At 41.0% G+C, this 288,358-nt stretch overlaps 3 protein-coding genes across 9 annotated transcripts; 2 read left to right on the top strand and 1 right to left on the bottom strand.

Moving 5' to 3' along the window:
* Positions 1–4,264: 4,264 nt before the first annotated feature.
* CREB3L2 (cAMP responsive element binding protein 3 like 2) lies at positions 4,265–127,616 on the bottom strand. The gene is made up of 12 exons (XM_068549525.1): positions 127,125–127,616; positions 52,629–52,845; positions 37,024–37,199; positions 35,293–35,380; positions 30,591–30,775; positions 28,066–28,212; positions 27,057–27,115; positions 25,672–25,740; positions 13,788–13,887; positions 13,377–13,503; positions 11,489–11,705; positions 4,265–9,767 (listed from the first exon to the last, which is right to left on the bottom strand). The coding sequence occupies exons 1-12, from the start codon at positions 127,224–127,226 to the stop codon at positions 9,692–9,694; spliced, it is 1,563 nt and encodes a 520-aa protein (XP_068405626.1). The 5' UTR covers positions 127,227–127,616; the 3' UTR covers positions 4,265–9,691.
* A 62,640-nt stretch (positions 127,617–190,256) lies between these two features.
* AKR1D1 (aldo-keto reductase family 1 member D1) lies at positions 190,257–231,513 on the top strand. Of its 7 annotated transcripts, XR_011074723.1 has the most exons (10): positions 190,257–190,418; positions 198,408–198,575; positions 202,407–202,523; positions 205,917–205,994; positions 210,055–210,177; positions 215,580–215,689; positions 216,370–216,535; positions 219,489–219,571; positions 227,887–229,322; positions 231,074–231,513. XR_011074723.1 is itself a non-coding variant. In XM_068549529.1 (9 exons), exons 1-9 carry the CDS (start codon positions 190,326–190,328, stop codon positions 231,102–231,104), a joined length of 969 nt encoding a protein of 322 aa, XP_068405630.1. In that variant the 5' UTR covers positions 190,257–190,325; the 3' UTR covers positions 231,105–231,513. The 7 variants fall into 7 exon arrangements, 4 of the variants coding, with proteins under 4 accessions (XP_068405630.1, XP_068405628.1, XP_068405629.1 ...); XR_011074724.1 differs by lacking the exon at positions 210,055–210,177; XM_068549529.1 differs by lacking the exon at positions 227,887–229,322.
* Positions 231,514–256,318: 24,805 nt separating this feature from the next.
* On the top strand, positions 256,319–257,345 carry LOC137768579 (RNA-binding protein with serine-rich domain 1-like). The gene is given in 2 exon segments (XM_068550117.1): positions 256,319–257,154; positions 257,156–257,345. Coding segments are annotated over 2 exon segments (906 nt in total). The 5' UTR covers positions 256,319–256,438.
* Positions 257,346–288,358: the final 31,013 nt, after the last annotated feature.

A 288,358-nucleotide genomic window follows, 5' to 3' on the forward strand; every position in this document is an offset into this window, starting at 1 on the left:
ACCCCTCCTGGTTCAACCTATATCCCCCGTCAAGTACTGCCCCTGGGGTAGGATTGCGTGGAATTATGTATGCAATATTGCACATACCATTTCAACTGTATTTTCTTTTCTGCATTCATTTACAATTTAAACTATCTCAAACCAAGATAAAAAGTTGTCTCATCCATTGAAAGCATTTAAATGATAATGAAGCCAAGAAAGAAAACATTGGGGGGATTAGAGGCGCCTTTTCTTTCCTGGTGGTCTCTAAATATGTAGGTGATTGTAAATTTACATTTCTTCTTTGGGGGGAAGTTGTTTTCTTTGAACCAGCCCAAGCACATGGACCTCTCATGTACCCATCAGGAAACTCAACTTGCCATCTGTCTTGCAGTAATATTGGGGAGGACATTAGTTACGAACACGCTGGCAGCCCCGATTCCCGAATGCTTTTCACTTAATAAACATTTTGAAACAGACTTCTTGGAGAACAGCACAGCAGCCTCTCCAGCAGCTTTCACGGTATCCCTCAATGGTTATTTTTGCTCCTCCATCGAAAAACGACAGCACAGAGGGAGGAAGGGGAACACAAGGGCTCCTCCTGGGGTGAGAACCCTTCTTTAACATGGCCAGAAGATCTCGCAACAGCTGTGCCCATTGGAAGACAACATCAACTTGTGCGACCTGCCCAGGCTCATCAAATGATGAGGGGAGGGATCAAGTTGTAAGCAGCCTCGCAAATGGTGGCTTGGATTATTTTGCAGGAAAGAACTGAAATGAGCCATCTGCCTTCTTTTCCCCTCCCTGTAGAGACAGGAGCCTTTGGGAATGTCCCAAATCCTGGGTTAAAAATCAATCCTGAGAATTCTGGGCAAAAGAATATGGCAGTGCCACCTTGCCAAGTGATTCCATTAGAGAGGTAATGGATGATAGCTAGAGCGTCACCTGCCCCAGATCAGGCATGGTTAAAGGAACTAGTACTAGGCTGGAAATCAGGACAGCTGGTTTGTGATTCTCCTCTGCACTCATTCACTGCGTAACCTAACGTGGAGCCATTCGCATCTCTAACAGCCTCCACTTCCTCAGCTGAGCGACAGGGACACTAACAATTGCTCCACCTTCCTCGTGGATGATCAGCAAGTTACATTAGAAGGCATGAGGAAGCACTTCATGGAAAGCACAGGGTCTTATGCAAGGGGGATCATTAAAAAGATTTTTAATATAAAATTTGAGATGAATGAAGATTTATCTCTGGGACCAAGGAGAACAGAGCCCAGATGGCAAATTTTTTTTTCTGGTAGTGCCTATAAAGGCAATCACTGGGTAGACTCCTCCCCCACTCACAGCCCAACTGCCTCCCTACTCAGGCCTCTCACTTCCTGTCCCTCAGGGTGAAACTAACCACCTTCCTCACCTCCTAGTCCCACCACCAATACAGTATCTTTTCCTTTATTCCCCCTCTAGTGACTCCCACAAAGTCAGCCACCATCTAGTCCAGAGGCTGTCAATTCAGACGACGGAAGGACCAGGTAGGTGACATAAATGAGTGAACCAGCCTGGGCGTGGGAAACGTGGCCAGGCAGAGATGACCTACACCATCTAAGGGCCACCATTATTCAGCTCCTGAAATTGCCGGGTCTTCAAGTCTTTCAAGAGAATATGGAAATCTGGAGTTGTGTGAGAAATCTTTGAAGGTTGAAAGTTAACCAGCAATATTTAAATGTTTGAATCATCATAGGGCCAAACCAGAAGCATTTGTGCATGAGCTGAAGGTTTGCAACCTTTGATCTAGGCTAACTCTTGTATTTTTACAAGTACAAATTCTCAAGCTCTAAAAAACAGCATAGTGTAGTTCAAATACTATGTACTTGGAGTCAGCAAAGACCAGGGCTTAAATCTCTCATCGGCACCTAATTTGCCATATGATAATTTGAGTAAGAGTCTTAATTTTTTGAACCCCAATTGCCTCAACTGTGAAAGGGGATAATTATATATCCTCCATAAATGTTCTAGAGAAAATAAACAAGATCACAGATAATACATGAAAATCACCTGGTACATAATAGGCACCCAGTAAGTGTCTCCTTTTCCCTCAAGGTCAACAAGTTAATGGTATTACGAGGCAAGAACCCGTAACCTTTATCTCCTGAATCCAGCCTGTTTTTCCCCCCACTGTATCCCATGGTTCCCTTGCCTGGAAAGCTCTCTTTTTCAGAGATATGAGGTATGATTCACCCTGGAAACTGAGCATAGGATTAGCGCTCTAGACACCTGCTTTCTGATTTACTTCTTTTCCCATGAACAAGCCCCATCAACCTGTGTAGGTCTCATTTATTTTCTCTGGAACAAAAGTGACAACCACTGTAAAATGAGACAATAAATCTGTGTTACATTGCTCTAAATTGTAGGAGGCCCGTCCGTGAAACCCAAATGCCTGTGAGCCTGGGATCAGCCTCTGATTTGACATTCCAATGCCTAAGGAATGTGTTTTAAAATGTAGGTTTTATTATTATTTAGATGTGGTGAGGCCAACAGATCAGGAGACAATTGCCATTGAAAAGATAGTTTGTTTGTAAAGAAATAAAATAAAAGCTTAAAAAATGTTCATCTTTATCCAAAAAGTGATCTATAAGAAGATTTAGACTACATATTAATTAGCAGAGAGGTGAATCAAGTTGAAAGAATATGGAACATTATCAACATATTTACTAATAAACATGGAGTATTTTTTAAGTTAATTTTTTTTAAGTTAATGTCTTATAATTTCCTAGCTTCTCCAAAGTAGACAAGCTTTATGCTATGGTTGCAATTTGTCCTATATCAGTTAACAGATTTCAATACACAGTGGGTACTTACTAAATATGTGATAATGATTATTAATTTTAATTAAAGCTGTTGAATTTTTTTAAAAAAGAGAATGCAGTTTGTTACTCACAGTCCCCAAGGTGAGGGAGCTTGCCGCACCACGCAGGGCCACACAGGGAAGCACCAGGGTTGACTGGGAGGCAGAGGGAGTGAGAAAAATTAGGCAAGAGGCTTTACTGTAGTTTCTGCAGAAAGGAACAAGCAACGCAAGGAAAGTGGGTTTAAGCGTGGCTAGTTTGAAAAATATCAGTGGGCTCTGAGGTATAGCGATTGTTTCTAGTTGTCTGGTACCTCGCCATGGTGATTAGGTGATTAGGGCAGGGGGGATAGTGAGGTCCTGAGAGCCCATAAAGGAAGTGGTTGGGGAATGGGCTCTGGATTGGTTGGTTTGCATATGAAAGTTGTGCTTATAGACAAGTCCTTTACTTTGTCTAGTGATTGGCTACCCCTGTGAGAAGCAGTCTCTCCTGGGTCAGCAAGGTCCCAGATGTCAAAGCATTAGAAATACAGAAAATACAAAGGCACGATTAATACAGAGTATTTTCAAACCAGTGGGTATTTGCACCCTCCACACACCCCTGGAAAGATATCAGAATGTCAAGGAGGAAGTTTCCATTATAGGCTCACAGAATAAGAAAGAGGGAGGGTGTATGACTAAAATCCTCCACTGGGAAAGGACACTTGCATAGGAACAGAAGAAGAGAAGGTCAAGGTGCTCAGAGAAGAAAGGCAGCAGGAGATCAAAGCACCCATGAGCTCAAGGAAGGGTTCGGCATTCTGCTGAGATAAAAAAAAGTTGGCAAGGCGGGTGGAGGTCCAGGTAAACACGGTCCATGGCCTTAGTCTCTAACATCTTGGATACTCTTTCTAAGGCTAAATGAAGCCCCACTCTTTCTGAGTAGAGAAAATTAAATGTGAATACAGAGATTGCAATGGAATAAAGATGATTCTGCTCAAGTGCGTTGACCTTTATCAACCATTTCATCAGAATTTCTGGAGCATGAATATGTGTTAGGTGTCCTCTGCAACTGTTCACATGAGGAAGGATCCTTCTCTTCTGGCTCAGGTCCAAGCCATCATCCTCAAGCATCCCGAGATGGGGAAAGCAAAATCAAATCCATGGAGTTCTGAAATCTAGTTAGAGAACAGTTGTAGGAGACAACGAAAATAGCAGTCAAGCAGCATAAATCTCCAGAGAATACTGTTTTTCTTCCTGTGACTGAAAAAACAATTACATTTCTCAATATTCCTCCAATTGAGACTTGGATTCAGGGCTAGATAACATATAAATTGCTGGTTTGAGGCTCTTCTTTCAGTTGGACTAGATAATCAGGAAAGAATGGTTAGGCACACATATGCAGATCCATGCTTATATGAAAAGCTTTTAAAAACAGAGTATCAGGATGTTCAACTTTCACTATTTAAGAAAAAATATTTTATTTGCAAGAAATAGAAATACAAAAGCATAACAATTTCAGTTCATTTTTTTTCCAAACTAAATACAAGTATCCTACAAAGCATTTACTTTTTTTGGTATTTACTTAGCTATGATAAAGAATAAAAAGCCATAAAAAACAGCATGATATGACAGATAATAGACTCACAATGTATTCAGACTTAAACACTGCTGGTCTGTATAACGTTGTCACCAGAGAGAGGAAAGCCCAGCCTTTCAGCAGAGACATTAAAGCTCATGGTTGCTTATAGTGCAGAGTCTGCTCAGCATTGTTTAAAAAGGGTCGCTCACAATTTGTCAGAGAGTGCTGGTGTTTTTCATAGACTCAGAAAGTGTTTCATCTGAAAGGGAGATTTGCTGAACAGCATAGGCCATGGGTCCACGGTGCAAAAAGTTCATTGTTCTCAGCCAGCTGGTGAGTAAGGAAGAGGAGCAGAGAAACAGCTAAAACCGCTGGTGTTGCTTTTCCAGGACGCAAAGGCTGCTAGCTGGAACTCACAGAGGATTGGATGAACTGGACAGGAGATGAGCATCTCCAGCATGAGGCAAAAACCTGAACTTTGCACAGCAGGGCCAGCCTAGGGAGTAGGCACTGCATGCCCTGCCCAGAGGACCTTAAAAGTTTATAGCGTGTTCACGCAGAAAGAGATCCACAAATTGCTGCACTTTCCATATCACTTAGCTGTTTATCCATCTACAGTAATTAGTTGCCCTTGTTTTCTCTTTCTATAAAATTAAGACTTATTTAGCACAGCACCCAGCATCTAGTGGGTGCTCAAGCATTATTATTTCCCTTCCTTCTAGAAACCAAGACAAAATAAAGCATTCCCAGATTTTATGTTGCCCAAAAGGACAAAATGAAACAATACCTAGTCTTGTCCTGTGGTAGGTGCTGACCCTTTGTCCACGGAGACATGGAACCTTAATCCTCAAATGCGTCAGGTTCCTCTGAGCTGAGAAAATGTTCTGCTCTGAGGATTTACAATACCTTTAATCCCGGCTGGCCATTTTCTGATGTGATTGCACCTCTGCAAGATGGGATTTTCCAAATGGACATAACTCTGTTCCTTTTCTCCTGATGTGCAAATCTGATCATGGCTCACTTTTAGGAAACCATTTTTGAGCCTTTGGAAAAAAGTTCCTTTTCCCATGTCCACCTCAGTCTAGTACCACAAAGCTGTATATAAAATCTCTCAGCCCCTAGGTAGTTCTCAGGCATCCTGGATTCAAATATAAGGCACATGTAAGGCACAAACGAGCGTCCAAGATGAGGGAGGAACGTGTGTGCGAGTGTGCGAGTGTGCATGTGTGCGCGTGCCTGCGCAAAAGGAAGAGAGAGAGGGAGAGGGAGAGAGAGAAAAAGGAGAGAGAGAGAGAGCTGGCACATGGGTCTTTGGAAGAGCTATTGATTAATGAAGCTTCCTCAGCCCCCTTCTTCCCCAATAGTCACTAGGGCCTTCTGCAACACTCTTCCTTGGGAGTGAATGACTGACTCAATGAATGAATGAATGAATGAAAAATCTGAACTCTGTCTCTGGCTGCTTCACAGCCCCCTACTCTCTCCTGTAGCTGCCCTCCCAGAGGGGCTCATGCGATCACGTCTCCTAATTGTCTCAGCTGAAAAGCATTCAAAGAAGATGACTCGGACCAGGGCACCACCTGCTACTGGTCTGTCTCACAGGTCCTGCCTGCACCGCAAGCAGGAGAGCTGGTGTCTGTAATAAAGGTTTCTCAAAGACTGGATTCAACAGAATCGAATTAGTGACAAGAGCTCTTGGCAGAGAAGGGGGAGACTAATGCCTTCTCCTCCGTCTCCCATCTCCGCACGTTAGCAAGGCCGGCACGGATGCTCCGTCTCCTCGATGAGGAGAGGGAGGTCTCTTGAGTGTGCAACGTGCTCACGTGACACGTGTGTTGGGAGGCACTGGCCCCGAAGGGCCTCTGATCCGTGTCTTTTGCTTGGTGTGGGGACACAGGAGGAAGGAGGCACAAAGTGCTAAAAACATTTTCATAAAACACCTCTGTCAAAAATTCTGGACACTGACTCACTGCCAGAATAAAGGTGAACCAATTCAAGACTCCTGCTCCAAGGGCACACAGCCCTCTCTCGGCATTCAGGCTAAACCGAGAGATTTAGGAAGAAAAAAACATGGTATTTACAGTCGGTTTGTAAATAAGTTGAGCTAAAAGCTGCTTTCACAATCTACAAATTAGGTCTTTAAATCAAAATCATTTATATTCATAAAAAGGTTATCTAATTTTGCCTGTACTGGTGTCAAACCTCATCCCCACCTCCTGCCCAAAAGGAGCAACCTAGTTCAGCTGTCAGATTCTTATATAACACTCCCTTTATGTGAGCTAGGCTCCAGAGTCCTAACACTTCACAGAAATCCTTTCTTAAACCTGGCACTGAGGCCTTTCATTTACAGTATCCATTTCTAAGTGCAAAGTCAAGAGCTGTGAATAGAACCTCACTGGGGGGTCTGGGTTACTCAGGTCTCACACAGTAAAAAAGTACGTGTTCTCTGAACTTTTGCAAGACATCTCCTCCACTAAGCTAATCAAAGAAAGGAAAGAGGAAAAGCTGTTGACATAATGAAAAATATATTAATATGTTTATCATTAACATTGATTCTTTATGATTGATGGTTGTGCTAACAGTCTCTTATTTTCCAAAACTGAGGTTCAGAAGCCAAAAGGCTGCAACTATTTGACATCTTCAGGGCTAACCAGGTATTACTGACTCATCTATGGGATGGCTCTGGGGGTGGGAAACAAATCCACTGCCATTGTGGGATTAACCCTGGAAAAGAAAAGGTGCACACACTCATAACTATTTGGAACCAATCTGGTATTATCCAACTCTTCTGCATCCTCTTGACTCCATTACATCCTCCTAAAGGGATAACTGTTTAGTTCCCCTTACTCGCCCAAGCAAGGAGTGGAGGGCAGAGGTCTTTCTCATAATAGCAGCAATTGGTCCTTGGATCCCCTTACGATGGCCATTTGAGCTCTCAGGCTGATGTCCCTGGTCTCTAGACACAGATTCAGTTGTGGGGAGAACGGTTTCCCAGAGATCAAGCCCTGCCGTATGGAGGGCTGGAGACAGTGATGTCAAGCACGGGTAGGTCAGGGAGGAAATAAAATCCTCAAGGCACTAAAGACAGGCGCTAGGAGTTTGCTGCCCTTTTCCTTCTCCCTCCTTATTCAGAAGAGCTGGTTTTCTCCTCAGGCTGATCCAGGAGACTTAAAAATCCGATCTGGTTCCAGTGCGTCAGGTGGGTAAGATGACCCATTCTCACTGACATACAAAAGCTTGCCTTTCTTATCGTCCAAATACTACTTGAGTTAATTCCATATTCTTACCTTCTTAGCCGCCCTCTCCCTCCCCCCACACACAGGCTGCCCGTGTCTGATAATTACATGACATTTTAAAGAGAGGGATGGGTCAGTAGTGGCCCATGGTTAGCAGACACCAGCCAGGCCCAAGAGGGTCTAGAGCAGAAGAGAAGGAGAGGAGAAGGTAGAGGGAAACAGAAGCGGGGCGCATGCTAGCATCCTTCCTCCTGCACAGCCCAGCCGGTCTCAGCCCTCCCTGGCCAACGGAAAGGACAGCGAGAGGCATGCAGAGGACCGAGAGGGCTGCCAGGACCACTGCAATCCTGATCCAGCTTTACATCAGTGCTAAGAAGATGAATTTGGCCGCCTCCCAGCCAGAACTCTCTCCATCACAGAAGGGAGAGAGAAATCACTGACGGTGAGCCCCGAAGGTACCAGATCTGCTTATGAGGTCTGACGGCAAATGCTAATGACACCAAATCCTGTGTCTGCTATGGAACAGAAGGCCCAGGTGTGGCTTAATCTCTCCTAAGTACAGGTTCCAATGACAATGTAGATGAGAGACAGAAACGGAGACAGAGAGAGAGTTAAAGCTGAGGGTGCTTCAGCTACTACTAAAAATAAAATACAAAACGTGAGCAAATTTCTTACACGAAATCTTTCACAAGCTAGGGAAAAACATTTAAGGGGAGTCTTCTACATTATACAGTAAAAAGTCAATTTCCATTTCTTATTTGTAGGAAAGAGGAAAGTTTTTTTAAAACTACAAAAGTTACTTTTAATCATTAAAAAAAATAAGAGTAGGTTGGGGGATTAGGTCGTGTCTCTTTGGGTGAGCTGCAAAGTAGCCAAACCTGACTATAAAAGGTAAGACTGTGGATACACAAATGTCACCTACTCTGACCCCAGCAACAGGCCTCTCAGGCTCACCTCCTGTGTTGAGGCAGAAGAGGAGGGGGAAAGCAGAAGTGTCAGGGGAGGTGGAGAGAGACAAGCTAGCAGGGTTGTCTGAAATGCCTGCTGTCAGGGACAGGGCTTCCCTTCCCTGTTATGGGTATGGGACAGAAAAAGCATCTATCCACAGAGCCCCAGACCTGAGCAAGGCACTGCTCCAACTTTCCCTCTGAGTTCATTCTACAGGAGGACACACGCTTAGGGAGATTTCCCAACTATAATTATAGGGCTCCAGCAAAAAAGAAGAAAAGAAAGCAAAACATGGCCTGGAAGGATTGGGGATCCCAGAGCCTAGGGTGCCCTCTTCGCTCCAAAGGCCAACAGAAGACTTTGCTAGCTTGGAGGGAGGCGTCCGGATGTCTTCAGTGTGGTTGCCCAGGGAAGCCTCAGCAAGCTAATAAATACTATTTACAAATGGGGAGGAGAAGCCAAGGAGGCAGAACTAGGGGCGTGTGGGGACACAGATTGTGGAGAAATCCTACAAGCAACATGATGGGGCAGGTTTGCCTGGAGTAGAAAAGCCTGATTCCTTCAGGCATTGCACTTGCGGCCTGAGAGTACGAAGGGGACGCCTCGCTCCAGCTCCAGTGCCGGAGGACAAGTCAGCGGGGGCTCAGCGCAGAGCGGCAGGAGAGACCCAGGCTGAGCAAGGCAGGACGTCAGTCAGTGCTTTGCCAGATTCCAACAGGCATCCTCGTATTTTTGTGGCTCGAGTTGGGGGTCTCGAATGAACAAGAGTCAGCTCTTCTTCAAAGAGGTGGTCACATCCACCCCGGTGAGAAGCAGGCAGTATCTTTTTGGCACTGTCGGTAGAAACAAGCCTGCTCGTCCCACCCCTGACCCTAAGATAATTTCCTATGGCAGTAAGCAACAGGGAGGGAGAGAGGCGGGCTCCCTTCTGCAGGGAGGGACGTGGGACCGGGGGAGGCGCTCTCTCACCGTGGGTGGAAATCCCAGGCTGTCCTCGCATCCAAAGCCATGACTGCACGTCCAGGTCTTCGGTCAAGATCGGGTGGCAAAAAGGAAAAGCTTATGACAAAGGCGGTTTGGAGACATAAAGGTAGAGTGAGGAGATAGAAGGAGGTGGCGACGGTCTCTTTAGAAGGTGGCGTTCACTCTTCTGTCGAGTTCTACAACTTTTAGTGTTTCATTCCCCTCCAGTTTGGTGCTGACCCTGCAAAGGCATCAGAAGGAAAAAGAGGTCTTACTACCAACTGCCTCATGCTCGGTAGGATGACACAATCATTCCATGACTGCGACTCTGCAGGCTGGCCCAAGCACGCTTCTCGTCCTCTCCCCTGTTCCCGAAGTCTCCCGCTACCAGCCTATCCATCATCCACATTCCTGCCTCTAGCCTCATGCCAAAGGAGACATTCCAGCCCAGAGGATAAGCATGGAAGTTTGATACTGATTTGTTGTACATTGCTTTAAATGATTGTATTTCTTGAGGATGGTTAGTTACCCCTATGCTAAACTCTGGGAAGGAGAAAATAAAAGGATAAAGACTGATCTTTGGTCTAGAATAAAGATTTTTTAAAGAAAATCTAGATAAAGATGAAATCTTTATAAAGATTAAAAGATTCCAGATAAAGACTAAAAAAAAAAAACAAACACCCAAACTAACTTGAAATACCAGTAAATATATAACAGAAAATAAATACATTATTAAATTATGTAACAGCCTAGAAAGTCTCTAGGCATTCAGAGGAGGGCTATGAGGGCTCTGATATCAGGAAGACATCCCAGAAAAAGAGGGATTTCAATGGGGCCTTGAAGAGCTGAGACAAGAGGAGAGAAGATTTGTGTCATGAGTCAAGTAGTCGAGCAGCTCAGTCTTCTCTACTCCTAGTGGCAGCTCCACAATTCGCTAAAATAGGAATAATAATAATAATAATAATGTCTAACCTCTTCAAGTATTTCAAAGGATTTACTGTATATGTCATATTTACATAGTGCTTGAAATAATAAGCGCTATAAATAATAATAATAAAGCACTATATACATGTATAATATAATATAAACATATAATAGTATATATAATTACCAACTTTCCCCTGCAACACTAGGGGAAGAAAACTGAAGAATGTGCAACAAAATCTTTCCCACTTGCATTGGAATAGCATCATTTCTGGGAGGCACAGAGGCAGAGTTCAGCTAGACCACGAACCACACCATGTATAACCAGGATTGGATACAGACGCTCCTTCCCATGCCATTTGGTGTACCCAGGTATCTCCCCAGCATGACAACGATGCCCAGCAGTTGTACAAGCCTTTGTGTTTACACAAGGACTGTTCCTCATAACTATCTAAAGGAAACACCTCATGGAGAATTGGAGACAAATGTATGTTATTTTCAATATGGAAACGCATACATGCACAGTGCCTCTCTAAGTGTCCTTCAATATTAATATGTAATTATAACTATATAATTATAATTAATGCATGTTTATTTACGTATAAATCATAAAACTACATACTGACATGTAGCATGACATATATGTATCTCTAGTTGGAAGGAAGCTGGGGAGTGTCTTGAGGCTGCATTTGCATAGCAAGTACACTGCTGTTACTGGATTGTATGTTTACTTGTGAGGCTTTGAGGGAGGAAGGGAGTCAAGCCCTTTCCCCCGATTCTTGGAGCCACCACTGTCAGCTCCCCAGTGGCGCAGCAGACACGGGGCCAGCTCACACCAGGTCTCTTCCCCAATCTCTGCTAGGGGCAGCTGTTCACAAGCAATAGACTCTCCAGAGTCCGGGTGCTGGAAATAGGTCTTGAAAAAGCCGAGGGTTGGACCAGGCCAGTGGGAAAGTCAACACCCCACACTGCACGTTGCTGACGCATAACCCATCGTCAGTGCCTTAGAGGAGGTGAATCTGTATCTATTTGACTCACAAGTGCTGCTGCAGCTCCAACAGCACTGACTTCTCCAGGCTGGTCTCATTTGATATAATGAAATGGGGAAGATCCACGTCAGGCCTGGACTCCAGCCCTGATGCCCTGAGCAGGGAGGAACCTCCGTCCCAGCGCCTGAGCTCCCCAGCCGAGGCCGAACTGGACGGCTCCTCCAGGGGAGAATGTTCCTCATAGATCAGCAGGTTCCTGGATCTCACTGCGAACAAAGCAAAGTAGCAGGTGTTACGAGAGACCACAAGGGTACATCACATCCCCTCCCTCGATGCCCAGGGCTGGGAGCAGATGACAATTCATGGGTTCTTGTTGCCCAGGACAGAGGGTGCCAACTGGAGTTGGCTTTCTATAAAGGCTTCAGGATTTCAGAGTTTTGTGCATTGAAAAATGATACCAATTATAAAAAGTCTGGAAGAACAATAGAAAAGCAAATAAACAGGAAGCATACTGCTACCCCACTGCTTTGAAAATAAAACTCCCCTCCATGCCCCACCCCCAACCATCTGGGGGAAACAATTCATGGAGAATAGGAGTCAAATACTTGGAGAGGTCCAGACGCAGCTAAAATAAGCATTCCCAGTGAGTAGGTCTTGCATAGGGAGAAGGTAAAAGGGCAGAAAACTGTGTTTTCATTTAAAACTGGAGAGAAGACACATAGCCAAAGTCATAAATCAAACAACGGAGACATTCTCTTTTGTTTTATAGGATAGTTGCATAGCTAGATGGCTCGTAGCAATTTTCTACAACAGAGAAACTATGCTCCCATTGGCTTCCAATTAAATTTAGAGATACATTCCCTTAGGGAAAAAAGAATTTCCCGGGAGACCAATGAAATTATTTGGTTGAAATTTTAGCCTTTCTGTCATATACGTGGCAGGGATACACCTACCTGACAAAGTCCACGGATCTTTCAGAACCACAAAATTATGCCTACCCCCCAAATCCAGTACCCCCTAATACCACCCTTGTTCTTACTAGTGTATTTTATGATCCCTACATATCACCTCTTTATTTCCTACATACTTAAGAGAGATCATTGATCTGGGTGAGAATATCACTTCTGACACCTGATTCTCCAAATTTTCTAAATCTTGGGCATAACATTTTGTAAGACAGGCTGATTCTTTAATTTCATTTTACAGATGCTTACTATGGTCCATACAATTCCACTGAGTTGAATTCCTTGAAAATGTCATGGAAAACTTAATGCTCTCCCCACTCCTTCCCCCCAAATGCGCATCCCTCCCCCTTATCAGAACTCAAAAAGAAGACATCAGAATTTGCCAGGGAACACAGTCTAGAGTAGTAGTTTGCAAACTGTGCTCTGCTGAGCTCTAGAGAATTCCGAGGGGTATCTCAGCCCAGTGGGTGAGTGCCACAAGGGGAGACCCAGCAGCCTGGGCACCAGACACCCCCATGGCTCTCTTCCTCCCTTCAATGGAGAAGTTACACTTTTACCAGTTCTTAAAAATTAGACTTTCATATGTAAACAGAAGCCAAGAACACTTCCTGCAATGTCTTGGTGGTCACAGCGATGACAGTTAACTGCAGAGTAACTAATTCGGGGGCAGATGCTTGTGTGGGTCTATTCAATGAATGTTTTTTATGGGGGAGAGGGAACAGTGATATTGAATTGCCTTCTCCCAAGGAATGGATATAGATGCATTTTTATGGATAAATGATTTTGAGACCACTGCTCTGTACCCAGGGAAGTTTATCCTATAGCTATTCTAAACCAAGTGGTTTAATAAAGTCCTCCCATCTAAAAAAAAAAATTAGACTCTCACATAAGACTTCTTTCAGAAAGTTAAGTTTTGAGAAATGAAAGAGAAAAGAAACAAGACACCTCCCAAGTTGCTGAGTGCTGTCTTACCAACGGAGGCTGTGTAGGGCTCCTGCATGGAATGCTGGTTGGGCAGGGCCATCTTGGTGGCAGAAGGATAGGGCCCATAGCCCTGAAAGAAGGTGCCGAATGCAACGGCAAAGCATAACACAACAACCTGCAGGACAAGGAGAGAAAGTGGAGAGCCGTCAATTCCGAGATCCACAGAGCAAACCTTTACACCTGCAACACCTGGGAGGTCCAGGAAGACAACTCCCCTCCATCAGGCCAGCAGATCGTACGCAGTCAATCACCGTCACATCATAGTGGAGAAACAGCCTTGGAGTGAGCTGCGTGGTCCCTCGAACCCCCCCCAGCACTTGGACATGGCAAGCTAGGGAGAGACTGGAGATTGGGGAGTGGTCTGGGGCAGTGATGGTGCTGTCCCTTCAGGAAACTCACCATGAGGCAGGTGCCAGTCTGCGTGCCAGCCAGCTTGCAGGTGCGAGAAACCTTGCCCATCACCAAAGTCTGAAGCTTCTGCAGCTGCTGCAGGAGAGTTCTGCAAACACAACAAATCAAAGCCATGAAGGGCGTCTGAGAGACAAGAGAATGCTTGTGGGTGATCTCTGCCCCAGGCTCCAGGGAAGTTGCTGTGGCTTTGCGTCAGAATTTGAACACAGTACCAAGAAAAATGTTCCTCTGGTGAAGACACGTACGCCACTGTCTTCCAGCACCAGAGTCGCAGAGCTTACGGGGCTCAGAATTCGCCCACGTGAGCAGCTTGTCCATTCTGTGCTGTTCTGAGTAAGTCATCTCTTTGGCCCAAATCATCCCTGATAATCCCGGGATTTGTTTGTCAGCCATTGAGAAAAAAAAATAAGCAAAAATTGGCTGGTGATGGTGAACCAAGGAGAATCCGTTCACCCAAGAGAAGAGAAACATTGAAGAAGATGCAAGAAAGCAGAAAAGCATGAAGAAGAAGATGCCGAGCAGAGAACAAGTGGAGGGGTGGCCAGAGGAGATGGCTGTGACAGGAAGGGGTAGCAACATCTCTGAGCGGCAGCTGCTCAGATGGCAGATCTGAAGAGAGGGAGAGAGACGGAGAAGAAAACAAGAATGGCGGGGAGCAAACAGCCATGAGCACCTCAGGCCTGTGGTACTTGGAAGGCTCATAGCACCGCCATAGGCAGAAATGAAGCCCAAATATGAATCGGGAGCAAAGAAGCCTGCTCAGCTGGACACACCTGCAGAGCCAGGATCTTGGAAGCCATCCTCTGATGCAGACTCTGATATTCCTCCAGGAAAAGACACAGAGCAGGAGCAGAAAAGGAGTTGTTCTCTCCCTGAAATTGAACAGCTGTGCACACCCTTGCAAGGGTGGGGTTTGAGGGTGAGAACGGTATGTTCTGCTCTGTGTGACGTCAGGTCACAGGAGGAGCAGATGGTGAATTTCTTTGCAAATTCTGAACAGTGCGGCCATAGAAAAGGATCCCACAGCACACACTCCTGAATTAGAGCCTCGGGGATGAACTCTGCGTGAGCAGCCCAGAGACTGCTCCTAGCCCCCATCCCTCTTCTCCAAGCCCAGTGCACTCGGCAAGGTGGAGAGGTTTTCCAAGCAGATGCTTTCTTCTTGGGTCTCAAAGATTTTCAGAAAATTCATGCTGTGATGGAACATCAGAAAGCCAGACAAGTTCACTGAAAAGCATCAGCAAATCACTCATTTGCAGAAGAATTCTGGGCTTTGGCAGATAACTTGCCTCCACCATAGCCCATCTCCTGAACAGCTTCCAAGTGCTGGAAGGACATGCAGGTTTTCCCAAGTTTGCAGCTTCCCCCATGACCAGTACCAGCGAAACAAGTTCTCTCAGGTTTAAGCCAACTAAGGACAGGTCGGCAGTAAGACTATTGCTTTGAGCAGTTCAATGGATAAGAGCGGAGGCAGAATTGGAGGCCACAGCATGTACAGTGAAGGCTTTCTGAACTCAGTGACCCTGTGTGGTCCCATCTACACCGTATTTTTACCTTGTACAGTGGTTTTAATTTAAGCAAAACAAAATCATTCATCCCATTATTTCATATCATTAAATTCTATTAATATGGAGGTCTTTTTAGTACTTAGCTATACGTTTTCTTGCTTTATGGTTATCTAGAAGCATAATCACAAGCAGTACAGACTGGTTTATGTTTCTGTACATTCAAGAAACACGTTCTTTAAAAGAGTTTTGTGAGTTACTCAAGGCTGAGAAATACCGATAGCGTGATTACTGTAAATTCTACTTTAGGAAATTGTGTCGTTTGTGACAACATGGATCAACCTGGAGGGCATCATGCGACGTGAAATAAGCCAGACAAAGAAAGATAAATACCACGTGGTATCACTGACACACGGAATCTTTAAAAAAAAAAAGTTGAACTCATAGAAATAGTAGACAAGCAGTTGCTAGGAGCTGGGGGTGGGGAAATAGGGAGAGGTTGGTAAAAGGGTACAAACTTTCAGCTATAAGATGAATAAGGTCTGAGGATCTAGTGTAAAATATGGTGACTCTAGGTGATAAAACTGTACCATATAATTGAAATTTGCTAAGAGAGTAGAACTTAAATGTGTTTACCAAAAAATAAAGATAAGGTAAATAGGTCATTAACTTGATGTGAGGAATCCTTTCACAATGTATACATGTATCAAAGCATCACGTTGCACACTTCAAATATCTCACAATTTTACTTGTCGATTACACCTCAGTAAAGATGGAAAAAAATTAAAAGTTTGCAGTTAAATGATCGTATGATGCAGCAAGTTTTTTTCCTCATCACACTTTCTTCTCCCAGGACCTCCCAAGAGCGCCCCATTCTTACTGGCTTGCACGGCTGCCTTTTCAAAGCTAAGAGCTGAGTGACACACCCACTTCCTGGGTGAGCGTTCCTTCTGGCAGAGCTGAGATCTAGTGGGCAGTGGCACACATTTTATTGACAACATCCTGTAATGCCAGCCCCAAAGCCCTCTTTGGGTTCTCCCTGCTGTATTTCTGGAACTCGTGGGGAAGATACACAGGTGAGCCATAGATAAGACCTATGCTTGACCGTGTGGCACAAACCTTTTCTCTCATATTCTGGCCTCCTCCTGTGGTGCCAATCAACAGGGTCTTTGTTACCAGCTAAACTACAGAAAGGGGCCTCACTGTTTCCTTGGTGGGCTGCTGAAGAGCCACGTCTGTAATGCTGGCTGCCGCTTCTGATGGGCACCTCAACTCCCATGGGGCACCCCGCTGCCTGCTCTGGCAGCTCCAAGGTGTTGAAGCTCAGTTGTGCTCTGTGCGTGGAGGAGTTGGTGGAGGACATTCCTCTATCCAGGCTTCCATTAGACAGCAGATTTCCAGATGTTACCACAGCCATTTACTTTTGCTCCAAATTCTTAAGGTGTTTTTAAAGCAAAATCGCCATTTCCATTTTTACCAACAGTCCCCATTTATGCACAACCTTCCTGCGCCTCCTCCCTGCTCAATCCCTGCCCTTTGTCCAGGCTTCAGAGCATGAACCACTGAGAAAACCAATTGCACACAATACTCGGACTCACTCCTCCCTTCCAATTTCTGATTGTGATCACGAGGCCTGGGACCCCTTCCCTAGGATGAAGAGTCTCCCAGGAGCCTCCACAGTCTGTTCTGAAGACAGGCCTCTGACAGGCCAGACACACCTAAACCCCTTAGGCTCAAGTTGGGAACCCCAGCTATAGGTGTAAAGTGCTATCAGTTTGGAAGAAGGACCATCTAAGTCTGGCTGGGCGAGCAGGAAGGGCTGTGTCTTTACTAGTGGTGTGGTGCTTTACTTGGCATTCATCAGCACATCCTTTGCAAACTCAAAGACAATTATATTCTGAATCCACTGCAAATGAAAATGGTGGTTTAATGGCCCCTGATTTCCAACAGTTTATAATCCAGCTCTTGAAGATGAGCAAACATGTAGTTCAAAATAGATTTTTCAGTTTGAAATTTTGGTGGAAAGCAACAGGGATTCATAATGCGCTGTTTGCTGCTGCTTCTCCTACTCGGATTAGCGAAGGTGAACTCGCGGGAATGATGACACTCTGAAGGCCCCATCCATCAGCAACAGAGGGATTCCACCCAAGGAAAGCAGGGTAGCTCATCCACTCCCCAAAATCTAAATAGATTTCCATGATGTGATAAAGTCTGGGAAATTCATAGACATTCATACAACAGAAACACTCATTTTTGTCATAAGGAAAGAAAATTATTAGTGATTGAGTGTCCACTGGCTGAGTTCTGGAACTTCATATACTGAGATACTATGTAAAGGTTTCAAAGACATGTAACCAGTAACTAGAAGACCTAAGATGTAAACCCAAACCTATCTGACTCCATAGCTCACGTACTTTCCAATTCAGCACACCATGGTACCCGAACCTATAACCTAATAAAATTAATGATCAAAAGATTTCTTAGTTAAGTAGATTTTTCTTAAATCCAGTGACATTAACATCATATTGAGGGAATTCCCTGGTGGTCCAGTGGTTAGGACTTGGTGCTTTCACTGCCGAGGCCCAGGTTTGATCCCTGGTCGGGGAACTAAGATCCTGCAAGCCGCGCAGCGCAGCCCCCCTCCCCCCAAAAAAAAGCATCACATTGACAACAGCACAACCAAGAGATGTGTCCACCGTTAAATACGAAAAGATTACAGTGACCAAACTGCAGACAGAAGGGCCACAGTGAATCTGATGGCAGTGAGATACATACTAACAAAGTTTCAGTGATCTGATACAAATAAAAGCAATAGGGTAAAATAAACATTTCCTGGCAGATCTCTGGATATACCAAAATAAAATGCAAATGATGGATAAAAGAATAACAGGTATTCCTTAGCCCACGTCAAGTGTCAGGAAGTCAAACCTGAGCTTTGTTTAGGAAAATGGAAGCTATAAGACCTGTCCCTCCACTGGACACCAAAAGAGCCGATGAGATGGCTTTAGGATTACTAAGTCAGTAATATTCACCAGAACACGGCGATAAGCTCCCAGGAAGAGAAACCTGAATTTAGATCTCAGTACCATGGTTTTTAATCACATTACTTAAGTCCTGAGTTCAGGCACTTAGTCAAAGTTAATTCTCTTGACCTCACCAGCTAACAGAATAATGAGAGAATCCCCTTCTGGGGTACTCTGGGTTTGCTGAAACAAATACACCTTTGCAGAGTGCTTGCTATTTCTTTCCACTGATGACAGATGAGTTTCTTTACAGGAAAGCCTGGAATTTCACAACTGATATGTTGGTCTGAGATGATGTGGTACTTTCCCTGATGCCATTGGGATAGATGCCATGGCCTGAAGCATTGGGAGCTTGGATGACAGCTGTTACCCTGCTTGCATAAAGGGCTGGCTGGAGAAAAGGCAGCCAACAGATGAAATGGAAGAAGTATTTTAAAACTAAAGCTATAAAAAAGTCAATCATAGGACAGACTCTCTTTCCAACAGTGCATTCAGAGCTCAGTTTAAACTTCTCCTTTATTACTGTATGTTAAATCATCAGTGATCATGGCTAATTATGGCTTAATGAATTCTTGGGCTTCCGGGAGCAAGGTCTTAATTTATAGAGACGTTTATCTGGGCCAAGACATTTTTCACAATTTGTTAAATTGGAGGGTCCAACACTTGATTGAAAATGTGGATTTTGTCCTGTGGTGAGATGTAAAAATAAACCTTATGGCTGTCCTCACACAGCTCCTGGTAAAAGAGCAGTTAAAGGCAGCTGCCAGCCTTGCCCAAAATAAAGCATCACCCTGTATCTTGGGAGGCATATCAAAGGAAATTGGGCAAAACATTCAAAAGTAGCCAAGAGTGTGAGACACAATCTTATAAAAACTGGGAAATGCATCAACAGCCTCATGTGTTTTCTTGTATTTGGTTTAATTTTGTTTTCTTATGTTTCTGTTATTTAAGGGAAACAGCAGGGGTTGGTGTGGGGAGGGAGCGAGAGAGAACGAGCTAGTGATACAGTCACTGCATCTTATACTTTGAACATTCTAGCACCTAATTTCCCACTGGAGTCAGAAACTAGGACCCAGGAAAAATAATAAACTGATGGTTCCCAATTACTTGCTGTGCCAGGAGCTTCAAACCAGGTACTCTCTATAAACACAATTTCCATCAAATCCTGTAACACACCTTACTCAGAAATGGAACTAGCTGGGCTATAATGCATGTGTGCACATTTGTGTGTGTAAGTAAATCACCCTCTGGGTGAATCAGCCTCCCACAGGAATGAAGGAACTTTTTTTTACTTATGGAACTACTTAGAGCAGTAAGTTCTAAATTCCAAATCATGAACCATTCGTGGGTTGTGAAAACAGCTGGGGTGTGACTGGTGTATTTAATGAAACAGAGTCAAATACAACACACAATATCTGAGGGCATCACACATAGTAAATAAGTATTCATTTGTGAAACTTTCATATTAGTTATGAATGTGATGTATATGTATGTGTGGTGTGTCTGGGTCACTACACAACATGTAAAACAATATGATCAAAAAAGTCTAAGTGCTACTTATCTAGTGCACACATGCAAAAAAATTATATGCGTGAACGTTAGGTGGCTTCATGATGGAAGAGGCAGGCATCCATGTCCTTTCGAAGCAAAACCCCACCCGAATCCCTCCCCACCCACCCCAGTCTTCTAGAATTAGTGTCCAAGTACGGAGGGTTGGGGGGAGGTGTCAAAAAGCAAAAACAGGGTCTTCCCTGGTGGTGCAGTTGTTAAGAGTCTGCCTGCCAATGCAGGGGACACGGGTTTGAGCCCTGGTCCGGGAAGATCCCACATGCCGCGGAGCAACTAAGCCCGTGCGCCACAACTACTGAAGTCCGTGCGCCTAAAGCCTGAGCTCCACAACAAGAGAAGACACCGCAGTGAGAAGCCCACGCACCACAACGAAGAGTCGCCCCTGCTCACCGCAACTAGAGAAAGCCCGCGCGCAGCAACAAAGACTCAACGCAGCCAAATAAACAAATAAATAAATAAAATTATTTTAAAAAAAAGCTAAAACACCTACCTCAAAATCCTTAGGCGGAGGGTGGGGAGGTGGTAGGATATAATGTTAATAATAATTCAAAACATTACATAACAATATTTAAGGAGACTCTCAAACTACCTCAAAGACTTTTAAATACTAAAGTGCAAACTCTTATACAAAAGATAATCACATTCTGCTAAAATCCTAAACTTTGAATAAATACTCATTTATTTATGATCTTTCACTTAAGTTTTGAAAGTTGTTCATGGGGCTCTGGCCTAAATTTTTTAAAAATACAAATGCTCTCCTTTCTCTTACTGTGTAATTGCCACATTATAAGGAGGTTTATTTTTCAGGGACCAGAGGGCACTTCTGAAATATTCTATCACCTACTCACCCAGGAACACAAAAAAGAGAGAGTTCTAGAATGTTTTCTGGGGCTCAGGAATGTCTAACTTTACCATGGAATCCTACTAAAATGCCTTTGTAAACTCTCTGGGAAACTTAGTCTAGTATCCAACAATCCTTTGAAGTTTGTAACATTTTCAACTGAAAAGAAAGCTTATACTCTTCACACAACCAGAAGTTAGAGATAATGGAGAAATGAAAAGTGATTTAAACCAAGATAAAGGTCTGCAGAGGGTCATTCCTGGACGTGGGTCATTCCTGAGCACTCTAACGGCCTCTCTGTGCACAGCAGGAGAGTGGGACCAGCTGATGACAGTCAGCCGAAGGGAAGAGAAGACTTCACACGTGGAAGACACAACAGTGAGGAGGAAGCCGACAGACAAAACTGGTGCAAACGGACGCGGCTGTGCGGCTAAACCAACAAAGGAGGAGAGCGCAGTCAGAGCCCAGTGGGCTTGGCTGGAAAGACCTCCATCAGGAATCACATGCAGATTTTAAAGAACAAGAAAAGTAGACACAGAGAGGAGGACTGTAGCTAAGAGGAAGGTCAAAGAGGAAAACTAATGAATTCTTGTTTCTGGTAACAACACAGACAGGACAAGCACATCCCTCACCTTCCGTGAGGTTTGGAGAAAGAATACCAATGAGGCCCACATCCCACACATGTCATACATCCTAAGGGTTCTCCTCACCCCACCTACCCCAAGCCAGGCAAACACTGCCCACGGGTACCCCCGACACCTGCTCCGTCGAGCTCCCTCCAGGGCCAGGTCAGAGCTCCAGACAGATATACGGCCTTGCTCCTGCTGACTCCTCATCCCACGGGGAGGGGCGTGGCTAGGGGAAAGCCAGAGCAGGGCCCCCTAAAACACAGATCCCAAGCTGGGCCCTCTTGTTTGGAACTACGGTTGACCCCGTGCTGGGAAAGGCAGAGGTCCTTGGAGAGAGAGCACGACAGCGGCAAAAGAGACCGAGGTAAGGGCCAGGTGAGAAAGTAAGTGGCTCAGGTCTAGTCCCTGTCCTGCCTCTAAATGGATGATCTTAACCTCATCAGCCCTCAGTTTCCGCTTCTGTAAAAGGAAGTGATTAACAGTTAAATGAGATGATGTCTAAAGTACATTTCAAGCCTAAGCTCCTATGAGTCTACAAATCAGGGCTGAGGAGAGGGATAGTGGCTCACAGCCCTACAGCCTACAGCACGAGGGCAAAATTAAAAATGAATGGAGCAAACTGGGCCACAGACACCTAAAATGGATGGGCTGGGCAGTACATGTGCATCACTTGTGCAGAAGAAAAGGCTAGAAAGTGGGGGAAAGACAGGGTCTCTCAAGAATGAGACATGCAGCTCGGAGAGACGAAAGATAAGCAAGGAAGGCCAGGAAGACCCTCCGGCGCCACGCATGGCCTCGCCTGGACTTTGCAAGTGCAAATGTATATCCTGATCCAGCAGCGGAAGGAGGGCCCCCTGGGAAGCCATCTCACTCTCAGCGCACACATTTCCTGGTGGCATGCGATTAGCGGATCGCCTTCCCACTGCTTCGGCTGCTCTCAGGCTCCTGGGGTAAGGCTGCAGAAGTCTCCTCTCCTGTCTCCATCCTCTTCCAGCTTCCTGAGCTCAGATAAAAGGGGCTGTTCTGCCTAGAAGCCAAGAGCATGCTAAATGGCTGCTGCTGAGGCGAGTACTAAGCGAAGCGGCGGGATTGATTTGGAATCTGAGCGCTCGTTCTCATCTGGATAGATGGAAAGTCCCTCGTGGCAGGGAGCACAGAAGTGGTAAAATGTAAAGAGGTATAATTTGTCTTTATTTTGGTCCACGTACCCACTCGCCTTTCCTGCCACATCGTGCCAAATGAAACAACGGCACACAAGGTCTCCCACCCCACTTCTGGTGACCCAGGGTCCTGTCCACTTCTCACAGCCATTTCTTTCTGCCTCTGCCCAGCTACCTCCAAAGGACGTTAATACAAGAAGCACGAACAGGACACAAACACAGGTGTGTGTTCGCTGGGCCCTACCCTGTGCTTAGTTCAAACACTGGGTCACTCACACGGTGTGACGAATAAAGGGTCCGAAAATCTCCCCTTACCACGGGCCCAACACACCAACTCCTCCTGACTGGTTTAGGGCAGGAGATTGCCACGGTTCATGTTACAGTCACTCCGGCTACTGCAGTGTCTTCTGGCGAGGGGAGGCGCTTGGCAGGAACAGAAGAAGAAGGGAGAAGAGGAAGTCGGGGGCAAGGAAGGCCCTTCCTCGTGTGAACAAGAGCGGCTCTGCTTTTATTCCCTGACTTCTCAAGCCAAAGCACATTAAAAGCTGCTGGACTGAGAGATTAAGACTATAGCAACTCCCTCATCAGACTACCTGTGGGAAGACTGCAGGTTAATCAAGTATCAGCCATTTCCACCATAAAAGGTTGTCTACCAGGAGAGGTAAGTTTGGAAGAGGGAAGAGACGGCACTTGGGCCTCTGGGGGAACCACAGGGGAGGCTCCTGCCAATCAAGGGACAAGTAGAACACCACCAGCATAAGATAGACGGTTTTCTCAGTCGAGGTTCCAGCAGGCTGAATGGCCGGGAAAAACTTCCACAGTCAGTGAAGGAAACAGAAAGAAAACCACCACTGGCTCTCAGGGAAGAACGCCAGATATGCTGACCCCAAGCTCAAATATGCATATGCTCCCATAACTCATATTGCATAATAACTAATATCGTATTAAAAAGGCTGTGGCCATTATTGTAAAACAGAAAAAACAATTGCAAAACACGGACTGTTGTTACATAGAATCACATGTGCTTTATGTCAGTGCTCCTCAGATGACAGCTCTTTATCAAAATCTGAAAGAAATAGGATTCTGTAGAAATATATTTACTGATATAAAAATATATACCCAGTGTTTTTTGTTAAATGGAAAAGGCTCTTAACAGAGGAGGATGTACAATATAAATACATATCTATAAAATATTCCAAAATGTAAACATCTCTCTAGGTGAAAAGATTGTAATTTTTTTTCCCTTTTTTAACTGTATTTTCTAATATTTTCTACAATGGGCATATATTACATGTGTGGGTTTTTTTCTTTTTAAGTTTAGAAAAATATGATAGAGTAGGGTCAGCCTGGAGAGGGGAGGAGAGACCCTTTTTCCCAGGAAAGGTGGCAGCGACCCCGTCTCATCACACTGCTCTTTGTGCCTCTGCTGCCCCCGTGTGGCTGTGAATAGACCTGACACCCAGAACCCCTAGACTAGACCCAACGTGGACCAAACTCCACGGTTATCTTGGATGGATTCCTCTTCCCCTTCTCACCAGTTCATGACCTGGATTTGTCCCATTCATGAACACAGGACTTCTGCAACAGCAAGTGCTAGGACAGGGGGGTGGGAACACTCTCAGCTCAGGATGTTAACAAGATGGATACAGACGCTGGTGGGGTTCAGGACCCTGAGAACCACTCTGGCAGGAGTAAAGGTGGAGATAAGAAGAGAGGAAGCCTCAGGAGACTAATGGCCAAAGGCAACCATGGAACCGGAAACCTGAAGTCGTACTGGAAACCAGCTCCTTTGCCTCAGGGGATCAAGGTGATACCACATGGAGCTGGTGACAACATTTACTTACTTCTGTTGTTTGTCTACAGAGCACTAGTGGTGATTGCCCTTGACTTGCTATATGAGCACACATTCCCAGAAGTGCAGAGGGAAACCCAGCGGGGTCACAATGTCCACTTTTCCTACTGATGGTATTTTTACCTTATGACTAGATTAGCCTGCTGTTTGAGCAACAGACCATGAAGATTTAGGAAATGGGAGCCAAATTTCAAGTTATTATGAAATGACATGCAAATAGATTTACCCTGATCCCTTAACATTTGCAAAATTGTTACTAGGCATTAGTGCTAAGCCTTAAAATGATGAATTAAAATTTTGCTTACCTAAAAGTCAATTTTTCTCTGCTTGGATTGTCAGATCTATAACAACTAAGGGCAACAGGATCCCTTGACTAATGAACACTTTAACTTTCAAAGCATAGGCAGGCTCCGTGAGCGTGTGCGTGCACACACACACACACACACACACACGATGAAACTCCCCAACTGCCATTTCTCAGCCCTATACCTTAACCCCTTTCTCTTGCATATGACCCCGGGTAACGCTCAGTATGCTTCTCCTACATCGAGGCTCCAGGACCAGATTGCCTGCCTTCAAATGCAGCCTTCTAGCATTTACTGCGTGACCTTGGGCAAATCACCTAACCTTTCTGAGTCTCAGGACCTCCTTTATATAATGGGGATAGTAATAGGACCAGCTCATAGGGCCATTAGAAGGTTAAATGAATTCATATCTATAAAGTGCTGAAAACAGTACCTGGCACAGGAGGTGCTAGAGGAACTATCCTATAGTTACTTTTCAAAATGGGCTTAAAATGTAATTAATTAATTAACTTTTAAAAACAGTAATTAAAAAAACAAACTTGGTTTTCTCTCCATTTTTTTTTTTACTAAAAAACACCATTTATTACTCAAATTGGGTGACAAAAAAGTGGTCAGGCCCTCTTTGTCCACCTGTAAAGTCTGATGTCATTTTCAGGAGAATCAGACTCATTGACCTTATTCTTTTCCAAGCCTCTTCCTTAACCCCCTCATCATAGCCCTTATCAGAATCAGCCTCTTCATCAATCCCACGTACTTTAGGAAAAGTAAAGGACATGCCTCTGTGTGTGTGTGTGTGTGTGCGTGCACACACACGCGCACACACGGGAGGAACAGGTGAGAGAAGTGCGACCGTCCTGAGCATCCTGACACAACTATCCTTTCAATGTCTTCTCCTCCCCTCTCCTCCCAGCTCTGGCCCTGGATCTCCCCCTCTTTCCCCACCTTCCATCAGGCAGCTGTATTGGCTCCTCACTCCAGGGACCCTCACCTGTTGGTGTTCTCCAGAACCTCCACCTTCTTCCGAAGCTCCAAGTTCTCTGTTGAACACGACTCCACCCTACAGATGAGAGAGAGAGAGAAAAAAAAAAACTTAGTTTTTTATCAGGGGAGCAAACACTAAGCCAGGAGCTCGGATGGAGGCAGGTGGGGTTCAGAGAAAAAAGACAGGGAAGCAGCTACTCTAGGGAGGTGAGGGAGAGAACTTGGCCAACCTGAGTTGGGGAAAAGGGTGAGGAGACCAAAGAAAAAAGAGCGAGGGAGATGGGTAACCAGTGCCTCAGTAATGGAAAATGAATAGGGATGGTACAAAACATAAACTACTTTTAGGGTGTTCCAACCTTGATTTCTCTCGACTTCCCTATGGCTCTCAACGTCCATCACAATTCTCCCTCTACGCTACAGGGTCTGGATGCTGCTGGCTGTACTCTTTACCTGAAGGACTGACAGGAAGCCAAGCGGCTTGGGGCAGGGGGAGAGTGAAGGACAAGAACCCGGGACCTCAAGACAAGGGATCCAGGTGCCGGAGCAGGCATGCCCCAAAGAGGCAATAAAGAGATTTTCATCGAAACATCTTGACCCTGGATACCTACAGACAATAACAGACAGAATGGGACTGCTGAATGCTATATTACCAACACCTAAATCAGGAGGAAGAAACACTGACTTTCAGTAGAAACTTCAAGAACCAGCCAGGATCCACCAACCGCTCCTCTCACCAGACACACATAAAGATTCATTTCTAGGTCCCGGGACGCATTCCCATCTTAAAATGGTATTAGTTTGTCAGATGGGAACTATTTTCTAGAGCTAATACAAAATTGTATTTAATTTACGTTTTTCTAACAGCCCTCCTGATATTCCAGGCTATTCAGAAGAGCAAAAGGTGCCTTCAAGTGTTTTTGTGAAAAGTCACTCACCTATAACACAAATTATAGTGGACAGAAAAAAAAGAACGCCAACCTGCCTTACTTACTTCATCCCCTGTTGCTTTCTCTAGCGTGCGAGGGAGTGTGGCCAACAGGAATTGATTAATTAGCGCCTCTCCTCTGAGGAGTCCAGGAATATGCATGAAGGTTAGTATTTGTACTTATTTGAAAGGAAGCCTTCAGGGACTTAAGGACCCTTGGTTGGAAACTGTGCGGTACAAATGCCTACTAAGACTGAATGTACTTTTTATCACCTGCCAGATCTATAAGCTTTCCCCTCTAAAAACCACTAGGTGGCAGGCAAGACATAGATGATAAACCAACGGCCTTTGCTGGGGTCCAGACGGAGAAATTGAACCCCCTTCTCATAGAAAGCAGGGCTCCCCCGCACTTACATTTCTCTACATGAATTGCTCAATACACACAACCAGTTTGGCAGGAGGCTTACTTTTTCTCCAAGCTGTCCATGTATTCCTTCTTCTTCCTCCTACTTTCCTGGGCAGAAATCTGCAATGGAAGGGGAGAAAAAAGGATTATGTTCCAGCTATCTCAGTAAACCAGTATGACAAGAGGCCATGAGCAAAGAAATCACAAAAGCCCTGCTCACTTTTGTGGCCACTTCCCATTTGTTTAACCTACTGGCTCATCTACTAATCACCTCTTCTGTCCTCCCTGGTTTCAACCAGCTGATGTTCTCATCTACTTTCCAACAAACTAGGCTCCCAGTGAGAAGGACAGTGGTCCAGGAGTCAGACTGGAACATGTGGGTCACGAACCATCTGTATGGTCTTAGATAAATGATTTCAATTCTGTGGACCTAGCTGGCTCAACTATAATACATAATATAAGCCAGTTGGGGTTAGTTGTATAAAAATTCCCTGGCGGTTCTGCACATGGACGAAGAATTTTAACTCTAAGCTCTTTCCTTCCTCTCTCTTTGTCTCCTCCCTCCTGCTCTGCCCATGCCCTAGCCATGCCTCAGGGCCTCTGCACCCCTGATCCCCACTGTAGGGGCCTAGGACTAGGAGACTGCTGGACCCAGGTATAGAACAGTGGTCTGCAGAATTTTTTATCAAAAACCTCTATCAAGAAAAAAAATTAAGCAAGCACCCATAATACATTTATATTTATTCATTTATAAATTATATACATGCCTACTAGAGGGAAATATTGTGCGTCTAATAAAACAAATTATAAAGGCTGAGAGTTTTTTCAAAATGTCAATGGGAGTTCTAATATTTTCTTCCCACCCCTGTATAGGTCATCTTAGGCACCACAGAGTGTGCACGCCCGATCTGGAGGCCCACTGACCAGAAGATGTATGGGGAGGTCTGGGGGAAGACAGGGGCAAGCCTTGGTCCCCACCATGGGATGGGCCGGTGTTGGCCACCGGGAAGGGAGGGTGGGCATGCTGGCCGGGTTCTGCTCACAGAAGTACCTGGATTTGAAGGGCTCACCTTATTCTTGATTTTCCTCCGGATTTTCTTCAGGGCCTTCTCCTCTGATTTTGTCAGGGGCAGCTTGGTGGGGATGGGATAGCCCTCGGCGATCAGGGTCCTCTTCTCCTCCTCCGTCAGGACCAGGGGGCCTGATCCCTGCAGCTTCTGTGCAGACCAAGGAGCAGAAAAGGGTCAAAGAGGAAAAGCCAGGCGCACCGGAGGAACACCTCCTGAGGGGTGAGGAGCGTCTGTTATGACGTCTTGCCAGTGGCTAAGGGAAAAGGAGGCCCATCTCTTTTGGTGAGAAACGGGCACTTTGAAGTGGAAGCAAAAATGCAAAAGACACTCGTGTGAGTGTTACAACCCAAGGATTATAATATAAGGGAACGGGTAAAGAAACCTCCACCCATTATTTCTCAGAAAGTACCCTGCTGGCTAAAACATCAAAATGAAAGGATAGAATTCATTTCCCACGTCCCTAGAGATTTCCTGTTCTCGGAGTGATGAAGGATTCACTTGGAACTCTGTTTGTGGAAAGTTTTGTTGTTCTCCTAAAGATGCCATTTTGCAAGATGCTCTCTATACACTAGGAGTTGCTTCTTGACCTCTACTTCCAGCTAAGGGGTCAGGGCTCCTAGGGATGCACCGGCAGGCACGTTCCATGGAAGTCACTGGTCAGCACAGTCCCAGACTGTCCATCATCAGTGGAGATGAGAACTGTAGCTCATCTCATTTCACTCATATTAGGATAATGTGTTTATAATTAGTCAAATAAATGGAGTACCTATTGCATATTAGCTCCACGTTAGATGCACGGCAGAATCAAAACGAACTCCGTCTCTTAAGTAGCTAATGATCGAGACCGAGACTGAATTGAAACTCGTGAAAGAATGAGAGCAATTAAATGCCAGACTGTAATATTCACTCAAGGTACATTAAAAATATGAAGAAGGAGAACGCTTATGTGAGTCTGTGTGATAAGGGAAGGCTTAGGGTAGCAGATAAGGCTTGAATTGGGCTTCCTGAAAGAAAGGGGGTGATTTACACAGAGGAGGGCATTACAACAAAGGCAGTATTGTAAAAAGTAACTGAAGAAGCCATTCTGCGTAGAGGGGGTGAGGAGTTCTGGAAGCAGCAGCAGGTTGGGCACGTAGGAGGGTGTTTGTACCCAGCAGAGGTATGAGGGCTTGATGCCAACAGATAATAGGGAAACAACACAGATGCTGAGCCAGGGTATGATATGGGAAGGATTTCCTCCATGACCACGTGGAATGGATTAATTGTGGTAGGACCCACAAATCCACAGGATGGACACTATTTCAGTAATCAAAGGAGTGAAGGGTTAGAGGAGAGAAGGCAAAGGTGGAGTGGAAAGAATTAATTCCCTGGCCCTCGGTAATAGTGAAATATAAAAACGTGGCCACAGATCTAGAACTTCCTAAGTTTCTGACACAGACTGAACTCAAATTTTCAAAATTATGTTAATTAATACATGATTCTTCTAAGAATTTTTAAATAACTCATTTCATTCAAATTTGCTCTGTGATATTATAAATTCAATAAGGCTGACTAATTTTTAAATCCTCATAGAAATCAATCGACTATTCAGAACAATGAGAAGTTAATTATCTAACCCTAATTTTTTTAAAAATTTGTTTATTTAATTTATTTATTTAATTTTATTTTTGGCTGTGTTGGGTCTTCTTTGCTGCACGCGGTTTTTCTCTAGCTGCGGTGAGCGGGGGCTACTCTTCATTGCGGTGCACGGGCTTCTCATTGTGGTGGCTTCTCTTGTTGCAGAGCACAGGCTCTAGGCGTGTGGGTTTCAGTAGTTGTGGCACCCAGGCTCAGTAGTTGTGGCTCGTGGGCTCCAGAGCGCAGGCTCAGTAGTTGTGGCACATGGGCTTAGTTGCTCTGCGGCATGAGGGATCTTCCTGGACCAGGGCTCGAACCCGTGCCCCCTGCATTGGCAGGCGGATTCTTAACCACTGTGCCACCAAGGAAGCCCTACCCCTAATTTTTATTTGGAAAAATTATATATGTGAGGGATGAATGTTGACTCATGATTTCTATCCTGAGTCACTGGGTTAAGAGTTGCACCACAGACAAAAAGGGTTAAATTATATTTTTGAGCTTTAGACATCAACGCATTTACTCTCAGAGCAATTTTTCAGTTCATCAAAGATTGCTTATTTAAAAAATAAATTATTTCCTATCATAGGTCATAAACACCGCCTAAATTGATGATAAATATTGGTGATACAATTTTGAGAAGAATAACAACACATTTTTATTCCTCATGTTTGTAGCTGTAAAAAAGAAACATGTGAATAAAAACTGCAAGTGTGCCCAGGAAAGGAAGAGAATGTGTTAGCATGATGAGGTCACAGGCAGTTCTTAGAAAATGCTCTTTAAGACCGTCATCCCCCTGCTTCAGCAGTTAGACCTAAAACTTCCTACAGGCTCCGAACGGTACCCACGCTGGGTGAAGGTCCGAGTGACGGAATGGGGGATGGGGGTGCAGGGATGCAGGGGACACTCACGTGCGGTGCGGTGAGGAGTGGGGAGCTGGCAAGTGCCGAGGGGGCCCGCGCTGGGGCCCTGGCGGGGCTGTGGGTCTGCGGCAGGCCAAAGGGGTGCAGGCGCGGGCTGGGGCTCAGGCTGCCCTCTGAGTCGCTGCTGTGGCTGCTGGGAGGGGTGGGCGGTAAGTGCAGGTGGTCCACGGAGGCTGAGGGGAAAAGAACGGATTGCATCCATCAGGGAGCAACAGAGCAGGACTTGGGGCAGTTCAACATTCAACATCCCTACAGCAGAACGCAGGACAGCCGAACAAAAGAATGAGGAATCTCTGCGTGTGGATATGGAAAGGCCTCCAAGATGTATTACTGTTAAGGTTAAATTTTAAGAGTGTTTCTTTCAAAAAATTTGAAAGGTTGAATTATTGGGTTCCAGGTCCGCAGTCCTTGATATGGCCTTGTGGCAGGTGCTCTTGGCTTGATTTTCAGGCTTTATTTTGGATACATTTTTGGATTGGGTTTTTCAGTTTTACTTTGGTCAATGGGGGTTTCAGTAGATGTGACATTATTGTCTGCTGGTCTCAGCCTATAGAGGAGGGGAATAAATCAAGGTGCAAAACAGTGTATAAAGTAGCCCTCCTTTTGTATGAAAAAGGAGAGAAAGAAAATACAGACCCCCATTTGCTTGTATCTGCGTAAAGAAACTCTGGAAGGTATATAAGAAACTAATAAAATTATGACATAATGGGGGCAGGAGAAATTACAGTAGGTAGGGACGGTGCTGGCATAACCTTCCCTCTATTCATTTCATACAGTTTCCATAGTTTGACTTGTAAACCATGTTAATGTATTAGGATCTTTTTTTTTTTTTTTAAATAGCAAAAGCAGGGAGCCCATGAGTGTTTGAGAAAAGCTCATTTGTTGCTGGAGGAATGTGCATGGTAGGGCCCATAGGCCAGATGCCAGGCATTCTTGATTCAGATAATACCCAATCCATCTGTGGATAGACAGGTGGGCACTGGAAGACCAATTGGGGGAGGGGTGTCTCCCACAAAGTCCTCCAGCATCTAAGCGTCCTTCGCCTCTCCTCAGGGAGACACCCACACACTCTGCCGGGGCCTTTGAGCCTTAGCCGGTGCCAATCTTGCATCTCCAGGGCAGGAGGGATGGGTTCCCGAGGGAGGAATCCACTCTTGAGTTCAACCTGACAAACGAGCTTTGGGGTCTCACTCTTTTTCTGACCTGCAAATCTTCACGCTGTGCTGAAATACCTTGACAGCCAGCTGCTGTTCCTGAGCCAAGGAACATGACCTTGGGTAAACCTTTCACTCCACACCCCTCCTGGGGCCCCCAGGACAACAGAGCCCTGAGTACAGCGGCTCTGAACTGGGCAAGGAGCCTGGAGGCCTCATACACACCTGGCTTTCCTCGGCCAGAGAACAGCTCGGGGCCATGGAGAGGCCTCAGTCTCCTGCCTGATGTACTGTGAATGGGAAGAGACTTTCTGACACACGGCTTCTCACCTAAGAGAAAGGGTCCCCCCATAGCTGCCTTTGGAGGTGACAAGTTGCAACCAGATGGCTCTCTCGCCCACTGAGACCCCTGAATATCCTAGGTAACCACAGGTGATATGTCTCTCTCTGCCACCCCCCGCGCCCACTCCCGTTCACAGCACACTTTCTTTCTCTCTCTTTCTCTAACCCATCTCTTTTCTCTTTCTAACATACTGCTTTTCACTAGATGATTCTCCACCCAAGAGCTCCCTGGTTTTTGAGAGTCCACGGGCACTCTTAAAGCTAAAGAATATTCTAAAACAATCCTATGCATCTCCACTGCCAACTCTTCTGCCACCACTTCCAGGCAGCTAAGGAGGGTAGGTATGCGCCTTAAACTTACGTGCTCACCTAGGAAGCAGTCCCAAGCGTGTTAACCAAGTTTTTCCCAATGCCATGACGACCTATGGCACTCTGTGGTGTCAGATGAATTAAGCAAGGAAGCCATCAGACTGGGGTGGCTCCAGTGCTCTGGTGGCCCTACGTAGGCAAACCCAAAATCTAAGCCTCTAAATGCTTTGAGGTTACCAGACTGAAACCTAGGACAACCGGTCACAAACAGCCAACTTGGCTTTAAGTTATACCCAATCAATAATTTCCTTACTGTGGTCTTCCCTGGTGGTGCAGTGGTTAAGAATCCGCCTGCCAATGCAGGGGACACAGGTTCGAGCCCTGGTCCAGGAAGATCCCACATGCCGTGGATCAACTAAGCCCGTGAGCCACAACTACTGAGCCCGCGTGCCACAACTACTGAAGCCTGCGCGCCTAAACCCATGCCCTGCAACAAGAGAAGCCACTGCAGTGAGAAGCCTGCGCAGCAACGAAGAGTAGCCCCCACTCGCCGCAACTAGAGAAAAGCTTGTGCGCAGCAACAAAGACCCAACGCAGCCAAAAATAAAATAAATAAAATAAAAAATTTAATTAAAAAAATAATAATAATTTCCTTACTTTGCTTCCACCTTTTCTTTATGAAAGTCTCCCCCCAGCTCCTGTCGGTGGAAACTTGTAACTGGTTTTTTTTTTGTTTTGTAACTGGTTTGACGCTGCAGAATGTAACTAATTTTTGCTCAAATAAGCTCTTAAAATTTTTAATTTTTTAGAGTTTATCTTTTAACAATGTTTATCTTTTAACCATGGTAAACAAACAAACAAGCAAACCAAAACCAAAACAAAACAAAACCCAGGAGCGGCCAGACCTAACAGGGGCTCCCGCTGTCTGCCGTGCTGAGCGGTTAGTCTGGAGAACTAACCAAGAATACCAGAGCTCACTTGTCCCTTTCACTAGGCACAGCCCTAATTATTCTAATACCTTTCTCCTTTCCAAGCAGAAGGTGTGCCACAAAAAATGAAAATGGCATGGCAGGAAAAGTGAAGCAAACTCCAATCTCCTCTTACCTACTTATTAAGAGCTACTGCCCTGGCCACAGGTGCCTCGGTATCAGATTTCTAAATATCACTTGAAATGTTGCTCTTGGATTACTTACTGACAGGGCTGGGGACAACCGGCTACTTTGCCTAGAAGCCCCGTTGCATTCCAGGATATTGAATTTCCTCCTCTCTGTATATCTAGGATGAGGAAGGACGGCCATTTACTTTACCCTTGAAACGTTTCTCCTCCAGTGATCCCAGATTCTGAAGCCACTAGGGGATTCACTGGTACAGTTGTGACATTTTCTGAAGCATATTGCAACATAGATTAAAAAAGCAAGATTTATGTGATAGTTGTAACCGGTGTCACAAAAATGAAAGGAATTACTTTGGAGCAGTATATAAAGCTGAAAGGCACTAAAACGTATGTCACTCAGTGAAAAGAAATACTGTCTCAATATGGATTTTAGTCCGTATTTCTAATTTTAAAAACAGAATCCTTTCTTTACTGATGATAAAGGGTAAATGCCAACCTTGATTTAAGTTGTCACGGATCAAATCCTGAGTATGTTTCTGGTGGAATGAAGGTAGACTTTGTTTCCGTGAGCACTGCTCCTACGTAACATCTGCACATTACATCTACACCGTAGCACGGATACCCTTCCCATGACAAGTGCATATACTAATTTCCTATTTGTCAACCACACCGATGAGCTATCCTTCTAACCTTGTGCCAAAAGTATAAATAAAAAGGGAGGGGATGGCGTGTCTGAAGGCACAGAATTAAGAGCAGGATCTGTGCAAAGTAACTCAATTAAAAAGGCTGAGAGGGACTTCCTTGGTGGCACAGTGGTTAAGAATCCACCTGCCAATGCAGGGGACACAGGTTCAAGCCCTGGTCCGGGAAGATCCCACATGCCACGGAGCAACTAAGCCTGTGCGCCACAACTACTGAGCCCAAGTGCCACAACTACTGAAGTCCGCGCACCTAGAGCCCGTGCTCTGCAACAAGAGAAGCCACCGCAATGAGAAGCCCACGCACCACAAAAAAGAGTAGCCCCCGCTCGCCGCAACTCCTGAAGCCCGCGTGCAGCAACGAAGACCCAACACAGCCAAAAAAAAAAAGAAAGAAAAGAATAAAAAAATGCCGAGAGAGCTTCCTAGACTCTGTGAGACTTAGGGGTCTGCGTTCAGGATTCCTGACTATGGGCTTCATACCGGACAAGAAAAAGACTGACACAGAGAAAGAAGAAAGTGAAAGTGGGATAACCCCAAGTGTGACACTACTTAATTCTAAATGGATGGCAAGGAGCCCAATGGGATGCAGGAACAAAGGAGGCTCCTTGCAACAACTGTCATCTGAAATCAACATTTAAAAACATTGAATTGGTCAGACAGATAAACCGTGAATTCACTTCACAGAGGCTTTAAACTAGAATTGTTGTAAGTGGGCCAGGTGCCTTTGCGGATATGTGCCTATTTGCCCCTACTGATCATCACTCCAGGACAGGGAGCTGGGTTTTATCCACAGGATGGCTTGAGGGCAGCGGTCCCCTTGTCCCCTTGTCAGCACCCAAGTCACAGCAGTCATTGAACATGCTGAAAAGTCACCCTGCCTAGGAGTAAAAGTTAAAGATTTAGCTGGAAAAACTTAGCTTTCAAAGTTTGTATTTACAATCAAGAACAGAGCTATTTCATCAAGCAAGTTCTGCCTTTGGTACCATCAACCCCAGCACTGTCTCGCACATTCCGCATCTCTTTAGACGGTGCACCCACATCTGTTAACCCAAAGGAGAGAGTGGACACACCTTCCTTAGGAGAGAAGTTGAGGAACTGATCCACTTCATGAGGTTCCAGCTTAATCTTAGGAATAACTGTCTGGCACGAGGAATCAACCTAAAGGAAGAATTTCAAACACAGTTTTTAAAAACCAGTAACAAACCTGAAGAAACACCCCGGGGGAGTTATTTGTCGCCTGTGTCTTCCTCCCAGGGCAGCCCTGCTTCTCTGGGGCTGGCGAGGCCCGGCTGAGTGCAGGCTGCTTCTTGGACAGGGAGGTGTTTTAGTCCTTAACCTTTCCCTCATTGCCAAACCTGGCAGCACAGGTGACGGAACCCTCAGAATTCTAACATTAAGAACCCAGGGCTTGGGAGTTCCCTGGTGGTCCAGTGGTTAGGACTCAGCACTTTCACTGCTGTGGCCTGGGTTCAACCCCTGGTTGGGGAACTGAGATCCCGCAAGCCTCATGGCGCAGCCAAAAAAAAAAAAAAAAAAAATCCAGGGCTCACTTATCAGTGCTCTCTTTCTATTGTTTTTATGGTACTATAAAGGCCTTTTATCACAAAATAGTCTGGTATGTTCTGGTCATGGCCTCCAGCAGTGTGTCCTGCGGTAGGAATTGTGTGAACCCAGCTGCATCCATTCTCTCCAGGTTCCTGATAACTAACAGCACCTAACCGTGAAACACTGAGTACGGGAAGGAGGAAAGGTCTCTGGCCCATGCATGGGGGGCAAGGCCATGACCCTGCCCTTTCTTAGTGACATGCTTGAAAATGAACTGAACTGAAATCTAATGGAGCAAGGAGACTAATACAGACTCCAGAAGCCTAGTCCGATAAACAGACTCAGGCAGCTATTGAGAAGGGAATTCTAGAGGGCAGTGCAGAGGTGCTCTGTCCACAGTCCCTCATCTTCCACACGGATGGAAGGTAAAGAGCACAGGAGTGAGTACGCAGCAGAGCCTTCGTGGCCCCACCACTGCTGTGTTACCTCTTCCTGAACAGGTGGACCACTCTACCTCGCTCAGAGGAGATCTGACTTAAAGACTGTCAGTGGAGTCATTGTTTATAACCTGTGACTTTGAACTTAAGGAAAGTTAGGACTGGATTCCAGTATCTGGAAGAAGATGTACAAGTATGACTCTGGTCCATCACCAGACACTGAAATACCCAAAGAGAAGGTGGGGTAAAACTGAATCCTACTTGCTGTAGGTGTGGAACTGAGCAAGGAAGAAATTCCCGATTTCGTATGTTTTCCACGGGGAATACGTTAGGAATTGGTAGGTGGGAGATCCCTGAATTAAGTCAGGGCAACTGAACACTACACTAGGAAAGTAAAGTATTACACAGGAACTAGCATTCCCTATTGCCACGGCACAGAAAGCCATGGATCTCATCATCATCATAACCACTCCCTTTCCACTGGCTTAAAAATCAGTTCCAGGGAGAATTTTTTTCCCCCATGGATATCTATGTATTTTTTAAATTTTGTAATAGCAATCATTGAAAAAAATGAAATGAGACTTGCTACCAATTTTTCTGGAAATACCTTTAAAGGAAGTGATATAAGCAACGCTGACACCAAATCAACATATCCTAGATATATATATAAATACATTTTTACATACATACATACATATGTAGTTATGTATCTTTAAACATATACAACCACTAGCTCCAAAAAGATTAAATGCCTTATTGGAGAATAAGGATCCGTATCTTTTGATCCAATCTGTTTGTATGGAGGAAAAATGAGTATACCCCAGCGTTCATTTCCAGAGGGGGTTCCTCCTTCTCAAAAGGGGTGGAGATGGCAGTGATGGTCAGAGTGACAGACGGAACTAGTCCTGAGGGCGGCTCGTCCGTGATTGGCTCTGTCTTGATGGTTGTTGATGGAAAGTCTGTAGACAGGTACCATTTCTCACTCTCCACTTCATCTGTGGGAAAAAGATAAGCACACATGTGAATCTGTTCAGGGCATCAGGTATAAGTAAAACAAAGGGCACTGACCTTTCTCCTCAAAAAAAAGCTCCAAAAAAGAATTATTGTGAGTAGAATAAAAGGAAATAAAATGAGGATGTGAGAGAGGAGATAAATGGATGAAGAAATGAATGGCAAAGTGAGAATCTATACTTGCATTTGCTTGAGTGTAAGGATGCCTAAAGCAACTCTGGAAGGATACATATAAAAGAAAGAAACTAGGCTCTCTGGGCAGAGCAGGAAGGAGACTAGGTGGGTGGGGAATAGGATAGGAGACAGAATTTCAATGTGTCGTGTTTTATACTTTTTGGTTTTCAAACCAATTAATATATTATTTAGAAAGAAAGAAAGAAAAGAAAAAGAAAGAAAGAAATGCATTTAAAAATAAGAAAGAAAGATATACATTTAAAATTAAGAAGGAAAGAAGCGAATGGTTGTCAACCAGGGTCTCAGGAGACAGGACTGGAGACAGGTCTCTGTCCTTCTCCCCAGTGGATGGTTATTTGTTTTCTTTTTTTTTTTTTTTCTCACTCCCCATCATTGGTCCTAATCTGCTTCTCTACAACGCCGCTTATGCCTTACACCTGACCTAGACTTCCAGAATTTTACTTAGCCCTCTAGGAAACTTCAGAGTTTGTAACAGACATCTGCCCCTTGCTGAAATGGATGAAATGCTCATCCAGAGGAAAGAGCGGCATCTTGCCAAGTCTGGTCTCGGCTTGCCTCTGGCTTTCGTGACGATCACAGGCCTGGGGATCACAACAAAGCAACAGCACCGAACAGACAGAAGCACCTCCATCACTCAGTGACATTCTCCTGGGAGCCTGCATGGTACCCTGCATTTCTTACCAAGTTACATCAGAGCAGGTACCTCAGCATAGCCCTGGGAAAGGAGGGAGGAGGGCAGGAAAGGGAACAACAGCAAAAAGGCTGCAAACAGGTGCAGAACAAGAGAAAACAAGTCAGAGATTCGCAGAGTCAGCATTCCTCACCTGTTACCAGTTTACTAAAACGAGACTAAAATAAAGCAAAGATATGCTCCCTTGCTTTATGAAAACGTTTAAACACACACACACACACACACACACACACACACACACACAAACACACACCAGGTGCTTCGTGAGCTATTACTGTCCAGGGGAGCAAAGTCATTCACATTATGAATTATTTTACACTCAAGAATTGGGCTCAACTTTTCTTATGAAAAGGTACATGAACATCATTCAGAACTGTCAAGAGGGCAGTGGAAGAGTGGGCACGGAAGCTAAAAACTAAAGTTCGCAGTTATTAAGGTTGTATTTCATAAGCAACTTCCTTCAAACACAGGGAAAGGTTAGATTCACATGCACCATGGAAAATAATTTTCCCCCAAATCCAATTTATAATTGACTCAATTAATTATTCCAGCCCCAATTTATTTCCTGAGGTAAAATAAAGACGGGCAAGACTTAGGTTGGTTGAAGGTGTTTGCTTTTAGAGCTGGTGCTATGCAGCTGCGGAGTGCTGTGGGGTGATGGAGGATTTCCATCATTCCCGGGGTGTGCGCCACATCCTGGCTGAGCGGGAGGGGCAGGTAACAAAGGTCCTTTTGAAAGCAGCCAGAGGATGGAGACCACACTGCAGGTGATGCAGAACCCTGCTGGGCAGATGGGCCCCCCAGCTCAGCTTGGGGAAGCAACTGGATGAGGAGCCAAACGAAGTATCTAATGCCACTCCCAGAATGAGCTTAGGAATGAGAAGTCTCTGTCACCTGTAAGGAAGACACGCTTAGGACAGATGTGGGGAGGGGCTGGAGAGACAGAGAGAGCACAGATCACATTTTCTCCACTCAGCAATGATGTGTTCATACCTCTGCCTTGTCAACACTTACAGCCTGTCCACGTTGAGCAATATTTACCCCTAGCAGAGACTGGAAGAGAGATAGCAAGATGAAATATAGTCTCAGTAGATATTAAAATTAACAGTTAAGGAGGCATCCCTGAGAAAAAGGTCACATGCAATTACCAGGAAATGGTGAGATAAGGCCAGATCCCATGGCTGTGTGGTTACAATTACTGTGATGAAAGATAATTCACAAGGCACAAAAGGTAAAAATAAATACAAAAAGCAAATACAAAATTACAAGCAAAATAGAGACAGGTAATGAAATTAGTTCTTCCAATCTGGCTAAGCCATTCTCAAAGCACACACATTCATAAAATAGGTCAAGATAGTCTATATTCTTAATGCTCAGTGTCCTACACCCCTATTTTAAAATTTTTTATATAATCTTTGCTGTATCAGAGATGGAGGCCGAAGGACAAATAATGATACGTGACCTATGAAACAAAACTTCCCCTGAACTCTTCCAAGAGAAAAGCCCAAGGAAGCTGCCTCTCCTCCCCTGAGCCTTTTGGGGACAAACAACTGGTGTTGCCTTCATGCTTCCATTTCAGTACAGCAATTTATTGCTCTACCTCGAAAGATATTTTTTGAATTAGAAAGAAGTTTAAGGCCATCAGCCTCAGATATGTCTTTTTATAGATGAGGAAACTAACATGCTGGTCTAAATCACACAGCAAATATGTGGCAGGACCCAGATCTCCCGATCCATTAAAGAAACAACTAAACATGTAGATAAAGATGTGTGCACAGGGACTTCCCTGGTGGTCCAGTGGTAAAGAATCTGCCTTACAATGCAGGGGAGGTGGGTTCGACCCCTGGTCAGGGAACTAAGATCCCACGTGCCGCGAGGCAACTAAGCCAGCGTGCCACAACTACTTAGCTCCCATGCCTCGACTAGAGAGCCTGTATGCCACAAACTACAGAGCCCACACACTCGGGAACCCGCGCACCACAACTACGGAGCCCACGCGCCCTGGAGCCTGCGTGCCAGAGCTTGAGAGAAGCCCTGCGCCACAGCGAAGAGCCTGTGTGCTGCAACTAAGACCCAATGCGGCCAAAAATAAAATAAAATAAATAAATAATTTTTTTAAAAAAGATGTGTGCACAAATATGCTCACTGCAGCATTATTTATAATCACAAAACACTGAAAGTAACCAAAAGAGTAAAAAGGAAGGGCAAAGTGAATGAATTACGGTACATCCATACAATGGAAATATTATGCAGCCAGTAATGTTACATGTTTAAACCCTTTTTAATAACAAGGCAAAGAGTTATGATAGAATATTAAGGAAAAAACCTGAATATAAATTTATGTACTATTAATGAAGAAAGTGATAGGAAAAAAAGACTGAAAGGAAATATGTCAAAATAGTAAAAATACCTCTGGAGAATAATTCAGAACATGAGTGACTTTTTTTTTCTCTAGTTTCATACTATTTCTAAATTTCCTATACTGGGAATATATTGTCCCTGGATGATCACACATGGACATGGCCTTCTTCTGCCTGCTCTGCTCTATATTTTATGATGCTAATTATTAGATAGAAGCCTTAGTGAGTCAAGTGGCCCATTTAGAGTCCCTTGACTTAATAAGAGTCAACGAGTACCTTAATATATGTTATAAATTGCATAACTGGCTCCAGTTCTTCATTTGTCCCTCTATCCCTGTCCTTTGCCATGTAATTTTGCAGTTCCCTCCCACTGAGGACTAATCCCTACCCTGGGATTGGCCACATGACTGGCTTTGGCCAAAAGGATGTTAGCTTTGTAACACAAGTAAAGTCTTGAAATGCACTTGTACAGCTGAACTTACACACTTGTACCTTTGCCATCACACTTGTGAGAAGGATGTGCCAGGACAATCTACTGATCCCAGAAGGAGGACAGACACATAAATCAGAGTTGCTCCCAGATGAGCCTGGCCAAGATCAGCTAACTCTCAGCCTTAGACATGTGAGTGAATCTAGCTGAAATCAGCAAAATCACCCAGCTGCCCCTGACCCTCCACGCCTAAATCAGCCAACCTCCAGCCAAGGCACAGACATGTGAACTCTAATAACAAATGATTGTTGTCAAAGCTAATGAGTTTAGTGGTGATTTGTTATGCAGGAATACAGCTGGCTGATACAATACAGCTGCATGTATATAGAAGAAATTAAATCCATTACATCAGAACCTATGGCAACAAATAGTTATACCTTGTTCCCATAATAATTCCTCTAAACCACCAACTGTGAACCATATCAATAAATATTTGTAGATTGACTGATTCGATCTACCAATTATATAATAAAATAAATGATTTCGGTTGAAGAAAGTTAGCCAGTAAGAAGCTTGGTGAGAACATTCCAGTGGCGGTTGAAATTAGAGACAAAAGCTTTCATTCTGAACTACTAGGTATTGGCTTGTACTCTGTCCCTCAGTGGAAATAAAGATCAAATTAGAGAAAACAAAATGACAAATGTAACCTATGAGGTAGGGGGTTAACAAAGGATAAAGGGAAAGGGAATCAGCAGAATATGTAATACAATTTTTCTACGTGACCTTATTTTTGTAGTTTTATTTCATTGGCAAAAGATCAGCAGAGCACCATGGCTTAGAACTTAGATAGTTGAGTTATTGACAAAACTATAAAAACAAGACTCAGTATACACTCTATCTACTGTCCAATTTCTAATACTTGAAGCTCAGATAGTGACTGAAAAATTTTTTTCGTAAATTGTGTCTTTATGCCTTTTGTGTTTCATTTCAGAAGGAAAACATCACCCAATAAGGTCAGTAGTGCACTGTGGGGAGTAAGAAGCACAACCAACGTATCATCTGATTTTATTTAAACAGCTTCCTGGGCTTCCCTGGTGGCGTAGTGGTTAAGAGTCCACCTGCCAATGCAGGGAACATGGGTTGGAGCCCTGGTCCGGGAGGATCCCACATGCCGCGGAGCAACTAGGCCCATGCGCCACAGCTACTGAGCCTGCGCTCTAGAGCCACAACTGCTCGCGAGCCACAACTGCTCGCGAGCCACAACTGCTGAGCCCACGTGCCACAACTACTGAAGCCCGCGCACATAGAGCCCGTGCTCCGCAGCAGAAGAGGCCACCGCAACCAGAAGCCCGTGCACCGCAACAAAGAGTAGCCCCGGCTCGCCGCAACTAGAGAAAGCCCGCGCGCAGCAACGAATACCCAATGCAGCCAAAAGTAAATAAATAAAATAACTTTATAAAAAAATAAAACATGAAATAAAATAAACAGCTTCCCATCAAAGGTCAAACTCGACTGGCAAATTTCCTCAGCATTACCACTTAGCTGTCAGCAAGAAAATAAAAACAAGCCACTGTCTCGTGGCGATGAGTCCTTCATATCCAAGGATGAAATGGAGCAGCTATGAGCAATGGGGCTAGATGCTGAGATTACCAAGATAGCAGCTAAAAACCCCACAAACCAAAGCCAACATAGAGGCAACACCAAAATGCAGGTCCTCAATCATTTCCACATGTGCTGCATAAATAATGACACTGAATAGATACTGATTCCTGGGAAGGGGAAAAAAGAGATTAAACTCTAAATTGGGAGTAGGTAGTATCTTTATAAACATGTCTTATATATGCGTGTGTGTTTTGTATATATATACACATACACACATATACATATGTATATATGGTGTGTCTGTGTACTTTTAAAAAGAGAAATCACATAGGACAAATACCACTTATATGATATACACATATATGTACCCATTAGCTATTTATATAATATGTCTAAAGTAAAAAGGAAATTTTTGTAAATTAAAGAAGTATGCCTCATCTAAATCCTTCAGCATTTGATAACTGTGTTTGCCCTTTGAAAAATTTCAAAGGAGTTGGCAAATCTTGGCCAATTTTTGATGTAAACATCTCTTCAAGGAAAATGCTAAGGCTGGGTTCTGGAGGCTGGGAGAGGGGCAGGAATCAGTTGAATATGTCAGAATCATATTAAGCTGTAGCCGACTGCATGTTCAGACAGAAGGTAGGCGCCTGCCCGCCCAGGGTCCCCTCCCTCAGTGCCTGGACCCTGAAATCACCTCCAGTGTTGAGCGGCATGAAGAAGTGTTGAAAACAGTAAAAATAGCAAACACTGAACTGTGAGTGTTTACTATGTGCTAAGCATTATTCCAAGTGCTTTAGATATATATTAATTAATTTAATCCTAAGAGTGACCCTGGAAGGCATGTACTATGATTACCCTCATTTTATAGACAAGGACACTAAGAGATTAACTCCCTCACCCTCCGTTACCCAGCTGGTATACGGCCAACCTGGGATCCACACGCAGGCAAACCAGACCCACAGCCCTGCTCCTGGCCCCTCTAGCATACTGCTTTGCAACAGATCAATGATGAAACAGATCTCTAGCCAAAAGTGAGTATTCTTCAATTAATGTTATTTTGAGCCCATAATTAGCCACTACAAAAGGTACAATATTGGTTCTTTCTATATTTCTCACCTTTGTTTATATGGACTCCTAATCCAATGTACCTGAGGTTAAGAATTCCAGTTTAACACCAGCAAATAATAGCTAAAATGTTCTGAGAGCTCACTGTGTGCCAGGCACCGTTCTAAATGTCTTCACGTATTTACACAGGTTTCTGTGATTGATGCGATTTCTCTCGGACACCTCCCTCACTCCATGCTTTCTGTGCTTGTGCTTACAGAACCTCTTTCCCTTACTCTGGTGTTCATATTGTGGCCAGTTGATAAACTATGTATTTAATTATGTGGTAATTTACATAGGGCAATAATAACAAGAGCTAATATGTATTTAGTGTTTACTAATTGCCAGGCACTGTTATAAATGCTTAATACATACTAACTCATTTACTCCCCCCAACAACAGCACAAGGTTAAGTATTACTACTATTATTCCCATTTTAAAGATCAGGAAAGAAACACAAGAGTTGAGCCACTTGCCCAAGATCACACCATTAGTAAGTGGCAGAGCCCAGATTCCAATTCAGGCAAATTGATTCCAGAGATGAATCGCTATACTCCATCCGTGTTCTGCATTGGGCATCTCAGGTCTTCCCATAGGATACTGTGTTTAAAGTATTCATTGAATAAATATCTGTGGAGCAAATGACTGATTTCAAAAGATTTACTTAGTATATACACACAGAAGACCCTTGTGTGTACATTTCTTTTCCTTCATGAGAATTAATGACTTTTACTCATGAATAGAGTAAGTTTAACGCTAGATAGCTGGACATATTGCTTTCTTATACCATTCTAGCATTGCAATGGCCAGGCAAACGAAGAAGTCATTATTTCACTTCTAAAAGGGGGGAAAGCATCATTATTTTCTTAACCTGTTAGAAGAAGAAAATAAAAGGTAATCTCAAAAGGATGATGAATAGCAAAAAAGCATGCACCACTAGCCCAGGCTCCGGACTCGGAAAGGAAGGCTGTTCCCCTGCTTGTCCACCCCAAGCACATCAGGTTCTTTCTGTAGTGCATCCATGTCAGGGGTCCCAGCTACTCTCTGTAGGTAGATGACAGACACATCTGCCTTTTTTTTACCCTAGAATCTACCCCTCTAAGACAGCTCAGACCCATGCTCTTGTCAGCTCAGACCCACAGCTCTAACCAAATGTGATGAAGATACAACTATTTATCATCTCTCTGTGACTTTCTTTCCCAGGTCCCAGGGCCTTGGAACATTTCAACATCAAGAGGTCTTCCCACTGCAAACAGGAAACCTAAGTCACCCATGACTCATCTCTACCCTTTATTCAGCACACCCGATGGTATGCTAATCCTGCTCTGGGTTTCAGCTAATCCTTTCAAAATCCATTTTTTCTTTGCCATGGATGGTACATGCCTTTCCATTTCTCCCTGCATTGCTATATCCATGCACACCTTCCCTGCTCTGGCATCATCAGCCACGAGACATCATTTTCTTCTCCTAGTCTCCAAAAAAAACACCATCCCACTTTCCTAAGGCCTTGTTTCCCATCAAATGCTGAGTCTCCGCCTTCCATCAGGCTACCTCATACCAGAAGCATCTGTTCATGTTTAGCTCACAGACTATTGTTTTCATTCCCACCTATGAAAACAGCTCCTTAAACTTAGGATATCCACACTAAGCCAGTGTACCCAGCCATCACTTGCCCTACTCACTCTAGAAGTCTAACCAGGCTAACCTGAAGGAAGATGATTATTATTTATGTGCTGGTCCCACCCTCTCTAGACCTGGAAGAGCCACAATTACAGTCCTTTATTCCACCCAAAATAAAGTTACCTTGACTTGTGCATGGTGCCAGTAGATCACTTCTGTATTAGTATATTCTACGCGGAGTCTGTTGATATTCTATATATTTCTAACTTGGTTCTTACATCATCTTGGAGGATAGGGGCCATGTCTAGTTCTCTCTGAACAGCCTTCATCCAGCACTACTAAGTTTCTTCTTTAGGAAGAAGACTGAAATTAACTAACAAAGCAAATGAATACCTAGCATCCCAATTTAATTACAAAGGAACATGACCAAACTAGAGTAACTCATGAAGATACCCTCCAGGTGGTGAGGTGCAAGACTTGGTCATTCACATATAAGCTTTTTATTCTTCAATCTACTTGGAAGCTTCTGCTTATCTCTTTATAATCTCTTTACTTTTTTTTTTTTTAAAGAACAGAAAACCCTGCTTAGCAGCCTTAATCATGGGCAGAAATGAATGAGCTGAATGTAGGATGTCTTTCTGGTAGTTCTGAAGGTCGAGCCCACATTCCTAGGACTGGCTCCTGTGGTTGCCAAACGATGTGAAGTTCTTTAACTCAAGTGTTTCAGAGAAGTCTACAGTCAAATTCAGCCCTGAAGACAGATGACTCCTGTGTAATCTTAGACTAGTGTTTCTCAACCTTCTTTTGGTCACAGACTCTTTTGAGGATCTAAAAAAAGTTATAAATGTTCTCAGCAGAAAAACTGACAAATGTTGACAGCCCAAAATTTTGCATATAATTGTAGGGGTCTACAGTCCATCTGAACAACATGATACACTAACGGGATAAGAACACCTACATTTGCCCAATATAGTTGGCCTGGGGTTCAAGGAGGGAGGAAGAGGGAAAAGAAAGAGTGAGCAAAGAAAGAACAAGGAAGGAAGGAAGAAGGGAAAGAAAGAAGGATGATGGTGGGAAAGAGAAAGAGAGAGGGGAAAAGGGAGTAAGAGGGAGGAAAAAAAAGAGAGAAATCCAATAAACTGAGAGAGCGTCTATACTTGAACTGTTCAGCTTATCACTTTGTTTCAGGCTTGGAAGCAATTACAGAAGAATTGTTTAATCTCAGTAAAACTGGACAAGAAGATTGGAATCATTGGCTTTCCGAGATACAATGAAATACTATCCATCACTAGAAACAAGAAGTCTTAGTATTGCTTAAGCTGTTTAGACAATGCAAAAGATGAAGAATATTAAATTTAATGCAAACAGCAATTTTTAAATGCTGCCTATTTATGCGTTGCCTAAAGAACTATCATCCTCTTCGATCAGGAAGGCAATCTGCTTAAGAGAGCACTGACTCCAGAGGGATCTTTGTGAACTAATCCTCCCTTAAGGCGGATGCAAATTGGGGTTCAAATGAATCAAATAATTCTGTTCCCAAACATTTGTATATCCACAGAAAAACAATTGAAGCCAGGAACTCGACAAAGCTTTCCTGGGCAAGTTCTTCATCCATTCATGCACACTGCCTACCTTTGATTTCACACATCCCAAACGGTTCCTATCCATGTTCATTACCCCCTACTTATAAAAGTGCTTTTGCTGGGACTTCGCTGGTGGTCCAGTGGTTAAGAGTCCGTGCTTCCACTGCAGTGGGCACGGGTTCGATCCCTGGTTGGGGAACTAAGATCCTGCATGCTGTGTGGCTAGAAAAAAAAGCTGGCATAGAAAGCTTTTACTCAGAGAGAAACTGGTACTTAACAAAGATGAACTGTGGATCAGAAACTCTTTTCAAAATATATCTGACCCACTGTACCTATTCTCAGCAAATTACCAGCATGGCCTATTGCAGTGTTGACTTAAAAAGTTGCACAACCTAAAAGTTGAGAATCATGTTTTATTCGGCAGACTTTCTGAGGACTTAAGCCTGGAAAAGAGCCTCTCTGAGAGCTCTGAGGGACTGCCCCGAAGAGGTGAGGGAGGAGCCGGGATGCACAGGACTTTTTGCAACAAAAACCAGGTAGTCGGAACATCAAAAGATTACTGTTTATTAAAGAAAACCGGACACCTCAAGGAAATGAATTTAGCATTTTTCTCTGTATGGGAAGATGCAAGAGTCTGGGCTCATTGAAATCATTCCTTTGATATGCACCAGAACCATCTAGCAGGGCCAGGATCCTGCTTTTTTCCATACTGAATCCCCTCGGGGTGCACAGTCTGGCTGATGGCTTGATGACCACAACATCTTTTGTTTATTGATACAATACAGCAAGCGACATATTCTTTGTGCACAGCAGTATAGCACCTCTAAACAGAAGGAGGGGCCAGATGGGGGGAACTGAACGGTGTGTGCTTCGGTCTAATGATAAGAAAGCTTCCTGGAAAAGATTGACTGATCATTTCTCCCCACACTAAGCTATCAGTATAGGTGGCACGCATGAGTTCCTTTATGCTGCATTTATACTGATTAGCATTAAAAAGCAAAGAAATAGTGTTATCGGGAAGAGAAAGGGACCCTCACTTTTTGGAAACCTGCTTATTTGCAATCATTTTAGTCAGGGTCTTGGTTTAGAAGAATCAGTGTCCTAGCCCTCTGCCCACTATGTGCTTCCCTCCAACCATCACCACTGTTTCAACTCTTCTCAACGCTTTAGGGCCCAAACGAAATTCTGCCTTGTTCATGCAATTCTTCCTGTGATCTTCACTGGGCGTACGCTCTGTCTTCTGAACTTCTACAGTTTCTTTTCCTCTTGGGACACTGCTCATACTGCGGTCTGATCAAGTATTGGGGTACAAGGCATTTTCCCTAGAGTCTGGGTGTAAGTTTTACCATCGTTGTCTCACAAGTATGTACGACAGTGCTTGACACACAGTAGGTGTTCAACGAACACGGAATTGAAGGGGAAAGTTGCCCAGATTGTTTAGGCCAGCTCTAATCTGCATAGTCTAGAAACAAGGCTGCTGAACGGCTGACTAGCTCCACAGACGATAACTAAATACAATATAGGTATTGCTATATTGTTATCACGCTCCTGACACAGGGCCTCTGCACTTGCCGTTTCCTCTGCCTAGAAGCCTCTTAGACATACACCTAGTTCTTTCCCTCATCTGCTGATCTTTGCTCAAATACTACCTTCAAAGAAAGGCCTTCCCTGTCTATCCTATTTAAAATCTCAACTCCCCCACTGCTATGGTTTGAATGTTTGTGCCCTCCCAAATTCATATGCTGAGATTCTAATGCCCAAAGTGATGGTCATAGGAGGTGGGGCCTTGGGGAGGTGATTAGGTCATGAGGGTGAAGCCCTCTGTAATGAAATTAGTGTCCTTATAAAAGAGACCCCACAGAGCTCCCCAGCCCCTTCCACCACGTAAGAACACAATGAGAAGTCTGCAACCAGAGAAGGCTCTCCCCCAACCATGCTGGCACCCTGATCTCAGACTTCCAGCCTCCAGAACTGTGAGAAATATATTTCTGTTGTTTATAAGTCACCCAGTCTGTGGTATTTTGTTATGGCAACTTGAATGGATTAAGAAACTCTCCCCTCCTCCAACATCTCCCTATTCTTTTTCTGATTTATTTTTCTGTGTATCACTGATCACCATCGAATACATATATATAGTTTACTTCTTTACTTTTTCTTATTTCCTATTCCCCCCTCACATCCTAGAATATAAACTCCATGAAGCAGAGATCTTTATAAATTGTGTTCAGTCTTTATCCCCCAATGCTTAGGATAGTCGGTGGCAGATTAAGCACAAAGGAGGCGCTCAGTGAATAGCTAAGGAATAAATTTTTAAAATGAATCACAAAGCACCTGTAAAATACTTACCTCTACTTGGCACTGTGCTTGATCCTGTACAAGACAACTGCTAGAAGCCAGGAAACTGTAACCTGATCAAATACCTGCAGCCCAGTGTGTCTGCACAGTGATGGGGCACACAGAGCAGGTGTCTCCCCGGATGTATCACCAAAGGCTGGGAACATGCTTCATTCAGTCTCCTATACCTTCTCCCTTAACAACTCAAGAACCACTAGGAGAATGAATGGCTACACTGTAAGGCACTGATAACATGTGATAAAGGAGTTCAGACATGGAAGAAGCCAGTTTATAGACATCACTATGAGAAGAAGTATGGTGGTCAGCTTCTAAGACATCCCCCCCAGTGATCCTGTTTTTCTGGCATTCCCATCCTTGTATGGTCCCCAGACACAAGGAATCAGGACTCCCCTGTGTGACTGACAGAATAACTTCCACAGCTGGGTCAGAAAAAGTATTTTAGTTCCTGCCTTGGTGTCTTGGCTCTCTCACTCTTTGGAAGGCACCTATGCTCACCACTACACCACCAACGTATCCCTCACTCTTTGGGAAGCAGGCTCCCATGCTGTGGTGATACTCAAGCAGCGCCATGGAGAGGACCTGATTCACCAGCATCAACTTGCCAGCTATGTAATGGAACTACCTTAGAAGTAGATCTTCTAATCCTGGAAAAGTCTTCAGATAACTGCAGCCTCAGCCAACATCCGATTTCAACCTCATGAGAGATCCTGAACCATGTGGACAAAGAATGCCACCTGCCATATCAGCAAACAAAGGATGTTGTAGCCATCAAGCCCTCAGCCACTGCATCTGTCCCCAACTGTGCACACTGAGGGGATTCAGGATGGGAAAGAACAAGATATTGGCCTTAGATAGTTAAGGTGCATATCAGAGAAATGATTTCAATGAGCCCAGACACTTGCATCTTCCTATACAGAGAAAAATGCTAAATTCACTGACTTGAGATGTCTTTTTTTTTTAATTAACAGTAATCTTTTGATGTTCTGACTACCTGTTTTTTGTTGCAAAAACTCCTATATATACCGGCTCCTCCCTCATCTCCTCCGAGCAGTCCCTCAGAGCTATCTGAGAAGCTGCTTCCCAGGCTTAAGTCCTCAGAAATTCCGCCGAATAAAAAAACATAATTCTCAACTTTTAGGTTGTGCATTTTTTTTTCAGTCAACAAACAGAACCACCTAAGTGAGCCAGTCCTGAATTCCTGATCCACAGAAATCATGAGAGGTAATCAATGATTACTATTGCTTTAAGCCACGAATTTTGGGAGATCTGTTACACAGCAGTAGATACCTAATACAAGAGGTATTAGAAATGACCTCCACAAAGGAAGTAGGGCTTGAAATAGAGACATCAAAGGAATTGTAGGAATAACAGAGGCAAAGCAGTAAAGAGAATACAGGGAAAACCATGAGCAAAGGCAGATACAAATGTTAAACAGAAACCATGCCCACACAGAACCTCAGGATTGGAAACAAATCTTAAAGGTCAATTTAGTCCAACCTTTCATCTAGTGCTAGAGTCCACTCTAAAAATAAAACAACTAAGGCAGGGACTGCATGAATTTATCTAAGCTAAAACCCAGAAGAAGGCGGACTCCTTACAGTGGTCTTCTGTGTAACGATAAAATGAGGAGTACGTAGTCATAACAGAGACCATATTCCTGCATTTGAACTGAGGTCATTCCTGGAAGTGATTTAATAAGAAATTGAGGGGGAAGGAAGATGGAGAACAGAAGAGGAGAGAAGAAAGACAAAAAGGAGGAGAAGCAGAAGAAACAGAAGCAGGAGAAGGAGGAAAAGAAGGGGATCAGGAAGAAGAACAATAACAACTCTACAGCAACAGAAGATGAAAGAGGAAACACTGATTTACTGAAATGCTGTGTGGTGGGCACTGTCCTAAGTTCTTTAAACACATCATCTCATTTTACCCTCACAACAGCTCCACATCCTCAAATTATTTTAGCTCTACTTCTTCCCTTCCTTCCCAGGAGTCTTCCTCTCACCCTGTTCTCCTGATTTGAGGTAGAGAAAGTGGACAAACCACAAAGAGGAGGGATTAAATCATCATGCATCTGACCTCTTGTCAGGAAAAATCTGAGAATACAGTTAAGGCTCCAGAGGGTCCAATCAAGAAAGAATCCACCCACAGATTCGGGGCCTTCCCTTCACTGAGGATATAAGGCCAGATTTCCTGGGCTGCTGGTCAGCAAACCTCTAATCAAAGGAAGAACAGATCTGAGATGGGAAAGAAAAAATCTAGAGCATTCTCTGTCCCAAGATATGATGTTTTACTGATCCCAGAGTAGGTTCTTTTAGAGGCCAGTAGTAGACCTAAGAACAGATTTGGGGCCTTCCCTTCACTGAGGATATAAGGCCAGATTTCCTGGGCTGCTGGTCAGCAAACCTCTAATCAAAGGAAGAACAGATCTGAGATGGGAAAGAAAAAACCTAGAGCATTCTCTGTCCCAAGATATGATGTTTTACTGATCCCAGAGTTGGTTCTTTTAGAGGCCAGTAGTAGACCTAAGAACCCCAACTGGAGGAGGGATTCCTCCACAAAGCTAATAGCCTATTTGTGAAGTTGATAGGAAGCATTTGCCTTTGACCCAAAGAAGCAGGAGGGAGCTTGTTCTGTAGGTAGCCACTTCACAAGATGTTGCCATGTGTACAGTGGTATAGGAAGGGAGGGGGACATCCAGGTCAAGCCAGAGGACATCAAGTTAGTGACCATCCCCCACTCTGGTCATCCTCCTGGGAGAAGAGAGCATATGTCAAACTAGTATTAGAGAATATAGTTTTCAAAACTTAACTCAAGGTACTAAAATAGCTGATTATACTTCTAGGAAAACAAACATAGAAAATTAAAATTTAAAAGTATACATACAGCCTATACCAATTGAAGGCCTATGGATTAATAGTCAAAACATCTGAACATCTCTAAGGCCAGGAAAACTAAACCTTTAACACATACCATACTAATGGCATTGATAATGGACATGAAAGGGTAACCAATGCAAAAAGTCTTAGGAATGCTAGCCAAGATCTCCTATACATGGGGTCAATGAAACATGCTGAAAATAGTTTAAGAGGATGCCCAAGAAGTGTTTATGGAAAGAATGGTCATAAAAATGATTTCTCAGAAAAAAAAAATGGCATGACCTCTGAAACAATGGATGTACCGGAATTATCAACCAGATAGGCCAACCTGATTTGCAAAAGGATGCTTTGCTGCCCAGTCCACAGGGTCAGAGAAAGCAATTAGTACCATTCAGCTCTAGCAAATTCCCAGAGCACACAGTCTCAGGTAGAGAGAGGTATTCTGTGCCTCTTTGCATTTCCCCATGGCCCAAGCACAAGGCCACACACAGCAGGTATGTGGCTGAAGGGGGCGCTAATGATAACACACACTCCACACCCTCAAGGGGGTCAGAGCCAAAGGTGCCAAGGTCCCAGCTGCTGCCCCTGCTCTGGGTTTACCATCATTGAAGCTGTCACTGGCGGTGACGTGGGCGAACGGTGACTGGGCCCGAGGCTCCTCACACAGGGAGTAGCTGTGCTCGGCCTGAATGAGAGGCGCCGGGGACGTTGGGGACGGCTCTACCTCCATCGACACACTCTTCTCTGAGAGGAAAGGGTCGTTCAGGAGCTGGCCCAAGACGTTCTGGGAAAACTCATCCAGCAGCTCCGAGAAGTGCTACAAGAAACAAAGGAGGAAGGACTCAGTTTCTCTTAACCATGATCTGATAGTTACACACATGTTCTAAAGCAAAAATATCATCCACTGCTTCAGATGAAGTTCCTTATACACAATGTCCAGTTATCTGTTGCTGTGTAGCAAACCACCCCAAAGAGTAGTGGCTTACAACAGCCAAGAGTTATTATCTCTCACTACTCTGTGGGTTGGCTGGGTGGATGTGCTGATTTCACCTGGGTTCACTGACAGAGGCACAATGAGCTGGAAGGCTGGTGGGGGCTGGGCTGGGACACTGGACACCTGGGCCTTTTTCTCAAAGAGGCTCTAGCAGGCTGGGAGTCCTCATAGGATGGTAGAGATGTTCCCAGAGGGAGAAAACCAAAGCTGCATGGCTTCAGAGGGCACACATCATCACTCCCTCCACATTCTTCAGGTCAAGGCAAGTGACAACGCTAGCCCAGATTCATGGGGTGGGAAAATAGACACCACCTCTTGACCAGAGGAACTGGAAAATCACATCGCAGGCAAGTGTAAACAGGATGGCATGACTCACTCGGGGCCATCACTGGAACTATCCACCACATTTTGTATTGGGAATATTTTAAAATAAGCTATCTTGTATTTTTGAAGCATGAAAAGTGTTATTTATAGCCAAGTGCCAAGTTCAAAGGCATCAGAGGCAGCTTCCCTCTATTCTCCCAACTACCTGGACTTTGTCCCTTTCTAGTTTTTCCTTAATCTCTTCTCATCTTCCATCTGCAACAGCACCACCTCCCTAGCCCCCCGCCATGCCATGACAATGATACAGAAATGGTGTATACATATATTCACAGGGAGTCCTATATCCCTCGTTCCATGGTCCCACACTAAAGGACTGTAGCCCCATCCACTCTCCCTCACTGATAGGGGGATGTTCATGATATGAGGGTCTGTGGAGCTGGGTTTCTCAACCTCAGCACTACTGACATTTTAGATGGGTGATTCTTTGTTATGGGGGGCAGGGTTGTTCTGTGCATTGTAGGATGTTTAGCAGCATCCCTGGCCTCTACTTACTACATGCCAGTAGCACTCCCCTAGTTGTGAAAACCAAAAATGTCTCCAGCCACTGTCAAATGTCCCTTGGCCAGGGCGGTGGGGGGTGGGGGGGTGGGGGTAAGGGGAAGATCACCCTTGGTTTAGAACTACTGCAGTAGAGTATATTAAAAATAATTATAATATAATTTAATTTAAAATTTCACTTGATACCAGCTGTTAGAGCCACTTCTACCTTCTTAATGTTCCCTGAGTCACAGACCAACAGGTGTCACCCTTATTGATTAAACTTTAGGGACACCTCTGGTATAGAAAGGAAGTTAGGAAAGCAGGTACAGCAATAAGAGAACTGATTGCAAATGGTGATACTTGGGGTAGACAATGAAACCTCTTGGGATTTGCAGGGCAACTAAGTCCTACCATTGAACTGAAGTGTCAGTGAAGGTGTTATGAAAATGAATGTAGCTTGGGGAAGGGGGGGGGCAGGTGGTGACCCTAAGGTTAGAGCTCTAATATTAGGATAGTTGTAGGGCAGAACTTCTGCTTTTGTAAAGGAGAGAAGCAGACAACAGAGAGGAGGCCTTGTAGGCTAGGTCCTTAAAGCAGAGTTAGATCGCTGGGTTTCACCAACAGCACAAACATGAGAAATGGCTGCATCTCATCAGGACAGAATGCAGATAAGCCACAGGCCTTGGGGACATCCTAACAGGCATGGGTCATCTATGAGAACAAGAGAGGGTGGTTGGGAGAGGGTTCTCTGTATACAAACATATTTAGAACTGCAAGGTCCTTAGAAGCATCTAAGGCAAGAATTCCCAAATGCCAACTGTCTGTATCACAATCACCAGAAGAATTTTGTTTTAGTTGTTTTATAATGGAATATTTCAAGCATTCAGAAAAATTAGAGAGAACAGAACCATGAATAATTATGTATTGATTCCTTTTTTAAAAAATTCTTATTTTTCCACATTGCTACTGCAACTTTTTTCCTTTACTCTTTCTTTCCTTTTTAAAAAATGAAACATGAAGCTCCTATCCAATCCCCTTCTTTCCTCTCAGAGTTAACTGCTACCCTGAACTTGGTGTTTATTTTTCCCATCTAGGACTTTACACTTTTACTACATAAGTATGTTTCTATTACAAACATACGGACTTTTTTAACTTTAAATAAACAGCACCATACTTCACACCTCCTCTGCAAGTTTCTTCCTGCAAAAAATTTTTTAGGCTTATTCATGTTTACATGTGTAGCTCTACTTCATTCAGTTAAATTTCTGAATTGTATTACATTGTACTTATCCACTTCCTCTTGAGGCACATTTAAAGATGTTTTTATATATGCTGTTGTAATAAACATTATTGAACATAAAGGGAAATTTTAAAACATACAAATCCTATGACCCATCTTCAGAGCTTTTGACTTAGTAGGTCAAAGACAACCATATAAAAACCACCACTACCACCTGTGATTCTAATGTTCACGTCAGTTTTTCAACCATTGAAGGTTGACCCCATCTCCACTCACCACCTCTCTCCCTACACCACTTTACAGTTAAGTCCCTGGAAGTTTACAAAGTCACTGGAAGTTTACAAAGTCCCTAGACGTTTGGACATGCTCAAGGTCAGAGAAAGATTCATGGATTTTGCAGCCATCATGTGCTAAACTTTAGATAGGTCCTGTGGATATAAAATAATAAAGAAGAAGACAGAAAAAACCCTGCCTTCCTTGAGCTGATCATCTAGACCAGTGTTTTTCAAACTTTTATGTGCATATGAATCACCTGGGGATCTTAAGGCATAGACGTTGATTCACAAATCTAGGTGGGCCTGAGATTCTGCATTACTAATCAGCTCCCAGGTAATGCTGCTGGCCCATGGACCGGACTTTGCATGGCAAGGAGTGGAACAGCTTCAAGGCAAAGACTAGGATGCAGGTTTCCTGACTCTCTGATAACCTGAAGCCAGGGTCTGATTCCCTAAGCGGCTCCCCAAAGACAAATTTACTGGTTACCTGAGGGTGAATATTCTGCAAGCATTTGAAGGAATTCCTTTCAAGACCAAAATTAAGGAAACAAGAAGAGAAATAAATGCCACAATGTAAAATGCAAAAGCAAGACTTGAACTCACAATCCCTGCATTCCCAAGCCACAATTCTGTCCCTGTGCTGCAGTGTCAGCCCTTGCCAGCTATGCTGGCCCATCTACGCCTCTGGAATCCTGAGGCAAGGCTCTCTTTGATTGCCGGTGCTTTCCCATGGAAGTTGGCCAGGCTGGGCTACTCTGCTGACACCGTTTTCTTTCTCTTGAGCAGCACTAATGAATGTTTTCATGAACATCCCCTGGATAACCAATAATAAACCTTCTCTAACTCTGCTAACCATCCCTGACCTCTCCTTACTTTGGATTTTGTAGTGATTATCATGTCACCAAACAATTTAGTCCTAAATGACAGGGAGTCCTGAAGAACTCATGGTTGTTACCAAGTGCATTATGACAACCTTCCCTCTGGAAAAAGAAGCTCCTCAGAAGAAGGGAGAAACTGTGCTTAACCACCACCCACACCGAGGAACTCAGCAAAGTGGTGAGCATTGAGAAGGTCCCAGAGAGACACTTGTGTGTCTTTGGGGTCCCAAAGATACGCCCAACTTGTCCCAACCAGACGCTGTGACTCAGCCCAGCACATTAGCTCCAGCTGGGTCTCCTTGGCAGCTATGGGCTCTGGGGCTCAGCAGACAGGTCAAGCTCCCACTGCCTGTGCAGGAACCAGGCCAGAATCAGACCATCTTTAATGCCAGTGAGAGAGGGGCATATGGTCTTGGAGGCCGAAGACCAGAGAAAGGAGCAAAGTGAGCCTCAAAGAGGGAGGCTTTCTGCCTACAAACACTTTAGCAAAGGACTACTCGTGTAGTAGTTCAAGGGCTATGAAATGTCAGTTGAATTCTTTCAAAGACATGGCATAATAGCATTTTACCATTCTGCCTAAGAGTTTCATCAAGCTTTATGGGTTTATAATACTTTCACAGCTTTCCCCTCAACCAATGTTCACAACAGTCCTGGGAAGTTGGCTTTAAACCCACTGTCCAAGGTCTCAGTCACCTACTGTTTGAGCTTGGCCTTGAACACAGATCCTCTTATTGCAAATTGACCGAACTTTCCCCACATTATTTCTCCTAGGAAAGAAGCATCCGAGCTTTACAACCCAACGGCTTGGAGAAGTTCTAACCAGGATGAAAACGTGATATTGATGCTGATCATTAATGAAGATGTTGATAGGATCAGGTGGTAGGCTCATCTGATGGACTTAGTGCTTGACACATTAGATTTTCAGAAAATGAGCTAAGTGCTTTGCTATAAGGTAGGCATATCTCCAGGTATAGATGAGAAAACTGGGGCTCAGGTTGGTTAGGTACGTTGCCTAAGGTTGGAGTTGCATTAACTGAATTAATATTCCATCCCAAGGCTAGCCAGTTCCAAAGCCCATGCACTTTCTACCGCAGAATGCTCCATCATTTAAGTCAGCCTCTAAAGCTGACATGTAGTAGAGACTGGATTTTAAAAAACAAAAGACAGACTCACTGACAGCCCATCCACTCATCCATTATGAACACACAGTCTTCACATTCGAAGTGTAGAAATGTGTCAGGGGTTTGTTAGATGGAGAGGCTCCTGGTATCACTTCCACGGGGCATCAGCAATGAGAACAGAAATATTTTCTTGCCCTTTGAGCGTGGTTCTGCCAAAGGGTTCAAAGCCACATCACAGACTCTCTGGTTGGAAGAAACTTCCTGATGAGGTTAAACCTCTATCTCATGACATGAATGTTACTCATCTCCTCAGTGAAGATGCATGCAACTTCCTTTATGAACCCTTTTCAAGGTCTGTCTCCCCATTACTAAAGACCTGGCATTTAACATCCTTCAACCTGGCCCCAACCGTCCTGTGAAGTCTTGTCCCCCTTTATTCTTTTTTTTTTTTTTTTAATTTTTTTTGATGTGGACCATTTTTTTTTTGATGATTTATTTTTGTTTTTATTGTTTAATATTCCTTAAGAATGTGAAGATCCTATTGTACTTTTCTCTATTTTTTTAAATTTTCTCTATAGTTTATTAATAAGTCAAAAGAAAATTTTTTTTTCTTAAAAAAGAGAAGCATCATAAACCTTTTCCTTCTCCTAGTTCTTGGGTCTTTTTTTTTTTTCACACACACACACACACACTGTATTTTATTTTTACAAGAGATAAATAAACTGACACCAAGCATTGTAAATGGATGACCACAACAAAAGCAACAGTGATTGCAATTACCAAACACAAAACACACTCATACTGTGTCATAATATTGACATTCAGTCCAGTAATCCTCCACTGTAACAGCTCCTTTACTTTGCAGTGAAAATTGATTTGTATATTTTTTGCCTCTGAGTCCTTGTGGCATTTTTTTTTTTTAACTCAAACAGAAAGTCACAAAAATTATAATCATCCTCATCAGTTCACTCAGTCCCATGTAATTAATTTTTTTTTCATCTTGATCTTTTGTTAGCACTTTTATGAGTTCATCAGTTTTCCATTAGAGTTCTGAAAATGCTTATTCATTCAGTTCAGCAGTATAGTCAGTAACCAGAAACCTGTACTTGTCAGTCTTTTCCATGAATTCCTTGAAGATGAAACCCTTTTGTAGGAACATATTTGCAAAAGCATCAGAGTACACCCAGAACTGTCTGTAAATGACAAAAGACTTAAAAATGACCATGGTTAAAGATTTGATGAAAGTTCATAATAATGCAATTGACAAGGAAATTTAGTTATTTCTGACATATACATTTTAAAGTAATAACTAGAATTATGACTTATAACATTATACCAGAACATATAAGATTTTTAGAAATTTCATGTAATGCCTGAAACATTTATATTAACATATTTCCATACAAATAACCCAAAGAAAGTTTAGTATTAGTTGTTTTTTGTTTGTTTGCTTTTCTATACTGCAGGTTCTTATTAGTCACCAATTTTATACACATCAGTGTATACATGTCAATCCCAATCGCCCAATTCAGCACACCACCATCCCCACCCCACCGCAGTTTTCCCCCCTTGGTGTCCATATGTCTGTTCTCTACATCTGTGTCTCAACTTCCGTCCTGCAAACCGGTTCATCTGTACCATTTTTCTAGGTTCCACATACATGTGTTAATATACGATATTTTTCTCTTTCTGACTTACTTCACTCTGTATGACAGTCTCTAGATCCATCCACGTCTCAACAAATGACTCAATTTTGTTCCTTTTTATGGCTGAGTAATATTCCACTGTATATATGTACCACATCTTCTTTATCCATTCGTCTGTCGATGGGCATTTAGGTTGCTTCCATAACCTGGCTATTGTAAATAGTGCTGCAATGAACATTCGGGTTCATGTGTCTTTTTGAATTATGGTTTTCTCTGGGTATATGCCCAGTAGTGGGATTGCTGGATCATATGGTAATTCTAGTTTTAGTTTTTTAAGGAACCTCCATACTGTTCTCCATGGTGGCTGTATCAGTTTACATTCCCACCAACAGTGCAAGAGGGTTCCCTTTTCTCCACACCCTCTCCAGCATTTGTTGTTTGTAGATTTTCTGATGATGCCCATTCTAACAGGAGTGAGGTGATACCTCATTGTAGTTTTGATATTCATTTCTCTAAAAATTAGTGAGGTTGAGCAGCTTTTCATGTGCTTCTTGGTCATCTGTATGTCTTCTTTGGAGAAATGTCTATTTAGGTCTTCTGCCCATTTTTGGATTGGGTTGTTTGTTTCTTTAATATTGAGCTGCATGAGCTGTTTATATATTTTGGAGATAAATCCTTTGTCCGTTGATTCATTTGCAAATATTTTCTCCCATTCTGAGGGTTGTCTTTTTGTCTTGTTTATGGTTTCCTTGGCTGTGCAAAAGCTTTGAAGTTTCATTAGGTCCCATTTGTTTATTTGTGTTTTTATTTCCATTACTCTAGGAGGTGGATCAAAAAAGATCTTGCTGTGATTTATGTCAAAGAGTGTTCTTCCTATGTTTTCCTCTAAGAGTTTTATAGTGTCCGGTCTTAGATTTAGGTCTCTAATCCATTTAGAGTTTATTTTTGTGTATGGTGTTAGGGAGTGTTCTAATTTCATCCTTTTACATGTAGCTGTCCAGTTTTCCCAGCACCACTTATTGAAGAGACTGTCTTTTCTCCATTGTATATCTTTGCCTCCTTTGTCATAGATTAGTTGACCATAGGTGCATGGGTTTATCTCTGGGCTTTCTATCTTATTCCATCTATGTTTCTGTTTTTGTGCCAGTACCATATTGTCTTGATTACTGTAGCTTTGTAGTATAGTCTGAAGTCAGGGAGTCTGATTCCTCCAGCTCCGTTTTTTTCCCTCAAGACTGTTTTGGCTATTTGGGGTCTTTTGTGTCTCCATACAAATTTTAAGATGATTTGTTCTAGTTCCATAAAAAATGCCATTGGTAATTTGATAGGGATTGCATTGAATCTGTAGATTGCTTTGGGTAGTATAGTCATTTTCACAATATTGATTCTTCCAATCCAAGAACATGCTATATCTCTCCATCTGTCAGTATCATCTTTAATTTCTTTCATCAGTGTCTTATAGTTTTCTGCATACAGGTCTTTTGTCTCCCTAGGTAGGTTTATTCCTAGGTATTTTATTCTTTTGTTGCAATGGTAAATGGGAGTCTTTCCATAATTTCTCTTTCAGATTTTTCATCATTAGTGTATAGGAGTGCAAGAGATTTCTGTGCATTAATTTTGTATCCTGCAACTTTACCAAATTCATTGATTAGCTCTAGTAGTTTTCTGGTGGCATTTTTAGGATTCTCTATGTATAGTATCATGCAATCTGCAAACAGTGACAGTTTTACTTCTTCTTTTCCAATCTGTATTCCTTTTATTTCTTTTTCTTCTCGGATTGCCGTGGTTAGGACTTCCAAAACTATGTTGAATAACAGTGGTGAGAGTGGACATCCTTGTCTCATTCCTGATCTTAGAGGAAATGTTTTCAGTTTTTCACCATTGAGAATGATGTTTGCTGTGGGTTTGTCATATATGGCCTTTATTATGTTGAGTTAGGTTCCCTCCAGGCCCACTTTCTGGAGAGTTTTTATCATAATTGGGTGTTGAATTTTGTCAAAAGTTTTTTCTGCATCTATTGAGATGATCATATGATTTTTATTCTTCAATTTGTTAATATGGTGTATCACAGTGATTGATTTGTGTATCTTGAATAATCCTTGCATCCCTGGGATAAATCCCACTTGATCGTGGTGTATGATCCTTTTAAGGTGTGGTTGGATTCTGTTTGCTAGTATTTTGTTGAGGATTTTTGCATCTATATTCATCAGTGATATTGGTCTGTAATTTTCTTTTTTTGTAGTATCTTTGTCTGGTTTTGGTATCAGGGTGATGGTGGCCTCATAGAATGAGTTTGGGAGTGTTCCTTCCTCTGCAATTTTTTGGAAGAGTTTGAGAAGGATGGGTGTTAGCTCTTCTCTAAATGTTTGATAAAATTCACCTGTGAAGCCATCTGGTCCTGGACTTTTGTTTGTTAGAAGATTTTTAATCACAGTTTCAATTTCATTACTTGTGATTGGTCTGTTCATATTTTCTGTTTCTTCCTGGTTCAGTCTTGGAAGGTTATACCTTTCTAAGAATTTGTCCATTTCTTCCACGTTGTCCATTTTATTGGCACAGGGTTGCTTATAGTAGTCTCTTAGGATGCTTTGTATTTCTGTGGTGTCTGTTGTAACTTCTCCTTTTTCATTTCTAATTTTATTGATTTGAGTCCTCTCCCTCTTTTTCTGGATGAGTCTGGCTAATGGTTGACCAATATTTTTATCTTCTCAAAAAACCAGCTTTTAGTTTTATTGATCTTTGCTATTGTTTTCTTAGTTTCTATTTCATTTATTTCTGCTCTGATCTTTATGATTTCTTTCCTTCTGCTAACTTTGGGTTTTGTTTGTTCTTCTTTCTCTAGTTCCTTTAGGTGTAAGGTTAGATTGTTTACTTGAGATTTTTCTTGTTTCTTGAGGTAGGCTTGTATAGCTATAAACTTCCCTCTTAGAACTGCTTTTGCTGCATCCCATAAGTTTTGGATCATCGTGTTTTCATAGGTTTTGTCATTTGTCTCTAGGTATTTTTTGATTTCCTCTTTGATTTCTTCAGTGATCTCTTGGTTATTTAGTAACGTATTGTTTAGCCTCCATGTGTTTGCATTTTTTACGTTTTTTTCCCTGTAATTCATTTCTAATCTCATAGCGTTGTGGTCAGAAAAGATGCTTGATATGATTTCAATTTTGTTAAATTTACTGAGGCTTGATTTGTGACCCAAGATGTGATCTATCCTGGAGAATGTTCCATGCGCACCTGAGAAGAAAGTGTAATCTGCTGTTTTTGGATGGAATGTCCTATAAATATCAATTAAATCTATCTGGTCTATTGTGTCATTTAAAGCTTCTGTTTGCTTATTTATTTTCATTTTGGATGATCTGTCCATTGGTGTAAGTGAGGTGTTAAAGTCCCCCACTATTATTGTGTTACTGTCGATTTCCTCTTTTATAGCTGTTAGCAGTTGCCTTATGTATTGAGGTGCTCCTCTGTTGGGTGCATATATATTTATAATTGTTATATCTTCTTCTTGGATTGATCCCTGGATCATTATGTAGTGTCCTTCCTTGTCTCTTGTAACCTTCTTTATTTTAAAGTCTATTTTATCTGATATGAGTATAGCTACTCCAGCCTTCTTTTGATTTCCATTTGCATGGAATATCTTTTTCCATCCCCTCACTTTCAGTCTGTATGTGTCCCTAGGTCTGAAGTGGGTCTCTTGTAGACAGCATATATATGGGTCTTGTTTTTGTATCCATTCAGCAAGCCTGTGTCTTTTGGTTGGAGCATTTAATCCATTCACGTTTAAGGTAATTATCGATATGTATGTTCCTATGACCATTTTCTTAATTGTTTTGGGTTTGTTTTTGTAGGTCCTTTTCTTCTCTTGTGTTTCCCACTTAGAGAAGTTCCTTTAGCATTTGTTGTAGAGCTGGTTTGGTGGTGATGAATTCTCTTAGCTTTCGCTTGTCTGTAAAGCTTTTGATTTCTCCATCGAATCTGAATGAGATCCTTGCCGGGTAGAGTAATCTTGGTTGTAGGCGCTTCCCTTTCATCACTTTAGGTATATCATGCCACTCCCTTCTGGCTTGTAGAGTTTCTGCTGAGAAATCAGCTGTTAACCTTATGGGAGTTCCCTTGTATGTTATTTGTCATTTTTCCCTTGCTGCTTTCAATAATTTTTCTTGTCTTTAATTTTTGCCAATTTGATTACCATGTGTCTCGGCATGTTTCTCCTTGGGTTTATCATGTATGGGACTTGCTGCCCTTCCTGGACTTGGGTGGCTATTTCCTTTCCCATGTTAGGGAGGTTTTCGAGTATAATCTCTTCAAATATTTTCTCTGGTCCTTTCTCTCTCTCTTCTCCTTCTGGGACCCCTATAATGTGAATGTTGTTGCGTTTAATGTTGTCCCAGAGGTCTCTTAGGCTGTCTTCATTTCTTTTTATTCTTTTTTCTTTAGTCTGTTCCGCAGCAGTGAATTCCACCATTCTGTCTTCCAGGTCACCTATCCATTCTTCTGCCTCAGTTATTCTGCTATTGATTCCTTCTAGTGTCGTTTTCATTTCAGTTATTGTATTGTTCATCTCTGTTTGTTTGTTCTTTAATTCTTCTAGGTCTTTGTTAAACATTTCTTGCATCTTCTCGATATTTGCCTCCATTCTTTTTCCGAGGTCCTGGATCATCTTCACTATGATTATTCTGAATTCTTTTTCTGGAAGCTTGCCTATCTCCACTTCATTTAGTTGTTTTTCTTGGGTTTCATCTTGTTCCTTCACCTGGTATATAGCCCTCTGTCTTTTCATCTTGTCTATCCTTCTGTGAATGTGTTTTTTGTTCCACAGGCTGCAGGATTGTAGTTCTTCTTGCTTCTGCTCTCTGCCCTCTGGGGGATGAGGCTGTCTAAGAGGCTTGATGGGAGGGACTGGTGGTGGGTAGAGCTGACTGTTGCTCTGGTGGGCAGAGCTCAGTAAAACTTAAATCCACTTAACTGTTGACGGGTGAGGCTGGGTTCCCTCCCTGTTGGTTGTTTGGCCTGAGGCAACCCAACACTGGAGCCTACCTGGGCTCTTTGGTGGGGCTAATGACAGATTCTGGGAGGGCTCACGCCAAGGAGTACTTCCCAGAACTTCTGCTGCCAGTGTCCTTGTCCACACGGTGAAACAGAGCCACCCCCCCAGCTCTGCAGGAGAACTTCCAACACTAGCAGGTAGGTCTGGTTCAGTCTCCCCCGGGGTCACTGCTCCTTCCCCTGGGTCCCAATGCGCACACTACTTTGTGTGTGCCCTCCAAGAGCGGAGTCTCTGTTTCCCCCAGTCCTGTTGAAGTCCTGCAATCAATTCTCACTAGGCTTCAAAGTCTGATTCTCTAGGAATTCCTCCTCCTGTTGCCAGACCCCCAGGTTGGGAAGCCTGACGTGGGGCTCAGAACCTTCACTCCAGTGGGTGGACTTCTGTGGTATAAGTGTTCACCAGTCTGTGAGTCACACACCCAGCAGTTATGGGATTTGATTTTACTGTGATTGTGCCCCTCCTACCATCTCATTGTGGCTTCTCCTTTGTCTTTGGATGTGAGGTATCTTTTTTGGTGAGTGCCAGTGTCTTCCTGTTGATGATTGTCCAGCAGCTAGTTGTGATTCTGGTGTTCTCGCAAGAGGAAGTGAGAGCACGTCCATCTACTCCGCCATCTTGGTTCCTCCCCCCTGATGTGGACCATTTTTAAAGTCTTTATGGAATTTGTTACAATACTGCTTCTGTTTTATGTTTTGTTTTTTTGGCCATGAGGCATGTGGGATCTTAGCTCCCCAACCAGGGAACGAACCCACACCGCCTGCATTGGAAGGTGAAGTTTTAACCACTGGACCACCAGGGAAGTCACTCCCTTTATTCTAATACATGACATTTTCATTCCAGCCCTAACAGTGTCCATATTGGACACTGGAGCAATACAGCTTTGGAGCCAGATGACTGGATTTGAATCCTGGCTCCTAGCTGTGCAAACCTGAAGAAGACCCTTCAGTTTTCGAAACTCCAGTTTGCTCCAACTGTAAAGTGAGGATAACAATACTACCAGCTTCCTGTTGTGATGATTAAATTAAATAATGCATGTAATGCACCTAACGCTTCACTGGCAGAGCAATCAATTTTTTAAAAAGCTTTTTAAAAAAACAAAACCCTATCAAAATTAAAACAAAATGTGGGCATTCTCTACTTGTACACTGGCTCCCCCCACTGTTCTTCCTAGAATATGCTTTCATTTTCCTCTTCTATCAGGAATCTACCTAAAACAAAATAAATCTATTTCTTTTACAAAGTCATCCTAGACAGACACAGCTTGAACTGATCTTTCACTTCCCTGACAAACTACAGCTCTTCAAATAAGTATTTCTTGATTGGACATTGTTGTTTTACTTTCCTTTGATGTTCCTTTCATTGCCAACTTAAAGTTTTTGTCATTAGGCCTTATAAATTCTGTGACCCAGATGTAAACATTTTTACCTACCCTACTCTGAGCCCAGCACAGATCACAGATCATATGTACTCACCAATTTTCTCTTCTTTCCACCTATTATTATTGTATAATATCCCAGTCAAGCAGTAAACAAATCTGAATTAGAGCCCAGGCCTCCCCAACAATTATAAATAAATGCTATCCAATGTCTAAAACACATATCCAAACTTACAAATCAGATAAATTAAGAGAAGTTGTTAACCTTACATAAATTACTAACTTTATAAGAAGTTACCCTGGCTCTGAAGCATTTACACTTGTGTTTGCAGGTCCTTAACTAGCTGTCAAGGGAGCTTGCAAGGAAAGAGTGGTTTTAAGTCTGGGCTGCCTCCTTCTGCTAACAATTGCCCCAAGAACCAGGGTCGTGGGGGTGAGGAAGGGGAGTAAAGTAGGAGGAAAATGAAGGCGTCGTAATTCTTGAGCTCCAGTAACTGGTTGTATAAAGACATGAAGCTGTCTTCCTCGTGCTGCTCAGCACGGGGGTTCACTCACTCAACAGAGTGAGCAGCTACTGTGAGCAAAGCCTGGGCTGGGCAAGGGGTGGACAGAATATGATTAAAGGTCATCTTATAAAGAGAGGACTGTCCTGAGGTGCAACATGAGTTATCTGAAGTATGTCGTATGACTGCTGGGCTCATAGAGCAGGTTCTAAAGCAATTTTGTCCCCCTGATGTGGGCCCAACATCTTTTGTGCTAGATCAGAGTAGGGACAGGAGTTCTAGTCTCAGCCCTACACCTCACTGGTTGTCACCCCACCTCTTCTGGATTCTGTCTCCTCGTCTGTAAAACTGTGTGTGTGTATGTTGGAAGGTGAGGGGAAGTGATGGAGTAGACTTTGGACTTGGTCAGTAGTTTCTCACCTTTTTTTGATATGTAGACCCTTTTGAGAATCTAATGAAAGCTTCCTGCTGGAAAAATGCCCACGGGCACTACACACCAAGTGCAGGATTCTGTGGGGTCCCCCCAGCTCCCCCCGGGATCTGTCCATGGAGAGGAGGATTCCGTGGATTCCGGGTAGACGCTCCCAGCAGAGGTGATAGTAATAACACACGACGCATTATCAGTCATTGCTGACAAGCTATTCGGCTCTGCTGCACCATAATTTTCTAAAATGTGGCAGGCGATATTAAAATGGAAAAGCTTTGCAACTTAGGAAAAGAACGAGGGAAAACGCCCTCTTTCTGCTTCTTGGGTTTGTTTAGCTTTGCCCCTGTTACCCTGCCCAGGGGCAGTGAAACGGGTGGGGCGCAAGCTCCGAAAGCAGAACTTGACCGCTCCCTGCGGGAGGCCCGGGTCCAAGGCTCGGGCTCCGCCGCCCGCGCCCCACAAAGATCCTATTCTCCAGGCCCGCCGCCTGGAAACCGGCTGCTGGCTAGAGGCTCCGTCTCAGGCAGGGGAAGAAGCGTTTTTACTGAAAAATCGCAGCTAGGAGCCTTGCCCAGAGCACAGAATGCTCCACAGACAGCAGTCACGGATACAGTGGACACGGCGGGGGCAAGCTGACAACCCCCAAAGCCTCAAAGAAACGCAGGGAAGTAATTTGGAGGGCACGCCTCAAATTCACTTTAGAAACCAAGGTTTCCCTCCAGTAAAACACAGTTCGCCTGTATTGCGGAGGACGGAGGGAGGTGAGGGAGAGAGGGGAGGGGGAAGGGGGAGGGAGGGGGAGGGGGGAAGAGGTACCCTCCACTCTCCCAGGGGCCCACCTTCAAGGAGCCGCACGTTAGACATGAGGGGATTCCTGCCCTGCATACGTGCCCTGCGCACATACCACACAGAAAAGGGCCAGATGACCACCTGGAGAAGAAAAGGCCACTTTGTCAAAGTTACAAGGGAAAAAAAAAAAGGCTCACAAGTCAAATCCTATTACAGTGAAATTTCAAGGGGACCCAATTTTTTTTTGGTACCAAAATTTAGATACATTACATATTTCTCTAAAAAAAAAAAAAAAAAAAATTGGGAGCTGAGGCTTGGAACTCTGTTACACAAGAGGTTTGGGAATTTGGGGGGTTTTGTTTCTTTGATGAAGTGATGTTGGCTTTACTGAAATTTTACAAGCAGTGGCAAAAATTGTTTTTTAAAGAGCCCAATTCCAAAACATGCACACTATGGTTTCTAATATCCAGATGTGGCTTTCTTTGTAAAACAAGTGTGTGAAATATGTCAAATTATAAAGGCACTGGGGATGCTTATTTAAAGGAAACCTGCTGTAAGTCCATTGATAGGACATATTCTATTTTCTGTAAAAAGAGTCACCCCTAATTTATTAATTATGTAAATATAAAGTTTTACATATGTTATGTGCTTCAAGGGAGATGCACCAATACTAATTCCTTTTTAAACTACATCATTCTTCATCATTAAAACAGGTAATGATGCACTTTCTCTGAATGCAGTCCAATCCTGAATGGTCTACAGCAGTTCTTAGCTTAACATTTGATGTGAAAAAAAATTCATTGCTTCATTTTATACAAACAAATCAGTTAATGAGATTACGAGAAAAACACCAGTGGTGGCTTCTGCTGGCAAAGGAAAGCTAAGAGATTCAGCATTAGCTGGCACAAAGAAACTCAATCTGCCTACTTCTTGGCTCACTTACATAGACAGCTGCAAATGCCCTAAAATGCACTTCTTAGTTCCTTCTGAACCCAAACTAGCCTTAGCCTGGCGGAAGGCCTCTCCTTCCATGGCTTAACAGTATCTAACCAATCCCCACAGGAATAAAAATGTCAAGAAAATATAATATCATCTCCCATGTTCAACACATAATGGTTTACATATGACAAAACACTTCCACATCACTGTTTTATCTGATCTTGACAAGATCAAGGATCGTCCAGAGTGTACAGCTGGAGGTTGTGGAGCAGAGTGCAGTAGGGCAGGATTCCTGCTTTCTGGTTCCCACGCCCATATACCTTCAGCACAGCCTGCTCCCTCCCGATCACTAACACAGAGACCTCAGCAACCAGATTCCTGACTGTCAAATGCTTCTTGAATTGCAATGTGGGCCTGAGATCTGGGCAATCTCCTCACATTATGGGAGGAAATCCTTAGGGTCCTTTCAGAGCAGGCAGAACCATTCCAGAAATAAATTATAGTCCATATAAGATGGAGGAGTCCTCTTTGATTGGTTTTGAGAAACTCAAACCATCCCCCAGAGTCCTTCTATTGCCTCTTCCTTCTGCCAAACAGACAGGTGAATTCTCCCAACAAACAAAAGCCCTTCAAAACCATGATCAAGCCAACCATTCAAGGCTGAGGCAGTAGAGAATCTGCCATTCTGTTCTCTACATCCACGGTGGGAGAGCCAGAGGTACCTGGGATGGTGAGAGGCAGCCATCAGGATGACCGATTCTTCCTTCCCGCCTACTCCGCTTTGACCCCTAAATCCAGATTCTACCTCCACACTCTCAGTGGGAGTGCTGGTGACCCTGTGGGGCTTTCTGCCTGATCTGTCCTACAGGCCAAAGCCAATAAAATGTTTGCTTTTAACCTTAAAATTCTCCCACACTTAAAATTCTCCAACATAACTCACAGTCCAAATTCCCCACAGTTAGACTTAAAATTGATTGAAGTTTCTTATTCACTATTTCCCGGTTAATGTCCCTGAAGAGTTTCTTCCTAATTGATGTTTTATCCTTTGTTTGATACTCTTCCTGTCCTTTACCTTCAATTTGCAGGTTTCAACCCTTTTATGTTCTCATTATCTGAGGAAATTCAGAGGCTGTTTTGGTCAGGCTCTTCTAATTGGGTCTCTTGCCCCCTCTACAAACATAATCTGCTCCTCTCAGGTTCCTTCCACTCTCCTAAACAGAAAACAACTTCCCATTTTCCCTCCTCCATCACACACCTTCCATTACCAACACTTCGGTCTTTACTCCACCAGGAAACACCCAGGGCATTCCCTCATAGCCTTCAGTGAAGGCCCAAGCTAAGACATTCATTGTTTGTAAGCTCTTAGGTCCGACCCTAAAACAACCAAAATCTGGTATTTTGCCATTCCAGAAGAACTTCTGATTATGAAAGCAGGCTCCAAATCATAGACTGATGAAGCATGAAGAAACACTGGAAATCATCTGAGTCTACTTGGTCATTCTAATTTGAGAAATGACCTCTAATTTGAGATCTAGGGTGGTACATGAAATCAAAGAGTTGAAGGTTGACCTCTTTATACTATAGATTCTGTAATAAGAAAGGTGGTGACTAACCATTAAGGATCACCAAACGGATGACTGAAGAGGGTCCCATTAGCCGTCCTCCATGGGATTCTCTGAACAGGACATATGTTTTGCAATAAGAGAATTCTGTCTCCAAGTCAAGATCCAATGCCAAAGATGTCAGATATGAAAATTAAAGGATCCCATAAAGTTTTTATGAAAGAAAAATGGCATACTCCCTTGAAAGCTATCCTTTATTTGTGAGCCAGATATGTCGTAAGAATTACTGAGATAATCTCATCCCTAGAATGCACGAAGGAGTAAAGGGAAAGTGTTTCAGACGTACAAGAAATTATCTGCCCTGTTTTGTAAATGCACAGGGATGACTCACTGCCAGAAAGTACTCCTTCACCCCCAGATAAAAGCAAGAAAAAATCCAGAGGTTACCAAACTGGGAGACCCAGGCAAGTTCTGGCTTAAAGCCACTTAGATTCTCACTCTGTCAGATCTCACAGTCATGCCCCACCTCTCTGGAATGCTGGCCTGCTGAAACATACCAGAGAATCTTAACCATCTGAAGGAGTATTTTATGCACGGGAGTCATGAGTCAGAGGACACATATGCTAGATCAGCTCTGTAATTATCAGCAATAACCTTGGGCACGTCACTCATGCTTTCTGTTCCACCTGAAATTAGGAAGAATACATTCTGCCATTCAAAATTGTTGTGAAGATAAAATGAAGTCATAGATAGTCTGATCTAGATATAATATAGTACCATAGTAAGTGAAAATTAGCTGAGAACCATTAGTGGGCTATGAACATGAAAGCTCCCTCATGGTCATCCACGTAGTTATTTCTTACCTCCACCTTGACTAGCCAGTTAGCAATGGCCATTAGTGGGAGCATGGCACCCACTGGCTGTCTGCTCCTGCATGTTTCTTCCTCTTACAAAACTCAACCAGCTGAGGTAACGAATCCTCTTTTCTTTCCAAATGGTACTAGAATCCAGGAACTCAACAGCCTGGTCAGGATAGGACAGTTGGGAGTGAAAAAGCTCCAGATGGCTCTCTGTTACCCACACTGCCTGCTCCAAGCTGAGCCATTAACTCAAGTCCCATCAACAGAAACAAGAGTGATTAGAAAGGCAAGCTCCATTATTTTAAAAGAAAGAAGATGCAGTTAAGAGATCCTAAACCACCCGCCCCCTATCCCAAACACAGATGCAAAATTTGATGTTTCTCTACTCATTTAGAACAGTTCCCTTCACTAATAAGAGCTCAGTAAATGATAGCTGTTTTATTACTGTTATTACTACATGCCTTGCTGAAATTGGGACAAATTATTAAGCATTTCTCTGACCTATCAGCCTTATTAACACTATAAAAAATTATGAGGCTTGTTAAATATCATTTATTCTTAGTGATCTCATACTAGATTCTAGTTTACTCATTTGCTTACCGCGGGGCTCAAGGTTCAGTTCGTCATTCATAATTGATCCCTCTTCCTTTTCCCCTTTTTGAAGACCAGGCCCATATCTCCAGTCTCAAACACCTCTCGCATTCCCTGCAATTCCTCTGTAGACTATCAACAACATTTTGATCACATCCATATGTTTCGTCAGTGCCCTTTCTTCATTTTAACTAGCAATTATAATTTTTTGTACACCTCTCACTCAACAATTTGTACGAGAACTGGTCACAGCCAAACTGAATTATCAAGTTCCTTCTTTGGTGGTACTACTGACAAAAAAAAGGGCCAGAAAACCCAAAGTAGGCCAGTAAGAAGAATGAGATCATCACCCAGTGGGCAACTGAGAGTCCATGATGGAGCACCAGCAGAAAAGGAGAAAAACAGAGCAACTTGGTTGTGAGAAAATGTCCTGGACAGGCTCAGAGATTCCTGACCCTGATCTAAGCAGCAGCCAGCCAAATCTTTCCCAACAGTTGGGTATGTTCAGGTTCTCAAGTCTTGCTCTGGAATTGGAGTCCAAGTGCTCCAAAAGGTATCCCTCTGAGTGCCTTTGCCACCAAGATAGTCCCTGTCACCTAGCTAAAACCCTGCCCCTCCTCTTCATTTGACCTTGGAAGAGTTAAAGAATGTCTAAGGAAGGTGAAGAAAGGAGGCCAGAATATTCTCTTTCTAAGAAAGACCATAAGTGGAATCTAGTGATCTCAGAGTTGTGTGAACTAAAATATCGCCTGCCATATCAGTAAACAAAGGATGTTGCAGCCATCAAGCCATCACATTACAGCCGCCCTCACAGTGAGCCCTCAGGGAACTCAGGATGGAGACAAACAGGCTGCCCACTGCCAAGCCCATCCAGCAGTCAGCCGCTGCAGCCATCCCCAACAGTGCACCCTGAGGAAACTAAGAACAAGAAAACGCCCCAGATAGCTGAGGTGCACATAAAAGGAATGACTTCAGTGAGCCCAGACTCTTGTACCTTCCCATACATAGAAAAGTGCTAAATTTAGTGGTCATTTGATATTCTGACTGCCTGGTCTTTTGTTGCAAAAACTCCTACATATCCTGGCTCTCCCTCTTGCCCCTTTGGAGCGGTCTTTCAGAGTTATCTGAGATGCTGTGTCCTGGGCTTAAGTCCTCAGTTTTGTCCACTGAATAAAACATAACTCTCAACTTTTAGGTTGTGCTTTTTTTTTTTTTTTTTTTAGTCGACAGTTGTTAACGAGACTAAGCAAACTGAAGATGTTCTGCAGTCCCTCTGGGAAACGTGTGCAAATTCCAAGTTAAAACTTGTTACCAAATAGCTTAACTGAATACTTTTCTCCCATAGAGAATATAGAACAATGCTTCTACATTTTTTTTTTTCCATGATTGGACAGTGGTGGATAACTGCTTACTGCATCATGAATAGGGAGTCTTTGCCTTCTGGTTGTAAAAGATTCTTTTCTGTTGCCCATGAAGCCAATGGTCTCAGAAATGACATAAGGTTTGAATGAAACAATGATGCAATGCCTTGGTGGGGGTGGGGGAATATTTTGGAAAGAAAGTCAGCAAAGCTTCATTAATAAACAGTATAAGAAGTCAATAGGGTAGCTGCTGGTATAGTAGAAAGGACACTCTATTTGGATTCAAAAAGCTTGGGTTTAGATCCAGCTCTGTCACAACCTGGCTCTGTGACCTTGGGCAAGTCATTTAACCTCTCTGGGTCTCTTTTCTTAGAATGTAAAATAAAAGAATAGGACCAGCTGGTATCCCAGGCCCCCTGCATCTCCGACAGAAATCCTGAGATCAGTTATGGTGGAGGTGGCCTCTGCTTCCACGTTCCTAAAGGAATAAAATAGCCTGAAAAAAAATTTTAAGCCTGAGTCAGTGTTCCCTGCAACTCCCTCTCTCTGGCCTTTTCCGAGACTCTTTTTGCAAGGAATTAGTTCCCCTGAGGATGGCTGAGTTAACAGCTGGACAGTATTGGCTGATTTCTGCTTTTGAACAGCTGGTCTATGAGAAAAACCACCAGACAGGCTTTTGTCAGAAAAAATGACTCCACTCTTACAGGCCAAGTACAGATGGAGAAAAATAGACTTAAAAAGTTCTGTACTGCTTTCTCCTGACCGACACCTCCTTACATGGACCAATATCCTTCTAACCTTAGCTCTGCAGCCCCTCTATGAGAAATGGTGGAGAGACAGCGAGGACTAGACAATTTCTAGGAAGCTCCAGAAAAAATTCATGGCCACAATTTCTTGTTTTCTTTTCCATTCCTTTCAAGAAACCAAAAGTTCTGAAGGCCTTGAGGTTCTCAACCAGACCATGTTGGAATTTTAGGTAAAAAGATTCTTCATTGATTGGCATTGTCCTGAACATCACAGGTCCCCTGGGCACTAAATACTAGTAGCTTCCCCTCCCCATCATGATGCCAATCAAAAATGCTACCGTGTGTTTCTAAAAGCAAAAGAAGCTGACTTTCCATATATAGGCTCGGCTGGATTATGAGGAATCTCTATGTTGATTCAGGCTCTTTCCATGGGTCTATTTTCATTATAATAAAAATATTCTCTCGATAACCATCTGGGTCATTGAATTGTCTTCCCTCCACTGCTTAACGACCCGCCAGGATCTGAGTGCCCCTTTCCCCATTCATCCTAATACTCTCAACATTTGCAAAGCTTAGGTTCCTAATAGGTTAAACCTCTAACTTTTAGTCTGGGCTTGTAATGAACTGATCCTTTCCTCACCTTTGTTTAAACAGATTTTTGCCACCAGCAGTCCATTTGGAAGGGAAAGGGAAAGAAAAACAGCAACTCACAAAGGTGTACACAGCCTGTGTGTAGGACGAAGGTGCAGCTGGACCACCTCGCTGTGATGTCTGCAACGTGCAGTAAAATTAGTAAATTGTGCCAGTGTTAATACTCCAGTCTCAACAAAGCGGTTTGTTTATTAGGGCTTCTAGCTCACAAAAGAGGTATTTAAAAACTCTACATGTAGCCTTGGGAACAGACCAGGGGAAAAGTAAACATAAAGCACAAGTTTCGCCTTTGCAAGCGGCAAGCACAGCATCAACGACATCAGAGCACCTAATAAATGAAGCTAAATGAAGGAAGTGTTGGATGAACACAACAGCATCACAACCACTGAGAAAAATTTACTGATAAAGATGGATAACCCTGACTTAATAGCTATCATCTATACACCTAAAACTTAAAATAGCCCATATAAGATTGTTTCAGTAAACTATATAAACTATATATAAACTATATCTAAGTGGTTACTAAAAACGTGATTGTACAGCTCGGTGCTTTGTGACCACCTAGAGGGGTGGGATAGGGAGGGTGGGAGGGAGGGAGACGTAAGAGGGAAGAGATATGGGAACATATGTATATGTATAACTGATTCACTTTGTTATAAAGCAGAAACTAACACACCATTGTAAAGCAATTATACTCCAATAAAGATGTTAAAAAAAAAAAAACGTGATTGTAGAAAGCTATTTGTTAATAGCTTTCTATTATGAACATCTAAATGTTCATAATATATAACAAAGTGAAAATATATTACAAAAAATGAATTCTCTATTTTTCGATTATAGAGTAGAGAATTATCTGTAAATGCCATAATGTAGAAATGTATGGACGGATATCCAGCAAAATGGTGACCGCACTTCTGCATAGTGTAACAGATGTGGTTTTTTTGTTCTTCTTACATGTATTTTCTACAATGAAAACCTATGAGTTTATAATGGTGGCGGGAAGCATTTGTTTTTTTAAAAACAGACTCCATTTAATCAAATTAAGTGAGACCTGGTTTAAATAGTCCTCAGGGAACAAAGAACAGTGAGGACACCTGACTAGAGACAACATTTTCTACCCAGAAGGCGGATACTCTATATTTCGTTCCTGATCAAAAATAACTCACTGGCAGGCGCAGGCTTAAAAGACAGACCCCTCTGCAGGACAGTAATATCCCATTTTTCCTGACACTTTACATGTTAAATGGACAGAAACTTCCTCTCTAATTTTATCCTCCATGTTGAGAGCAACTAGGACCCACAACAACTGGGCCTTTGTCCAACAAGCACGGCTACGGCTAACCCCAAGTCACGTGCAAGGTTTGTCTTTAAAAACACCTTCCATCAGGAACTCCGTTTGCAACAGAATCACAAACATGGGCAAAGAGCTCCTCTCATTCACCCTCTCCTCACCAGGGTGGGCCCTGAAACAGCTCCCAACAATTGCCCGATCAATAACACTTTTTCTTTTCTAAATCAAAATTTCCACCCTAAGCCACTACAATTAAGTTTTTATCCTTAGATTGTACTTAGTGGTAGTTTCTGTTCTCTCATGACTTGGGACCACCAGCCACAAACACCTAAAATAATATCTTTGGTCCTGCTCTCCAACCCCTTCCCAAATTACAGTCCGCTAAATGGAGAGAACGGACAAGCACTTGTTGCTTACTTTCTCACCCTCTGTGGGAGGATGAATTCTAAGATGACCCCAAGATTCCTGCTCCCTGGTGGACACACCCTATAAGATCCCCTTCAGTGTGGCCTGTATGGCCTAGGGATATGATGGATGCCAGGTTACCCTGTGGGGAAGGTAATTTTGCAGACATAATTAAGGTCCCACATCAGTTTACTCTGAGTTACCCAAAAAGGAGATTTTCCTGAGTGGGTCTGCCCTCATCAGGCAAGCCTTTTCAAAGAAGGTCTAGAAGTCAGAGAGAGATTCTCCTGCAGGCCACCAAGAGTCACACAGATGCAAGACACTGAATGCTACCAACAACCGCAAGCTCAGAGGGACTGCAGCCCAGCTGACACCTGACTGCAGTTTGGTGAGTGAGTCCCTGAGTAGAGGACCCAGCTAAGCTGTACCCAGATTCCTGACCCACGGAAAGTGTGAGATAATACATGCTGCTGTTTTAAGCCACTAAATTTGTGATAATTTGTTACATGACAACAGAAAACGAACACACCCGCTGACTGGCCAAGTGTCTGTCCACGCCCTCGCCCACACTCTCGCTTCTTCTTGTTCACCTCCTCTGAGGATGTTTATGTGGAAGAAAAAGGAACCCTCTGTGCTCCTTGGAGTCGGCCTCCAACTGGGGAGTGAGGTCCCCCCAGCAAGACTTGTCTGAGGCACTCCACCCCGGTTTCTTGAACCTGATGCTTTGCCTCCCTCCCTCTGTTCACTCCTTTTAGCAAGTCAGGTTTAGATGGTGGCTGTGGCTTAATACGTGTCCTCCCAGATCACAGATCGAGGTCTGAATAAATCTCTTTTTCCTGATAGACTGGGCAAGGTCAAGTTGATTTTTTTTTTTAAAGAAACTTTTACAGGAAAACTAAGGGCAGGAAGAAGAAGGAATTTTTGGAATGAAAGTAGACACACGTAGGACACATTTCTTGCGCTAACTTAACTAAAGGCTGGCCACAGCCTGGCTTGGCCGGTGTAGCTCCTGGAACGTTCGTGTCCACATCCGCTTCCCTCCCCAGCCCCGTCTTTGCAGGAGGTTTACAACTGTGCCAGGCTCCCTCGGGCCCAACTTGCGTTTGAGTTGGCACCTTACTGGCCCTGGAGCCTCCCTCCCAGGTCCTCCCACTCTGGTTTCTGGCTCCAAGGATGAAGAAGGAACGTCTCCATCTGACCGCAATGATTGCTCTCCCAGGCCTCACGCTGGGGACCTTATAAGACACTTGTGCTTTACTCACTGTCTTCAGACCTCTGTGTTCCTGTGTCTTGCTCTTACTTTCTGTCCCTTTGGCTTCACTTCACCTAAGATATATTAAGAATTCACTGTGTGTCAGGCAACTGTGCTGAATTGCAGAGCTACAGAGATGCTATCATGTAGCCCAAGGCCTACCAGAACTGCCTGAAACACACTCGCTAGTCCATCACTGAGACCGGTACTATACGATTCCAAAATTCGATTCACGGTCAACCTACTTTTCTTAGCTGATGCCTAAGTGGCATCTAAGCACCACGGCAAGGACCAAAACTTACCTGCAGCTTCTCTATCACCTACAAGTTTACTCTATAAAGTTGTAAGAAAACAAATGTAATAGAATTTCAATGTCTAAGTTCCATCTCCCTACTAGACTTTCACTATTAGACTTTTTACTTGCAGATACCCATTGCAAGTAACAGAAGAGACTCACTTTGGCCAACGTGAGTCAGTAGACGTAAATATTAACCTCTAAGAGGGTCCTCTTGGTTACTCAAAGGTGTGCTGAGTTCAACACAAGAATTCCCTAGTGTGAAAAAAAAAAAAAAATTCCCTAGTGTGAATTTTCCTATTGAATTCATAGGCGTGAATATTAGTGTTTTACTGAAAAACAGCCTCATGAAAATAAGCTGACCATCCCAACCCATGTAGCTGTCCTAGACTGCAAGCTCCCAGAAAGCAGATCAGACACATTTTGTTCTCTTTGTTCTGTGACTGAATGGCATAATAAGCAAGTGGCCATTCTAATGCGTTCTAGCGATGACAATGAAAGCCAGTATGATCCCTGCAATTGCCTGTGTCAGTTTTATCATGCTGCCCCAAGCTTAAGGATGGCTGTGTATGAGTCATTGGAAATATAATAGGATATTCACACAAAAATGGGAAAAATCTCAAACAAGTTATACATGAAGCATTCCTGTATCTAATCTCGAGCTCACATCAGGGTCCAGAGATCACTGGTCTCAGAGTAATCTCAGAGGCCAAGCCAGCAAAAACAAATGTCGTTTTCTCTCAGGCAGACACCAGCTATCAAAGTTCAGAAAGAAATTGCCACTTGGACCTGGAGTTTAGCATTCAGACTGCTGACACCATCATCCCTGCCACTGTGAGGTTTACCGTGACCTTATAAGACCACTCTAACACAGTGGTCCCCAACCTTTTTGGCACGAGGGACTGGTTTCCTGAAAGACAATTCTCCAAGGCAGGGGCTGGGGGGGAGGATGGTTGAGGCAGTAATGAGAGCGATGGGGAGCGATGGAGAGCAGAAGATGAAGCTTTGCTCGCTCACCCGCCGCTCACCTCCTGCTGCGCGGCCCGGTTCCTAACGGCCCAGAGGTTGGGGACCCCTGCTCTAACGGACGGGTTTCATTTTCTACTGATGCCGCACAGATGTTTAAAGAAGAACATGCCAGAAACTGTGTTGTAGGTGCAAAATGGATCTCAAAACATTTTATAAAGGACACATATTCATTTAATTGCAAAACTATCAGGAAAAGAATCTTTTTCTACTCCCCCCTTCATCCCACTCTAGTATTTCAAAGGCTGGCTGCTTGGGCAGGCTTAATCTACTTTGGGGATCTTGCTGTGCCAGTCACTTCCCTGTATGTCACTTTCCCATGAATAGAACAGGTACTGGTGTTGCACAAGCCTCTTCCCATACCACTTATTTGACCTGGGTCTGTTATATGAAGCAAGCCCCTTCCACCACTTTGTTCAACAGCCAACATGTACCTAAAGCTTAACAACATCCCAATCAAGATTAGAAAAAAAATCTAAGGGAGACTTCATTAATATTTATTTTGAAACATTTATGTTTCTGACACGAGGGGAAAATAATGTGTGATGGAAATGACATTAGTTTAGATACTCATTGATGCAGAAGCCAATGCACACTGTTTATTCGCTAATGGTTCTATTGGGGGTGGTAATCTCCAGGCAGAGTTGCTAGGAAACAAAGGTCACTCTCAAGACATCTTATTGATTTTTTTCTAAGGATCTATCAATAAGCTCCTTGTCATCACAGTTCTTATCATCAGAGGTATAATGAGGAAAGTGGCTAAACATATTATTTCATTAAATCTTCACAACAACTGTGTTTGTTAGGTAATATTATTACCCCCATTTTTACCGATGCAAAAATGTAAGCTCATAGAGGTTTGACAACTTGGCTGACGTTGCACAGGTAAAGAAGGGGCAGAGCCAGGAAATCAAATCACTTCCTCTGACTGTGAAAGCTACCTTCTTTCCACTACACCAACCGCCTCTCGACTCTCCAAGGTGAAAATGCAAGTGGATGTTGTCGTGCACTTGTGGACCACAGGAGAGAGACCGGTTTCCAATGAGATATCATGTTCTCTGGGCATCTGCAGAGGGCAGAATGCCTGAGTCATTTCAGAAAGACAGGTCAGGTCAGGTATGCATACCATCAATTCACATTTGTGTCTTTTTTCTGGGAAAATGAAGATAACAGTTCCATCTCCCTTACTGGGTCCTTGTAACAAAGATCAAATTACGTAGACCACATCAAAGAGCTTCACAAATTCTAAAGCCCTTGTAAATGTAAGGTGATATGATTACCATTATCCCCTACTGAGACAGAGAGCTGTTTCTCACCTACCCTGTGCTTCTGAGCTAGTAGGGCGTTTTCAGGATTTGGTTTCTTTGGGGTGGGGAGTAAGGAGGAATTAAGGAGGCTCCACAAACACCAGAGCATAAGCGCGTCTGTGTATACATCCAGGTGAGTCATTTACGGTCCAGTTAATCATGGCACAGTCAGTCAGTAGAACAGCATACAGCCGACCCTCATTACTCATAAATTCCATATTTGCAAATTTGCCTACTTGCTAAAATTTATTTGTAACCCCAAAATCAATACTTGTGGAGCTTTCATGGTCATTCACAAAAATGCACAGGGCAGTAGAATTTGAGTTTCTTGAAGTGCACATTCTCAGCTGAGGTTGAACAAGGCTACACTCTGCCTTCTTTCAGCTCATACTGTAAACAAGTGTCCTTTTCATGGTCTATTTAGTGCCACATTTTCACACTTTTGTTCTTTTTGTGGGTGATTTGCTGTTTATAATGGCCCCCAAGTGCAGTGCTGAAGTGCTAGCTAGGGTTTCTAAACAGAAGAAAGCTGTGATGTGCCCTATGGAAAAACTACATGTGTTAGGTAAGCTTCGTTCAGGCATGAGTTATAGTTCTCTTGGCATGAGTTCAAAAATATATGCATATTAAATGAGATGTTTTTAAACCGAAACACACAGAAAACAAGGCAATGTATTGATCAGCTGATGAAAATGTGTGACCAGAGGCTCACAGGAACCTAACCCAGTATTTCCCCTAGGAGCAATGATTCAGTATTCACTAATTCAGTATTCACTAATTCACTATTCACAGGGACTTTATAGAACATAAGTACCTCCCAAACAAGAATGGATTATATTTAGTCATTAAAATTTGTAAATATAAATTTGAAGAAGAGCAGGAAAATGCCTGCTATGCATTTAAAGGGCTACATATTTTTTCTTCCAGTTTCACTGAGGTATAACTGACATAAGTATAAGGTACACAGCATAATTATTTGATTTACATATATAATGAAGTGACTATCACAATAAGTTTGGTGAATATTCATCATCTCATATAAATACAAAATTAAAGAAATAGAAAAAAATTTTTTCTTGTGATGAGAACTCAGGATTTTCTCTCTTAACAACTTTCATATATAACATACCCCAGTGTTACTTATATTTATCACGTTGTACATTACAACTAAATGGTTACCTATCTAAAACCAGAAACATGAAAAAGACTGGGAGGGAATATACAAAATAGATAAAAAGTGCCTCTAGGTTCGTGTAATTATAGAAGAGTTTTCTTATTTCTCCAGCTTTGGTAATACGTTATTTTCATGGTTTAAAAATAAAATTTTAAATGCAAAAAACTCCCACCATTAACATCTGTGAGAAAAACACAAAACTCCTCATTGTCAATTCTATGACTAATCTATGTTAGGCAACCCCCAAAGGTAATTAAAACCATCTGGAGGACTGGTGAGGTTTGATTCACTTTTCTGAGAACCCTGAAAAGGATGTTCCTAGTATGGATCTGATTTATCATCCAACAACACTGAAGGTTCTTTTTCTGTTTTGATTTCTACAAACTATTTGCTACCATATACTCAGTCTCCTTCCCTACTTCCCCCTATTGCCAATATGGCATCGCTCCAAGACCCACAGATTCTCAGCCCCTCAACTCAAATGTCACCCCAGAAAGGCAGTGCCCATACCTCCAACTGTAGTCACAGACCTTGTTTTACCGTCTTCCTGGCATTTACCATTATCTGAAACTATTGTATTTATTTACCTGTTCCAGCTTTTATCGCCCGCCGCCTGCCCCCTGCCCCCGTGCTGGGACATACAGGACTGTCCATCTTACTCATTGTTGACAGTCACCTCACCCACCCCACCCCCTCACATACCTAGAAGGGCCCACGGGCAGATAGGAGGAGCTCAATAAATATTTGCTGACTTACTGACTCTTAGGTTTTCTAGGTTTTCCTGATTCCTTTTTCTCCTTTGACCCCAAACCAGCCATAATCATTTATTTACCTATCTTATTCCAAAGGGAGTTTAGGAATACCTCAATCCTATAGTAAGTCTTTTCAATTCATACTTCTCAATGTCCCTTGATTCCATCCCAATTTGTTTCCTGGGAGACAACAGAGTCCAGAGTTAGAGATTTAGTTCTCTCTAACTCCCTGCAGTTGATTTAAAGTGGGATTAGCTCCTGATGACGTTTTGCTGCAAACCTGCTTATCACCGAGCTGCTTCACATAACACATTCCTTCCTCGTGACCAGATCCCTGCAGCAGCCTCATAACTTCTCTACACACACTCCAGTGTGGCTGAGGTCCAAGGGATCGATGGACCAATAAGAGTCTGAGATTTGTGTGGGTTTATGTTCATGTTCTTTAAAAAGGGCCAACAAGCCCCAACACATGACTCTCCACGAAGGAAGGTGTCTGTGGGGTGTGGAGGAGGGGAGATTCGGGTTGGTGGTGGCCATCTCGAGATGTGAGCATGGAGCAGTCATTTTATCTCTGTTGAAAATTTTGTTTCATTTATCTGTGTTTTAAGGCCATGAAGAGGTATACACTGAGCTATTTCTGACATCACGTCTTAATCAGAAAGCAGCTGTAATATAGAAAAAAGTGCTTCACTTAATCCTGTTTGCGTGATGGTTTCTAGGCAACTGCTTAATGCTTGATATGATCATGGGTTTTCACACAGCCCAGTAAGATCCCACAGCCATGTAACTTTGCCAGGAGGAAAAAAGAAGCAGGGATTTGTGAGCAGCAAACACAGAAGAACAAATGGAACTTTCTCGATGAATCATACAGAGAAAAAAAATCCAGTCACTCTCAAAAGAGAGAAGATCAAACCCTTGAGAGGTGCCCCTCATGGGCTTCTGGCTGGGATTTTGAAGTTTCACAAGCATAACTACAATTCTGCCCTTTGATCTTGAGATACAGTTTGTATTTGTTCTACTTAAGCATGAGGGATAACGAAAATGACACCTAAAATTGTGAAATGACCTGTAGCATTTAACTTTCACTGGGGACAAAAGCACAGGACTATCGTGTTTACTTAATTTTGTTCCAATTGCTATTATCTTTCCTGAAAAGAAAAGACTAGTCATCAGTCCTAGGGACATAATTCACAGTTTACAACTATACCTGCTCTTGCAGGTGGGGACAGTAGATAGCTCTCCAGGGGAAGCAGGAGGGGAATCAGGAGGAGGCTGTAGACTTGGGGCCTGTTTGCTCCCTGCTCTAACTGCAGTAGCCCCCATTTTCTATTTTCATAGATGTTCAGCAAAAGGAAAAGTACTGCAAAGAAATAACCAGAGCATTGCAGGGTGGTGTCACCCTCTACAAAGACAGTCAGACTTAAGCCTGAACTACTTAAGGAGCGCTCCTGTCTTTAAAAACTGGTTGTTTTGCCAAGCTCTCCAGGACCCCCTCCACCATGCAAAGTCCCTGGAAACAGTGAACAGAGTTATTGGGAAGCTCACTGTATTTCGTGGCAGTGAGAGGAGGCAAGAGAGAGGAGACGGGCAGTGGGGCTGGAAGGGAGGGTAGCCAACTGCCCTAACTTGCCCAGGGCCTTCCTGGCTTTAGTACTGAAAATCCTGCATCTCAGAAAACTCCTCAGTCTCAGGCAAACTGGGACAACGGCTCAACCTACAAACAACTAGAAGGAAAATTGCAGATCTTGCCTAAGCACAGATGTACTTAGTCATTCAACACTCTTAGTCACAGAGAACCCAGACTCAGGAAAGCCGGTTCCATGGTGTCCCTGCTCTAATACTGCAGGGAACCAGCATCTGTGATGCTGTTGCCTTCCCACCCTGCACCCCGCACTGGGCATCTGGGTTCTTATTGAATATCAAATAAAGCACAGCATTCGCCCCACAGAGCCACTGGTAAAGACACCATTCTTCTACCATTTTACCCTATACTTAAGAGGTAAACAATTGGCCATGATAAACCATTTACCTTCCTGACCCCTAATTCTCACCAGGCTAGCCTCCTGTAAGTGGTTAAAGCACATACGCTACCACGCCATCATTAGAAATTCTCTAGAAATCCTTGCCCATTTTCCATCTTCGTAGAGTAAGAAGCCATCAGACAGGCACAGAAAAAGCAAACATTCACAGACATTTCCTTTAAGAAGCAAGCAGCAGGGCTTCCCTGGTGGCGCAGTGGTTGAGAATCTGCCTGCTAATGCAGGGGACACGGGTTCGAGCCCTGGTCTGGGAAGATCCCACATGCCGCGGAGCAACTAGGCCCGTGAGCCACAACTACTGAGCCTGCGCGTCTGGAGCCTGTGCTCCACAACAAGAGAGGCCGCGATAGTGAGAGGCCCGCGCACCGCGATGAAGAGTGGTCCCCGCTCGCCACAACTAGAGAAAGCCCTCGTACAGAAACGAAGACCCAACACAGCCAAAAATAAATAAATAAATAAATAAATTAAATCCATAAAAAAAAAAAAAAAAAGCAAGCAGCAAAGGCCTGTTGGATAGAAGCAAAGCCGCATTGTAGTTTCTTAAGAGCCACAGGATAAGTGTGACAATGACAATTTTAGGATTCGTTCTTCAGCACTGCCACCTCATTCATCTCCCCTTAAGCCCCTCAAGCTAACATAAACATCAGATTCAAAAATGCTTATTGAGTCTAGATATATGGGTGAAGGCACCTGGCACTTTCACTTACCATTTCTGATTAAAATTCTGTTCTAATTAGGAAATAATTTGAAATAAAGAGTAATTCAGAAAATAATGTCACAGATACCCCTGAAACCCACCACCAGAGATTTCAAATGTCAGTCTGCTATGTTGGCCTCAGATTTTCACAAAAGAACTGAAATGTTGCAGGTAACACTAGAACCCCACTCAAAGAGGCAGATGCCATAGGAAGGTGGAAACTGCAGCTCAGAAAGATTAAATAACTTCCCAAAGCTAGAGAGGAAGAGTCTCTGGAAGCATTCACATCCTTGCTACAAGCATGATTTCTCTCCTCTCACTGTACCTTTCAATTCACTTGAAATCATTCTTAATTGGATCCTTACAACACTAACCAAAGCATGTGATTCCAGGACTCAGATTTTGCTGCCACCAAGTGCTAACAGGTGCCAGGTATTTGGTGGCGAGACTGAACAGTTAATTCACCTCAGGAACTTACAATTTCAAGTCAGAAAAGCCCCAAAAGGCCTTATAATTACTTCCAAACAGTTGTTTCTTGCTTATAAGCAGAAAATGAAATTAAAAAGTTGTCATTGTGTAAAGAGAATAAGATATACCTAGGAGTGTACGATTTCAATGTAATTGAACATTTAAAATTATAAACCATTTTTAAAATGTCCTCCAGATATACCTGAGCTTTCTCTTATTCACAAAAGCTCTTAAGCCCACCCCAGCCCCCTGCAGACTGCTATATCACTCTACATCTTCCATTTAGGGGGCCCTGGCAAGCCACAAAACAGAGTGCCATGCTGAATATTTTTTGAGAAGCCAAAAACCCAGAAATGCCACATTGAAACAGCAAAAAATCACAATGACAAGTATTTCATTTTAATTCATATTTCACAATCCAGGTTCTGAATGTTACAATCAGTACATACAGTACAATGTTGCACCCGAAAAGTCAGACCATTCTAACAGGTGAAATAACATTCCCCAGGGTGGGAAGAATTTGTTCACCTTTTTCTAGAAAAAGGAATCCTCTGCTTACAGGAAAGGGGCCAAATTCAATTAACCTAGTTGTTGAAGAGCTGCTTTTAAAGATGAATAGCATTTCATTTTATAAAATAGAGCCCTTTCTAAAAACTGTGTGTGGGAATTTGATCCAATTTCCCCCCGATGTATATTAAAATTCTCAGAATGTGTTGTCTTTCCTTCTTCCTGCCTCTCCACTCACACAGGCCCTGCTCTGGTCTCGCCAGCCATAATGACATGGATTTCCCCAAACACAGTGCCCATCACATCTGTCTGACTTTAGATACAAGATTTCTGCAGCCCAGAATTCCATCGCCCTCCCTCCTCCTCCTAGAAAACTCCGACTTCATAACCCAGCCTTCTCCCACTCACCCATGTCACCATGCACCCAAAGTGCACCTAGAGCCCCTTGTGTATACTTCTCTTACTACCTTTATCACTTGTGCATTTTTACTATTTCCCCCTCTTCAAGGATGTGACCACAGGATCTGACATAGTGCCTAGACATGGCAGAAGCCAAATAAATTCTTGATAAACCCAATGATAGTCATGCCCTGTTGCCTTCCCTGCCCTTCTATACCCCCTCCTGACCATCCACGGGGCTGCCTAGTTATACAAGTCGGGGTCACCCTTCACCATGAAACCTCAACTCAGCCCTGACTACCTCCCGCCAGAAAAAAATACAGCAACTGCAACCTAAACAACCAGGCCATCCTTTCAACTAATGAAGAACTCTTAAATTCAAATGACGATGGATAATTTTTCTTCGTTTTTAGAAAGTGAAGAATATTTTGGTAATCCAAATAACTCCTACTCCATTCAATGTACCTGCTTCGTAAGTCTTCTTCAAAGAACACACCCGTAAAAGGACAACTAGGTATAAAAGAAGAGTGTGAATGCAACGACCTTTACCTCTTTCCTCTGCCAAGGTATTAAGAATCAACAAGCAAAAACACTTCCGATGAGCTCTTACTGATTTTTGCTGTAATACAAGGTGGAATAAAGATCACAATATAGCATCTCCTCCCAGAAGGTGGAAGTACCGTGTCTGGCATGTTCTATACTTGGCCTGACCCACTTAAATCTTGAGGAACTGGTAACCTGAATCAATCACTTCCTAGTTTTCTCCTAAATGCAGGTCATCACTGTACCTGACCTGCATGGTCACTAAGGGAAATAGGCAGCTCCGTGACCCTTCCTCTTCCTTCCTTGCTCATGCAATTCCCTGGGGTCAGTGGGAATACAGTGGAGTTCAGAATTCACAGGTCAGACGACAATCAGGGAGTCTGAGTTACCCAAGGCATACAAGGCCAAGGCTACAGCTAACAAACTTGATGGTCTAACACAAGGTAGAAGAGCATTAATGTTATTTAAAAAAAAAGAAAAAAGAAAAAGAACCCCATTAAGCCTGGAACTTAGAGACAAACCACTGAGCTCTCAAGTCTAGTATCTGGAGAAAATGACTGGAATTTCTACTCCCTCAAAATGATCAGAAAATGACTCCTTGGCTACTCAAAACACACCCAGCAGCTTGAGATCATCTGATGGATTTAAAAGAGTTCAAAATAACTTTATTTAAGGAACCAACTTATCTGCTTAGCATTTGCTGCAATGCAATGTCTAAATGTTCCAAGAAAGCCAGTTTAAGTAAGTGGGGAGGCTCTTTTTCCCACACACCTTCTGCATCAGAGGACAATGAAGAAGCTGCTCTTGAACCTGGGTCACCTGAGCAGCCTCCAGCGAGGTCATCCAGCTGACTTTCCCCACTCTGCCTGGCCACTGCTTAGATACGGGTGAGTGGATCTGTTAGGGATGAAATCAAACCAGGGTCAAGGTCAACCTTCTGGTGCCAGCATTTTACAAACTCGAGCTCTGGCCGCAATATGAGGGAAGTAATAACTTAAGCATCTTTTTTTCAGTCTTCAGAATACCACTTCATGCAAAAACCAAAAAGGACAAAAAGTAAAGCAGAAAATACCGTGGTAGACTTGAGGAAGAATATACTGACTCCAAGGAACTGTAATTGACTTATCAATGAGGACTGTAGAGTCCTTACCTGGGGTGGGTTGCAAAAATGTCCTCAATACAGTGCTGCTCCTCCCATCAAGAGGTGGCCTCTATTTCTCTGCTCATTGATTCTGGAATGGCCTTTTGAGTTGTTTTGGTCAACAGCATGTGGCAGAAGTGACACTGTCCAACTTCTGAAACTGGACAGAACTTGACTCAAGAATCTTTGGAACCTCCAATCTCCCTCTTGGAAACTCGAGCTACTGTATGGACAAACCAGGGCTAGCCTGTTGGGTGATGGGAGGCCCACGGTCCAGCACCCCGACCACTCCCGTCCTCTTTCCTCCAGCTCATCACCAGCCATGCTCCAGAAGGAGACCTTCCCAGCTGAACAACAACTGGCCACAGACTCACTAGCGAGCCCGGCCAAGGGCAGCAGAACTATCCGTCTGAGCTGAGTCCGAACTGCTGGTCCACAGAACTGTGGGCTAAATAAATGGTTGTATGTTTTAAATCACTAATTTATTACTCAGTTATTAGCAGCAAAAACTCATACACCATTCTCAAAAACTTTTTGGAAGAGATGAACGTATGTCTGAATGGCATTTAACTCCTTGAAAACAGGGAACCAGAACAATGATTTCTCAGATAGTCTACAAACTTGGGTGAATGAAATCATGATGAAAATCAAAGTCAGAAAGACCAAATTAAATTATCCTAGGTAAAGTGCTTCCTTCACCATCCAGTGAGGGAAGCGGGTACAATATTTAGAAAATTTTAAGTAATTTTACTACTGAATTTACCAGTAGAGCAGAAAAATCAAATGGTAAAATACTCACCTCAATAACTTTTCACATTCACTCCATTCCCTTTATTTCTCAGAAGTCTACCCTTCCGTATTCCCCTTCCTTAGTTTTTATAATTCCCATTACTTCATATCCCCATTGTAGTTTTCTAACACAAACAAAAGGAACAGCAGTAACTTCCACTTAGGGAGGCACTTTAATAGGTGCTTCAAACACATTGTATTGTGAATTCTCACAATGGCCCCATTAGGTGGGCATGATTAGACCCATTTTACAGAGCTGTAAACTGAGGCTCAAAGAGGTTAATTACCTTGCCAAGGTCATACGGCTTGAAGGTGCTGGAGCCAGAATTTAAACCACCAACTGTGTGATTACACAGCTCATGAATTTCCCGTTATGTAACACTGCCTCCACGTGACAATGAGTACTGAGCTCCTAACAGACTTCTCACGACAAAAGAAGCTTAAAATCCCATGACTATAAATAAATGCAAAAATAAGTATTTATGAATACACATATATATAGGGGGAGAGAGAGTGTGTGAAAAAGAATAAAAGAGAATAAGAAGTGGCTGTGCAAACTGCAATTCTACCGAAAGAACTGGAATTTTATTGACTTTGGCCAAAGCCTTTCCATGACTTAGAGAAAAAGAAAGAAGCAGGAATACATGATGGTTAGGATTCATGGTATGTCAGTTCGGAACTATCAATAAAAGATATCATTGGACCAATCATCTCTGAACGTGAAGCATACTCGTGTGAAGACATCAGGAGGGGAACTATATAAAATTCACAGAAACACAGCTGATTGTGCATATTTGTGAATAGTTTTGCATAACACAACCACTACTAAAGTCAAACATACATTTTATTTAACAAATAAATATAATCTTTATTAATTATTTTAAACTTAAAAGTATATTATCTCTTTTACTCCAAAAGAAAGGTGGCTTTAAAAAATAAATCTGCCACTTTGGTAAGAAATAAATATTTAAATTGAATCTTATGTTCTGTATTAAATTCACTTCCTTCTTCCAAATTATTCATAAACTGGAGGGGAAAGATGAAAACGTTTTAAAGGTTTGACTGTCCCCAATTTTCCCGATTTCCACTGATTAGTCCCCTGCGATCAGGCCAGTATATAATTAAGCCGCAGTTTCGGGGAAGGTATATAAATCCTCTGAATTAAAACCAGGGAAAGAGGGAATTCCCTGGCGGTCCAGTGGTTAGGACTCTGCACAGGCCATGCGGCCGCCAAACACCACCACGGGGACTCTCCCCCTCTACAGCCAAAGCAAAGATGAGTCTGAGTCTCTCTGGTTGAGTCAGCTGTCACTGCCCACACCCAAGGGCCCCAAAGCTGGGGGGATCTCACCTTCCCACTTTGCCCTCTCTGGAGGAGGTCCTTTATGAGGACATTCAGAGCAGTCCTTCTGTGGACCCGCCCCTAGGCCTCAACTCTGCCCCTCCCCAATCATCTCACCCAGGGGCACCTCTCACAGACCTCTGGATTATCACCTCGACCGCTGTCTCCACACTCCAGTCCCTGGAAATTCACCGCCTCATCCTTTGCTGAAGGACCCCCATCCCCCATCCCCCATCCCCCACCCTGCCCAGCACACCGTCCAGGCCTCTCTCACCCGATCTTATGATGACAATGACGCCCTCCTCGTGTCCCCACTGCTCAGACCATCCACCCCTCTATGCCTGACGCCCTAACTTATCTGAACCACACAGCCCCTCTCCCAGAAGCTCAACCCGCTCCCCAGTGTCTCCACGAACCTGTCTCCAGCCCTCCATTACCCCCACCCACCTCCACGCCCCTGCTCTGCTTCCCCATCCTCCAGCCCACCAAAAGTCATGGCCAAAGTCAAGAAACTCTTGTCCTCCAAGGGGGAAGGATCAGAGAACGCTCACGTCAAAAGGGACCTTGGAGGTTTTCAAACGTAAACCCAGGCTCAACGCAGAGCCTGAAGATGAAGCCCTCTCAGAGCTGCGTGGACCATGGCTGAGCCGAGCAGCGTGACTTATTACACTGTCACATACTGAACTAAAAGCCACCTCCTCGTAACTTTTGCTGGCTGGCTGTGGTTCTGACTTTGGAACTTATCTGAAGACTGTCATATAGAAGTACTCTGAGTATTTATTCTCAGATCTTGCTGTTCCTCTGAGCAAAATCCTGACTCTCACTTGATGAGCAGCCGGGCCCAGGCCCTCCCTCCTCCCCTCCGCTCTCCCTCTTCTGCCGGCATCATTCCCCCACCCCCTCTGCTGTCTCTGCTCAGACACACTAGGCCTCCTTGTGCCTCCACGCAGACGCCCACACACCTTCAGGAACCGCTGTTCCCAGGACTGGGGTTTAATGTTCCTTCACCTTCACGGCTTCTGGCTTAGATGCCACTATATCAGAGAGACCTTCCCGACCACCCTGTGGAAACAAGCCACCCCCCATTCCGTTTCATTGTTCTCCATAACACTAGCACCTCCTGAGAAATTATGTGCTCATTTAATTCGCCTGTTTTCTCTCTCCCTCACTAGCATGTCAGCTCCACGAGGGCCGGACCTCCATCGCTTGCTGCACTGCTGCATCCCAGCACCCAGAATACAGCACCTGGCACAGAGTAAGTACTCCGTAAATATTTATTCAATAAATGAATTCCCACCGCCCCCCCCGCCCCCCGCTCACCATTCCCCATCGCTCACATACATATTTGCTTTCTCTCCCACTGGCCTGCGTATCCCGCCTGCCTATCCGTCAAGGGGACTGTGGATACTGATTCTGGCATATGAGCACTCCCCGGCAGCTTTGAGTCCCTGCAGTCTTCTGTCCTCCACTTCTCCTTCCTTCTTTCCCTCCCTCACACCAGCCCCCTCCTTGACTCCCCTTCCTGATCCAGAACCTTCTACCCCAACGAAAGGCATGAAAAGTATATGATCTATGTCATCTTCTAACTTGCTGATATGAAAGATGAACAGACATAGCCCTCCTAAAGAACCCCCTCTCCTATGGCTTTAAGCCAGAATCTACATTCTCTTGACTACCTCTTAGCAAATCCATGCTACCACTCACCCAGCACTGCTTTCTTCGATTCCCCAGGAACCTGTTTAATCATCAGCTCTAGATGTTTTCCAACGATTAATGTCAAGCTTTTCACTTTTCAAAAATCTATACTGGGGCTTCCCTGGTGGCGCAGTGGTTGAGAGTCTGCCTGCCAATGCAGGGGACACGGGTTCGAGCCCTGGTCTGGGAAGATCCCACATGCCGCGGAGCAACTAGGCCCGTGAGCCACAATTACTGAGCCTGCGCGTCTGGAGCCTGTGCTCCGCAACAAGAGAGGCCGCGATAATGAGAGGCCCGCGCACCGCGATGAAGAGTGGACCCCACTTGCCACAACTAGAGAAAGCCCTCGCACAGAAACGAAGACCCAACACAGCCATAAATAAATTAAAAAAAAAAAAAAATTAAACTTAAAAAAAAAAAAAAATCTATACTGGACTTCTCTCCCTCTCTAGTTCTCTGGTGACTCATACTTCACTTTGGTATTCCTTATTACAATTTAACAGTCCACAGGACTCTTCTATTTGTCCTAAGATAAAGGTCAACCTTTCTATCTTCCGGACACATTCTTCTGAAATCTGAGCTTACCAGAAAACTCTCTAGTCACTCTGGTGTCGTTACTCCCTATCTTTGTTTTAGTGTTCATGCTTTTTATAGATTAAATTTAAATTGTCTTCTAACTTCATCCTTTACAAACTGTATTAGAGTTTTGGCCATGGAGCTTACCTAATTTTTTCCCTGGATCGTTTGAAATCCTCCTCCCTAAATTTCTGATACAAGCATAATTACGTGCATGTGTTACTTGCTGTGTTTTTATAATCTTAAAACAGAAATGGTCATTCCCCTCTAAGTTTTGGTGGGGTGGGGGCCTTTTTAGCCTATTTTGCTCGGTGCTTGGCATATTTGTTGAAGAAAGAAAGAAAAAATAAAAATGAACAAATGATGACAAAATCAAAATAAGCACTTACCACTTACTTGTTTCTATTTCCAGCAGAACCAAACCCTAGAAAGTCTAAACAGTCCCCTTATCTTCTTTAAAGTAACCATGAAGAAACCCATGTACTTAATCTACCAGCAAGTCTGTATCCCGGCCCCCAAAACACCTGCTACAACAAAATCAATCACGTATTTTGACAGGGGAATGTTCTCTTCAGGTCTTTATCTTTTCCCCACACTCAGAACAGATACGCAAGTACCTGAGGCTATGGACCCATCAGACACAAGAATTTTAAGCCATCCAGAAAAACCAGATCATGCAGGTAAAGGCGTTATCTGGCCTCCCCTGCCTCCAGGGAGGGAAGGAGAGGAACAGGTGTGATGTGCAAGGTAGTCAGACATTGAATTACCTGGACAAACTGCTTCAAGTTCTACCCTTTCCTGCAGATTACAGAGCATTACAGCCAGTAATGAGTAAAATCCACTCCACAGATTATCCAATAGGGGAAACAAGACAGAGGAGGAAACTGCCGAAAGTGAAGACACTCGAAATACACATCTCTCCAAAACCAGTGCGGACAAGGGACACCAGGGCGGCCAGTGCCCCACAACCTGCCCCACCTGCTGCCACTCCAGGAATCACGGCTTCTTCAGATAACTAACAGTTTTCCCATCAACAGAAATTTTGCTCTCTTCCCTCTCTCTCTCTCAAATACACATCACACACACACACAAACACACAGATATGTTCATACTATTTTATAGGAGAACAAAAGCCAAAAAGGATAGAAAAATGTGGAATTCTGCTAGTTTAAGCATTTGACTTTTTTCCTCTAGAATTATTAAATGGAAATCCATGACAAAAGCCTTTTGATTTCGAGGTTTTGGAGTCTACTTCTGAAATCCTAGAATATTGCTATTAAAATATAAGAGAACTCACAGGTGATTAGGCTGATGCCAGAGGTGCTTCTGGAATATTTCCTTAGGCCACCTTACAAAGAATCCTGGGCTCAGAAAACAAAGATTAAACAGTCTTAGAGAAGGAAACAGCCCATGTCAGGAGCAAGGAGCCTGGGTTCCCATCTGAATGATGCAAATGACTATCTGCAAAGCCTTGTACAGGCACAAACTCTCTTCTATGGTAAAGTGAACTGACCAGGACAATCCTAAAATCTTACTCCACTTGAAAATGATTCTATACCTGAAGAGGAGCAAAATAAAGTACTATTATCTATGCCAAAATTGGCAACTGGGAGATAAGTCCACTGAATCTAGCCTCCTAGCTTGGGCCAGGAATTCTTAAACTTTAGCATCGTCTTAGTCCTTTGGGGCTGCTTGCTATAAGAAAATACCATAGACTGGGTGGCTTATAAATGACAGAAATTTGTTTATTTCTCATAGTTCTTAAGGCTGGGAAGTCCAACATCAAGATGCTAGCAGATTCAGTGTCTGGTGAGAGCCTGCTTCCTCATAGATGGCGCCTTCTTACTGTGTCCTCACATGGCAGAAGAGGCCAGGGTTCTCTCTGGGGTCTCTTTTATATGGCCCTAAATCCCATTTACCTCCTTAAGGCCCTATCTCCAAATACCATTATATCGAGGATTAGGATTTCAATGGAGGAATTCTGGGCGGACATAAACATTCAGTCCATGTCAAGTATGTATCAAATCATCTGAAGGGTCTTTAGAACACAAATGGCTGGGTCTCACTCCTGGAGTTTCTAATTCAACATATCTGGAATGGGGCCCAGGAATATGTATTTCTAACCAGTTATCAGATGCTGTTGCTGGTCCATGGGGCACACGTGAAGAACCACTGATCTCCAGGGAAGGGCCTTGATGTTCACTGATGGGATCAGGGACTTAGGGAGCTGGGGGTGGGAAGGGTACCAGTCAACCAAGGCAGGAGAGTCAAAGAAGACACAAGACAAGAGAAGCAGGTACAAATGTGAACAGCCAAGAAATTCTCCCAAAAGGTGGAAGCATAGGGCTAGTTCCATCTTCTTAAGTTATATCTTCATGTACATTACTTTATAATTTGTAAAATAGATTATATGTTATTTTGATTGTATATTTTGCTTAAATACTTAAAAAAAAAAAACACTATGTCCTAATAAGCTTAGACTGTAATTTATTGCTCTTTCAGGAAGCAAGTTAAAACAAAAGCAAATTAGTTAACAAAGAAAACTGGATGCACCTGTGCTCAGGGGAAATGCATGGCTTTATCCGTGGTGTTAAATATATATATTTAAGAAGTTTTTGTTGATTCTTGCCAGGCTCAAATAGAAGAGGGAAAGCTTGGAATAAACTAATCTTTTGGAAAGAAGTGGAGAATGCCTCACCTTGGGCCATAGAAAGTTTAACCTGGAGATTTTACAAAGAACAAGCAATAACGTGTTTTGCCACAGTTTCATGACTCTGGAGTGAAAAATAATAAAAATAAGGAAATTATAAACAGAAAAATTGGAGGTAAAAGGGAAGAACTAATATGAGAGTTAATTGGAGCTCCCTTCTAAAGGCTTTTTACTGACAAGCTGCAAGAACTGTGGTTCTGAATAATTTTTCTGCTTCCATGTAAGACATATGAGCAGCACTCTCCTCAAGGTAGCGTCTCTCATTACATACAGATTCTCAAGTGTCTGGGAATGGGAGCATGGAAGGAGAGGGCTATGGACTGAATATTTGTGTCCCCCTAAAATTCTTATGTTGAAGCCCTAACCCTCAATGTGATGTTTTTGGAGAGTGGTCCTTTGGGAGGCAATTAGGTTAAGATGAGGTCATGAGGGTGGGGTCCTCACGATGGGATTAGTGCCCTTATAAGAAGAGACCAGAGAGCCTGCTGGCTTGTTCTCTCTCTCCCTCTCTCTCTCTCTCTCTCTCTCTCTCTCTCTCTCGCTCTCGTTCTCTCTCTCTCTCTCTCGCTCTCTCTCTCTCTCTCTCTCTTTCCCTCTCCCTCTCCCCCTCTCTTTCTCAACTGGGAAAAATTATGTCTGTTGTTTAACCAACCCAGTCTATGGTGTTTTGTTATGGCAACTCTCACTAAGACAGATGGGGAATAAACCTAGATCAGCCCAACAGTTTGGGTTCTGGACTCATTATCAAGGTATCATCATCTACCTAGTGACAATCTGGGCCAAGTACCCAGGAAGAAAAGAGCCTCTTTAATGTAATAATGCCATCATAACAATAGCAGTTCTAAAAAGAGAATACACCCCAGGCTTAGTCTGAGTGCCAGCCCCCCTCCCACAGTGGCTCCACCCAAGCCCCCAGTTCCTCCCTAATGCTAACCCCAAGTAAAAGATGCTCCAGATGGCTCAACAGCAAATTGCCCTTGCCATTCACTTGAACCTAATGGGACAGTTTGGCTCTGGTACTTGGATTCTCCTCCAGAGCCCAAGCCCCATGGAATTGTGTTTCTGATCCCTGGAACCTGCCTTACAAGTTTCCCTCCCAGCCACAGGAGGCCTGCCCTGAACTTCTTCTACCCACTGACAGGTCACTCCCGTCATTCCATTCCAAAGGACCTTCTTCTACCCACTGACAGGTCAGCCTCATATTGGCCACCTGCATGAACTTACAACCGTCACCTACCAGGGATTCCCTTCACTGCAGTGCTCCATCCACTTGTTGGGACACACCATGTAAATACCTAACACCATGCAAATGCTGTTTATTGAGCACCAACTCTGTACTAGGATCTTGGCTTTAACATGCATGATCCCTAACCTTCAACACAACGCTGCAAGATAAATATTACTCTTCCCATTTGTGGGTAAAGAACATGAGACTTAGAAAGTTAAATAATTTTCCTAAGATCACATAGCTTTACTTTAGTCAGTAAAGTCTTGCTATTTTAAGCTGTCTGTCTGACTTTAAAGTCTATAGTTCTAGTACAGCACCATGCCATTTCTTCCCATCTTGGTGAAACCCATCCTCTCCCTAACTTCCACTGCTGACGCTTCCCTGGACTGAAGATGGCCATTCCCACATCCTCTTAGCCTCATGCAGTGCCAGGAAGCTGTGTGAGCCTCTGCAACAGGGTCTACCTGAGGACAGTCCCCCAGTGCACCCTCTTCAACCCCATCACCTGGTCTGTATCCCAACCCAATAAATATGGAATAGATCTAATCTTGCAGCTCCCACCTGCCACACCATCAGTTTCCAGACAGAAGCATAAAATAATTCCAGTGCATAAGAACAAGTCTTGTGTATATTATGGTGGGGGGAAGGGTCGGGGAAAAGGAGAGGAAGGGAAAAAAGAAAGTTTGGAAGGAAAAAAGAGAAAAGAAGGAGAAGAAAGAATCAAGAAAAAAGCAGAGCAGAGAAGAGAGAAGGAAGAAAGAAGGGAGGGTGCCCAGTAAAACAACATGTGTCAAATAAGGACATTTGTGAGGCTGCTTAGTCAGGAGGGAAAGGAAAATCTGGAATCGTAGCACGATCCCTGGTCTTTTAGTTAAGCCAAAGCAAACCATTCCTAGTCTGAGAAGAGAATGTGCATGATATCAAGATTACAAACCAGAAAAGCAATGTCTGGTCTTTCACTGGATACTGGATTTTTCACAAATCCAGCTATAAAGGACATTTTGGGGACAACTGGGCAATTTGAACATGGAGAAACATTAGAAAACAGCAGTGAATCAATGCTAAATTTTTTGAACCTATAGAATTTTCCTTGAGGTTTTTTTAGGAGTAGGTCTTTGTTCTTCAAAGATATCTGCTAACTTACTTAGAGATGAAACGTCATGTCTCAGTTAACTTTTAAAGGGTCAACAAAAACAAAACAAAACAGACACACACATACACAGGCAGAAAGACAAATAAGCTAATATGGTAAAATATTAACAATTGGTAAATTTAGTTGAAGGATACATGTCTTCATTGTACTGTTTTTACAACTTTTCTCAGGCCTGAAATTTTTCAAGATAGAAAGTTTAGGGGAAAAAATTACAAATTAGCCCCAACCTAAGAAGCAAAACTTCCATAAGCCTCGCCTACTGACCTTGAAGGCACTATTTCGTGGGGATTAAAGTCTCATCCAGCCCTGGATTCATGCTGCCTGCGCTGGGACACCATCTATCACTAATGAGCAGAACAAGTTACCTAACCCCTTCAAGCTTCAGTTTCCTCACCTGTAAAATGGGGCCAAAAATAAAACCTAACTCCAGGAGTTGACTGTGAGAGCTAAATGAGATAATTCACAGAATGTTATCATTATTATTGCTATTTTCCCCACTCAAATTGCCCAAATAGAATTCTCAAGGATAAGCTATTTTGTTTTAGAATTTTCTTTCTCTCTCTTCCTCTTACGTAAAACATAGAGAGGCAATCTCAGAAAGATGGCATGTGCCAGAAACCGGATACTGGAATTGATCTACTCATCGTGTCTCTTAACAGAAGAACAGGGTGACGCCTCTCTACCAAATAACATTTCTTCTAAACTTTGTTTTTAACATCACATTCAGGTGAAGAACTTGCAGTGAGGAAATAGCAACTGTAAGAAAGAAAAATGAGGCTTCCCGTGTAAGCAGGACAGTTCATGGAGAAGGAGCAGGGGCTCGGTGGGAAGTCCAAAGTCAAAACAGATAGATTCCTTCTTCTGGCAGGAAAAGCTCAGGCTGAGGACCTGGAGGGCTGGCTTCTCCCTCCCCCCAGTAACCGCCTTGATGACTGGGAGTGTGGCCCAGACAGAGCACATTCCTCAGGGCTGGAGAGTGGGCATGGGGCCAGCAGCCGTTAAACACCACGCTTGTATCCTCCAGCAAGAAAGAATGTCTGGAACCAACAGCCTGTGCCTTGTTCTAAGAACAGACTTCTCCTCCAGCTCTTTCTCCAACTGACAGAAGAACTGTTATGCAGCGCACATCCACCTATACTGCGCTTACTTTAAAACTGAGGGCCCCAGTGTGAGATACTTCAGAATATCCGTATTTTTGTAAAAGCCTCGAGTATGGAATGCTTTCAACATCAGTATGAACAGAGTTCCTGAATTAGGTCAGCAGAAATACTGAGACACACAAATTTAAAAGAAAATAATCAAGTCTACACAGGGCCTAAAGTTGTCCACTTATTCCCAGAATTTGAGTTATGCATATTTTTTTTAAAGTTTTGGATGACATACAAGTTATTACACAGGACACTAAGGAAAGCTGCAGACACGGCAGAACTTGATGTCTCTGTGGCAACGCTGTGATGTTTGGGTACATGCAGAACTTGAGTCCTTACTCCCTGCAGTTAGAACACCTTGGGTCCCCTTCCCAGTTGCAAACCGCCTTATCACATGTTCTTCTGACCTTAATCATGGACTTCTCTGGAATGTCACAAAAAGCCATAGAATGCATATTCTGGCTCTTTTCACCTTTCTAAAATTACAAAAAATTAATCCAACCTATTTAAAAGAGGAAAAAATTCTAACACTTGGATATTAGTTAAGAAACTATAAGATATACACGCAATGAATGAAACATAGGCATTAAAAATTTTAGTAATAGGTAAGAAGTATGAAAATTTTTTAATGTCTGTCATTGAATATAAAAGAGTATGGCACAAAAGTAATATGAAAAATATGAATCATAGCTATATAAGAGAAATATTCATAGAAAAATATCTCTGAATGCTAATGCAACAGAAGTTAGCAGCAGTTGAGGGGGAGGCTGAGTTTTTGAGAGACGTCTTTTTTGTTTAGTTTTCAGTTTCTGTAATGGGGTAATATTCTTTCTGTAGTGAACAATAATAACAGTTTTTCTTGATAAGAAAAAACAAAGCAATGAATCTAGAATAAAGGCAAATTTCTTATTTTGAATTCCACAGTCATCTAAGGGAACCAAACACCGGGTATCCATAACAGTCACTGATAAATACATCGTGCATCAATCAACACAGTGAGTATTTTCACACCAGCAAGTTCCCACATGGACATCCTGGCAACAGAGTCTACCTGTTTGATTTGGGAAATGTCCCCAAATGCCAATGCAAGGGGCCTTTGTGAAAATATCTGTACGTGAGAAAACACACACATACACACACACAACAGAAAATTGAAGAAACAGGCTAGTAAAAAGGACTGAGATGGTTTGAAATCCTTCAACTAACGACGAACTCAGTCATAAAGGGCCCTATTCCCAAATGTTCTTGTGTAGAAGACCTGGGTCCTAAGGGGCGGAGGTCCTGGCTGTTCCCTGAATCCAGAAGCTCACAGTGGCTGTGAGATGCTCAAAGCTGATAAGCTTTTACTAAGTCAGTTCAGTATGACAGCAAGAAACACAGAGTTTCCTAGACAGTGGCCCACAGGTGCCTCTTCTCTTTGAACACAACGGAGATCGGCATGGCCCTTGGGGGCTAGAAGAAAGCACAGCTAGAGTAAACTATTCTTCGTGTTCTCCAGAGGAATCCAGCAGCAAAAGATAATAGGACATGTTCAAAGTCAAGAAAGCAGCAGCTGAGGGCCCGTCTGGCACGAGATATACTGCTGTGCTCAGAGACCTAATAGGAAGGATCTGAGACACTGGAAGGGACAGGGCATTTTCTCTAATGCCATGCAGGCAAAACGTGAGAATGGCAAGAGGGGTCTCAGTCAACCAGAGCTTCACAATTCAGTCTCAAAACCCTCCTCTTAAAATCCTACTTTTATTGTTTAAGCAGTTATCCACCCAGAGCTTTTAATTAACGACTCTCCCATCCATATTCACAGTTAAATTCTCCAGTAGTTAATTAAGCAAGTTTTCACAAGGTTTCTAGCAATCTAAAAACATTTTATGAGTTGGCATTGATGTTCTGAGGAGCATTTCCCAACCAGTGATTGCTCATTACTGACTGCTGGGATGAAGCTGGAATCAGCTGGGAAGAAGAAATGATGGAAGAAGGAACCGATTGGAGGCAGAAACATCCCTATTATAAAATTAGAAATAAAAGAAATAAAGCCAAGTGTCTGCCTTTCAAAAAAACCAATCTCCTTGTGTTAAAAAAATATATATGAATGAACAGGCTTGTCTTACCTACCCCACTAGGATCATTCACTGAAGAAATATTTCTGTGTGATGGGGACTGGGGTACAACGGTGGTGAAAAGCAAACAGATTCTTACTTGCCTGGAACTTACACTAATGAGAGAGAAGATGTCAATCAATCAAAACAATGAATATAAAAGACAAAATGTTATAACTCCTCTGAAAGAAAGGAACCAGATCTCTAATTGCCGGGAGAGTTTCTTTAAGGCTTGAGGTCAATCTAAAGGCTAAGCAGCAGTTAACTGGGAAAAGGGGAGAGGGGAGGAAGAGTGTTCCAGACAGAGGGAATAGCACGTGCAAAGTCCCTGTGGCAGGAGGAGTATATTTAAAGAACTTAAAAAGAGGAGCACAAATGGCCAGGGCAGAGCTCTACAGGCGTCAAACCCCAGAGGGAGCTGTAGGCCTTATTAGGGATTGTCTTTTTATCATAACAGCAATAGAAAGCCACTGAGGGGCTTAAGGAATGACAGTGACCTATTCGGATTTGCTTTTTGTAAAGATTTCTTCTAAATTTGGGGATGATGGGAAGGAAAGAGGACAAAAGAGATGTGAGGAGAGTTGTTAATAGGTTGCTGCAATAGTCCTGGTAAAAGATGGGGGTTGCATTGTCTTAATAAGGCAGCCCAGGAGATGGAAAGAAGTGGATGGAGTCAAGACATTTAGGAGGAAAGTCCATAGGACTGAGTGACAGATTGGATTCGAGGGTTTAGGGAGAGGATGACATCAAGGATGGCTCCTGGGTGTCTGGCCTGTCCCAGTGGGTGGATGACTGTCCCATGTGCTGGGATAGGAAACAGGTTTGGGGTGGTGCCTCGGAAAAAGAAGTATCATAAGTTCACTCTTTAACATATTTCGTGGAGGAAACTTTGAGATAGATAGCCCAGTGGAGAGACAAGCTGGATAATCAGCTCTTGGAGAGAGATCCAGGCTAAAGATATAAATTATAGGCCTCTCACAATATAGATGGTAATCGACACAACAGAAGTTGCCCAAGGAATGGTTACAGGGTGAGAAGGGATGACATTTCAGCATTGAGCTCTGAGGTACTCAAACCCTTTTAGGTTATGTGACTCAAAGGAAAGAACATCTATGAATGGATTTTATAAACTGTAAAGCACTATAAAAATTAGTTACTGTAAACCCTGAAAGAGCTTGGAGACTAACTAAATTTCTCTGCATTTTATAGGTGTAGAAACTGAGGGAAAGGTTAAAGATCAAGCTCAGCAAGGCCAGGAGTTGTACAGACAGGACTGGGCTGGAGTATAATCCATATCAAAGCTCCAGTAAATCCAGGAGAGCAGACTGTCTGCGTTCTCTGTGAGCCCAAGAGGCTCTGGGAAGGAGGCTTAGAGTTACTCATAATCAGCAGGGTATTTCTTTTCCAGAACCCACAAATGAGCCCCATACTCAGGCCTCTGCAATAAGCTGGCTGCAGCTCCCAGAGGCCTGGCTGACACACTGTAACCTCACATCTGCAGGACTCTCGCCCTTCTCTCTCTCTTAAAGGGCCTTTGTCACTTATTCCCCAGCCCCACAGGCAGAACAGAAGGACCTTTGCTTCTGTAGCCCTTAAAAGCAGAATGAAGTTTGGGGAGCAGAGAAGTTAGAGAGAGACTTCATTCTGCCCATTTCAGGGAGGACCGGGACCCATGACTCAGTGAGAAGTAAAACACAACCATCACACGACACACTTCTCCGTAAGGCACTCTTCATCTCCTGATGCACAATTTTAAAATAGCAGGGGGGAGTGAGGCAAGCAAGGCTTGCACAAAACAGCTTTTATTTTTCTCCTAGGGAAGCTGTTTTAAACTGCATTCATTTGCTGGAATTAAAAGTGATTTCACCCTCAAAACAGTGACCTTAGACTCATTCTGTCCAGCTGCATAAATCAAATGCAATTCAGCACAGGGCCAGTGGGAAAGACACTGAGTGGGAGGCTGGACCAGATGACCCTCAATGGTTTGTCCAGCTCCAAGACTCTGCTCCCGTATGTAAGAACCAGATGTTCTTATACAAGAGTCAGCATCTTTCAGAAACATCTATTTTCTCTATGCTCATACGTAAATCAATGGCACTCAGAATTCCACTTAATCAAGTTTGGAGTTCAACATGGATATTTTTTCAGCCAGGAGTCTGCTCTCACCTACTTTCTCTCTGGGGCCTTCTTGGGGTGACTTTTCTAAATATACAATGGCCACCCAGCCACCAGGCATGTGCTAAAACCTGCTGACCCTACACTCTTTTCCCGGAGGACAGACGTGGTTTCTTTCTACTCATCTCCACCATCAAGCCTTGGGTGGCATCAGCCCCAAATTCATCATCTGGAGAAGCGGGGGATGTTTTTCCCCAATATTCTAATTTGAAAAATGTAAATCTGAGCAAAGTTGAAAGAATTTTATAATGAATACTGTATGCCTACCACTTTGATTCTACCACTAACATTTTATTGTTCCTGCTTGACCACAAATCTACCCACCAATCTATTCATCTGACTCTATTTTATTTTTTTTATGTGTTACATGGTAAATCACAGACCTCCTGGATAAATACAGACCTGATCCGGGAACTATTTAAAAAATTCTTATGCCCTAACCTTAATCTAATCCTAAGAAAACATCAGACAAGTCCAAATTGAAGAATGTTCTACAAAATAATTATCAGTTATCTTCAAAAGTGTCAAGAAAAGTATCATGAAAGAATGTGACACTGTCACAGATTGGAGGAAACTAAAGAGACATCACCACTAAATGCAATATGTGATTTTGGACTGGATCCTGGACCCGAAAAAATACATGAGTAGAAACGCTGGTGAAATCTGAATAAATATCTGTACATGAATTAATAATCTTGTAACAATATTAATTTCCTAGTTCCCATAATTATACTATGGTCATGTGAGTTGTTAACAATTTCTACATTATTTTTTCTATTTCTCTGTAAGTCTAAATTCATTTCAAAAAAAAACTAAAAGTTTTTGCTCTAAAAAATAATTCTTATGCCCCATGTCCAGACATTTTGATTTAGTTAATCTTGGGTGGGGATCAGACACCAGTATTTTTTTTCAAACTCCCCAAGTAATTCAAACATGTAGGAAAGGGATCAATGAGAGAATACATATGCTTCCCATGAGCCCTGACAGGTGGAGGTGGGAGAGGCCATAGCGTGGAGGCAAAAGAATGCCACAAGCTATGCAGCCCGCAGCACTGCCTTCTTGTGGGTGCACACCAACACACACAACCAACCACAGTCAAACACAATGGGCAAAGGATGCGGGGGTGGGTTGGAATGACTTGCCTTTATTCCTCTAGAACTGAGGCTGCTGTAGGGAAAATTCAGGTCTAAAGACACTCCCTGAGCGTATGCACTGGTCCATGGCCCCTGCCCAGTGGCCTCCCTCCATCCTTGACAGCTTCCCTCTCCCCTTCGCTCTGCCCTCAATGTACACTGAAGGCTGCATGGAGATGGGGTTGCAGGTGTTCTCTAAATCTAGCAACAGGGAGAACGGAGCGTCAGCAATAAACCCTGCCTAGGTTTTTCAGTCCACAGGATCCAGGAGCAGAATGCTTCAGTGGCAGCGACCTCTGAAGCACCAGCATCTCCATTTTTGTTCTCACAGAGACCCAGAGCAGTGGTTATGCAACAACACGACAATTTCAAGATAAAACTGTGGGGACAGATCATGCCTACAGGAGTTCAGAAAAGGGAATGACAAGTAGTGGCTACGGGAAGAATCTTGGTATAACCCACTGGGCAGCTAACCAAATAATCAGTAGTAGTATCAGAAACACCTCGATATTACGTTCACGTTGAAGACAGTAGCTAGATAGATAGGTGATCAATCATATGTAACAACACCAATAAACTTTGTTTTATTTTGCTTAAGAAATGTAGAAGCAGTGTCCAGCAGTGCCTTTTAATTTGAACTTGATACTTCACAATTAGGGAGGACTCAACCTTTTCTAAAATGATTCCACATAAATAATCTCATTTAATCCTCAAGCCAACTCTGTGAAATCAGTGGGTATTATCATTCCACTTTATAAATGGAGCAAATGAGGCCAAGATAAATAAAATTAAATCAGAGACTATTGAGCTTAATGAATCCAAAATATAATATAAATGACCTGATTTCTGGCCACATTTTTGTAATCTTGAAAGCACTTTACAGAAAAACTGAAATCAAGGTCAGATAGAACAATCTCTCTTAAAACAGACTTTTAACAATGGAAAAGATGAGCTTGAAAGGCAGGCAGGACAAAGCAAATAAAATGTCCTGTTGCCATTTCTGGTTCTAATTTCAGAAGCATCTCCTATGGGTACAGAAACAACACACTTTTTGTGTAAAACACAGATAAATTACAACCTGGGAGAGCCATGCCTGAGTCGGGATGATGGCAGCTCAGTTTATACAGGTTAGAGCATTTGCTAAATTTCTGTGAATTTCGAGAGTCCAAGATTTATCTCTGAATGGCCTGTAAAGATTTATCTCTACTTTGTGTTCTTTTCTTTAATTTGGTGGCGGGGCGTAGGGTGGCAACTTTTAAAAAGCAAGAGATTTACACAAAAATCTGTGTTTCTGGCTTCTTTGAAAGCTAGATCATCTGCCAATAGTGGGTCCAAATTCCTGTCTGGCACCGTCTGTTGGAGCTGAGGGGCTGCAGATTCTGCTGAACAGGTCCCAACCTCTCCCAGTCTCTCCAGCCCCTGCTGACCACTACGATCTCCCAGATCAGCTTCCCTCATTTACCTGCCTGACTCCTGAGCTCAAATCAACATAAAAGCAATGGTCCAGGAAGGTAGTAATGGACAGCCCTGACGGTACATGAAGGTTAGTAAGTCAGGTCACACTGTGTTCAAATAATGGGGACCCTGGTCAGGCAGTGATACTGGGGACCAGGAAGCTGAATGACCCAATCCACTGTTATTCCGAGTGATGAGGAATGAAAGGAACTGAGCAGGGGTGAGGCAATGAGGAAGGGGGCTGGGTCCCTGTTAAGTTTGTGCTTCCTTAAGTCCCAGCCCCCTGCAGCGCTGGGCAGAGCGCTGCCCGAGAAAGATTTGTGGGATGGAGACAAGAATGACAATCTCCGAGACGCGTGCATTCGTTTTACCAATTGCCTGTGAGGGCCGAGAGGTACAAGAGTGGCAAATTGAGGCAAAGGGCGCTGAGGGCATCTCAGAGGGTATTTGAGAACTCGAGCTCAGAAGTTGTGCTAAGAAACCGGAGAATCACCATTTGAGTAGTAAATGCTGCTATTCTGGGAAAAAGAAAATTCAAAGTAGTTGTATCTTAAGTGCAAAACATGAGGAATTGGCAGTGTCTGCCTGGAGTGCCCTATTGCGGGGTGGGAACTAGGGAACTAGGACTAGGGTCTTGAGTGAGCTCAGAAGGTAAAAGAGCTGGATCCAAAGGGAGGCATCTGTTGCAGGCAAGCAGAGGGAAGAGCCACACCCGTGCTTCGCACCTGTCATCTCTGTTCTAATCATCCCACCTCTAGCATGGTTGTTTTGGTTTTTTTTTTCCATTGTCTTTCATGAAACTTTTGTTTTAGTCTGATTTCCCTGCTTCTACCCCTTAGGGTCAGGACGGGGCAAACTCTGCCAGGTTGACCAGGCAAAGCACCACGAGGTCAGGCCATCGGGCCGAGACATCCCAAAGCACAGACTGCAACCAGTTCCACTGGCCTCCAATTTCAGAATAGGATTGCTGCCTAGACCCTTGTATCCCTGTCACTGAAAACTGTTGGGACTTCCGAGGAGACAGGTAGAAAAGGGATTAGTCAGGAAAGGGAGGGAGCCTAATCCAGGTGTATAATTGACCCCCAGGAAGGGCTCATGGGGGGGCAAGTCAGTTTCTTGGGGTCCATCTAGCCTGACCTGGCATCAGTACTTGGTGCGGTGTTCCAGGTTGGGGGTTCTATCCCTCACAGGAGGGGCGGCAGGACATTCTAACCACGGGTTCTCACACTTGAACGTGCACAGGAATCAGCTGGGAGCGTGGCTCTTCAGATCATCATTTGGAAACTCTGGAGCAGATTCTGCATCAGTGACGAGCTCCCAGATGATGTCGATACTGCCAGACCACAGACCATACTTCGAGTAGCTAAGCCCCCAGCCAGCAGTTCTCAACCTTGGTTTCATTTTGGAATCACCAGGGAAGCTGTTAAAAAAAAATCTTGCCGCCCAGGCCTCATCTCAGAACCAACTAGATCAGAATCGCGTGGGCTGGGACCCAGGCACTAGGTCCCAGGTAATTATGACGTGTAGCGAAGACGAAGAACCATTGCTATAGGCAATGGATGTGGTCACAGCAGGAGCCTTACTATTCCAGTGGGTTCACTGGGCCTAAAGCAACTTGTGGGTGAGGTCAGCCAAGGAGGTGACCAGAGGCCCAGTTAGAAGAACCTAGACTCGTGGGCCACGCCCCTAGGCCTGGACGAACACAACCGGAGAAAGCGGTGCGAAGGATTGCTGGTGCCCGGAGTCAAGCATTACAGACACCAGTAACTAGCAAAACTAGACCCAGATTTCCCCAACCAGTGGACCAGGCTTGCTCAGTGTAGGTGACAGAACCATTAGACCCGGAGGTCCCCAGTATTTCAACCGAAGGGGGGAAAAAAACAAGAAAGGCAAAATAGGAAAGAAGTTTTCCACTGTTAACCAGTAAAATTCCTCAGTGACCTCTAAGAGTGACTAGCTCATCCCTTGGCTACTCCTGCTCTTTATTTATACGTTGGCCCAGTTACTCCACAATGTGACCCCTTCTGGGTCTCTAGCTACTGCATAGATTTGGAAAGTCATTACTGCAATTTCCAGTCCCCCCTTAACAATGTGCACCATTAATGTGACAACCTCCAGAATGCCATCATCAGCTGCAGACCACAAGTTCTGGCAATGAGGCAGGAGAATCTAAGAACAGATTCCAAACCCTGAGTTGGGGTCCTCATACCATCAGGGCTGAGCAAAGCTCTAGAAACAGTGGCAGAGTTAGGGCACAGCCATAGAAGAAGGGAAAGGCCCAGGAGAGCAAAAGACACAAAAAGAGAAAAAGGATAGGAAGGAGATGAGCAGAAGGAAGCTGGGGTGGGGAATGGGGAGATGAAACCCAGGCCAATGCCTCCAGCATCCTTTAGGGACTGTGTCTGGGTCAGGAGTGAGCCAGCCTTAGGCTAAGCCCAGATTCTAGGAAGGTCTGTGCTTTTAAAATGTATTTACGGTCACCATGTTTCAAAAATGATTTAAATGGCTTGAAGGAAATACATAATATGAAGTCAAATAAAATTCAAAATGGATGTAGAGAAGAATTCGTGATGTGGGAGGACCAGGAAGTAGAGAAGGAGGAAAAATAAGGGCGAACTAGGGTTTAGCCCTGGCTGTGACGAATGAATATATGGGCCAGACCCCTCCACTTACAGTCAGAAAAGGCAGCTTCAACTTTTGCCTACTTTGAGTCAGTATCTTGAGAATACTATGAAATGTCTTTAATATGCAAGAATTTTTTTTTGGCTTATGATGCAAGCCACTCATTTTTTTATGCATTCTCTAAAAAATAAAATAAAATTTTTTTCCCAAAAAACAAAGGGTTTAAGGTACAAACAATGCAGTTTCTGGGGAAAGAGCTCCTTTAGTTCTTGGGTGGTAAGCTCACCTGTCAGCAGTCAGAGTCTAATTAGTGCACAGCAGCAAGAGGGGGCAGGGCTTCTCTGGAATGCTGGGGGGAGGAGGGGGTAGCACGGGGGTGGGGCGGTCTCATCCATGTACACAGGACGCTGGCAGTGGACACCGGCTGTGCACAGACCTGACCCCTTTCAGCCTCCACTTTAGAAGTACAATCTCCAGGACAGTAACTCTTAACATTTTGGGGTCATGAATACCTTTTGAAAATGTGATGAAAAATGCACATGTGCAGTATACCTACAAATCCTGGAGAGCATTCCAGGAGGTTCCCAGACCCACTTGAGTTCATGATCTCAGCTTTAAAGAACTGCCACTCTACAGGTTTTCAACTGTTACAGGTTTCGTCCAGTAGAAAGCACACTGTCTGGTCACCCCTACTTGTTAATTAGCAGCCTCATGAAACTCCAGTGAATCCCCAGTGCTATGGACTGAATTGTGTCATCCCAAAACTCATATAGTGAAGCCCTAACCCCCAATGTGATGGTATTTGGAAATGGAGCCTTTGAGAGGTAATTAGGGTTAGATGAGGTGATGAGGGTGGGACTCCAATAATGGGATTAGTGCCCTTAGAAGAAGAGGACAAGAGACCAGAGATTGCTCCCTCTCTCCACCATGTGAAGACACAGCAAGAAGAAAGCCAGGAAGAGGGCCCTCACCAAGATCAGAATTTGCTGGCACCCTGATCTTGGACTTCCCAGCCTCCAGACTCTGAGAAACAAACGTCTGTTGTTCAAGCCAACCAGTCTATGATATTTTATGAAGGCAGCCCAAGCAGACTAATACACCAGATACTTTCAATGCCAAACACCACACCTGGTCCACTGTGGGGCATAACAGCTGCTAAGACACTGATCCCCTCATTTTTGCCTCCTCTACCACATGGCCCAGAGGCAAGGTTGGAGGACGCCCTCCAGAGCACTATCGGGCACACAGATCCAGCACTGAGGATACTGGCTGCACCCCCAAAGAAGGAATCTCAAACAGGAGAAGCAAAGGAGAAATGAAATGTCGGGGCTACCAGTCAGTCCTAGGAAAAGGAGAGGATTAAAATTGAAAATTCACAGGGAAAGCTGGTACAGAGATAGTGGTCTTTCTGACATGTTCCAATAAATCTGCCTATCGTAACACCCCCTCTGCACACAGGGAAGAATCCATAAACACTGTCAACTCAAGGCTGCTCTTCTAAAGAAAATACACCAGGCTAGAGGCCAGTGTTATTAAATGGTTCCAACCAGGCAAAGCTGCTTACCCTCAAATCAGTGTTTTTACACACCATCACTCTCCACCAAATAACAGATCTTTACAAATTCCTGCTCAAAGCCAATGCCTCCAGGTTGCCTTCCTGGCCTGGATACTTGGTCTACCATTGCCATTCCTCACCGTCAGCACGCATCACACATGTGCCATTGCTCTGGGGGCCCTGCTAGGCTTTGCTTCTCAAGGGCAGGGCTGAGTCTTCCTTGGCTTTTGTGATCATTCCAGGAGACTGGATTCCAGGTTCTGCACTCAGGGGTGACCCAGCAATTATTGTTGGCTGGCTGCTTTTCCTGAGAAAGCATAATCAGACCTTTGGATTCCCATACACACACTGCCTGCATCCCTGCCACTCTCTTCTCCTGTGAAAAGGACTTCTACATAGCCCACTCACATTCCAGGCAGTTTATACATCCAGGCAGTTTACACATTCCAGGCAGTTTACACATCCAGGGATGAGCAGCCCAGCCCAGGAGTGCCCAAAAGTGCAACTGGGGTCTTGGGCACATGGAGCCAAAGTAGAAGGAAATAAAGCAATTCCCTTATTGTGGCAGGAAGGGGTTGTGCTTGGCCACCTCAAAGGTCCCTACCAGACCTAGGATCCTATAAGTTTGGGAAAATGTTCTTTTGTGGTGCAGCAGACACTGCTGCTTGACCACTCAATGTCCATCTTGCCCTCCCTCCTCACAATCAGACATGCCAATCTTGTTCAAGGTAACAAGGTATCCAGCTAAAACACCTTCCTGGCTTCTCCTCAGTGAGGGGTGGCCAGCGAAACCTAAGAGGAATCCTGCTGGCGACCTCAGAGCAAGCCTTGGCTTTTCAAGTACAGGTATTACCCTCTTCTGATTTGCCCTCCCACTTTCTCCCTATCGGGGAGGCTGATGTTATGCCAGAGGTAAAGCAGTCATCTTGCAGTCGTGAGGTAATGCCCAAGAAGATAAAGGTCTACCTGCTAAAGATGGCAGAATGAAAAGATGGGACAGTCCTGGGTCCCACTGGCACTGTTCAACCACTATACCAGTCCTAGATGGCCTCGATCAAGACTTCTTGGTTCAAAAGTAGGCCCCCTTACATGTTTCAATTACTGTATTTTAAAGCCAAGTGACATATACGCTTGCAATCTTGAAACTTTTGTTTCTGGTTTGTTTTTGTTTTGTTTTGTTTTCTAAATTTGGCTCAGGCAGTGGTTTCTCAAAAGGGCAATAAGAAAAAAAAAAAAATCTACCTACCAGGATATTTTTCTTTTGGTTGGAAAACACCAAAGAACAAACTTCTCCATGAAAATCATCTGCATTTCATGAAAAACCAATGAAGGGCTAACCAGTCTCCCAAATTGCCAGCTGTTTTGCAAATATGCAGCTCCACAGAGAAGAACCATCAGGTTACTCATTCAAACTTGTTAGCCTCTACAGCTAAGGATTTTTCTCTCTTTGGCATTCACCCCATTATCAGCAATGGGTTTTTTTGTGTGTTTGTTTAAAATAAAAATTATAACTTCCAGAGGGGATGAAGATTTGGACAGAGGTTTCTAACATCTCCCTCTCAAAGTTCTACTGAAACTGCCAAAATAATAACAAGGCATTATGGATGTGGGTCCATTCACATGCCAGAATCTCTATGGACCTTCTGTTAGAATGCTAGCTGGCCCACACAAAAGGCAGCAAGAGAAAACCAACTTAGAATTCTGTTTCCCAAGCAGGCAGACTGAGGGGAGGTTGCCTTGCTGAACTCTACTTACATCAACTACTTTGGAAGGTCAGTTCAGGCCCTGGGTCAGAAGGAGAGCCTGTGGCTTTAACGCATTTGCTGCAGCTTACCAACAGCACTCAAAGTTGCACTGCTGGGGAGGTCCAGGGGCCAGGGAGTGCCGCAGCAGATGGAGAGCCCTTTACCACTACCCCTGATGCTGTGGGCAGGGCCCCCAGGGGCTGTTCCACACCACGCTTACCATTCCTTCCCACTCTCTTCCTCTCTTCTTAAGTTTATCACAGTCAGACCCAGAAACGCTATTTATATTAAAAAAGCAATGTAAATCATCTCAGTCACAGATGGCTGTTTCAGGTGATGGCAGGAATAGGGAATGGGCCAGCCCCTACATGCCTTGCCTCTTGTGACTTGAAGAATGTTAACACCTGCCACCAATCCCCACCCCCCTCAAAACCTACAAAGAATTTCAGTTCTGCAGAAGCAGGTGCTTGAAAAATCGAAGTGTGAACTCAGTCATGCAAATCAATACCAGGCCTTGAGCCTAAAAAGATTCAGGTAGGAACTGAAAAAACTTTTCAGGTTTTCCCCCCCCAAATGTCATCACAATTAGGCCACATTAGGGTGAAGGTGGCCAAAAGGTACCAACTTCCAGCTATAAGATAAGTAAGTCCTGGGGATGTAATGTACAATATAGTGACTACAGTTAACAATACTGTATTGTGTATTGGAAAGTCTCTAAGACAGTAGATCTTAAAAGTTCTCATCACAAGGAAAAAAAATTGTAACTCTGTGAGATGATGAACGCTAACTAAATTCACTGTGGTGATCATTTTGCAGTATATACATATATCAAGTCATGTTGTGTATCTGACACTCACATGTTCTATGTCAATTATATCTCGGTAAAACTAGAGAAATAAGCAAAATAACTGGGTCACATGAGAGAAGCTTTATTCTATTTACTAATTTTTTTCCTTCAGTTTAGAATTCAGCAAGCATTTCTTCCTATGCCTCCTTGAAATTATTGGAATAGAAAACTGGAGGGCAGGAACCTACTATCTCCTAAGCAGAGGCCATGTACCCGACATGGAGACAGACACTTCATTTACATCATGTCACTCATCCTCTATCACGGCCTTGTGAAACAACCTCAGAAAGGTACCCAGAGTAGGGAGTGCCAGAACCAGGTCGTAAGCCCAGAATCATTCACTTGGCAAATATTTCATTGGCTCCCTATGATGTGCTCACCACTATTCTGGTAGCTTCCCAACAAGTATGCCTATGGAATGCCCGGAGTGGAGGCTAGAGCCCACAGAGCCCTTGGGCTGTGACCAGCCTCATCCATTACTTCAATGCCCCGGGCAGATATCATCATTTTCTCTTAGTGCCATGTTGACAGAGCTGGGAAGCACTGAATAAATAATTTGTTGGTGGTGATAAGGGCTATGAAGTCAGTGCTGACTCCAAAATCCCTGTTTATTCTACCAACCCTCTGCCCCAGTGGTTGAGTGATCAGCAGACAACAGGACATTCAGAATCCACAACAGAAATAGGAAGAGTGGGAATAAGAAAGCTGAAAACTCATCATGTTCAATCCGCTCAACCATCCACCTCTCAGCTGGGTCAAGCTTAACTGCAGTTTCCTCCTATAAGTCTGTATTTAAGTCGAAAGGAAACACTGGGTTCCTTTGATTTAAAACCACCTCATGTATACAATGGAGAAAAGACAGCCTCTTCAGTAAGTGGTGCTGGGAAAACCGGACAGCCACATGTAAGAGAATGAAATTAGAACACTCACTAACACCATACACAAAGATAAATTCAAAATGGATTAAAGACCTAAATGTAAGGCCAGACACTATAAAACTCTTAGAGGAAAACATAGGCAGAACACTCTATGACATAAATCATAGCAAGATCCTTTTTGACCCACCTCCTAGAGAAATGGAAATAAAAACAAAAATAAACAAATGGGACCTAATGAAACTTAAAAGCTTTTGCACAGCAAAGGAAACCACAAACAAGAAGAAAAGACAACCCTCAGAATGGGAGAAAATATTTGCAAATGAAGCAACTGACAAAGGATTAATCTCCAAAATTTACAAGCAGCTCATGCAGCTCAATATCAAAAAAACAAAGAACCCAATCCAAAAATGGGCAGACGACCTAAATAGACATTTCTCCAAAGATATACAGATTGCCAACAAACACATGAAAGGATTCTCAACATCACTAATCATTAGAGAAATGCAAATCAAAACTACAATGAGGTATCACCTCACACCAGTCAGAATGGCCATCATCAAAAAATCTACAAACAATAAATGCTGGAGAGGGTGTGGAGAAAAGGGAACCCTCTTGCACTGTTGCTGGGAATGTAAATTGATACAGCCACTATGGAGAACAGTATGGAGGTTCCTTAAAAAACTAAAAATAGGACTACCATATGACCCAGCAATCCCACTACTGGGCATATACCCCGAGAAAACCGTAATTCAAAAAGAGTCATGTACCACAACGTTCATTGCAGCTCTATTTACAATAGCCCAGACATGGAAGCAACCTAAGTGTCCATCAACAGATGAATGGATAAAGAAGATGTGGCACATATATACAATGGAATATTACTCAGCCATAAAAAGAAACAAAATTGAGTTATTTGTAGTGAGGTGGATGGACTTAGAGTCTGTCATACTGAGTGAAGTAAGTCAGAAAGAGAAAAACAAATACCATATGCTAACACATATATATGGAAACGTAAAAAAATGCTTCTGAAGAACCTAGGGGCAGGACAGGAATAAAGACGCAGACATAGAGAATGGACTTGAGGACGCGGGGAGGGGGAAGGGTAAGCTGGGACGAAGTGAGAGAGTGGCATGGACATATATACACTACCAAATGTAAAATAAATAGCTAGTGGGAAGCAGCTGCATAGCACAGGGAGAACAGTTTGGTGCTTTGTGACCACCTAGAGGGGTGGGATAGGGAGGGTGGGAGGGAGACGCAAGAGGGAGGAGATATGGGGATATATGTATATGTATAGCTGATTCACTTTGTTATAAAGCAGAAACTAATACACCATTGTAAAGCAATTATACTCCAGTTAAGATGTTAAAAAAAACAAAATAAAATAAAATAAAACCACCTCATGTTCCTAATATGTAAACACAGCTGAAACACCAAATGGTTTTTTGGCTGCTACTTCTCTGCCTCTCTTTCTCATCAAACACAAAAATGTATGTGTACGTTAAGATTGCCAGGGTCACTGGGCACCTTCAGTTAGAGCATGATGCCCTGGAACCCAAGGGGGTCAGGTTAGTCTCCATCTGGGTTTGGTCTTGACCTCCTAGGCCTCCCCAGCCCACAGCCCCAGGCCTTCCAGCTGCTCCCAAATGTAGGTCATGGGCTGCAGGAGAGCCCTGGAGAGAAAACTTGCAAATCCAGAGCAGAACCAGAAAAACAACTCTTGGTAGTGCCTCAGAAATGAATACTCTCTCAGGGTAGGAAGTTAAAAGTCATAGCTACAAAGATCGGCTTCAGGTTCTGTGATTACAAAACAATACAGTATGTCCCCCACTCAATCCCACCCTCCTTTCCAAAGGACAATGTCCAGTTCCTAATCCATTTGTAAATGGAAGAGGGCAGAGGTTGGGGCGGGGGGGCGCATGGAGGGACAGCCTATATACACACGCATATGTTTGAGGCTCTTGTGGACCAACCTGGCTTCTTGTTGGATTACAAAAGGGAGCTTGGCTGTGACTAATTTCAAAAAACAAAGTTAAAGTCAAAAGCTGCCACAGGTAACCCCAGCTTATGAATCCACATTCCAAAAGTTTGTAACAGCAGGATGCTGATGGTGGGGTAGGTTGTGCATGGTGGGCGGATGGCAGGGAATGTATGGAGACTCTGTACATTCTGCTCAGTTTTGCCGTGAACCTAGAGCTATTCTAAAAAATTCAGGCTATTTTTTTAAAATTTGTAACACAGGTGCTTCAAACTCACAAGACATATCGTTATTGAAATAACATGATCGAAAGTAATCGGTTCCCCCTCCTACGCTGTTGGTGGGAATGTAAGTTGGTGCAGCCACTATGGAAAACAGTGTGGAGGATCCTCAGAAAACTAAACATAGAATTACCATATGATCCAGCAATCCTACTCCTGGGCATATACCCAGACAAAACTATAATTCAAAAAGATACATGCATCCTTATATTCATAGCAGCACTATTCACTATTCACAGTTAGGAAACAACATAAATGTCCATCAATAGATGAATGGATAAAGAAGATGTGGTACATGTATACAATGGAATACTACTCAGCCATAAAAAAGAACAAAATAATGCCATTTGCAGCAACATGGATGCAACTAGAGATGATCATACTACGTGAAGTAAGTCAGAAAGAGAAAGACAAATACCAAATATGATATCACTTACATGTGGAATCTAAAATACGACACAAATGAACCTATCTATGAAACAGAAACAGACTCACAGAAGTAGAAAATAGACTTGCGGTTGCCAAGGGGGAGTGGGTGGAGGAGGGAAGGCCTGGGAGTTTGGGATTAGCAGATGTAGACTATTTTATATAGGATGGGTAAACAACAAGGTCCTACCTCTATAGCACAGGGAACTATATTCAATATCCTATGATAAACCATAAAGGAAAAGAATATATATATTAAAAAAAAGTAATCGGTTCCCAGTCAGCCAAGAGACCAACGTAACCCATACTGTAGCTGAACTGTGCTGGGTGAATTCTCAACTCGGTGTCACCTCACAGGAATCTGTTCTGCTCTGGGCTGAGAAGGGCCGCCCGCTTCCTCCCTGTGCAGTCAGTCGGAAAGCAGAATTCTCCTTATTCTCCACCCCCTTGTTTCCTGGGCCCAACTTCAGTCCTGGGGTCAGACTTCTCCTCCCATTGCTGTTCCTCATCTCCCCAGGAGGGCTGAGGGCCATGAAAGCAACATCCTGGATACAGGGAAGCAGACAGCAAAGGTAGAATCGAGCCCCATAATGCAGGGGGCACGGGGAGGGCTCCAGAGTCCCCTCTGTAGGTCCTGAAACACAGGCACTGCTTGGAGCTGCACATTTTCTTTGAAGCGGCATCGTTTACTTTAGTGTTCCTTCCACTGTAAAGCCCTCGGGCTCATATTCTTACTACAAAACCATTTGTCCTCACCTGCTCCTATTATTATGTCATTAAAAATGGGGTCAATTTGTTTTTTTTTTTCTATTTTCCTAACATGTGAATATCGTTGATGTCTCTGTGATCAAACTTATCTTTGGCAGCCACTGGGTCCACTTGATACTTTCTCAGTGGGAAGTCAGCAGAAATATAGAAAGGAAAAGGCTAAAGCCTTCTAGGCATTTGATAAATCCCAACTGTCTTATACAGATTTAATGAGTCCAGAGACCCTCCTTTTGCATGCCTCAAAGCCTGAGACCCCTAAATGACACATGCACAAAGGGACCCAGGCACAAACTACTCCTCGTTCATGAGAAGGACATCAGAAATAGGTGGATTCAGCATGGAGAGAAGAATGAAGAAAGGACCTTCATAATACTGCACGGGCACGGGGACAGTCTCCAGGGCCAATTTTGAGGACTGATTTTACAAAAACAAAAGGAAAGAAAGAGGCACTATTGTACATATTATCTACCATGCATATTTACTCCCAGCACCTGCCCTCATGCAGTTTCTGCTCTTGCCTGGAAGCGAGGCCTGCACTCCCTCGGCACAAAGCCACACAGCATGCCCACAGGTCCAGACCCCTGGGGGACCTCTGCAGCTCCAGGACACGGTCCCGCCCTGAGCTAACACCACACAGTGCTTGGCAGGCAGCTGAAGAGCATACTCAGCCCTTCTTTATCTTGACCACTCCGTAGCAACCCTCCCCTCTTTGGATCCTGGATTTTCCTGGATTTTCTCCACTCTTTCTGCTGCTTCCTTCTGAGTTCCACCTGCAGATTTCTCTTCGCCTGCTAACGCTTCAAGTGTCCCCAGGGCTTCATTCTCAGCTTTGCTCTCACACTCCTCCCTCTCCCCCTGACCTCGCTGGATTATCTTATTAGGACTATTGGCTTCACTTCTCCCCCACGAGATTCATAACACCCAAATCTGCATCTCCAGACCTTTCTCCAGAACTCCAGACCCATGTTTCCAAATGCCTTTCAGGTACCTCTCCATGAACACATCAGCATCACCATGTCCAAAACTGAACTCATTATCTTCCCCAGCAAACTCATCTTCCCGCACGAAGGGCAGCACCAGCAACTCAGTGTGCCGCGTCAGAAACCACGACGCCTCCCATACCCCTCGCGTGCCCCACTGCCACCAAGTCTTCGCGTCCAGCTCCTAACCCTTTCTTGTATTCATGTGCTGCTCCCTGTCCGGTTCAAGGCCCTCGTGGTGCCTTGTTCTACTTCATGGATGAAATAGCCAGCCAGCAGATCATCTTGCTGCCATTAATTCTCCCCTCCAATCCATACTTCATAAACACTAGGGTTTCCTTTCCAAAACACACTTCTCTCCCTGTCTCTTTTTTATTAAAAGTCTTAAAAGCTTCCCACACTACTGCCCACAAAAGAATATCCAAATGGTTAACAAAGCATGCAAACCTTGTATGATCTTATCATATCTCCCAACACTCCCCACAGGGCATCCTACTCGAAACTACATAAAACCACTTGGTATTCCCAGAATCAACTATGATATTTTATGCATTCTTACTCTGTATCTGCTGTTCCCACGGCCTGGAGAACTCCTATTTATACTTCAGGACCCAATGCAAATATCACCTTTTCAGTGAGAGGCTCTCCAACTCATCTCCTTCAGATCTCTTGTTCCACCCTCTGTGTGCCAGAAGTACTTTGAACACAGATTTAAAGCAAAATGTACACCAGATATTTAATGACTTGTGATTGAATGACTTCTTTACATATCTCCCTTCCCACTCTTCTGGGAGAACCACAAGGTCAAGAATGTATATCCTCCTGCCTAGAACATGCACAGGTTTAGAAAAGCAGTTCATTAAGTTCCTCAAATTGGAGGAAGGACCAGTGATGAGAGATATTTCCCCAGGATGTACAGACAGGAAGCGAGGGGAAGCAAGGAGTTAATGGCTGAATCTTTCAAATGCTATGACTGGTAACCTTGGATTTAAATGTCTGTTTGACACAATTGGCTAGTGAGAAAGCATTTTCATCGCAAATCCTTGTTTCCTCCAAGTTTCCTAAAAAAATCACCCTATCAGTTTGAATCCTGCAGGCTCTTTCTCAGCCAAAAGGAATTTCCCTTTAAACAAAAACTATTCAGACATTTCCAAGATATGAAATGTTAAAAAACCAAGATTTTCCACTCAGACGACTAGAAAACTATTTGTAGATTTTTTTCCCCAGACTCCTCTAATTTGCCAAGAAGTCTGAAGAGGGTTGCGTGTGTGTGTGTGTGTGTGTGTGTGTGTGTGTGTGTGTGTGTGTGATGTTAAAAAAAAATGTTTCCTACCTCTGTGTCTCTCTGTTTTTCCATTCTTTATTTTGTCTGGGTTTTACTGAAGCAAGGTTTTTAAGTCAGAAAACAGAGGCTACAAAATGCAAAACTATACCCGCCAACTGAGTGCCCAAAGGAAAGAGGTAATCAACTGATCTTTGCTGTTGTTGTTTTAAATCACCCATTTTTTAAAGATCAGAGACTTTCAAGGGTGAGAGCATGATACTCAGCACAGAACTTTGGAGTTAAAAGGAACCTCCGGGACCATAATACAAATGCAGCATTTTACAGCAGGATAAACTAAGACGGAGGATGTGAAGTAACTTGTACTACAATGAGTTTTTCCAAAGAAAAACTCTCTTCCAAAATACTTCTAACAAGAAGCAGGCATACAAATTTGAGTGGCTCAGCGTCACCCGTCTCAATTCTTTAAAAGCTCTTCAGTAATGTCAATAAAGTTTAGATAAATAAATTACACCAGAATAGAGCAACTCAAAGGCAGGCAATTCAACCTCAGGCAACTGTAACTGAGCTCGACAGCAGCTATACACACCAGAAGGATCAATGGTACAAGATCTAAGAACTTATGTCTGACTTTTGCACTGACCTTCCACTCACTCCTAGAAAAAAATTAGATACACCACCGCAGAACACCAAAAAAGTGCTTCCCAAGCTGAAGAATAAGTACGAACCCAGTCAAAACACAGCCTGCATCTGATGGGTGACACTGACTCAAGAAACAGCTGTGCCCCAGCAATGACTCATGAGCCTCTCTTGGGTTTACACTGCAGGAGAGCTGAGTCACAAAACATCCCCTGAGATAACAGGGGTGCGGTGATAAGGGGGATCAAAGTGTTCTCAGCTCTTCTCAAAGTAATGCACCGGGAAGATTCAAAGGTTACCCAGCCAGAGCCACTCTACAGCTCATGAGGGCCCAGAAGATCTTGGGTCATATTCCAAAGATCTCCCAGTTTCCATCCACAGACAACTAACAGATGTAAAGACCTGAGAACCAGCTGTATTGAAGTTGATGGAGGAGCCCAGGACAGTGTACAGGGAGAACACAAGGCCAAGTACCAAACGCTCACATTTAACAGGTGGTAATGCAGCCAGCAAAGGAGGAAAAACTAAGCCTCCCAGGGTATCATGGGAGCCAAAGCAAGAGCAAGTTACGAGATGAACGTGTGGTCGGTCAATATTGCCAAATGTTCCCATGAGGCCTTGCAGGTAAGGATGGAGAGAAAACTAGTGGATGGAGCAGTTAGAGAGAAGTTGGAGAACCTTCAGGCAGCAGGAGGAACCAGAACATACGGGAGGCAGAAGTAAAAACTGAGGAAATGGAGGCCGTAGCTATTGACTACTTGTCTGAGAAAACCTGGCAGTAAACAAGAGAGAAAAAACAAGCAGAGCAAGGAGGGGCAACAGCATCTGGCAAACATGTGTTCAAGGCAGAGACCTGTGTTTACAGCAGAAGGCAGAAGCTGGGGAGGAGAGGAAATGAAGATGCCTGAGAGAGAATAATTACAGGTCCCTTGTGCTTCCTGAATGACATCAGACACCTGAGGTGGGGATACCTCTTCCCCAGAAAGAAGACATTTGACTTAGGGGAGACGGTGAAAAAGTGTGTACACTATGGGCTAGACAGTGACATGTGAAGAAACTGAGACCCAAAGAGGAGAGGTTACTCACCCAAGGTCACCAGAGAACCAGTGGCCCTGGATTCCAAATCTGCCTGGCTCGAAGGCACACCCTTTCCACAACGCTGCCTTCAACTCTACTCTAGCGGAAACTGGGACTATTATAGAATCATCCTCCCACCCGTCTGGGTCTCAAAACTAAACAAGAAAAGTTATTGACATCAAACTACCCAAGTCACTTTCATATTAAATTTTCAGACTTGCAGAGGCATTTACAAGCATCCAGAGTTTTAAAAAAATACATTAACAAAAGAGACCAAGGCCACTGAGCTTATTCATTCTCCAAGACTGCCTCACTCTACGCAATTGTGCATCAAGCAAGTATTACATATCTCTGAGCATCCTGTGCTTGGGAGTATAGAAAAGACAGTCATGTCCCCTGCCTTCAAGAAGCTTGTGTTCCAGCTGAGGTCTCTTTTTTGCTCAAGGCCTCAGATTCTCCATAGATAAAAGGGGCCATCACCTCCTATGTGCCTTGTGGGTAACCTAGACAATTCCATTCAGGGAAAAAATGAGGTCACTTGGAGCTTCACTTGGAAGAGCCGGAGAGCATGTGGTGAGCTGGGAGAGGGGGAATAGACTCAAGGTTGACACCAATGGTGAATCTCACCATTTCATTTCAGGCTTGACTCTACTGAGGTAGGAAATGTAAACACTACTCCCTCATTCATAAAATCACTGACAAGCAATTCAGACACTCTGCAGCCCTAGGCCCTCAGTCCTACCAAACTCCCAGCCAAAGCCTAAGGCCATTTGCCCCAAGACAGTCCACAGACAGGTCAAAGCCCCACAGGGCTGAGGCCAGCAGTTCAGGCAGCAAACAGGCACACTCTGACCTTATAGCCATATGCAACTGGAAAAACAGCTTCTTTGAAAAATGGCATTCAGCTCTCTGCCTGCGGAGATGAGGTTGTGTGGACCTCGAACAGAACAAGTCATTCTTGTGTTGCACCGTGATCATGATTACAGGCTCAGCTAGTTACCTCCAGCCCTGATATCTGACCCTGACGCAGAGAGTTCAGATAATATAGTTAATTCTACATTTCCTCATTCGTGAGTTGGGACACAGCAGTACCCCCTCCATGATAGCCTTTGCATGCATTGCAGAGATATTCCATGTTTAAATGTTTTAAAACATTTTCCATTTGCTAGCCCACCTTTGTGAGAAAAACAGCCATTGGCTAAATGAACACACCTTTTAGTGAAGGAAAGGTCTGCCAACTCAGACTATTTTACTAATGATCATTACACATGGTCATGCTGGTTGAGGCTCCAAGAGCTCCTCCATTCCCACATGACTAATCTAAGCCAATCAGGTAAATCCCTTTCCAGCCATTGGTTCAGAAATGATGATGTGATCCAATCCTTGACAATAAAGCTCGAAGAGAAATCAGCTGGTAGGCATCTAAAAAAAGTTTCTTCCATCTTAAAAAAGGACACAGGGAAGACACAACCTCTCTTCTCCCTTTGGATATTGTCATTTTTATTTGAACACCTGAAACTCATATGGGTATGAGTTGTCTTCTGGTTGCCTCCAACTTGAAGATGAAACCTGCATACGGATGGATGGAATCTAGGTCCATGACGAACTGAGGAGCTGCTGAATCAGCCAAACATGTAGCTATACTTTTAGGCATCTTGCAACATGACAGAATAATTCACTTATTGTGTTAGCAATGTGAATCGCTTTTCAGTTACTCGCAGCGGCAAGCATTGTCATTTAATTCAATTATTAATCTAGATGCAGTGCCTCATTTCTCCTGCCAGAGCAACTTCACATCAGAGCTCAATAGGATATTATCACTCAGGGATCACTCAAGAAAGAGGGCAAGTACAAAACTCAGTACTGCCCTCTCATCTTTCAGAGCTGTGCCCAAGCCCACCTTCCCCCAACCCGTGTTAACACAGTGAGAACAATTTCAGAGACAATAATATAACTGAGTCAAAGATTTTTCACCAAAACAGTGAAAATTCTTTCGATCATAGCTAAATCAGCAACATATATGCAAGGCCGCCTTATGAATAGGGGCCACATGCAGAGGGGTAGTGAGAGCTCCCCCCCAGTTCCCCAAATACTCCTCCCCTACTACCTGGCTATTGCCTAAAGTTCTCCATTTAGAGATTCAAGAAATTATTGTTAAATATAAATGCCCATTTAGGGGTCATATGTTAAGCTTTACTAATATTGAAATTTTTAGTGTAAGCTTAAAAATCTTTCCTGAGAACAAAATTAAAGAGGAGGAGTTGGAAAGAGAACACCATTACAGCGAGCAACTTGGGATCCAAGAAGCGAGGGAAACGTGAAAGGAGTGAAGGTGAAGAAAGGTGAAGTAGGGCCTTGAAGACAAATTATACTGACTTCACAATTCTGTCTCCTACTGGAACTCATTGCCTTTATTCAATTGGTGGAGGTCAGGTGACCAGAAGTAATGATTTCTCAAGCCACAAGGACCCAGGGTCCCACTCAGAACCTGGCCAGAGGCCAACAATAGGAGGCGAACATCAAACCAAAAGCTCCCATATCCCACGGGAGCCCTATCAAGTCTCTGGGCCGCCGAGAGGAAGGGGAAACCACCAGCCTCTCAGATCGGCCATCCACCTTCCGGCAATCACGATGGATGTGGAAGCCAGATGGCCTTCATATCCGCTCACCAGGCAGGTGGAACCTACCCTTAACACCCCACCTACCACCCTCTGGGCTCAGTCATTTCATTTTAAGAACCAATTGGATATAAAATTTAAGCGCATAACCACTAATAATTCTACAAAGAACTGGATTTACATGAATTTAGTATTTAAAAGAAGCAGAACTAAATTAGGAGGTTGGAATTAACTGATACACACTACTATATATAAAATAGATAACCAACAAGGACCTTCTTATAGCACAGGAAGCTATACTTAACATTTTGTAATAACCTATAAGGGAAAAGAATCGGAAAAAGAAAAAAAATATATATATATATAAGTGAATCACTGTGCTGTACACCTGAAACTAACATGATATTGTAAATCAACTATACCTCAATAAAATAAAATGAAATACCAAGCAGAACCTCTGTCGTTATCTTTGCAAAGAAAAGGTATCCTATTGTATACCTTAAAAAAAAATAATCATTGCAAAAATTGGTAAAATCCCTCTTTTCCAGATTGCTAAACTGAGCTGTAAGAAAATTACCAAGAGCACAAAGTTTATCATACACAAACCCACTGTTAATCCTCCATCCTCAAAGCCCTTTTCCAGCAAGCACTCCTGCTTCCTCTATTCATTATCCAAGGCCTCCACCAACTCTGGTGGTATTGAGTGAGCGCCAGAGCCCCCTCTCTCCCCAAGGAAATGCAGGCTAAAATTACCTGCAGTCCAGTTTTATGTGGTGCCTTTAAGTTGTCATTTTTCATTTCCTAAATATTTTCAGGAGGTAAAAGTTTGAACAGTACGAAAGGGATAGTGTGTAAGTAACTCCCTCTCCCTCCCTCCCTCTCTTGACCTCTAGTTCCTCAAGTCCCCTTACCAGAAAAACATCAGCCATCTGTTTCTTGAGCATCCGCCCAGATATATTCAGTGCACGTAATAATATACATAGATAAGATTTATAGACTGTTTTGCTCTTTAAATTGCAAAATCCCACAGTAAGTTCCCAGAAATGTAATTTGCACAGAATCTTACAGGAAACACAACATGAATGTTAGAAACATCCAACATCCTGGCAGGTTTAGGGGAGGGGACAGGCTTCTTGCAATGATTTGAAACCATAATAGATACACTCCTCATTTTTATATCTGCCATCTTTTCTGAAACCAGTTTTAGCTTGCATCCACTCTAGAAGCAATAGCTTTCCTAAATGTACTACTCACTGATTTAAAATTATATCTCATCATCCGTATGGGAACTATTTTTTCAGCTTCAAGAGGAAGCCCAAAGCTCTAATAATTCAGGATCTAATGAGCAAGTCCAAATTCGCTCTGTGTGGTTCATTATTTTATAGACTTTGAAACTGTCTCCTCTAAGCCTTTGTCCTTCTGGACCCAGAAGTTTTCTTCATAACTAACCAAATGAGAAAAACACTGCTCCTGATGGCTCACAGCAGGCAGCTCTGAGACGTGACAATCCCAGCCTTGGGCTACTTCTATATTTTTAAAATCAGGTAGGTGACAGTTTTGCTAAAACAGGGCATTAGCAATCATGCGTGTGGTAGCTAAATCCCTATTTAGAGCAAAGAGAGTGATCATGCTAGGAAGGGTTGGTGGCTGCACTGCCACCTCAGTTAAATATTAGCTGCCTTCAGACTCAGCAATTTCTGACTCCCTATCCTCTGACTCAGTTCCTTTTAAGTCTGGATCCTTCATTCATACAGCATAGTGGGCAAGAGCTTGGGCTTTGGAGGCAGGTAGACTTGAGTTTAAATGACCTTTTACCAAGTCACTTAAACTCATTAAGCCTCAGTTTTCTTATCTTTAAAACGACTCCTTCACTGGATTATTGAGATATCCTCTTTTTTTTTTGGCTGTGCCTGGCAGCATGAGGGATCTTAGTTCCCTGATCAGGGATCGAACCTGTGCCCCCTTCAGTGGAAGCTCTGAGTCTTAACCACTGAACCGCCAGGGAAGTCCCACTGATACATCATTTTTGTAAAGCACTAAGTACAATGCCTTTCATGAGGACCAGCTACATAATCTATGGGACCTGCTACAAAATGCAAACGTGTGGGCCCTTGTTCGAAAGTTATTGAGGATCTTATGATGGTGACAGCAGAGCATCAAAGTGCGGGGCCCTGTGGGACTGCACAGGTGGCAGGCCCATGAAGCCAGCCCTCCCTTTCAGATAATAAATATACAATAGATGGTAGCTATACTATCTTACCAATTTCCCAGCTTACATTTGTACCTTACCCTCCCTGCAGGCTCTCCACTCCCTATGTGATGCCTAATCCGCTCAACTTGGAAAGTTTCACTGGGCCATTCCAAAAACAGGCACTCTGCCTCAGAAGTAACCTGCATTTTTACAAGAAAAAAACTGACAGAAATGGGGGGATCTAAAACAGAAGGTGATGTTACCATAAGCTCATGCCAGACACACTCCCACCTTAGAGCCTTTGCTCTGGCTTTTCATCCTGCTGAGATAACCTTCTCCCCTACTTCAGGCCTAGAGTGTAAGCTTCTCAAGGTCAAGAATTTTGAGGTCTTTTTGGTTCACTGATGTATCCCAACTGCTTAGAACAGTGTTTCGCACATAGAAGCTCTTCAATAACCATTCACTGAAAGAACAAATAAATCTGTGAGTGAATGCATCATCAGGCCATCCTTTTTCCACTTGGAGGTCTGGCCGTTTCTCATTATGATCAAATAGCAATAATAACAAGCTCTGCAACTGGATACCCAACAGAGTTCAAGAAACAGATGGGAAAGTTATCTATTTTCAAATCTCTGCCCAACTCCCCTTAGTTTAGAAGGAATATAACCCAGTCATCTGTGCTACCAAATCCGATACGTCTTTCAACACTAATTCATATACTCAGTTTGTGGGCCATGGCTTGCAGCAATGACGAGTGGCATTTTATATGAGTGAGCTGCCCAGAAGAGAGACACGTCCCTAAGTGGCATACATAAAAGTAATTTAAAAAAAAATCAAATTAGAAGAAAAATAATCACCCATCACTGCTTCATTACAATGACATAGAAAAACTAAGCCCTTGCTATCAAAAGGAAGGTAAGGTCTCTACTCCTGAAACTGTGCATAAAGATGTCAGTTAGAGCCAGTCCAAGCTGTCCTGCCTGAAGTTAATGTCACAGTCATGGGTGGCATCTCAAACCCTGGCATAAGATCTCACAAATGCAAGTCATGAGGCCTGAGAAAGGGAATGTGGAGGCTGTGCATAATTCATCGCACCAGCTGAAAGACAACACAAAGCATTACAGCTTCGGGATGAGACATTTTCACAGTACTCGTGAGAACGAAAGAGAAGAGCTGCCCCTCGCAAATGGCTAAAATGTGGCCTATGTCAGGAGAAACATCTGGAGATACTATCAGAAGATATTTGAGGACCAGCGTTCTCTGAGTTCTGTCCTGGCGACGGGAAGCACATCTGGGCCCCCAATCCAAAGGCAGCCCATGTGGTGTCCTCGGGACAGACTCAGTGAGCAAAGCCCAGAAGATCACACCACACATCTGGCTTCTGACCCGGCATGAACTTCCACTACCTCTCTGCCCTGCACTCGGCATGTTTTCAACAAGCCCTTCTCAGCCACCACAAATGCCTTGGTGGGAATCACAGGGAGGCCCTCATCCCTTTTCCCAAAATAACGTCAGCCAGAGGCAAAGGCCAAAGGGGTGGAGCCTGCAGGCCATTTTGCAAAAGTTTCAAAATATCCTGGCACTGACTCCATTAAAAGAATCATGAAGGGGAAATAGCCAAGCCTCTCATTTTCTCATTAGTGTCTCTCTCTCTCTTTCTCTCTCTCTATACAAACTCTGCATTTGTAAAAAAAGAAACAAAGAGATCTCACAATAAAGTCATATTATCAGTGCTGGCTGTTGGAAACAAAATTTCATTTTGCAAATTTAATACCAAAAACTTGAAATTGAAAACTTTATAAGAAATGTGTGTCCTCTGTGACAGTTTAGTGCCCAAAGGGATTTCTGGGACATAAGACTGAGCAAGGAACTGGTGAGCTGCCCCACCTTCTCCAAAGCCTTTCTGAAATATGCACTGTCTCAGATTTTCCATTCTCCTTTGCTGATTTTCCTCTGAAGAAGGAGGAAGCAGATTTCTTGGCTGAACAGTTGAAGGAGCCAAATAAGTAGTCTTCCTCCTAATATGAACGGACCTTTTTTCAAAACACACACACACACATACACACACACACACACACACACACACACACAGGTATACTTCCTAAAATTCAAATAAGAAAGTAAAGGAAGAGAAAGAGAGAATATGACAGCGAAGGATAGAAAATGCTACTTTATTTTGCCCAGTTTTTAAAAAATCTTCCCACAAAAATTAGTAGCAAACTAAACAGAGGCAGATTATCAAAACGTCTACCCCTTCTCCTGCTTTACAGCGCAATAGGAAATGATACAGCAGATGTGAAAAGCCCTAGGGGAAAAGAGTATAAGTTGCTGAAGGAATACAAAGCGTCGTTACTATTATCAAAAGTTTAAAAGAGACAGCGGCCCACCTTCACTGTTCAGCTAGAAAAACCACACCTCTCCCCAGATCTCTCCATTCTGGGCATGCTCTTCCCAAATACTTCCTTCCCAGTTCCCTGTCCCGAGCTGTTCCTTTGATGGCACTTCCCCCTCTCAAGCCGCCCCTTCGCCGCCCCGCCAAGTCCTCACCGTGTGATACATGAGAGCCTCGGTTTCCCCGGGCTCTGACAGCTCGCTCAGCTTGCGGTCCCACTGCAGGACGCTCTGTTCCCCGCTCTCCAGCACCTCCATGGTGGTCCGAGGCGCGCTGGGCCGAGGATGCTGAGGGCAGGAGGGGAGCGGGTAGGGCGGCCTCGGAGGGCGAGATCCGCCTCTGCGTGAGTGTGTGTGCGTGTGTGTGCGTATGCGTGTAGCTTATGCACTTAGGAAGGAAAACTTTCGCTCCTCTGCCTGAGAGAGAATTGCCAAGGGCTCCGGTCCAGCGTCCTCGGAGATTTGAGAATCCCCAGAGGAGACAGACTGTCTAGAGATCAGACCGAAGGCTGAGGAGAATAGAGCAGGGTGTGTATCCAAAATAAAGGCAGGAGATCAGTACTCATCCCAAAAAAAGCCCTTCTCACTAAGCTCACTTTCCACTACTGCTCCAGACACAAACTTTGAGATTCCCCAGGGCTCCTCAGCTCTGCTCCGGCAGACAGCTATGACTCCTCCTCCCTCCAGGGCGGGGACCAATCGGATGCTCACTTCTCCCGCCCTACCCAATCAGAAGTCTTGCTCTCCGTCCAGAGGCAGGGGCAGAGGGAAGTCTCCGCCCAGGCCTTGGAATGTGGGCGGGCAGCGCCTTTGACGTCACCGGGGAGCTACTCCGGTTTTAGTACGGCCGGGAGCCGCGGTCTGCGGCAGCAGACGAATAGAGTGCTTGAGCCCAGGAGTGATGGACTGGGGGCGCAACCAATGAGGAAGGAGCGCCTGGGAGGGACAGCCAATCAAATAGCGACAAGAATACATTTTATAAGAGGGAGGGTGCGCTCAGTCGCCTGAGAATCGAGAGAAATTAGCGCGCGCGTCTGGAAGAAGAGAGCGCTGCTGGGAGGGCTGCCTTACGTACTGTCCTAAATATTTTCAAGTAGTTTAGCTCATTTGAGTCTTTCAGGATTTTTAAAAAATAAGTCACATATTACACACAAATGTAAATATTCTCTATTATGCATGAATTCATGTTAGCACATATCTGGCAAATTGAAATTGCTTGTGCTTCAGATTTTTCTCCCGCTGTTAGGCTCTTCTCCTGACGTGTTTTTTATGGGCTCTCCTTATTCTATTTTTTTCTTTTATTTACCCAACAGACATTGTTGAAAAGAGCCTATGGCTTCCTTTTCCAGGTCATAGAGATTTTACCTCAGTGGAAGAGTCAGACAATAAACAGGTAAAAGAAAGAAACGTATAATGTCAGAAACTGGTAACTGCTATAAAGAAAAATCCAAGCAAGGTAAGAGGATGGGGCAGATCGATGCTATTTTAGATAGCAATCAGGGAAGTTCTTTCTGCGTAGGTGACGTTTGGGAACAGACCTGAATTAAATGAGGTTTGGAGAGAAGCTGGTGTTTTACAGACAGCCAAGGAGACAAGTGTGGCTGCGGATTGAGGTGCCAGGGAGTGAGTGAGGGGAGAGGTGGCCTGAGGGATGGGCAGGGGACAGACCACCAGGCCTGCCTAGATTGGGAAAGAGATAGCCTCTTCTAAATTATTTTCCCTCAACTTGTTGGGAAACTTGGGAAACTTGTGTTTCCCTCAACTTTTTTTCCTCCTTTCAGACTCCTTTTTTTTTTTTTCTTTTCTTTTTTTAAATTAATTTTTACTGGAGTATAGTTGCTTTACAATATTGCGTCAGACTCCTTTTAAGGAAACAAAGTGCTTGCATATATAGTTTGCTCATTTTAAGTGTAAGGGAGTCTTGGCCAATTGTCTCCAGAAGTTGCTTACAATGGCACATTCCGGTATGGAGGTGTTACTTTGTCCCCTTCGCAAGTATTTTTTGGTGGATAGGGTCAGTCCAATTTTGTCTTAGAACTCTATGGTGTCTTTAAGTGGTAGTTTATCATAGAAACTGTTCCATTTGTCTGGTCCTATCTCCTGGGTCGTTGGAGAATATTTTAATGCGTAAGTAGAAATTCTAGTTTATGGGCCCCGTACCTTCCTTGTATAATAGTTTTCTCATTTTTCTCTTAGTCCTTGGTTTTTATTTTCCAGTCTGCTACCACCTTCACCACATCCTTTTCATAGATCACCTTTTCAATTTTTAGAAACTTTTTCCATTTTTCTTAGCATAACACTCAACATGAGCAAGTGAGGTAAGAAACATGCACACCCTCCTTAAATTGGAATACAAGCATGTATCTGTCAAACATTTCTGCCTTAGGCAACGTCAGTCCCTGGTTTTGCCCCATGTGGTTGACAGTTTCTAAGATGGCTCTGAAGATCCTGCTTCCTGGTGTTCACACCCTCTGAAACTGCCTCCGCTTGAGTGTGGGCTGGACCCAGGGCCTTCCTTCTAACAAAGAGAATGTGGCAAAAGTGATGGGATGTCAAAAAATATTCTGGCTCCTGTCTTGCTCGTTCTCTCCTCCTCTAGTTTGCTTGCTCTGATCTGTGAGTTGCCCTATGGAGAGGCCCACATAGCAAGGAACTGAGGAAGGTGTCCAACTAACAGCCAACAAGGAACCGAGTCCCTCAATCCGATAACCCAGGAGCAACTGGATCCCGTTAATATAACCACTTGAGTGACTGTGGAAGCAGATCCTCCACGAGTTGAGCCTTGAGATGACTGCAGCCTTGTGAGAGACCCAGAGTCAGAGGACTCAGCTATGCCATACCCAGATTCCTGACCTGCACAAACTAAAGGTAATAAGTTTATATTGTTTTAAGCCACTGACTTTTTCCTTCATAAAATCAGTAATATAATAATTGGTTTCCTAAATGCTTGATTAAATTTATCTGTATTGCCATAGTAATATAGTAATGTCACAATTCCTAAATGGTTTTTCAGCCTCCTTTGTTGCCTGTATGCTTCTCCCATTCAATGTACGAAGACTTCTCACCAGCACATTTCTTGTTCTACATCTTGAGTCTAGAGTTTGTCCCTTCCCCTAACATAATTAGGACTTAACAATTCAGCTGACTTTTTTTCCAGCTTCTCTGGCATCCCTTAAAAAGTAGCAGCACTCAGGAATTCCCTGGCAGTCCAGTGGTTAATACTCGATGCTTTCACCATGGTGGCCCAGGTTCAGTCCCTGGTGGGGGAACCAAGATCCTGCAAGCTGCACGGCGCCACCAAAAAAACACAAAAAAGTAGCAATGCTTGCTCCCCTGTCTGGTTTTGGGTTTTGTTTTGTTTTGTTTTTTTTGAGATATAATTGACATATCACACTTATGAGTTTCAGGTGTACAACATAATGATTCAATATTTATATATATTGTGAAATGGTCACCACAATGTCTAGTTATAGTCACCATGCTGTATATTACAGCCCCAGGACTTATGTATATGTATTTTATAACTGGAAGATTGCCTTTTGACTCCCTTCACCCATTTTGCCCACCCCCAACCCCTGCCTGGGAATCACCAGTCTGTTTGTATCCATGAGTTTGCTTGTATGTTTGTTTAGACTCCACCCAAGTGAGATGATACAGTATTTGTCTTTCTTTGTCTGGCTTATTTCAGTTACCATAATGCCCTCAAGGTCCATCCATGCTGTTGCAAATGCCATGATTTCCTTCTTTTTAATGGCTGAATAATATTCCAATTTATCCGTATACCACATTTTCTTTATCCATTCATCCACTGATGGACACTTAGATTGCTTCTGTGTCTTGGCTATTGTAAATAATGCTTCAAGGAACGTGGGGGTCAAGATATCTTTTTGAGTTAGTGTTTTCTTTTCCTTTGGTTAAATAGCCAGAAGTGGAATTGCTGGATCATAGGATAACTGTATTTTTAAGTTTTTGAGGAACTCCATACTGATTTCCAGAGTGGCTGCACCAATTTACATTCGCACCAACAGTGTACAAGGATTCCCTTTTCTCCACAACCATGCCATCTCTTGTTTTTTCTTGTCATTTAACAGCTATCCTAACAAGTGTGAGGTGATACCTCATTGTGGTTTTGATTTGCATTTCCCTGATGACTAGTGATGTTGAGCACCTTTTCATATTCCTGTTGGCCATCTGTATATCTTCTTTTTTTTAATTTAAGTTATTTATTTATTTATTTGGCTGCATTGGGTCTTCGTTGCCACACACGGGCTTTCTCTAGTTGTGGCGAGCGGGGGCTACTTGGTGTGCAGGCTTCTCATTACGGTGGCTTCTCTTGTTGCGGAGCATGGGCTCTAGGTGCGTGGTCTTCAGTAGTTGTGGCACGTGGGCTCAGTAGTTGTGACGCATGGGCTTAGTTGCTCCACGGCATATGGGATCTTCCCGGACCAGTACTCAAACCCCTGTCCCCTGCATTGGCAGGAGGATTCTTAACCACTGCGCCACCAGGGGAGTCCCTGTATATCTTCTTTAGAAAAATGTCTATTCAGATCCTCTGTCCATTTTTTAATCAGATTTTTATGTGTTTTTTGCTATTTAGTTATACAGATCTTTTATTTTTTGAATATTAAACCCTTATCAGGTATGTGACTTGCATATATTTATTCCCATTTAATAGGTTGCCTTTTCATTTTGCAGGTGGTTTCCTTTGCTGCACAAAAGCCTTTTGGTTTGATGTAGTCTCAATTTTTAATTTTTGCTTTTGTTGCCTTTGCTTTGGTGACAAATCCCAAAAAAATCATTACCAAGACAAATGTCAAGGATCTTACCACCCATGTTTTCTTCTAGGAGTTCTAGGGCTTCAGGTCTTATGTTCAAGTCTAATACATTTTGAGTTAATTTTTCTGTATTATGTAAGATAGTGGTCCAGTGTCACTCTTTTGCATGTGACTGTTCAGTTTTCCCAACATCGTTTGTTGAAGAGGCTGTCCTTTTTTCATTGTATATTCTCAGATCCTTTGTCATAAATTAATTGAACGTGTATGCATGGGTTTATTTCTGGGCTTTCTATTCTGTTGTCTGTTTTTATGCCAATACAATAATGTTTTGATTATTATAGCTTTGTAATGTAGTTTGGAATCGGGAAGCATGATGCCTTCAACTTTGGTCTTCTTTCTCAAGATTGCTTTGGCTATTTGGGGTCTTTTCTGGTTCCATACAAATTTTAGGATTGTTTGCTCTACTTCTGTGAAAAATGCCATTGGAATTTTGATAGTGACAGCATTGAAACTGTAGATCACTATGGGTAGTATGGACATTTAACAACATTAATTCTTCCAATACATAAATGGAATATCTTTCCATTTGTTTGTGTCTTATTCAATTTCTTTCATAAGTGTCTTACAGTTTTCCGTGTGCAGGTCTTCCACCTCCTTGGTTAAGTTTATTCCAAGGTATTTCATTCTTTTTGATGCAATTGTAAATGAGATTATTTTCTTAATGAATCTTTCTGATAGTTCATTATTAGTGTATGGAAATGCAACAGATTTTTACATATTGATTTTTGTATCCTGCCACTTTACTGAATTTGTTTATTAGTTCTTAGAGTTTTTTGCTGGAATCTTTAGGGTTTGCTATGTATAATATCATGTCATCTGCAAATAGTGACAGTTTCCTTCTTCCTATCTGGATGCCTTCTATTTATTTTTCAAATACCTGTTGCTCTGACTAGGACTTTCAATATTATTTTGAATAAAAGTGGTGAGGGTGGGAATCCCTGTCTTATCCCCAATCTTAGAGGAAAAGCTTTCAGATTTTCACCATTGAGTATGATGTTAGCTGTTGGCTTCTCATATATGGCCTTCATTATGTTGAGGTACATTTCCTCTATACTCACTTCTGAGATTTTTATCATAAATGAGTGTTGAATTTTGTCAAATGCTTTTTCTGCACCTTTTGAGATGATCATGTGATTTTTGTCCTTCATTTTGTTAATGTAATATATCACATTGATTGATTTGTGGATATTGAATCATCCTTGCATCCCTAGAATAAATCCCACTTGATCATGGTGTATGATCCTTTTAATGTATTGTTGAATTTGGTTTGCTAGTATCTTGTTGAGGACTTTTGCATCTGTGTTCATTAGTGATATTGGTCTGTCTTTTTCTTTTCTTGTGGTGTCCTTGTCTGGGTTTCATATCAGAATAGTGCTGGCTTGGTAAAATGAGTTTGGAAGTATTCTCTTTTCTTCTATGTTTTGGAAAAGTTTGAGAAGGATTGGTATTAATTCTTCTTTATATGTTTGGTAGAATTCAGCAGTGAAGCCATCTGGTCCTTGACTTTTGTTTGTTGGGAGGATTTAATCAAAATCAACTGATTCAATCTCCTTATTAGTATCAGTCTTTTCAGATTTTCTTTCTTCCTGATTTAGTCTTGGTAGGTTTATGTTTCTAGGAATTTATCTATTTATTCTAGGTTGTCCAATTTGTTGGTGTATGTTTATAGTAGTCTCTTAAGAGCTTTTGTATTTCGGGACTTCCCTGGTGGCCCAGTGGATTAGACTCCCAATGCACTCCCAATGCAGGGGCCCCGGGTTTGATCACTGGTCGGGTGGGGAACTAGATCCCACATGCCTGCCGCAACTAAGAGTCTGCATGCCGCAACTAAGAAATGCGCATGCCACAACTAAAAAGTCCACATGCTGCAACTAAGAAGCCCGCATGCCGCAACTATGAGCCCGCATGCCGCAACTAAAAGATCCTGCATGCCACAACGAATATCCCATGTGCCGCAACTAAGACCCAGTGCAGCCAAAATAAATAAATAAAAACTAAAAAAAAAAAAAAAAGATCTTTTATATTTCTGCATTCACTTTAGTGTTCTCCCCTTTTTTTTCTTGGTGAGTCCAGCTAAAGATTTGTCAACTTTGTTTATCTTTTCAAAAAACCAGATCTTAGTTTCATTGATCTTTTCTGTTGTCTTTGAGTTTCTATTTTGTTTGTATATGCTGTGATCTTGGTAATTTTCTTCCTTCTACTAACTTTGGGCTTCATTTTTTCTCCTTTTTAAATTCCTTGAGGTTGTTTAGTTGATATATTTCTTGTTTCTTAATGTAGGCATTTATCACTGTGTTTTTGCTGCATCCCATAAGTTTTAGTATGTTGTATTTCCATTGTCCTTTGTCTCAAGGTATTTTTGATTTTTCCTTTGATTTCCTGTTTGACCCATTAGTCGTTCAGTAGCATGTTGTTTAATCCCCACATATATTTGAATTTTCTAATTTGCTTCTTGTAACTGACCTCTAGTTTCATACCACTGTGGTTAGAAAAGATGCTTGATAATGATTTCAGTCTTCTTAAATGTATTAAGACTTGTTTTGTGGCCTAACATGATCCATCCTGTACACTTGAAAAGAATGAGTATTCTGTTGCTTTTGGATGGAATGTTCTGTGTGTGTGTGTGTGTGTGTGTGTGTGTGTGTATATACATATATATAAGTTGATGTGGTCTAACCTGTCATTTAAGGCCTTATTGATTTTCTTTCTGGATGACCTATCCATTGATGAAAGTGAGGAATTAAAAGTCCCGATTATTATTGTATTGCTGTCTATTTCTCCCTTTAGATGTGCTAATATTTACTTTATATATTTGGGTGCTTCTATTTTGGGTGCATAAATATTTACAAATGTTATATTCTCTTGTTGGATTGACCCCTTCATCACTATATAATGACCTTCTTTGTCTCTTATTACAGTCTTTCTCTTAAAGTCTATTTTGTCTGATATAAGTATAGCTATCCCAGCTTTCTTTTGGTTTCCATTTGCATGAAATATTTTTCCATTTGTTCACTTTCAGTCTGTGTGTGTCCTTATATCTGAAGTGAGTATCTTATAGGGAACATATAAATGTGTCTGGTCTTTTTATCCATTCAGCCACTCTGTCTTTTGATAGGAAAATTTAGTCCATTTACATTTAAAGGAATTATAGATAGGTATATACTTGTTGCCATTTTGTTAATTGTTTTCTAGCTGTTTTATAATTCCTCTGTTCCTTTCTTCTTCTCTTGGTCTCTTCCTTTGTGATTTAGTGATTTGCTATAATGGTAATTCTAGATATCTTTCTTTTTATATTTTGTGTATCTACTATAGGTTTTTGCTGTGTGGTCACCATGAGGCTTACAGAAAACAACTTGTATTTATCATAATCTATTTTAAGTTGATAATAACTTAAGTTTGAATGCAGTCTAAAGCTCTACCTTTTATCCCCCCATTTTGTATTTGATGTCACAATTTACATCTTTTTATCTTGTGTATCCATTAAAAATTAGTGTATAATCTACGACAGAGGAGGCAAGAATATACAATGGAGAAAAGACAGTCTCTTCGATATGTGTCACTGGGGAAACTGGACAGCTACATGTAAAAGAATGAAATTAGAACATTCTCTAACACCATACACAAAAATAAACTCAAGATGGATTAAAGACCTAACTGTAAAACCATATACTCTAAAACTATTAGAGGAAAACATAGGCAGAACACTCTTTGACATAAATCACAGCAATATCTTTTCCGATCTGTCTCCTAGAGTAATGCAAATAAAAACAAAAAGAAACAAATGGGACCTAATTAAACTTAAAAGCTTCTGCACAACAAGGGAAACCATAAACAAAATGAAAAGACAACCTACAGAATGGGAGAAAATATTTGCACATGATGCAAGCAACAAGGGATTAACCTCCAAAATATACAAACAGCACATGCAGCTCAATATCAAAAAAATAACAACCCAATCAAAAAATGGGCAGAAGATCTAAATAGACATTTCTCTGAAGAAGACATACTTGGCCAAAAAGCACGTAAAAAGATGCTCAACATCACTAATTATCAGAGAAATGCAAATCAAAACTACAATGAGGTGTCACCTCACACCAGTCAGAATGGCCATCATCAAAAAGTCTACAAACAATAAATGCTGGAGAAGGTGTGGAGAAAAGGGAACCCTCCTACATGTTGGTGGGAATGTAAATTGATACAGCCACTATGGAGAACATAGTATGGAGGGTCCTTAAAAAACTAAAAATAGAGCTACCATATGATCCAGCCATCCCACTCCTGGGCATATATCTGGAGAAAACCATACTTTAAAAAGATACATGCACTCCAGTGTTTATTGCAACACTATTTACAATAGCCAAGACATGGAAACAACTTAAATGTCCATCGACAGAGGAATGGATAAAGCAGATGTTTTACATATATGCAATGGAATATCATTCAGCCATAAAAAAATGAAATAATGCCATTTGCAGCAACATGGATGGATCTAGAGATTATCATACAAAAGATAAAAACAAATATATGATATCATTCATATGTGGAATCTAAAAAAAATGATACAAATGAACTTATGTATAAAATAGAAACAAACTCACAGACATCAAAAACAAACGTATGGTTACCAAAGGGGAAAGGTAGGGGGAGGGATAAATTAGGAGTTTGGGATTAACATATACACACTACTATATATAAAATAGGTAATCAACAAGGACCTACTGTATAGCACAGGGAACTCTACTCAGTACTCTGTAATAACCTATATGGGAAAAGAATCTGAAGAAGAATAGATATAAGTACATGTATAACTAAATAACTTTGCTGTACACCTGAAACTAACACAACATTGTAAATCAACTATACTCCAACACAAAATACAATTTTTTTAAATACCAAAAAAAAAAAAAGAAACCAAATTAAAAAAAAAACAACTTCCCCAGGCCAGTTAAAGTTAGAATTGTATATTATTTTATTTACACTCTTATAATGTCCATATAAAATGTCCATACAGTATAGTGTTCAAAGGAGAAAAGGGTGCTATAATAAAGAAAAATATATATTAAATCATATCCCATAAACTAGATAATTTAAAAACTATAATTTTAATATCAAATATGATCTTTATTATATATTTGATTACCTTATTTTAACTGTAAGTTTTGTAAGTTCTATAAATCAAGGAATTATCTAGTTTTGTATTTAGAACTTTTCCAGTGTCTGATACAATGTCACATACAACTTTCTGTGTATTTTATAATGTTCATTAAATAAATTAAAGAAAAAAATGATTGTAGTTATAGTTATTTACTCTTTTGTCTTTTAAGCTTTATACTAGTTTCGTGATTTACCAGTGAGCTTTTACTGTCATATGTTTTCCTGTTAGTGCCCTTTTGTTTTAGCTTAAAGAAGTTTCTTTAACATTTATTTTAAGGCCAGATGAACCCCTTTTGCTTTTGCTTGTCTGGAAAACTCTTTATCTCTCCTTCAGTTCTGAAGGACACCTTTGCCAGATAGAATATTCTTGATTGTAAGTTTTTTTCTTTCAACGTTTTGAATATATTATGCTACTCCCTTCTGTCCTGCAAAGTTTCTGCTGAAAAATCTGCTGCTAGTTTTATGGGAGTTACCCTTGTACCTAACAAATTGTTTTTCTCTCACTGCTTTTAATATTCTTTCCTTGCCTTTAAATTTTGACACTTTGATTTTAATGTATCTTCATGTGGGTCTCTTTGAGTTCATCTTATTTGGAACTTTCTGGGCTTCCTGGATATGGGTGTCTGTTTCTTTCCCAGGTTAGGGAATTTTTCAGCCATTATTTCTTCACATATGTTTCTGCCCCTTTCTCTCTCTCTTCTCTTTCTGGGTCCCCATAATGCAAATGTTGGTCCCCTTGCTGTTGTCCCATAAGTTCCTTAAACTACTCTTTTTTATTATTTTTTCTTTTTGCTGCACTGATTGGATGAGTTCCACTGCCCTGTCTTTGAGTTCACTAATCTTTCTTCCACTTCATCTAGTCTGCTGTTGAAGCCCTTTATTGTATTTTTCAGTTCAGGTGTTGTATTCTTCAGCTCTGTGACTTCAGTTGGTGCTTTGTTATATTTTCTTTTTATTGAAATTCTCACTTTAGTTCATCCATTCTTCTCTTGAGCTCAGTGAGACTCTTTATGACCATTATTTTGAACTCTTTATCAGAGAAATCACTTATCTCAGTTTCATTAAGGTCTTTTTCTGAGGTTTTTTCTTGTTCTTTTGTTTGGAACATGTCACTCTTTCTTCATTTTTTTCTTTGACTCTCTTTGCTGGTTTCTGTACATTAGCTAGAATAGCCATTTCTCCCAGTCTTGAAGGAGTGGCCTCATGTAAAAGGTTGTTGTCCAACCCTGCCTTAACTCTTGGATATCTCTCAAACCATCGTGATTGTCCAAGCAACATACTTTATTCTTAGTGGTTCACAGAGGTTGAGACTATGCCAAGACCTGTTAGTATCCCAAAGGGAAGGCTCTCAGTCAGCACCGAGATTTAGGCTGATTGGAAGTCAGACCTTTAGGCAGCAGGTTGTAAAGTACGCAAATACACCTCTTTCAGGGAAAGACTGGAGATGGGCATTTCTGTCTGGTCCCTCTGCACTGAGCCCTGGGTGACAGCCAGTTAAGAGCTGTTTCTTTGTTTGGTACTGTCTCACCGATCCCAAGAACACAAGCCCCACTGGCCAGTCGGGCAGGCTATCAAGGGATGTGTTTTTTGGGTCACAGCCACAAAAAGCCAGTGAGCCAGACGTATACACAGCTATTTTCTCAGAGACCCAACAACCTGGGGTGGGGCAGAGTAAGAGTGTGAAGATGGTATCCACTGGCCTTCCTAGTCTCTGGAGAGGATCATAGTTAGTTCCTAGATGTGTTTAATTAGAAACCTACTCCTCAGGCCACAGCTATCAAGGTAAACTAATAGACCTCTTTCACAGAAAGACTAGGGATACGTTCCAGTCTGCTGTCTCTTCACTGTGCCCTAGTGGGGAAAGGGTAACTGGTTAAGAACTCTTTCTCCATTTGTCACAGTCTTGTGAGAACCACTAGTGTAAGACTTGCTAGCCATCAGAGGCAGGTGATCAAGAAGTGTCTCCTGGGCGGCAACCACAAGCATCAGACAAGTGCACAAGCTCCTTTCCAGGAGATACTGGCAACCTGGAGTGAGGCAGAGGGAAAACTCATATATGGTGCCTGCTGGCCAGTGTCTGAAAAGTATTTCATTTGCCCCTTGATGTGTGTGAAATAAAATGCCTGCCCCTCACTCCAAAGCTTTAAGTTAAGCAAATACGGCTGCTTCACAGAAAGACCAGATGCATTTCAGTGGGGTGCTTCAGCATTGGGTCCTGCAGGGTAGCCAGGGGAGTCTGTAAGAGCCCTTTAATAACTGTTTCTCAGTTCACTATAATTTTGTGGGTCTCGTGGACACAAGCCCCATTGGCTTCCGAAGCCAGATGTTTTGGGAGCTCATCTCTCAGGTGCTGGTCTTAAAAGTTGGGGTGGCAGATGTAGGGTTCAAACCCTTCACTCCTCAGGGGGAAGCTCAGGGTTGTGAGTTCCCCCCCAATTGTGGGTGTCTGCACCAGGTGTGGGTTCATGGTAAGATTGTGTCTCAGCCTCTCCTACCCATTTTGATGTGGTTTTCTTCTTGTTTGCTTGCTGTGTAGGAGTCACTCAGCTCATTTAGGGGTTTCTTTCAGAGGAAATTGTTCCATGTATAGCTGTAGATTTGGTGTGTACATGAGAGGAGGTGAGTTCGGGAGTCCCCTATGTTGTTATTGTTGACTAAAAAAAAAAGCACAACCTAAAAGTTGAGAATTGTGTTTTATTTGGTGAACTTTCTGAGGACTCTGAGGCAGCCTCTCAAATAGCTCTGAGGGACTGCTCGGAAGAGGTAAGGGAGGAGCCAAGCTATATAGGGGGTTTTGCAACAAAAACCATGTAGTCAGAACATCAAAAGATTACTGTGAATTAAAGAAAACCAGACATCTCAAGTTAATGAATTTAGCACTTTTCTGTGTATGGGAAAATGCAAGAGTCTGCACTCATTGAAATCCTTCCTTTGATATGGACCTTATCTAAGGCCAGTATCCTATTTCCCATCCTGATTCCCCTCAGGGTTCACCGAAGGGCTCTAGTGGCTGATGGCTTGATGTCCACAATACCCTTTGTTTGCTGATATGGCAGGGGCATTCTTAGTCCACATTATCTTGTCCCCTGTCTATTCTTGATAGATAAATGGTTTGTCTCTGAACATTGCTTTAATCGTTCTGAAGACACAAGTATCTATTTTGTTCTATAACGCTCTTGGCTTTCTACCATACTTTGAGAGTTTTCATTCTATTTTACTTTATTCTATCCCTTAACTCTAGTTTGGAATGGGAGCAAAATTTTACTGCTCCTTGATGTTCCTTCTTTTAATTCTCCCTATTCTAACCATATTCAGTTTAACAAAGATAGTTTCCAGCACTGAGGAATTTCTTTCAATTATCATTACTTAACTAGAAATGGTGTCTTTCTGTTTCACAGTCATTATTATTTCCTGCACGTAGCACACAGAAGAGAGATGATGTCTGGGAGAATCCCTCCCTAGAAAATGAGGGATTACAGGAGTGGCTATGGAGTCCTTTAGCCCTGAGGGATCCTGAAAAAAATGGTATGAGAACCCTGAGCATCAAGATAAAGAATCAAGCAAAAGGAGGAGGTGAAGGGAGATGCTCTCTGAGGAGTCAGCCCTGAGGAGACAGTGAGCTGGAAAGGGCTGGAGGGCACAAGTGCCTTGGCTTCAGATACAGTTGCTTGTTGACAGAGAATTGCCCCTGAGGCGGGGTCCTGGGTGGTCCCACTCTGCCTGAAGCCTAGGAAACATATCTCTCTCTCTTGATTTCTGAGAGGGGGCTAGGAAAGCCTAGAGAGCTTGGAAAATCTAATAAAAAATCTGTAAAAAATCTTCCCATCCTGGCAAGATCAAAGATGGCAGAGCCGACGTGGAGCCACCGTGAAGCCACTGTGAAGAACAGGAATTGCTGCAGGTGTGGGCAGTTGCAGCCACGTGTTGCTGGCCCGCCTGCACCTTTGCTGCCCTCAGAAGATCTTGGCTTACACCATCCCAGTGTGCCACAAGGCAGCTTCCCAATCACATTCTGAATCTGTGCTCACGTTAATTTGCCAGTGAGACTGAGCTAGCTAATACACTACAGCTTCTTTTAAAATGTGAGAGAACATTTTCTCAGCCAACTGGCTGGTGTGTGTGTGTATGTTTGTGTGTGTGTGTGTGTGTGTGTGTTCCTTTTTATTTCAATGGGTTTATTAAGGTATAATTTACATGTAATAAACTACACATGTTAAAAACTACACATATTTGAAAAGTTTTGACATATACCCATGAAACCACCACAGTGAAGATAATGAACATATTCATCACCCATAATAATTTCTTGTTGCCCCTTTATAATCCCTCCCTCCCACTGTTCATCCACCTCCCTCTGCCAGACATTCATTTATCTGATTTCTGTCACTATGGATTAAATTGCAGTTCCTAGAGTTTTATATAAATTGGAATCATATACTATGTTCTCTCTTTTGAGAGAATAGCATAAATATATTTCAGTCAGCATAAATATTTTTATTTTTTTGTTTTTTAAAATTTTATTAAATAGCATTAAAAGCGTGAACTAGCACAAAAGTGTGAAAAATGTAACATTAAATAGACCACACAAATGACATACGTTTATATACAATGGAATATTACTCAGCCGTAAAAAGGAATGAAATTGGGTCATTTGTAGGGATGTGGATGGGCCTGGAGACTGTCATACAGAGTGAAGTAAGTCATAAAGAGAAAAACAAATATATTAGCACATATATGTAATCTAGAAAAATGGTACAGATGAACCAGTTTGCAAGGTGGAAATAGAGACACAGATGTAGAGAACAAACGTATGGACACCAAGGGGGGAAAGCGGGGGTGGGGTGAATTGGGAGATTGGGATTGACATATATACACTAATATGTATAAAATAGATAACTAATAAGAACCTGCTGTATAAAAAATAAATAAAATAACATTGGCTAAGTGTTTGAAAATAAAGTTTTATAACCCCTACCTTACAACTTATGTGGAAATAAACCTCGGACTAAGGATATGAGTGTAAAAGGAAACGAAGCTGTTCAGAGTAGAGATAAAACACTTATAATTTTAGTGTGAGAGCGATCTAGGCATAATATAAAAGACAGAAAACATATAGGAAAAGCTAGATTTGTGTACACCTAGATATAAGTGTGTATGTATGTATATATATTTATATACACACATATATATATCCACACAGAATATGTAACTTAAATATCATTAAAATGTTATACATGCTGTTGTTATCCTGAATCTTTTTTAGTGAAGGTCTTTTTTTTAATTGCTTTTCCCTCTACTCCCATCCCATCTCATGTAAACAATGTTAAGAGCCTGGTATGTACCTTTCCACACTTTACTTTATGCTCATATAGTTCTGTACAAATGCACACACATATAGGGGAGCTTGGTCATTGTTACATTATGCACACTTCCCTGCATTTTGCTTTTCTTACTTAACAGTAGATCTTGAAAATCCCCCAAGTCCTGCAATATAGATCTAATGCATTTTTGTTAATGACTGACTGAAAAAGGACTATTAAAAGATAACTGAGGCATACTTAAAATTTTAATAGTTTGCTTGAGCAAAAAGCGATTTGAAGCGGGCAGCAGTGAATCTAGCAGATAGAAAGGAGCTCCAAGGAGCTGTACAAAACGAAAGACTTTTATAGACAAAAGGGAGCAGGAACAAGGAAGTTAACAGTGGGCCAAAAAAATCAGGTTGGTTATGGCAAGGTTATTTTCCTTTAGGGGATGGCAGGGGTCTATCAGGCAGTTTACCTAATGCTGATCAGGAGATTCCATTTCTGGCGGAGCAGAAACTCTATTTATGTTAAGCCTCAGTTCGGTGGCACTTAGCATAAGTGACTCCATTTGGGGCCTGTTGTCTTATTTTGACAGGATAAAGCACTTTTTATTCCCCAATTGATAAGCATTTATTCCATTTCCAGATTTTACTTCTAGAAACATCAATTATATGAAATGGGTTAATACGCCTTTCTCTTTTGGATTTTCCTATAAGTGACCTTCTCCTAGTAATGGAAGATTAGGCTCCGATTGTTGTATTTGACAGCCTGCAGAGCATCTGGTGCCCAGAGAGCGGGAATGGGGTTCCAGGAGTGGAAGACAGGAAGGAGTAGGGAAATTAAAGGGCGTGAAGGGCCGGGGAAGAGACAGAGGCCTCAAAGATAGATTTTGCCATGCCGTATTTTTGCCGCAAACAAGTGTATGCCCCTCACCTTAGGATATTGTTCGTGATATGTCACAAGAGAAGGTGGTGGAGGCCAGAGATTACTAGAAGGAGGATGGAAGACACAACCAAACTGAAACAAAACATCTGAACTAGAAAGATCAGGAAATTATGTTTCAGCCAGAATTTTGTTCATTTCTACGACACTGCCACCATGTGGCTATAGAAGAACATTGCAGCTAGCGAACCCGAAGTGATGGGTTGGAAGAGCTGAGTAGTCATTAAAAAGAACGGTCTCTTGGGACTTCCCTGGTGGTGCAGTGTTAAGAATCCGCCTGCCAATGCAGGGGACACAGGTTCAAGCCCTGGTCTGGGAAGATCCCACGTGCTGTGGAGCAACTAAGCCCGTGCGCCACAACTATTGAGCCTGTGCGCTAGAGCCCGTGAGCCACAACTGCTGAGCCCGTGTGCCACAACTACTGAAGCCCATGCACCTAGAGCCCGTGCGCCGCAACAAGAGAAGCCACTGCAGTGAGAAGCCCACGCACCGCAACGAAGACTAGCCCCCACTTACCACAACTAGAGAGAAGCCCACGCGCAGCAGCGAAGACCCAATGCAGACATAAATAAATAAATAAAATTTAAAAAAAGAAAAAAAGAACAATCTCTTATGTTCTATCTTAATTTTCACCTCCCAGATCAACATGTAGAACATTTCCATCAACCCAAAGAGTGCCCTTGTGCCATTTTCAAACCAGTACTCTCCTATCATCACTTTTCCAACTTCTAATATTTGCTGTTCTTCAGCATGATCTAAATGCAGTCCTACGGAACATATTCTTTTGTATCTGGTTCACAATGTCTATGAGATTCAAACATGATGTTGCATGTACAGTCAATTCTTGTTATTTGCAGTAGTTGCATTCTATAAATTCTTCACAAACATTGGATTAGCAAATACTGAACCATTACTCCTGCAAGTCTACTCACGACAGTTTCATCAACTGATCAATGTGTATCAACAAACATATCAATGTATATAAAAGTGTATTAGCTGATCAATGCACGTAAACAAGCAAAATCAAAACAAGTACCTTGTTTTATGTGTGTTTCTGTTTAAAGATGCCTTACTTAATATATATTGTTGATTCATTAACATTGAACTCATTGCTGACAGCACTACAGCTCACGCCTCACACCTGAAAGAAGCTTATCTAACACATTGATTTTCTCTGTAAAGCACATCGCAGCCTTCTTGTGCTTAGGAACACTAGGCAACATTTCAGCACTATACTTGGGGGGCCATTTTAAACAGTGAAATCAACATCACATAGCACGAAAGTGTGAAAAATGTAACATTAAATAGACCACACAAATGACGTACGTTTATAGTATGAGAGCTGAAACAAGAGGTCGGAGCATGGCCTTGTTCAGCCTCACTGGAAACACGCACACCACGTGACCCAGATTTTTCACCACTCTGCAGGTCCATGAGTGACCATGAAAATGCCTATTGATTGTGGACTTACAAATAAATTTTTGCAAACAGGAAAATTCTCAAATACAGAATTCATGAATAACATGGGTTGACTATATCTGTACTTTGGTTTTTTTCTACTGCTGAGCCATAGAATTATTGTATGTATACAGCACTATTGGTTTGTTTATCTTTTCACCTGTAGATGGAATTTGGGATTGTTTCCTATTCAGGGCTAGTATGAATTAAGCTTTTATGAACATTCTTGTACAAACTGTTTTGTGGAAACACATTTCTCTTGGATAGATGTATACCTAGCTGTGAAATTACTGTGGATGTTCAGCTTTATTAGAAAGTTTCAGTTTTCCAAAGTGGTTTTTACCATTTTCTATGCTCATCAGCAATCTGGGAGTTTCACTTGCTCCACATCCTCACCAACACCTGCCTTAGACAGGTGGGCGTGTACTGGTGGTTTTAATTTGCATTTACCCAGTGATTAATGATGTTGCATACCTTTTCGTACACTTGCTGACCATTTGGATATATTTCTTTGTGAAGAACTTTTACGAGTCTTTAGTCCATTTTTAGTTGCGATATTTATCTTTTGTATTACTGATTTATAGGAATTCTTCATAGATTCTACATGTAACTTCTTTGTCAAGAACTTGTATGTATGAATTTACATTTACGTATTTGCAATACACGTAGTATAATATTTTTCTCCCAGTGTGTGGTTTGCCTTTTCACTTACTAAATGGTGACTTGTGATGAGTTGAAGTTTAAAATTTCAATTAAGTCCAATTTGTCGATTTTTCATTTAAGATTAGTGCTTTTTGTGTTCTAAGAACACTTTGCTTACCCGTATGTAATGAAGTCATTCTCCTGTTTCTTCCAGAAGCTTTATTATGCTACCTTTCAAATTTAGGTCTATAATCCATCTGAAAATAAATTTTATGTATGAAGTGAGGTAGGAATCAAGATTGAATTTTTTCATATAGATATCCAATTGCTCTAGTACTGAAAGAGCCTTCTTCTTGTGTAGAAGCTTGCATTGTGTAAAGATATATATATACTCACAGAAGATTTGCTTCTATTCCAAAGCCTTTCACCATGACACCAAACTACCACTATCTCCACTAGAGGGAACTATTTTTTTTTATTTGTTTCTAGTATGTCGTTCCAGTGCTTCTCTTTCAAAACGTTTTCCTCAGTTTGCATCTTACAATCAATGAAATGTAGGATATCTGTGCTAAGCCATGTACATTTTAGTACTGCTGGCTTTTGAACTTCATAGAAAGGGTATCTTTACTGTTTGTTGTTTTCTGAGGCTCTTTTTTCCCCCACTCTATTATATTACTGGGAATTGTGCATGTTGCTCTGTGTAGCTGCTGTTCACTCAATTTCATTGAGGTGTGCTATTCCATTGTGTGAATATGCCACAAGTCATTTATCCTTCTGTCCCTGGCATTTGATTGCTTCTGGTGTTTTTCCTATTATGTATATACTCTTGTGAATATTCTTATTCATGTTTCCTAGTACATGTGTGAGACTTACACCTATTTAAACAACATGGAATTGCTAAAGAGAACAGTATATAATGTTCCACTCTAGTAAAAATTGTAGAGAGACTTATGGTTTCTAGTCCAACTTATGAGGAACTTAGAAGTCATCATTCCTACCCACACGAGAAGAAGCTTAACACATAGCACAGGGAACTATATTCAACGTATTCAGTGTCTTGTAATAACCTATAATGGAAGAGAATCTGAAATATATATATTTATATATTCATATATATCTGAATCACTTTGCTGTACACCTGAAGCTAACACAACATTGTAAATTAACTGTACTTTAATTTTTTTTTAAACATCTTTATTGAAGTATAATTGCCTTACAATGGTGTGTTAGCTTCTGCTTTATAACAAAGTGAATCAGTTATACATATACAATATGTTCCCATATCTCTTCCCTCTTGCATCTCCCTCCCTCCCACCCTCCCCATCCCACCCCTCTAGGTGGTCACAAAGCACCGAGCTGATCTCCCTGTGCTATGCGGCTGCTTCCCACTAGCTATCTATTTTACATTTGGTAGTGTATATATGTCCATGACACTCTCTCACCCTGTCACATCTCACCCCACCCCCTCCCCATATCCTCAAGTCCATTCTCTAGTAGGTCTGTGTCTTTATTCCCGTCTTGCCACTAGGTTCTTCATGACCTTTTTTTTTTTTTTTTCCTTAGATTCCGTATATATGTGTTAGCATACTGTATTTGTTTTTCTCTTTCTGACTTACTTCACTCTGTATGACAGACTCTAACTCCATCCACCTCATTACAAATACCTCCATTTCATTTCTTTTTATGGCTGAGTAATATTCCATTGTATATATGTGCCACATCTTCTTTCTCCATTCATCTGTCGATGGACATTTAGGTTGCTTCCATGTCCTGGCTATTGTAAATAGAGCTGCAATGAACATTTTGGTACATGACTCTTTTTGACCTATGGTTTTCTCAGGGTATATGCCCAGTAGTGGGATTGCTGGGTCGTATGGTAGTTCTATTTTTAGTTTTATAAGGAACCTCCATACTGTTCTCCATAGTGGCTGTATCAATTTACATTCCCACCAACAGTGCAAGAGTGTTCCCTTTCCTCCACACCCTCTCCAGCATTTACTGTTTCTAGATGTTTTGATGATGGCCATTCTGACCGGTGTGAGATGATATCTCATTGTAGTTTTGATTTGCATTTCTCTAATGATTAATGATGTTGAGCATTCTTTCATGTGTCTGTTGGCAATCTATATATCTTCTTTGGAGAAATGTCTATTTAGGTCTTCTGCCCATTTTTGGATTGGGTTGTTCGTTTTTTTGTTATTGAGCTGCATGAGCTGCTTGTAAATCTTGGAGATTAATCCTTTGTCAGTTGCTTCATTTGCAAATATTTTCTCCCATTCTGAGGGTTGTCTTTTGGTCTTGTTTATGGTTTCCTTTGCTGTGCAAAAGCTTTTAAGTTTCATTAGGTCCCATTTGTTTATTTGTGTACTTATTTCCATTTCTCTGGGAGCTGGGTCAAAAAGAATCTTGCTGTGATGTATGTCATAGAGTGTTCTGCCTATGTTTTCCTCTAAGAGTTTGATAGTGTCTGGCCTTACACTTAGGTCTTTAATCCATTTTGAGTTTATTTTTGTGCATGGTGTCAGGGAGTGTTCTAATTTCATACTTTTACATGTATCTGTCCAATTTTCCCAGCACCACTTATTGAAGAGGCTGTCTTTTCTCCACTGTATATGCTTGCCTCCTTTATCAAAGATAAGGTGACCATATGTGCGTGGGTTTATCTCTGGGCTTTCTATCCTGTTCCATTGATCTATATTTCTGTTTTTGTGCCAGTACCAAACTGTCTTGATTACTGTAGCTTTGTAATATAGTCTGAAGTCAGGGAGCCTGATTCCCCCAGCTCCATTTTTCGTTCTCAAGATTGCTTTGGCTATTCGGGGTCTTTTGTGTTTCCATACACATTGTGAAATTTTTTGTTCTAGTTCTGTGAAAAATGCCAGTGGTAGTTTGATAGGGATTGCATTGAATCTGTAGATTGCTTTGGGTAGTAGAGTCATTTTCACAATGTTGATTCTTCCAATCCAGGAACATGGTATATCTCTCCATCTATTTGTATCATCTTTAATTTCTTTCATCAGTGTCTTATAATTTTCTGCATACAGGTCTTTTGTCTCCTTAGGTAGGTTTATTCCTAGATATTTTATTCTTTTTGTTGCAATGGTAAACAGGAGTGTTTTCTTAATTTCACTTTCAGATTTTTCGTCATTAGTGTATAGAAATGCAAGAGATTTCTGTGCATTAATTTTGTATCCTGCTACTTTACCAAATTCATTGATTAGCTCTAGGAGTTTTCTGGTAGCATCTTTAGGATTCTCTATGTATAGTATCATGTCATCTGCAAATAGTGACAGCTTTACTTCTTCTTTTCCGATTTGGATTCCTTTTATTTCTTTGTCTTTTCTGATTGCTGTGGCTAACACTTCCAAAACTATGTTGAATAATAGTGGTGAGAGTGGGCAACCTTGTCTTGTTCCTGATCTTAGTGGAAATGGTTTCAGTTTTTCACCATTGAGGACAATGTTGGCTGTGGGTTTGTCATATATGGCCTTTATTATGTTGAGGAAAGTTCCCTCTATGCCTACTTTCTGCAGGGCTTTTATCATAAATGGGTGTTGAATTTTGTCGAAAGCTTTCTCTGCATCTATTGAGATGATCATATGGTTTTTCTCCTTCAATTCGTTAGTATGGTGTATCACATTGATTGATTTGCGTATATTGAAGAATCCTTGCATTCCTGGGATAAACCCCACTTGATCATGGTGTATGATCCTTTTAATGTGCTGTTGGATTCTGTTTGCTAGTATTTTGTTGAGGATTTTTGCATCTATATTCATCACTGATATTGGCCTGTAGTTTTCTTTCTTTGTGACATCTTTGTCTGGTTTTGGTATCAGGGTGATGGTGGCCTCGTAGAATGAGTTGGGGAGTGTTCCTCCCTCTGCAATATTTTGGAAGAGTTTGAGAAGGATAGGTGTTAGCTCTTCTCTAAATGTTTGATAGAATTCACCTGTGAAGCCATCTGGTCCTGGGCTTTTGTTTGTTGGAAGGTTTTTAATCACAGTTTCAATTTCAGTGCTTGTGATTGGTCTGTTCATATTTTCTATTTCTTCCTGGTTCAGTCTTGGCAGTTTGTGCATTTCTAAGAATCTGTCCATTTCTTCCAGGTTGTCCATTTTATTGGCATAGAGTTGCTTGTAGTAATCTCTCATGATATTTTGTATTTCTGCAGTGTCAGTGGTTACTTCTCCTTTTTCATTTCTAATTCTATTGATTTGAGTCTTCTCCCTTTTTCTCTTGATGAGTCTGGCTAATGGTTTATCAATTTTGTTTATCTTCTCAAAGAACCAGCTTTTAGTTTCATTGATTTTTGCTATTGTTTCCTTCATTTCTTTTTCATTTATTTCTGACCTGATCTTTATGATTTCTTTCCTTCTGCTGGCTTTGGGGTTTTTTTGTTCTTCTTTCTCTAATTGCTTTAGGTGCAAGGTTAGGTTGTTTATTCGAGATGTTTCCTGTTTCTTGAGGTAGGCTTGTATTGCTATAAACTTCCCTCTTAGCACTGCTTTTGCTGCGTCCCATAGGTTTTGGGTCGTCGTATCTCCATTGTCATTTGTTTCTAGGTATTTTTTGATTTCCCCTTTGATTTCTTCAGTGATCACTTCGTTATTAAGTAGTGTATTGTGTAGCCTCCATGTGTTTGTATTTTTTACAGATCTTTTCCTGTAATTGATATCTAGTCTCATAGCGTTGTGGTCGGAAAAGATACTTGATATGATTTCAATTTTCTTAAATTTACCAAGGCTTGATTTGTGACCCAAGATATGATCTATCCTGGAGAATGTTCCATGAGCACTTGAGAAAAATGTGTATTCTGTTGTTTTTGGGTGGAATGTCCTATAAATATCAATTAAGTCCATCTTGTTTAATGTATCATTTAAAGCTTGTGTTTCCTTATTTATTTTCATTTTGGATGATCTGTCCATTGGTGAAAGTGAGGTGTTAAAGTCCCCTACTATGATTGTGTTGCTGTCGATTTCCCCTTTTATGGCTGTTAGTATTTGCCTTATGTATTAAGGTGCTCCTATGTTGGGTGCATAAATATTTACAATTGTTATACCTTCCTCTTGGATCGATCCCTTGATCATTATATAGTGTCCTTCTTTGTCTCTTGTAATTGTCTTTATTTTAAAGTCTATTTTGTCTGATATGAGAATTGCTACTCCAGCTTTCTTTTGCTTTCCATTTGCATGGAATATCTTTTCCCATCCCCTCACTTTCAGTCTGTATGTGTCTCTAGGTCTGAAGTGGGTCTCTTGTAGACAGCATATATATGGGTCTTGTTTTTGTATCCATTCAGCCAGCCTGTGTCTTTTGGTGGGAGCATTTAATCCACTTACATTCAAGGTAATTATCGATATGTATGTTCCTATTCCCATTTTCTTAAATGTTTTGGGTTTGTTATTGTAGGTGTTTTCCTTCTCTTGTGTTTCTTGCCTAGAGAAGTTCCTTTAGCATTTGTTGTAAAGCTGGCTTGGTGGTGCTGAACTCTCTCAGCTTTTGCTTGTCTGTAAAGGTTTTAATTTCTCCATCACATCTGAATGAGATCCTTGCTGGGTAGAGTAATCTTGGTTGTAGGTTTTTCTCCTTCATCACTTTAAGTATATCCTGCCACTCCCTTCTGGCTTGCAGAGTTTCTGCTGAAAGATCAGATGTTAACCTTATGGGGATTCCCTTGTGCGTTATTTGTTGTTTTTCCCTTGCTGCCTTTAATATGTTTTCCTTATATTTAATTTTTGACAGTTTGATTAATATGTGTCTTGGCATGTTTCTCCTTGGGTTTATCCTGTATGGGACTCTCTGTGCTTCCAGGACTTGATTAACTATTTCCTTTCCCATATTAGGGAAGTTTTCAACTATAATCTCTTCAAATATTTTCTCAGTCCCTTTCTTTTTCTCTTCTTCTTCTGGGACCCCTATAATTCGAATGTTGGTGCGTTTAATGTTGTCCCAGAGGTCTCTGAGACTGTCCTCAGTTCTTTTCATTCTTTTTTCTTTATTCCGCTCTGCAGTAGTTATTTCCACCATTTTATCTTCCAGGTCACTTATCCTTTCTTCTGCCTCAGTTATTCTGCTATTGATCCCATCTAGAGTATTTTTAATTTCATTTATTGTGTTTTTCATCGTTGCTTGGTTCCTCTTTAGTTCTTCTACGTCCTTGTTAAATGTTTCTTGCATTTTGTCTATTCTATTTCCAAGATTTTGGATCATCCTTACTATCATTATTCTGAATTCTTTTTCAGGTAGACTACCTATTTCCTCTTCATTTGTTAAGTCTGGTGTGTTTTGACCCTGCTCCTTCATCTGCTGTGTGTTTTTCTGTCATCTCATTTTGCTTATCTTACTGTGTTTGGGGTCTCCTTTTCACAGGCTGCAGGTTCGTAGTTCCCGTTGTTTTTGGTATCTGTCCCCAGTGGCTAAGGTTGGTTCAGTGGGTTGTGTAGGCTTCCTGGTGGAGGGAACTAGTGCCTGAGTTCTGGTGGATGAGGCTGGATCTTGTCTTTCTGGTGGGCACGTCCACGTCTGGTGGTGTATTTTGGGGTGTCTGTGGCCTTATTATGATTTTAGGCAGCCTCTCTGCTAATGGATGGGGCTGTGTTCCTGTCTTGCTAGTTGTTTGGCATAGGGTGTCCAGCACTGTAGCTTGCTGGTCATTGAGTGAAGCTGGGTCTTGATGTTGAGATGGAGATCTCTGAGAGATTTTTGCCATTTGGTGTTACGTGGAGCTGGGAGGTCTCTTGTGGACCAGTGTCCTGAAGTTGGCTCTCCCACCTCAGAGGCATGGCCCTGATGCCTGGCTGGAGCACCAAGAGCCTTTCGTCCACACGGCTCAGAGTAAAAGGGAGAAAAAATAGAAAGAAAGAAAGAAAGAGGCTATAATATAGTGAAGTAAAATAAAGCTATTATAAAGCAAAGCTATACAGACAAAATCTCACCCAGAAGCATATACATATACACTCACAAAAAAAGGAAAAGGGGAAAAATTAATATATCCTGCTCCCAAAGTCCACCTCCTGAATTTGGGATGATTCGTTGTCTTTTCAGGTATTCAACAGATGCAGGCACATCAAGTTGTTTTTGGAGTTTTAATCCGCTGCTTCTGAGGCTGCTGGGAGAGATTTCCCCTTCTCTTCTCTGTTCGCACAGCTCCTGGGGTTCAGCTTTGGATTTGGACCCGCCTCTGCGTGTAGGTCGCCTGAGGGCGTCTGTTCCCCACCCAGACAGGACGGGGTTAAAGGAGCAGCTGCTTCGGGGGCTCTGGCTCACCCAGGCCGTGGGGAGGGAGGGGTACAGAGGAGGCGGGGCGAGCCTGCGGCGTCAGAGGCCGGCGTGACGTTGCACCAGCCTGAGGCGCGCAGTGCGGAAGTTGTCCCCAGATCACGGGACCCTGGCAGTGGCGGGCTGCACAGGCTACCGGGAGGGGCGGTGTGGAGAGTGACCTGTGCTCACACACAGGCTTTTTGGAGGCGGCAGCAGCAACCCCAGCGTCTCACGCCCGTCTCTGGGGCCCGCGCTGATCGCCTCGGCTCGTGCCCGTCTCTGGCGTTCGTTTAGGCGGCGCTCTGAATCCCCTCTCCTTGCGTGCCACGAAACAAAGAGGCGAGAAAAAGTCTCTTGCCTCTTTGGCAGCTGCAGACTTTTTCCCGGTCTCCCTCCCAGCCAGCTGTGGTGCGCTAACCCCTTCAGGCTGTGTTCACGCCGCCAGCCCCAGTCCTCTCCCTCCGACCCGAAGCTGAGCCTCAGCTCCCAGCCCCGCCCACCCCGGCAGGTGAGCAGACAAGCCTCTCGGGCTGCTGAGTGCTGCTCAGCGCCGAGCCTCTGTGCGGGAGTCTCTCCGTTTTTTCCTCTGCGCCCCTGTTGCTGTGGGGTCCGCGCTGATAGCCGCGGCTCGCGCCCGTCTCTGGAGCTCGTTTAGGCGGCACTCTGAATCCCCTCTCCTCGCGCACCAGGAAACAAAGAGGGAAGAAAAAGTCTCTTGCCTCTTCGGCAGCTGCAGACTTTTTCCCAGACTCCCTCCCGGCTAGTTGTGGTGCACTAACCCCTTCAGGCTGTGTTCACACCGCCAACCCCAGTCCTCTCCCTGCGATCCGACCGAAGCCCGAGCCTCAGCTCCCAGCCCCCGCCCACCCCGGCAGGTGATCAGACAATCCTCTTGGGCTGGTGAGTGCTGCTCGGTGCCGAGCCTCTGTGCGGGAATCTCTCCGCTTTGCCCTCCGCACCCCTGTTGCTGCACTCTCCTCCGTGGCTCCGAAGCTTCCCCCCTCCGCCACCTGCAGTCTCCGCCCGCAAAGGGGCTTCCTAGTGCGTGGAAATCTTTCCTCCTTCACAGCTCCCTCCCACTGGTGTAGGTCCCGTCCCTATTCTTTTGTCTCTGTTATTTCTTTTTTCTTTTGCCCTACCCAAGTACGGGGGAAGTTTCTTGCCTTTTGGGAGGTCTGACATTTTCTGCCAGCGATCAGTGGGTGTTCTGTAGGAGCAGTTCCACGTGTAGATGTATTTCTACTGTATCTGTGGGAAGGAAGGTGATCTCCGCGTCTTACTCTTCCGCCATCTTCTCTCCTCCCCCTTCAAGGAATTGGCCGTATTTTGAAGCAAGGTAAGCTGGAAGACTGAAGAGCTGGGTTGAGATCTCTGAAGGACATATAGTTGAATTTTCTGCAGTCTTCCAAACTGGAGGAGACAGAGACTTACCGACTTAGAATCAAAACCCTGTGCAGGCAGAGAGGGAGCAGAGCAAACATGTACTTTAATTTTTTTTAAAGAAGATAAGAAAAGAAAAAGCTTAACAAACTGAAAATCAAGAACCCTTCTTAGATCCATCAAAGAATTGATGTAACAGGGCAAACTGCTGTTCTCCAAATTGGAGAGATAGGCAAATATAGACAACCACAAATTATCAGAGTAAAAACTTCCTCAGGAACCAGTACTGGGGTAGGAAACCCTACACTGTAACTAATGAATTGCTGGAGGCTCAGTGTGGACAAGTTTGAGAATTAAAAACTCAGAGCAGGAGAGGAGTCTTAGGGGAATCCCCACACTTTTGTGAGTTTTACCTCCAGGAGCTCAACCAAGTTCTTACAGTGAAGATCAGAGAAAAATCCTCTCATGCTTCTGGTAAGGCGAAGGGGAAAGTATTCTGTTCTTATTAACAAAGCCTACCTCAAAAGAAACTATTTTATCAGAGCCTAACTGACTAGGGTTTAACCAGAGTCTAACTGACATGGGGAAAGGGAAATACCCAACTCCAGCCCCCTCTAGCCTTCCTGTCTCACCCAAGGAGGAGGGGAGACTGAGAAACACTTGTGAAGGTCACACCCCAAGGGCACAGGCTCCCTAAAACATGGAGACCTAACCATAGGACTATAGAAAGCTTCTCTCCCCCAACACCTTACCTCCACATCAGTAAGGCTCCTGTGTAATAACGAATTACAAATGCAAGCCTCAGGCCTTACTTAAGAAGACGTATCTAGGGAACCCAAAGGACAGTAGGTGAGACAAAAACAAGGGCACCAAGGAAATTTAGCATCTGACAACTACAGGTACAAGAAATAGCACATACAGTCTAACCCCTAGCCAGATAAAACTAAAATCTCACACTAAAGGCCTATTTATTTCCATTCCTTTAGCCCAACACATGATGTCTAGTTTTCAACAAATAATTACAAGCCATGCTAAAGACAAAAAAAACACACTTTGTAGAGACAAAGCAAGCATCAGAACCAGACTCGGACTTGGCAGAGATGTTGTAATGATCAAACCAGGAGTGTAAAACAATTATATTAACATGCTAACGGCTTTAGAGGAAAAAGTGGAAAAGATGAAGAACAGATGGGTAATGTAAGCAGAGAGAGGGTGTTGAGAGTTTAGCTAAACTACTCCATGATATTGCTGCATCCATTTTGTGTGGCTGAGCAGCCTGCAGGGGCTTTGAGCTGGCACTAGCCCCTCCGGTGGGTGCATGCCTTAGATAAAGACCTGCAGAATCACAAGTAAATTAAATTCCTGATATGACTTCCCCAACTACCCTTGTGCTAAGCACTTTCCCCTGCCTCCCAGTGCCTTCCCATTGGGCTCCACTTAGATAAGATCCCTGTGAAGCTTTCCAAAACCTTACTCTTTTGGGTTTGAATTGACAAATTTGGCTTTAACCTGGGAACCCCAAAGCACTCCACCCATAGACCCTAATGAAAACATGTGCTCCAGGTCCTGCCCTGCCCTCTTGGCCCGCATCCTGCCTTGACCTCCCCATGGAGCCCCCTGAGATGTGCCCTCTTGAGGTGTGCCATGTTCCTCCTCCAGGACTTGTGAGTAATAGGCTTCTCTGTTTCACTTTTCCTTGCGTTTATTTTTGTGGAACCATGGCTCACTCTCTGACACACTGGGGTGCTACTTAACAAATGTTAATGTAACAAAGTCACAACAGGTAGAAACTATAAAAAAGAATCAAAGGAAATGCTAGAACTCAAAAACACTGTAACAGAAGTGAAGAATGCCTTAGATGGGTTCATCAATAGACTGGACACAGGGAAAGAAAAAATCAGGGAGCTTCAAGAAATGTCAATAGAGGACTTCCCTGGCGGTCCAGTGGTTAAGACTCTGCGCTTCCATTGCAGGGGGCACGGGTTTGATCACTGGTCAGAGAACTAAGATCACACGTGCCACACAGTGGGTAAATGGGATCTTAGTTCTCTGACCAGGGATCAGAGAAATGTCAATAGAAACTTTCAAAACTAAAATGCAAAGTGAAAAGAGAGAGAGAAAAAGAACTGAATATCCACAGCTTGTGGAACAGTTACAAAAAGTGTGATGTCTATAATGAAAATACCAGAAGGAGAAGGGATAAAGGAACAGAAGGAATATTTAAAGCAATAATATCTAAGAATTTCTCAAAGTTAATGATAGACAACAAATCACAGATCCAGGAAGCTAAAGCAGGGTAAATACCAAAAAACTATACTTAGTCATATCATATTCTAACTGCAGAATATCAAAGACAAGTAGAAAATCTTGAAAGAAGCCATCAGTGAGGCGAAAAGAGGAAACTTACCTATAGAGAAGCAAGGATAAGAATTGGACTTCTCTACAGAAACCATATAAATGAGAAGAGAGTGAAGTGAATAATTCAAAGTGTTGAAAGAAATAAACACCAACCTAGAATTCTGTATCCAGTGAAGTTATCCTTCAGAAATGAAGGTGAAATAAAACTTTCTCAGAAAAACAAAAATTGAGGGGACTTGTCACCAATGAACCTGCTTTGCAAGAAGTGTTAAATTCTTCAAAAAGAAGGAAAATTATATAGGTCAGGTCTATGTAAAGAAATGAAGAGTGTTAGAGAAGGAATAAGTGAAAAGTATTATGCCTAGTGAAACAAGTCAAATAGAGAAAGACAAATACTGCATGATTTCACTTACATGTGGAATCTAAAAAAGAAAACAAATGAATGGATATAGCAAAACAAACAGACTCACAGATACAGTGAACAATTGAAATTTGATTTTAAAAACACAATGACATTTACACTACCATGCAAAAAATGAAATACTTAAATATATTTTAAAATATGTATAAGATCTATATGAGGGAAAACTACAAAATGATTATTGAAACCAAAGATCTAAATAAGCAGAAAGACTCAATATTGTCAAGATGTCAGTTCTTCCCAACTTAATTATAGATCCAACACAATCCCAATCTGAATACCAGCAAGTTATTTTGTGGTATCAACAAACTGATTCTAAATTTTATATGGAAAGGCAAAAGATCAAGAATATCCGACGAAACATTGAAAGAGAAGAACAAAGTCAGAGGAAAGACCCAGAATAGCCAACATAATATTGAAGGAAAACGACAAAATCAGAGGACTGGCACTTCAAGACTTACTATAAAGCTATGGTAATCATGACAGTATGTTATCAGCAAAAGAAGAGACAAATAAATCAATGGAACAGAATGGAGAACCCAAAAATAGACCCACATAAATTCAGTCAACTGATCTTTGATGTTTGACAAAGGCAACTCAATAGAGAAAGGAGCAAAGGCAATATAGACTTTATTTTCTCAACAAGTGGTGCTGGAACAAGAAGAGAGCTACAGGCGCAAAAAAAAAAAAAAAAGAAAGAAAAATCTAAACACACACCTTACACCTTTCACAAAAATTAACTTGAAATGGGTCATGGACTTAAATGTAAACTGCAAAACTATAAAAGTTCTAGATTAATAACATAGGAGAAAACCTAGGTCACCTTGGGTTTGTCAATGAGTTTTTTCATACAACACCAAAAGCACAATCCATGAATTAAAAAGTTGATAATTAAGACTTAATTAAAATTTAAAACTCCTGCTGCAAGAAAGACACTGTTAAGAGAAAGAAAAGATAAGCCACAGACTAGGAGAAAACATTTGCAAAACACATATCCGATAAAGAACTTGTATCCAAAATATACAAAGAACTCTGAACTCAACAATAATAAAATAAACAACCTGATTTTTAAAAGACAAAATATCTGAATAGACTTTTAACCAAAGAATGTATACAGATGGCAAATAAGCATTAAAAAAGATGCTCAATATCATATGTCATAAAGGAATATTAAAACAACAATGAGACACCATTGCACTATTAGAATGGCTAAAATGCAAAACACTGACACCACCAAATACTGGCAAGGATGTAGAGCAATGAGAACTCTCATTCACTGCTGGTGGGAATTCAAAAAAATACAGCCACTTTGGAAGACAGCTTGGCAATTTCTTACAAAATTAAACATAGTCTTACCATACAATCCAAAAGTTGCACTTCTTGGTATTTAACCAAGTGAGTTGAAAACTTAAGGGGACACAAAAACCTGCACATGAATGTTTATAATAGCTTTATTCATAATTACCAAAACTTAGAAGCAACCAAAATGTTCTCCAATAAGTGAATGGATATACAGATTGGTATATACAATGAAATAATATTCAATGATAAAAAGAAATGGGCTATCAAGCCACAAAAAGACATAAGTATTGCTGAATGAAAGAAGTCAGTTTGAAAAACCTACATTCTGTATGGTTCCAACAATATGAAATTTTGGAAATGGCAAAGCTGTAGCACCAGTAAAAAGATCAGTCGTTACTAGGAGTTCACAGGAGAGGAGGTAGGGATAAGTAGTTGGAGCACAGGGGACTTTTATGACAATGAAACTAATATGTGTAATACTGTAATGGTGGATACATGTCATAGGGCATTTGTTGAAACCCATAGAATATACAACTCAAAGAGTGAACCCTAAGGTAAACTATGGACTTCAGTTAATAATAATGTATCAGTATTGTCTCATCATTTGTAACAAATGTACTGGGAAAACTGGGGAGAGGGGATTAAGGGGATACAAGGGAACTCACTGTACTGTCTGCTTATTTTTCTGTAAACATAAAAATGCTCTAAAAAATATAATCTATTAATTGAAAAAATTGTAGCCACTTAACATGCATATTTCAAAATATTTATAAAATTGTTCTAATTCACATACATCTAATTCATCTTAATTCTTACTATTTTTGTCTGACCTTATAAACTAATAGTACATTAAAAAAATCAAAGACAGAGTTAATTCAGGTTTATTCTGATGATTGATTCTTTCCTGAGTTATTGTTAGTAAAGGCCATGTCATAACAGTAAAAATCCTTTGGTTCCACCACTTCATAAGTCACAAATGAAGAGATTACTACATATCAAAACTCTATGGATAATCAAGACAACGTGGTACTGATGAATGAACAAATAGACAATAGAACAGAATAGAGATCCCAGAAATAGACCTGCACAAACATAGTCAACTGATCTTTGACAAAGGAGCAAAGGCAATTCAATGGCGAAAGGAAAATTCTTTCAACTAATGATTGAAACAACTGGACACCACATGCATATGCAATTGCAAGAGACACTGAATAACCAAAACAAACTTGAAAAAGAAGAACAAATTAAGAAGAATCACGCTTCCAGATATCAAAACCTACTATGAAGCAAAGTGATCAAGACAGTTTGGTATAAGTGTAAAGATAGACTTGAAGATCAATGGAATGGAATCAAGAGTCCAGAAATAAACTCATATCTGTGGTCAACTGATTTTCAACAAGGGTGCCAAAACCATTCAATGGGGAGAAAATAGTCTTTTCAACAAATGGTGCTGGGACAACTTGATAGCCCCATGCAAAAGAATGAAGCTGTACCATTACCTCACACCACATACATAAATTAACACAAAATCGATCAAATATCTAAATGTAAGAGTCAAAACTTTGAAAACGCTTAGAAGAACACATGGGGTAAATTTTTATGTACTCAGATTTGTCAGTAGTTTCTTGGATGTGATACCAAAAGCACAAGCAACAAAAGAAAAAAATAAGTAGATTGGACTTCATCAAAATTAAAAATTTTTGTGCATCAAAGGACATGATTAAGGAGAAAATATAACCTAAATAACTTGGGGAAATATTTGCAAACCATATCTTATATGAGTGTAGTATCTAGAATATACAAAGAACTCTTACAACTCAAGAACAAAAGACAAACAGAAAAATTCTTAAGTAGGCAAAGGACTTGAAAGGACATTTCTCCAAAAATATATACATATGGCCAAGCATAGGAAAAGATGCTCAACATCATTAGTCATTAGGGAAATGCAAATCAAAACCACAATGAGATACCAATTTATAACTGCTAGGATGACTATAATAAAAAAGGAAAATGGAATGTGAGAATGTAGAGAAATTGAAACCCTCCTACATTGCTGGAAATGTAAAATGGTGTAGCCACTGTGGAAAACAGTTTGTGGTTCCTCAACAAGTTAAACATAAGATTACCATTCGACTTAATGCCACTCCTAAGTTTATATCCAAAAGAATTGAAAACAGTGGTTCAAACACATGTTCATGAATATTCATACAGTACTACTCACAAGAGCCAAAAGGTGGAAACAACTCAAATGTCAATCAATAAACGAATAGATAAATAAAATGTGATATATCCATACAATGGAAAATTATTTGGCCATAAAAAGGAATGAATTACTGATACATGCTACAATGCAGATGAACTTTGAAAACATTGAGTGAAAGAAGCCACTCACAAAAGAGCATGTACTATATGATTCTACTTATATGAAATATCTTGAGTAGGCAAATCGATGGGGAAGGAAAATAGATTAGTTGCTGCTTAGGACTGAGAGGCATGGGGGATGGGAAAGTTTCCCTTTGTGTTGATGAAAATGTTTTAAAATTGAGTGTGGTGATTGCTGCACACATCTGTGAATACACATAAAACCACTGAATTGTACACTTTAAATGGGATAATTGTGTGGTATGTAAATTATGTTTCAATAAAGCTGTTTTTTAAAAAATAAAGAGTAATTGGTTTTCCTAAAATATTTTTGGGGAGGTAAGGAGATCAAGATGGTGGAGTAAGATGACATGGAGCTCACCTCTCCCCACGAATACATCAAAAATACACCTACATATGGAACAATTTTCATGGAAAACTAACCGGAAACTGGCAGAAGGACTCCTGTACAACCAAGGCTGTAATAAGAAGATACACAGGTAATCGAGTAGGACAGGAAGAAAAGCATTATGTTGGGACCTGTGCCCCTGAGAGGGGACTCAGAAATAAAGGGAGATTGCATGGGCAGATACTCACACTGGGGAGTGAGCAGGTCAAGCCACAGACTGGGTATCCCAGTCCTGGGGTCCTACACATAGGAGACAAGCCCCCTTGACTGCTGGAGAACCACTGGGACAGATAGAAAGTCTAGAGAAACCTAGACTCCGCTCGTGAGGAGTGTGCAGGTGCTGGCCTCCCCCCAGGCAGGGCAGAGAGAGGTCTGCCCTAGTGGGTGCCACCTTGACACACTTCCCAGTCCAAGCCAAGTGAATGCCTTGGCCATGCTCACTCTACACCATAGCATGGCACCAGATCTAGGGCAGCCAAGACCTTGGAAAAGACTCAACGTAGGGACAAAGAGGCAACCAAGGGGCCCCGAGCATAGCCCAGGTGGGGCAGCAGCAGCCATTATTGGCACTTACTCAACTGGCACTGCAGAAGGGACCCAGACTTCTGATAGCAGCATGGCTGCCAGAATTCCCACAACCACCTTGCTGCACACCCCAGCCCAAGCCAAAAAAATACTCTGGCCCCACTCACTCCATGCCACAGTGTAGCACCAGATCTGGGGCACCATGATGGGAAAAGATGTGACTGTGGGCTACATCTGAGCAGAGCCACAGATGCCTACACAGGCAGAGTATCAGACCTCTGAAAGCGCAGAAGCCCCACTTGCTTCAGCACTCCCCTCCTTTGGGGTAAAGGTTCCAGTGCTGAGAAAAGGAAAAACACAGACTTACAGGGAACAGAGCCAGCTTAAGCCTGACCCTCAAGGTTTCTACTCCAGCAACTTGCAAGCAGACCCACCCCTGACAGGATGACGATGGCCACTGAGCGGAAAGGAAGTCCCACCTCACACCCTGCACAGGCTCTAGCTCCTCCATCAGCAGCCACACCCCCTATTGAAGTGATAGCTGCCAGAATACCCAGAGGAAGGATGTGACTGGTTTCCACATCAAATCCAGACCTCTCACCAGAGGCACTGAGCACACACGGTGTACACAGTGATGCTCCAACATAAGAACAGCCCTTCAAAACCACACTAGGTAACTTTCACCTAAATTCATAGAGACAAAGAAAGTTAAGTCAAATGAAAAGACAGAGGAACCACTCTCAATTGAGAAAGAGAAAGCCCCTGAAAAAATAAACAATTTACAAGAAAAAAAACACAAAACACTGGTAATAAAAATGTTAACTGAATTAGGAAAGAAAATTGATCTAAACACAGATCGGGGCTTCCCTGGTGGCACAGTGATTGAGAGTCTGCCTGCCAATGCAGGGGACACGGGTTCGAGCCCTGGTCTGGGAGGATCCCACATGCAGCGGAGCAACTGGGCCCGTGAGCCACAATTACTGAGCCTGCGTGTCTGGAGCCTGTGCTCCGCAACAAGAGAGGCAGCGATAGTGAGAGGCCCGCACACCGCGATGAAGAGTGGTCCCCGCTTGCCGCGATTAGAGAAAGCCCTCGCGCAGAAACGAAGACACAACACAGCCATAAATAAATAAATAAATAAATAAATAAATAAATAAATAAATAAATAAATAAATAATTTTAAAAAAGAAGACAGAGGGACTAAACACAGATCGTTTTAATAAGGAACTAGAAAATATTTTTTAAAAACCCATTCAAAAATAGATAATTCCATATCTCAGATAAAAACACACTCTAGAAGCAATGAACAGCAGACTAAATGACACAGAAGAATGCATAAGTGATCTGGAAGATAGAATAATGAAATCACTCAATCAGAACAGCAGACAGAAAGACAAATGGGAAAAAAAAAAAGTGCAACAAACAAGATCTCTGGGATGAAACATGCCAACGTGCCAACATTTGCATGTTAGAGAGAGAGAAGGGGATTGAAAATGTATATGAAGAAATTGACTGAAAATTTCCCAAACCTAAAGAAGGAAACAGATATCCAGGTACAGGAAGCACAGAGGATCTCAAACAAGATGAACCCAAACAGACCCACACCAAGACATATCATATTAAAATGGCAAAAGTTAAAAATAAAGAGAGAATTCTAAAGGCAGCAAGAGAAAAACAAAGGGTCATATACAAGGGAATCCCCATAAGGCTATCAGCTGCTTTCTCTGCAGAAACTTTGCAGGCCAGCAGGGAGTGGCATGATATATTCAAAGTGCTAAAAGGGAAAAACCTGCAACCTAGGATACTCTACCCAGCAAGATTATCATTTAGAATAGAAGGAGAGATAAAGAACTTCTCAGACAAGGAAAAACTAAAAGAATTCAGCAATACTAAACTTACTTTAAAAGAATTGTTGATGGGTCTTCTCTAAATGGAAAAGAAGTAAGAATCTGTAAAAAAGGGAAATCCAAATAAGAAAGGCAAATATATAGTAAAGATTGAAGATCACTTAAATAAGCCAGTATGTAGATTAAAAGACAAAAATTTGTAAAAGCAACTATGACTACAATAAGCAGTAAACGTGTAAAATATGACATCAAAAACATAAAACCTGGGGGAGGGGAATAAAAAAATATTGATTTTTTAAAAATGTGTTTGAACTTAAATAACTATCAGTTTAAATCAAGTAGATATAATTATGTGTCAACATATATGAACCCCATGGTAACCACAAATCAAAAACCTACAATAGATACACAAAAACCAAAAAGAAACCCAAGCATACTACTAAAGAAAATCATCAAACCACAACAGGAGAAATAAAAAGAAGAAGAAATGAACAGAGAAATACAAAAACAAATGGAAAACAAGTACTAAAGAGGCAATAAGTACAAAGCTATCAATAATTACTCTAAAAGTCAATGGATTAAATGCTCTGATCAAAAGACATATGGTTGACTAAAACAACAAGACCCTTCAATATGCTGCCTAAAGAGACTCACTTTAGGGCTAAAGGCACAGAGACTGAAAGTGAGGGGATGGAAAAGATATTTCATGCAAATGGAAACAACAAGAAAGTGGGGGTAGCAATACTCATATTAGACAAAATAGACTTTAAAACAAAAGCTATAATGAAAGACTTATAAATAAAGGGAATTATACAATGATAAAGAGATCAATACAAGAAGATGATACTGCACTCATTAACGTATACTCACCCAATACAGGGGTACCTAAATATATAAAGCAAATTCTAACAGACATAAAGGGAGAAATTGACAATAATACAATAATAGTAGGGGTTGTTAACACCCTACTGACATCAATGGACAGATCATCCAGATGAAAAATCAATAAGGCAACAGTGACACAATAGACGAGTTGGACTTAATAGATAGCTACAGGACATTACATCCCCAAACAGCAGAATACACATTCAAGTGCACATGGAACATTCTCCAGGATAGATCACAATTAGGCCACAAAACAAGCCTTGACAAAGTTGAGAGAATAGAAATTACATCAAGCATTTTTTTCTCACCACAACAGTATGAAACTGGAAATCAACTACAGAAAGAAAAATGAGAAAAAACAACTACATGCCGACTAAACGATACTCTACTGAAAAACCAATGGGTCAGTCATGAAATCAAAGAAGAAATCAGAAAATACCTCAAGACAAATGAATATGGAAACACAACTTTCCAAAATCTGTGGGACACAGCAAAAGCAGTTCTAAGAGGGAAGTTCATAGCAATACAGGCCTTCCTCAAGAAACAAGAAAAATCTCACATAAACGACCTAATCTACCACCTAAAGGAATTAGAAAAAGAAGAACAAACAAAGCCCAGTCAACAGAAGGAAGGAAATAATAAAGATCAAAGAGGAAATAAACAAAATAGAGATTTTAAAAAACAATAGAAAAGATCAACAAACCAACAGCTGGTTTTTTGAAAAGATAAATAAAATTGATAAACATTTAGCCAGGCTCACCAAGAAGAAAAGAGAGAGGACCCAAATAAATAAAATAAGAAATGAAAGAGGCGAAATAACAAGCAATATTCTTTTAAGAGAATACTATGACCAGTTATATGCCAACAAATTGGACAACCTAGGAGAAATGGACAAATTTCTAGAAACATAAAACCTGCCAAGACTGAGTCAAGAAGAAACAGCCAATTTGAACAGACTGATCACTAGAAGTGAAATTGAAACTGTAAAACAAACAAACAAACAAACAGAAACAAAACAAAACCAAAAAAACCTCCTAGCAAACAAAAGTCCAGGACTGAACAGCTTCACAAGGGAATTCTACCAAACATATAAAAAAGAACAAATACCTATCCTTCTCAAATTATTCAAAAAAAAAAATTGAAGAGGAGGGAACACTCCCAAATTCATTCTATAAAGCCACCACTACCCTGATACCAAAGCCAGACAAAGACACTACAAAAAAGAAATTACAAGCCAATATCTTTGATGACCATAGATGCCAAAATCACCAGCAAGATATTAGCAAACCACATCCAACAATACATTAAAAGGATAATACACCATGATCAAAATTTTTTTTATCCAGGGTCACAAGGATGGTTCAACATTAGCAAGTCATTCAATGTGATACACCACATTAATAAAATGAAGGATAAAAATTACTTGATAATAGACACAGAAAAAGCATTTGATGAAATTCAACATCCATTCATGATAAAAATCAAAGTAGGTATAGAGGGAACATATCTCAAAATAATAAAGGCGATTTAAGACAAACCCACAGCCAACATCATACTCATGGTGAAAAGCTGAAAGCCTTCCCACTAAATTCAGGAACAAGAAAAGATGCCCACTCTTGCCACTTCTATTTAACATAGTATTGGAAGTCCTAGCCACAGCAATCAGACAAGAAAAGGAAGTAAAACGTATGCACACTGGACGGGAAGAAGTAAAACTGGCACTATTTGCAGATGACATGATACATTATATAGAGAGCCCTAAAGTCTCCACCCAAAAACTATAAGAACTAATGAATGAATGCAGCAAGGTTGAAGGATACAAGATTAATATACAAAAATTTGCTGTGTTTCTGTACACTAATAATGAAATATTGAAAACAGAAAGTAAAAAAAATCTCATTTAAAAATGCATCAAGGGGCTTCCCTGGTGGCGCAGTGGTTGAGAATCTGCCTGCCAATACAGGGGACACGGGTTCGAGCCCTGGTCAGGGAAGATCCCACATGCCGCAGAGCAACTAGGCCCATGAGCCACAATTACTGAGCCTGCGCGTCTGGAGCCTGTGCTCCGCAACAAGAGAGGCCATGATAGTGAGAGGCCCGCGCACCGTGATGAAGAGTGGTCCCCACTTGCCACAACTAGAGAAAGCCCTCGCAGAGAAACGAAGACCCAACACAGCCATAAATAAAATAAATTAATTAATTTTTTAAAAAAAAGAAAAAGTTAAGGATGTACCTCACATATCTTAAAAAAAAAATGCATGAAAAAGAATAAAATACCTAGGAATAAACTTAACTGAGGAGGTAAAAGACCTATACTCTGAAAACTATAAAACACTGACGAAGGAAATTGAAGATGATACAAAGAAATGGAAAGATAGCCTGGGCTCTTGGATTGGAAGAATTAATATTGTTAAAATGGCCATACTGATCAAAGCAACCTACAGATTTAATGCAATTCCTATCAAAATACCCATGACATTTTTCACAGAATTAGAACAAATTGCCAAAGCACTCTTGAGAAAAACTAAGAAAGCTGGAGATATCACCTCCCAGACTTCAGACTATAATACAAATCTACAGTAATCAAAACAGCATGGTACTGGCACAAAAGCAGACACATAGATCAATGGAACAGAATAGAGAGCCCAGAAAAACCCCCACACACCTATGGTCAATTAATCTATGAAAAAGGAGGCAAGACTATACAATGGAGAAAAGACAGTCTCTTCGACAAGTGGTGCTGGGGAAACTGGACAGCTATATGTAAAACAATGAGATTAGAACATTCCCTCACACTGTATACAAAAACAAACTCAAAATGGATTAAAGACCTAAATGTAAGACTTGAATCCATAAAACTGCTAGAAGAGAACATAGGCAGAATACTCTTTGACAAATCATAGCAATATTTTTTTGGATCTGTCTCCTAAGGCAAGAGAAATAAAAGCAAAAATACTTTTGCACAGCAAAGGAAACCATCAACAAAATGAAGACAACCTATGGAATGTGAGAAAATATTTGCAAATAATATGACCAACAAGGGGTTAGTATTCAAAATAAACAGCTCATAGTACTCAATATAAAAGAAATACCAGTAAAAAAATAGAAGACCTGAATAGACATTTTTCCAAAGGAGACATACAGATGGCTAACAGGCACATGACAAGATGCTCAACATTGCTAATTATTAGAGAAATGCAAATCAAAACAAGAATAAGATATCACTTCACACCTGTCAGAATGGCCATCATCAAAAAGTCTATAAATAACAGATGTCAGTGAGGATGTGGAGAAAAGGAAATCCTTGTACAGTGTTGGTGGGAATGTAAATTGGTGTAGCCTGTATGGAAAACATTATTGTTCCTCAAAAAACTAAAAATAGGGCTTCCCTGGTGGCGCAGTGATTAAGAATCTGCCTGCCAATGCAGGGGACACAGGTTCGAGCCCTGGTCTGGGAAGATCCCACATGTGGCGGAGCAACTAAGCCCGTGTACCACAACTACTGAGCCTGCACTCTAGAGCCCACAAGCCACAACTACTGAGCCCAAGTGCCACAATTACTGAAGCCCTTGTGCCTAGAGCCAGTGCTCCACAACAAGAGAAACCACCGCAGTGAGAAGCCCGTGAAACGCAATGAAGAGTAGCCCCTGCTAGCTGCAACATGCAGCAACGAAGACCCAATGCAGCCAAAATTAAATAAAACTAAAAAAAAAAACAAAACTAAAAATAGAGCTACCTACGATCTAGCAATTCCACTCCTGGGTATATATCCGGAAAAACAAAAACACTAATTCGAAAAGACACATGCACCCCAACGTTCATAGCACTGTTTACAATAGCCAAGACATGGAAGCAACCCAAATGCCCATCAACAGATGATTGGAGATATATATATATATATATATATATATATATATACACACACACACACACACACACACACACATACATATATACATACACACACACACACACATTATGGAATATTACAATGAAATTCTGCCATTTGCAGCAATGTGGATGGACTTAGAGAATATTATGATTATTGAAAGAAGTCAGACAGAGAAAGACAAATGCTGTCTAATATCACTTATATGTGGAATCTAAAAAATAATACAAATGAATGTATATGCAAAACAGAAACAGACTCATAGATATAGAAGACAAACTTGTGGTTGCCAAAGGGGAGAGGGCAGTGGAAGGGACAAATTAAGGGTATGGGATTAAGAGATACAAACTACTGTGTATAAAATAGATAAGCAACAGGGTACATTGTACAACACAGGAAACTATAGCCATTATCTTCTAATAACCTATAATGGCGTATAATCTGCAAAAATACTGAATCTCTATTCTGTACACCTGAAACTAATATAATATTGTAAATCAACTATCCTTCAATCAAAAAATATTTTTTTGGAAAAAAAAGAGGCACCAATTTCTTAAGCATAGTAATATTAGATTCCTTTACAGATAGTACAAGTGAAAACCTCATGATTTTTCCATGTCTTTGTTATTTTAAGTGAAATTTTTGTTGTATTTACACCACTGCAGAACAAATAGAAAACCATTAGTGCTTTTCCAATTTACATGGCTAGGTTTACAAACTTTGGACAGTTTGATAATATTTGAATGTAACAAACTTTTGCTTTAGAACATTGAGGAAGACACAGCAGTAATGGGGCACTCTACATTTAGAAACCCAGTTATTTATGAGAAACAAAGAAGCAAGGAACAGGGAATTCCCTGGTGGTTCAGTGGTTAGGACTCCACACTTCCACTGCACGGGGCATGGGTTTGATCCCTGGTTGGGGAACTAAGATCCCACAAGCTGCATGGTGCTGTCAAAAAACAAAAACAAAAACAGCAAACAAACAAAGACCACACATAGATGACAAATAAATCTATCATGTTTAAAAAAAAAGAAGAAGAAGCAAGGAGCAAATAAGCATACTATGTTTGTACCATTCATCACACTGCCCCTTTGCTTGCTGGTAGAGTACCCTAATGCTTGGACTGAATTGTCTTGGCACTGGGCAAGTATGTAGTCAGTATCTGTATTATTTAAGGCCAAGGAGAAACACATATACCTCAAATCTTAGCTGAAAATAGGTGATTGTAATGGGAAAATGTCTGGAAACCCCAGACTTTTACACTAGTCTCCCTCTCTTTCAAAAACTAATATTATAACACCTGCCACTTCACAATATAATATGTAAACAAACATAAGTGCCTATATGGAGGATACTTAATTACTCTTTTCTTAAATTTTTAAATTGTGGTTTAACATGCATGCTATCAAGTGCACAAATCTTAAGTGTACAGCTAAGCAAATTGTTACAAATGTATATATCCCTGTAACCACAACCCAGGCAGAAAATATGGAACATTTTCAGCCACCCAGAGGGCTCCCTGTGACCCCTCCCAGTCAATAAACCTCTACCCAAAGTAATCATTATTCAACTTCTATTGCCATAGATTAGTTTTGCCTGTTTTTGAATTTCATTGAAATGAAGTCATACAGTATGTACTCTTCCATGTTTTAGTGTCTTTCACTTAACATATCTGTGAACTTATCCATGTTGTATGTTGTTCTTTTTATATTATCTGGTGGTTACTGTTTCTATGGCAGAATCTTCCTAATATGGGAAGCTATCTCAGCATACACCCAAAGATGGATTTGCTAGATTTACTCTTTCAAAATCAAAAGGCACTGACTGTGCATAGGCAACAAATTGTAACAATTCGGGAGGCCAATAATTTTAAGAATAACAATTTGGACATTAATACTGTGTTACTCTGTTAATATTGCAGTGTCTTTTCAAAGTTTATTCCAACTCTGAAATTCTAGGCTTCGTTATCCAGAGGCTAGACCATCCATGTAAACTGAATTCAAACAAATCTTTTCTTCAGCCTCTATTATCTTATAGAAACTATGCCAGTCACTTGTGTCATATTTTAGATTCCACATATAAGTGATAGCATATGGCATTTGTCTTTCTCTTTCTGACTTACTTCACTTAGTATGATAATCTCTAGGTCCATCCATGGTGCTGCAAATGGCATTATTTCATTCTTTTTTATGGCTGAGTAGTATTCCATTGTATATATGTACCACATCTTCTTTATTCATTCATCTATCATGGACATTTAGGTTGTTTCCATGTCTTGGCTATTGTAAATAATGCTGCAATGAACATTGGGGTGCGTGTATCTTTTCGAATTATAGTTTTCTCCAGATTACCAAACATGATTTTTAAAGGAAACAAAATTTGAAACACAATCGCTTTGTTGGTTTCAGGAACCACTCCCCATTCTTGCCTTTTCAGGCTGAGGGGGGTAATGGTCACCATTGTCACCAGTCCTGACATTCTATGATTTCCTTATACATACATCTTCGTGGGAAGTTCCATGTGACCAGTCAATAAAGGAAGAAAACCAAAGGCCTGGTTTACAGTTAGATGGCATGCACTATGGCCAACTCCAGACAGAACAGGATGACTGCTACACTATGGTCTTACTCCAGAGTACCCCTGAAGATATAGGTGAAAGAAAATCTTCCCAGTGGGTGGAATGTTGCATGGTATTTCTAGCTACCCACTTTGTGTGAAAAGAGAAATAGTCTAAAGATCAACACAAATTCATGGGGAGTGTCTAGCTAGTTGTATAGATGCTCAGAGAAGGACCCTGTTACTTCTTGGTACCCAACAAGACAATGGCAGATACTGCCCTATTCTCTGGAGGACTGTGTTGGTTTCATTGACAGACTGTGATGGATTGATTACACCAGATCCCTTCTATCAAAGAGGGGACAGTGTTTGTTCTCATTGAAGTGTGACATTATGGCTCAGATATGCATTCCTTGCTCACAGCATTTCTTCCAGAATATAAATATTTACAGAATCTTCATGTACAGTAATTATTTACCAAACAACAATGCCTCTGACCAAAGATCACATTTATTGGGAAAGAAAGTATGTCAATAGATGTATGTTCATACAAGTCATGGTCTTCTGGTTGATGTCTAATCATCAACCAGAGCAGCTAGCTAAATAAAATTAGCTGAAGATTCAGCCATGGTGCCAGCAAAATAGTCCTTGTCACATAGTTCTTTTGATTTTTTTCTAGTGTCTTGCAAATATGAATAATTTATGTAGCAAAAACTTGTACACCCATAATTTTATGTTTTTGCCATTGTGCCTATGGATAGATTCCTAGGACAGGGATTGCTAGATCTATGAGTAAATGTGTATGTGATTTTCTAGATACCACCATATTTCCCTCCATAGGGGTACATAGGGGTGTACCATCTTGCATTCCCTTCATCAAAGTGTGACCGTGCCTGCTTCCACACAGCCTCCCCAGTGGGGCAGATTTTTTCCGGTCTGATATGTAAAAAATAATATCTCAGTTTAGTTTTTTTTTTTTTAGAAAGATTGCCACTTTCTCATGTCTCTGCTTTAAAGGTCATTTTTTCAGGGAGGCCTTGCCTAACCATCCCATGTAAATTAGATCTTATGTGGCCTTATTTTTTTTTATTTTTTATTTATTTATTTATGGCTGTGTTGGGCCTTCGTTTCTGTGTGAGGGCTTTCTCCAGTTGCGGCAAGTGGGGGCCACTCTTCATCGCGGTGCGCGGGCCTCTCACTATCACGGCCTCTCTTGTTGCGGAGCACAGGCTCCAGATGCGCAGGCTCAGTAATTGTGGCTCATGGGCCTAGTTGCTCCGCGGCATGTGGGATCTTCCCAGACCAGGGCTCGAACCCGTGTCCCCTGCATTGGCAGGCAGATTCTCAACCACTGCGCCACCAGGGAAGCCCTCAGTTTAGTTTTAATTTGCATTTCTGTTATTTTGTGTGTGAGAGAGGTTGAACAACTTTTAACATGTTTAAGGGCCATTTTAATTTCTTTTAATCTGAATATTCAATTTTTTTTAACTTTTTATTTTATATTGTAGTATAGTTGATTAACAATGTTGTGTTAGTTTCAAGTGTACAGCAAAGTGATTCAGTTATACATATACATGTATCTATTCTTTTTCTAATTCTTTTTCCATTTAGGTTGTTACATAATACTGAGCAGAGTTTCCTGTGCTATACTGTAGGTCCTTGTTGATTATTCATTTTAAATATAGCAGTGTGTACATGTCAATCCCAAACTCCCTAACTATCCCTCCCCCCACCTTTCCCCTGGTAACCGTAAGTTCGTTCTCTAAGTCTGTGAGTCTGTTTTTGTTTTGTAAATAAGTTCATTTGTATCATTTTTTTTAGAAGAATATTCAATGTTTTAAGTAATTTATTGTGTTGCTGCTCTTCTTCATTTTTTTTAGAAGCTGTTCATTAGTTGGGAACATCAACCCTAATTAATGTCCTAACTTTATGACACACACAGAGTTTTATTATTATTGTCTCTGGAGTTTGGACATAGGAAAATTTTCTTGTATATTTGGAGAGACTCAAACACTATACTGCCATCATAGTCTTGCTCTTTCTGGAAGTCTCCCATAAAATCTTGAGCAAAGTGGCTAAAAAAGCCCTTCTCATTTCCAGAGCCCTGGATTACATAATGAGTTACCACTTGTTGAGTGTATCACTCAAAACAAATTTACCTTTATCCCTAAATTTAGGCACCCAATTTAAGGACAGGACTACTCTCCACAAATATCCTGTCAAACTATAATTTTCAAAACGTTGAAAATATGACTCATATAAATGTAATATAAACAAATGTCAAAGGTTTATTTCACCTGTTAAGAAGAGAACAAATAAAATGATAAAACTGGTTCCAAGAGAATTTTAAAAACAAAAGTTTAAGTAATCCATCAGGAAAGACATTTTAAAAATTTAGAGAAAAAAATGCTGGGTTAGATACAAAACTGGTTAATGTCCCACGGAGCAAGACAGCTATAACTTTTGGGACTATCTTTTCTAACAGAAATCTACAAGTTAACATATAAATTCAATACCTAGATTTTTATCAAGTAGTAAAGAGTCCTAGAGAATTAAATAATTCTTGGAGGAACTTTTTAAACAATACCCCTGTATGATTTCCAAGTCTTAGGTAACTTTTCTTAACAATACCTGGTGAAATTGTCAGACTGCATTATCAGAATGCAGCTGCATAAACATCGCTCTTACAATCATGTAGAATTACTTTTTGCCCTTGCTATACCTGGGAATAAACCTGGAAGAAATTTTTGCATATGGGTAACATCATACATAATGGGTTACATCATATATAATGCAAAAATGTTTTCTGAATCTTGCAATCCTCGTTCACATTTATACTGTCTACTAAAAAAAATTCCTGATTTGTTTTTTACCAAATACATTTCCTATATTTTACATCTCTCTCCTTATAAGTCCTCTTACACACTTCCTTCTAGTTCATGTAGTAGCGAGAAGGGCTGGACCTTGGGAAGGCCTGAATGGTGGATACAAACACAACCAGGACATTCTCCCGTCACTTGTCACTGCTTTTCTTTTCTTGTCAGTTACATTCTCTCAGATCATCTTCCTCTTCGTGGCAGGGATTCTGACTGACCCCACCTACTTTATGTGCTTACCTCTGGACCAACCGACACTGGCCAGGAAGAGTGAAAGATACTGTGATTAGCAGCCTCTATAATAACCATGTGACTAGACTAAGTAAAGGAGCAATTTTCAAAAAGATGGAGGGAAGATTGCCTCCCAAAGATGGCAGCAGTGCTAGGCAGACAGTAGATGCCCACCAAACCTGATCAGTCACATAATATTGACAAGAGGTTTTTTAATATAATTATTTATTTATTTTTACTTATTTATTTTGGCTGCGCTGGGTCTTAGTTGCGGCACACGGGATCTTCATTGCAGCCTGCATGCAGGATCTAGTTCCCTGATCCTACATTGGGAGTGTGGAGCCTTACCCACTGGACCACCAGGGAAGTCCCAGACAAGTGTTTTTATTATTGTTTCTTAGGCTTTGATGTAGAGGCGATCCTTACAGGCTTAGCAGTAAATACAGAAAAATACAAATATCAAGACAGGATAGTAAATATAATTTGTCTATTTATCAAAGAAATTGTTGCACATGATTAAGATTATAAACTCAATATGATAAACAATTTTATTTAATATGCTTATAAATTAATTATACATTAAGACTAAAATTAAAACCTTTACATTTATCATCTATTTGTATATTTATATATCTTTGAATGTCTTAATACTTACATATAAATACTTAAATATTAATAAATCCATTATTACAAATTATTACATGAATATTGACCCAAAGGTGAAAATTACAATTTAGGTTGTCTTTCTGTAAAATGACTCTATTATTTTGTGCCATAGTACAAAATACATTTTTTTTCAATAAAAAATGTCTTTTCTATTGTCTCAGTATTCTGTTAGCCCTCATTAATTCTGGCATGTTCTTAAATCATTTTAACAAAAAGTTCCTTATTGCTTCAAAGAGTTAAAAGTTTCTACTAATTATTGTTTCTGGCTGTGATTTGCTTTAAGAATAATGCCTGGACAAAATAAAACATTCCCTATAACTTGTGCCTGCCTCTACAAAATTGTGTCTTATGTTTATAACTTTTATCCTCTAGACATTCGTGATTTTGCCTTTCCCAAATTCAGAAAAATAAAACTATATGGACGATAGAGTTGATTTACAGATGGAATGGAAAAACTATCTCTGGATCTCCTGGATGACATTTTTGACTCTTGGCCAAAAAGGGGTCAGTTTTATGGTCTGTGAGTTAAAGAATGAAACTCCCTTAGAAATCAGTTCTACCCCCAAGATCAGTTTCTTTACTGATGGTGTGCAACTGGCCCAACCAGTTAAGTTAGCTGGCAGAGTCATAAACATCTATTCTGGGAGCTTCGGTTTTGAGTTCCAGCTGAGGCTAAGATACCCCTTGTAGATCGCGGTGGTTCAGCCAGGACACTGGACGTGCTGTGTGTGTGAACGTGTCCCCTGAGAAGCTTGAGCCTGGTAGGCCACTTCTCCGACCTGTCATTCTTGCCTGCACTTCTTGCTGTGCTCTCTCCTTCACCTCTAAATCAAAGCATTACCTGACTTGACTCTGTGGGGTCTCATGAGTCCTTTCAAATGTCCCAACTTGGGAAATTTTTTCAATTAAGATGTCTTTTGATGACTAACCTATCATTGAATTTCCTGGAAAGACCACTAGGTACCACAAAATTTTATTTTAAAAATAGGTAAAAATAATCAGGTTTACTTGGCATTCTCCAAATTTTCGTTAATTTAGAAAAACTGTACAAACTCTTTTGTTTACGAAACTTGAAAGGGGGGGGGGCTGATAAATCAAAATGAAAATTTACCTTCCCAGGTTAATTATGTCTAAATAAAATGTATTAATATAAGTACATATCAGTAATTGTATACTTTTCAGGTTAAAAGAAACATATCTGTTATTAAATAAAGGACTGGTAAAGTAAGTCTATTTTAAAAGATTTTTTTTCCTGGGTTTTAGACTTAAATGCCTTGTCAGTTGGAAATAATTATAATACATTTATGGGCTAAATTAAAGGCCCCGGAGACAAGTTATTGTCATCTTTGCTTCTTCTTCACATATCACACTACCCATAGCTGTAGCGCCTTGAACCCACCAATTCTCCTTCCACACATGAGCAAGAAAAATCCCTTGACTGTTATTTTTTTGTTTTGTTTTGTTGGCCATGCCACACGGCTTGTGGGGTCTTAGTTCCCCAACCACGGATTGAACCCAGGCCCTCGGCAGTAAGAGCACAGAGTCCTAACCTCTAGACTAACCACCAGGGAATTCCCAAGAAAAATCCCTTGATTGTTTAACATGTGTTAGGAAATTGCCTGTGCCTTATCTGGACCTTTGGGCTAATCTCAGCTGATCTGAATTGGCCAAATGTTTATCTCCAGAACTGCCTGGAGCATGATAGTGACCCTTGGAAACTCTGTGAGATATATGAAGTAAAGGCTCTGTAACCATAGATCTGTGAGTTATTCTGAGACAGAGGTACCAGTCTGTCAACAACGTTCAGTAGTAATAATTGGATTTAACTTGCACCTGACGGGCAGAGTTGCCAGTTCAGACTGGTCACGTGGCTGGAATATGCCTGGGCCACCAACCAGCTTACCTGGAACAGGCTTTGTGTTTCTTGGCACCAAGGTGCTTCACACACATGGCAGTGGAGGTTCAAAACCTGAAGACAAAGTATATCCTGGGCAACCCAGTAGTGGAAGGGTAAGGAAACCTGCACCTGAGATCTCCAGGCCCCTCCCAGTGCATATTCTTCTCCTGCTATTATTGCTATAATATATAATATATATAGCTATAATATTGCTATATTATATTTGTTGCCTGTAACATGAACATAAATTGAGCCCTGTGAATCCTTTCAGTAATCAAACAATCAAACTAATAATGCACCTTTTGGTAACCCTAATTTAATTTTGTTCATTTATAATTCATACTTAGACACAAAAACTAGAGGTCGTCAAACAAGTTATGCACCCGGATTCAAATTCACTCTTGGCATATGGGCCTTTTCCAAAAGAAAATTCACTTCAGGTAACAATTACATGGGCCAGCCTGCCAGTTAGCATGAAATGAAAGAGCAAATATTGATCCAGTCACTATTTTCTACTATGCTTTGATCATTCTTTGCTTATTTTTAAGGTAGATTAAGACTTTTTCTGCCAGACTATTATTAAAGAACTCTGAAGAATTTTGCCTTTTACTCAAAAACTTCATCATCCTTATCCTTAATCTCTACAAAAATGTAGAGAAAGCCAAGGAATTCTAAAACTGAAAATTGTCAGAGTTCTCAGAGACTGGAATTTCCACATCTCAAGGTACTCCCATTAGTCTTAATGACATGGGCTATAACTCCCTTTATGAGTTAATAACAGCCCACTCTGTGCATTTAGAAGTTTCACTCTAATCCTACTCTTTGCCTTACTGCAAGCTGATATTAGTAATCTTATCATTAAACAGGTATGAGTGGCTTTTCCAAATTAATCACAGAAGCAATCTCTGAATGACCTGAAATCTGAAGATTGAGTCTTCTGGAAAAGAAAATAAAGGGAGATTTGCCTTGGCTCCAACAAATCAGACCTTATCAGGTACTGCTAATAATTAACACAGTAATAAAACGCTAGGGTAGTGATCCTTGGATTCATGTTTTCAATTAAAAGCAATACATCATTTTCTCTAAATCATCGGACTTCCATTTCATTGGTGGACCTCAAGCTGAGAGTTCTTTGAAATCTCCCAGAAGTAGACAGTCCCCCAAAATAACAGTTGACTCAAAACCCTCAGCTGAAACTAATTACACAAAGTAGACAGTTTCTGCTCAAATCTGTGGAACAGTATTCATTTTCAGAGAACTCAACACCCTTTTTCTTTGGGTTTGTTTTCTACATTGAAGCTCCCTGGAAAATGACTAAAGGTTCTCAGTACGCTTTTCTACAATTTCATTTTCTTCCTTCTAAACCCCTGTGGTCTTTTTGTGCCATTTAAAGAGAGACAAGACATTCTCATGCATTTTCCTCAGACCATAGTCACTGCTATAAGTCTAATTGGTGGATCAATACCCACTTGACCCTGCTGAAAAAAATTAATAGGTGTTTTTAAAAACATTTTCAAAATAGACTTCCTTATGCAGATTTCTTCTGGTCCTAAAAGTTCTCTCATATTATGAATCCCAACCTTCAACCTTGTAAAAATTGGACTATACATCCACATCAGCAGAATGCTTCTTGTAAGATCATTAAACCCTGCCAACCAAACCTAGTTTACTGAGAAGCAGGAACCACCCTCACTGCAATAGTCAGTTTGCTCTCTTCAGAGTCACTGTATCCTGCTTTGCAGGAATTGTTTAACTTCACTCAACATGTGTCTGCCTATAGGGCCCAGTGATTGGTTCATTCCTGTTAAAATAAGCAATATTTCTACTCTCCATAGAATCTGTGCCCCCCAAGAGTACAGTTCCTCAGTGGATACTACCACTAGAGACCCATCACACCTGTTTATATTCATTGGCCAAGGTATTCAGACAGTCACATAGCCCTTGATTTCTTCTTGACTAACCAAGAGGGAGTTTTTGCCAGAACGAACATACCATGATGCAAATACATAAATGCTGCAATAGACCCAACTAGATTTTAAAGCACATTTTGAGACCTGGGTTTAGTCATCTAGGCCCCTTGATGAATAGTCTTTTACAAACTAATAAAAAAAATTTTCTGTTAATTGCCTGAATTGCAGTTGGTCAATGCATTCTGTTCATTCTACAATAGAAGGATCAGAAGGGACTAACTCTTGTCCAACTTAGAAGTGACATTCCCCAGACAATCTAACCAGAAGAATCCTGACAATGGGAAAGATCTGAACATCAAAGATTAATATCCCATGGCCTGACTTTTTCTGTCCTTGGCCAAAAGTGGCGACTGAAAAAGAAAAGCAGCCCTATGCCTATCAGTTGGCGGCCAGCCTAGTTTCTACCTCTAGGCAATAGTATTCTCCCACTAAACCTAAATAATTTCACAGATTGTCAGAATCAAATGAGGACTCTTCATGACCAGAGTGGAATAAGAAAAAACTAAGTCCATTCCATAATTATGCCTGAATGGAGACACTAGGCAACCACAAAAATTACCAAATATCCCATCTTCAGCTAATGAGTGACTGCTACTTTTTCTCCAGTGGCAACTCTAGCCATGTTCTGTTCCTTCTGCTTCCTAGATAAAAATTGTTAAAGTACCCAATCAGTCTATATTGCCCCTGCTTTATGAAAGTGCACACACACACACACACACACACACACACACAAATACCTGCATCCTCAAGCCTTCCCCCCAGATCACCTAACGCATGCCCAATTTCTACAATGAGCCCTTTCTTACTAAGACATCCCATGCTTCCCTGCAGACTGCAAGTCTTGCCGCAGAAAGCTTATAAAACTAACTTCATTTGTTTATAGATATGTTGCTAGTGGTCCTTGACTAATAGCACTACTAAATGATTGACTAAATGGGACCATGTAAAGCACCTGACATAGGATATACTCAAGAAATTTTTATTACCATTTTTGTTGTTACAGTGATTATTGATATTAGCTATCCAGTAAACAGATCAACTTCTATCTCTGATATGATCAAATGTAAGGATTTTTCTATTAACAGGCTATAGAGAGAATAGTTTCTAGTTGGCATTATAAGCACATTATATAAATGGAGGTCTCTATTTTCATCTAATTAAGACTTGTTTGAGATAGTCATTTGCACAATATCTTTAAAATACTTTTTGTGGCTAATTGATTTGTCAACTGATTGATTTGATTGAGTTAGCCATTTGCACACTCTCTTTAAAATACTTTCTGTGGCTGATTTGTCAACAGTACAGTTCCATTGTGGTTACTAGAGGGCATTAGATAAAAGCATAAGCTCTGGAGTGAGACAGACTGACAATTCTTCCTGTTACTGAGCAGTTTTTGACAAGCAAACTCTCTTGACCTCAAGACCCTGTCTATAATAATATTACCAACTATATTAGTTTCTGTGGGCTGCCCTAACAGATTACCACAAACTGGGTAGCTTAAAACAAAAGAAATTTATTCTTTCACAGTTCTAGAGTCTAAAAGTCCAAAATCAAGTTATCAGCAGGCCTACACGCCCTCTGAAGGCTCTAGATAGAAATCCTTTTCTTTTTCTTCCTAGCTTCTGGTTTTTGCCAATGATTTCTGGTATTCTTTGACTTGTAGATGCATACTCCAATCTCTGCCTCTATCAACACAGGACATTCTTCCACAAGTGTCTGTATCTGTTTTCTTATAACACCAATCACTGGATTAGGGTTCAGCCTAATCCATTATGACCGTTTTTTTTTTTTACCATTTTTTAAATTGAAGTATAGTTAAGTTACAATGTTGTTAGCTTCAGGTATACAGCAAAGTGACTCAGTTAAATATATATATATATATATATATATATATATATTATATATATATATATATATATATATATATATATATGTTCTATTATAGATTATTACAAGACATTGAATATAGTTCCCAGTGCTATACAGCAAGTCCTTGTTGGTTATCTATTTTATACATAGTAGTGTATATATATTAATCCCAAACTCCTAATTCATCTACCCTGCTGCCCCTCTGGTAACCATAAGTTTGTTTTCTATGCCTGTGAGTCTATTTGTGTTTTGTAAATAAGTTCATTTATATCATTTTTATATCACTATGACTTAACTAATTATATCTGCAAAGATTCTGTTTCCAAATAAGGTCACACACTGAGGATTTGGGTGAACATGAGCTTTTGGGGGATTCTATACAACTCAGGACACCCATCACATAAAATTGTGAAAATTAAATGAGAAAATCCATGTAAAGGGCATAGTAAATACTCAAAAATAATCACATTATTGTAATCAATAAAATTATTTGTGAATTTATATCAGCAAAGAAATAATTCATAAGCAATTCTTTTACTGAATGAAAATGAGTTATTTTAAATTAGGTCAATTTATTTTGAGAGTACCAATATATAAAGAGTAACTCCAGCCATTTCTCAAAAGAAAAGCAATCCAATATGTAAATTCACATCAATTTAGTCAGCATGTGTGATAAATTAAAAATTAATTTTAGGAATAAGTGAGGGTTCTAGCTCCAGTAAGATGAAGTAAGCATATTCTACCCTGACTCTCCCACTGAATACAGCTATAAAACATGAAATAGTATGTGAGGAAGTTATTTCAGGACTCTGAAAAGTAAATAGTAGCAGGTGGATTAGGAAAGAAGAACAAAACTCAAGTGTCACTGGGCTCTCTCAGTATCACCCTGCCAACCAGATAGTGGGCACCAGAGTACAGACAGAACTTCAGGAGAAGACCTCTAGTTCTGGCTTGAGAGAGAAACTCATAATAATTACAGAATCTGAAAATCCCCTACTTTCCTCTACTTTTTTGCCTCTTTTTCTTTCCCCTCTATTAACTTGTGACCTAGTTCCCAAGAAATTCCATGGTAGGTGTTGTAGCATTCTCAGGTAATACAGGCCAGCAGATTCCAAAACTATGCAGAAGGGAAAGCTTCCTCTTTTTTCAGTGGAGCTGCAGTTCCAAGAGAGTAGATCCAACCTCTCTTGCCTTTATACTGTCTCTATAGTCTCTTGTCACATGGCCCTAGATTCAGGTGCAGTTGTGGAAGCACACAATAGAGCAGCAGGGTAACAAAACCTTTCTAGATAGAAGACCAAAAGAGAACATTAAGGAACTAGAAAGTAACCAAGAGATTGTAGTGAGGGAAGAATTTGGGAAAGTGACCCCATAAAGTTGTTTGTGAACTACCCTGGGCTCACCCCTAAACTGTGTATGCTTGGATCAGATACTATTCGTTATATCAAACATTTTGAGAAATGAACTATATAGATACACCACTGCCTAAGTCCCAGATTTGCCATCAGCTAGTATACATGCAAGATAAATCCAAAGATCACTGTAAAATCTGAGAAATGAACCATAATTCACAGAGGCAGGGGAAACTTGTGGCTTAAACCTAACCAGGTTGACTGCCTTCTAAAACAAAAAATATCAACATTTTACAGGATATAAATAGGACCCAATGTCTTAAGACCTAATATTCAAAAACTCTTCAATATAATCTAAATTTACATTGCAAGTGAATAACAAGGAAAATATAAATTTATGTAGGATAAAACCAAAAGATGTCAATGCCAAGATGTCATAGAGATAGTAATTATTTGGCAAAGATGTTAAAGCAGCTATTACAAAAGTGCCTTACCAACAATCAAGAACACTCTTAAAGCCAGTGAAAAAATAGAAAGTCTCAACAAAGAAATTTTTTTTTAATAAAGAATGATCAAATAGTAATTTTAGAAATGAAAAACATAACTTAAGTAAAAAACTCATTAAAGTGGAGCAACAAGAACTTTCATTCATTGTTGGTGGGAATGCCACTTTGGTGTAGCCACTTTGGAAGACAGTTTGGCAGTTTCTTACAAAACTAAACAAATATTCTAACAAAACTAAACAATTGTTCTTACAGCATGATCCAGCAATCGTGCTCCTTGGAGTTTAACCAAAGGAGTTGAAATTTTATGTCCACACAATAACCTGCACACAAATGTATATAGCAGCTTTATTCATAATTGCCAAAACTTGGGCTCAACCAAGATGTCCTTCAGTAGGTGAATGGAAAAAGAAACTGTGGGGACTTCCCTGGTGGCACAGTGGTTAAGAATCTGCCTGCCAATGCAGGGGACACGGGTTCGAGCTCTGGTCCGGGAAGATCCCACATGCCACGGAGCAACTAAGACTGTAGGCCACAACTACTGAGCCTGTGCTCTAGACCCCGCGAACCACAACTACTGAGCCTGCGTGCCACAACTACTGAAGCCGGCGCGCCTAGAGCCCGTGCTCCGCAACAAGAGAAGCCACCGCAATGAGAAGCCCACGTACCGCAACCAAGAGTAGCCCCCGCTCACCACAACTAGAGAAAGCCCGTGCACAGCAACAAAGACCCAACGCAGCCAAAAATAAATATAAATAAATAAATAAACAAATTTATTTTAAAAAAAAAAGAAGAAGCTGTGGTCCATCCAAACAATGGAATATAATTCACTGCTAAAAAGAAATGAGCTATCAAGCCATGAAAAGACATGAAGGGTGGGGGAGACGTGGAGCAACCTTATATGCATATTACTAAGTGAAAGAAGCCAATCTGAAAATCTATGATTCCAACTATATGACACTCTGGAAAAGACAAAACTTCAGACACAGTAAAAAGATCAGTGGAAGCCAGGGATTAGGAAGGAAGGAGGGGTGAGTAAGCAGACCACAGTGGATTTTTAGGGCAGTGAAACTATTCTGTATGATACTGTAATGGTGGACACATGATATTATACATTTTTCAAAGCCCATAGAATGTACAACACCAAGAGTCAACCCTGATGTAAACCATGGACTTTGATGTAAAGCATGGACTTTGGTGGATAGTGATGTGTCAGTATAGGTTCATCAGTTTTAACAAGTATACCACTCTGGTGGGGACGTTGATAGTGGGAGAAGCATGTGGAGGAGCAAAAAGTATACACGAACTCTTGCAGTTTCTGCTTGATGTTGCTGTGAACCTAAAACTTCTCTAAAAAATAAAGTCTATTTAAGAAAAAAAGGAACTCAGTGGATGAGTTCAGTATCAGAATGGAGAAAGAAAAGAGAAGAAAGAAGACAGAGGAAAGATTAAGTGAACTTGAATATAAGTCAAGAGAAATAATCCAATCTCAAAACAGAGAAATTTCAAAAGATTTTTAAAAAATGAATAGAGGAAAATAGAAGAGTAGGGAACTCCAGGGCTCTGTCCCTTTACAAAAATACTGATGAGCTGGAAGAAGCTGTTAGCATCATTTTTTTGCAGAACTCTGGAGTCTAGTCAAAAACTTACAACCAGGGGAAAGCTTGATGAAGAAAGAAGCTATTGCTTTGCAGTAGGAGACAGCTGTGGTGATTTAAATCGCCTATGTCCCACGTGCTATACCCCTATTTGGTGCCAGCCACCAGGACTGCACCCACATTCCTGGTGCAGGAGGCTAGTGCCAGAGGGAGAAATGCAGAATTTCTCGAAGAATTCTCTAAGAATTGTGGTTGTAAGTTCCAGCCCATCTGGTGGCTCTCTGAAGTGCTTGCCTTTACTTTGCCTGACTCAAGCATTTCTAGGGCTAAGGTGACAGCCTAGGAGGCTTTTGCTATATGCATTTAAAGGCAGAAATATTGCCTGTGGCAGCCTCGGGCTAAGGATAACAGTTGGGACAAGCAACAGACAGACTGGAAACCCTGGGAAACAACAGGTAGGGAAAAGAGATATGTGGGGTTAAAAGGGCCTTTAAAGGCTCCCATGCATACCAGGGAATCAGGTATACATAGTGTCAGGCAGGGGTGGGTACATGCTCAAAAAAGGCCTGAGAAGACTCCAAGCTTTTACCTCTGACTGGCCTTCAGGCTCTGTGCAAGCTGTGAGTGAAGGCTAAGGCAGAATTGTAAGCAGCCTGGCTAAGCACTGAAGGAGTGCTCCAACATAGAACCAATCTGCAAAGACTGGGAGAGTATTTTTTTCTTTCCTTTCCTTTTCTTTTTCCATTGAAAGAAACTCTGTCAAAACACCAGGTGACCCCTAAGTTAATGGAACACAGACTTCACATAACAAACAATACAGACTTAACCAAAATAGTTTGGAGAAGTCACAAAACAAGCAAACAGCAACAGCCTACAACAAACAGCAAAAACAAACCCTGAAGAGGGGGGAAATCTGATTTCCAGAGTTGTCACATTTTAATATTAAAAATCTCCACGTTTAAACAAAAAAAAATTACAATGCATACAAATAAACCGGGAAGTATGGCTCATTCACAGGGGGAAGAAAAGAAATTAATAGACACTGTCCATGAGGACACCTAGGCATTTAGACTTACTAGACAGAAACATTAAATCAACTCTCTTAAATATGCTCAAAGAGCTAAAGGAAATCATGGAGAAAGAACAAAGGAACCAGGAGAATATGTCTCACCAAATACAGAATATTAGTAGAAATTATAGAAATGAAACAAATAGAAATTCTGGAGATGAAAAATACAGATAGATCAATTGACATCCAGTTTAAGCAGTGAAAAGAGAAAAGAAGGAAAGAAATGATCCAAACCTAACAGACCTATGAGACACCATCAAGTACACCAACATACACATACCAGGAGTCCCAGAAGGAGAAGAGAGAAAGAAACAAAAAGACTACTTGAAGAGATAATGGCCAAAAATGTCCCAGATTAGATGAAAATCATAAATCTAAATATCCAAGAATCTCAATGAACTCCAAGGAGCATAAACCAAGAGAGATTCACAGGAAGACACATTATAGTCAACTTGTCAAATCCCAAAGACAAAGGGAGAACCTAGAAAGCAGCAAGAGAGAAGTGATTCATCACATACAAGAGATACTGTGTGTAATTAATAGCCCATTTGTCTTTGGAAACTGGAAGCCAGAAGACAGTGGGGTGACATATTTAAAGGGCTGAAAGAAAAGAAATGTCCACCAATAACTGCATATCCGGCAAAACTATCCTTTAAAAAAAGAAGAAATTAGCACATTCCCAGATGAACAAAAACAGAGAGAGCTCATTACTAGTAGACCTGTACTACAAGAAATGCTAAAGGGAGTCCTCCAGGCTGAAATAAAAGGATAATTGAAGCCATATGAAGAGATAAAGAACACAACAGTAAATGTAGCTACATAGATAATATAAAAACCAGTAGTATTGTATGTCTGGTTTATAACTCCTTTTTTTTTCTATATGATTAAAAGATAAATAAAGCAATAATTATATATTTATGTTAATTGACCCACAATGTATAAAGATGTAATTGGTAAAAATAACAACATAAAGGGGGGAGATGGAGTTTTAAAGGATCAGAGTTTTTATGTATTGGGTTGGCCAAAAAGTTCATTTGGGGTTTTCCGTAAGATGTTATGGAAAAGCCCGAATGATCTTTCTGGCCAACCCAATACTACTTAAAGTAGCTTGGTACTAATTCAAACTTGATTCTTACAAAGTTAAAATGCTAATTGTAACCCCAGGGTAACCCTAGTATTATGGACTGTATTGTGTCTCCCCAAAATTCGTATGTTGAAGCCCTGACTCCCATTGTGGATGGTATTTGAAGATGGGGCCTTTGGGAGGTAATTAGATGAGGTCATGAGGGTGAGGTCTTCATGATGAGATTTATACCCTTATAAGAAGAGACCAGAGTGTGCTTGTCCTCTCTCTCTCTCTCTCTCTCTTTTCCCCACCATGTGAAGACATAAATAGAAGTAGGCCATCTGCAAGCCAGGAAGAGAGCTCTCATCAGTAACTCATTGCCAGTATCTTGACCTTGACCTTGGACTTTTCAGTCTCCATAACTGTGAAAAATAAATGACTGTTGCTGAAGCCACACAGTCTATGATATTTTGTTATAGCAGCCAAGCTGACTAAAACATACAGGAAATAACCTTTTTTTAAGTATACAGAAAATGAAACAAGATGGGAGTCAGAACAGTAAACTAGAAAAAAAAAAAAATCACAGAACAAGGCAGTAGTGGAGGGATAAAAAGAAAATTGAGGAATAAAAAGAAAATAAGACAGAGAAAACAAATAGCAAAATTGCAGAAGTAAATCCTTTCTTACCAATAATTACTTGAACTGTAAATGGATTGAACCCTCCAATTAAAAAGAAGAGATTGGAAGAACAGATTTTTTAAAATGATCCAAATATATGTTGTCTAAAAGAGACTCACTTTAAATCCAAGTACATAAATAGATTGAAAGTAAAAGGATGAAAAATAAATTCCATGCAATAAAAAAATGCCAGAAGAGACCTGGGGTGGATATACTAATATCAGACAACACGGACTTGAAGTCAATAATCGTTATGAGACAAAGAAGGACATTACATGTTGACAAAAGTGTCAATATATCAGGATATACCAATTATAAACATATATGCCTCTAACAAAAGAACCACAAAATATATGAAGCAAAAAACTGACATAATTGAAAGGAGAAGTAGACAGTTTTACAGTAACAGTTAGAAACTTCGATACCCCACTCTAAAGAATAGATAAAACAACTAGACAGAAGATCAGTTTAAAAATAGAGGACTTGAAAAAAAAAAAAAATAGAGGACTTGAATTGTGCTATGAACCAACTATATCTAAAAGACATCTAGAGACGACCCTACCCAAAACAGCAGATTGCATATTTTTCTCAAGCACATGTGGAATATTCTCCATGATAGACAGTATGTCAGGCAACAAAAACAAATCAAGTCTCAATAAATACTAAATGATCGAAGCGATAAAAATCAATCCTATTTCTATGTATTAGCAATGTACAGTTGGAAAGAGGATTTTTAAAATGCCATTTACAATGGCTCTAAAAAAATAAATATTTATACCTATACTTAGGTATAAATCTAACAAAACAAATATAGGATGTGTATGGCTGAAAACTTCAAAATGCTGAAGACCTAAATAAATGGAGAGAAATACTGTGTTCATGGATTCAAAGACTCAAAGGAGTAAAGATAAGAAACTGATCTACAGATTTAACTCAATTCAAAAAATTCTAGCAGGACTTTTGAAGACACAGACAAGCTGATTCTAACATTTATATAGAAAGTTAATAAATAAGAATAGCTAAGACACATTTGGAAAAGAAGAATAAAGTTGGAGAAATTATACCATTTGATTTTAAGTCCTTTTATAAAGTTAGAATAATTTAAACAATGTGGTATCAGTAAAGGAAGAGACACATAAATCAATGAAACCAAGTAGAAAGTCCAAAAGTAGATTTACCCAAATATGACCTTTGATTTTTAACAGTAGTGCAAAAGAAATTCAGTGAAGAAAGCATAATTTTTTTCAACTAATGGAACTGGAACAGTAGGATACCCTTACGTAAAACAAAACAAAACACCTCTACCTAAATATGCTAGATTATACAAAAATTTACTCAGAATGGATTATTGATCTAAATGGAAAACATGAAACTATATAAAACTTTTAGAAAAAAAATAGAATGAAACTTCTGTGACCTAGGGTTAGACAAAAAAGTTCTTTCACATGAAACTCTAAAACAACACAAAAAAATTGAACGTTATCAAAATTAAAATCTTTTGCTGCATGAAAGACACAGTCAAGAGAATGAAAAGACAAACTACATACTGAGAAAAAAAATATTTGTAAACCATGTATTCAGTAGAGAGCATGTATCAAGGATTTACCAAGAAATCTCAAAACTCAACACTATGAAGACAAACAACTCCACTAAAAAATGGGCACTGAACCCATGTCTGAATAGGCACTTCACCACGAGGAGATATAGATGGCAAATAAGTATGTGAAAAAAGTGTTCAACATCATTATCCACAATGCAAATTAAAATTAACAATGAGGGGCTTCCCTGGTGGCGCAGTGGTTGAGAATCTGCCTGCCAATGCAGGGGACACGGGTTCGAGCCCTGGTCTAGGAAGATCCCACATGCCGTGGAGCAACTAGGCCCATGAGCCACAATTACTGAGCCTGCGCGTCTGGAGCCTGTGCTCTGCAACAAGAGAGGCCGCGATAATGAGAAGCCCGCGCACCGCGATGTAGAGTGGCCCCCACTTGCCGCAACTGGAGAAAGGCCTCGCACAGAAACGAAGACCCAACTCAGCCATAAATAAATAAATAAATAAACAAACAAACAAACAAACCCAAAGTTTGAAAAAAAAGAATTACCTCTTTAAAAAAAAAAAATTAACAATGAGATACCATGACAAACCTATCAGAATGACTAAAATTAAAAATACCGACAATGCTAAGTGCTGTCAAAGATGCAGAAAAATAGCAATTCGCACACATTGCTAATGGGGATGCAAAATGATATAATCATTCTGAAAAGCAGTTTGGCAGCTTCCTACAAAGTTAAACACACCACATGACCCAGCAATCCCACTCCTGGGTATTTAGCCAAGAGAAATGAAAACTAATATTCATGCAAAAACCTGTACACAAATATTTATAGCAGCACTATTCACAATCATAAAAAACTGGAAACAAACCAATGTCCTTCAAATAGAGAAACAAATGGTGGCACATATATATAATGTATATATACATTACTACTCAGCAATTAAAAACAAATAAGCTATTGATACAAACAACAACCTGGATGAATCTCAAAGGTGTTATGCTGAGTGAAAGAAGCCAATTTCAAAAGGTCACATACTATATGATTCAATTCACATGATATTCTCAAAATATAAAACTATAGCAACGGAAAACAGAGAGTGATTTTTACAAGTTGCCGGTGGGGGAGCTTTTGATTACAAACAAATAGCATGAAGGAGTTCTTTGGGTTATAGAATTTTTCAATATCCCAATTGTGATGGCAGTTACGCAAATCTGTGCATGTGCTAAAATTCATAGAGCTAAACACCAAAAAAGTCAAAAATAAGAAAAATAAAGAAACATATATAGCCAACATCTTAGCACACAAAGGTGCACAATAAGTGTTTGTTGGATCGAATTACAAACAATGTTGAAGATCACTACTGCCCATATTCCACCCTGCCCCAACATAGTTGAAATTATTGTGTCCACTGGCTGATCATGTGTGTGTAAGCAAGAATGAGGTTGTCCTGGAGAGAAGACAAGTCAGTTAGAGACATACTTCAGGATACTTTCACCATCACGGACACAGTTATCTTTAAGATCACCAGGTCCAAAACTCTCATAAACAGCACAATCCTTTGGAGGAAGACTATAATAAACATGTGTTAATTGTTTCACTAACTGCTACTCCTTTCCTTTTTCTTAATATCTCCAGAATCTCCCCAGGTAGGATTAAGCCCAACTCCAAATTTAGAAATGACTTCTAATTACATTAAAGCAATCAGTCTTTTATTTTCTTTGACCCCTGTGATTGACTTAGTGGTTGGCTCCAGGAACTAAGAAAGGCAATTGAGGCCAACTGGACCCTATTTCTGGATTACTGTGTGAGCTATGACGTAAAATCCCTTTTTTTGTTGGGTTTGAGCCTGGAACCATGTCACTCTAAGGACTGGCTACCATCTTTTAGTGATAAAGAGAAAATCCACTGAGAGAGCAAGGAGGCAGAGAAATGAACTGAGAGTGAAAAACTGGTTCCTGGCCACATCATTTTCCCCTCCAGTCCAGTTTCCCACTTAACTAGGTGATAAAAATTCCAGACCCCTTCCCAGTCCTGCTAGCCCAAATCTCTAGGGAAGTCCTGGAAAACTTAGTCACACCTGGAGCTAGCCCTAAGGTTGGAGGTTTCAGGAATATAGACCAATAAATTTCTTTTATTATTTCAGAGAATTTGCAATAGGTCTGTTACTTACCAACCAAAGCATCCTAGCTGACAGAAGCCAGCTAGATTTGTTTCCTTTTATTTTTAAAATCATTTCTTTGCAGGGAAGTAAGCATAAGATCAAAATGGGTTATTATTTACATGCCTCTGATAAGTTCAAAGGACAACCTCAATTAGGATTTCCAGAACAACCTGAAAAAAAAAAACACAGGTTGAGAAATCTCTCTTCCCTCCCACTGCTCCTCCCTCTGGCTCTCCTTTCTTTGATTAAATAGGCATTAGGACACCTTTTCAAAAAGGCTTTTCTGTGGTGTTCAGAATCATTTCTAGAAATTGAAACCTCAGACTTTGCAAGATGTACCTCAGTGCTGCATATCACCGCATACCTCTAAGTGATGGAAACAGCATTCCTATCATCGGACTTGGTACCTACTCAGAACCTAGATTGGTAAGCTTATCTCTCTCTGTTTTTTTTTTTTAATTAACACTTTCCAAAAGGATAATCTGTAATTCATTTTGAATGGATTTCATTGATTTAATTTTTGTAATAATGAATGCAACCTTGAAGGACTGCTGTTTGGCTGAATAAGTACTGAGCCAACGGTTAAACTAAATTAGTTTATGATTTTAAAGTATCTCGGCTTAAAGAATGGGACCTTTCTGCTTCCTTTACTAAAATTCAGCCTGAATGCTGGTTATTAGGTTGAACTGAAGTACATAAAATTTCTGAGTTTATGGTTTATGATTTTTTTAAGTTCATATTTGAGAATTTTTAGTTCAGTCCAACAAAACATTTAGTGAAAACCTACCATGTATGAAGCACTAGGCTATAGAAGCTTCAAATATGAAGAGAATAGTGCCTCTGCTGTCTAGAAAAAAAAAAAAAAATCTAATAGAGGAGACAGACTCTAATAACTAATTAATCATAGAACAATGAAGAGTAAATGCTGTCTGAGAATTATAAACAGTATCTCTCTGAAAACACAGGAAAGGGAATAGTTAGATTTGACCATGAGGACTGAAGTGGGTTTCCATTAAAACACAGAAAAGCTTCTACTTGTAAGAAAAATATCTTTCTGCTTTCCACATTGCAATTCCACATTTAATGCTGATTACCAGAATAAACAGTGATTATATCTAGAAATGCTACTGAAATTTGAATGATCATGTGTGCATGAACTCTGTTAAACTAAGTATGAGTCAGCTAGGCAGAGAAGCAGAGCTGAGGCAGGACATTGTAGGCAGAAAGAGAAGCACAGAGGCACAAGGATATGAATCTGATTATGTCATGCCTCTGCCTAATTTTTCAATGGCTCCCTATCAATTATAGGGTAGAGGCCATACTCCTTACTTGCACATTGGGCCTTATGGTTTAGTCAAGACCTGTCAGTCCAGCAGTATCTACCACCACTCTTCCACCTCTCCCTCATGTAAAACACAGCTACCTGAGTTCCTTGAACAACTCTCCCATCTCCATGACCTTGAACATGCTGCCCTCCACCTGGAACACGCTTTCTCCTGAGCTGACTAATTTTTACTAAACCTGCAAGACTCAGCTGGAGGATACCTCTCCTTAGAAACTCATCTCCCAGCCACCACAACTTGCCCCTCCTGCGTGTTCACATAGCCCCTCATACTCAACTCTGTTGTAGCACTTATCACACTATATTGTTACCATTGTTTCTGTGCAATCTTCTCTATCAGATGTAAAATCCATCAGGAAAGAGACCATGTCTTGTTCAGCTCTATATTCCCAGTATAGTATGTGTGCTGGGTGTTCAGGTAATCCTTGTCAAGTGAATGAAAGGAGATATATATATATATATATATATATGTATATATATATATATATATATATATATATATATATATATATATATATATATGTGCATCAGAGGATATGGAGTTGTAAATGCATACAATAATAATAGCTAAAATTTTTTTAACACTTAACCATGTGCCAGGAACTCTTTGTAGTACTTTATAGTACATGCATTTTCTAATTTAATCCTCACAACATTATGAAAGAGATACCATTTTACCCCGTTTTACAGATGAGAAAATTGAGGCATGGCAAGATAAAATAAAATGTCCCAAACTTCTAAAGCTGAGGAAGAGAACTGGAATTTGAACCAATGTAGTTTTGGCCTAGATCCTATCCTCTGAGTCCCTATACTATATTACCTGTTATAAATGTATGTTATGTCAATGCAGCTGTATATTTCTATGACTTTCTATATGTATTTCTATATATGAAAGTATCTAGGAATATATCCAGAAAGTACCTAGGATGGATAGATAGATAGATAGATAGATAGATAGATAGATAGATAGATAGATAGATAGAATGATAGATCTAGGATATGAATCTAATTATGTCATGCCTCTACTCATTTCAATGACTCTCTATCAATTATATGGCTCCTTGCTTGCACATCTATCATTCTATCTATCTCTCTATCTCTCTATCTATCTCCTGAAACTCAGTGGGGCTCAAAGTGCTGCATCTACCAATAAATATTAAGTGCCTGCTATGTGTCTAGTAATATTAAATGCCACAGGATGGAGACATTCAAAAGCATTCATGTGTCACTTCCCAAAAAGAGTTGTAACTCACTTCAGAAGATAAGACATACTGCAGTTAGAGAATATGGCATTCGAGGAATACTATTAGAAATGAAGATTGTGCATGTACAAACCACATTTGTGATCAGAAATACAGAACTAAAGGTATGTCTCACAAAATTGGACACTCTAATGTGAAGAAAAATGCCCACCATGGAAGATTTGGGGGAGGGGGATAGGCAGAGCTAGGTTGAGGGGGAGACGGGGAGTGGAGAGGGTGGAGTATCTCCGAGCTGGAACACTCAGCAGTTTCTGTTCAAAGCCGTACAACTGACAACTCCCTCACCATCTACCGAGGGCTGATGAGACAGACACTAGGAGTACCCATGCCCAAGTCGGTCACCAGGAAATAAAAGCACCGAATTAGATTTAACGTCAGAATCTTAGTCCTAGAGATGAAATCTGATGCCAAAATTCAGTCTTCTCCCCTTGGCGTGCCTGAGGTGCTTTTCAAAACCTTTCATTCCACAAGAGATGGAAGGAGAATGACAGGCTGAGGTAACTCATTAACTGAAATCCTTCACATTTCATGTATATAATCAAGTCAGTCAATATTTGTCCTGGGATCCTGTTCCATTTTGATACAGAAGTTAGCAGGCGCCAGGGGAAGATTTAGGCTTGTCTTCAGGGGGAGTCGGGGTAGGAGCAGAGATAAGGAAGACTAACAACACCTTCTCCTCCAGCATCTGCCCATTTGAGACTCCACTGTCACACACGTGGCGATAGGAACTGTAGAACAGCAGCCTGGAGGAACATTATTGTGCAGCTGTGTCAGGCCAACCAGCCTAGCTTCTCCTGACTTACAAAGATTTTTTTTCTCTTAATATGCCCAACTTTCATGCCTGTGGAGGTGTTTCGTGCCTGTGGAGTCAGAGAATTTGAGATGGAACCAACATTTAGTAGCACCAAGCACTCTGTGCATTTCCTCATTTGACGATCACTAACTAATGAAAACTGAACTGTACAAATTATCTATGCGCCATTTCCCTAGGACAGATTCCCAGAATGTTTTCATACAGGGATGAAATAGTCTATAATAGCCTCCCAGCAAGTCTCCCTTCTTCCTGTCTCTCTCCCTATATCTCTGTCTGAGAAAGTCCGATAGGCAAGAGTTTTGAATCTTGTTCCTTTTTCTGCTTTGATAGAAATTAATTTGGTTTTTATGTATATCAGCCCATGAGTTAATAACCAATATTTATCAAAAACTTCAAGTAAAACTCAAGAATGTTACCGAGTGTGCAAATGACACACATCTGGGACCAATGGTAAATATTTTGGAAAATGAGCAATAATTCAGTTCAATAAATATTTATTGTGTGCCTACCATGTATGAGGCATTTTTCTAGGTAACACAGGGATCGAAACAATGGACTAGAAACAAGGGATTTAAAATCCGTGAGTGACTGAAGGCAGAAAAAATAAATACACTTATAAAGAAAAGCTGAAGTGCTTGTTCAAAGATGAAAGTAACAGTGAACAAGTCTAGTTATGGGGTAGATCAGGAAACACCAAGCTATAGGGAAGGAGTAGCCTAGGTTGGGGTTGTAACTGATCCAGTATCCCTTCCTGGGTGGCTCTGGTTAAGATTTCTATAGCTGTAAACAGTTTTCACACTCTGAAGAGTGAGCAAAAGGCTTTGTATATGGGGCAAAGGAGAGGTGAAGTCCAATCTCTTGAGTACCAAGGAGGAGCCTGAAACATCAAGGGGCCACTGTGATGGAATTTTGTAGTAGGGAAGAGAGATCGGTGTCAACTCTGAATACATGGGCAAGTGAGAATTTATAACCAAGGTGCAGGGTTGGGATCTGTGGGTAGAAAATTACTAAGAGGAAACATCAGGAATAAGGGGCGATTCTGGCTAAACTGACCTAACAGGATTCTTGCTGAAGACAGGGTGGGGCGACTAGACATCTCCTGGGGCATGGTGGAGGAGGAGGAACCTGATTTGATATCAAGTGTGATCAGATATGGAGGGTGAGAGGTTGTGGTTAAACTGACTTAGCAGTATTCTTCCTAAGCTTGGACAGAGCAGAGATGAGTATGAAAGTCCAAGTTGGAAAAGAGTTCAAAAGAACCTGATTAGAGTTTGGTCCATGAAAGAATCTTTGTCAGGGTTGAGGATGTTCCCACAATCTCTACCTAAAGGGACCAGAGACAAGGCAGGAACCATAAATAAGTGGTCCTAGAGAGCCAAGTCTATTTCTCAGTTTTGTTCTGCTTTCTCATTTTGATAGTAGATATAAGTGCAAGAAATGCTTTCTTCTCTTCTTTGCTACAAAACAAAAACAAAAACACAAAAAGCATGTGCAAGTAACACTTAGGAGACGATTGATGGTACAAGACACAATAAATAGAGTACCAGGGATTCCACTCACCATTCTAAATGAAGATGGTAATTTCTCCACTACACCTAATTGTCATGCATAAACAAAAGTCCAGTGTGGCCTGATCTTCTCACATTTTTCAAAGAATATTGTAAAGTAATTAATAATTTTTAAGTAATGGCGACTCATTTATATTTTTGTAAAACGCTATATGAGCTAGTATTTTAAGAGTCAAAGAAAATAATTCAGCTGGTGTTTGTTTTTACTTTTAGTAGAGTGTGTATGCTGAGTTCTTTGCAGTACCTGTGACCCCTTCACACTCACACTCCTGCCGCAGAAGCCTTGGCTCTTAGAAATCAAATACCAAGAACTGACTTCTGCATTTTATGTCATTCCTCTCCAGAGGCAATGAATGCTGCACATCAAGCTGCAAAAAATGGTTTGCTGGAGAGAGGGGGCGGGGGGTGGGTAGATGGTAACAAAAAAAATACCAGGGAGAAAAAAGTAGGTTCATATTTCAAAGCTATTAACCTGCCAACGTTAAATCGAATTAAGATGAGAAGAGGCGAAATACATAGAGATCAAGTGAGATGGCTTCTCTAATAAATCAGGCAAAAAATAATAAGGACTTAAACTTGGTTGGTGGCTGCGAGGAAAATAATTTGGCTGGGGCCTAGAAAAGAAGTAACTTGGCTGAAGGATACAAATCATGGGGTAGACTCTACAAAGCTTAGCAACCAATTGGATCCAAACAAAGGAGAACAAATAGTAGGTCCAAGGCCAAAAATGGATGTTTCATGCCCAGGTTACTACATTCTTTGGATCTAAAGTTTTGAATTTATTTGAGTCACTTACCTTTTATTTTTGATCTACTTCCTTATTTTTTTAACATTTAAAATTTTGAAATATATAGAAGGGTGAATACTTTTAAAGCTAACATCTGAGTAACCAGCACACAGATCCAAAATTAGAATATACCAACCCCCAGAAACCCTCTGTGTGCCCTTCCCAATTCAAAACCATCTCTCCCTCAAGAGGTAATTTATCTTCTAACTTTTATGGAAATTATTTTCTTGCTTTTTTCTAAAGGTCATATGACTTTTTTCAGGTAGATTGCCTATCTCCTCTTCATTTAGTTGTTCTTGTGGGTTTTTATCTTCTTCCTTCATTTGCAACATATTTCTCTGTCATCTCATTTTGTCTGACTTTCTGTGTTCATGGTCTCCTTTCCACAGTCTGCAGGATCATAGTTCCTCTTGCTTCTGGTGTCTGCCCCCTGGTGGGTGAGGTTGGTCCAGGGGCTTGTGCAGGCTTCCTGTTGGGAGAGACTGGTGCCTGCCCTCTGGTGGGTGGAGCTGGGTCATGTCCCTCTGATGGGCAGGGCCATGTCCATGTCAAGGGGTGTGTTTTGAGGTGGCTGTGAGCTCAGTACGACTTTAGGCAGCCTGTCTTCTGATGGGTGGGGCTGTGTTCCTATCTCGTTGGTTGTTGGTGTGAGGCTTTCCAGCACTAGAGTGTGCAGGTTATTGGGTGGGGCTGGGTCTTAGTGCTGAAATGTGGACTTCCAGGAGAGCTCACTCCAATTAATATTCCCTGGGGGTTCTGCTACCAGTCTCTTTGCCCCCACAGTGAGTTATAGTCTACCTTAACCTCCCCAGGAGACCCTCCAAGACCCCTAGGTAGGTCTAGCCCAGGTCCCTATGGAAGTACTCCTGTGTGCTGGGTCCCAGTGCACGTGAGACCTTGTGTGCACCCTCCAAGAGTGGAGTCTTTGTTTCCCCCAGCCCTGTGGAGGTCCTGCACTCAAGCCCCACTGGCCTTCAAGGCTAAATGCTCTGGGGGTTCTTCCTCCCAATGCCAGACCCTCAGACTGTCACGGAGGGCTATTTTTATGTGGGAACGTCCCTGTGTAGCCTGCATGGGTTTAATATTTTTTGGTGAGAGGGCTCTTTTTAGTATAGATGTCTGCCACCTCTTTCCTCAGTGTTTGCTAGCTGTTATCCCCTTGATAGGAGGTGTGACTGATGTTGTGGTGACCAGAACCTGCACTGGATATTGAGCAGGGCCTCCCCTTTGCTCTGTGGTTGTCACTGCCCTGTCGGGGGTGGGGTCTGCTCCCTAGTTGTCAGAGTAGAGTCCCCCAGATCTGTTTCTGAGCTGTGTTTCTGATCTGTGGTGTGAGGTAGGCGGGACTGGAGCATTCCTCCTCTGGAGCTGTTCACCTATGGGTGTGCTCTGTTGTGTCACCTTCACCTGTTGTACAAGCTCTTAGATTACACTGTTGTTGGTACTGTTCTCGTCCCCACCTTAACCATGGGAATGCCTGCAGTTGGCCCCAGTGTCCCTCAGACGTTGTTTTCACCAGGCCACCAGCGCAGATCCACTGAAGTCAGGTCCCAGGATTGCAGTAATCATGGACCTGGACCCGCTGTGTGCACTATGGGGGCAGCTCAGACTCTGGCCTGGCCCGACCCCCCTGTGTAAGTGCCCACAAAGTCTACAGCTGCTAAAGCTAGGCCCATCTTGGCTGCAGGAGCACTTGCTGCCCATTTAGATGTTCTGCAGGCACTTAGCTTACAAAGCTGGTTGCAGGGTTGTCAATACGCAGTTTGTGCAGCTGCGAGGAGAGACTTCAGCTTTTCTTCCTTAGTTGCACAGCCCCTGGGGCTCAGCTGTGGTTTCAGCACCACCTCTGCATGTGGGCCACCCACAGGGGTCTGCTCCCAAGGCTGCCCTGGAGCGCACAAGTCCGCCCCGGCGAGGAGGGGGATGTGGATGCAGCAGCGGCCGGGGTCACAAGAGCTCCTGCCCCGGTGGGAGCCCTTCCTTATGCCCAGGGAGGCAGGGGCCTCATGTGGGGAGAGAGGCTGCAATGGCAGTCCTGCCCCTTGCAAGTCACTTAACAATGGTGCTTCGCTTCTATGGCGGTCTGGGTTTCCTCTACAAGCATTCCTAGTTGCGGATTTCCTCACTTCCATCCCTTCAGGCTGTCTCCGCACAGTCAACAGAAGTCTTCTCCCCGGGTCTGCTCTCCAAACCCCACATTTTAGCACCCAGCCCCCATACACACTGGCGACACACCTCTCAGCCTGGGGCACACAGGGCTGTGGCGAGGACCATCTGTGTAGGTCTCATTCTGTCCTGCCTTCCACAGACAGGTTGCTGGGCTCTCCTCCCGTAGCCCCCAAAGTTCCCCTTCTGTCCCAACTGATCTCCTCGCTGGTGAGGGGGCTTCCCCGGGTGCGGGAACCTCTCCTCACATTCAGCTCCCCCAAGGGGTGCAGGTCCCATCCCACTTCCTCTCCTCTTCCTTTTCCCTTCTTTCTTTCATCCTACCCAGTTACGCAGGGGTCTTTCTTGTCCTTTTAGGTGTCTGAATTTGTCGTTTTCGCTATAAAACGATGTATGTGCCAAGTGTCCTGATTAAGAATGATTAAAGAAAAGACACATTTCTCTTCTCCCCCAACCCAACCCCCCTATCATTTTAGACCCCTAAGGGGACCTGTGCAAGATCAGTGAAAATTGCCATTGACACGGGGTACCGGCACATTGATGGCGCCTACCTCTACCAGAACGAGCACGAAGTGGGGGAGGCCATCAGGGAGAAGATAGCAGAAGGAAAGGTGCAGAGGCAGGATATCTTCTACTGCGGAAAGGTGAGGCCTTCCCTTCACCCTACACGAGTTATGTTCATGGTGGGTCTGACGTCTTTTCTCTGCTGAAGAATGTTGAACTCACCAAACCCTGCAGGCTTGCAGGATCTTAGTTCCCCGTGTCCCCTGCAGTGGAAGTGCAGAGTTCTAACCGCTGGACTGCCAGGGAAGTCCTGAGGAGTGAGTTCTTAACTGCCAAGTTCCTCAATCTTGCCAAGAATTTAGGGACTAATTAGCCCCTTGAAGTTTAGGGAAAAGTTCTTTCTTCATACTTGGGCATTGATTTAAGACAATATGGAAGAGTCAAATCTACAAAGAAAGTAGATTTGAGGAGTGAGGGGAAGTAAGGAGGTGGTTCATATTACAATAAGCATTTGTCAAAACTTCTTCTAAAAGGAGGCAGCTTTTTCTTCTGTATATGCCTATTTGTCCATAGATCACTAATTTTTTTTGAGATATAATTCACGTACCATAAAGTTCACCATTTTTAGTATACTCACAAAGTTGTACAACCATGACCACTACCTTTTCCAGATTATTTTTATCACTCCAAAAGGAAACCTCTTACCCACCAGTAATCACTTCCCATTTATCGCTCTCCCCCAGTCACTGGTAAACACTGATCTACTTTCTGTCTCCTTAGTTTTCCTATTCTGGACATTTCATACAAAAGGAATCATACAATATGTGTTCTTTTCTGTCTAGCTTCTTTCACTTAGTATAATGTTTTCTACTTTCAACCATGTTGTAGCACATATCAGAATTTCATTTCTTTTTATGGCCGAATAATATTCCATTGTATGGATATACCACATTTTGTTTAGATCACTATCTTTTGAGAAATTGAAATCTCCAGTGTTAGAAATCACTATCCATTGAAGAGCAATCAGAAAGATAAAGCATCATGATACAATGAAAGCCAGTGGAAATATAGGATACATATTTACAGGCAGCCTTGCAGGAATAAAACTGTATAACTTTAGAGAACTTGTAATACAATTCTCCTAAGTTTTCTAAAGAGAACAAAGTGGTGCTTCTGACTTCACTCATTCCCCAGAACCCCGTCCTCCCGACTCCTTTCCAGCCTCTCCAGGAGTTTGCAGTTGCCCAAGTCACCAGCCATTTATGGGCTATGATTTCAAGGGGCCGTGTAGAGCCACTGTCCCAAAATATCAGCCTGAAGCTTTTCGCTTTATTATAGCTTTACAACCTGATTCCTAAAGATTTTGTTATTACAGAGTCTCTCATTACAACTCACCAAGTGTTTCCGGGGAAAAATAAACTTGAACTCATATCCTGAGGACCTGAGCCAAAGAAGCCTGCCCAAAGCTGGAAATATTTTTGAACTTATTAAAAAAAAAACAAACTTTCCTTCTTATCTCCTTGGTAAACCGTTAAAGCTGTTGGAATACCTATCATGATGAAAAAATTGAACTGAATTAAATCACCCATTTCATTTCATTTCAAGGTTGATATGAGTTAACATTTACAAAGCACTTAAAGAGTACCTAGAACTAGTACTGCATGTGTTTGTTGAATAAAAATAGATTAAAACATATAAAACAGAATTTTCAGTTAGATGAGATTTCAACAATACACCAAAAGGACCCACAGTAACAACAAAAACACATTTTTCTCTACTCTCACATTGTTTTCTCTTCTCTGTGCTCTGAAGGCAAGAAAAAACATTATTGTCCAACATAGGAAAAAAATCAAATTTTGCTAATTTTGCTTGCTCTTACTTGTGGCAAAAAATGTACATAAATTCAAAACTTTTTTTTCCAAAAAATATGTAAGCAAATTTGATGCTCCAAGAAGATGTGTTCATTTTTCCTGAAGCTCTGGGTACCCTTCAGTATCCCATGTTTTACAGACCTCAAGGGTACACATGCTCCAGTTTGACAACCCAAGGCTTAATCTTTCATTACCTAACACTTTAGAGAACGAGTAATTTCTTTTTCTTGTTTTGTTATTTATGTTAAGCTGTCTACATTCCTTTTATTTACTTTTTCAGCTTTATTGAGATATAATTGACATATGGCCTTGTATAAAGTGTACAACGCATTGATTTGATACAATTATATATTGCAAAATGGTTACCACCATAGTGTTAGCTAACACCTCCATCACATTACATAATTATCATTTATTTTCTGTGATGAGAACATTTAAGATTTATTCTCTTAGCAACTTTCAAGTATATAATACAGTATTGTTAACTATAATCACGATGCTGTTCATTAGATCCCCAGAACTTATTCATCTTATAACAGGAAGTTTGTACCCTTTGACCAACATCTCCCCATTTGTATTCATGAATAGCTGTTTTGTTTTGTTTTTTCATGAATAGCTATTTGTTTTTTTATATAAATTTATTTATTTTATTTATTTTATCTTTGGCTGCATTGGATCTTCGTTGCTACACGCGGGCTTTTCTCTGGTTGCGGTGAGCAGGGGCTACTCTTCGTTGTGGTGTGCAGGCTTTTCATTGTGGTGGCTTCTCGGGAGCACAGGCTCTAGGCACATGGGCTTCAGTAGTTGTTGGACATGGGCTCAGTAGTTGTGGCTCGCGGGCTCTAGAGCGCAGGCTCAGTAGTTGTGGTGTACGGGCTTAGTTGTTCCGTGGCATGTGGTATCTTCCTGGACCAGGGCTCGAACCCGTGTCTCCTGCATTGGCAGGCGTATTCTTAACCGCTGCACCACCAGGGATGCCCCATGAATAGCTATTTAATTGTTGATCTTTGTTGGAGGACTGGAGGCTGGGGTCTCCCGTGCCACCATTTTGGTGACATTATTGATTCAGATCTTAGTAGGGATTGGCAGAATTTTCCTGGGGAAATGAGGAAGTGAACCAAATGAGAACATAGGAGCAGTGAAAAGGGATCTAAACTTTTGCAATAATTTAAAATTTCACCAGCTTCTGCACCGCCCATCACAATGTGGAGGATCTGGTGAAGACACGTACACAACCATATTTCTTACTCACATGAAGCACACCTTTTATCAATGAAATGAAAATAAAGTGCCAAACCAGGTCAGAACCACTAGTCAGATAGATGTTCCCTAATTACACAATGAGGAAAAGTGAAAGTGCCAAGAGTCGATTAGGCAATTAGCATAGAGCAGAGGAAGACTTTATTGCTGAATTAGGTACTCTGTGGTTCAGGTGGATCTTTAAATCTCTGGTACTATATTTGGATAAAGTTATACTCTGGATGTCAAGTTATATCAGCTCAACCTATACTCAGACGACACTGCAATGTAAACATATTTTTGTGAAATGAAATGGGTGAATACAATGTGTATGAGTGTTTGTAAAGAATAAAGGGCTGGGGAATTCCCTGGCGGTCTAGTGGTTAGGACTCTGCTTTTCCACTGCAGGGGGCATAGGTGTTGGGGAACTAAGATCCTGCTGCGCGGTGCGGCCAAAAAAAAAGAAACAGTAAAAAAAATTTTGGGGGCTTCCCTGGTGGTGCAGTAGTTGAGAATCTGCCTGCTAATGCAGGGGACACGGGTTCGAGCCCTGGTCTGGGAAGATCCCACATGCCGCGGAGCAACTAGGCCCGTGAGCCACAACTACTGAGCCTGCGCGTCTGGAGCCTGTGCTCCGCAACAAGAGAGGCCATGATAGTGAGAGGCCCGTGCACCGCGATGAAGAGTGGCCCCCGCTTGCCGCAACTAGAGAAAGCCCTAGCACAGAAACGAAGACCCAACATAGCAATCAATCAATCAATCAATCTTTAAAAAGAAAATTTTTTTAAAGGACTGCATTATTGTTAAAAATAATAATAATAATGAGGATATTAGTTAACTATCTCCCTTCTTTTCTTTCAGCTGTGGGCTACACATCATGACCCACAGATGGTCCGCCCAACTCTGGAGAGGACGCTCAAGGACCTCCAGCTAGATTATGTGGATCTTTACATCATTGAAATACCTATGGCTTTTAAGGTAAGTTCGTAGGCCTAAAGGTAAGGCCTCTGCTCTTTGGCAACCATGGGCCAACATCTATGCACAGGAAGCTCATTCATTACTTAGCACCATAGAATATTATGATGTTTTGTTACCATAAATCAGATAGTACTGACCTAACCCAACAAATGCCAAGAAAGATTATGTGTAGCCAACTCAGGCCTGGATCCCAAGTTTCTAGATTCATAATCCAATGCACTGTCTGTTATATCATGTCTTTGCAGCTATAAACGCTCTCCATCAAACCAACAAGTAGTCTCCTAGCTGTAGTCCACATTGCAGTTGTCCAGCATCCAGACACACCCTTCTTCCCATTCACACAGTCACGAAAACATCCCTGCACAACATAATGTAAAATAATAAATACAACTGAAAACCTACACACACTCCACCCTCTCCAAAGGAAAATAACCCAAAGAGTAGTCAGATTTTTGAAGCCAGTTCCAAGATCAGGACTTCTAGGTGATATCTATTCCTCTAATTCAAATGCACTCCTTCCTTGAACTTTCTCAGTATATGGACTCAGTTTAACCACCACCAACCCACCCAGTATACACTGCTGAAGAGCAGCAGCTGCTTTAAGATTTCACTGAGGGAAGGAGAGATTGAAAAACAAAACTGACCACTTGTCCGTGAGGTAAACCAGATCCTGCTGGACACGAAAGACAAGGACTCTCTGCCATCGCAGTGGCCAGAATTTCTTTACACAGCCAACCTGGCTGCCCCGTTCTGTTCTCTGGAAGCACCTCCCTTATTAACTCTCCTCTGTGGTCACATCCAAGATGTGACCTTAGCAATTACATATCCCAAAAACCTCATTTCACAGAAGAGAAAAGCAATGAACTACTTAGGATTAAAGTCCATCAGAATTAGGACCAGATCCTGGGTCCCCTGATGCCAATCTCATACGTGTTCCCTTATACTACACTACCCTCTGCCTTATCCTCACAAGCCTAATAATCCCAATGTCCTGTGGACTACAGTGATTTTTTTATGTCAGGCTCTTGGGATTTTGACCTTAGCGCTTCTCCTCACTCAGCTAACTTCGATTCTTATTCAAATGGCAGAGTTCTAAGCTGAGTCTTACAGATTTGGAAAGAACCGGTATTTAAAAGTGAGAAAATGAAATTTACTTCTCTGTGGCTGACTAATGACTTGTAAAATCTTTTTGGAGAAGGTAAATAAAGAAATTCTATTTCTATTCTTAAATAGGATCAAGGCTCAAGGACACAGAGAAGGTAAACTTTTAACAGTGAGAAATTACACAGTAGAGTGACATTACCTCCCAACTGAACCTGTACTTCCTGTAATTGAGAAATCAGTCTTTGAAGCCAAAATATCACTTGCTTTTTGAATCTCATGATTCTTTTTAAAGAAAAACCTTTCTCGCTAAAATATTTTACCACTTTGTTATTTTTTAAATGTAAAGTTAATAAGCAGACACAATTTCAGAACAACAAAATACAAAGTACAAAAAATCATGATAAGACATTTTAAAAAGACAAAGTTATTGCTAAACAGGAATGAGGGTCATTAGCATGGATTTTTAGAGGGTTGAGTTATTCTTCTAATAATGCCTTACAGTCAGGAGCAGGAAAGGAGTAAAAAGACAATGAGCTTATCCAAATGAAGGGATTAGTAAAGTAAGCACAGTGGAACATCATAGAAATATCTAACATGGGTTCAGACTTGAAGAGGACTTAATTAAAATTTGGGAGAGTAAAAACTATTAATAGTAACAGAGTTCATAATGGAGATACAAAGCCATTTCAGGTCAGAAGTAAAATTAGGAAATGCAAAAAGCAAGAAATATGGAGGGAGTCTGGAGTGGAAATAAGCCTCATAAGTATTGAGAAGGTCAAAGGGCTTAGAAATCAGAGATAACCAGGGTAGTTAATATGAATGATTACATGGCTTTGAGGAGAAAGGAGTCCTTTTCCTGCTCTCAGTGAAATAGAAGAAAATTGAGGTGAAATTATCTTTGCTAAAGAGGGCATGGAAAAATTGTTATCACCAGGTGAAAGTTTCATTCAGGTGAGATGGCAGAGCGAAAAATTAGGGGAAAATTTTAAGAATATAATGGATTTTATCCAATTGCTTGATGTTCAACAACAAAAAATTCCTATTATCAAGGTCTACAAAGACTTCTATGCCACCAACCAAATCCAGTAGACACTTTGTCCTATATTTTATTTGATCTCTTTCAGCACAGTTGGCTACTGCCTCCTTCTTTAAACATTTTCATCTCATGGCTTCTATGATATCACCCTCTGGTGATTCTTTGACAGCTTCTTCTCTGCTAAACTCCAAATGTTTTGCCCAGTGCTTTATCCTCAATATTCTTGTCTTACTGAGCCATACTCTCTCTATAGGTGATTTCATCCAGTTGCAATGGATTGAATACCATTTTATATGCTGAGGGCTCCCAAATTTTATCTGTACCCATGACCTCTCTCTGAGCCACTCTCTGAGACTTCTCTGTTCTCTTCAAATAGCCACTTGACTGTCTAACAGTCATTTCAAACTCAAACTATCCAAAACAAAACTCTCAATTCCTTGTCCAACCTCAGGAGATGATTACCACCATCCACTCAAGGAATCTAGAAATCATCTTTTATTTCTATCTCATTTCCAAGCCCCTAAGAGATGGGTCCCATTTTAAAATATAGCAAAAAAGGAGAAATCTGAAAGACAATTTGCACACCATAGTCAATCTTCATTGGGAAAGTATCATTCAAAAGTTAGAGGAGGAGGTTTGACACTTACATAGTGTATGAGGTAGAAAAAAAGATGCTGAACTCTTGGAAGGCCCAAAAAGGGAAAGAAAAGAACCATGGGGCGATTAGCCAGACCTGAGAAGTAATGTGCTATGCATTTCCCTTATACTTAAGGAACATTGCATTCATCAACTATACTTAGCTGAAGAATTTCCTCCTCTCAGCCATAGTGATGACCTTTGGTTTCTTATAAGAGTAAGAAATTTGCTGTCCTCAACTTTGGCGAGGATAGACTATCCAAACACTGAGTCTAAAAGTCCTAATTCTCAACTTTTACTTTTCTTTAATGAGAAATTTTATCATTAAGAGAGAACTTCATGGCTTAAGAACAACAATAATCTGTCAATAAATAAAGAATAATGAATGCTGGGGTGAGAGAATGAGACTGATGTGTCATATATGTTGGACGAATGAATTTCTGGACAGTTCCACAGGGTGAGGGGAAAAAAAAAAAATATATATATATATATATCTTGAATTGGTTTCCCAGGGCCTGGGTATATTGGAATACTGACAACTTAAATTCCATCATTTCAATCCCCAGATATAAATAAAGTTAACTACACTTTTTCTTTTTCTTTTTCGTTTTTGATAGCCTGGAGATGAATTCTATCCTAAAGATGAAAATGGCAAATGGTTATATCACAAGTCAAATCTGTGTGCCACTTGGGAGGTAAGTTCAAGTGGGCCTCTTATGTTAAAAGACTACATTTTTAAATTGTGATCTGATTATTCCTATTCGATTTACAGAGAGTTGCAACCTTTACTCCCAATGAAAAGTAGTAGTCAGGTATTTCTAACCACGAGCAAAGATGTATAAAATCTCCACTTCTGGGTGCTGCAAAATGTTTGATTTTGCTTTGATGGAAGAGAAGAATGCCAAAGATAAGGAAGAGAGAAGTGTGGGAGGAAAAAGAAAGTAAAGGAAATAAGTTCTACTGTAACAGTAAATAAAAATATATAAATGAGATAAACTCACAAATTGTTTGTTTCTCAAATTGAATTTTTAAAAATCAGTAATATGATGTCTAAAAGAAACAAATGTAAAATAATATATGAAAATCTGAAAAATAATTCTGGTTCCATTTCTGAGCAGGCTGCTGGCTCTTTCCCCAAGATTATAAGAGTGAGAAACTAGGGGAAAATAATGAGAAAACCCTTATGGATTTAGGTGGGAGGCAGGTACAGATATTTTGAACTGGTTTGTTTATGAGGTAATACGGAAGCTTTTACCTAGAGTGAGAGGCAACTCAGCAACCAGTAAGATAATATAGGAAAGGAACTATCAGAGTTATTTTTGCTCTTATTTCTCTCTTGCTATAGCGTTGGGACACACTCCACACATGTAGACACTTAGGACTCGTGTTCAGATGTCTTCAGGAATCAAGTCAGAGCAGCACTGAAATCTTGCACTTGTGAGAAGCTGATAAAAACATAAGTCTCTGCGTGACCTCTGGCAGTTGTTTCCTGCCTCTCCCAATTCAAACTCCAAAGGCTGGAAATGATACTCTAATGATCATCTCATTCTAATAGACTTCCCCCTGTTTAGGTTACAGCTGAGGATCTGAACTGTGGCTTGTTTTGAGGGGTGAGGAGGCACTGACTGTGTTTTCTGCTGTCTGGGGCTCTCCACCCGAAAGACCATACACTCACTCCTGACCTCATTGGAGCTGACTAGGATTGGAGTCTGGCATTCTCCTCTAAGGGACTGCCTCACAGTGTAGCTAATATCCTCAGGAGAAAGTGAGCTCAGAGCCCAAAATAACAAGGCATTTATTTCACAAGGAAACAACATATCTCAATTACATATCACAACAAAAACAGAACAGAGGACCAAAAACTTTTTAATTAGCCAATTAATATATTCAAGGAGATAAAAAAAGATATCAGCAATATGAAATAAGAACAAGAAAACATTTTTTCAAAACAAGCAAAAATAATAATTAAGAAAAATAAAAACACAGTGCAATAGATGGGATAAAAATAGAATGGATACAGAAAAGGAAAAGATGATCAGCTTAAAAGATCAGAATGAGGAAATCTCCCAATTGAAGAAGGAAAGCAAGAAAAAATTTTAAATGTGAAATATGAAAAGCTAAGAGATGTAAATCATAAAATTAGAATTTCCAGTATCCACACAATAGAAGTCTTAGAAAAAAAGAAAGAAGAAAAAAGAAAAGGAAGTAATAATTGAAGAAAAAACCCAGAGATATTGCAAAGGCATGAATTACCAAAGAGGAAAGAGAAAGAAACCCATACCTGGATGCTTTATAGTGAAATTTCAGGATGTCAAACATAAAGAGAAAATGTTAAAACTTCCAGAGTACAGCAAACAAGCCAGTAAAGGAGACAAAATGAAATAACAAAAAATAATCAGTCTAAGAGAAGGCAGGAAAATAAGAAAAAAGGGGAAATGAATAGATGGGAAAAACAGAAAATAAATAGCAAGATGGGGGATTTAAATTCAGTGGTGTCAATAATTACAGTGTATGTAAAGAGACTAAACAACCCAGTTAAAATGCAGAGGTTGTCAGAATGGATAAAAAGCAAAACCCCACTATATATTATATACAAGAAACTCATTTTAAATAATAAGACACGCAACTAAGCCCGTGCACCACAACTACTGAGCCTGTGCTCTAGAGCACACATGCCACAACTACTGAGCCTGCGTGCTGCAACTACTGAAGCCCACGTACCTAGAGCCCGTGCTCAGCAAAAAGAGAAAGCCACTGCAATAAGAAGCCTGCACACTGCAACGAAGAGTAGTCCCTGCTCGCCACAACTAAAGAAAGGCTGCACATAGCAACAAAGACCCAACGCAGCCAAAAATTAAAAAAATAATAAATAAATAATAAGACACAAATAGGTTGAAAGTAAAAGGTTAAAAAAAAAAGTAAAAGGCTAGAATAAGATGTACTAGGCTGGGGCTTCCCTGGTGGCACAGTGGTTGAGAATCTGCCTGCCAGTGCAGGGCACACAGGTTCGAGCCCTGGTCTGGGAAGATCCCACATGCAGCGGAGCAACTAGGCCCGTGAGCCACAATTACTGAGCCTGCACGTCTGGAGCCTGTGCTCCGCAACAAGAGAGGCCGCGATAATGAGAGGCCCGCGCACCGCGATGAAGAGTGGCCCCCACTTGCCACAACTAGAGAAAGCCCTCGCACAGCAACGAAGACCCAACACAGCCATAAATAAATAAATAAATAAATAAAATTAAACTTTAAAAAAAAAAAAAAAGATGTACTAGGCTGACAGTAATCAAAAGAGAGCTGGACTAGCTATTTTAATGTCAACAAAAATTTCAGAGCAAAGAGTGTTACCAGAGATAAGGAATTTTGTTTCATAATAATAAAGGGTTCAATCCTAAACATCTATGCACCTAATAACAGAACTCCAAAATACATGAAGCAAAACTAAGAGAACTGAAAAGAGAAAAAGAATAATCCACAATTCTAGTCAGAGATTTCAAAACCTCTCTCTCGATAATTGAGATAATAAGTAGACAGAAAGTCTATAGAATATAGGAGACTTAAACATTATCAAACAACTTGACCTAATTGACATTTATAGAATACTTTTCCAAAATATAACAGAATGCTATTTTTCAAGTGCACATGGAATATTTCACAAAATAGTTCATTTTCTGAGACATAAAATGGATCTCAATACATTTAAAAATATTCTTCATGCAAAGTAGCCTGTCTGATGACACTGGAATTAAAATTGAGTCAATAACAAAAATATATCTGAAAAATCATCATATATTTGGAAACTAAGAAGATACGTGTAAATAACCCATAAGATAAAGAAAAAATAACAAAATCTGAATCTATATGTACTCTGTATGCTAGCAACACACAATTGGAAATAGAATTTTTTTAAAAACAATGTTAAATATTTAGAGATAAATTTAACAAAATCTATGCAAGACTTATATAGTTAAAACTACAATATTTTACTGAGAGGATTTTTTTTAATTTAAATAAATGGAGAGCTGTTTCATGTTCTTTGATGGAAAGATTGAATACAGATAAGTTGTTAATTCTCCCCTAATTCATGGATAGATTCAGTGCAATCCCAATGACTATCCCAAAGGAAATTGAAAAGCTGATTCTAAAATGTATAGGGAAGTGGAAAAACCATAACGATAAAGATTTAATTTACTAAGAAGATATATCGATCTTAAACACATATGTACCAAATAAAATATCTTCAAAATATATAAAGCAAAAATTGATAGAATACAGAAAGACACTGGTAAATCCACTGTTACAGTGGGAGATTTCTGATATATTTCTCTAAATTATTGAAAAGCCAGGGAAAGCTAGACCTAATCTTCTATATAATGCATGTGTATGTGAGAGAGAGAAACAAGAAGGATCTGTATCCAAAAATAGGAGAATATACATTTTCCACACATACCAGACACATAAAAATGTTCAGGTACTATACCATAAAGAAAACCTCAACAAATTTTAAGAAATAAGATCATTATTATCATGCTGGTATACATTATGAAAATACAAGGGGAAGATATGATATACAACATTTCCCCCAAATCATTCAATTACAGAATTCCTGCCTATCTCCTCCACTTTTCTTTAGTTCACAGAATGCCTATTAATATACCCAGGGACTTTACTTTTTAAAGAATTCACAGTCACCCTTATAAATGTTTACTCTTGCTTGTGTTGAGGTTTCTTTCTTGACCCATTGGCTTTTACCCTATAGGCTTTAGAAGCTTGCAAAGATGCTGGCTTGGTGAAATCCCTCGGTGTATCCAATTTTAACCGTAGGCAGCTGGAGCTCATTCTGAACAAACCAGGACTTAAGCATAAGCCAGTCAGCAACCAGGTACAGCTTGACAAGGGGAGGGAGGTGAGGGGGAGTGTGGGGATTGGGGAATGTGGGAGAATCCATTACTTAACAGAAAGAATCCTGGACTAGGAGTCAGGAAGTCTTGTGGTCACTTTACGTATATCTCATCATTAGACCGTGGGCAAGTCAATTTATGTCTCTTAAGAGAAAAGATTTGAAAGTTCAAATCCAAAAAGTAACGCAAACTTTTTCTGAAGAAAAATAATAATGTAGGGGGACAAAACCTACCAGATATTGACACACAGAGTATTTAAAATAATGTAAGATTAGCACAAGAACCAACACACAAATAAATAGAAAATAAGAAATACCTTAGAAACAGTCTCAAATAAAAACTTAATGTAAAATAAAATAGCACAAACTAATGACAAAGGAATTGATTTTTCAGTAAATAGTGTAGGGAAAATTGATAGTTATACAGTAACAAATATAGATCTTTGCCTCATGTTATACTCCAAAGTGTCCCTTTGGTCAGGAGTTAAAGAAGAAACAAATTATTTGTGAATACTACAAAAGAATTTTAGTTTTCTGGAGCTATGGATAGAAAGGGAAGCCATGGGAAAATTATAAAGAAAACCAATACATGTAATAGTATAAAAATGTTAAACCCTAAAAATATTAGAAACAAAGAACAAACAAAATTAAATGATTATATTTAAAAATATAATAGAAAAAGGGGATCATGTCCTTACGAATTAAAAGCCTAATAAAAATCAATGAGAAAAATACTAAGGCTCAAAAGAAATGAACAGAAATTCACAGAAGACAGATTGCAAGACTGGTAAACATATGAAAAATATTTAGCTGCTTTAGTAATTATGGAAATTTAAATTTAAGTGTAATTTTGTATTGTGTATCAAATTAGCAAAGTTTTTGTTTTATTTTTTAATATAGTGTTCCATGTAAGCAAGTGATGGAGTGCTGGCAAATGCAAATTGGTTCAACCTTCCTGAAAAGCAATTTTGCAATAAGTAGCAAGAGCCTTAAAAAGTGTTTAGTTTTCAATTTCTAGGAATCCATCCTTGTGAAAAAAAATCAGAACACCCATATGTGTGTTTGTCACAGCACTTTATGTGTGTGTTTGTTGCAGCACTGTTTATCATAGCAAAAAAAAAAAAAAAAAAAAAAACACCAAAAAGGAAACAACATAAATATGAAAAGTTCAGGGAATGTTTACATAAACTTTAAAACATTTATAATATGTGAAATCTTAACAAAAAATGTTCTTGAATCACTCTTGAGGAAAAGAGAAATGGCCACGATATTAAGTGGAAAGACCAGGATACAAAACGTAATACAGTATGAAGGCGATTATATTATTTAAAAAGTGCAAATATTGGAAAGAAATATATCAAAATGCTAACCGTGGCTATCTCTGGCTGTGAATTTTACAAGTAAATTCTGTTTTCTTCTTTATGCTTTTCTGTATTTCAAGTCTTCTGCAGTGAGCGTATATTACTCTTATAATCACAACAAAATACTATTGTTAAATGGGGATATGACATCCTCTTCCCCCTACTTCATAAAACATTAAGAAGCTGCACTAAAAAATGCTCTTGGAACTGGTAAATATTCACAAACTTGGATTATGGTGGACTTGTTTGTTGAATTCATTGTTATTAGAAACTCAAAAGGATTCATAACAGAAAAAATGAATTACCTACATCATGACAGTAGCCCACAGCTAAATAGAAGTGTTGCCATATTTAGAAGTACCACTTCCGAACTGATACCTCAGCTAGCGCTATATCATATGCTCTCAGGAACAGAGAGCAACAACCTTTGCCTTCCTCATTGATCTCAATCCATCCCTTTATTCCTAATCTATCCCCTACCCAGCATATCCTTCACATCTCCTTCCTGCACCCCTAAGAACAATATTTTGTTCTAAAAATGTTGAAGTGACAAGCAGCTTTCTTCTTACAAATGCACAGAGACAGATGGTGATTTTCGACCTGAGAATGAAAAATAGTGAAAATTTGACAGTGTGTTTCCTCATGCCAAGGAGGAAATACCCTGATCTGTTGGCACAAGAATGTCGATCAGCTTCACAAATATACCCTGAAAGAGAGGCAAGCCTTGTTGGAAGATCATAGCCTGAACCTATTCATGTGTCCTGTGGTGTCTGAAAGCAGAATATGTCAAAACTCTAGAGCTGGCACAGATCAAAGTGCAGGTCTCCCAGCCACCAGCCATGACCCTATGCCCTGGTAGGACCATCTCTACTCCAGAGATACAAAATGAGCAGCTTTCAACCCAGGAATACGGTGAGCATATTTCGGGCATTAGACAGAGTGGACACATTTCATGTGCAAGGGATACATACCTGAAGGCCTTGCCTGATTCAAAATTCACGTATTTCTAAACTAATTTTCCCATTAGACTAAATCTAACGTAAAATTTGCAAATTTTTGTATTTTTCATTGACTTCATGAACAAATTGACATAGACTATAACCTCACTCTATACTCATTCTCAGAGCCTGAGCAATCCAAGATTCCTTAGTACTCCCTATGATGTCCATCTGAAGCAATGTCCCTCCAGGCTCCGCCCCTGGCATAGACTGTCTGAAAGCCTTCCTAGCGTCATACAGTGCTCTCCCAGCCCAGTTCAAAGGGGACTGTGGACCTATCTCAAGCCATTTAATCTCATACAAAGTTCCAACACCTAACTCTAGGAACGAAGGAAAGAAGGGAGGTAAGGAGGGATGGAGGGAAGGAAAGAAGAAGGGAAGGAGTAAGGAAACTTTCCACATTCTTCAGTTTTTCCTGATCCTATTCACCATGCCTAACTCACAGGTGTTCTGACACAGAAATTAGTAAATATTTGTTGAGTGACTTCATTAATGAAATGAAAATTCAATGCAGTTTTTCGTGGAAAGACAGAAGAGGTTGGGTTAATTAATGAAAGGACTTTTGCTATTTTCCTTCATGGATTCTGCCCAGCTTCTTAACTTCACCCTGTGAGATTTTGATATCTAAAACTACAGCATTACCAAAGGGTGTTGTAAAACCCCGGACACACCAAGACGCTGACAACTTACATCAGTTTTACATAGCAAACAAGGAAAAGTAAATACTGCAGCTCCACTGGCTCATTCACAAAGGGCTCTAAGCAGTCCCTAGCAAAGAAGGAAGGCAAGTGTGCTTAGATACCCTTCTCCTTAGAAATAAGGATGACATCAAGGCCCTGCAACATCAGGAACCATCACCACCCTCTACCTTAAACTGAGCATCCGGTCCCAGCCAGAAATGACCAGCTGTACCCCATATGAAGCCCAGCCTACAACAGTCTGCAGCATCAAGAGTGATGTTTCCTAAGATTCTGGCTTTGTCCTCTCTGTATAACTCTTGTTTTCACTCATTCGACAAATGGTCATCAAGCACCTGCCTTATGCCAGGCACTGTGCTAGGTTCTAGGCATGCAAAAGTGACCAAAGACAGATATAGTCCTTGCTCTCGTGGATCAGACATTAATGAAGTCAGGAAAGTTATATGTAATTGGAAACTGAGACAGATGCTCTGAAGAAAAGGAATGTGACTCTCTGAGGTCATACGCACTTGGGTCACGTTAGCCTACCCACTCCCACCCCCACCCTCACCTCCATCCCGAGAATTTCCTTCACTGAGTGGTCCTTTAGCGATATGCCCTCAAGTTTTTTATCAAAAAACTATCTATGCAAAGATCTTTGTTATATTACATATTATATTATATATTTGAGTTTATATTACAGTAACTCAAATTTTTTGTTGAGTACGGGTTTCTAGTATGTTGCCCAATGCAACTTTCTGTAAACTCCTGAATTTGTTCACAGAATGGATATTCACATACCTGTTTGTTTTATTTTTTAATTGTATTAGCCTTATTATGTATACATTTTGTATTATATATATATATATACACACACACACACAAATACACACACATATATATGTATATAGGTAAATACACATACTGTATACACATGTGCATATACATATTTAGGCCAGAGACCATAACAGCACTCCAACTGATTAGAAAGGAGTCCCTGTGGGGAAAATTAAATGTGTTTGGAGCAAGCAGGCAGGCATGAAAGTAAGGAATTCACACTTAGTCTTTAAGCAATGACGTGACATGATAAAAAAAAAAATGTGTTTGAAAAGATTAGTGTACCAATAAGATGGAAAATGAGAAAGAGACCAAAGGGGAGAGTGATGCTAGGAGTGGGAGAGGGTAAGGGAAAGAAATACAGTCCACCCTCCATATCCATGGATGCAGAACCCGCAAATACAGAGGGCCCAATGTACTACACCATTTCACAAAATGGACTTGAGCATCTGCGGATTTTGGTGTTCGCTGGGGTGGGGGGGTGTGTCCTGGAACCAATCCTACGCAAATACCTAGGGACTACTGTACTATGGACACTGTGTGTCACTTTTTAGAATTAAGAAATGTTCCCAAGTGGGGGAGAAAACAAAAGTGTGTTAGGGAAAAGGAGGGATCAAGATTATGAGGGGGCAGGGGAAAAAGAAGAAATGGGAGAAACTGACAAGGGGGAAAAAAAAGTTTATCAAATTAGAAAAAGGAAAGAAGAGCTACCTCTAAGAGCTCCAGTTTACCTTTCCACTTCATCAGTAGCATTTTCTTGTGCCTTCTAGAAATGTAACTTGTCAAGTATTTAATACTTTAGATAGTGAAAATAATAATTATATACTTAAAATACTTTAATTAAGACTTGGTTGATTTTAATTAAAAAGAAAACAAACATGTAGGTCAAAAACTACCATAGTGTTTAAGAAGAAACTTTGAGAAGAACTTTTGTTGACACATGTATTTTTAGTGCAGGAATCCTGTCAATAAGATACAGAAAATTAAACTAGGCCTACACTCGGTGGTGTAAAGAACTCTCCACCAAGAAGACAAAATTCATCTGTAAATTTAGTTTTATACATACTCTATCTCTTGTGAAAATATTCTTAGATGTTTGATAGTGAGGGACAGAGGGCTCCTGCAACATGTCACTTCTATTTACCAAGACTGTAATGTGAACCTTGAGACTGTGTGTTTGTTATGGAAAATTGTATTTGCTAGAATATTTACTATAAATAATTGAGTCTGTTTACTTAAAGTTTTAAACTGATAGCTGTAAAAATTGAATTTGTCCCCCAATTATTTTAGGATTAACCCACAGTTGGTGACCTCACTAACCTTGTTTTAATTCATCTCACCCATATATGAACAATGTAAACTTCCTTGTTGGGAAAAATATTTAAGATTTGCCTTGCTATCCAGAATACTTTGCAATCGATTTTATTGAAGAACTTTTTACAAACTATATAAAATTGCATTCATCCAAAAGCCCTTAATTTTGTGCTCTGCTCTCCAATGCAACCACATAGGTTGAATGCCATCCATATTTCACCCAGCCAAAACTCTTGAAATTTTGCCAACAACATGACATTGTCATTATTGCATACAGCCCTTTGGGGACCTCTAGGAATCCATCCTGGTAAGTAATGCTGTCTGTCTCCTCAGGAAGTATATTTCCTTTGGTGTAGAGTATGAGGCTAATGTAAATTGCTTGACTGAAATGACTGTTCAGCTGTGTGATCTTAAGTAATTGCTTCAAGTCATTCTCCACATATGCAAATTAGAGCTAACAAAACCTTCCTCACTGAGGTGTTGTAATAATTGATTAGACTCTACCTGTGAAAGTGCCTACCAGTACCTTATTATTTGACAAAGAGTCTCTATGGCCATATTCTGAAATTTTTGAATTTTTAAAATTTCTGTATTCAGTGGCAACACTTCACATTCCACAGACTTAAGTAGAAATTTTTCTACTCTAAGATGATTCCAAGAGTTGTGCCTTTGTTTCTTCTACTTCAGTCTTCTTGCCTTCCCCTGTATGCCTACTTCCAACCCCATTCTCTCTATAAGATCCATCAAAGCAATATTATTTACCCTCTGGAAGAGGCAGCTCTGTGAATCTGCCTGTCTTGATCTTCCCATACTAAGAGCAAGTCTTCCGAATACTCTGCACTCAGAGAAGTTGGTTACAGGTGACCTGAAGTGTTCTGGATAGGTTACCAGGTGAATGGGGGTCAGAGGAGGAGGGTGATTGGTAAACCACTGGTTCTCATTACTCGGACTAAATATGATGCATGTTTCGATTTTTTTTTTTTAAAGGGTGAATGTGTCTTCCCCACCTTTGTTAAAGGATGCACTTCTAAACTCACTGGGGAAAAAATACAATAAGACAGCAGCTCAAGTTGTTTTGCGTTTCAACATCCAGCGAGGAGTGGTTGTCATTCCTAAAAGCTTTAACCCTGAAAGGATCAAAGAAAACTTTCAAGTAAGAGAACTGCTTCTGGAAATGTAAAAAGTAGGGTATTTTTTTTTTTTTTTAGAGAATTTTGTGTTCAGATTAATAAGAAAGTTGCAATGCCTTCATATGTCATTTTATACCAGCTCCCCGACCCACTCCGCCCATACCTGGATTTAATTTTAGCTGAATTTGAGACAATTCCTAGTAATTCAGGGATTTCTTTGCTGCTTGTAGGCTACCTAGCTCCCTTATGTCTTCTGTTTCCTTACCTATTGACTCTGGACACTACCTACTCCCTTCCCCACCAGCACAGCAGGAATAGAAGGTATAGAATTTGAAATTCATAACAGTCAACTTTCCACCTTCTTAATGGCTCTGGAAAAAGTCGGGGACAAATTTGGAAATTATTGAAGAGGATCATTTAGACTTCATAAATGCCAACCCCCTTTGTTTCCTCTATAAGTAATCTGTAATCAGCATTATAAATTATAGGTGAGAAAAGAGGCCACTAGACAATGGAGTGATTAGTTTACTGTGCTACTTCCAAAGAATAAACTGCTAGGTAAATGCAGCCATAGAAAAGTACCATGTAAAGTTAATCAGTTACCCATCAGTTAATAATTTAAATTTCAAAAGTAAGTTGTTTTTTGTCTTACTTATAATTAAAGATAAAAATGAGATAGTATTTATCCCCTCAGATAGGAAAATAATCAGAATGTTAACAGTGTGTGGGAAAACAGGCAGCTTCATATAATACTATTAGAAACATAAATTGATGTAAGATTTGGAGAAGGATGTCATTTTTCCAGATCCATCAAAATTCAAACATACATGTCCATTGACCCAACAATCTTTTCCCATAGATGTATTTGCATATTCATGCACACATATACAGATGTTTATTACAGCATACTTTATCAGCTAAAAAAAACTGGAAACAATTTTCAATAGGATATTGTAAAACAAATTATGATATATTTGTACAATGAAATAGTATATAGGCATTTTTATTTATTTTTCTTTTTTAACAGAACTCTACTGAGGTGTAATTGAAATGCAATGAACTGAACATAAAGTATAAAATTGGAAAAGTTTTGACATATGTACACACCCATGAAACCATCACCACAATCAAGATAATGAACATATCTAGCACCTCCAATAGTCTCTTCATGCCCTTTTATAATCTATCCCTCCCGGTCCCCAATCCCAAGCAAGCACTGATTTGCTTTCTATCCCTATAGTCTAGTTTGCATTTCCTAGAATTTCAAATAAATGAATTCACACAGTATGTGTGCTTTTATATCCATTTTTAAATAATAAAGTGAAAATATAAGTACTGACATGGGAAGACATCCATGATATTAGACAATTATCTTCAGAGCTTTTTTGCTACCACATGAAGGAATGGAATTCAAACTTACCAAAGAAAAAGAGACATAATTTATTGCCTCTCATAACTGGAAAGTCCAAGGGTAGGTCAGACATGACTGGACACAGGTATTCAAATGATTTATAAAAGGATTGAGTTCTCCCCACCCCCTTTCTCCACATGGTGGTACACACAGATTAATATGGGTTAATCTGTTACCCACATTTAGTAAAGATGATCACAGATAAAGGCTTCTGTCTCTGTCAATCCCTGCTTGTCCCTTTATGGGTCATTGGCTACTCCCATAATAATCACTGTGTCTAATGAACAAGATACCTTGATTGGTCCCCTGGGCTACATCCCTATTCTCATGCTGAAGGAGGTGAGGTCATGTGACAAGTAGCCCTACTAGGTGCGGGAAGGTGTTAAAGAAAAAGGAAGATTGTAAGGATTTCTTTTATAAGTGACTGGTTCATTCATGACTGTTTTTATGTTATAATAAATTTCCTTCTACAATCTCATAACTCCAATTCTTGGATAATAAATAATCAAAGGAAAGAATGCTCTGAAAAGACCACTTGGAAACAATCCTCGGGGGAATGACTAAGTAAATCGTATTACATCTATACTACGGATATAGTGGTTAAATAAATAAAGTCAGTCTATATATTTTGACAGAAAAGATCACTAAGACATATTCTGTGAATGAGATAAAGTTGCAGAATAATAGAAATATGATACAATTATTGCATTTTGCTCTTGCTGTGTTGAATGTTTGGAAGGAATCTGTGGGAAGGGGAATAGGACTGGGGTGGTGGGTATCAAGAGACACTTTTGTTTTTTTCACTCCGTAAATGTCCATGTATATCTGTAGTGTTTCATTTCTTTACAAAAAGCATATATTCATGTATTACTTTTACAATTAAAATTTATTCATGTAAATTACTAAATTAAAAGTTAAGGGATAGAAAGATAAAACAAGAGAAATTATAAACAAATCAACTGTTAAAAATACAAATAAGCTAAAATAAACTATTAAAATGTTCATAAAGGACAATTATATAACCAAGGTACAAACTGTACAAGCTAAGAAAAAAACAAAACAATGAAAAAGTAACTAGAATTAAAAGGTAGATAAAGAGACATTAAAAATGACAAGAGAAAGGATTAAGATGATGAACCAAAGCAAATTAAAAGTTAAAAAGAATACATAAGCAAATTTAGAGACTAGGGAATATTTTTGTTAAAAAAAAAAAAAGTGCATGAAGGCCATAGTCCAGAATCAAAAGTTCAGCATCTTATACCAAAATAATAAGAATTCTTCACTTTTAGATTTTTAGGAGATGTTCTGAATGCATATTGTTTCAGAACATTTGAAATTTCTTGCAAGATGTCCCCAGCAGGATTGTCTTAAAGACAAAGGGCAGAAAGAATTCCACCTCCACATGGGTGGGGTGGCCCCCCTGCACTAGCCCAACTCCTCTAAGACATTTGCAGAGATGTTCATAAATCTTTGAAGGGCTCCCACTGCTGGCCTCACTCCCTGATCCCAAGCTTGATCCATCTTCTACTATTATAAATGTCTGTTTTTTGTTTCTGTTATTTCAGATCTTTGACTTTTCTCTCACTGAAGAAGAAATGAAGGGCATTGAAGACTTGAATAAAAATGTCCGCTTCGTGGAAATGCTCATGTGAGTTCTGGGGGATCATTAATCAGGTTCTGCGCAGTGATGTTGGATTGTCAAGCGTCAACCAACAGGCTCTCATGAACCGGGACCGTGTCCGTGGAAGGCACAAGGGTAAAGGCCGGTGGGCAGCATATTCTGAATTAGGAACTTCCTACAAACCTACATTTTTGTTTAAAAGAATATTTCTGACATTTATGACATTCCCATTGGTTAGGTTAAGGCATCACAGGCTAAAAACATTGAGGAGAATTAAATCACTGTTTTCGTATGTTAATACAACAGCAGCACAGATATGCAAACACCATATTTATTTCTTCCTTAGAAATCAAAGTGGGCACAAATTAGAGAAAAGCTGTCAACAAGAACGATTCCTGGGAGAGAAGCATTAGAGTGTAGTAGAAAGAGCACCAGGTTGAGTTTTAGACAAATGTTTGCCTATAAGATTTGGAGCTTCTGGCTTCACCTATTGTCTGACTTCCCACAAGCAAAATTCCTTCGAAGTGTTGCCAAATTTAACTATCAACTGAAGTAACCCTTTATTCTCTGAATATTACAGAGCCTTAAAAATTAAAAAAAAGAATATAGTTCATGTATATATACACACGTAAATATTTGTATACATACATACCCACATTTTTTCTTCTTAATCATTCTTCATTAGTATTTCTAGTTCTTGAATTCACCTGGATAGTATTCTTCTTTTTACAACCTTCTCTTTAAGTGAGCATTTAGAAAATGCTTGTTAAGATGGTTCGTATAGTTTGGGCGCTTATCTTATTGGTCCCACTATTTTTCATGAGTCAGAATGTATGGACTATGCTAACACTGAATTTCTGAATCAATTTCTGAATTAATAAACAGCTTTCTAATGTGAATTTTCCAGGGGAAAAACTATTTGAAATCAAGAAGCACCTCCTAGCCTCAAGAACATAAAAGTAAACACAAACACAGAACTAACAGGTTAATTAACAGCTCTTGAAGATAAACTATTTCTATTGAATAAATATCATTCAATTAAAAAGAAATAGTAAGAGATAGCCAATCCACCAATGTGCTGTTTTTTGGGGTTTTTTTTACAGTTGGTTGGTGACATTATCTGGTTTGACAATTGACATTTTATTTATTTATTTATTTATGGCTGTGTTGGGTTCTCGTTGCTGCAGCGGGCTTTCTCTAGTTGCAGTGAGCAGAGGCTACTCTTCGTTGCGGTGCGCGGGCTTCTCATTGCAGTGGCTTCTCTTGTTGTGGAGTACGGGCTCTAGCCGCACGGGCTTCAGTAGTTGTGGCACGCAGGCTCAGAAATTGTGGCTCACAGGCTCTAGAGCACAGGCTCAGTAGTTGTGGCACACAGGCTTAGTTGCTCCATGGCATGTGAGATCTTCCCGGACCAGGGCTCCAACCCATGTCCCCTGCATTGGCAGGCGGATTCTTAACCACTGCACCACCAGGGAAGCCCGACATTTGACATTTTTAATACCTAATTCTAGCAACACTGGGAAAATAACTCATCGCATCAGGAAATAACTAGAAAAATCAACAAGGAGAAACAAAGATTAGGCCCCATTGATCAAAAAAATGTATCATTTAGGGATGCTGGGCCAAGGTTCTGCTGCTTTTCATCCGGCTGATCCTTGATATTTGAGAGCCTTCTTTGGTTTTGTTTTATATTTTAATTTAAAGCTCATAGTACTTGCAGAGAACTAAATCTTAGGTGTGCTTCAGTACAGGCACACACACACTCCAGTCCTTTTATAGACTGTTTCACCATTTTTATTTAAGAGATAGATTCATCATTATCATCACCGTCATCATCATCATGGAAACTAACTTTGCTGGTCATCAACTTTCTAAATCTCAAACTTTCAACTCTCAAGAGGTCTAGTGATAGGGGCAAGTAAAAACTCTGAGAAGAGACTGACACTGATTCATAATAGAGTTTTGAAGAGAAATGCTTATGTGGTTTATTGAAATGGGAGGCAGTTTATATCAAGAGAGCAGGAGGCGGAAGAAGTTGGGACAAAGTGTGTAAGTAGGCAGGTATTGCTCACCTCCTGTGCTTTTGTTCTAAGAAAATGTTAATGTGGAGACAACTAGCCTTCCCCCCCACAATCCCCCCACCCCACACTTACACCCAGGGTGCTATCTGGGGCTTCAGTAAAAGGTGCTGGCTTGAGGGGAAACGGGAGGAGAAGGGGCACGAAACAGAAATGGAATGAGTAAGAGAAAGAGGGAAAGGTCGGTGAAGTTACCAAAGGATGCTAGTAACACATACAGCCATGCAGCATTTGAAGTGAACTTTTTCCCTTTGGGGGAATTGTTTTGGCAGGTGGTGTGACCATCCTGAATACCCATTTCATGAGGAATACTGACTTCAGAGAGCTCCGCAACAGATATTTTCCCTCCTATATGTGCCAGGACTTTGGGCTGGGTGGTTCCTCCAGCTATGGAAATCAAAGGAGTTTACTATCCTCAGATGAAATGGTGATGGAGACACACTTAACTTTTGTGTAGTGTAAGTGACTTTGACTTAGCTATGTGGGGGGAAAAAATAGGTTTAAATCTGTTGAAATAACTTGGAAATTATCAGCTAATATTTTATTAAATCAATGTCTTCTGGGTTTCAGAAAGAAAAATATTAGGCTTTAGAAAAGACTTCAAAGGCAACATATGAAGATAAATAACACATGAATTCGGATACTGCTGCCATGGGTAGTCTGAGTTCTTTAGCAGTTAACAGGGCAACAGCAAGGATGGAGAGCTGGACCATGCCAGTGTGCTGGCAGTGGTCTTGATGGTTTGGACCATTGACTGTAATACAGACACAGCCAAGGTAAGATCCACACATGCATTATTAACAGGGAAGTGATTTGCTTCACCTTGAGTAGAGAGAGAGGGCTAAGTATAGAAAAGTCTTACTATAGAGCTAATTAAACACCTCAGCGGTCAACAAAGCCATACTGATTTGGTTGTTGTTTGTTTCCATCCAATGTGTGTTCGTGTAGCTTTTATCCAGCTTGAGAGATGGATAATTGCTTGTTCTCTCTTGCATGCTTTAAAGGGCCTGAGCTTCAGTAAGCTAGTGATCCATGCTAACACTGCCTGCCACTCTTGCCCCCATTCTTTATACGACCACCATTATGCAAAGTGGCTTGAGACAACCTGCATACCCTGTATTGTAAAATAGTCCACAGACCATTATTTCAAAAGAAGACATATAAAAAGGAAGCTTTAGGAAACATATTGAAAGAAGAGGTTTTATAGAATCATTAGACTTAAGACTTTGAAAGTTATTGGGATAACTGAATTTTGAGAAAGTAGCAAGTTCAAAAGAACACTGATAATTTTACTATATGGAAATTTTTTTAAGTGAATAAAAAGATTATTAGAATTCCATAGTAGAGGTGTACCTATTTTCAATCCAGCCAGAGCAATATATTTTATTCATTCATATTAAGTCACTCTCACAGGGCAAGAGAGCGCTTCAAAACTTCAAAACATCGAAACAAACTTATGTTTGTCCAAGATCAATTGCTTATAATCTTCCATGATCTGAAAACATACATTCTGAGAAATTATCATTAAAAAAAATTGATCTCTACTTATTGTTTCCAATAATTCTAATATGAATACTTACAATGCTATTTTCTGGAAAATATCTCATTCACAAGAAATAATAAAAATGATGATTTATTCTACCACATGAATCTCTATTTTGTTGCTTGGGGTGGGGGGAATCATCTGAATTCATTTAAATTAGAGACCTTTGGTTGAATTCCTACTGTACATTTAGCACTGGGAAGATAGGGAAGATAGGAAGAAAAGGGAGTACCATAATGAAAGAACAGAAACTCAAGTCCTGACCTCTACTGTCAAAACTCTTCAAAATATTTCAGGGGGCTGGTGTGGAAGAAGGACCACACCTATCAAACCATTTTTTAAAGACAGGCATTGGAAAAGAGTCCCACTATTTGTCAGGGGAAATGTATACATGTATTTCTAAAGATTGGAAGAGGGGAATTCTCTCTTAGTCTTAACAGAGATGGAGGAAAAAGAGTTGGAGACAGAAAACAGAAGGTCAGGAAAGAGTGATGGTTTGCATGAGTTTCTGCATGTCACTTCTCCCTTCACTCTCATTCCTCTCAAGCTTCCCATCTATTTTGGGATAAACTGTATGCCCCCAAAATTCATATGTTGAAGTCCTAGCCCGTAGTACCACAGAACGTGACTTTATTTGGAAATAGGGTCATTGCATATGCGATTAGGTAAGATGAAGTCATACTGGAGTATGGCAGACACTAATCCAGTATGATTGGTATCCTTATAAAAAGGGGAAACTTGGACACAGGCAACACACAGGGAGAGCACCATGTGCAGATAGAGGCAGAGATCAGGGTGATGCTTTTACAAAGATGTCCAGCAAACCACCAGAAGCTAGGTGAGAGGCATGGACCAGATTCTCCCTCATAGCCCTCAGAAGGAACCAACCCTGCCAACACCTTTATCTCGGACTTCTGGTCTCTAGAACTGTGAGACAACAAATTTCTGTTATGTAAGTGGCCAGTTTGTGGCACTTTGTTCAAGCAGCCCTAGCAAGCAAATATACCATCTCTCAGTCAAGATTTCCAGTCTCTCAAGCTGACACCAGCAGTAAAAATGGCCTTACTTAGTCAATGCTTTACTGAGCTCAGGTTTTGATGACCAATATTTTTGACCTTCTTGGGGACTTTTGCAACCCCAAAGATGTTTGTTAACCCAAATCAATCTCTTTCCTAATCAGAGGCCTCTAATGGAATATGGAGTAAGATACATCAATAGTTACATAACCTTCCTGGAAAAGGAGAGGAGGCCAACAGCGTACCCACTGATCCATAAAAACACATGGACCAGAACAGCAAGAACTTTCTGCCCCAGCCCGCAGAATGTTTTTTGTTTGCCCATCACTGACTATTCTCCTTGGAAGACCTCCCTCAGGCACTGTCTTCCATAGATAATGACACAGAGGTTATTGGAAGAGGCCACAAGAGGCACATAGGCACCAATCCCAAGTCTGCAGGCTTCAACACTGTGACGTGCTGCACACTTCTTGACCACAGTTTTGGAAATTTAAAAGGTTGAGGTAAATTATATTTCCCAGGCTTGGTATTTCTCTGGAACTCCCTTAAAATTTTAAGCTTTCACTGGTGACTTCAATTTCTGACCATTCCAAACTAGTAACAAAATCATGATATCTTGTGGAGCCCTGGTCCTTGAATGTGAACCCTCCTGGAATCTGAACTGTACCCACCATGTTTCTACCTCCAGATACCAAATCCCCAAGTTCTCACTTCTCTTGATGGGGACAAGGGGTGAGGAGGGATAGATAATCACTTTTAATCTCCTCCGGGCACTGGTATTTTAGCTAGATTGAGAGCTGAGATGCAGAATATGGTGGGAGGGAGTAGCAGTGGTCTTGACAAAAGTACATGGACTTTGCAGTTCCCCCCCTTAAATCTGGCCATTGGTAAATCTTCCTACAAAGACTATGTGGCATCCTTAGGAGCATGAGGGCCCCTTTAATCCTGTCTTGGGGGTTGTCAGGAAGAGATAAAATTGCCAAAGGACAATTTGGAGCTGGGTAGCCCTCACTTTATGTCCTGCTGAAGTTGGTCACATGTTGGTCAGAGAGGAGCAGCTAGTGGAAATGATTGAACATATGTTTTTAAACTGTGTTGCTATTTGATATGTACTATTGAGCATTTTTATTGACATTCGTATATAAGACTATTGTGTAGTTTTGTGTGTACTCTTTAATTAGTTTCTATTATCAAATTGTGCTCCTTTCATTGTTAAAAGGAGAGAGTGAGATTTTTCTTTCACACTTTCCACTCTAGAACAAATTAAATTTAAATGATTTATTTCTTAAAGTATTGGTGGAATTCGCCTGAGAATTGCCTCTCTGTCAATAGAGAGCCTGTACATTTTCTATTTCATCTCAAATAAATTTTGCAAATTTATCTTTTCTATAATTTATCAATGTCATGTATTTAGCATATGGAGGTATATTTGTTCATTTAGTCAACAAGTTTTTTGTGTGCCACTATGGTAGGCTCTATCCTCGGCAGTTGGGATATTTCAGTAAACAAAAGTCCCTGAGCTCTCATACACGCCTGTACTCTTCCAGTTCCTTTAATTTTCCTAAACATGTGGTCACCTCCCTCTTCCAATTCTTCTTTTGTATGTCTATGGTTTTGTTTTGTAATTAATTAGTGGTTTATCAAGTTATTTTTTATTTTTCCTGGATTTCATTTAGACCAAATTTCCCAAAGGAAAGAAAATTCATTGACTACTGCTGTCTTTCTGTTTCTTAATTCATTCATATCTCATTTTCTTTTACTTATCTCTTGTCTGTTTTTTATAACTCATCCATAGACTTCTAACTTCTAAGGTTGAATATTTATTTCATTGATTTTTGTTGGTTTTTCTTGTGTAGTAATATATACATTGAATATAATGAATTGTCCATTGAGTACTGTTTTAGTTAAGATTTCTTAAGTCGATTTTGTAATTTTCCAGATATTCTGAGTTTTGGGTTTGCTTTCTTCTTTAATAGTTGTTTACAAGAGTTCCTGTCTTACTTTACTTTCTAGTGTTAGAGCTTTTTTTCTAGCTTTTATATTCTACTTTTAATCATGCTGAGCTAAGATATCATCAGTCAATGTTTTCAACATTTCATGGAATTGTGACAAGATACATTCTATTTTAAAGTATTGAGTTGGATATAATGGACATATAATCCTGTGTTATACATTTTTATCATCTAGTATTAGAAGAGCTATTTGAGTGAGTGGTTCTTTCTTTTAAACAGTGATTCTTAACTGGGTGTTAAGACATTTGGCAGTGTCTGGAGACATTTTTGATTGTTACAGCTGGTGGGGGTGGGGAGAGGTGATACTGGCATTTAGTAGGAAGAGGCCAGGGATGTTGCTAAACATCCTGCAATGCACAGAACAGCTCCCACAACAAAGAATGATCTGGGCCAAAATGTAATTTTTGCTGAGATTGAGAAACCCTGCTATCAGAAGAGTCTTTCTTGATAGATGTTAAAATGTGCTGATTCCTAATGCCATAATTTCAATTTATTGCATATAACTGAAAACTAATCCATTTAGCCTCATGTTTATAGTGCTTGAAGTAAACTGTCCATCTTTTATAATTCAGCTATGTTTTTTCTTGTGTATTTTATCTTTTCTCAGATTATTAAACTGCTAATGGATGCCATGCTTTTAGTATTTGAGTTTAAAACACATGGGCAAACGAGCCCCAATGAAAATAAGTTAATGCAGGAAACCAGGCTTCCCTGGTGGCTCAGTGGTTAAGAATCCGCCTGCCAATGCTGGGGACACGGGTTCAAGCCCTGGTCCGGGAAGATCCCACATGCCGCAGAGCAACTAAGCCCGTGCACCACAACTACTGAGCCTGTGCTCTAGAGCCTGCGAGCCACAACTACTGAAGCCTGCATGCCTAGAGCCTGCACTCTGCAACAAGAGAAGCCACCGCAATGAGAAGCCCGCGCACTGCAAGAAAGAGTAGCCCCCGCTCGCCGCAAATAAAGAAAGCCCGTGCACAGCAAAGAAGACCCAACGCAGCCAAAAATAAATAAATTTTAAAAAAATTAATTTCTTCAGTATGAATCAAGAGAAAAATTGCTCTAATAACAGACCGCCATTGAAAAATAGAAGCAATCTGAAAGATTAGATTAAGCTGGTAACTACTTTACTTCTTGTCCCAAATTTCTTTTTTTTAAATTAATTAATTTATTTATTTATTTATGGCTGTCTTGGGTCTTTGTTGCTACACACAGGCTTTCTCTAGTTGCCATGAGCGGGGGCTACTCTTCGTTGCGGTGCGCAGGCTTCTCATTGTGGTGGCTTCTCTTGTTGCGGAGCACGGGCTCTAGGCGCGCAGGCTTCAATAGTTGTGGCACGTGGGCTCAGTAGTTGTGGCTTGTGGGCTATAGAACTCAGGCTCAGTAGTTGTGGCACACCGGCTTAATTGCTCTGCGGCATGTGGGATCTTCCCGGGCTAGGGCTTGAACCCGTGTCCCCTGCATTGGCAGGCAGATTCTTAACCACTGCACCACCAGCGAAGCCCACCATGTTTGTTCTTCAGGCTGAAACCTATTTCTTTCTAATCAAAGTGAATACTGTTCCAGAAGAGAGCAGGTAACACAATATTGAGACTGGAGAAACAGATCACAACCTGGGAAACTTCAAAAAACCACACAAAAGGTAGGATTAAAAACAGAAAAGAGCAAAGCTGATTTTGGCATTTACTTCCAGGATAAAGCTACGGAGTGGGGGAGGCGGAGAAGAAGTGACAATAGCGGGAGGATTAAAGGCTACCCTTGGCCATATGAGAACCAGTGTATTATAACTGAAGAAGAACAGATTTTACCACCTCAAAATACTCCACATTGGCGTAAGAATTATTTTGTGCTGAAGACAATTGAGAAGAAACAGATATAAGAAATCTCTGTCCTCCCCCGATTTGCCTAAAAGGAGAAAATAAACTTACAAAGTGTCCCTCCTCCCTCTCTACCAGGAAGGACAAAAGTTCAACTGCTGGAGACAACTTTAGATCCTTATCAGTCTGGAGATGGCACCAGAGGAATTTACATAACAAACTTTGCTAACTAGACCTTATCTTCTGTTAGTCTCCCATATATTTGTCCTCCCACAATTTGCTGCCCCTAGACTCAAAGTCCTTTTCTGTTGTCTTGTCACTTCTCAAAAAATGTATTGCTCCTTTGTTAAGACGTTATGTAAGACCTAGTTCTAACCAAGCCTTTGAGTTACTCATCTCTGGGAACTCCCATGTGTAACATGCATGAATACACATGTTTGTAAACTTCTGTTTGTTTTTCTCTTGTTAATCTGTCTTCTGTCAGTCCAATCTACAGGGCTCCAGCTGCAGAACCTAAGATGGGTAGAGGAAGAGATTCATCCTCACCTATAAGACTATGTTAGGTAGAAGCTCGTGGTTTCCTTTTAATAAGGGAGGCAAAGAAGCCAATGACATGAGCAATCATCATGGAAACCATAAGACCAGTTGTCTCCTCTTGCCAACTCCACCTGCCTTCTGGGCAAGAAGCCTCTGAAAGAAAAGTTAAACTCTAAGGTGAACTATGGAAAACTGAGGAACAAGAGCAGAACACAGTTTACACCAGCCAACTCCAAAGAAGACAGCAACAGGGCTTTGCCTAAAACGGCCTTGAGCAATTGGTAGTCTAGGAGGCAGAACCATATAGCTACGAGGCTCCAAATGCACTGCTGATGTTCAAAATTCCAGGAGCATTCTTCAAAGGTGTGTGGCACAAAAAGGACGGCGGCTCATATACACAGGTGTCATCAGTCACAGCTGCACCTGACTATTAGCACCATCAATTTCCACCTCCATTCCCAGGCTTTTTAAACTGGAAACTGCATTTTGACCAGGTGGTAGAGCCTGCCAGGAATGCCTCACATGTATTTCCTTTGGGATAAGTCCCTAAACACAGGTTTTTAACTGAGTAATGTTAAAGAACAGCTCTGTGCTAATACCTAAGGATCTTGCACGTATCCACAGAGGCACATAGGCAAAGTTTGATCCGCAGCTGATCTGAGTCTTGGCCGAACATCCTGGATCCTCTGAAAACAAGAGTGTGCTGGAGGCGTGTGAGGAGCCGCTACCAGGCCATTTCTCACTCAGTTCCCTGTCTGCCAAGGAGGAGGCCACAGTGAGTCAGTTTCTCATCTTCTGCTAGGTTTTGATGAGGCCTGAGGCCTCTGACTCACCCCTTGGGGTCCAGCTGCAGACTATAAACTACCTAAGCAGCAACATAGCAGTGGCCCTTCAACGACAGGATGGACCATCATTCGTGTTGCAATCATCTGGACCCTTTTGTTTTGGTGTTGCCCTACTCCAGAGACTAAAGGGAGGAGATTGCCATTATCATAGGGACATAGAAACTGGAAAAAAAAAAAGAAGCGAGATTATGCTACTACAGAAAAAAATTATAAAACTACTTAGATTCCAATAATGATTCTCCCTCAAGGGTCCTGCTGGTACATAATTATGTCTTTGTTTCTTTAACTGATCAATATTCCTAATAGTGACACCATTTCCACATTAGAGTCTCCTGCTTTGTCACCATTGCAACTCTAGCTTGCACAAGAGTTGGTAAAATTTCCCATATTATAATTTTTGACCGAAAATATATCTTATCTACCTCCAGGAAGAATTAATAAACCAGATTATAAGAGTTATTAAAATTTAATGGAGCAAGTTTTTATTCCAATTATCCAGTGAAACAACATTAATATATCAAATATTAATATAAATCTGAAGAAAAATGCAAAGATTTCTAGGTTTTGGGGGTTTCTTTTTGCTTTTTTATGATTTATATGTACTGTCTCTAAGGGGGAAAAATGTCTTGCTAAGGTAGTAACAGAAAAAAATGTTTTAAGAGAAGCTTATGATAATTGGTTACTTGGTTACTTGGAAATATGTCAAGAGCAAAAATTGTTTCTAAAAAACTTAAAAAATGTAATACCTGGTACATAGTTATATAGGGAAAAGTTTTATATAATAAGATGATACCTTGGATAAATTAGACTGGTTTAATCTTTTGGTTTAGAAATAGCTATCTTTCCTCTGATTTTACCAGTATAAAACTATTTAGCATATCTTCTTGGGTTTATTTTCTAATTAAAAAAGCTAATTAATTTGAGTTTTCTAGATTTCCTCTACTGATTTTAATGGTCAAATAAGCCAATTCATAATAGATTATAAAATATTAAAATTATGTGTCAAAATAAATTGAATTATCATAGGTAATTCTTTATAAGAGGGATTCTTACAATGCTATAAATCATACAGACTAATGTGTCAGCATAAATTATAATATCCAAATCCTTATTTTTAAGTACTTAAACTAATATTAAATTGTGTTAATCACTGAGTTATATTTGGGTACCTGGAAAATTTCTAGGTAAGATAAAGACAAAAAACGTTGATCACTAAACATATTAATTTACCCTCTCTCTTATTTTTACAAAAACTATAGAATGGCAATCAGCAGATTAAAGGATGAACTTGCCTTTAAATGAAAATATACATGAATATTTTTGCCAACTTAAAATTTGATAAGATGATAGTATGGATGAAAAATTGTTGCTCACCATCTGCCTCTACAGGGATTAGGTCACTAGCCACTGCAGTCCTTCAGCACACCCTGAAAGGGGTTCAGGGCGGAGATCAGGGAAAAACTGGCAGAACAGGCCTTCAGATAGTTAGATGTTTTCAGAAGAAGATTTTATGAGCCTAATTTCTTACATCTTCTCATATCCAGAAAAGCACTAAAATCATTAACGGAGACATCTGCTCCTCATGAATAGCAGTAAACTTCTAGCAAAATGTGTGCTTGATTGCACGTCTCCCCCTTCACTAAAATCTTGTATATACTGACCTCCTTCTTTACCTCTTCAGAACAGTTCCTCAAATAAAGATGCAGACTTAGAGAATGGACTTGAGGACACGGGGAATACTGCCCAGCTTCCAAAGAGGCTTACGCTCCCTCGAATGATAATGGGATCTTATCTCAAAATCTCCATGGGGACTTCCCTGGTGGTGCAGTGGTTAAGAATCCGCCTGCCAATACAGGAGACACAGTTTCGATCCCTGGTCTGGGAAGATCCCACATGCCACAGAGCAACTAAGCCCGTGCGCCACAACTCCTGAGCCTGCGCTCTAGAGCCTGCGAGCCACAACTACTGAGCCCACGTACCACAACTACTGAAGCCTGCACGCCTAGAGCCTATGCTCTGCAACAAGAGAAGACACTGCAGTGAGAAGCCCAAGCACCGCAACGAAGAGTAGCCCCCACTCGCCACAACTAGAGAAAGCCCGCACACAGCAACAAAGACCCAAGGCAGCCAAAAATAAATTAAATAAATAAATTTAAAAAAAAATCTCCATGAACTCTCACTATATTATATTGTTACTAAAATTACCTTTAGACTTGGCTTGAGTTCTCTACTGACAGATTCTACCTTGATGCATCCTGATCACATTGACTATTATTATTTATCTCATTTATGTGCTTAGTTATATACCCAGCAGCTGCCAGCCACACATCCAAAAGGGAAACCAATAATACACCTCTACAGACTAACTAGTTTAGAAGTACTACCACATGGATGAACCTTGAGGACATTATGCTCAGTAAAATAAGCCAGTCACAAAAGACAAATATTGAATGATTCCACTTAGAGGAGGTACCTAGAATAGTCAACTCACAGAAACAGAAAGTAAAATGGTGGTTGCCAGGGGATGATGGGGCAGGGGGGTGGGGAGGGAGATGGCGGAATGAGGAGTTAGTGTTTAATGGATATGGAGTTTCAGTTTGGGAAGATGAAAGCTCTGGAGATGGATAGTGGTGATGGTTGCACAACAATGTGAGTAATGCCCCTGAACTATACACTTAAAAGTGGTTAAAACGATAAAATTCATTTTATATATACTATACCACAGGAAGGAAAAGGAGAAGGAGAGAGAAGAACTTAAGATTCTACAACCTGGCCATACAAACCTGCTAGAGACCTGACCCTGAAACCCACTAAAAGGCTCCAGAAACAGACCGCGACCAAAGCAGACAGCTTCCTGTGAATTCTGTAATTAAGATTCTCTGACTCAAGATGACATTGGGTGCAGACAATGTCCCGCCAAGGCCTTCAAATCAAGACTTGTAATCAGGATATAGGATTTACATTTGAGCTTAGGTTTAATAATCATCTCACCTCCATTTCCTTACTCCTTTCATGTTAATCTTTTCTGTGGGCAACACTATCAATTTCCAACTGTTAAATTTGTTGTCCAACCTTCCAAAGTATTTAAAACAAAGCCTGATATCAAAATTTATCAAAAAGGATCTAAGACGCTGGATATCACTGATTTTTTTTTTAATTTTTATTTATTTATTTATTTGGCTGTGTTGGGTCTTCGTTGCTGCATGGGGGCTTTCTCTAGTTGTGACGAGCAGGGGCTACTCTTCGTTGTGGTGCACGGGCTTCTCATCGCGGTGGCTTCTCTTGTTGCAGAGCATAGGCTCTAGCTGCGCAGGCTTCAGTAGTTGTGGCTCGCAGGCTCTAGAGCGCAGGCTCAGGAGTTGTGGCGCACGGGCTCAGTTGCTCCGTGGTATGTGGGATCTTCCTGGACCAGCGCTCGAACCCATGTCTCCTGCATTGGCAGGAGGATTCTTAACCATTGTGCCATGAGGGAAGTCCTGATTTCACTGATTTCTATGAGGATTCTACTCCGGTGAGAAGTCTCAAAAACTACAATGTGTGATCCATAATTTAGTTTTGATGATAAACCAAATAACAGTTAAAATACTCCATCAAGACAGGCACACCAAAAACAGCTTATTTAAATTTAGTGAAGCTACTTTTCTTGCTAGGCTTTACATTCCCAATTTTCTGTTAATATCTGTGGCTGTCCTCATCCCTTTGTGCCCTCCTCCACCAGGTGTGAAAATAGCCAGGTGTGAAAATGTTGCTATGCAGCCATCCCATTATCCCAAGCTGACACTCAACTGATAAGACTGTGTCAAGAAGAGCCTAACCCCTTATGGACAAAGCTGTTTCACTTGGAGCTCATTTGACCAAAAGGGGGAAGCTGAGAAATTCCTGTGAGGAAAGTGGTGCAGCCAAAGGGTGGTGCTAACCAAAGGACCCAGGCAGACATTACACAGAGACAGCTATTGTGTGTACTCCATGACTAAACTCCCAAATTCTTCTGGAGAATCCATAAACCAATGAAGTTCTTAGATACCCATAGTTGGCCTTCTTAAGGACAGAATATCCAGACCGACCCCATACTAGCTGCCAACTAGCTACCCAGTGGGGAAATGAAAGTATATTATAATAAGGCTTTTATATTGACTATGAAGTTTTTTGACAATAGCCTGTTTTATGTTAAACATGCATGAGGAAAACTCTAGAGCAACCGTTAAAAAAGAAAGGTGTAGAGCTAATAAGTCAATAGTAGAGATAAATGTAATAAAAAATATTCAGTAAATTCAAAAGGCAGAAAAAGAAAAAGGGATCAAAGAACAGATGGAGCAAATAGAAAGCATATAGCAAGATGGTAGATGCAAACCTAATCAAATTCATAATTATATCTAATGTAATTTGTTTGAGAATTCAAAATAAAAGGCAGATATTGTCAGACTAGATAAAAGTGTAAGACCCAACTATATATGCTGTCTATAGGACACTCATTTTAAATATATCTTTGTAAACAAATTAATGAGATCATTTTATACTTGTTAGGAAAATTGGGGGATATTGGCCTTAATGAACTGCTGATGGAAGTGTATTCTACCAGTACAGCCATTTTGGAGAGCAATCTGGCAGTTGGCCAAATTAAGTCTGTAATGCCCTATGATTCAGCTATTCCACATCTGAGTATTTATCCCAAAGAAATCCCCACCCATGTCCATAAGGTTTCATGCACAAGGATATTCATGGAAGCATTGTTTGTTGTAGTTGGATGTCAGAAGCAATCTGGATGCCCATGGCAGGGGAGAGAATGAGAAAAATACGGTAAATGCACAGAGTACTAATGCAGCCAGAAGAAGCAACAGGCTAACTGTAAACATAGCAATATGGATCTTTAAAACATAGTGCTGAGAGAGAAAAATATAAAAGAATAAGAAACAAGATGAGATCTGTAATGATACAATTTACATAATTAGAGGCATGTATTCTAAGCAATGTTATCTGTGTTACAGCAATACAAACAGAATATGCATTTAAAATATTAGAATGGTTACTTATATAGAGAGAGGAGAAAATGAAAAGGGATAAATAACAATACACAAATACATATGTACATATATAAAAACAAAAGAGGCACCTCACACTCCCTAATATTAATGTGCCATAAAACGAGGCTTGTGATTAACTCAACCCCCTGTACATAAAGTCTGACTAAGAAAAACATATATAAAATAAAATGTCATATAGTTGAATCTGTCAGTATTTTCCTTTAGACATTCTGACTTTTTTACCCTACCCTAAAATTATATAAATCACCTCTATTTTTCTAATCATTTCTAGTTGCTTTGTGTGTTTGCATTTAGATCTTTAATTCATCTGAAAATACTTTTGCATTTGCTATGCAGAATAGTCATAACCATATTTTTAATGGAAATCTAGTTGTCCCAATGCAATATATTCAAGGAGCCATCCTTTCCTCACTGATTTTAAATGCTCCATTTATTATACACTTAACTCCCATATGTACACAAGTCTATTTCTGGGTTCTTTTTTATTCCTCTGATCTATTTGTTTATTCTACTCAAACTACTAACTACTGTTGCTTTATATTTTAGTATATTTAGTATATGTTAGGTGTTCCCTATTATTATTTTTCAATAATTTCTTGGTAAGTGTCACATTTTTTCCCTTCAGATCAAAAATAGATCCCCCCCAAATGCTCTATTGGGATTTTGTTTGGAATCACATACAATTTACGTGTTATTCTGAGAAATACTGACAGCTTTATATTATATCTTCCCACCCAGGAACATGGTATGTCTTTGTATTCCAGCTTTTGTTTTATGTCCTTCAGTAAAATTGTATAGTTTTCCTGAGGTAAGTGTTCCACCTTTCTTGTTTAACTTATACTTGGTAATTTATAATTTGTTGTTACTATAAATTTTTTAAAATTTCCATTTCTAACTGGAATGCTATTATAAAGAAAAGCTGTTGATTTTTTACTATTTACTTTGTATCTACAGATCATTCTAAATAATCTTCTTATATATCATAGTATGTTTTATATGTTGAAGTTTCAGTTTTTAGAAAGTAGGTGATTGGTAATTGCTTTCCTTTCAGAGTGAGCAGGCGGAAAAAAAGAAATTTTAGATTAAAACCATTTCTCTTTTATTTTACACACACACACACACACACACTGGTGATCAGAACGTTTACAATACTGTTTAAAAACTGGAAAATTTTAAAGCATTTATTTTACCAATATATAAGGTAAAGGCTGTATCCAGAAGTAAATATAAACAAATATAAACATAATGAAATGAGGTATTCAAGAAAAAGAAAATATTTAATTATGTATAAAATTAAGCAACTTCTGTGGGCCAGGCACAACACAGAAGCTTGAAGTTTAATGTAGAAAAGCATTAATAATATTAAATTATTTTAAATAATAAATGTACATAAATTTATACCAATAAGCAACAGTGCATCAACTACAGGCAATCCTCCCTTTGCATGTAGGACTATTAAAAAAAGTCCATGCAAGCTAAAACTATGCAATCTTAATAATCAACAGGAAAAATTAAAATTGCCTGTGATGTTTAAAATTTTTGTCAAAACATTGAAAATTCTCTTATCCTTAATTATAAATGTAGAGTAAAATTGAAAAAAATAGAACTAATATTTATTCACTATGCCACAATTTAAAATTTTAGAAACATTGAGAATTCAAGTGTTTTATTTCTTTGTAAAAGAAACTCGATCAAGAGTAGTTTGAACAGTTTTTGCCTTTTCTCACCTAACTTATGATACAGAGCAAATATCTTTTCTGTATTTTGGAGAATTGTAATATTTCTTTTCTAACTTTGGATCAGATACCAACATTTTGTCCGTTCTGTTTTCAATGTCATATATTATATGATTCCGTTTATATAAAATGTCCAGAATAGGCAAATCCATAAAGACAGAAAGCAGATTAGTGGTTACCTAGGTTTGGGAGATTTGGGGAAATGGGGAACGGCTGTTAATGGAGTTTCTTTGGGGGATGATTAAAACTACTGGCACTTCTACCTGGATCAGAAGGGAAGCCAAATTCCCTGAAATTCCCTCAACTGATTTGTCTACTGAGATTGGGTCAATCCTCTCCAAAAGGGTATTTAACTAGGGCCCTGACATTATCAAATGTAGTGATTTTCAGACTTGTTTTTAGCAGCAGAACCCATTTGGGGAAAAAAAAATTGAATTTGGGACCCCAATATATAAGAGAAATAAGAGCTATTTTTAATTGACATAATGCATTTATAAATTCAAATTTGTAATATTATTATAAAGTCAATTAATTAGAATAATGAGGATGTTTTGATAAACCCCCAAATTTTAAGATATTGTTATAGCAATCTCTAGATCAAATTTCCTTTTTTTAATTGCATAGTATTAAAAATCCTGACACAATATAGGAATAGTTGAAAAGAGTAACAATTACTATTTTTTTCTTATTTTTTTTACCCACCTTATTTACTATATTGATAATTGTTTCCTCAGCTCTGGTAAAAATGACAGCAAAATAACATATACAATTTTGAATGCTCAAATCATTAATGTGAAGTCAGTAATCACTTTTTAAATAGCTCTTGAAATTAGAAAGTAGTACAACACGAAATGTTGATTTCAAAGTTAAATCACTGGCAATTGCTAAACCTAGTTGGTGTCTTTATCATAAATATACAAAAATCAAACATGAAGTCCCTAAAATTTATAGTAAAGGCTGAAATTTTTATATGCCATTATCATTATATAGTATGTTGTATATTTATTTATTACTGCATAAGGACAACTACCCAGTGACTATGAACATTCTCAAGGAAGCCCAAGACAAGTACTAAGAACCTCTATATTCTATTATGGAACAGGATAAAAATTATTATAATTTGTAATATATATTAATAATTTATATATATAAATAAAATTTGGACACAACTCAACATTAAAATAAAGTCATACAGCTATTATTTGCCATTAGCACTTTTAGAAGGAAATAAGGTAATAAAGATTCTGGATGCCTTAGAATTGGTATAATCTAGTGTTCTGCAATTATTGTTTGAGTTTGTTGCTATTGCAATATTGTATGACCTAGCATATTTGGGGAGCAAATTTGCCCTGAAGAGAGGACAAAGATCTTTGAGAATGAATGTCCATATAGCAGTGTTTCCATGACAGTAAAAGAATTATTTAAAAAGGAGGAGGGGCTGTTTTTGTTTCCTCTCCCCAACTGAACCCCTGCCTCAAGTGATAAGGCTGTAGACTCCAAATCTATCAATGGATAAAATAGTGCAAATATTGCTTCACATCCAAAGCTAGTACTATTTCTCTGAAGAACTGTGGCCATAGCTCCATCTCCAATCTAGGACACCACAGACCTGCTCTTTCAGGCTGAGAACACCAGGTGGCATATGGTGGCTGAATCAGAGCCTTGGTAACCATGGCAACCAGCTACCATTCCAGCTCTGGGCAGCTGCCATCTTTTATCCAAAGCAGTGTTTTGTGCACACTGGGGGTTTTGCTTTGAAATTGTTGTACTATGTGCTTTTCGTTCTTCACAGAGTCAGGGTTTCTACTTCTGGGAAGGGAATTCCAGTGCCAGAGATAGATAAATACCTCGGGTCAGTTGCATTAATTTTATTTTCTGTGCATTATTCATTGTGTCTGCATAAACCAGACTATGCACTGATATTTGAGAAGGCCATGCCTTCCACAGCAGGCTTTCTCTAGGGAGGCTAGACTTCACTGAAGGGAAATGCATGATGGAGTGAGTGACTCCTCTCTGGACTGAGGTTAAAACAAAAATGCCCAGCTCAATGCTTGAATCCGTTGTAGGTACAATGACCCTGAGAGCTGCCTGGACAAAAGATGTCTGCTGTAACTATCACTGATCTATAGACTGAAGATGTCTGTTTGCCAACCTACTGGAAGGATGTATTTTACATAAATAATATCTTCCCACAAAATGTGTTTTGTGTCTGTCATGCAATAATGAACCAAATATTTATAAATTGGAGACTATCCCTTTCCTTTTCTATCAGTCAAAAGTAATGAGATTTTCTAGGTTAATCATCAGGCGTTGCCTCTGGTGATTGGCAGTATATCACAAGCCAGGCTGCCAAAAGCCATTCTCTTTGCCATTGGGAACAGAGCCGAAAGGAGTTATGTTATCCAAATGTCTTCTCTAAATTCCTAAAAGGTTCTGTACTGAACAGGGACTCATTTATAAACACGTCTATTGCAGCCTGGTGTTGTTTCTGGCTGTTAGATAGAGGGGCCATATCTTAAGTGTGCATTCTTTGGATGAAAGATCCTTCTTATAGAATTAAAATCCTGTTAAAAATACATTATTTTATGTCACATGAAAAATGAAGAATTTACACTGTATATGTAATGTAAAAATAATCATGAAGGGTGGAAGAGAGGAACCTCTGCTAAGAAAATGACTGAAAAGAAATACAATAAATATTAACAGTTTTGAGACTGGATTTTTTTCTTTTTTCCACACTTACGCATTTTCTACTTTTTAATCAAGAGAATTTACTACTATGTCATAAACATAAGAACATTAAAATGTATTTTAGAACGCATTTTAATTTCATTAAAGCAATCTCATTGTTTTTCACTTAACATGTTACAAATGTAAAACTTTTACATTTTATTTGAAAAATTATTTGAAATCATGAACGTCCCCCCAAAATTATTTTAATTCATTTTAATTGTTAAATAAATTTTAATATATTTGCGCTAATAGACAAAATTTTTCAAAATTTATAAATAAAAAATACTCAAAACAATTTTTATCTAGTATTCTCTATGAATTAAAGTATTATTTAAGGGTATCAGAAGAGGGGAGTTAATACATGTATTATATGTCAAACTCTGTTTCCTGTTATTTTATGAAAATATTGATAAGAAAGATGATATATGTATTTATTGAGAAAGTTGCTTGTAATTTGAGAAATTAGTCATAGGGATTTTCACGCATTTACTGGTTTCATACTATTGCATGTTTTTCCATCTTCTACTTAATAAGAAGAAAAAAGACTCCGATAAAACTGAACCAATAGCAGTAGGGGTACACCATCCATGCAGGCTAATAGTTTGGCACCACTTCATAAATATTTCTCCAGTGTTTATTTGCAGGAGCCTGTGTCACTGACTGGGGGAAGGATGGCGGAAGGTCTCTGGGCAAGTGACCAGCTCACTTTCCTCCAGAACAGTGCCACTGCAGTAACTGCAACTTGTACACCATACTCAGCACAGTGGAATTCTGTGGGGCTGTTAACAATTTTGTCTAGAAGCACACTTAATAATATGGAAATGCATTCAAATTATGTCATTAAGTGAGGAAAAATTATGATATTGAGATCGATGACAGATAGACACACCCTCCAAGTGATTAAGAACCATCATCTCTGTCATCACTTAATTAGTGCAATTGCAAGTAATTATTTTGATTTTTTTACACATTGCAAATATTTTCTGCTGGATTGTTGCCTTTTACCATTTTTTCTGATATCTTTTGTCTTACCTCAGTGTTTTGCTTTTATCTAATGAAGTCTCTCAATCTTATCTTTTTTTGATTCTGGGTAGGCTTCCCAGAATTAAAATATTATCAGTTTCTTCTATGATTTTTAAAAGTGTCTATGTCTATTTCTTTAATATATATAGAATGTATTTTTTTATGTACTGAGAGGTAGAGTTAATTTTGCAATAAGGAAAAAGCTATTATTATTCTTGAAGGGGTTCAGAATTTTCCACCCCAAATTATGCCACTTTGGCATGTAGATTACTTTGAGCTAGGCAATCAAGAGCCAGCAGATTCGGGAAAAACTCTTAACTGCCTAAAAGAAAGTATAAATTTCCCCATTTGTGGGAAAAATCTACATTAATAAAGGAAACTTCCATTAGAAAGAATATCTGTACCAGGAAGAGAGCTACTATCAGAGATAACATTTTTTCACCTGAGATTCTTATTTGCATAAAAGGGCAAACTTTATTCACCACACATTTCCCCCTGTCACCGTCCTATGAATTGCCTCCCCCACTTAGAAGCGCCACACCCCAGTCCCTTTCCTTAGCTCAGGATGCTATATAAGTCTCAATCCTCCGGCAACATTTGAAATCTCATATTTTTGTGGGGCTTCCGTGCGTATATATGCAGTTACGTTTTTCCATCCTGTTAAGCTGTTTTATGTCAATTTAATTCTTATACCAGTCACAGAAGCTAGAAGGGTAGAAGGGAAATTTTTTTCCTCCTCTACACTATATTTTATTAGACCTTCTCTAGATTTGTTCTTTCTCTCCTAGTTCTGCCAGACTCCCTGAATCAGATACATATATTTAAGTTCTATTTGGTGCTATGAAGGAGTAATCTGAGAAAGAAGAAATGATTTTTAAAAGAAATGTAAATATTACAGATATTCATCTTGTCACTTGCATGCATTTGTGGCTGAAGACCATGAAGGATACAAGAAAGGGGCTGCAGTGCTGTTTCAAGTGTACCTCAGTCAGTTTGGTCATGCATGGTTATTACTTGCCTTTTTTTTTTTTTTGTATATTTATTTTTTATTTTTATTTTTGGCTGCGTTGGGTCTTTGTTGCTGTGCGCGGGCTTTCTCTAGTTGCGGCGAGTGGAGGCTACTCTTCGTTGCAGTGCGCGGGCTTCTCATTGCAGTGGCTTCTCTTGTTGCGGAGCACAGGCTCTAGGTGCATGGGCTTCAGTAGTTTTGGTGCGTCGGCTCAGCAGTTGTGGCTCACGAGCTCTAGAGCGCAGGCTCAGTAGTTGTGGTGCACGGGCTTAGTTGCTCCATGGCATGTGAGATCTTCCCGGGCCAGGGCTCAAACCCGTGTCTCCTGCGCTGGCAGGTGGATTCTTAACCACTGCACCACTAGGGAAGCCCCTATTACTTGCCTTTTGATAGATACCCATGCCTTTCAATAATTAGAGGCAGGTGACAACTACAGGGACCTCACTTCCAGATGGTGTGTTATGATGAAAACAAGTCTCGGACCACATTCTGCCACATGTATAAATATTTAGCAATCAGGTCCCAACCAATCACATGACCTGCTTACTGAGATTGATGAAGTCTCAGCACTTGGGCCTTTTAGGTGCCCAGCATCCTACAGGCACTAGAGGCAAGGAGAACAAGGTTCCAGCTTTGTGGCAGGACTGAGCTCTCAAATCAGAGGTGAAAGAATCCTCCCATTACAGCCCAAAACACACTTTAGCATCCCAGATGTGGAGAGATAATCCAAAGCGTATAAACTGTTAGGCTGGCTAGATTTTTTTAATGTTGTTTATGCAAAGGCAAGGGTATGCCTAAAACATGTTTAGCCAATCCACGTAATTGAAACTCATCTGAAACTCATTTCACCAATGAGAAATTATTTCTAACCTCAGTATGCTAATTAACAAAGCCCCTGGGATAGATATACGATAAAGATGGCTGGAGCCTGTAACCAAACCCCTCTGGAATGTGGCTTCTGAATTGAGAATTTCAAATTTAACCTACCACCCCGCAGCGTGTGTTTTCCCAATTAGGGTTCTTCATATGTCGAGTAACCGTTCCTAAGAAGATAATAAAACTAAATTGAACATATCATACCACACTGTCTATGCTGAAACAATTTAAATTCAATGTAAGGATCATGTAATCACAGACACGTATTGCTCACTATTTCTTGGGGATATTCACATCTCCTAGTCTGACAAGGCAAAGTCACCTACCCTTCCAGGGCAGTCGCCAACAACGGTCCTCTGGCCTGGTGTCCTTCCAGCCAATAGAACGAGGCTGAGTTTGGTTCAGAAGCAAAAGAAAGTTTTATTCTTTGATCAAAGAATGGAGAGGTACAAGCTCACACTCTAGAGCACGCACGCTCCGGACGGGTTGCGGATCGGGCTGCTTTATAGAGATCTCGTTAGCCGGGAAAGGGGGCGGAGCTCTCGCGAGGCTGGCTCAGGTTCGAGGCTCACGTTCCGGATCGCAGTGCTGGGCGTAGCGTCTCTGCGCACAGCCCGCTGCCGCCATCTTGCACTGAGTGTCGTTCTCAGGGCTTCTGCCCGCGACCCGCCCGGCTGAGGTGCCTGCGCAGCCATTTCACAGGAGGAGGTCTGGTCTAGAGCACCAGATGAGAAGCATCTGCCCCTGGCACCCAATGAGCTAGTGAAACCAGACGAAACACAGAGGGGAAAAAAAAAAAGGTTAGACTTTATTACCCAGATTCTATTCTTACTCCCCAGGAATTGTTAATGGGCTTTGCTGGTGACAAATCCCTCCTGTCTTCTGTGCTGCTCCTCGATCTTGAGGGGCACTGAGGGGCGACGGGTCCGTCTTCTGTAACTGCTTCCTGCTAAGTTTGGGCATCGGTTGTTATAACCCCGGGTAGAGGAGTGGAAGTTGTCCCCAGCAGCCCTTAGATCTGTTTGGTTGTCACCAGGCCTCAGCTGTGACTCTTCACATCCCCGAGTGACCACCACTTGGAGTTTTATAGATTCTAACCTTTCGGAGACAAAGGACACCAGACAACTTAAGATGCAGGCCCAAATATTAGCAAGAGAATAATGGTCATGAAGGGGCCCAGGAAAGGTACAAACCCAGTGACGCTCCGGAGGGTCTGTGTTACCCCCTCCACATATGTTTGGCCAGATTAGGCGGCCTGGTTTCTGCCAGCCAAGTGGCTTTTCCCGGTGGTCTGTCTGTGCTTTCTCCAATCAGGCCACTTTCATCAATGCAAAAACAGCACCGTGTATTTTCCAGCACACAGACCCCTCTCCAGGCAGCTAACAGATCATCTAGGGCAATTCGGTTACCCAGGACTATACCAGCCAGTGAGCCAATGGACTTTTGTCATAGCTTGAAGTTGAGGTGGGTCTCATTGGTCACCAACACCACAATGGCTGTTACCTTTTTTATGGTGACAGAGTTATATAAGATTCCCCTGGCCAAGGTCACTACAACCCCTATGAGAGCAGTGATTCCTGCAATTAGTAGTCTGCTCTTTGGGGGCACACTTTTGTTGGTTTTCGGAAGAGAAGCTTCAGATCAGAGAGAGGTTCACACAAGTAATCAAGGGGGTCCGCTGCCCCAGGTTATCAGAGGTTGGGGCTCGGGGGCCCTCTTCACTTGACTATGATGTACCCATGGCGTGATCCCCTGCAACTTCAGGGCAGAATGGGTGGTTAGGATCACCAAGTGGGCTTTGTTCCACTCAGGAGTAAGCTGGTCTCGTGGGTTGCTAATTTTCCAGGTTTTTAGATACACCCAGTCTCCAGGCCAGAAGGGGTGGAGGGCTGGGTCAGTGGGTGCAGATAGCACCTGGTTACCATATTCTGTGAGGGCTTTCATGGTTTCTCCTACCTGGAGGGTGTACTTGAGTTGTTCCATTTCAAGGGGGCTAAGGTGTCGCTTCTCTCAGGCTTCGAAAATGGGTCTACCATACGTAAGTTCAAATACACTTAAATTTAACTTATATCTTGGAGCAAACGACATGCATAGCAGGGCAGTTGGGAGTAATTTAATCCAATTTTCTTGAGTCTTCTGGCATAGCTTGGCTAAGGTTCGTTTTAAGGTCTGATTGGATCTCTACTTTTCTCAATGATTGGGGTCTCCAGGCTGAGTGCAAGGTACGTTTCATGCCCGGGGCACTTGTCCCTTTTGCCATTTGTGACACGAATGCTGGACCATTATCACTTAGTCGGGATCTTGGGTATTATCTCTTTTAGTAATATGTTAGGCAGTTCAGCTGCCATTTCAGTTCTAGTGGGGAACGCCTCTACTTACCCTGAAAACGTGTCCACTAGCACCAAGAGATACCTGAAATTGCCTAGTACTCTCAGCAGGACAGTGAAATCAATCAGTCGGTCTTCCCCAGGATCTGTCCCTATGGTCTAAATGGGCCTTATCTGGGGACCTCTGAGGGCTCTGGTGTTGGGGGTGTTCCTGTGTAGACGGGGCAGGTCTCAACTATCCAACTGATTATACTTTTCATGCCAGGAGTTACCATGACCTCAATTAACCAATTACATATATAGGGCTTCCCTTCTGTAATGAGTTTCTTGATGAGCCTCCCTGATGGCTTGACAAGCTACAGTTTGGGGAAAGAAGTATTGCCCGTGTTCGTTAACTAGCCACCCCTGGCCTCCTAGATCTCTGTTGAAGCCCCATTTCTGGGCTTTGTCTAATTCTTCCTTTGTATAGACTGGGGAGTAATTGGATAGATCTGGCCTTTTAGGTATGAGGAGTAATTGCCAAGTTACTCGTTCTAGGACTGCTCTTTTGGCAGTTGCATCTGCTTTGCTGTTTCCCTTTATTACCTCTGTTTTCCCTTTTTGATGACCCCTCCAGTGAATCACCACCACTTTTTTCAGAAGTTGCACTGCTTCTAGGAGTCTCAATATGTTTAAGCCATGTTTCACCTGCTTCTTCTCTGCAGTAAGCATACCTCTTTTCTTCCAAATAGCCCCGTGTGCATGTAGGGTGGCATACGCATGCCAGCAGTCTGTGTAAACATCTAAGATCTTCCCTGTCCTGAGCTCTAAGGCTCAGGTGAGGGCCATCAGCTCGGCCTTTTGGGCTGAAGTCCCTGGGGGTAGGCTTCGTGCCTCACTGACTCGGGTCTGAGACGTCACTGCATATCCTGCCATCCTTTTTTTCTCTCTCATAAAATTGCTCCCATCTGTGAACCATTCCTCTTTGGCGTTTGGGAGAAGCTCACATCCTAGGTCAGGACAACTGGAATATATCATGCTCTATACAATCATGCTCCAGCGTCCGCATTCCTGTGGGTAGCAGGGTGGCAGGATTTAGGGTGTGACAGGTTTTTATGGTAATGACAGTTGTCTAAAAGCATAGCCTGAAGTTGAATCGAACTTCTGGGGGATAGCTATTCTGTTCCCTTAGAACTTACTAAAGCCTGAACCTGGTGTAGGGTCCAAATAGTGATTGGCTGACCAAACATTAACTTTTCAGCCTCTGTTAGCAGGATTGAAGTAGCTGCTACTGCCCATAGGCAAGGAGCCCATCCCTTAGTGGTTTTATCTCATTGTTTAGAGAAATAAGCAACCACCCAAGTAAGGGGTCCCAGTTTTTGATCTGATACCCCAAGGGCAATTCCCCTTCTCTCATGAATGTAAAGGTCAAAGGGTTTAACTAAATCTGGGAGGGCCAGAGCAGGGACCTGAAGTAATTGCTTTCCCAATTCTTTTTTTTTTTTTTTTAATTGAAGTATGGTTGATGTACAATGTTGTACCAATCTCTGCTGTACAACCAAGTGACTCTGTTATATACATATATACATTCTTTTTTTATATATATATTCTTTTCCATCATGGTTTATCACAGGATATTGAATATAGTTCCCTGTGCTATAGGACCTTGTTGTTTGCGTTCTCAGTTCTTTTTTTTTGGCCGTACCGTGTGGCATGCAGGATCTTAGTCCCCTGACCAGAGATCGAACCCGTGCCCCCCGCATTGCAAGTGCGGAGTCTTAACCACTGGACCGCCAGGGAAGTCCCTGCTTTCTCCATTCTTGAAAGGCCCCTTCACATTCTGGAAGGATGAAGATCCTTTTCTTTCAATTTTTCATATAAAGGCCTAGCTGTTAGACCATTAGGTATCCAGATGTGGCAAAACCCAGCCATCCCCAGAAAGCCCTTAAGCTGTCTTCTAGTTTTAAGAGGGGCAAGACTGCAAATGGCTTCATTCCTTTCCTGTAGGCTTGTCTGACCTTCTGTGAGGATGAAGCCTAGGTAGGTAACCTTAGTTTGTGATATTTGAGTCTTTTTCTTGGACACCTTATATCCTTTATCAGCTAGGTGGTTCCGGGTGGTTACAGTATTTTTGTCAGAGGCCTCCTTAGTAAGGTTGGTGATCAGAATGTCTTCTTATATACGAGGGAACCCTCCCCCAGATATATTGATAGATCTTTAAGGTCTTTAGCTAAAGTTTCCCCAAAGATGATGGGGGAATTTTTGAACCCTTAGGGCGGGACCGTACGGCAGTATTGTTGTTTTTGTTGTGTGTTTGGCTCCTGCCACTCAAAAGCAAAAATTTCATGTGACTTTGGGGTGATTAAAATACAGAAGAAGGCATATTTTAAATCTAATACAGAATACCAGGTCCTGGTGGATTGTAGAGTGGTCAGCAGGGTGTAGGGAATAGGGGCGACTGGATGTATGTTCTCTGTGGCTTCACTGACTGCCCTGAGGTCCTGTACCATCCAGTGTTCCCCACTGGGTTTCTTTACGGGGAGAATTGGGGGTATTACAGGTGGATTGGCATGGCCTAATAAGGCCCTGGTCAACTAGGCCCTGTATAACAGGGGCAATGCAGTATATCACAACAAGGCCTCCCGACAGAGAGGGTACCATTTGCTATTGGGCCATGTATGTCTGGGTTTTAGATGGACTATCACAGGACTGGCTCCTTTAGCTCGTCCCACCCATCCCTGGGCCCAGACCTCAGGATTTCTTCCAGGGAGGTCAACTTGCTCTATCCAGGGAGGTTTGTCCTCAGCCATTATCATCTTGTGCCCCTTGTCTAGGGGATGCCAATGTCCATTTTGTCTCCCATTAGGTGGATAGTAATTCCCAATTTATGTAAGATATCCCTTCCTAGCGGAGATATAGGGCATTTGGAAACATACAGGAAAGAATGGGTGAGCATTCTAATGGCTCTATGAATGCCCATTCTTGGGCCTTCCCTGATAACCCCATAATTTTACAACTCTCGTGACTGTGTTTGCCTGATCTGGTGTTCAAAACCAAGTAAGTGACACCGATGTCAACTAAGAATTCAACAGGTTTTTTTCTCTATGTCCAGTGTCAGCCAGGACTCCTTGGGGGTCAATTGGAGTGCCAGCTTAGGAGCCCCCTGGCCCTGGCGTTCTTCTTCTATTTGGACCATCTGCCTTCAGGGCAGTGGGCAGGATCTGCCACTTCTGTCCCCCTTTGGGGGCAGTGAGGGCATTCTCTTTTCCATTGTCCCTCTTGTTTACATATGGCACACTGATTGGGTCCCAGTTTCCTTGGTTTGCTGTCCCTCAGTGGGGGCCAGTGGTCACTCACCAGAGTCAAACGTCTCTGTGGGCAGTTAGTCCAGATTCCTGTGCTGACCGGTTGACACTGGAGGGCAACAGCCAGTAGGTGGGCCTGCCTCTGGGTGTTTTTATCCTCTGACTTTTCCTCCTCTATATATCTGTTTTTAAACATGCAGTAGGCAATCTCCACCAGGCGAGAAATAGGGGTATCTGGTTCTATTTCCAGATTCTGAAGTTTATGCGTAATGGCGAGGGCACTTTGGGAAATAAAATATGACCTCAGGCTTGTATTCCCTTCCAATGACTCGGGGTCAGTGGTACTATAAATTCAGAGACATTCCTTGAGGCGCTCTAGGAATGCCGAAGTGTTTTCTGTTGGCTCCTGGTTGATCTCCTTTATTTATTTATTTATTTTTTTAATCTTTTGGCTGTGCCACACAGCATGTGGGATCCCAGTTGCCCAACCAGGGATCGAACCCATAGCCCCCGCATTGGAAACATGGAGTCCCAACCACTGGACCACCAGGGAAATCCCTGATTTCCTTTATGTTAGTCCAATTGACAGGTTTCTTTCCTGCTGCCTGGATTCCCTTTAGGTCATATTTTTATAATGTGTCAGCCTGTCTTTTACCCGCTTCACCATTGTCTCAGTCCCGGTTGGGTTTGTTATCTAGGACCGCTTGATTGCCAGGTCTGAAAATGGCATGACCTGCATTGTTTCTGTTCTCTTTGTATGCTTCCTCTCAGGTTTTCGAAAAGACTGTGACCTTTTCTTCCCCATTAGGAGTACATTAAGGAGGCTCTGAATGTCAGCCCAAGGAGGGGCATGGGTCTGAAAGATTCCCCTAATCAGATTCAGGAACCTCTCTGGATCTTACCTCAACCCCTTGCTATGACCTTTCCAGTTATACAGATCAGAGGTGGTAAATTGTTGTATACCTGGATGAGCCCTCCTTCTCCACTGGGGACCAGCCTCCAAGGGAGTACTTTTCCTTGTGGGTTGTTGGACCCTAGCTGGTAATTAGTCCCACTCCGTTTATTTGCTGGACCACATTCCAGGGCAGGAGGCTAGTATGCAGGGGACTCCTTGGGTCTGTGGCCCAAATCAGGTTATACGAAGGAAGGGGGTAGGGAGGGAGCAGTAGGAGGAGGGTTAGGGAGGAGATCAAGAAGGTCCTCAGCGGAAGGGTCAAGGACTGGTATTACCTCAGTGGAGAGAGCCCACAACCTTTTTGAAGGCCTTTGTTCTGAAAAAGCCCATGAAAAACTGGACATAGAGAATTTCTTTCCATTTCTTTTGTTTCTGGCGTAGAAGGTCCAATTGTAAAATGGTATTGTAATTTAGAGACTCACTGACATGCCAACTTTCCCCATCTCCCAGCTAATATTGGGACCAGGCTGTATTACATAGGAAGATTAACTGTTTTCTGGTCACGGGATGATACCTGAAAAACTTACAATTCTTCAGGATTCACCCTAATGGGCATAAGTATGGAGGACATTTGGTTCCCCATACCTTAGATGTTCTGTTTTAGATTTGTTTCCAACTACTGAGAGGGAAGTTGGAGTGATTTGTTGGCGTGCAAATGCCACAAGATTTGGCTCAAATAAGACTTCCAGTTCAGGAAATTTGGAACCAATACCAAACCGTTAATGGATTCCTCAGAAGACCCAAATAGGAGATGTCCAAGTGGCATGGATGCTGATATTACTTGGAGACGCCCCCTTGAATTTGTAATGGCCCATGCTACAGACGGTTAATCCCTCCTCAGTCAAAATACCCCGCGGGAGGTTAGATGGCACTGACCCAAGGATAGAGCAGCTTAGCCTCTCTAGTTCCTAGAGTGTCTTAGCAAGTCCAGAGCCTGGTGGGTGGGTCCAGGTGGGAGGGCCACAATCAGTCCCATCTGGGTCACCAAAAATTTGTTGCCAACCCTCCCGAGTTGGTCCCCCCAAAAGGGTTCACTCGCACCAGTAGAATGAGGCTGAGTTTCATTCAGAAGCAAAGGAAAACTTTATTCTTTGATCAAGGAATGAAGAGGTATGAGCGTGCACTCTAGAGTCCATGCTCTCCCTTAAAGGCCATTGGCAGGGCTGCCTTATAGGGTTCTTGTCAGCAGGGAGGGAATTGAACTTCTTGAGGGTCAGGCACAGCTGTACTGCTCACAGCGATCCAGATCAAAGTGCTGGGTGCAGCATTTCTACACACAGTATGCTGCCACCATCTTGAATTGCAGTGTTGTGCCCAGCACTTCTGCACACAGCCTACTAAGCTGAGGTATCAGGCACAGCCATTTCACACAAGGAACTCTGGTCTGAAGTGCCAGATGCAAGGCCTCTGCACGTGGTACCCAAGTGAAACTAGACTAAGCACAAAGGAAAAAATGTTTTATTTTTTCTGTTTTATTGCCCAGATTCTATTTTTATTCCCTGGGAATTGTCAATGGGCTTTGCGGTGAGAACACCACTAGTATTTGTGATTACAAAAATAAGACTCATCACCTGCATTTAAGAATGACATTTGGTTTAGGCTTGGAAGTCACCATAGAAGCCCAAGTCCTCTTTTGTCTTAACCTTAGTTGTTATGAATAATACTCTCCTCTCAATGGAGTCCATGATTCTCAAGAGGAGATGGGATACTGGGGAAGGATCCCATTCCAAGTTTGGCTTATCAGAATCTCCTAAGGGGAAGACCTCTCCATCCTGTTAATCCTCCCAAGAGGGAAAGTTACTATTCATCTTCCCAAACCCAGCACTCTTAGATTGCAGTCCCATAGGACTCTTCTCTGGAGTCTGTATTTCACCATTCCCTTGACCTTAATCAGTAACAAAAGCTTTATAATACTACCATGGCATTGCTCACCCCCCCCACCCCTCCCCCACCCAGGTTTATAAACTCCTTAGCTCCCTTGCCTCTGGGCAAGTCTGTCTATTGCATCTCACAAAAGAAGAAGAAAGAAAGAGTAGAAAAAAGAATGTCTAGCCCTAAGCTTCCTTTTGCATCTGTATGCTTGCTGGTCTCTGAATCCCTGAAGCAGTGAAAGGTAAATAAACCTCTGGTCTATTCTTCCTTTGTTCTCTGAACTGGGACTTCACTCCCGAGGAGATTTTCTTCTCAGATGAGATTTGGAAAGGTCTTTTTTCTTTGCTTAGATCGTTTGAACTGATAATTTGCATCTACAAAGGAAACTAAAAAATACTGAATAGCTCTTAGAAAACACTGTGGAGGCACTCCTTAGGATAATCTTGCCTCCACTCTGAATGAGACGAGACCTCCAAGTGAATGAAAACCCAAAAGCAAAATTTTCAATGCTGAGTTTATTTTAATATTGTCCCTGGATAACTCTCTCTAAGGTCAAACAGGTTTTAATTCACCAGCCTTAAAACCAGTACCCCCTCTCCCCACCAAGGAAGACATTTAGTAATTTCAAGATACACAAATAAAAACATAGGATTAAAAAAAAGTAACCTAGTACTGCAAACAAACTAACCCAATATTACAAACAATAGAAGAGTAAGATAGGAAAGGCTCATGTGAAATTCTCACACAACCCCACCTCCGTTGAGTTACTTCATAAAGCGTACGATTTTTGAATAAAATATACACAGTTTATTCTGTTTATTCTCATCAGTTCGAACCAGAATTGACTTTCATAAGAGAAATAATACAACAAAAGATAGCAGCTGAACTAAAATAGATAAAGAGATGATACAGATGACAGAAAAGCAGACATTACTAAAAAAAAAAAATCAGAAAAAATGGAGCAATAGCAAAATCTAAGTTATAACACAAAAAAATGTTCTGTCAAAAGAAAACAGATAATGCATTGTGAGAAATCACCATGTTATAGAGAAGGGGGGGGGGCGCTGTGAACAGAGAGCAATGCTCATACATACCTTGGGAATCATTTTAAATCCAAACACAAAGGCAGCAGGGACTGAGCCTGCAGCTTTCTGCTGGAGAATTGATGAGGTTCCTTGGCCGCTTCACCTAGCACCTAATCACAGAGCCACTTTTACCTGAAAATTCTCCTGTTTCCCTTACACACGACCATCAAACACATTACAAAAGCAGAGCTTTGGGCTTCAGGAAATACCAGACAATGACAGAGTCCTGTGGAAATCAGAAAGTATCAAGCTTTGATTTTATCAGACTGACAATCATAATAGAAATGTAAGTTACACTCATATCTGATAAGAAGCTTGATGAAGTCCAGAATGCTGGGCTGGCCATTATCTTAGTACAAATGAGAAAGAGTTGGCTAAATGATATTTACATTCTGGTGACAACCATTAAAAAAAAAAAAAAACAACTTGTGACAAGGATTCTCTCCTTGGGCAACTTTAGTGAGGTTTTTCTGAGCCTTCATCTCAAGTGCACCTGCTGATCTTGGCCTTCTCTGTCCATCTTTGAATTGTCCAATTTTAGCAAGAATCCTGTGAAGTCGGTTTAGCCGGAATCCCCACCCTTGATATCTAATTACCCTCTATATCTGATCAAATTCCTCATTCCCCACCATCCCCCAGGTAATATCGCCCTACCCTGTCTTCATCAAGAACTTTGATAGGTCAGTGTAGTGAAGAATTATCCATCTTTTAATTATTTTCCATCCACCGACCCCTTCACCCCCACCCTGCTTCTTGGCTATAAATCTCCATTTTCCTTTGTTGTATTCAGAACTGAGCCCAACCTCTCTCACTGCAGAATTCTACTACGCTAGTCCCTATACTTATCAAGATAGTCCTGAATAAGATCTGCCTCTTCGTCTTTAATAGGTGTTAAGTTAATTAAACAAGGAGGGTGTTAGACTAAGCTGGCTTTAATGCCTTAGTAGCCTACATAAGCAAACCCAAACCTAAGCCTAAAATGCCTCAAGGTTAAGAAATCAAAACCTACAGACAACAGATCACAAACAGACAAGTAGTCTTTCCCAAATATGCAAACACTTAATATAGCCAATCAGATAACTTCCTTGCTTTGCTTCCACATCTTCCCTATAAAAGATGCTTCCACATCTTTCCCTTAGCTCCTGCCAATGGGGTGCTCCTAGCCACTTCAGTTCTGGTGCTGCCTGATTCTTTTTTTTTCCCCCAGCTTTTTATTTTATTTAAAAAAAACTTTATTGAGTTATAGTTGATGTATAATATTATATGTTACAGGTGTACAATGTAGTGATTCACAATTTTTAAAGGTTATACTACATTTATATTTATTATAAAATATTGACTGTATTCTCTGTGTTGCACAATATGTCCTTGTAGCCTATTTTATACATAATAGTTTGTACCTCTTAATCCCCTACTCCTATATTTTCTCTCCCCGCTTCCCTCTCCCCCCGGTAACCATTAGTTTGTTCTCTATATCTGTGAGTCTGCTTCTTTTATGATTTATTCACTAATGTGTTGTATTTTTCAGATCCCACATATAAGTGATATCATATAATATTTGTCTTTGTCTGACTTATTTCACTTAGCATAACACCCTCCAAGTCCATCCATGTTGTTACAAATGGCAAAATTCCCTTCTTTCTTAGGACTGAGTAGCATTCCATTTTATATATATATATATAATATATATATACATATCACATCTTCTTTATCCATTCATCTGTTGATGGACACTTAGGTTGCTTCCATATCTTGGCAATTATAAATATCAATAATATGAACGTTGGGGTGCATGGATCATTTTGAATTAGTGTCTTTGTTCTTTTTGGTTACATACCTAGGAGTGGAATTGCTAGGTCATGTGGTAGTTCTAGTTTTAGTTTTTTGAGAAATTTCCATAATGTTTTCCACAGTGGCTGCACCAGTTTACATGCCCACCAATGGTGTACAAGAGTTCCCTTTTTCCCATATCCAAATAAACTTTAAAATTTAATAAGCTCCAGTTTATCTTGTAACACAAGTGTTATGAATAATATTTTCTTTGACACTAGGTAGGGCAAAAATATTTCCAATTAAATATGTGAATTGAATATATGTTTGTCTCTGCGCATCCAGAAACTTTACTGAATAATAGTGAAGTCCTATGAGTCACAAACCTGAAAGGGCAAAGAGAATAGGCAAGTAGGGGGGAAATGTTGTCAACCAAAATTTGGGAGCTGGAATGAAAATGAAAGATAGGTAATTTGCTGACCAGGCCAGAGAGTGCCTGAAAGGAGGGCACAAGGGTATGTGGAAGTGGAATATAAGCAAACTGACTCACAGTGGTTTTCTGTTTTGTTTTGCGTTTTAAAATTTAAGAGTTTATTTAAGCAAAAATTGATTCATATCAGGTAGTGCCAAACCAGAAGTGGGTAGGAGTGCTCCTGATTCACAATGTTGAAGCCCAGACAGTCTCAGGAGATTTGAGGCACCAGGATCCCCCAGAGGTGGGGTGCGGGTGGGCTAAAATCAGAGGAAAAGTCTGTTTTTAAAGTAGTTGGGTAAAAGCAGGAAAGAGTGAGGTGAAGTAGCAGTGATCCTATGTGTGGATGTAAGCTGCAACACAGAGCTAACTGACAGAGCACTTAACCTGAAAGTGAAGAGCCCTGAACTCCTACTTTGAGCTACCTGTGGATGACAGCACCTTGGAAAGCTACCCTTAGATGCTCTCTGAGCACAAGCCCTGCCAATGGTGACCTCAAAAGGAAATTGATAGAAAGATTTTACACAGAAAAATGCAAGCCCGTTTGGTGGTTTCCATTCCAATATGTAAAAGAGCTTGGAAGTTGTCACTCCCAACCTCAAAACAAGAAAAAAGCTGTACAAACTGAAAATCAGTCATTCTTCTTAAAACCATCAGAAAATGGAGGTTACAGGACAAATTCCCACTCCAAAAACTGAAGAGACAGGTGGATCACAGCTCACATGGAACAGAAGCCACTGGAGCTGCAGCCTGTGGGAACACTGCAGATGTTATTGACTAGTTACTGGAGATTGAACAAGGACTGGCTCGAGAGTTAAAAACTCTTAGGGGCTCAGTCTCGGGGTGCCCCCTGATACTTTCATGAATTTACCTCCAGGAGCCCCACCAGGTTCTCAAGATGAAAATCACACAAAAATCTTCTCATGTTTAGGGTAGGGGAAGGAGAAAATCACCACTATAAATATATCCAGACAGAGAGTTCTGTTCTCTATAAAAAAAAAAAGAGCTCACCCTCAGGGAAACTAATGCTTTGCCAGAGCCTAACCTGTCCCAGAGGAAGGGCAATTAGACAGCCTTCCTGTCCTTGTCTAGCCTTCCTGTCTCACATAAAAGGAGGGGGGAAAGCCTATAAAAATTCTTCTGAAGGTTGCAACCCAGAGACACAGGCCCACTAAAAAAAAAAAACCAAGATTCAATCATAAAATTACAGACTTCTTTCTGTAATACCTTTTCACCATATAAACAGGATTCTGGTATAACAGTAGTGAATTACAACTGACAGCTGTAAGAAACAGTCTCTAACTAAGAAGGAGTTGCTAGAGAAGCCAAAAGGGAACAGGGAAGACAAAAACAAAAACACTAGAGGAAATTGAACTCTCTGACACCTACAGCTACAGCAAACATTAAATACAACCTAACACCTACCCAGATAAACATAAAACCCCACACTATAGACAATTTATCTCAGTTCCTATTACCCATTACATTATGTTCAGCATTCAACAAAAAATTCAAAGGCATGCTATGAGGCAAGAAAATATACAGTCTGAAGAGACAAAGTGAGCATTGAAACCAGTCTCAGATATGGCAGAAATTTTGGAATTACGAGGCAGAAATTTAAAATAATTATGATTAGTATGCTAAGGGCTCTAATGGAAAAGGTGGACAACATGCAAATACAGATGGATAATGTCAGCAAAAAAAATGGAAACTCTAAGGAAGAATCATGTTTAAAATAAAAAAAAATATATTGTAACAGAAATGAAGATTGTCTTTGACAGGCTTATTGGTCTGTTGGACACAGACAAGGAAAGAATTAGTGAGCTGAAGATATTAATAGAAATTTCCAAAACTGAAATGCAAAGAGAAAAAAAAAAAAAAACAACAGAACATTCACAAAATGTGGAACAATTGCAAAGGTGTAGCATACATAAAATGGAAATACCAGAAGAAGGAGAAAAAGGGTAAGAAGAAATATTTGAAGTAACAACAGCTGAGAATTTTCCAAAGTTAATGACTGATACCAAATCACAAATCCAGAAAGCTCAGAGAACACCAAATATGATAAATACCAAAAATCTACACTGAGGCACATCATTCAAACTGCAGAAAACAAAACAAAAAATTCTTGAAAGAAACCAGAAGGGGAAAGAACCCTTGCCTATAGAAGAATGAGGATAAGAATTATACCAACTTCTTTCCAGAAACCAAGCAAGCAAAGAGAGGGTCAGTGAAATATTTAAAGTGTTGAAAGAACAAAACCAAGAGCCTACAAGTCTCTATCCAGCAAAAATTTCCTTCAAAAGTGAAGGAGAAATAAAGACTTTCTCAGACAAACAAAAACAGGGAATTCCTTGCCTATAGACCTGTCTTTTAAGAAATGTTAAAAGACGTTCTGTAGAGAAAAGGATTATTTAGGTCAGAAACTCAGATTTACATAAAGAAAGGAAGAGTAGTAAAAAAATCAAAGGAAAATAAAATATTTTATTTTTCTTATTCCTATTGATCTAATAGATCAATGTTCATTCAAAATAATAATAGCGGAAGTGGTCGGGGCCACAGCGGGCGGAAGGGCGCCCTTGCTTCGTCCGCTCTGCGGCGGACCCAGTGAGGCACCCGGAATTCGGAGCAGCCGGGAACCCAGCCTCCGCCCTCAGGGCCCTGTTGCCGGGCTGAAGACCCAGGCCCGCAACGCCGGGCCCTGCCCTGGAAGTGCTCGCGGCCCGGCGCCTGGACTGGCGAGTTGCTGCACTTTGGCGTAAATTGCAATCGATTAGGGATCGTTTCTCACACTCAAGTTAGAAGTGAGAGTTCAGATAAGTGAGGCCGCCATTGCTGCTTTGAACACCTCAGAAGGGGAGAATGGATTTATCAGGAGTGAAAAAGAAGAGCTTGCTAGGAGTCAAAGAAAATAAAAAGCCCAGCACTAGGGCCCCTTCTCCTACCAAACGCAAAGACCGCTCTGATGAGAAGTCCAAGGATCGCTCTAAAGATAAGGGGGCCACAAAGGAGTCAAGCGAGAAGGATAGTGGCAGGGATAAAACTCGAAAGAGGCGCAGCGCTTCCAGTGGTAGCAGCAGCACCAGGTCTCGGTCCAGCTCTACCTCCAGCTCGGGCTCCAGCGCCAGCACGGGCTCCAGCAGCGGCTCCAGCTCATCTTCAGCATCGAGCCGCTCAGGAAGTTCCAGCACATCCCGCAGCTCCAGCTCCAGCAGCTCCCCTGGCTCTCCGAGTCCTTCTCAGCGCAGGCAGGACAACAGGCGGCGTTCGCGCTCCAAATCTAAACCACCCAAAAGAGACGGAAAGGAAAGGAAAAGGCGGAGCCCTTCCCCTAAACCCACCAAAGTGCACATTGGAAGGCTCACCAGGAATGTGACCAAGGATCATATCATGGAGATATTCTCCACCTACGGGAAAATTAAAATGATTGACATACCTGTAGACAGGATGCACCCCCATCTGGCTAAAGGCTATGCATATGTGGAGTTTGAGAATCCAGATGAGGCCAAGAAGGCGCCGAAGCACATGGACGGAGGACACATCGATGGCCAGGAGATCACTGCCACTGTTGTGCTGGCCCCCCAGGCCACCCCCCAGGCGATTCAGCCCTCCCAGGAGAATGCTGCCACCATGTCCCATGTGGCGCAGGTCACCCCCACGGATGAGGAGAAGGTCACGTTCCCCTTGGCGCAGGTCCCCCCTGCGCCGGCGATCCCGTTCCCCTGGCCGCCGCCGCCACAGGAGCCGCTCCAGCTCCAACTCCTCCTGATAAGCAGGGCCACCGAAGCTCTGCCCTGTGACTTGTATCCCAACCAACTCACTTTTGTCACTTTTCTAGCAGAAAGAGGATCAGGTAGGAAAGAAATCCCTCACTCAGGGGCAGGCTTCGAAGGTGAAGGCAGTAATTGCTACATTTCCCCTGGTGGCAGAGTTCCGGCTGCAGGAGCGTTGTTGGTTTGGGGTCGTGCTTATAAAGATGCCCTCCAGTTTGCTGGCTAGAAAGCTTCCACATTTCTAGTTCCTGAGAGTCAGTTTACTGGCAAAGCCAGCAGGGATGAGCAGGGGGCTCCAAGAGGTGGTACAGCCCCAGCCTGGGAGCATGTTTTCCCATTCCACAGATGACATGGGGCCCATCTGGTGGGCTGCTCGTGCCCTAACCTGTTGGCCTGCAGGGTCCCACAGAAAAGGGTGTGCTTTTACACAACTGCCATTCCTGTTAGCCTGACCCTGCTCCCCCGCTCGAGTCCTTTTCTGACCTCTAGGGCCAAATACCCATAATGGTTCTTTTCACGTGTACTCATGTGCGTGCACACACACACACACACTAACCCACGTCTCCCCTTCTCTCTGAAACTGGTACGTTGAGAGCCAGTTCTGTCGGCTCATCACAGAACCCCCCCCCCCCGTTGTGTTGGTATTCATGGTGGTCCTGCAGGTTACCTTGGCAACGTGTACATTGCTTTTTTGGCTTTTATTGTACAGTCAGTACTATACATTTTCTGTTTTGAGTTCTGTAACTTTGTAGCATTTTAGATAGTATTGTGTTTGTACTTTGTTGTGTAGAGAAAAGAATTGTGTTGAATAAACCTAGGATTAGAGTGCAGCTCGAGTGTTGGGTTCGCTGCCTCCTTCCTGTCCCTTGGCCCCAAAGGCAGCTTCAGTTGTGAGGTAATTAAACATGATAGTCTAAAATAATAATGATAATAATAATAACAACAATGTATTAGGTGATTATAGTGTATGGATAAGTGTAACGAATGATAGCAATGTTATAAGGGATGGGAGGAAGAAATTGAATACTCTGTTACAGTGTATCTGCACTAGCAGTATAGTATTATTTGAAGGTGGACTTAGATTAGTTATAAATGCATAGTGTAAACTCTAGGGCAAACACTGAAAAAAAATTTCAAGTATAATTGATACGCTGAGAGGAGGGAAAATGGAATTATATAAGATATTCAGTTAAAACCAGAGGAAGCAGAAAAGAGGGAAAGAAAAAAAAGAAACAGTTCAATAAATAGAAAACAGTTCTAAATATGGCAGATATTAATCTAACTATATCAATAATCACTTTAAATATGAATGGTGTAAATACACCAATTAAAACACAGAGACTGACAGACTAGATCAAAAAATAAGAGCCAACCATGTTGTGTACAAGAAACCCACTTTAAATATAGAGACAAATATATTAAAAGTAAAGGGAAGGAAAAGATACACTATGCTAATACTAATCAAAATAAAGCTGAGTAGCTATCTTAATTTCAGACAAAGCAGATTCCGGAATAACAAAAATTATCAGGGACAAAGAGGGGCATTACCTAATGATAAAGGGGTCAATTCTCTAAGAAGGCATAACAGTTCTTTGTGTATATGCATCTAACAGGAGAGCATTAAAATATGTGAGACAGAGCCTGCTAGAGCTGTAAGGAGAAATAGACAAATCCACTATTATAGTTGGAGACTACAACTCTCCTTTATCAGTAATTGACAGAAGATCAGCAAGGACGTAGTTGAAGTGAACAGCATCATCAATCAACTGGTTCTAATTGACATTTATAGACTTCTTCATCCACAACAACAGAATGCACATTCTTCTTAAGCTCACATGGAACATTCACCAATAATTACTATATTCTAGGCCACCAAACACACCTCAACCGATTTAAATGAATAGATATCATATGATGTGTGCTCTCAGACCACAATGAAATTAAACTAGAAATTAATAACAGAAAAGTAGCTGAAAAATCCAAAATATTTAGATATTAAATGACACTTCTAAATAACAAATGGATCAAAGAAGAAGTCTTTAGAGAAATTAAAAGTATTTTGAACTAAATGAAAATGAAAAAAGTGTTTAGATCTCTAGATGTACTCCTTACCCTCACAGAGCTAGGACTCTACCTTTCTCCCACCCTGGCAGAAGACTAGAAATTTACTCTCTGGGATCCTACTTTGAACTCTGGACTCAGGACAATAGGCATAGCTGAGGATGCTATCTGAATAAGAAGAACTAAGTAATAGTGTACACACCATGTATCCACTCTGTTTCCCAGCCCCCTTCTCCTACCTGTCTTACAGAATAATAGTAACCAGGAATATGCCCCTGTGGTAGGCAGAATAATGGTCCCCCAACGATGTCCACATCCTAATCCATGGAACCTGTGAATATGGTATGTTACATGGTAAAGGGAAATCAAGGTTGCTAATACACCTGGATTATATGAGTGGAAACTAAATAATATTACTGGGGATAGAGAAAGCGGACATTGGGGTACAAAGGTGGAAGGATTCCACGGGCTAATGCCTCCTTTCCCACACTAGGAGGTTAATAAATAAAACCTAAAACTCCTGAGTCAAGAAATAGCATTTTAATAATTTAACAGTTATTTTAAAATGTGGAAAAAACATTAAACAACAATTGAATGAATTAAAATGGCTTCCTCTGAAGAGTGGAAATTAAAGATAGAGGAGAAATAAGGCAGAGGATGATCATTTTTCATTAAAAGATTTAAAAATTATTTGATAAAATTATATTTTTGAAAGATTAATGTTTGCATATTCTATTTCTTTAGATACAAAATCCTCTTCTTATGTTTACTGATAGTTATTGAGAAAGATTTTCTTGCTATCAGACAATCTCAGATCCCTGATATAAGCGTTTTCTTCCAAAGTGTTGCAAAATGCAAGTCAATAAATGTATTGGAGGATACAATGGGGGTGGGGCAAATGGGTGAAGGTGATCAAAGGGTAAAAACTTCCAGTTATAAGGTGAATAAGTTCTAGGGATCTAATGTACATGGTGACTGTAGTTAACAATACTATACTGTATACCTGGAAGTTTGCTAAGAGAGTAAATCTTACAAATTCTAATCACAAAAAATAAATAAATAAATGGTAAATGTGTGAGGTTATAGATGTGCTAACTAATCTTATTGTGGTAATCATTTTGCAACATATACATGTATCAAATTATCACATTATACACTTTAAACTTACACAATGTCATATGCCAATTATATCTCAGTAAAACTAGGAAAAGAAAGAAATGTATCTGACAGATCCAAATATAAACATAGCATGAAGCTCCAGTCTTCCATAGTTCTGGACACTTCATTCAATGCTTTCCATGGATTTTTCTTTTTTTTTTCATCCTTCTTCTAACCCTCTGTATTGGTTTGCTAGAGCTGCTGTAACTAAGAACTACAAACCGGGTAGCTTAAAACCATAGAAATTTATTGTCTCACAGAAAACAAGGAAGCTAGAAGGCCTAATTCAAGGTGTCAACAAAGCTCCAGGGGAGGATTTTCTACACGTCTTCCTAGTTCCTGGCAGGTGCTGGCAATCCTTGGCACTCCTTTTCTTATCAGTCCAATCTCTGCCTTCATCATCACACGGTGTTTTCTGTGTGTGTGTCTCTCTCTGTGTCCAAATTTCTCTCTTTTTTAAGGATACCAGTCATTGTATTGGGGCCCACCCTAATCTAGCACAACATCATTTTATCTTGATTACATCTGCAAAGACCTTATTTCCAAATAAGATCACATTCACAGGTACTGGGGTTAGGACCTGAACATATCTTTTGGGAGGGTGAAATTCAGTCCACAACACCTTCCCAGCTAATTGTGTTATTTATTCTAGCATTGCTTTCCTTCCCTTTGCCTCCAGACTTCACCTTAACCCTGCTTCTGTAAAGCCTAACTAGGTTTCTCTCAGTAATGTTAACTGTTTAAGGAAAACACCTCTTCTGAATGTGTCCCAACCCAAACCTACCAGTCCCAGGAAAATTGTACACTCCACTGGGCTAACCTAGTTCCTCCAGTTGGGGAACCCCACAATACTTAGTAGTTCCCAATTGGAGTTGATATGCAAATGATACAAAGATCTCAGCATAAAAATAGAAGAAATAATGATGTGATTGAAAGAGTACAGGGTGTGAAATCAGAAAACCTGAGTTACAATTTTGATACAAACACTTAAAAAACCAGGACCAACCCAGGTCTAAATTCTAGTATAATGTTATTTCCACCATTGCATGGCTAGAAAGCTCCACCTGTGATCCAAATTAATTCCCACACCAAGGGCAACCATAGATGGCAGTGAATGTATTACCAACATTTAAATGGAAACTCCTCAGGAGAAGGAAGAGAAGGAGGGGAAGGAAGAGGAACAGAAGAAAGAGGAGGAAATAGCAAAATATAGTGTCCACAAAATCTCTTCTAATGATTGTTAAACAAACACACAGAGAAAAATTCCAAAGGCACACTCTCTCTTAGAGCTTCCCTAAAGATGAATGGAAAGAAGACCTTGGCTCTTACCAGCATGTGCTTCGTGCTATTTCGGTTAGTGGGTGAGTCATACATGCTGGTAATGAATTTCCCAGGCTTTCAATTTTAAATGGGAGTAGATAGTGCAAGACATTCATTTTAACATGGAGTGTTTTCTCCTGATGTTCATAAAAAGAATCCATTGTGTTATGATTAGATCATGCTTGACCCACCTCAGGAATGTTTTCAGAGTGACAGAATATTTATTTCTCAGTGACATCACCAAGGTTCAAGAAGGTCTGATCAGCATACTTACAAAGCCCTGTGATCCTAAAAGGGCTAAGACAAATCCTCCCCCTCCTTTGTAGGTTCCTCCATCTGCACTTGGGTAATAACGCCCACCTTTCCATTCTAAACATAGAATAAGAGAGTAATTAATAGAGCCTAATCGTAGCAAAAGAAAATTCTGCTTTTTAAAAAATCTTTCTTCAGAATAATTTAATTGTGCTTCACATGTGCTTTGAGCAAAAATTTTAGACTAGAATTTAATCTTAATACTAGTAATAAAATGCCATTTTTTTCCTCAACCTATCATAATTACTCCATAAGCACATAAATTTTAACTTAAAAAATTACATCTAAGATTATCCATGCAAATAGATTGTACTTATGGACAGAACCACTGCAAGTGGTGATACCAGAAATCTTTGATGCCCCCCAAATACCCAAAACAAACAAAAAACAAACAAAAAATCTTTGATGCCAAAACTTTCAAGGATTTGCCTTCTGAAAATCAGCAAATCCAGGCCAAAATCATCAAATCAGCAAATTGGATGTACTGAACTTGACCCAGTGCCCAAGCAGTCACAGTTTAGATTTGTAACTAATACAAAAAGTTGATTACTTCTCCTTAGATTTGTTGCTTTGAAGGGACATCAGCTGAAAGACTTTGGATGTGACAGAGAAGCAGTCAGGTATCTCTTAGAGATTTTTAACTGAATAAGGTTAACTGGGCATTCCTCCCATTGAAATATCAAACTACAGCAACATTGTATATCAACTATACTCCAATAAAAATTAATTAAAAAAAAAAAAAACAAATATCAAATTACAAAAATAGAGCTCTTTCTTGAAAAAGCTAACAATACTTAACCTTAAGGAAAACTTAGGTTTAACACCATCAATTCACATTTTAATTGTTTCTTTATAATAATTGTGAGGTTTTTTTTAAAACAAGAAATGTAATTAAATAAGACAATTGACCTAAAGAGAAATCTATGTAGGGTTCCTTTCTTTTAAGGTAATCTCTTCCTCCTCTAAAGGCAGATTGCTCTACAGATAGCAGCTATAAACCAAAAGAAGTAATAACTTTGTTTTTGGTTTTATAATAATCAATAAAAAACATGTAAGTTCTCCAATCAAACAAGATTCCCAAGGATTGTTGCTGGACTTGTTTTTATTACAGTAATTACATAATAACTCATTGGAATATAAAGTAACAAGTTGACTGAGACAGACCACTAATGGAAAAAGCAAGGCATTGAGGGTATTTTTTTTCAGTGTCAGGTTTTTTTCCCCAAACATCTCAACATTGGACATTTAGTTAAAAAGAAAAGGGGAATGGGGGAAGAGGCACTATGTCTGTTTACATACACCAGTTTCTCTATATACATTAAGGAATTGAGAATGGGACAATGAAAGACTTAACAAAATTAGTCTGGAGCAGTTAGGATGTAGTAATAGGAAAGTGGGGTGTGTGGGGGGAGGGGAACAAACTTGTTACCTGAGTATGTGCCACCTGAGGGAGCACAGTTCTGGAGTAGAGTGAGGCTCCCTGTGCAGTAGACACCTCCTGCTGCTGGGACACAGCTTCTCCCATCCACACATTCTCAAGGCAAGTGTGTCCCTTAAATTGATTGCTCCCATCAACCCTCCTCATTGACAACCTGTGTTATTCCTTGTACCTATTACCTAGTTAATGATTCTGCACTCATTTCCAGTGTGTGTGTGTGTGTGTGTGTGTGTGTGTACACAAGGGAAGGGGGTTCCCACACCACCAAGCAATTCTAACACCAGCTGGGTGTCCTGCAACTCAACTCAGTTCTGACACTGTCTACCTGGAGTCGACATCAGATCCCATAGGTTAAGGACTCAGCCCTTAACCCCGTTCATAGCCAGTTGCAAGTCCAGGTTGTCAGATGTGCTTCTGACTAACTGGCTATAGATTGGAGGTTCCAAGCACCACTTCCTTGTATTCAACTAATTTGCTACAAAGGCTCACAGAACTCAGTAAAAGTTTACTTACTAGATTATCAGTTTATTATAGAAGGACATAACTCATGAACAGCCAGATGGAAGAGGTGCATAAGGGAAGTTATGTGGGAAGGAGCGCAAATCTTCCATGCTCTCTCTGAATGCTCCACTCTCCCAGGACCTCCATGTATTCACCAACTGGAAGCTCTCCAAACCCTGTCCTTTTGAGGTTTTATGGAGGCTTCACTACATAGGCATGATTGATTAGATCATTGGCTACTGGTGCTTGAACTCGGTCTGCAGCTCCTCTCCCCTCCCTAGAGGTTAGGTCCCAAACCTCTAATCACTTGGTTGATTCTTCTGGCCACCAACTCCCATCCTTAGATGACCTAGGGCTTTCAAAAAGTCACTTCACTAATGTAACAAAAGTTATGGAGTTCATCACCTAGGAAATGCAAGAGTTTTAGGCCCTTTGTGGCAGAAACAGGGACAAAAACCAAATATATATTTCTTACTATACATCACATCATACTAGTTTACTTCATGGTATATGTTTCTTAATCTTCAGTGGTTCCACAGAACTGCCTTGTCCCATGTTGGTTCTCAAACTGGCCCTTGTACATGGAGGGCAAGGAGAGACTGAAGAAAGAGGCAGAGCACTCCAGATTGGTAGGCAGCGGGTTGAATAAGAAGGAAACTTACTTGTGAGGCCTGTCTTGGGCACCGAGAAACAGTACATCTTGGCACCTGCTGCCAGAATCTCAAAAGTCTGTATTGAGGCCTTAACGGTTTCAGTCACATATTCAGTCCTGTCGTTCGCAACACCACATTGCTCTGTCCAGGATGCGTCCTTGAAAACGGTTCCAACTGTGAGAATGGTGGACAGAGCATACATTCCAAGGACAGGGGTTAGGGTGAGGAGCCTCCCATTGCCCTGGTCCAGCTCAGGTCAGGGGTCAATCGGTGGTCACGTCTTCTCCATGACCTCCTCTAATATCCCACCACCTTCAAATTAATACGATCACTGCTCTCCTCCTCCCTCAGGCTCTTCCTGGGCAGCAGTGACCAATCTCCTCCACTGGGCTGCCGCTTCACAAAGGAGGAACCAGGGCTACACCCAAGGAACACACAAGCTGCACCTGTGCATGAAAAACAAAATATGTTTAGAATAAGATTTTAGAAGATAAATATTGCTATTAGTTACCTTACTCTTAATCATATGATGTTGATGCTGGAAGAGACCTTAGAGATGAGGAAACTGAGGTTCGGAGAAGTGAAGCGGCGGGTCTGAGGCTCACACTGGGTGAGCTGTGGCATCAGCGTCAGCACCCAGGTGCCTGACCTACTTGTCCGCTACTCTCCATCACTCCTTCCTCTCTCCCATCGACCGTCCTGAGTCTTAATCCTTGTCTCCTCATGGTTTTAAAGGAAGAAAATTGAAACCTTCTTCTATTTAATTTACTGTTAAAAGCCCACCAAAACCATGCCCACCTCTTCACATTTAAATATTAGAGCAAAAAAAAATAGTGGAGACCCATGCAGTGATCCAAGTCCATGTCTGGACATATATTCCCTGAGAAAATTGTGCTCATCTGCACCAGAATATTTAACAAGAAACTTCATGTATTTTGCCCACTGCATCCTTGGCCTCTGCTTCACTGAGAGGGAGACAGTCTCGAATATGGGCTGCAGTCCCGTATCTGGTCCACTGGTGGATCCGGTGGCCTGTGGTGGCTAGCAACTTGGTGCAGGGGACATCGGCCTGTTCATTCCACTTGTTCTCAGCTGGGTAGGGGTCCTTTTTATATTTATCTATCTGGGTTACAGATATTTTGCCTTCCCACTCAGCCAGTTTTTGCCATAGACCTTGTCCTCATACTGGGGTGCCTTTGATAGCTCAGTTCACTTTTCGTTATTTCCTTTACCATATGACCAGGTCACAGGCCAGGCCCAGGAGCCCATGAAGGTGTGGTATGGAGGGGATTTGAAAATAGCCTGCATGGCTAACCACACAGCCACCTTCTCTGCTCATTGGGTCTATCTGTCTGATCCTTGATTGCTAATGATGCGTCCATCTTGACAGCTGCTAATGCACCCCCTCAGGCTTTCATCTTCCACCTATGAACCAGGCCATACCTTCTGTGGGAACCTCTTCTAAACGTGGTCCCAACAGGCTACTGGGGTAACCAGAGGCTTCATTGCACCCAGAAGTGGTCTTTTAGGGTGTGGGCCACGTGTTTATGCAAGCATGTGACCCCTGAGGACCTCAAGTAACTTTGGTCTTGTATGTATTTTTCCATTTGATGATGGAACTTTGTTGTGCCTGCCCCACTTTTTTGGTTGGGTTAATGTGAACCCAGTTTAGGATGGGCTGGTCAGACTTTGGTAACACCATAGACTCACGAGTCAGGTATTGTTTCTACTAGCACCTAGTAATAGTCCAGGAGCTGTCACTCATCTATATCAGTCTGGGACAATGTGGTCCAGGCAATGACCTCAGATGGTTGGGTCATTAACCTCTGATGATTTGTAGGATCAGCTCAACATGTCATCGTTTTAGGTACAATTTGGGATGGAGCCCAGTGGGACATTCTAACTGACTTTAAGGAGAGGTTTCTGACTATACTTATGTTAATTAAAAATTAATCAGTTGATCTAAGAAAGAAATGGAAAATTTTATTCCAGCCAAATTGAGGATTTTAACCCAGGAATAGCATCTCAGAAAGCCCTGAGGACTGTTCCACCCATTAGAAGTCAAAGCAGTTATATAAGTTTTTTGAAACAGAGGGCTGTATGTTAAATGACATATTATTGACAGTTTACACAATCCAGATCTGCAAGTACAGGGTGGTGGGTCATATGACCCCTTACAAGATCAAGAAGGAATGTTATCTTTTAAGGAGTTGTCTTACGGTTGAGCCGGTATTTCTGCTGATGGGGGAGGTTTGGTTGATGCATAATGCAGATACACAATGCACAGTAGAGGGGAGAGTGGAAGTCAAAGGGCAGAGAAAATTTTTTATGTTTAAATGTTTCTTGTCTTGCCATAAAATATGAATTTTATTTCACCCCTCGTACTCCCAACTTTAACAAAAAGCGCAACACCTGCTGGGGCTGTTTAGGCACTGGAGACAATACATTCCACACCTCCACATTCTGCTTGTCCCACTGGTGCAGGTCGCAAAACCCCACCTTAGAATTGGAACAGAGGCACACTGGAGGAAATACAATGTGAAGTACATCCAGCCCTGCTCAGGGGCTCCATGGCCCTTCACTTCTTCTGAACTGTAGGTCTCAGCAATGTTACTGAACTGAACTTGGATCCATTCGCCTGTTGTGCAGCAAAGCCAATCTACTGACAGTGGGTTGTGGTGAAGGAAATTACAGTGTTTATTGCAGGGTTGCAAGCAAGGAGAATGGGCAAGTGGCATCACTCAAAAGACCCAAACTCCCTGATGACTTTCAGGGAAGGATTTTTAAAGGCAACATTAAGGGTGAGGGTTGCAGCTCGTGGACTTTCTTCTGATTGGTTGGTGGTGAGGTAACAGGGTGATGTTTTGGGAATCTTAACGATCAACCTTCTGGTTCCAACCAGTCTGGGGTCTACGTGGTTATTATTGTCAGCATGTAATCACCTTTTCCACCTGGCCTGAGGTCTTATTTTCTGCAGAACTCAAAGATATGCATCAGATTGTTATGTACATCCCTTGAGGAGGAACTAAGACTCTGAACTAGTGTTTATTTTTATTTTTAATTTTTTATAAATTTATTTTATTTATTTATTTTTGACTATGTTGGGTCTTCGTTGTGCACAGGCTTTCTCTAGTTGCGGCGAGCGGGGGCTACTCTTCATTGAGGTGCACAGGCTTCTTATTGCGGTGGTTTCTCTTGTTGTGGAGCACAGGCTCTAGGAGCACAGGGTTCAGTAGTTGTGGCACGCGGGCTCAGTAGTTGTGGCTCACAGGCTTAGTTGCTCTGCGGCATGTGGGATCTTCCCAGACTGGGGATTAAACCCGTGTCCCCTGCGCTGGCGGGCAGATTCTCAACTGCTGTGCCACCAGGATAGTCCCTGAACTAGTGTTTAAACTATCATTACTTTTCTTGCTTTTCCTTTGTTTCTGCATTCCGTCATTTCCCTAATTAGTAATAGCTTGAGTCTGCTCTTTGGAACTTAGGGAAGGCCTAGGAGAATAAAGCCTTTTTCTAAGAACAAGAAACAGGGGACACAGGGGGCTTTTGTATCCAGGAAAGCCCTGCAGAATTCTGCTTGGTTTCAGCACCACCCACCCAGTTCGACTGGAGCCTATTCCAGAAAGAGCCTGCTCCTGGCATTGGATGACCTGTTAGGTATGAACCAGGAAATTCCAACAACAACCAGGTACTCTGCCTTTGAGCAGCAGCTTCTTGAGGGACCCCAAGCTAACATAATTATGTTTTTATTACTTCTCTCTATATGTATTCCATTCATCAGTTTTGTTTCTGTTTTTGTTTTAATGTTTAAAATAAACATGGCAATTTGTATAGTAATAAGAGTCAGAGAGAGAGACATAATCTGGTGGCATATCTGCGGGGGCTGGTAGTGTTGCTGAAATGTCTAGAAACCATTTCTGACCTCTCAGTTCAGAATTTTGAAAATGTGGTAAATCATGCTCCACTACCCAGCAATCATAAATGGTTTCTTTGTATTAACTTCTTGAGAAGAGGACTTTTGTTTTCCAATCTTTAAAGCTGCCCTGAGGCAAAAAATACCAATACGGGTGAAATTTTTTGCAGGTATAGGGGAACAGAATTTGCCATCCCAAAATGTATCTCTTCGGCATATTATTTATTTTAAGCTAGTTATTTTCTAAGAAAGAGCGGACATGGGGAAAACTCTGAAAACAAAGAAGGAGTTACCCTTTTGTAAGAAACATTTATATTTGTGAGGGAAATCTCCTTTTGTACGGATGTCTCCTTCACTGTACCTGGAAAAGGAGGATGACCAAATCTCTGGAAACTTTTATCAATAGAGAAGGCACTGACTTAAATCTGTATAACAACCTTACCCTTGTTTACTGCGCTTTTCGTAGTCACCTCCCATAGCTGACTCTCCCCTCCCTCAAAATCCTCTTTTGTCTTTAGCTGAAGGTGGTATTTAAGAGAGGGCTTTGCCCATTTTGGTGAGTTACTCAGTTTCCCTGGATCTTTCCCATGTATACATGTTATTAAACTTTTGTTTCATTTTCTCCCATTAATCTGTCTCATGTCGATTTAATTCTTACACCAGCCAACAGAACCTAGAAGGTTAGAGGGAAATTTCTTCCTCCCCAGCACAGGTATTTGTCTAACCGTTCATTTCCGCATTCACGGTCTCAGTGATCCTCATGAGAATTATTGTATTATTGACCCCATTTGAGAGATGAGGAAACAAAGCCTCAGGGAGATTGAGTGATGCCACTTGCCACTTGTCCCCTAAGTGGGATACCAGAAAGAGAACCAATGTCTTTGACTTATGGTCCTCAGTGTCTTTGCTTTCTCCTTTCACTTGACACTTGTTTTGATATCATTATATTTTAACACTAAATAGGGCTTTCGATGTAACAGAAGTTCCCAGGAGCCCTAACCCCTTTCAGGACTTCAGCCAACAGCTCAGCTCAAGACAGTAGAGTTTAATCTCACTCTGGCTCTCGGTATACATACCAGACATTGTCTAGACAAACTAAAAAGACCCCACTAGACCAGGACAATTACAAATGACAGTGACCAGGAGAAAATGGAGCATTTCTCCCCCCTTTTTACATTTATTTATTTGTTCATCCATTAGTTCATTCCTATTCCTTTACCCAAATGCTTTTCAGTAAAGGAGGAAATTAAATAAGTATAATATTCACTGTCTGTACTCAAGAAGTTTACAATCTACTCAGGGAGTTTATGTGTCTACAAAAATTATTAGCAGTCTCTTGAACCTTTAGAGTGTGTAACATGGAATTTTATTAGACATATGGATTATAATTTTTAAAAAACAGTTTTCTCGATGCTATTTTTCAATGAATAGTCTTCTGATGCTGCCTTAATCTTAAATTTGCCTCTATCTGAAGTTTATTCATTTTCATTATTATGGTGTTCCGTTGTATGTAAATATACCTCAATTTCTACATTCTATTTGGGGTCGATATTTGAGCTGTTTCAGCTTGGGGCTGTTAGGCTATAATCCAGCCCTTCCCCTTCTGCTGCAGCAGTGATGTTAGGGTATTCTCTCCTCATGGCTCCCTCATGGCCATTATTAAATGTCTGAATGTAGGTATTTCATATTCTTTTTGCTAGTAATAATGTAGGCCCCATAGGAACAGAGCCCCCTGAATGGTCTGGCTCTCCAGCCCAGGCTCTGCCATCCACCTGGCTGGCCACATTGGAAGGAAGTATGTCACCCATGAAAGACAGTAACCAAAGGGGACTCCGAATCCAGAGCATGGCTTGTGAGCGTGAGGAAGAGCAAACCCATCTGAGCTGTTTTTGCACAAGGAGATAGAAGACTTCTGGCAGTTGTCAGGGAAATCCCTGCCATAAATTTCTCCTAGCTCCTCTGAAGACAAACTCCAGACTTCCCAGTTACATTAACCCTTAACTTCAGTCTTGAGCACTTTCCAGTAGTCTTTCTGTCACATCCTGCATCCTCAGAGACCACAACATCCTCAATTTCCCAGCCTTGTTTGTCACCTAACCCAATCTGCCTCACACAAAAATGCATTCCTCTGGAAAATCGAGTGTCCCAGGATCACTGGAAAACTCATTTAAAAGACCAGCTTACCCTTAGAGAAAACTACATACACCTGATGATTGGAAAATGGCATTAGAACTAATCATTGTAAAGCAAATAGCTTGGAAGTGATGATTTAAATTTGCCATGGTAGAAATATAACATTTAGGAATAATGAGTATAATTGATTATAAAAGAACATTTCTTTGATCTTTGAGTGATTGCTATTCATAATGCAAGCCTAAAGAAAAATTATTGATTGTTCCAGAGTACATTTTTTAAAAATTATTTGCTTTATTTTTATTTTATTTATTATTTTAAATTTTATTTATTTATTTATTTATTTATTTATTTATTTATTTATTTATTTATGGCTGTGTTGGGTCTTCGTTTCTGTGCGAGGGCTTTCTCTAGTTGCGGTAAGTGGGGGCCACTCCTCATCGCTGTGCACGGACATTCTCACTATCGCAGCCTCTCTTGTTGCGGAGCACAGGCTCCAGATGCACAGGCTCAGTAATTGTGGCTCACAGGCCTAGTCGCTCCGCGGCATGTGGGATCCTCCCAGACCAGGGCTCAAACCCGTGTCCCCTGCATTGGCAGGCAGACTCTCAACCACTGCGCCACCAGGGAAGCCCCAGAGTACATTTTAAATATACTTTATTGATTGGGGAGTACAATAAAATTTAAAACAAAATTCACTATTGTTACCGGAGCACTGGCTCTGGTTTCATATTGTAGTTCATATCATCAACTATGTATTTGTTGTACTAGAAAGGTATTATTGAGTTTCTAATTTAAATCCCTAAGTTCTTTAATTATGATGTGAATCACTATGTGATAACTAATATTCATTTACCACTAAAAATTCACAAAGCAGTATTTCATAGACATAAATTAGACATTACTAAATGATTACCCACTATATATTGTATAGAGAGAATTTATTTAATATTATGGAAATTTCATCAGTATAAAAGTAACTGCTATTAACATTTGGAGTATGTAACATGTATACTATTTTACATTTATTTTTAAGTACTATCAGGCTTACAAAAAGTTGCAAAAATGGTATAAAACATTCTCTGTATACACTTTGCCCACCTTTCCCTAATGTAAACATGTAGTATAACCATCATACAATGATCAAAACCAGGAAACTAATATTGATACAGTACTATTAACTAATCTAAAGACCTTATTCAAATATTACCAATTGTCCCATTAATGTCTTTTTCTGGTTCAGAATCCAATCCACGGCCCCACATTGCATTTAGTTAATATGCCTCCTCAGTCTCATCCAATCTGGAACAGTTTTGTTCTGTTTGTTTTGCTTTGTTTTGTTTTGTTGTTGTTGTTTTCATGGCTTTGACAATTTTGAAGAGCACTGACAAGTTATTTTGTGAAATGTCCCACAATTTGGTGTTGTGGTATGATAAAAAAATATGTTTGGTCTTAGAAATAAACCCACGTACTTATGGTGAATTAATCTATGAAAAAGGAGGCAAGAATATACAATGGAGACAAGAAAGTCTCTTCAATAAGTGGTGCTGGGAAAACTGGACAACTACATGTAAAAAAAATGAAATTAGAGAGCGAAGACAGCAGAAGGAAGAAGAACTACAATCCTGCAGCCTGTGGAACAAAAACCACATTCACAGAAAGATAGACAAGATGAAAAGGCAGAGGGCTATGTACCAGATGAAGGAAAAGATAAAACCCCGGAAAAACAACTAAATGAAGTGGAGATAGGAAAACTTACAGAAAAAGAATTCAGAATAATGATAGTGAAGATGATCCAGGACCTTGGAAAAAGAATGGAGGCAAAGATCGAGAAGATGCAAGAAATATTTAACAAAGACCTAGACGAATTAAAGAACAAACACCTAGAAGAATTAAACAACAAACAAACAGAGATGAACAATACAACAACTGAAATGAAAAATACACTAGAAGGAATCAATAGCAGAATAACTGAGGCAGAGGAACGGATAAGTGACCTGGAAGACAGAATGGTGGAATTCACTGCCGTGGAACAGAATAAAGAAAAAAGAATGAAAAGAAATGAAGACAGCCTAAGAGACCTCTGGGACAACATTAAACACAACAACATTCGCATTATAGGGGTCCCAGAAGGAGAAGAGAGAGAGAAAGGACCCGAGAAAATATTTGAAGAGGTTATACTCAAAAACTTCCCTAACATGGGAAAGGAAACAGCCACCCAAGTTCAGGAAGCACAGAGAGTCCCAGGCAGGATAAACCCAAGGAGAAACACGCCAAGACAGATAGTAATCAAATTGACAAAAATTAAAGACAAAGGAAAATTATTGAAAGCAACGAGAAAAATGACATGTAACATATAAGGGAACTCCCATAAGGTTAACAGCTGATTTCTCAGCAGAAACTCTACAGGCCAGAAGGGAGTGGCATGATATATTTAAAGTGATGAAAGGGAAGAACCGGCAACCAAGATTACTGTACCAGGCAAGGATCTCATTTAGATTTGATGGAGAAATCAAAAGCTTTACAGACAAGCAAAAGCTAAGAGAATTCAGCACCACCAAACCAGCTCTACAACAAATGCTAAAGGAACTTCTCTAAGTGGGAAACACAAGAGAAGGAAAGGACCTACAAAAACAAACCCGTAACAATTAAGAAAATGGTAATAGGAACATACATACTGATGATTACCTTAAACGTGAATGGATTAAATGCTCCAACCAAAAGACACAGGCTCACTGAATGGATACAAAAACAAGACCCATATATATGCTGTCTACAAGAAACCCATTTCAGACCTAGGGACACATACAGACTGAAAGTGAGGGGATGGAAAAAGATATTCCATGCAAATGGAAATCAAAAGAAAGCTGGAGTAGCAATACTCATATCAGATAAAATAGACTTTAAAATAAAGAATGTTACAAGAGACAAGGAAGGACACTACATAATGATCAAGGGATCAATCCAAGAAGAAGATATAGCAATTTTAAATATATATGCACCCAACATAGGAGCACCTCAATACATAAGGCAACTGCTAACAGCTATTAAAGAGGAAATCGACAGTAACACAATAATAGTGGGGGACTTTAACACCTCACTTATACCAGTGGACAGATCATCCAAACAAAATTAATAAGGAAACACAAGCTTTAAATGACACAATAGACCGGATAGATTTAATTGATATTTACAGGATATTCCATCCAAAAACAGCAGATTACACTTTCTTCTCAAGTGCACATGGAACGTTCTCCAGGATGGATCATATCTTGGGTCATAAATCAAACCTCAGTAAATTTAAGAAAATTGAAATCATATCAAGCATCTTTTCTGACCACAACGCTATGAGATTAGAAATGAATTACAGGGAAAAAAACGTAAAAAACACAAACACATGGAGGCTAAACAATACATTACTAAATAACCAAGAGATCACTGAAGAAATCAAAGAGGAAATCAAAAAATACCTAGAGCCAAATGATAATGAAAACATGATGATCCAAAACCTATGGGATGGGGCTTCCCTGGTGGCGCAGTGGTTGAGAATCTGCCTGCCAATGCAGGGGACACGGGTTCGAGCCCTGGTCTGGGAAGATCCCACATGCCGCGGAGCAACTAGGCCCGTGAGCCACAATTACTGAGCCTGCGCGTCTGGAGCCTGTGCTTCGCAACAGGAGAGGCTGCAATAATGAGAGGCCCGCGCACCGTGATGAAGAGTGGCCCCCACTTGCTGCAACTAGAGAAAGCCCTCGCACAGAAACGAAGACCCAACACAGCCATAAAAAAATAAATAAGTAAATAAACAAACCCAAAAGTTTAAAAAAACAAACAAAAAAAACTCTATGGGATGCAGCAATAGCAGTTCTAAGAGGGAAGTTTATAGCTATACAAGCCTACCTCAAGGAACAAGAGAAATCTCAAATAAACAATCTAACCTTACACCTAAAGGAACTAGAGAGACAAGAACAAACAAAACTCAAAGTTAGCAGAAGGAAAGAAATCATAGAGATCAGAGCAGAAATAAATGAAATAGAAACAAAGAAAACAATAGCAAAGATCAATAAAACTAAAAGCTGGTTCTTTGAGAAGATAAACAAAATTGATAATCCATTAACCAGGCTCATCAAGAAAAAGAGGGAGAGGACTCAAATCAATAAAATTAGAAATGAAAAAGGAGAGGTTACAACAGACACCGCAGAAATACAAAGCATCTTAAGAGACTACTACAAGCAACTCTATGCCAATAAAATGGACAACCTGGAAGAAATGGACAAATTTGAAGAAAGGTATAACCTTCTAAGACTGAACCAGCAAGAAATAGAAAATATGAACAGACCAATCACAAGTAATGAAATTGAAACTGTGATTAAAAATCTTCCAACAAACAAATGTCCAGGACCAGATGGCTTCACTGGTGAATTCTATCAAACATTTAGAGAAGAGCTAACACCCATCCTTCTCACGCTCTTCCAAAAATTTGCAGAGCAAGGAACACTCCCAAACTCATTCTATGAGGCCACCATCACCCTGATACCAAAACCAGACAAAGATACTACAAAAAAGAAAATTACAGACCAATATCACTGATGAATATAGATGCAAAAATCCTCAACAAAATACTAGCAAACAGAATCCAACCACACATTAAAAGGATCATACACCATGATCAAGTGGGATTTATCCCAGGGATGCAAGGATTCTTGAATCAATGTGATACACCATATTGAAAAATTGAAGAATAAATCCATATGATCATCTCAATAGATGCAGAAAAAGCTTTTGACAAAATTCAATACCCATTTATGATAAAAACTGTCCAGAAAGTGGGCATAGAGGGAACCTACCTCAACATAATAAAGGCCATATTAAAAAAATGAAGTTAAAACATTCTCTAACACCATATACAAAAATAAATTCAAACTGGATTAAAGACCTAAATGTAAGACTTCATACTATAAAACTCCCAAAGGAAAACATAAGCAGAACACTTTTTGACATAAATCTCAGCAATATTTTTTGGCTCTGTCTCCTAGAGTAATGGAAGTAAAAGCAAAAATAAACAAATGGGACCTAATTAAACTTATAAGCTTTTGCACAGCAAAGAAAACCAGAAACAAAATGAAAAGACAACCTACAGAATGGGAGAAAATATTTGCTAATTATGTGACCAACAGGGATTAATTTCATATATATATATATATATATATATATATATATATGAATCATTTTGTTGTATACCTAAAACTAACACATGGTATATCAACTATATTGCAGTAAAAAAAAAAAAAATTTGGTCTTTGTCCCCTTTTCCTGCCATTGAGCTCCTAAAACGCTTGAGATTTCCTGAGTGATAGAAGTATCTTTGTTACACTAACAAGGTTACTCCTGACCCTAGATAGCTTCTGGATGGGGGGCTGGTTACCAAAAAAACCCAACCATGTGAATAGAAGAATAGAACTTTCAGCCTTTGTGGAGAGAAGAGGGACTGGAGATTGAGTTCAATCACCAGTAACAAATGTTTTGTCAACTGAAAAAAATGCACAATGTGAGAGTTGTGAGTTAAGTTCTGTTTGCGGCCTAATGAGGCCTATAGCCTGGGGGATAGTCTCTCAGATAGCTCTGAGGAACTGCTCTGAAAAGGTAGGGGGGATGTCCCTGGTGGTCCAGTGGATAAGACTCCACACTCCCAATGCAGGGGGCCCGGGTTTGATCCCTGATCAGGGAACTATGTCCCACATGCATGCCACAACTAAGAGTCTGCATGCTGCAACTAAGAAGTCCACATGCTGCAACTGTGTGCCTGCATGCTGCAACTAAAGATCCCACATGCCACAGTGAAGGTTGCACATGCCTCAACTAAGACCCAGTGAGAAAGAAAGGGAGGGAGGGAGGGAGAAAGAAAAAGTAGGGGGAGGTCAGTATGTACATGATTTTAGTGAAGGGGGATACAGGCAGTCAAGCACACATTTTGGCAGAATGTTGCTGCTAGCCATGGGGAGAAGATGTCTCTGTTAATGATTTGAAAAGATGCAAGAAAATGCGCTCATAAAATCTCCTGAAAGTATTCAACTATCTGAAGGCCTGTTCCACCAGTTTTTTCCAGAGCACAGAGTGCCTCATTCCTGATCTCCACCCTGAACTTCTTTCAGGGTGTGTTGGAGGTCAGTGGCTACAGTGGCTAGTAACTTCATTCTTGTAGAACCAGATGGTTAGTGACAATTTTTAGTTGGCGTAATTAACCTTGTCTAGGTAATGAAGCCTTGACAGAAGCTCTTGAACAACAAGGATCTGGGAGCTTCTCGGTTGGTGAGCGCATTAGTGTGCTGGGAGGATAGCCTCCTGGGAAAAGTGGGGAAGCTCTGCACTCCCTAATCCCTCCTCAACACTTGACTTCCATTTGGCTGTTCCTGAGCTGTATCCTTTATACTAAAACTGTAGTTGTAAGTGTAGCACGTTCCTGAGGTCTGTGGGCTATTCTAGAGAACCATCAAAACTGAGCAGAGGGGCGTGGTTGTGGGAACCCCCAAATTTGTGATTGGGTGGGCAGAAATGTGGTGCTTTGAGGACACTCAAGAATTTCAGCTGGTGTCTGAAGTAGGGGCAGTATTGTGGGACTGTGCCCCTTAACCTACACGGTCTGTGCTAATTCCGGGTAGTTAATGTCAGGATTGAAGTGAATGGTGGGACACGCAGCTGGTGTCACAAAATTGATCTTGGAAAATGACACACAGGGTTATCTGATGTCTCCTCGTGATAAATTCGGGTTAATATTTTTGGTAAGTAAACCACAGAAGTTGATCTTGGGGGGCCACAGGGTACGGCAGCTTGAAGCAGGATCTTAGTTCCCTGGCCAGGAATTGAACCCAGGCTTTGGTGGGAAGAGCACCGAATCCTAACCACTAGAACACGAGGGCCAGCAGGCTTGAAACAGAACCTCAGTCCTTGTCTTCTTTCAAGAAAGAATTCAGCAAAGAGACAGAGGTAGTGAAGTGGGTAATGCATTTATTAGAAGCAAAGTACATGTGGAAGAATGCACAGGCAGCATGTGGAGTGAGCCCCATGCTTTTGAGGTGGCTTAAATTGCTTATATGGGGGCAGTTTTCTGGGTTCCCTCTGGCCAATCATCTTGCTCGTTGCCCATATTTGGTCTGACTCATGTGCATAAACATCTTTTACCCAAGATAGATTCCAGTGCGAGGGTTTCTGGGAGATTGGCAGGACATATTATGGGCTGGTGCTCCCTCCCTTCCCTGACCCCTGAGGATTTTTCTGCGCATGTGTGGTCTGAGAGGTCTCCTTGATCCCAAGATAAACGTGGCCTCATCTGTTACTCAAGCAGAGCTCTGCCATTATCTTTATCTCGAAGAGTCAACAGGAGACAAGTTCCAGTTGCTCAGCCTGGGGCCCAGATATCTCCTGTCTCAAAGTGATATTGAGTCCTTCTCAGTTCATGATGTCAGCGGGCACATGATGATGTCATGTCTCATATCAGGGAGGAAGAAATTTTCCTCTACACTTCTATGTTCTTCTGTCTGATCTAAGAATTAAATTGACATGAGGCAGATTAACAGTGGAAATCAAACAAAAGTTTAACATGTATACATGGGAGAGACCCAGGAGAAGTGAGTAACTCACCAAAATGGCAGAAGCCCAAATACCACCTTCAGCTAAAGACAAAAGAGGATGTTGTGGGTAGTGGTTTGGGACTTCAAAAGGGAGGAAGGCAGTTCACAGAGAGATGGAAAAGCAAATGTTTGGTAAACAGAGACAATGGAACATGGAGAGGAATTTTAACAGACAGACTTTGCTAGGCTCCTCCCTGTCTACCATACCTACTCTGTACTGTAGTTATCTATGGTGACAGTTCCTTTCCTGGAATAAGTTCTCTATTTACATTCTTTTAGGCAGTTAGGGGGAAGGTCAAAGTTTCTTCCTGAGTCTTTTGGTCCTTGATTGTTTATAGCTCTAAATAATCCAAATGCCAAAGACACGTTTTGGGGTAAATTGTGTTCTTTTACACTCTTTGCCAGAATGTTAACTTTGATCACTTGGTTAGGGTGTTGACTGCCAGGTTTCTACACTGTATAGTTATATTTCCCCCAAACCTATTATTTTTAAATGTTTCAAATTATAAGATATTACGTTACTCATAACTTCTTCCCAGATGTCAAAAAGAACTTCTTAAAAAATTATCAGTATAAGAAAATAGAACTCCGTTAGAGAAAATGAAAGAAATATATTTGTATAATTGAACAAATTTTGGGAGAAAGTAGATGAAATACAGGAGGGAAAAGGAGAAGACCTTAGAGTTACCAGTTTCAACAGAATGTGGCACTGAGATGTCACTGATTGGACAGGGTATGAATTTACCTTCTATCTCCATGTCAGTCATAACTGATGAATTTTCATTTAAATTAGAAGATAAAAAACCCAAAGACTCCATTAAACCCAATGTACTTTTCGTGAATGCAGGTACAGATCCATATAACTTTAATATTCAAAGGAAATTCTCGTTGATACTTATCCACCTCAAGTTACAAATAATAAATTTTAGGGACCATTACACACAAATTCTTCCAGATGACAAAAAAAGATTACTAGAACATTGAACTTCAAAGGTGTCTGTATTTTGTCTCTATATCAAAGTCATTGCGAATGAAAAAAATTGACTTAAGATTGATAATAGTACAAAGTTTGGAAGCGTTTATCACATGCTTCTTAGTAAACATGAAGAAAATTAAATGCATATCAACAATAGTGTTAGGCATTTGAAATTGAACTGTGATTTTAAAATATAGCTATAATTATTAATGCTACAAAACAGAAACTATGTGAAAATAAGATAAAATATCTCATGCGATTGTTAACACAATATAGATGATACAGTTTTGGTGCAACAGTGCTAACATTCAGATCATCCGAGAACTTTATGAGCATAATAAATGGGCATTTTCTTCATCTGTCATAACCACAACAAATGATAACATTAAATGTAGAATATTTTCTTAGAATACAAACATCAACAGCAAATCATACATTATTTGAATAAGGTAAGAAGTGCTAAATATCACTCACCTATTTTAGATACAACGCCTGATACACACTATGTAGAACAGATTATAATTATTACCAATTTTTTGGATTTCAAAAAGGCAAACATGTCTGTAACATTTTGTGGGAGTTTGCTCAGTAAATGATATGACTAGAAAAAGACTATATATATTTTTCATAATGTTGACTATTGTCTCCCTCCACAAAAGCTACCAGAATAACCTGTTGGTCAGGCAAAGTTAAGCATATTAGACTTACAGCAGCAGGGGAGAGCACCATCTTAACAGAGTCTTAGTGTCTCAGCAGGGAAATGTTTTTGGCTCTATGCTCAGGTAATTTAAGGCAAGTTCTTCAAGACAGGGAACTGGCGAGGATTAGGCAAAGTTTGTAACATAATAGTTTAGGATTAGTGGGCACAGCAAGTCTTGAAACAAGTCTGGATACACAAACTCTTTTCCTGATAAGCAAGCTGTTTGTCCAGGTGAGCACACAGTTTTCTTGATATGACTAGCTGGTTTCCACAATGAGGTAACTCTTTGCCTTGATAAATTGGTTTGCAGAAATTTCCTGAAGCAAATGGTGAAGTTAGTTATTTACTGGTTAACAATCTTATCTCCTTGGGCTAGAATTTCCTGGGGAAAAGCAGTTAAGCCATATTGACACAGATACTATCACTTCTCAGTAGAATGCCTACAAAAATAATCTAGACAAAATCTAGACAAATCTACAAATAATAAAATAATCTAGACAAAATAATTTGAATGACCAGGCATATGACAATGCCACAAATATGCATGGAAAACATAAAGGATCATGGCAGAAAATCCCTGAAAAGAATTATAAAATATTCCATATTCCTTGTTTCGTTTAAACTTGATAGAAAACATACAACAACTTTTTTGGTATCAATGTTGGAGTTTATTGAAAACAATTTTAGGAAAGAAATTTGAAGCCATTTTTGAAAAAAATAATATGAGCAAGTGAAGCTGAAGCTATCATGACACTAGAAACTTACTTACAGGAAAATGCAATGCTCTGTTAAAAACCATTGTGCTGTTGTATTTTCTGCAACACAAGTCAAAGGTTTGATTTCGAAAATAATCATTTTAACGTTTATTTGATAGGTACCAATTTGTAGTAATAGCTTCGGTAAAATTGATGTTAAGTGAAAAATGATGCAGGAACAAAAATTCAGTGTACGCAATGCACTTAAAAGCATCAAAGGAATTAATACATTTTTTTGAAGACAAAGCAATAATTTTTATGAAAAATATATTGATACTAAACAAATTGCAGAGTCTCTTGACATTGATAACTCTCCCAATATAGGCAATACCAAAAAAGGAGTAAGAAGTTTTAATTCAACTGAGAATCCCATTTATGATCCAAAACTAAATTAAAATTCAATTTTCTTTTTTCTGTATTAGATACAACAACATCATTTTTAAAGGAGAGTTTTAAAATACTGAAAGAATAAAATGGCCTTTCAGTGTCATAGATGGCAAATGTAATTTAAAGAATAAACTACTGCAACTGTGTAAACACTAATAGTTGAAGTTGCCTGGTGAACAAAGTAAGGAAAATGATACTGAGGGAATTCTGTGTATAAGGACTAAAATCCTACGTTGATTTCTAAAATCTACACTTAACAATACTCTAGTTTAAGAATTGCAGTATATTTGCAGTAATAATTTACAGGACACATTTCCAATAACTCTTTGTGGCTCTTGGGATAAATTTAACCTTGCAGTTGCATTTGCCAATGAAGAGTTTTATAGCTTCATGAAAATAAAATTTATTAAAGGTATAAATGTCACAAGAAAAACTGCATTTCTATAGAAAATAAGACACAGAAGCAAGTAGGCATTAAAACTGTCATAAAAAAATTTTGTCTCTGTCAAAGCAAGATGTATAATTACTTTATAACAAATTATTAAGTCCTAATTTCTTGAGTACTCTAGTGAGTTATTATTATGATTACAAGTTTTACTTCCTTTATTGTGTGTTCAGTACTTTAATTTGTAGATTTTTAAAATTGTTATCTAAGTTTCAGGTGTACAGCGTTATAATTCAACAACTGTATACACTACAGAGTAATCACCATAAGTCCATCACCATACAGTTGACCCACTTCACCCATTTCACCCACCCTCAAATGCCCTTCCCCTCTGGTAACCACTAATGTAATATATATATCACGTTTTCTTTATCTATTCATTCATCAATGGACACTTGGGATGTTTCCATACCTTGGCTACTGTAAGTGATGCTGTGATGAATATAAGGGTGTTAATTTGTAGAATTTATATAGAATGACCTCAAGCTTACTGTAATTTTTATTATTATTATTATTATATATATATTTTTAAAGGATATGTGGTTCATGAAACCTGTTTTAAATTTATTTATTTATTTTATTTTATTCTTGGCTGTGTTGGGTCTTCGTTTCTGTGCGAGGGCCTTCTCCAGTTGCGGCGAGCGGGGGCCACTCTTCATCGCGGTGCACGGGCCTCTCACTATCGCGGCCTCTCTTGTTGCGGAGCACAGGCTCCAGACGCGCAGGCTCAGCAGTTGTGGCTCACGGGCCCAGTTGCTCCGTGGCATGTGGGATCTTCCCAGACCAGGGCTCGAACCCGTGTCCCCTGCACTGTCAGGCAGACTCTCAACCCCTGCGCCACCAGGGAAGCCCCCTGTAATTTTTATTATTAAAAAATAATATACTACCTTCTAAAAATTGTACTTGAGGAAAATAAAATTAATCGTATTCAAGGAAGGGACAAATTTACTAATTCACACAAAGGCACTATATGGGTGGCAAAGCATAGTCTCAAAATGTTAAAAACATAATTCTTAAACAAATAGATAGCACATTACACTGCCTATCTCACAGTAAAACTTCATTTTTGAAATCCCATTAGACACCTGCACCCTGTGCTTCCTTTCCAGTTTTCCTACTTATACTCCTCCCCAACACCTTCCCTAGCACTTTGTTTTTCTAGTGCAAAGTGCTGCATGGTGGGGATATTGAATAATAATATCCTCCAAACTGAGAAGGAACTTTGAGACTGAAAAACAAAGCAGGCAACTGTATGAAGTGCAATTATGAAGTTTATTGTGGGTAACTTACATACAGGCAGGATCAGGCGGATGAAGGTCCAGAGGCATTCGCGGCTGCACTCTGTGCTGCCGAAAGGGGTACAGGGGGATTTAAGGAGCCTAAACTAAAAACTTAATCTGACTACTAAGGGAGGAGCACGTCCACACCCATGGAAACTGAGGGGTTTTTCTTCCCTCCCCCCCGGGACAGGGGGGTCTCATGACCATCAGGCCTTGCAGGCCATTAACTGTCTGCATCAGCAAAAGGCATTCTTGCAGTTTTCATATTAGATGAAGGCAAGGGTAAATGTTGATAGGGAACTTAGCTGGCTCTGGCACATTCCTGGTGAGTCGGCTAGAGCTCAGTCATGCAGAAAGGGGAGGGGTTCGTACTGTGGGCCTGAGATGGAGCTGACAAAATGGAGCCAGGGTGGTTCAGCCACACAGGAAATACAGCCTTCTGCAGTGTTGCAGCCTCACACCCAGTAGCCTCTAAGCAAAGAAACATTTCAAACATTTCATACTAATGGGATTCAAGACATGTGACCCCAAAATATGGCACCTTGGTATACTGACTGTCTTACACAGAAGGAGTATGGGAAAACAGCAGGAGGAAGGTCACGCTGACCTCCGCTGCCTCTCCCTTCTACTGTTTCAAGGTCAACAATCTCCCACGTGAATGTACCCTCCCTGTACCAGGAGGAAGAAAGGCATTCTTACCACCAGAGACAGGGAACTGGGGGCTGAGAAATCTGTATAAATAAACTTTGTTAAACTAACTCTTATCTTCCTAGTTACTCCTTTATCACTGACTACTCCTAACCAAAACGTGTCTGTCTTCTCAATTCATCACAAATTTAATGTTTCTTTGTCTACAAGGTATAAAAGCTCCTACTCTGGGCACTGCTTTGAGTCTTCATTCTCTTGGGAAGGCACCCATGTACTTGTAACAATTCAATAAAACGTGTATGTGTTTCGCCTGTTAATCTGTCTCACATCAGTTTAATTTTCAGACCCAGCCAGTGACCCTAAGAGGGTTGACGAAAACTTTCCTCCCCTACAGTACATTAAGATCCAAAATGAATAATAAATTTCAAATCAATTTTTTTTTTCTTTTTATTGTCACTGTTGGCCAAAACTGACCAGCCTTGCCTCAAAAAACATAAAAGACACTACTATATATAAAATAGATAACTAATAAGAATCTGCTATATAGCACAGGGAACTCTACTCAATACTCTGTAATAGGGACTTCCCTGGCAGTCCTGTGGTTAATATTCTGTGCTTCCACTAAAGGGGCACAGGTTCGATTTCTGCTCGGGGAACTAATATCCTGCATGCCGCATGGCAGGGCCAAAAAACCCCCCCAAAAAAAACGACGGAAAAAAAACAAAAAAACAAAACAAAACAAAAAAAACGACGACAACAAAAACAAAAACCCCACACAATTCTGTAATGGCCAGTATGGGAAAATAATCTAAAAACAAACAAACAAACATAAAAGATAAGCTGGCTTGTCTGTTTCCAGTCTTTATTTCCTCAACACTAACCCTGTGTTCCATGTTTTCACATCTGTTATCACAATCCTTAGTATAAGGTAGGCTGATATTACTATCACCATTTAACAAATTAAACAGCTGAGTTCAAAGAGGCTGACATGTTATAGGTAATAATAAATAGCAAGGCTCCAATTGAGCTTCAGGTCTTCACATTCCAAGTTCAGAGCTGATTCCTTATTGCTCAGCTCAGAAGTTATAGCCCTTCTGTTCTGCTCAGGTAAATCCATGATTTTGTGCTCAATCTAAGGTGCTGCTTAGAATCTATTAACTATTTATTTCTTCTCCTCCAGGATTTCTTTTTTTTTTAAACTTTGGGTTTATTATTTATTTATTTATTTATTTATTTATTTATGGCTGTGTTAGGCCTTCGTTTCTGTGCGAGGGCTTTCTCTAGTTGCGGCAAGTGGGGGCCACTCTTCATTGCGGTGCGCGGGCCTCTCATTATCGCGGCCTCTCTTGTTGCGGAGCACAGGCTCCAGTCGCGCAGGCTCAGTAATTGTGGCTCACGGGCCTAGTTGCTCCGCGGCATGCGGGATCCTCCCAGACCAGGGCTCGAACCTGTGTCCCCTGCATTGGCAGGCAGATAGATTCTCAACCACTGCGCCACCAGGGAAGCCCCCTCTCCTCCAGGATTTCTTAACCTCAGCATTATCAGCATTTTTCTTTTTCTTTTTCTTTTTCTTCTTCTTTTTCTCGAGAGGTTGTCCTGCGCACTCTAGGATGTTTAGCATCATCCCTGGCTTCTACTCATCAGATGTCAATAACACCTACTTCCAACCTTCCCTACCCCCCAGTCGTGACAAAATCAACCCGAGTTGAGAATCACTGTTTTACTCTTTGCTGAATTCCTTTAGAATTTGCATCCTCTGTTCCCTTCAGTCTGTGAGAACACATGGAGTCTCAGACCTGGTGTGTCAATGTGGAAAACCTCCCTGCCTGTACCCTGTACTCGGTGTCTCTCCTGCAATAACTGACATCCTCACTGTAAACTTCTATCAGTTCTTGGAAGGTATCCAAAACCTACTTACATTGGCTTGATTCTGTGCAAGCTCATCCAATCTACTTGATGCAGTGACTATTCAAGACCAGGGGTCCTGAATTGAGTTGGCTGCCCCAAAATGATTTACTGGGGACTTCTGGAAATGCCCCCCACAGCTGGATTAACTGTTTTGATTAATTTGGCCTGTCAGTTTGTTGGGAAGGAAGGGAATAGCCATTTAATTTATTTATTCACTTAATTTATTCAACTTAATAATTTATTTAGATTCATTCCTTTATTTAACTGATACTGGGACTGAGATGACTTTTTTTTTTTTTTTTTGCTAAATTGAACAGCTAAAATTATCAGATCAGTTGTACATTTAGACTCAATCTGAATGCAGCTTCTATCTCAGCACAAATTATTTCATATCCTTTATTCCCCAGAGAATGTAGCTCAGTTAATAATCAATTTTCAGAGGCTGTTTCTAACCACTCTCTTTTCTTTTTATAGCAGAGAGAGTAGGATAATTTTTTCCTTAAATTTCAAAAACTATTTTAAAAAATAAATGTTTGAGGAGCCCTTGTGTTTGTTTGATCATGACTTTCAGGCAAGAGAAGGTATCGTTAGTATGTACATAGAACTCAGAACAATCAGTGTGTGTCATTGTACGTCCATGGTGGATTTCCTGTGTGATGGAGGGAAGAATAAGAGGAGACAGACCAGAGGGTTCATGTCACACTAGATGTCTTAGGAAGCTTGTAAAAAGGATTTACTGTATTTTGATTAATCCATCCTTCATCCACCTTGAGTGTCTCCATGGCAACCGGATATTTGTTTCCCAAAGATGGGCTTTCAGACTGTGGAAGGTTCATTCAGCTCCATACAAAACCCCCTGTATTCCTGTGGCCCACATCTTTGAAATTCCACATGCATAGACAACCACTCCCAACCCCTCATCTGTGTTACTGATCCCAGTGCTAGTATCATTTTATCAATGACAAGACATGATCAATTGTTTGAAGCATTTTCTCAGAGCCAACAGAAACATCTGTTTCACCTCTATTCCTCAAAAATATCAAGTGTTTTAAGCTCAGCCTAAAGGAAGCTAGCTGAACAGTCATTATGGGGCTTTAAAAAATATATACAATGTCACATATTGGTTAGAGTATTTCAGAGCATCCACCAATTAAATGTTCCTATGAATTAAAAAATTACCTTTCATCAAAAATTAATGATTCCTTTCCCAAAACAGTTATAAAGCAGAATCTAATTCAAGGTATAGTAACATGCAAAGAACATATATTTTATAAATGAGGTTGGGCTGATTTGCCCAAAGTCTCACATTAGTTAGAAACTGACCTTAAATAAGGACATGGAGACCCAAACTCCCAGCACTCAGCTCTGCCTACCCTGCAGCAGGGCTGCCTTCTTTTGCCCACAGAGGAGTCTGAGCAGTGCCCTGATTATGTGCTGTGTGAGTCTTGCTTGCGCTTTGTGGGAACAGGATGCTCCTCTGTCCTGCCCCCTCTCCAACTCTTTACTGCTCAATATGGAAAGATGGCATGGATGGAGGGATGGATGGAGGGATGGAAGGAAAGCTCTATATTAAAAGTCTGGAAAATATATAACTTTTTTTTTAACCCATATCCCCAAAAGGTGTTATATGGGGGAAAGTCACTTCAAATATCTTGCATTCCTTTCTTTTTCATGACCATAAATGATTTTTATAATCAACAAAAACAAAGCACTTTCATTTTGAAAAAAAAAAAATAATTGTTCTTCAAAGCTCAAATTATACTCCAAAGTAAATTTATTTCTAATGTAAAAACAAACAAAAATGACCATTTATGCAATTGTAATGCAGTAAGTAGGAGTTGCACAATTTCTCTCATGATTTTATTTTTTAAAAATCATCACATGGTTTGTAATGCCCGAATTAATGATTAAAGTAATAAAATCATGTTCTTTTACCCACATTGTGGGACTAATAATAATAATTTCAACCTTTTTTTTTCCTGCCTAAAAGTAATATTGAATTAGTCTGACACAGCTTAGGAATCATAACTTGAATTATTGGAATTCATTTGGGAAGCCCAGCCTCACTTAAAATTGCTGCTGTCTGCAGTATAATAAATGTGATCGATGGCCTTCTGCAGCGATGCAGCTCAGCTGCTCCTCCATTGCTGAGAGAGGTCTCTTTGTGTGTGTGCCTGTGCAGATTTCTTCAACATTCTGCAACTGTTTCCAACAGGAGCTAGTTTTCAGCCTCCTGTTCACAGCTATTTAAGAATAGACTGCTATTTTCCATTTACCATGGATCAATTTAGATTGCCTATAGCAAAGAGAATCTCGTTAAAGATTGATGGCTTGTAAAAAAAAGTAAAAACATATACAGAGAGAGCCTTTATCAGTTCTACCTTACTTGGTTCTTTGTCATTTTGAGCTAGAAGAAAAAACTCGTTTCTACTAGAAACTAGAACTTTCACATGATCATCAAATTGGGCAAATTAACACGAGAAGACTTAAATTAGTCTCACTGTTGCTCTTTAAGGAGTAAATGTTTAAATAAACTTCCAACCAAAGTAAAAACAGACTGTAGCCAGTGCCCCACCCCCAACATCTCTCCAACAATTCTGCTCCCCCTCTGCTGGATTTCCTTAATTCCATTGTACTTATCAGTCGAATTAGCAATTTTAGGAAAAATTTTTTGACACACCTCTTGCAATCGGTTACAACAAAACTGTGTATTGGGTTAAAGCAGATAATCTAAGAAATACCCTTTGCTACCTTGTGAAATATTTAACTCATAAATCACTTCTTTCATTTAGTAAA

The sequence above is a fragment of the Eschrichtius robustus genome, chromosome 8, assembly GCF_028021215.1.
Source record: "Eschrichtius robustus isolate mEscRob2 chromosome 8, mEscRob2.pri, whole genome shotgun sequence".
Taxonomy (NCBI): Eukaryota; Metazoa; Chordata; class Mammalia; order Artiodactyla; family Eschrichtiidae; genus Eschrichtius; species Eschrichtius robustus.

Bases quoted from the DNA above. Each gene is read 5' to 3' on its own strand.
- CREB3L2 (XM_068549525.1), bottom strand. From the start codon at position 127,226: ATGGAGGTGCTGGAGAGCGGGGAACAGAGCGTCCTGCAGTGGGACCGC. The intron at 52,846-127,124 runs GTGAGGACTTGG...TGTTTCTTGTAG, and splicing joins AGGCTCTCATGTATCACACG to CACTTCTCGGAGCTGCTGGA. The intron at 11,706-13,376 runs GTAAGACAGCAC...CTTTGTTCGCAG, and splicing joins GCCCTACACAGCCTCCGTTG to TGAGATCCAGGAACCTGCTG.
- AKR1D1 (XM_068549527.1), top strand. From the start codon at position 190,326: ATGTACCTCAGTGCTGCATATCACCGCATACCTCTAAGTGATGGAAAC. The intron at 198,576-202,406 runs GTGAGGCCTTCC...CTTTTCTTTCAG, and splicing joins ATATCTTCTACTGCGGAAAG to CTGTGGGCTACACATCATGA. The intron at 216,536-219,488 runs GTAAGAGAACTG...CTGTTATTTCAG, and splicing joins GGATCAAAGAAAACTTTCAA to ATCTTTGACTTTTCTCTCAC.